This window comes from Bubalus kerabau, chromosome 10 (genome assembly GCF_029407905.1).
Source record: "Bubalus kerabau isolate K-KA32 ecotype Philippines breed swamp buffalo chromosome 10, PCC_UOA_SB_1v2, whole genome shotgun sequence".
NCBI classification, from domain to species: Eukaryota; Metazoa; Chordata; class Mammalia; order Artiodactyla; family Bovidae; genus Bubalus; species Bubalus kerabau.
This window is the reverse complement of record NC_073633.1, coordinates 59480291-59701700: the sequence shown is the minus strand read 5'-3', so window position 1 is coordinate 59701700 and position 221410 is coordinate 59480291. Positions and strand designations below refer to the sequence as shown.

Here is a 221410-nt window from a genome sequence, read left to right as displayed (position 1 = left end):
CTTCTTTTACTCTCATTAGAGCCTTTGATAAAATTCTGAATACAACTCAAGACTTTCTTAATATGAAAAGAAAGACATCTTGCTGTAGATTTTTTTATTTTTAGACTGAGGATTATGCTTCCTGAATCCAAGGATTTCATAAATTTAGTCATATTCTTTTTGAAAATTGCTTAGCCTTCATTCTTTCACTTTAGAATGACTGTCAGATATATGCTGAGTCTTCTGTTTATTTCTATTTTCTATTTATCTATTGTGTTGCATCCTGGACAATTTCCTTACATCTTCCAGTTTTAGAATATTCAATGTAGCTGATATGCTGTTAAATGGATTTTCAAAAATTCAACAACTATTTTTTTTTGTAATTTCTGGGAAATCTATTCATTTATCTTTTTAATGTACTTGTTCCCTTGTGGCTGAACTTGTAAAGAACCCACCTACAACGCAGGATACCTGGGTTCAATCCCTGGGTTGGGAAGATCCCCTGGAGAAGGGAATGGCTACCCACTCCAGTATGGCCTGGAGAATTCCATGGACTGTATAGGCCATGGGGTTGCAAAGAGTCAAACACGACTGAGTGACTTTCACTTTTCTTATTTTTTGATATAGTTTCTTGTTCTCTTATGTTTTCTTTCTTTCATGTCCTCCACAGTCAGCACAATGTCATTTTGATAAGCTGCTGCTGCTGCCGCCGCTGCTGCTGCTAAGTCACTTCAATCATGTCCAACTCTGTGCGACCCCACAGACGGCAGCCCAGCAAGGTTCCCCGTCCCTGGGATTCTCCAGGCAAGAACACTGGAGTGGGTTGCCATTTCCTTCGATAAGCTACTATTCTATTTTTCGGTCCCCCTTTCATTACCCAAATTGGGAGATTTTTTAAAAAATAATTCAGCTATCTTACAAAGTTTGTTTGGGTCATATTTTACCTGTTATTTTTAGATTTTTTAAGTGGAAGGACTTTCAATATTTCTCAATCATTTTTTATAATATTAAAAAACAATTTTAACTGAATTAGAAATGTGTCTATCTGGATGAATCATAGCTTTTAGGCTATTTATTTCTAAGGTAAGCAGTCATCTACTAGAAAGGGAAAATTGCTCTTTCCTTGTTGCTATTCAATAAATGCCAGATGAAAACAATTCTAAGACGCCTTGCTGTTGTTGTTCAGTTGCTAAGTCATATCCAACTCTTTATGACCCTATGGACTGTAGCATGCCAGGTTCCCTGTCCTTCACTATCTCCAGAAGTTTGCTCAAACTCATGTCCAATGAGTCAGTGATACTATCCAACCATCTTGTCCTCTGATGCCCCCTTATCCTCCTATCCTCAATCTTTCCCAGCATCAGGGTCTTTTCCAGTCAGCTCTTCGCATCAGGTAGCCAAAGTATTGGAGCTTCAGCATCAGTCCTTCAAATGAGTATTTAGGTCTGATTTCCTTTAGGATTGACTGGTTGGATCTCCTTGCAGTCCAAGGGATCTCAAGAGTCTTCCCAAGGCCACAGTTCAAAAGCATCAATTTTTTGGCACTCAGCTTTCTTTATAGTCCAGCTCTCACATCCACACATGACTACTGGAAAAACCATAGCTTTGACTATATGGATCTTTGTCAACAAAGTAATGTCTTTGCTTTTTAATATTCCATCTGGGTTTGTCATAGCTTTTCTTCCAAGGAACAAGCGTCTTTTAATATCATGGCTGCAGTCACCATCTGTAGTGATTTTGGAGCCCAAGAAAATAAAATCTGTCACTGTTTCCCCCTTTCCCCATCTACTTGCCATGAAGTGATGGGATCAGATGCCATGATCTTTGGTTTTTTAATGCTGAGTTTTAAGCCAGCTTTTTCACTCTCTTCTTTCACCCTCATTAAGAGGTTCTTTAGTTTCTCTTTGCTTTCTCCCATTAGAGTGGTATAATCTGCATATCTGAGGTTATTGATATTTCTCCCAGCTCTATTCCTACTGCTTGGAGTAGACTCTATAATCATCCCATAGGAGGATATGAAAGCCATCACTTCATAAACTCAAAGTTTTCATTCTCTATCACCCAAAAGAAAAGTGAAAAGTAAAAGAAAACATGTCTTTTTTTATTAACTAAGAAAAAATTTTATTTAAACTGTGCAATCAATCAGTATTTAGACAGCAGTTTCATAAACATTTTGACATTTAAACTTTTATTCATTTTTGGCATGACCTGTAGGGTAGTATATAAACTATCCTGAGGATGGGAAAAGTAGTAGGCAATATTTACTATGATGCTAGAAAAAGAAAACAAACCCACATTATTAAGCAAAATATGTTTTAAGAAGACATTAAAAAGGTACATTCAAAATCAAGGCAAACATTTGCTTTCTTCATGCAATGGAATTCACAGAGCTGATCCCCTGAGTCAAGTATAAAATTAAAATAGCTCAGCTCTAGAGTCCATTAGCTAGTCTGCAAATGCTGCCCTTACAAGAAAATGGTATACAGAGTGAAAGGATCCAGAACACCCATGACATGAAACAATATACAGCTGGCTCCCACACTTTCATTTAATTCACATCTTTGAAGAAAATAGAAAAAAAAAATCGCACATACACAGACATAAAATATTGTCCAACAACAGCAACAGAAAGACAAACTTAATATATGTCCTCTAGTCTACTGACAGGCTAAGGCAATGTGTGTGAATTAAGGCTTTGCAAATTTCTTTAACAGGCTCATGTTAAATCATTGGTAATCATTTTCATTTGCAAACAGAATAAAGAATGTGGTAAAAGGGAGAAAAATGTTTCAGGTAAAAATTTTTAAGTATTCTTTGCTGTTATTTTTAAAGATAGTCCTGAGTTCTGATAGTTTTAAATAAAAACAAACTTCTGTAACATAAATTTTAAAGATAAAGTCTGTAAATTAAGACTATGTCTATATACCATGAACTACTTACAAGATACAAACGAGTAAATCAAGAAAGGTGTTCAGAATCTCATGGATTATACTGAGTGATATTTGCTGGTTCAAGAAAGTTAGGTAAAATATTTTCTTTCTCTAAAAAAAGGTAATCATGTAATTCTAGTCAATAAGCCTTAAAGGTTGACTTGAATAAACTAGAATTAGATGCCAGTATGTCTTACCCTAAAATTTATTCCAAACAGTTTAAAGAAATTTGGAAATGCCCCATTATCTTGAAAAAGTAGATCTGTTAGAGAAGAATCCTAAAAATGCACTCTGTCCTTACCCATCTATCCCTCTGGGGATATTTGACACTCTCCCTAAATCTTTAAAAGCCAAGATATCAAAAAATAAAAGATTTAAATTAGGGTAAGACAATTTCATGTTTAGTACTTTCAAAAGCACTGTAAATCCCCCTGCTCAGCATATAGATTTACCTACATTAAAGATGAGTGTTCAAATCCCTGTCTACATCTTTTATCCCCTGCTTTCTTCTGGTAGTTTTTTTTTTTGGTGAGTATACAGAAAATGAAAGCATTTTTCATTTTAGCACAGGCAAATGTAATTGGAAAGGCTGCCAGGTAAAGAAAGAAAAAGCTATTAAGATATGTTTCACAGCTGAATAGAAATGACTTTAGGGTTCTAATTATTTATACTTTAAAGTTTTCAAAGTACCACTGTTTCATTCTGCACAACAAAGTATGGAATAAAAGGAACAAAAAATGAGTTAAGGATTTTTTTCCTACCAATTTTCAAAATGGTCAAGGACTAGAATTTAGGTGTGCCAAAGACTAACGTTATACTTGTTCTACTATATGATTCTCCTTCAACTTTTCTCCCTCCTATATTAATTAGGTTGAATTCAAATAACACCTATGCTCTTCAGATCTAACAAAACAGGGATGACTGGTTACAGGTCTGGCTTTTTCCAGTTAATAAATTTCTACTTAGATTTGGGGACAACAGGAAAATTACAAAAAATAAAAATTTAATTCTGAACACCTAGTCTAATAAAGAAGTGCTTGAATAGTTAAGGGCTCCAAAAAACCGCTCCCAAAAAACCATATCAGCTTTCACACTCAGTTCTGACTAAGAGAAATTGAAGGTTTCAAGGAGAAAAGAAGGGTGGTTAGGAGATGACAAAGAGTGAGTTATAGCCCCTCTAAACCCCTGTGAATATATGGATGTAAGTAAGACAGACTTCTCTCTGTTGGTTGGCTATGACTATGTGGACAGGTTGTGTTGACAGAGTGGAAGGTACCATAAGCCTAGGTAATTAAATATCATGTCTTGGCTGAGATGATGTATCACAGTACAGATACTGTAAATGATGCAGTTGGACCAACTTGGGTTTGTGTCTTGGCTAAGCAGCATACTAGCTGTGATCTTTGGCAAGTCAGACATTTTAAACTACTTCCTGATCTCTAAAATGGGGATACTATTTACTCTGCAGATGTAGCAATATGCATGGCTGAGGCATGTTTATGGCACATCACATATGCTCAGTAAATGGCACTTCCTTTTCTAAGGAATAGAATCAAAAGTGGCTGAAAAATGACCAGCACTCTTAACCTTACTCATCATCACAGGCTCTACCTCTTAAAGGAGAAAGCTTTATCTTGTTCATTGAAGAAATGCTAAAACTTAGAACAGAATTATAAATTATCCTTCATATCTGAAAGAAGGCTTGATTGACATGACCTAGGAATCACAACAAACTACAGCAGTGGAATCTAAAGCTTTCTAGGAAAAGGAACAACTGACATCAAAGAAGAATTACAAGAAAGATAAAATTTCCCAGGAGTTGTACCTGCTGATAAGGTTAAGTGGAGGCTCTAGCTGAGGCTCATGGAAAATCAAGAAGCTGTATCAAATTGAAAACCAAACAGTGGCTTGTGAAGCTGAAGAAATAAGCCTGACTTAAAAGTCAGAAGGCGTGCATGTTGCAAAATGCTTTTAAAAGAAAATGAAGAATGAATTTGAGCATAATTCTGTTCATCTACCCTGAATTCCTATGTTTGAGGTGTTTTCCTCCACTCTACCCTAACAATCACTTGAGAGAAAAGGACAAAGCTCAACTATAATAAGAACAGGTTTCAAAAATTTCTGATGAAATTCCGTAAAGTTAGAGCCAAATATTAGGAAACTTTGCTGTTAAACAGATGGAACTGAGATGTTAATTCACATATTCAAAAAGTTTAAAGTTGAATTGCTTTTGCAAGTGATTTAGAGAAAGCTTAATGTGTACATTTGATAGGCGATAAGCCAAGGTTTTCATACCTTTGAAATATTGAAGATCCCCAAGGGACACATGACTTCACACTTCCAATTTCTGTAATGCAATAGGCATTTTATGGGGATCAGAGTTCTACAGAAATAATGTACCTGTTGTAAGCAAAATAATGGCCACCCACAGAAGTACACACTTAAATCCCAGGATTCTGAGTATGTTACCAGACAGGGCAAAAAAAGACACTAAGAATGTGATTAAGTTAAGAATTTTCAGATGGAGAGAGTACCCTGGTTTATCCAAATGGGCCCCATCTTATCAAGTGAGTCCTTAACATTCGAGAGCCTTTCCTGGTTAGGGTCAGAAAAAGAGATATGTTAATGGAAGTGGGTCAAGAGAGCTGCTATGTAGCTGACTTTGAAGACAGAGGGTGGGATCTACAACTTCTAAAAGCCAGAAAAGACAAGGAAATGAACTTTGATTTTATCCCATTGAGACCTGTGTCAGACTTCTGACCTACAGAACTGTAAGATAATAAATCTGTGTTGCTTTAAGGCCTTCTTTGTGGTAATTTATTATAGCGGTAGCAAGAAAATAATACAGTATTTGTCCGGTAAAAATGCAAGACTGTCATGTTAATCTTAAACACTTTCAAAAGCTTACCAGGGGAAATCGCCTGAGAAGATTAAAGCCTACAAACATACACATTGCATTAGCCTGCAATCTTACATCCTGAGCATAAATCAGCTTCACACAATTCTATGTATGTGTCCTTCTAAACATCAATAAAATTCACAATTAGACAACTGATTGTGTTTGGTGATCTCCAGAACCCTCTATTCTGTGCTCACAGAAATTATGACCATTAAACCAAAGCAGTTTTATCAGAGACCCACGTGGCAAACTGTCAGAAACAAAATCTACAGAATACATGTTTAGTCTTAAATCATGACTCTTTCAATATTCTGGAACTTTTTTTTTTTTACATTCACTATTAAAATTTTACATTCAATGAAATATAAATGTATATGTGAATCATGACAGCCACTGCAGAGGTGGAACCACATCTGGATATTCTAGCATTAAAAAAAAAACCTTTAAAATCCATCTTTTTTGTGAGACTCAATTGTCTCCAAAGGTGTCTTCATGGACCTGAACAATGACCCTGAGTCATCAACATGGGCAAGCACGATGTCCTTAACAAAGCCAAGACAAACCAATGCAAATCACTGTCACTGTTCCCAAGGTTGGCACCACTCTTGTTTGAAGCTAAGGCAAATAAAAAGCACTTCCCCAAGGATCTAATTTCCCTGATGTGCCAAAGCTAATTTTTTAAAGCCACTTAGTGGATAAAGTTGTGTCCTTACTTTTAAGCTAATCAAAATATAAAGCTCTGTATTTCATGAACAAGATATTTGTTTTACCCATGGTTCCACTGAAGTTTGAAATAGCAAGCTCCCTTGCTGCAATTAAAATATATCAATTTACGAACAACTTCAAAGAGCACATCTATCAAAGAACAGCCACTTGAAAATTGAAATGATTCATTTCCTTGTTATATCCCATTGCTCCCCAGACATGAGAACATCCTTGTTATTAAGTGACTGCCTCAAGCCTTCAGAGTAAACCAGGTAATGCTTTAAGCAGGAGGAAGGCTACACAGGCTGATTCAGGGGTTGCCACAATGCCCCGCAATGGAAGAGCCTGCTGATATTTCTGTTGACATCCCACACTCAAGGTGCTTAGGAAAGTATCACATCATTTGGCAAAAACATCCTGTGGTTGAATCAGCAGATTCAATGGAAAGTCCCTTTGTATGCTGTTTGTATACAGACTGAGTTCTGGAGAAAAAAGTTTGGTTGACATAGAAACAAGAAACAACAGTTAAATGTACAACTAAATCTGCCTATATGTGGAGGAAACCTTAAATTTATCTTTGGTTTTTTAAAAACTTGCTGATAAAAAGCACATGAATTAAAACACTGATAAATACCAATATAACTGTATTGCTTTTAATTATGTAAACTTAGCCCTTTGATACCCTTTGCTACTAAAGCTAGAGTCTCTATCAGCCTCTAAATAAATTTATCTCAAATCTGCTCATCTTTACTTACTTACAGGCTAATCTATATACTTAAATGGTCTTTGGTACGAAAATACTGATGAGCAGAATCTTGTAATATTTGGCATAAAAATGACATGCATGTATTAGTACTTATAGCAAATAAGTCTTTGGAAAAGAAAATAGTTACTATTTGCATATTAGCTCCTTCAGAGTGAAACACGATGAAGTAACACCACTGTGAAAGATGAATGAGAACCTTCACATTTCAGTTACAATTTCATACTTAAGACTTCAAAGAAGCTAGCTTTGGCCAAGTAAAAGGAAGTCTTTGGTGTATACTAAATATCTTATTCAATGATACTAAAATATTTGTCTTTGGTGAAAAGATTTTTTTTCCTCTCCAACAAGTAGTTTCAACAATTTCAAAATACCATAATACTGTATAGCTGAAGATTTACTTGCTGAAGAAAAAAAATTACACTTGAAATTCTTTGGAACTATCTGCTGGTGAAGAACTTTTAAATGCTCTGGTAACAATAAGGTAGTTAAAATTACTAGTCTAATTAACTATAACGATCAATATATCCCCTATTATTCTGGGTTAGTAACTACTTGTATAAGCTTCATACCTATAGATGTTTCTAGTTAATTCAATTTGGAGGGAAATCATAGTTGAATTTTCACTCTTTACTGAAACTTCTTTGGTAACAAGATTATTATGAAAAAATCTTATACAAGAACAAAATGAAAAGGTGAAAGAGTAAAAAACATACTGGTAAATAATTAGCAAATAGTTACAGCCTAAAGATCTACAATAACTATGGGCCTATTCATCAAAAACAAAAAAATACTTTCCTTAAAGACTTCAAATTATCAATTTTAGGCTTTTAAAATGACTCAAATGAATAGCCTCCTAAACAGGATGGATGATGTTTCAACTTTATAGATTTTGTTTGCCTTTTAACAAAAGTTTAAAAAAAATAAAATGAACTCATTGTACGCCTTCGTTTTAGATACTGATAAAAGTTGGCCCCACATACTTTCTACTTACAAGCCCACAAAGATATACCCTGTCAATTTGCCCATGCTTCCATGAGGCAGCTCAAAAGTAACAAAATATTCCCTGAGTACAGGAAAAAAAAAATAACACTAGAATAACTTTAAAAGGAGGTAGTATAAACAGGAGCTATAAAGGCAGGAGCAGCATTTTTCCTTGCCTCAGATTGTTCACCTAAAGCTCTGCTTTTTTGTTTCGCCACGAAGCCCATACTTAGATAACTAAATGGAGGACTGTGAATTTAGTTCAGAACTGCATTAACTGGCACTTAATGGTGGTCTGCTTCTGAGCACATTGAATTTGGCACAAAACTACAGATTGAAAAACAACCAAAAAATGTTGTATCACCAGATACTGGGAAAGAAGATGACAGAGATGGGACTATTATCCAATAATATTTTTTGTCTTTAGAACACCATTTAACATGACCTCATCCCAGTCTATAAACAAAGGTTTCAAGGAGGGTAAAGATTCCTTTTAAAAAGAGGCTCAAAAGTCAGTTCCAGATAATTTGAAGATATATTTTTTAAAGGATAAGGGGATCCCCTCTCTACACCATGGGTTTAATTCTTTTTCATCTCCCACTGCTGGGCACCTAATAGGTAACCGTCTTAAAACTCAGAGAAGGCCTATCTGTGTGGCTAAGTAAACAGTTTATGGATTTCAAACCAGCAAGAGGATTAACTTACTACTGGAGTTAGCATTCCTCCTTCACAGCATCAACACTGAAGGAAGATTAAACAGAGTACCAAATTCTCTTAAGAATTCAAGAAAATACAAACAAGTTAGTAGAGCTCAGAATACTTATCCCTAAACAAAACCTGTATGAAAACAAACCCAAATACTTTTATAAAATACTGTACATTAAAACAGTTATTGATGAAATCCAAGAAACTCTTAAGGCAACTTTTGGTACTCTTATCCTGAACAACTTCATGAATATTAAAAAAGTATAAGGCAAAGAACTTCGTAATATATAATGGAAGGCACTGTTGCCGTGATAACCTCAAGTTCATTTTACTGTCTACTGTTGCATTTATCCTCATTATTAATATTTAATGAAACTTTTTTTTTTTTACCCCTCTTGGGCTTCCCTGGTGGCTCAGATGCTAAAGGATCCGCCTGCAATGCAGGAGACCTGGGTCACCAAGCTGGGATTTATACAAAAGAAAACCACAAACTCTAACTTATTTTCTTTAAAAATCTGTTTTCTGCAAGGCCTTTTGCAACTAATTCTGAAAATGTTGAGGATGCTTTGCAAACTAAGACAGTGCAGACTTTGGCCAACCGTCAGGCAAAGGAACAGGTTGAAAAGGCACGGCTTCCAGGCAGGCTGAGGTGTGGGACACAGCAGATAAAGCACTCGGACTCTAATGCCCACAACACAGAAGCCCTTGATATAAGAGGGTCCCCTGTATGCTACTGAACAGTTCTGTTCTCAGAAGAGATAAGACTTTTTTCTGTGCTGGTCATTCAGTAGAGTCAACAGCCCACTTTTCTCTTCTCAGTGGTTTCAGTCCTCATAGCTAAAGGTGTTAAATGATCCAAACCCCATGCAGAGGTCAGTTTCTTGTTATTGCTTTAACTCAGAGCTTCAAATAAACATTCTTACTCACCTACCTATATGACTCCTTGGATCACACACATGACACATACAGCAACTGAAAACAAAACGCTACTAGGAAGTATCATCGTTTATGCAGCTGAGATTAACTACCACAACGAATGAGGTAACCAAGTTGTCTTCTGAGTTTGCCCTCTGGCAAACTGAGGTAGATAGTCAGCAAAGGGGCTTTCAAAAGTCTTCCCTTTGCTCCAGTGATATATTTTATAATCCAGTCAAACACCTTGACTGTCTTTTCACATTGCTGACAATGAAACATTCAAAATACGTGAGCTTAAAGATTTAAAAAAAAAAAAAAAACATTCAAAAAAGGTGAGATACCCAATAAGATACCAAGATACCAAGAGTTTCACAAAAGGCTTTGGCTCCCTGTTCATTGTCCTTCGAACAGACTTAAAGGTGAGAATACCTGGATGTGGCTGTCTAGATTGGAAAATCCTTTTTCTCAAAGCAAAGCCTGGCAGGGGCTGGCTGAGAAACTGAAGAGGAAGTTTGCTCAGCACCCGACCGCACTGCAGTCTCTTCACACTTTCTCACCAAGGGGTCCCCACCCAAATCGCTGCCGGTGAAGGAACTTGGGGTTAGGGGTGTGGTACTTATAACTGAGGACAGGTGTATTTCATCGTTGGACTCATGGGAGAACCTTCCAGAATCCCCAGTTTCGTGGCTGCCTTCACTGTTGGCTGAATGCTCAGTATCAGCTGCAACAACAAAGGGTCTTGGGAAGCTGGCTGTCTGACCTGGGGAGCTGGGGGAGTCTTCATCGCTGATTAGTATGGTAGTGCCTGGCTGGTAAAGGCAGACCGCTTGAGTAAATCTTCTTTGAGGCTAGGTAAAAATACATAAAACACCATCAGTGATAACAGAGTGCTCTGAAAAATAATAAATCTGGTTTTACATATTTCATATATTCTGAGATAGCAAATTGATGGAGTATGTGGGTGAAAAGCTCATCATCACGAAGGAACTGTCAATGGTTCTCCGAGCAGTGGGAACACATCAGAATTACTTGGCAAGTGAAGTGTCAGAAGGCTTCTTCAGTGGTTTGGATGCAGGCTCCTGCCTCATCCCTTTCTCCACTATTCCCCAGCTCCCACTGAAAACCACAGCTCTGATTACAATTCCAACTGTCATGTCAATCATCAATCCCCATGGCTTTCCATAGAGTCATGCCCCAAATTAATAAAATCATATCCAGAAAGAATCCCGAAGTTAAAAAAAAACAACACTCATTTACATTTTCCTCTTTTTAAAATTATCTTCTTACACACCATGAGTATTGAAAGAGTTTCCCCATTTAGGGGAGTTACCTGCTCAGCTTTTATCTTCTTAGAATCTTGGAAAAAGAGCCATTTTTTCTTAGGGGTGTTTTTAATTATAGGACCATAGCTATTAATTATCAGGTCAGTTCCTCCCTGTAGATATAAAAGGAAAATTTCAGTTTATTACAAGTACACAAAATTTTAAAATGTTAAAAGAAAAATATGATCACAGATATTATTATTTCTTCTTTTACACAGTGGCACACAACAAATATGGGGTATTTGTTAGTGATAAAAAAGATATAATAAGTTTATTCCTAAGAGAGAGATGCTGAAGTATTTGGAGTGAAGTGTAATAATCCCAAAATTTATTTTCAAATGACAGGAAGAACAAAAATATATAGAAGAAATACAGAATTATGAAAAGATACTGACAATTATTTGTGCATTTATTATTTTTCAAATTTTCCACATGACTGAAAAATTTATAAAGTATTTAGGCGATAAAAATAGACTCATAGGGCTTCCCTAGTGGTCCAGTGGCTAAGAATCTGCCTGCCAATGCAGGGGACACAGGTTTGATTCCTGGTCTGGGAAGATCCCACATGCTGCAGAACAACTACTGAGCCTGTGCTCTAAGGCCTGCGAGCCACAACTCCTGAAGCCTGTGAGCGAGCCTTGAGCCTATGCTCTGCAACAAGAAAAGCTACCACAATGAGAAGCCCACACACCACAACCAGAGAGCAGCCCCTGCTTGCTACAACTAGAGGAAGCCTGCATGCAGCAATTGAAGGCCCAGAGCAGTCAAAAATAATCAATTTTTTAAAGTGCTATAAATTTTTTTTTTTTTAATGAACCTGCATACCCTCAACAAAATGACAATAAACAGGGGATCAACTCTTGGGCTAATAATCCAAGGGAAGTCAGAGACCTGGCCTCTAAACTGGCCTCTGCTTCACTCAGGCCCCCAACTGTGCTCTGCCTCCTTCACTTTAGATTCTCTCTCTTTCCCATGTCTTCCTCCCCTTTTCACTTCTCCTCAATCCTTTCTCATGTCTAGTTCTGAGTTAATAATAACAGAACAATAGTGTATTTTAGTAGTTTTGTGCTTATTTAAAAGTTTTAGGTTCTGATGTTCTAGATTAGTTTGAAATAAGTTAAATGGCTTATGTTTGTATCAGATAATAAAAGCTAAATTAAGTTGTAACAAAACAGAAAACAGGAATAGCAACAATCAATTCACTATTATTTACCCATTGTATGTATCATATATAGCACCGTGATAGCTAAATACATGTAAACTGCATTTGTTAAATTTAATTGTATAAAATTTAATATTGAAACTTCCTAAAATTCTGTTATATTTTTGATATTCTAGATTTTGGGGAAGGGTTAGATAAGAAGAATGTATGACAGGATTTGGCACTTTTTTCATAAAAGGGCAGATAGTAAATGTCTTAGGTTTTGCAGAACACACATGGCCTCTGTTTCATTTTCTCTTCCTCCTTTTTTGTCATCCCCAAACTATCCTTTAAAAATGTAGAAATTATACTTAGCTCAGGATGGCCATATAAAAACAGGCCACGGACTGGCTTGAACTGGGTTACAGTCTGCAGATACTTTATTTATAACATGCTGGTTATGAGAACTATTTAATAATGCACAATATCTAATGCTGCAATGTGACTAAAAATAATTCTCAGTTGGTGTTCATAATGCTTATCACTGTACCACTACTACCCGCAGTGGAAAGGACATGAAATGACATCCTCCAATGACATTTCTTTACTGTATCCAACTTCCTAAGGCCATGAAGAGAAGGATCTTAAAACACCTATTCAGATACTTCATATTTTTTAAAATGTAATTTACATCTGGAATATTCTGAATCTCCATTTAGTTCTAAAATCAAATAAACTAAATTTAGAATGGATTAATAAAAAATGTTCCATCCAGTATACCCAGAACAATCCAAATTATAGTAAATATGGACTGATAACCTTGGTGCCCTTATTTGCAATATCTCAGCTCAATATGATCCAAACTAACTGAATTCAGGCTACTTGCTCATTTTTTATTTATCTTTTTCATCTTTTATTCTTTTATCTACCCTATCTTCTTCTCCCCAAATTTTATGCAAGGAAGAATCTGAGTGAAATGGTTTCACATTTCATTATGTGGCCTATGGACATAATACATTTAACATATAATTTTTTGGTACGATTTTACACATAAAGAGAAGATGAATGGTGGGAAAGATTATGCAGCACAACAGCCTGTCAGCTGAGTACCTTGGCATCAATAAAGCTATTTGGCATGATCATTGGCATCAATGACTCTTCGTTTTCTATGGCTCCTTCCAGGTTCTTCCCCACGTCATTTCCACTGGCTCGGGAGGCACTGATACGAGGTAACTGCTGAGTTCCATTCTGGCCTGTCTTGGAGACAGTTGATTTCCTGAAATATTGAATGAAAAGGAAATCTTTTAAGTCCACAAGAAGAGAAAGGCAAATGTACCAAACTTGGTGAAATCTGGGACATTCACAACTTTGCAAACAATGGACTTCCTTAATGCTTGTTTATCAAATATCCTTGGAAATGATTAGATTTTAACTCCAACTCACTGATGCAAACTTTTATGATGGAAGTAAGATTCTTATTGTTTTTTGGCCCCAATGTCTGTATATATAAAATTACTTTTTACAAATACTTAGTAAAAACCTTAATATTTATTAACAAAGTACTATTAATTATTGTTGCTTATTTATAATTTATGTATAAATTATAAATTTTAAAATCTACATGTTCTCCTTCAGGTCTGCAGATTTTCACACTAACAGAACAATTAATGATGACAAATTTATAGCAGCACTTCTGCAAGATCCGGGCATCACTAAAAAGATGTGTACAGAAAGAGTTCATTAAAAAGTTCTTCGGAAACAAGAAAATTGAACAGTAAAATGAAACACACTTCTGCATAGTGTGTTTCTATGCACAAGTACCAAAAACATATAGAATAAACTCTGAAAAACCTCTAACAATAGAGAGTCTACTGATGGAGATTACCTAAAAACGATGTGTATTTGACTTCATTTAAGAATATTTTGTTGGCACAGCAATTTTTTAATTTAATAGAGAACTTTAAGAAAATAAATGAAGGCAAAAGTCAAAATATAAAAGTTTAGAAACAGACAAATTCCCTGAATGCTGAGAATTTAGCTGAAGTCAAAATCACAGATAAAACTGCCTGACAAAGTTTATAGAGAACTAATCCCCAGGTATTACATTTCTTTTAATCCACGTCTGGAGAATCCAGACCAACCATGAATCCAACCATGTGTCCTGTGGTGGTGAGGGTAGAGCTCTCAAGTGACTCAGACATTTCAGGCTACTTAAATATGAAAATAGTCCAGGCAGTAAGGAATTCTCCAATCAGGAGATACATCAGATTAAGCACGTCATTAAAAAAAAAAAAAAAGCCAAAGGATATACTTTGTGTTTCTCAAAATACCAAGAAAATGAAGAAACTAGGTCTTCATTTAAGAATATTTTGTTGGCACAGCAATTTTTTTCAAATGGTGAGAGAATAATCTTCCAAAGTAAGCACATCTCTCTAGCTGCAAGAACTCAAGTAATAAAACATTCATTTTTAAGTGCGAAAATCCCAGTTCCTCTAACAGGCACTTGATTTTGTTTCTGTGGTTACTGTAATGTAAATGTTAATCACCTCAACATCTCTAGCAATGGAAACACACCTGGCTTTACTCCGGTATATCAAGATGAGACCACAGATGAGGATGCAGGTCAAGGCTATGCCAACACCTACAGCAATGCCAGTCATTGATTTTTGGTCCAGATGGTAATAGCCTGAATAAACTAGAAGGGGAAGTACATGTATCAGAATCAATCAAAAAAATAAGTGACCCCATATATCATAATTCTTAGATATTACCTTTTCAATAATTTGTCTTCCTTTCATAGGAAAACTTTTGACAGTATCCGTGTCTAAGCAAAAAAGATGTATTACTCTTTTATCAGGGAACTTAAAATTGGCTTATCTTCTCATATTGAAGATTCTAAATATGAGTTCTAGATATTATATCAAATATGAACATCAGTTCAAAATTTATAATGCTAAAAGGCACATGGCAAAGATGTTCACTGATGGGCCAAAGATACCTTTCATGTCATATTACCTTAAAAGCAGATCTGTATATTGAAGATAAGTTTTCATTATGTATTTTCATATAACAGTGCTTCTCAAACTTTAATGTGCACAAAAATCACTAAAGGATATGTTAAAATGCAGATTCTGATTCACGAGGTCTAGGGTAAAGCCCATATGCAATCCTGCATGTCTGACAAGTTCCTGGGAGATAGTTACGCTGCTGGTCCCTGGACACTTTGACTAGCAAGGTATCTGACAGCACATATGAGCCTTGCCCTCGGCTTTCCCCGATGATATGGCAGCTACTATGGCTACCTCCTTCCTGAGCTTAAATCTGACTGCCCTTCCTTTCTCTCTCTCTCTCTCCTCCCCAGTGTTCCCCTTAAGACATACACAGTACTGAATGGCTATTCTCTGAAGAACTAAGTGCCCTTAATCATGCCCAGTTCAGTTGGTATTTCCTCCATTAAAGCCGTCCCTGCCACACCCCGCATCACCACACAGGCACACCTCCCCAGGGAGGAAGAAAAGGAAGCATCTAGTCACAGGGGCCCCTGCTGCTGCTGCTAAGTCACTTCAGTCGTGTCCGACTCTGTGCGACCCCATAGATTGCAGCCCACCAGGTTCTGCCGTCCCTGGGATTCTCCAGGCAAGAACACTGGAGTGGGTTGCCATTTCCTTCTCCAGTGCATGAAAGTGAAAAGTAAAAGTGAAGTCGTTCAGTTGTGTCTGACTCTTTGCAACCCCATGGACTGCAGCCTACCAGGCTCCTCCGTCCATGGGATTTTCCAGGCAAGAGTACTGGAGTGGGGTGCCATTGCATTCTCCCACAGGGGCCCCAGTTTCCTTCAAAACAGAACGACGATGCCCTGACTGGAGCGACAATGGCTCTTTAAAGATATTTTTTCCAACTATTTTCTGGAGAGAAACAACTTTCTCTCTGGAAAAGTTGTTTGTTGTTGGTTTGTGTGTGTGTGCGCACGCGCGCGCGTGTGTGTGTGTGTGTGTGGTGAAAACTCTTGATGAAAATCATGCTCCCTTCGCTTGAACACTGCAACTACCGCTGCTGTTTATTTCCATGGACCTCCCTGGACGCCTACTCCCAGGACTTCACGGGTAGTATGGTTCATCTGTTTTGGTGGGTGCACAGGTGGAAGGAGAAGTTACTGGGACACAGTGATCCGAAAACTGCAGGAAATTCCGAGCTAAGTGTGTCTCCATGTAGGAGTGCAGACAGAGCCATGCAGCTTCACATCATGTGAACCTCACAAGCAACAATTCAAGGAGCTGAGTGTGGGTTCAGGGACATGGCCAAAGTAGGAGCAGAAATAAAGCACAGGGGAGCTAGAAAAAAACACGGGTATTTTCTTTAGGAAAATCAGTGATTATGGCAGCATACAGACCTTTGGCATCAGCAGAATCTAAACGCTTGGGCCTCTGATTTGACTCAGGAGTTTCCTTTGGAAGAACTGCCAGCTCCACAGAATTTGAAAAGGGTCCTTCTCCTACCTCATTGGATGCAGATATCTTGACAATGTATATATTTCCTGCCACCAGGTTTTCCAGCAGAGCCATGGTTATTGCTCCTATAAATACATCAATTACAAATTAAATAAACTGTATCTTTTATTCACTCTTTCACACATTCATGATCCTTTATTTTTAAAGTATTTTTCTGATTATAAAAGCACCACATTTATTGTAGAACACCTGTAAAATAAAAATACATATAAATAAAATAACAATCTCCAATTGTTAACATTTTGGTGTATTTGTGTGTGTGTGTATGTGTGTACCATACATGTGTGAGTACATATCTACTACACGTATTTTTATATCTTAGAGTTTTCATTTAACACTGTGCCCATATATAATCCTTCACTGTAATTTTAAGAGTAGCTTGTAAAAGCTGCATATATTTTTGTTTGTAATTTTAAAAGGAGCACTTTTTTTTTTGCTAAAAAATATAAATAAACATATATATATATTATGTTTTACTCTCTACACAGGTATGGATATAAATAGCATTGAAAACATATTATGGAACATTTCAAACATAGGTAAAGAGAAAATGACACAAAAAATTCAGATTCCACAATTAGATTTTTAAAATCCAATGTGAGGGACCTCCTTGGCGGTCCAGTGGTTAAGAATCTGCCTTGCAATGGAGGGGATATGGTTCCATCTCTGGTTGGGGAACTAAGATCCCCACATGCCACAGAGCAACTGAGCCACCACAACTACTGAAGCCTGTCCGCTCTGGAGCCTGAGTTTCACAACTAGAGAGTCCGAGCAGTGCAATGGAAGATGCTGCATGATGCCACCAAGATCCTGCGTGCTGCAACTAACACCCGGCACAGTCAAAAATATAAACATCCACTTTAAAAAAAATCCAATGTGAGACTTCTTGGTTTTTTCTTTTTTGGCCACACCTGTGGCTGGCTGAATCTTAATTCCATGACTACTGATTGATGCTGGGCCACGGCAGTGACAGCACCGAGACCTAACCACTGGACTGCCAGGAAATGGATGAGAGCTGTCTTTTTGTTTCCTTTATGAAATGTTTAAACCACTTACAGCAACTGTGATAGATGATTTTTTCTTATTTCTTAAATTAGAAACACAATTATTTCTGTAACTATGAATATGCTTTTCATCGTCCTCATTGTTTTTTCAGATTTCTTGAATATAAACAGGTCAGAAAATGCCAAAGCTATATAGGAACCTCAGAGGGTTGAAGATCTAGATTAACTAGATTAACCCCAGATTAACTATCAAAATTACCACTAGCAACATGGCTGGCATCTACTTTTCTCCATAAGTAGTTATCATTTGAATTTATATATAATCTTTGGTATTGAAGGGTATCTCCTCTGATGGCATGACTGCCAAGGATTCCTATCTGCTGCTGAGTCACTTCAGTCATGTCCGACTCTGTGCGACCCCATAGATAGCAGCCCACCAGGCTCCCCCGTCCCTAGGATTCTCCAGGCAAGAACACTGGAGTGGGCTGCCATTGCCTTCTCCAATACATGAAAGTGAAAAGTGAAAGTGAAGTCGCTCAGTTGTGTCCGACCCTCAGCGACCCTATGGACTGCAGCCTACCAGGCTCCTCCATCCATGGGATTTTCCAGGCAAGAGTACTGGAGTGGGGTGCCATTGCCTTCTCCGAGGATTCCTATCTGGGCACTCCTATTTCTTGAGGGGTCTTTCTGCTCTTGTCCTGCCATGGCATTTAAGTATTTTCTTACAAAGGGGCTCTCACCTTAGGAACTAGCCCTAATGTTAAGAAAACAGATATAAGAGAAATTCAGCCAGGAAGCTATTCCTGCACTACATTGGTGGGTGGATATTCACAGGGAAACCTAGCTTCCTTATGGTGCTTTCTTCTCATTTTTTGTGATGCAGGGCACCCTTAAAATAGTTTTAGAGAGCTTACAACTGCTGGTAGTCCTCACTCAACACCAGCTCAGAGCTGGCTCCTCTAGTGCACTTGCTACAGTAGTATATTTCATTATGCAAGTGAAATGCGCCTGATCTTAGAGCTGAGGTCATGATTCAGAGGCTGCCTCTGCAGGTCACATGGAGGGAGGCAGCTGTACCAAGTGGAAATTTGAGGAGCTAAAGGTGGTTTGTTTTCCTGTGCTCTGGTTTCAACTTGGCCTGGAGAGAGTGTGAGCTATTTGAGCACACAACTGTTGAATAAACAAACCAACCTCTATTTAGAACCAGGAAGAGTCTTTCCACTGTTAATATTCTTAGGCAGGTGAATTAAAAAACAACAATGTTCGGGACATGTTACAATTAGCTAGGAGGAAGAAAATTTCAATTTCTTCACAGATAGACATATAAGTAAATTGCTTCCAATTTATCATTATCATACATTTAATTTTAGAGAGCGTTTGGCAAAACCAATCACTACCTGAAATTAAAATTCACTTAATTTAAACATTGCAAGCGGATGAGCTATGTGTGTAAGTGTGTACACATGTTCCCCTTTCTTCCACAGAAAGTCTTCCTTATGAGCACAGTCAAGCCCAAGTACTAAAGTAATCTGACTGTCCCTGTATTCTTTCAGCAAACAGTCTCAATTCTAGTTGGCATGATTATTTCAATCTCTAGCCTTTTATATGCATCTGAATCTTTAACTCGACTAGGAGCTTCACAAACCAGACAGAGTAATGGGCTCAGCGCTGGATCAATGTTGATCAAATCCTGGCATGTTACCAACTAAGTAATTTGCAACTTGGGACATGTCACTGAACTATACTTTCCTCATGGGGGCAATAATTCCCACCTAATATAATTACTATCAGTTCAGTTCAGTTCAGTCACTCAGTCATGTCCGACTCTTTGCAACCCCATGAATCTCAGCACGCCAGGCCTCCCTGTCCATCACCAACTCCCGGAGTTCACTCAGACTCATGTCCATCAAGTCAGTGATGCCATCCAGCCATCTCATCCTCTGTTGTCCCCTTCTCCTCTTGCCCCCAATCCCTCCCAGCATCAGAGTCTTTTCCAATGAGTCAACTCTTCACATGAAGGTGGCCAAAGTACTGGAGTTTCAGCTTTAGCATCATTCCTTCCAAAGAACACTCAGGGCTGATCGCCTTTAGAATGGACTGTTTGGATCTCCTTGCAGTCCAGGATTAAATAAACTACCATGGACAAGCGTCTGACACAAATGTATATGATCAATGAAAGGAAGTCTTTTTCCTCACCTCTGGTATTCCCTCTTTCCTTTCTGGAGGACAGAAAACTTTTTTCACATTTGCACAATTGAAGATGGCTAGCATGATGCTTTGTTCACGATAACTCTCAGTAAATACCAATTGAACTTACATTAGAATATGAGCCATTTGTTATTAAAGGAATGTTCATTTAAAATATAAAAGCAAAGGGTAAGATTTTGTGGATGAAGAAAAGCCTCAGAATGCAATCTCATACCTTTCTCTCTTCTGTCAACACTAAGTGATTTTTTTCAATTCCAGAGTCTTAACATCATCTCCATACAGATGACTTCTAAGTTATATCCCTAGTCCATACCTCTCCTATGAACTTAACTCTCACTGCTCACCCAACCTCTCTTACATCTAACAGGCATCTCCAATGTACTATGCTCAAAACTAAACCTGTGATTTCCTCCATCAACTTTGTTTCTCTTTTTTTACTTACACACCACATCAACCTGTGGCAAATTGAGGAGACCGTTCTTTCAAATTATGTTCTAATAGCTTCTTACTACCTTCCTTCCTAATATCACTGTGAACTTGCCTGACAATGCAGGAGACATAAAAGACATGGGTTCGATCCCTGGGTTGGGAAGATCCCCTGGAGGCGGGCATGGCAACTTACTCCAGTATTCTTGCCTGGAGAATCCCATGGAGAGAGGAGCCTGGCAGGCTACAGTCCATAGGGTTGCAAAGAGTCAGACACGACTGAAGCAACTTAGCATGCAAACCCCTACTAACTCTCACACGGACACCTGAGTATTAAATGGTCTCCCAATTTCAACTCTTACCTCTCTAGAGTCAATTTTTCAGGTGGGCTGTTAGGAGGCTGACAAAGAAATCCTTTCAAAATGTCAATGATATCAATGTCTTCCATCCCTCTTAGAAAAAGTCTATGGTCCAAAAAGTCTGCCTACAAGATCTTCTCTTGGCTACCTCCCCATCTCATTTCCCACTTCCTATGCTTCCCTTCATTCTAGCCTCCCTGGCCTCCTTGTTGTTCCTCTAAAATGTCAAGCACACCTCTATCTCAGGGTCTCTGCACTTCCCCCAGATATCCATATGGCTGTGCTCAGATGCCATTTCTTTCAAAAGAACTTACTCACCAACTGCATCGCTTTGTTCTTTCCATTACTGTAGCTTTCTTCATAGCACTTATGACACTACCTGAACACATCTGTTTGTTATCTGACACGTACGCTCTAATAAGAAAGGGCCATTGTTCTGTTCATTGTGGTACTGCCAATGCCTAGAAGAGACCCTGACACATAGCAATCCCTCAATATTTAACAATTCAATAGGTTCTTAATATCAGTAGTCCAATTTATTCAGTAAATATTGTTAGATGAACTCCTTTATTGAAGGAAAAGAATTCTTCTTAATAGGAAATAGTACATAATGTTTCTCAAACTTATTTAGTTATGGAACTTTTATTTTGGAAGCAAGGTATCTTTATCATCTTGGGAAACTAATCTATGAAGAAACTGCTGTAGTAGATAGTTGAGAATGATTTCTTACAGTGCCTTGTAGATTTTAAAATAACTGAGTACTCTGTGCTAATCTACCACATATCAGGAAGGTGAAGGCTGTCATTTCTGACTCACTTTACATTACACACAAGCATACTTTCACCCTGCATTTATTCTACACCATTTTACCACATCCCATTTTAGCCACAAATATATGGTCACCAGGAACACTTTTTAAATGTTTGACTAACGAAAAAAACTTGTTCTACTTGGTAATAAACATGTGAATTACACATAAATGTGTAAAAACATAATATGTATAAGATGATTAACAGGTATATATGAAAGAGATACTGATATTCTTCCCTTTTCCCCCCATATTTTTCTACACCATTACCTTTTCCCAAAGTTGCCATAATTGGGTACTACAAGACTACTTTGCTTTCTTTTTCTGTAAATGCCATGTTATATTCTTTGCTTTTTGTTTAGAAGTAGGCAACTCAAACTCTTTGTATTTTTCTCTCTGAAAAAAAAACCTCAATTACATTTTACTTATACTGTTTTTTTGTTCACTACAAATTACTAGCATTAGCTATGAAAAAGGTTCCCTACATTTAACAAAAAAGTTTTTCACTGGTAACGTTTCTTAAAATTACAGAAGCAGCATTATGGCAAAAATGGATTCTCTCCTCTCCATGCACTATTATATAGTTAGAAGAAGTAAAAACCTCCAATTACAATCCATTGATGGTTATTGGGCCATCAGTGAGGCAAAAATACTGCTTTCTGAGCCTTGTCTGAAACTGTCAAATGAATGCAATACAAAGTACCAAAACAAAGTACTGTTTCTTTTCAGGTAGGTACATACAAAAAGGTAAAGGAAGTATGTGCTCATGAGATTAAAATTCTTCTATTAGTACTTACAAATAACACTTATTACCTCAAGTTAGTCACTTGGACAAATGTGTCAAGAGATGATTTTGGAATTAATTTATGAAAACTGAATTATGTATTTTAAGAATATGGTAGCCAGCTGTAGGATGAAGAGTCCTGCACAAATTACGCCTCTATCTCTCCATACCTGTGGGCAGTCTCTACCCACACTAAGCTAAGTATGGGCTTGCCTGCCAGTGGGATGTTAGCAAATGTGAATCAGGCAGAGGTCTGATTCTTTGTACATGGAACATCCTACTCCCTTGCTCCCTGATTTTGGAAATCTCTTCATGTTTTTTATGTTACCCGCACTCTGTTGAAACTCTGAGATGGTTAGAGCCTCATGAGTGACCTCAGGAGAGACCAACACAAGAACTGCCCAGCTGATCCCAGGCTTAACTGCTGACTCCCAGAGTGTGAGAAAATCAAATGGCTGAATTTTAGAGTGGTGTGCTATTTAGCAATAGATAACTGGAGAAGGCAATGGCACCCCACTCCAGTACTCTTGCCTGGAAAATCCCATGGGTGGAGGAGCCTGGTGGGCTGCAGACCATGGGGTCTCGAAGAGTCAGACACGACTGAGCGACTTCACTTTCACTTTTCACTTTCATGCACTGGAGAAGGAAATGGCAACCCACTCCAGTGTTCCTGCCTGGAAAATCCCAGGGACGGGGGAGCCTGGTGGGCCGCCGTCTATGGGGTCGCACAGAGTCGGACACAACTGAAGTGACTTAGCAGCAGCAGCAGCAATGGATAAAATACAAAACTGTATTGTTAGCAGGTACTTATTACTTTCCAGGCTGTTCAGTAACTAGGAAATCATTACTTATTGGGGCACGTGCTTAGTGTATGAATATACAACTACTAGCTACAGTTACCCGGAGAAGGCAATGGCACCCCGCTCCAGTACTCTTGCCTAGAAAATCCCATGGATGGAGGAGCCTGGTAGGCTGCAGTCCCTGGGGTCGTTAAGAGTCAGACACGACTGAGCGACTTCACTTTCACTTTTCACTTTCATGCATTGGAGGAGGAAATGGCAAACCACTCTAGTGTTCTTGCCTGGAGAATCCCAGGGACGGCAGGGCCTGGTGGGCTGCCATCTACGGGGTCACACAGAGTCGGACACGACTGTGGTGACTTAGCAGCAGCAGCTACAGTTACCATGTATATGTTTTATAGTTACAAAAGTGTTATATATTAATTAATCCACATAAGCGATCTTAAAGTATATTCTTTTAATTGGGTAAATATTCCCCTTAAAAGGTAAAATGTATGTGGAAGTACTTGGCACTGTAAAGTGTTAGATAGCCAACAAATTTCCTTCTCAAAATTCTTCTTAAGCTTTTAATTGCTTGGAAAACTGTTCTTTTCCTAGCATGCATGTCTGAATTAAGAAAGTATCAAAATCAACTATGAGTGAGTGAAAGTCACTCAGTTGTGTCCAACTCTCTGCGACTCCATGAATACACAGTCCATGGGAGTCTCCAGGCCAGGATACTGGAGTGGGTAGCTGTTCCCCTCTCCAAGGGATCTTCCCAAGTCTCCCACATTATAGGCAGATTCTTTACCAGCTGAGCTATATCTGAATTAAAAAATTTTTAAGTATCAAAATAATGAAACTATAATATTTATGTGATGACCCATCCAAAAACTTGTGGGACTTGTCCAAATGAAAAATTTAAAAAGGACATACTATAACAGCATGAATAAGAATACTGAGTTCCAGAATTCATTTTTTTTCTCAGGCAAAATACAGTTGGTATGAAAAAATTTAAATTCAATGTTCCTAAGCCTTAATCAACTTTTCCCTGTACTTAAGTAGACACTGTCTGGTATTTATATGGGTCAATTTATTTGCACATGGACCATTTTAGTAGTTGTACAAAGGTCTTCTCCATTAAACCAGGTTTTCTACCATTGTTTGCTACTCTAGTACAAGACACACAACCACAGGAAATACAGTAGTATCTGTAACAATTCTTTCTTTCTTATCTTCTCTCTCCCTCTTTAGCTACCAAGTCCTGTTAATTTTACCTCCTCAGTGTCTTTCAACCTCTCTCTCCTTTCCATCTCAATCCTCACCACCTAATTTAGGCTTCTCTCTTTCTTGGACCACAGCAATCATTTTCTAGTCTGCTTGCATTACTCTTACCCCTACTTCTCCTCTACCAAACCTCTTCTATTCACAATACTCAGAGTGAGCTTTCTAAAGCATGAATTATGCTCATGCTTAAAGTGTGTCAATGGCTTCCCAATGTCCCTAGAATAAAACCAAAATCCTTAGTCATTTGTTACTTCATAAATATAAATTCAAAATGAACTCGAGATCCCTCTTTCCCTTTGTTTCCTTATCATTAATAGTCTTACTTCTCGTGCCCTTTGGTAAATTCTGGTTATACTTACCTTCTCGATGGAGGACCTGCCACTCCCCTGCAATCCAGGCCTTCCTGGATGCATACAATATAGTATAGCGCGTCACAACTGTCTCTGGCCCATCAGGAGGTCTCCATGAAACCAGAGCAGTGTCGTCCTCTATCAACGTCACTTTCACTCCAACTGGTGGGCCTGCTGGTGCTGTGTGCACAAGCAGAAAATATTGTATTATTAGGCAAGAATGGTCACTAAGTTACTCAAATACCTGGATAGCTACAGATGAGAGTTAGAAACACTAGCAGCTGCTATAAAAACATCTCAAAATCACAGCTTGCACAGACCATTAGTGATACACCAAAATATGATGTTTCTCTTCTTTACCACAAGGCTAATTTTATTTTTATTATGTTTAAAGCATTAAAAAGAATATAAAGGACATGGTAGATTCCTAGTAGATGAGGAACTGCTGAGTCAAAAGTTGTCAGCATTTTTAGGGCTCTTCATACTGTTTTGCCACACTGACAACTAGAAAGGTTTACAGTTCTACACTTACTACTAAAATGCATATAATGTATACTTAACCTGATCTAGGAAGCCACTCCAGAGAAGGCAATGGCACCCCGCTCCAGTACTCTTGCCTGGAAAATCCCATGGGCGGAGGAGCCTGGTAGGCTGCAGTCCATGGGGTCGCAAAGAGTCAGACACGACTGAGCAACTTCACTTTCACTTTTCACTTTCATGCATCGGAGAAGGAAAAGGCAACCCACTCCAGTGTTCTTGCCTGGAAAATCCCAGGGACGGTGGAGCCTGGTGGGCTGCTGTCTATGGGGTTGTACAGAGTCAGACACGACTGAAGCGACTTAGCAGCAGCAGTAGCAGCAGGAAGCCACTCAAGAAAATACTTTTGAGACTGAAATATTCAGTTATTCTCCAAACGCTGTGAATCAGTGTGTTTATAGAACAGACTTTAGACTAACACCTTATATCTACAAAAGGTAGGGAAGTCTTGGGATTTCAGCTGATCCCATGTTCACTATGAGCTAAAGATGTGAAGAGCTGGATTTGAGCACATGTCTATATGGAATATTGTCAAAACCATAGCAAAACAGCCCAATGCTCACTTAAATAAATATCCATTGTTTTCTCTCAACATCATTAAAAAAAGAGCTGCAATGGATCTTAGAGATCATCTACACATTCACCCTCATTCTAGAGAAAAGGAAAAGCACGGAGAGATACACCATGTTCTTCAATTGGAAGAATCAATATTGTGAAAATGATAATAGTACCCAAAGCAATCTACAGATTCAATATAATCCCTATTAAATTACCAATGGCATTTTTCAAAGAATTAGAACAAAAATTTTTACAATTTGTATGAAAACAAAAGATTCCAAACAGCCAAAGCAATCTTGAGAAAGAAAAACAGAACTGGAGGAATCAGGCTCCCTGACTTCAGACTATACTACAAAGCTACAGTAATCAAGACAGTATGGTACTGGCACAGAGAGAGAAATACAGATCAGTGGAACAGGATAGAAAACCTGGAAATAAATCCATGCACAAATGGTCAATTAATTTATGACAAAGGAGGCAAGACTACAAATTCTTGGAAAGACAGTCTCCTCAATGAATGGTGCTGGGAAACCTGGACAGCTACATGTAAACAATGAAATTAGATAATTCTTTAATACCATACACAAACATACACTCAAAATCAATTAAAGATGGAAATGTGAGACCAGACACTGTAAAACTCTTAGAGGAAAACATAGGCGGAACAGTCTCTGACATAAATCAGAGCAGTATGTTTTTCAATCTGTCTCCCAGAATAATGGAAATAAATACAAAAATAAACAAATGGGACCTATTTAAACTCAAAAAAGTTTTTGCATAGCAAAGGAAACAATAAATAAACCAAAACACAGCCCACAGACTGGGAGAAAATATTTGCAAATAATGTGACTGACAAGGGATTAGTTTCCAAAGTTTATAAACAGCTCATGATGCTTAACATCATCAAAACAAACAACCCAATTAATGAATAAGCAGAAGACTTATAATAAACATCTCTCCAAAGAAGACATACAGGTGGCCAAGAGGCACATGAAAAGATGTTCAACAGTGCTAACTATTAGAGAAATGCAAATCAAAACTACAATGAGATATCATCTAACACCAGTCAAAATGGCTATTATCAAAAAATCCACAGACGATAAATGCTGGAGAGGATATGAAGAGAAGGGAACATTCCCACCCTGTTGTTAGGAATGTAAATTGGTACAGCCACTATGTAGAACAGTATGGAGGTTCCTTAAAAAACTAAAAACAGAGCTATCATATGACCCTGCAATCCCACTCCTGGACATATACCCAGAGGAAAACATGATCTGAAAGGATACATGCACTCCAGTGTCCACTGTAGTACGGTTTACAATAGTCAAGACATGGAAGCAACCTAAATGTGCATTGACAGAGGAATGGATAAAGAAGATGTGGTACCTGGCATATTACTCAGCCATTAAAAAGAATGAAGTAACGCCATCTGCAGCAACATGGATGGACCTAGAGACTGTCGTACAGAGTGAAGTCAGTCAGACAGAGAAAGAAAAATATCGTATGATATCCCTTACATATGGAATCTAAAAAGAAATGATACAAATGAACTTACTTACAGAACAGAAAAAGATTCACAGGGTTAGAGAATGAACTTGTGGTTGCTGCGGGGGAAGGATGGGAAAATTAGGATAGGAAAATTAGGGAGCTGGGTTATTTACACTGCTATACTTAAAATGGATAACCAACAAGGACCTAGTGTATAGCACATGGAACTCTGTTCAATATTATGTGGCAGCCTAGACGGGAGGGAAGTTTGGAGGGGAATGGATATATGTATATGTTTGGTTGAATCCCTTTGCTCTTCACCTGAAACTATCACAACATTGTTTGCTAATCAGCTATACCCCAGTACAAACTAAGAAGTTAAAATTTTTAAAAAAGAGTATGGCACTGGCACAAAAATAGAAATACAGAGCAATGGGACAGGATAGAAAGTCGAGAGATAAACCCATGCACCTATGGTTACTTAGTCTATGACAAAGGAGGCAAGTATGTACAATGGAGAAAAGGCAGTCTCTTCAATAAGTGGTGCTGGGAAAACTGAACCGGTACATGTAGAAGAATGAAATTAGAAAACTCCCTAACACCACACACAAAAATAAATTCAAAGTGGACTAAAGACCTAAATGTATGGCCAGACACTATAAAACTCTTAGGAGAAAACATAGACAGGGACTTCCCTGGTGGTTCAGTGACTAAGACGCTATCTCCCAATGCAGGGGGCCTGGGTTCAATCCCCGGTGGGGTAAACTGGATCCCGCATCCCACAACTAAGACCCTGGCACAGCCACATAAATAAATAAAAATAATATTAAAAAAAACATAGGCAGAACACTTACATAAATCACAGCAAGATCTCTTTTGACCCGCTTCTTAGAGTAACAAAAATAAAAACAAAAATAAACAAATGGGACCTAATTAAACTTAAAAGCTTTTCCACAACAAAGGAAATCATAAGATGAAAAGACAACTTAGAATGAGAGAAAATACTTGCTAATGAAGGAACTGACAAGAGATTAATCTCCAAAATATATAAACAGCTCATGCAACTCAATATCAAGACAGACAACCCAATCAAAAAATGAACAAAGACCTAAACAGACATTTCTCCAAAGAAGATATACAGATGGCCAACAAACACATGAAAAGATGCTCAACATTACTGATTATTAGAGAAATGCAAGTCAAAACTACAATGAGGTATCACTTTACACCAGTCAGAATGGCCATGATCAAAAAATCTACAAACAATAAATGCTGGAGAGGGTTTGGAGAAAAGGGAACCCTCTTACACTGTTTGTGCTGCTGCTGCTGCTAAGTCGCTTCAGTCGTGTCCGACTCTGTGCGACCCCATAGACAGCAGCCCATCAGGCTCCACCGTCCCTGGGATTTTCCAGGCAAGATCACTGAGTGGGTTGCCATTTCCTTCTCCAATGCATGAAAGTGAAGAGTGAAAGTGAAGTCACTCAGTCATGTCCGACTCTTCGCGACCCCATGGACTGCAGCCTACCAGGCTCCTCTGCCCATGGGATTTTCCAGGCAAGAATACTGGAGTGGGGTGCCATTGCCTTCTCCGTACACTGTTGGTAGTAAATGTAAATTATACAGCCACTATGGAGAACAGTATGGAGGTTCCTTAAAAAACCTAAAAACAGAACTACTATATAACCCAGTAATCTCACCCTTGGGCTTATACTCAGAGAAAATCATAATTCAAAAAAAATACATGCACCCCAATGTTCACTGTAACACTACTTACATAGCCAGGACATGGAAGCAGTCTAAATGTCCACTGACCGAAGAATGGTACATATATACAATGTGGTACATATATACAATGGAATATTACTCAAAGATAAAGAGGAATGAAATTATGCCATTTGCAGAGATGTGGATGGACCTAAAGACTGTCATACAGTGTGAAGTAAATCAGAAAAACAAATATCATATAACATTGCTTATATGTGAAATCTAGAAAAAGAATACAGATAAACTTGTTTGCAAAGCAGAAATAAAGATGTAGAGAACAAATATACGGATACCAAGCAGCAAGAGCGGGTAGGATGAATTGGGAGACTGGGACTGACATATATACACTAATTATGTATAAAATAGGTAACTAGTAAGATTCTACTGTGTAGCACAGAGAACTCTATTCAATGCTCTGTGGCGACCTAAATGAGAAGAAAATCCAAAGAAGAGGGGATATATGTATATGTAGAGCTGGTTCATTTTGCTGTACAATAGGAACTAACACAACATTGTAAAGCAACTATATCCCAATAAAAGTTAATTTTTTTAAAAAAAGGAAACGCTGGGACTTCCTTGGTGGTCCAGTGGTTAAGAATCCACTTTGCAATGCAGGAGATGTGGGTTAGATTCCTGGTCAGGGAACTAAGATCCCACATGCAGCAGAGCAACTAAGCCCATATGCCAAAACTAGAGAGCCTGCGAGTTCTGGAGCCCACACCACAACTAGAGAGCCCGTGTACTGGAAAAGAGCCTACATGCTGCAACTAAGACTCAAATGCAGCCAAGTAAATAAATAATTAAAAAAAAATTTTTTTTCCAGAAAAAGGAAATGCAGGTTTAGAGACATGAAACATTTTAGCAAGTGCTATAGGTAAGCTACAGAATTGGTGCTCAGTCAGGTATCATGTATACTGTACTATGCACAGCATCAAGCTACTACTCACATTAGGTTCTAAAATGGCCTCCTAATATCATTAAATTGAAGAAGCAAATGGCAACCCACTTCAATATTCTTGCCTGGGAAATCCCATGGACAGAGGAGCCTGGGAGGCTACAGTCCATGGGTTCGCAAAAGTTGGACATGACTTAGCAACTAAACAACAACATCATTAAATACATTATTTACTTACTTCCATTTTAAATTGCCTGGGTGCAGCCTTGTACAGTATACTTGTTCTTATAAAACGTAGCACCCCCTAAAATGACCCTAAATTTAAGTTCACTTGCTTGTGCAACACATTGAGAGGAAAAATGTTTTTACTATAATAAAGGAAAAGAAACTTCAAAAGTTAAGAAGCAACACAAATATATACAGGTAGACTGGTAAGTGGCAACCAGGGTAGATTCTTCTTCAAAGTGAGACACACACACACACACACACACACACACACATATCAAATATGTAGGTAAAACCCACAAGGAGTTGCTTTCTTTACCTTCCGGAAGTGTAGAGTGGTAGACAACAGGGCTCCAGGGACTGGAAAGTTGATCCACATGCAGTCGAACAGCAAATTCATATTTGGTGTTTGGTTCTAGACCTTGAACCAACATGTGAGTTTCTGATCTATAATAAGTAGCAATAAAATTGTTAGTATGTTGTTTCTAAAAGATTGTATTTCCAATCAATATAGGTTATTGTTATTATTACCTCTTCATTTTCATTTAAAAAAAATTAGGAATCTAATTTGACTGTTAAAATGCTATATTTGATATTACAGAAATAAGCCTAAAAGCGGCCTCTCCAAGAGGAAACTAGGAAATTAAGAGTATAAATATGTCCCAAATCAAAGGGATTTCCTCTGAAATACTGGAAGTCAAATCATTCCTTTAAAGCATTTTATGGGTTTCTAACTATAACCTAGCAAACAGAATAACTAGGTTTATTTTTTGATGTAATCTGAAAATTGTCTCATTTCTTTCTTTAAAAATGCTAAGTTTAGCTGATTGAAGGTCATTAATATTGATAGTTTCTTGTCTAATTTTGCTGTGTGAGTCTAGGGAAACAAAAAAAAAATCATTTTTGAAAATTCAGTTTCAAAAAATGTGGTTCTCAGATTGAATATGTAAAGATGAAATCTCCCACCACTGTATACATAAAATAGGTCCTGAGACAACTGCTTACAGCTGAAGCTCAAGCTGGCTCAAGATGGTTAAGAAGGAAGTGTGAGTGGGGAGGAGAGCAAAGAAAACAACCATTAATAAAAGTTACATACGTTTGAAGGTACAGAACCAAAGAAGCATTCTGCAGGCCAACAGGGTTACAGCGGATGGTGTAGTTAATCATCTGTGCAGTGGTGAATGCAGGCCTCCTCCAATGCAGAAAGATGGAAGATGAGGTGTTAGCCTTCGCATAGAGATGGTGGGGTGGTGGTGGAGGAGGAACCATGCGGTCACGAACAGCTATTGAAAAAGACAATGTTACTTTGCCACATGGCGTAATATTTAATACAGAAAGTCATAAAATGGTAAAATCCTAACACCCCACCCTTTAGGTCTTCATTCCATCAAAGGTTCACAGTGGTATAGAGATACATTGTTCAAACCTGAGTGACTCTTTCATGAGTTAGATAAGGAATTAAATATTATCAATACTTAAAATGCAAAACAGAAGCACAGAGGAGTCAAGCTACCAGCCAAAAATATTCAGAAAGCCAGCAGTAGACTTAAAAACTAGAGTGACATCCTCTTTAGTAGCAGTAAAACCAAACAGCTTTCAGTAGCAATAAAACTGAATAGCAACTGGAAGAAAACAATTAGCCTCAAGGTTAAAGGAGATAAAAGAAAATATATGTAGGTATTCAGGGTTATTTTCCTAGTTTAATTTCTAATGATCTTTTGCATGCAAAACTAAAACAGGTTCTTATGATTAAACAAGTCTCAAAGAGTTACTGAGTATGTACTTGGTTCCAAATTCTATGTTGAGTATCCTGGAAGATACAAAAGTAATAAAACCATCAAGGTATCCAAGTAGTAAAGAGACTTAAATTTAAAGAAAGAAGAGGAGAAAAAAAGAGTATGAGTCTTACGTAGTGAAACAAGCTGCTGCGGCTCTTACTTACACACGCATCCCGGTGTGCTAACTGTCTGATCCGCCTGGTAGCCATCTTCTATGCTGTTGTAACCCAGCAGCCTCACATGATACTTTCTTCTCGGGTCTGTAAAGAAACCAACAGGTAATAATTAGGTCCAGCTTTCTAGATGGGAACAAGGGTTCTACAGATCTTCTAGATTTTGGTTTTAAAATATTCTGAATGAGTAAAAGCTCTAAATAAAATGAAAATTTTCTCTCTCCTTGTCCTACACAATGACTCAGCAATTCACCTTTGCTATTGTGACTAGACAGTCACAATAATACCAATTAATAAAATTTTACTTTATTTAACCTTACTTCAAACAAAAACATTACCACCACTGTTTTCTCCCTTCCTCAACTGACCAGACATAGATTCTTGATTTTACCTGTGGCGGATTCATTTTGATATTTGGCAAATCTAATACAGTTATGTAAAGTTTAAAAATAAAATAAAATTAAAAAAAAAAAAAATTAAAAAAAAAAAAAATAAAGTTAAAAAAAAAATAAATAAATAAAAGCCTTGGGCTGACTGATGGATTCCTTACAAGTGGTTAAGCTACATAGTTTTCTGTTTAGTTATTTGATGGTAGTTAACTTAAAAGCATGGAAATCAAACTGAGATTGTTTTCCCCCTAAGAATTACAGCTGTCATTCTTTAGTACCTTTGAAAATGTTTATATCCATGTGTTAACTTTATTTCATCCTATGCCCTTTCCTCACATTCACATTTCAGGTGAGAGCTGTATTTATCAAGAAAGATGAGTTGGAGCTCCCTCTACTGGAGATTATTAACTATCACAATATAGAAACTAAAAGGCTGCTGCTGCTGCTAAGTCGCTTCAGTCGTGTCCGACTCTGTGAGACACCATAGACGGCAGCCCACCAGGCTCCCCCAGCCCTGGGATTCTCATACATATTAAACAAAAATTTTTTTCAGGTTTTTGAGGAATTAAGTGGTTACAAATTTTAAAAAATATACTTTAGGAGATATTTATGAAGCTTAATGATATAAATACATTTAAATGTTAGTGTTTATGATAACACCTATAGAATAATACTTGCTTAAGGCAAAAATAAACATTATTCAAAAATAATGTAATTCTTTCTTCCCCACATCTTCATTGAGGTATAGTTGTTTAATATACAAATAAAATTTATATATTATATATATTTAAAGTATATAATCTTGATGTTTGATATGGGTATACATTGTGAAATGATCACTATAATCTAGTGAAATAACAGATAGACCCATTACTTCACTATTTAACCATTTGTGTGTGTATGTATATATGTGGTAAAAACATTTAAGATTTACACTCTCAGTAAATTTCAAGTATACATCATAGAGAACTACAATCACCATGCTGTATTGTACATCAGACCTCCAGAACTTACTCTTCCTGCATAACTGAAACTCGAGCCATCTCCCCATTTTCCCCAACCCTGGTAACCACCATTCCACTTTCTGCTTCTGAGAGTTTTAAGTATTTTAGATTCCATATATAAATGAGATCATGTCATATTTGTCTTTCTGGCTTATTTCATTTAGCATAATGTCCTCTATTTCATTTAAGTCATGAAAATGGTAAGATTTCTTTCTTTTTAAAAGCTGAATAACATTCCAGTGTGTGTGTGTATGTGTGTGTGTGTGTATGCCCCATTTTCTTTTTCTATTTACCTGCTAACAGGCATTCAGGTTGTTTTCACAGCTTGTCTACTGTGACTAATGCTGCAAAGAACATGAGGATGTAGATAACTCTTTGAGGTACTGATCTCATTTCCTTTTGATATATACCCAGAAGAGGGACCACTGGGTCATATGGCAAGTCTATTTCTAATGTATTTCTACATTATAATTATCTAAATAATAATAACATATATAAATAAATCCATAGGAATTTCACAAAGGAAAACAATCATCCTTAGTAGGGTGAAAAAACCTTAGAATAATATAATAAAAATAATTCTACACTGAATTCAAACATTTAAAATCCTAAAACAAGATGTGAAGTTTACTAAATTTTCCAATGTAATTTAAGACTTTGTATAAATATTTTTGAAATGGATGCATTTTAATATTTAATATTAAATGCATTAAAAGGATATCCTAAAACATAAAATTTTTATTTCTGTTCTGACTAAATTACACAAGAAAAATTTACACAACTTAGAACATTTCTGTACTTTCTAGATAGAAAGGCAAGAAGACTAACATTTCACCATCCTATAGAGAATATCTTTTAAACAAAACACTGTAAGACATATGTTTGTTATTCCCATTTTATAAACTGTCAAACAAAAGTGTTAAGTAGCATGCCCAATGTCACACAGAGCTGAACCATGAACTTGTGGATATTTCTATGACAAAAATACAGGGCATTTAAATTTACACAAATACAAGTGCCTTTGTCACAGTAAGTATGTCTTCTGATAATGCATTTTAAAACAGAAATTTTCAAATTTTATATATAATTATCAGAAAACATAAACACATTTGAGTTTCATCACTGAAATGATCTCTAATATTCAGCACTGAAATTCTAAGATTCAAAAGGCTTCTGTTCAGATCAGTGGCTACTTAATTTGAATCGGTTTTCTTCTTTCTTTCTTCCTATTGCTGTATTCATTAGTCAACTGAATCCAGAGACCCACATTACAAATTCTCCCTGTGAATGGGTACAAATGCAACTCAATCACCTCTCTGCAGAAGTTCTTCAAACATATTGCTTTATCCTGTCTCTATTCAATTAGAAGAGTACCTTTAGGACAGCCTCCTGAGTGTGATGTGTTATGCCAGGAGTTACGAGACATAGAAAAGGAAGGATGAAACAGCATTTGGCGAACGCAGCTCACGTTCTCCCGAAGCCAGACAGATATAGCTAACTCGCCTAGAAAGCTGATTTTTGTTGAGGGTTATGAGTAGAGGTAGAGAGATTAAGCTTTTTTCCACTGTGCAAACAGTCAACCAACACTTCATAAACACCTCTCCGGAATGGTTACTTATTTTTAGCCCTAAAATTGATTCCTCATTTTCCTCTTTTAAAAAAGTGAGCTGCTTACCCCAAGTTTTAAACCCAGAATTAACCTTTTTTGTTGTTGCTGATCAGACAGAAGCAGCTTAAATGTCCTAGGAAGATGAGAGAACACAGGTGGTTTCCCAACATACCCCACACCTGGCTATTACCCACTCAGCACAGACGCCAGCAAGCCCTACACCAGGAGAGGCAGGTCTTCTGAGGCCCCCCGGAAACCATCCACGTGGTCAGAGCAACCACCTCCAGCGCTGGGCTCCTTCCCCTTCAAGTCCATGTGAGACCAGGTAAAGGTAAACCACAGACAGGCAAATAAGTATTCAATACACTGAGTAAATGAGATTCCTTTCTATCCACACAAAAAAGATAAAACATGAACCAGGATAATTTTGGAAATTATTTTAGTAGAAAAAATTTTTTTAAGATATACTGTGTGTGTTAATCATTCAGTCGTGCCCAACTCTCTGCAATCCCATGGACTGTAGCTCACCAGACTCCTCTGTCCATGGAATTTTCCAGGTAAGAATACTGGAGTCGGTTGCCATTCCCTTCTCCAGGGGATCTTCCCAACCCAGGGATTGAACCCGGGTTTCCCCCACTGCTGGCTGATTCTTTACTGTCTGAGCCACTAGGACATACTAGGTAGGAAAAATAATGTAAAGGAAAGGGAAAATCCATTCACATTTGTTCACATGTGATCTATTCTTCATGCTCTATAAAGAATATTACTTTAAAAAATAAGAAGTACCAGGCTGGAGACCAAGCTGAGCTGTGGGCCGCTTGCATTTGCCATGTATTCCTCTCTCTTAGGCTACAAAAATATGACTCCAATTTTAAAATCTAGTCACTGTATTATTTTGGTTTGTGAATCCAGAGACCCCAGGAAAAACCTGGCTCATTCTCATTTGTCAATTTGCTAGAAATTTCATTTCATCTACTTTTGTAAATTTAAGAGGGGACCCAAGGACCAGAAGACCTCAAATAACAATAAGATGAGCACTGTTGGTGTTTAGCCATTAAGTCATGTCCAGCTGTTTGCGACTCCATGGACTATAGCCCACCAGGCTCCTCTGTTCATGGGATTTCCCAGGCAAGAATACTGGAGTGAGTTGCCATTTCCTTCTCCAAGGGATCTTCCCAACCCAGGGATCAAATCCACATCTCCTGCTTGGCAGGCAAATTCATCATTAAACACCAGGGAAGCCCATAAGATGACCATAACCAGGCAACAAGTTACCAGCTAAGAAAGAAAACAGAGAACAGTTGCACAATTAACAAAATTAAAGATACAGAATAAAAAAATAAAATAAAAACATGTTAAGTACAGTTAAGTGCACACATAAGGAACCTCAGCAAAGTAGCACAAGTCATAAAACTCTACAGTTCTGCAAAGACCCTGTGATGATACAAAAGGGACAAAGCAGAGACTCAGGATCAATGTTGTGAAATGCCCCGGGGAGCGAATTTCCAGGGCCTGTTAGAGGCCTTCTTGAGTCAAGCACTGCCACGTATGTGGTGCTTGGTTACAAAAGACTCAGCAGACTTAAACTCTGTGGTTTCAGGGGAAACCAGCAGAGTCAGGAAGAGCAGCCACAAAGAACAGCACAGGCCTCCTCAAAACCCAGTGAGGGAAGGAGAATGAGAAATGGGGGAGAGAGCTGGTCCCACTTCCTTCAAAACTCAATACAAGGGGCATAGACATCACTCCTCAATAGGGCTAATTTCTTAACTGATCCCAGGGGTGATAAGTAACATATGGATTTATGGTTAAACTTGCCTAAAGCTTTAGCAATATATAAAGATGAAGGGGTCAGGAAAGGAAGCCCAAATTAATTTAACACATATCTGACTAAACATTTTGATACTTAACTCTGGAGTGTCAGTTTAAGTTAATATGCTCAAGATCTCAGCCAAATTAACCTGTCTGTCTTTATTAGGGAGTCAACCTGTGGCTAAAATTGAAGCTCTCCTTCCTAAAACACGACTACGGTTCTACCTTTTATTTTTTCTCCACTGGTCCTAGGACCCACCTCTCTTTCTTCCCTTTGTTTCATTCTCACTATCAGTTCTTCTATATGAGTTTGTTTCACATAAGGGAGAATCAGAACCAGAAGTCTAGCTGGCCAAGAAAGAGTTCACAGGTATCAAATACACATTTATCAAGTGTCTACTAAAAGTCAGGCACTTTACAGAAGACTCAAGGATTAGAAAACTCTTAATTTCAATCTGCCAACAGGGATAGACTATGAAATGAATATGTGTACTGTCTACCAACTATATAACCTTGAATAAGTTTCTTAGTTTTCTAAGCTTTATTTTCATTTGGAAAATAGGGATATAATCACTTATAGGAATTTTGACAGTATTAAATGAAATCATGCCTATTAAGGGCTTTGTACAGTTCCTATAATTAGTAAAGACAACATTACTGCTGTCATTATGTGACATTATGTGAGTAAAGTTGCCTGGGATAACAGAAAAGGCACTACCAAAAGTAGGGTGCACTTAAATTTGGGAATCATCTTGCTGAAGGCAAATGGATATGAAGGCTATTCGTTCATACAAGCAAGGTTCAGAATCCAGAATATCAGCAAATCAACAATTAGCAGACAATGAAGCTGAGCTCTAACTACCCTCTGTCCTCATGAACATTCCCAGGTTCGCAGAGCTGGCAAAAGCCCTCAAATGTGTATCAGAGTTGTACACATATTGAAGGAGCTGTGTTTTGTGTTTATGGCCACTACGAATGCTTGCTGTTCTGGCAACCACGTCACATGGTGTATAGTCCTCTTAGTGTCAAATCCACCTTCACCTATGTCTTCTATATTAATTGAATACATTATCATGTGCTAACAAAGAAACTACCTGATGAAGATAAATGCTTAGGAAAGCAACTTAATAGATTTCTTCCCTAATGGAAGAACAGTAGATTGTTTAATATAAATGAAGTATGGGAAAATCTGAGGACTAGCATTAGATACATCAAGCAGATGGACACAACAAATTGATTTATTGTTAATTATATCCAGTTTTAACAGTTAGGTGTTTATTACCTTTCAGCGACAACAACTTGGAGCAAAAAAAACCCAAAAAACAAAGATCAGTACAATGAGACTCCTTGTAATGCACAGGTCTTCTAAAGATGCACAAAGATTAAAACAGAACCTGCTTTAATTCTATTCTAAAATCATATGATTTAACAACCATGCGTTAATTGTATCTTGACACAAAATCTTAAATAACCTACTAAAAGTGTTGGTATAATATTACCCACTTTTCACTGCAACAGGTTTTCAAAGACCACAAAACAACAACAAAAAACCCCTGCCTTCTTCCAGGGTTTTACTTAAAATAACTTGCATTTCTCTTCTCTATCACTAGATGGCATCCGTGTGCCTGTAAGGACAAGGATGACTCATCTAGCTATTAAGGTGGGAGATACTCTGAAACCCACTGAAACTGACGAAAGAGCAATTCAAATGCAGGAAATGTGCTACTGCTTTGACTGTGCATGCTCAGTTGCTCAGTCGTGTCCAACTCTTTGCAACCCCATAGACTGTAGCCGGCCAGGCTCCTCTGTCCATGCGATTATCCCAGCAAGAATACTGGAGTGGGTTGCCATTTCCTCCTCCAGGGCAACTGCTTTAGTTTCACCACATTATAAAGACTTGATGAAATGCAAAGGTGGAGAAAGGGGAAAGGGCTGCCCTGGATCAGTTTTTGTCATACCCAGAAGTATTTCATGTGAACGTTAAAAACCCTGTGAACGAGATGTTGCTTTTGTCACTTGTCCTCTACAGGATGCTGAGACAAACAGAAGACAACTTATCTAATGGCTCAGCACTACTAGGAAGCTAAGAGATGGTTTAGCAAAAGGGTTAAGGGCTAAGATGTCAGACCCAGACAGCCTGGATTCCAATTTACCTTGGTCATTACTGTGTAACTTGGGAAGTTTCTTTTCTCTCTCTTTACCTTTGTTCAAGTAATCTATATGATGGATGTGATGATGATAAAGCATCTCTCTCTTGAGGTGGTGGGAGGAGGACAGAAACTGATTCACTTGAAGTACTTAAAATAGTGACAGTGTATAATAACATCAACAATAATAATAACCTACAAATAAAAATGATATACAGATAAAAATACCGATAGTAATAAACTAATTATTAGAAACAACAGCACTGACTATTCACTGGAAGGACTAACACTGAAGCTGAAGCTCCAACACTTTGGCCTGAAGCAAAGAGCCAACTCACTGGAAAAGACCCTGATGTTGGAAAAGACTGAGGGCAGGAGGAGAAGGGTGAACGGAAGATGAGATGGTTGGATGGCATCACCAACAAAATGGTCATGAAGCTGAGCCAACTCCAGGAGATTAGTGAAGGACAGGGAGGCCTGTCATGCTCCAGTCCATGGGGTTGCAAAGAGTCAGACACAACTTAGTGACTGAATGACAACGAGAAGCATCTTATGACCCCTAATCCCTCTTCCCTCTCATGTAAAAGGGCAGAATGGTATAATGGTGTAAGGACAGACCCTGGGAGCAGAGAAGACTACTTGGGTTCACATTGAGTTTCCTCCTCTATAAGATGGGGATTAAATGAGTTTATATACATAAAATGATTTGGAAAATGTCTGGCACTGAGTAGGTGCTTTTTAGTTCTAAATAAATAAATGCAGAGGAGGGGGCTGGTTTGAGAATTGGGGGATTTGGATTTTAATCTTGGATTTAGTAGCAGTGTGGCTGCAAAGGTAGTCTCCATCCTGGCATTCAGTTTCCTTGTCTTTAAGATTACGAAATTGAAATATTTCAGTTGCTCTCAAATTTGTTTAGGTAATAATGTACTAGGGGAGTTAAGACAAAGATACAAATAAGCACCATGCAAGATAGGAGTAACTGCTGCAAAGAGATTTGTTGGAACTCTAAAGGGAATTAAAAAAGAGGGAAAGCTTACTAGTAGTTTGGGGCATGGAGAGGACACCACAGAAGTGCATCTGATCAGAATTTGACCTTTTAGTAGGCATGGGGAAAAAAGAGATGGAGGCAATAGAAAGAGTATAAACAAAGGTTTAGGGACAGGAACACAAGGATCAAGGATGAGTGATGAAGAAGTGCTCAGTATAGGGTGCATGAGTGAGGGTCACAAAGAAAAGCTGGGCTGGGGGTGAGATCTCAGAGGGCTTTGAGAGCCAGGCTAGACACAGATTTTATTACATATACTTGGGAAATAGCTGACTAAATGAGACTGTTGAGAGAAAGGATGAATAAGAAGGAGTAAGGAAGTTCCCGAGTTTCCAGCCTGGGTTGACCGACAGAAATAGTAGAGGATATGCTTGGTGGAGCCAGTGACATGCCAAATCCGAGATGCCAGAGAAGCACTGGAGTGGAGCTGACCAGCAGGTGACTGGAAGTGTGGACTGGAGCCAACAGTAAGGATGAAGAACCACATTCAGCAGTCATTCACACAGAAGAAGGGGTGTTACAGGACAGAAAAGACAGCAAGGACTAGAAACTGAGGGCAGGAAGGGACGTGGACTTGAAGACTCATGAGGAGAACCAGGAAAGTAAAATACCATGGAAACCAAGAGAAGGTTGGTTGACAATATCCAAAGCTGCAGAGAGAGCATCAAGGGTAAGAATGACATTTGGTTATCTAGGTCCTTTAACAGAATAAATTCATCAGAAAGGGGTGAGGTTAGAGGTAGCAGGAAACATGGAGTTAAGGAGCAAGGAAGTGGTGGGACATCTGAGGCAGAGTTACGAAGGGAATGAAAATGCATTATTATTATGATATGTAACAAAATGTTAATAGTGGTATCTGGCTCTATATGGCAAAATTTTTATTACTTTGCTTCCTGTAACTGTTCTACAATAAATATGAACTGCTGTGATAATAATATTAAAGAATTGTTGGGAAAATGTAGTACCTTTTATATGTCAACAAACTGTTACTGCTAAGTCACTTCAGTCATGTCCGACTCTGTGCGACCCCACAGACGGCAGCCCACCAGGCCCCTCCTTCCCTGGGATTCTCCAGGCAAGAACACTGGAGTGGGTTGCCATTTCCTTCTCCAATGCATGAAAGTGAAAAGTGAAAGTGAAGTCGCTCAGTCGTGTCCGACTCTTAGCAACCCCATGGACTGCAGCCCACCAGGCTCCTCTGTCCATGGGATTTTCCAGGCAAGAGTACTGGAGTGGGGTGCCATCGCCTTCTCCGATATGCCAACAAACTACTATGTGTTTATTTGCATTTATCTTAAATAATACTTACAACAACCCTATAAAATAAGAATTATTATTTTTATTTTATAAATATACTTCTATATAAGTAAACTGACTTCCCTCAAAAAATTAACCCTGAAGGATGGGATGGGGAGGGAGGTGAGAGGGGGGGTTCAGGATGGGGAACACATGTACACCCATGGCGGATTCATGTCAATGTATGGCAAAACCAATACAATATTGTAAAGTAAAATAAATAAATAAATAAAACTGGAAAAAAAATTAACCATTTTTTTCTATATAAAATAACCCCCAATCTATTTCAAACCTCTTTGATTCTTTAGTATGCTAAAAATAAGCTGGGCTTACTGTAATTTCACTTAGTACATCTTCTACAACATAGAGTAGTTGGGCTTTTTAAAACTTGCTTTTATTGTCCTTTGGCTTCAATACTGTGCTTATGGGATATGTGATAAAATCAGGGGTCCATGGTTTTATAATCAGGGTGTTTAAGAAATCAGAGAGCAAAATGTGAGTACAAGTGTAAAATTAAGAGAACACATTCTAAAGAATGTCATCCTCTCTACTGAGTGGTTTTATGACTTCAACCCTTTTTCTGGCTTGATTCCGGGTTTAGGTTATCTCTAAAGTAGGCTCTGAATAAGTGGGTGATATTAATATACATTCAAAGTAATCAAATACACAATTAGGAAAAAAAAACCAAATAATCATACATTTAACCAGTAAGGAATAAAATTTACTTTGAGGAGAAAACATTTAAAGAGTTTCAATTCTTCTGGATTTTGATCACTATTCTACCCTGGGGGCTTCCCAGATGGTGCCAGTGATAAAGAACCTGCCTGCCAATGCAGGGGACATAAGAGACACAGGTTCGAAGGTAAAAACTAGAAGACTTGCTTTGTAGGAAGCTCTTACACCAATACTTTCCCCCAAATGCTATAAAGACCAAGTGCTCTCTGACTGGTGATAAAGACAGATGGTAAAACTAATGGACACCATTTATGGATTCTTTCCGATGATACTGACATTTCTAGAAGTTTGGCTTCCTGGACAATGCATACTAGAAGACAATTATTTACAAAGTATTTAGCTGTGGACAATAATAAGAGATAACATCAGGGTCATGAAAACCAAGCCTCTGTTTCTTCTGGCTGGGGCTTGCTGGTGAGGCTCCAGAAGCCTTGACAAGAGCCAGGCCCATGTGGACAGATCAGAGGTGGACAAAATTAAGGGAAAACCTGAGATCAGGACCATGAGAAAACTCATACTCCACAGCAGTGAGTCCATCTCTGACATTTCTAACATTTAAACCTCATGAAGACAATGAGTTTTATTACCCATCCTTCAATGGAAACTTCTCAGGTGGTGAGAAAAATAATCCTCCTAGGGCCAGAGGAAGGTAAAGCAATCACGTCTCCTCTGGACAGCCCCCTGCCACTTGTTCAATTTACAGACAGTTTAATAAAACATCTTAAGAGGACAAAAAGAGTTACCTTAAAAATCACTATGTATTACTTTAAAATACTTACTTAAACCACTGCTAAAGAAAGCTTTGCTTATACTAGCAACAGTGTCACAAGATATCCTCAAAGGATTAAAAATAATCAAATAAATTAGAATACACATGCAAAGGTAATCTGAAAGTAGCAATCTGAAAATCTGCTGCTAGAAGGTCAATATATGAACACTGTATAAGTAGGAAATGCTCAGAATAAGTGAGAAAGGTGACATTTTCAGGGATGAAACTAGTGTCTGGCCAAATGTCCATTTTGAATTTAATCTTTTGTGCTACAAGGTTTTGTGTGAGCCTTTTCAGACCCATTGTTCCCCTGTGGTTGGACTGGAGAGCTCCTTGGTCTGGATAGCCAGGGTGACTGCACTGCCCCCAAGCCTGTCCTTCTAACACAATACCCCCATATAATTATTCAGAGAAGAGGCCAGCAGTACAGACCACTGTGACACCTGGGTCATGGCCTCTGACACAGAATCTGGGGCCAGACCAAGTCTGGTCCAACAGCAGAGGAGCAGAAAAAAATGCTAAGGGGGATGGGTGGGAATGGAAAGCAGAGTGAAATAACTCTAAAATGCCATGTTTAAGCAAAGTAACAAAAACACAAATCACATTTGAATGATGTGGTTTGCCTTCAAGTTATCTAAAGGGTGAAAGACTAGTGTTTCTCTTCTCTCTAAACCATGTTGCAAATTAGGAGAGCAAGTCTCTTCTAAGAGGGGTTTCTTTGTCTTGTATTATCAGATTCATGTTAAGCATGGAAAAAGCTAGTTCACGAAGGTTGAAATAATGCCTTACATAAACATGCTACTGTTCTGATACAAGCAAAGGACTTTTAGCTAAAACAATGCAAATTTTAAACCTATATTAAAAGTTTCACTTCATTTGAATTTAAATTTAAAGAAAAGTTTTTTTTTGTATGATCACCATGCCAAAAATGTTATAAATTTGTTCTGTGATAATACAGAATATTTATTTGAGTGTAAAATGGATAGAATGGCAGATGGAGTGGGAAATCCCCCACTCTCCCAACTTTCCTTATGTGTTCTGCAGAATAGCTCTCTACGGAAGCTGTTGGTTGAGTATTTGTCTAAACTTGAAATGACTCAGTTCCTTTTGTTCTGTACCTCATCGCTCCAAGGGCCTGAAGACAAATAACACCTCTCACTCCCAGTAAAAACATCCCCTCTCCTACTGCGTTTAGGATAATTTGGAAGAAAGTTCTTTGTATATGACGTGTGAGAATTAGTTTCCTACCAAAGTAAGTTTACCCTATTGTTCACCTCTATTTTAAAAACCTTCCCCAAAAGACTGGGATTGTTTAGCAAAATCCAGAAGTATAAGGCTTTCCCAATTATATTGTGATACTGATATTTCTTTCTTAATTATGTGATTTCATTTTTATATATCTATTAGATTTTCAAGACTTTAAAAAGTCTATTTTTAAAAAATCTACTTTTCATTTTAGATAAATGTATTACTTGGGGCTCTCTGGATAAGAAATATTTGGGGTTGAAGATTTCTACTTCAATATGGCCATGAGTGAATCTGATTTACATCCAAACACTGAGAAAACATATCTGAAAAAGATAGTGGAGACTCCAACAAACACAGTTTTTGATCTTTTATCTTCTTTTTATGGCATTCCTTTCACTTTGGGAATTTCTGTGGAAGAAAATCACCTCAACTGTCTAATTTTGACTGCCACTGAACCTCTCTTACCAAATCATCAATTCATGGAATTATGCCCATGGTTGATAATTCCTGCAGGCTGGGAGGAGAAAAAGAAAGACTCCAAAAGAGCAGGGGCTTACCTGCTCTGTCAGTCTCAAAATTGATAACATCCTTATAGGAGGAGTGTTAATAAGGCTAGCCCGACCTATATGTTCCTGAATAATTTAAAATGAATAAATGAATGAATAAAAATGAATAAAACAGAGCAATTGCCAATGACAAGAATTTCAAACACCAGAAAAGTGTCAGAATTGAGGGGGGGGGGCATTTTAAGAGGCTATAAAATTTTCAAAGGAAGTTTACTTAAAGTTGTTACAGAAAATGAAGTAAATTCCTTTATGTTGATATTTCTATCAAGAGCAATCCTTACCCCTACAAACATCCAAAGTACTTGACTTATGCTACTATACTTGGCTTAGCATTTGTTTAAGTAGCTGCTCTGTCTGCCAACACACAGACACTGTCTGTCTGACATACATCATTGCCTTACAAACAATATTTTTATAGACTGACAGAGAGAGCCTATTCATGACAACCACATTTCCCCTGAAGCCATGAAATAAATTTCCTTCCAGGACTAACATTTCTCCCTTTCACTGTCATGGGCTCACCATGCCATTTTGACCTTTTTGTGAGGCAACATGAAAATACAATCTATCATCTCCTGAACCACGGTGACTTGGTTGGAGGTGCAGAGTTTCATGGCAAAAACATCTGTGGCTTGATAACCATTCCTCCAAATCTCAGCCCTCGGCAATTAAAAGCATGCTTACAGGATGGGAGAGAAGCAGGTAGACAGCTTGAAACCAGTCTAAAATTTCTTCTCAAGTATGAAATGCAAGCTGGTGAAATATAAGCTTCATCAGTGATAGTGATAAAACATTATTGTGTTATTTATTTATATCTCCTTTAGAACTCACAAAAAGCACTGTTACAGCAATTTATTTCATCTTTGCTGAATTTATCACTTTGAAATTGATTTTGATGTTAACAGATAAGAGAATTCTGAGAGTTCTTTGATACAAGCAGGTGCAGGTCATTACCATGTTACTTGGCTATAAGTGGTCCACCCAAATTTTATATAAATCTTAAGTCTTTCAGGTACTGAAAGACACTGAAAATGTTTGAGAGTGCTTGGCAGTTATTCAATAAATCTTTAAATAGTTTTCAACACATATGATAGAGAATTAGAAACAATTTGAGCATGAGGAATTAAACTAAAAATATTTTCTGGTAAATAAAATATTCAACAGAAGACCTAAGTTTTCTTACATTCAACCTGAACTATATTATTATAGGGAATTCCTTGGCGGTCCAGTGGTAGGATGCAGCGCTTTCACTGCTGTGGCTTGGGTTCAATTCCCAGTTAGGAAACTAAGGTCCTACAAGCCATGTGGTGGACCACGCCCCCACACACAAAAGAGATACATTATTATAAATATCATTTTATAAATATTCCATGGATAGAAGAAACATTTAGTTGTTTAAAGAAATAATTTTTTTTTTTTAGTTCCTCAAATAAGCTTTAACTGGAGGGGCTACTCTGCAGGATAATGAAGAATCTGATTTTCTGAACTTTATTTCTCAGTAGGTAAAATTATATTACAATGTATACCACTTGACATAACTTTTAAATATCCCACATATCACTAGAAAACTGTTTTATATAATCAGTTATTTCATAAGTGCTTTTGTTTTAACCATGTGCATAATCATTGTATAACCACTCTCAATTTGAAGGAACTGATTAACCACACAGCACAGGGCATTTTGTAAAGAATCTGTCTGCAATGTAGGAGACATGGGTTCAATTTCTGGGTTGGGAAGAGCCCCTGGAAGAGGGCATGGCAACCCATTCCAGTATTCTTGCTTAGAGAATCCCATGGACAGAGGAGCCTGGTAGGCTACAGCCTGTAAGGTCACAAAGAGGTGGACACAAGTGAAGCAACTGAACACACACAGTGCTTTTTTAACCTTTTAAATTATTTTTTAAACATTTTGATGTATTTTCCTTATTTATTATTCTCTTATTTGTATGTGCATATGTACAAGTATACATATACACAGTTTTTCTTTTGTAATCAGTATACTTTACACCTAAATACTTGAACGTGATTCCCCTGAGAACAAGGACATCCTCGCTTATATAACTACAATACCATTATTACATCCAGTAGATTTAACAAAAACACGATTTTATCTGATATATAGTTTGTTTTTAAATTTCCTACTGATAATACCCTTTGCATCCCTCATCCGCAATTCCTAAATCCAACTAAGGATCACTGCTGCTTTATCTAGAACTGTTCCCTGTCCTTTTCCTATCTTTCGTAACAATGACATTCTTTGAAGAATCCTGTCCAGATGTTTTACAGACTATCTCACATCTGGATTTATCTATAATAATTGTTTCCTCACTGTCAGATTCAGACTAACTGTTTTTGGGAAGACTATTATACAGGTCAGACTATGACTTTAACATAGGGTTTTGGTTTTATTAAGGGAAATAAATCTTAAAATCCACATTTTTTGTAACTGCAAATTTTGTTAGATTTCATAGTTTCACATAGGGCTTTCATAGTCTGAAATTTCATAGGGCTTCCCTCGTGGCTCAGCTGGTAAAAGAATCCGCCTGCAATGCAGGAGATCTGGGTTCAATCCCTGGGTTGGGGAAGATACCCTGGAGAAGGGAACGGCTACCCACACCAGTATTCTGGCCTGGAGAACTCCACGGACTGTAGAGCCCATGGGGTCGCAAAGAGTCGGACACAACTAGTCAGATATAGGAGCGACTTTCACACACTCACATAGTTTCAAAAGCTTTCCTAACTCCAGAACAGTGTAATTTTCTTAGTGGGGAATTCTCTCTCTATTATCTATTTATCTACGTTTATCCATATTAATGTTTGTAATGAACTCTAGCCTGACAAGACAATGCAAAGTACCAATACGGTTTTAGGTTCTTAAAAGATTTCTAGAAATATCTGAGATTCTGTGTATAAGTAATGCAAATACAGATTCTTTCCTTAACTCTCAACGACTCACAATGGAATGCCAATTTGTAATACACACAGCTTGAGAACAGCGTAAACTAAGAAATCATGGCCATAAAGTGTGCAATTCAGTCAACATGGGAAAGAGAATTAATACAATTGAAAGAGAAAACAATTGAAACAATCACTGTAATTTCTCAGAGTGGATATGTGCATAGAGAAATGGGCCTTTGAAAAAGAGTGTTCCAAAGTAGTTTCTATAGTTTTGTAGGGTCAGAATTAAGGCCCATCTGCCATGATTTTTCTTCTGAGACAAAAGGCCATTTTTATGAAAAGAGTGGGAGTGTATTCAAGAAAGGGAAACCATACTAAAAATCATCATACTTGGTCATCCAGATTACTGTTTTTTCTCATTATGATAAAATATATCTATTACAGAAAATATATATAACTCAGACAAGCCAAAAGAAGAAATAAAAAAAAAATATTCTTAAAACTAGCACCTAGAGATAAGCACTGTGAACACTAGTGTTATGTTTTTCTTTCCATTTCCTATCCATATGCACCCATATTCAGTATATTTTGTACTTTATAACCTTTTTCAGTTAATATATTATGGATAACTATTCATATTATTAAATATTATCCTAAAAAATTCTTTCTAATGTCTACATTTATTCAAACTGTATGGATGTACCATAGCTTATTTTATTAAACCTCTGTAGTGCTTCCCAGGTGGCTCAGCGGTATAGAATCTGCCTGCCAAGCAAGAGACACCAATTCGGTCCCTGAATCGGGAAGATTCCCTGGAGGAGGAAATGGCAACCTACTCCAGGATTCTTGCCAGGGAAATTCCAGAGACAGAGGAGCCAGGAGGGTTACAGTCTATGGGGTCGCAAAGAGTCACAACTTAGCGACTAAACAACAACAAAAAATTGACTATTTCAGTTTTCTCCAGATTTTCACAGTTAGAAATGACCCCATATACTACAGTGAGCATCTCTGTGGTTAAATGTTTGTGCATATTTAGAATACCTTTTTATGGCAGGTTCTGTTAATGGAGTTGTTGGGTAAAAGAGTGTGTATTTATTATTCTACCCTCTTTTGGAGTTGCCTAATTATCTCTAGAAAAGCCGTGTATCAATTTATACTCCCACTATTAATATGAGTGGTTCTTTAATCCCAAACCCTCACTAACTCTGGCCTTACATCACCTATTTCTTTTTAATTTTGTTGAATTTTGTGTTTCTATATTGAGTTACTTCAAATCTTCCTTAGAAGGAAGTTAGGAGGTACATAAATTTTCAATAATGTCAAGCTAGATATATTTACATATTCTACCAGGAAAGATGTATCAACTGTGATAAACAGGCAACATGTGATGCCTACTGTATGCATAGATTTCCTAAGTTATTATTAACGTCTGGCATGCTGAGAAAGCTAAGATGCCATTTTCACCTTCAGCTGAAGCATCCACTCTAGCTTCTATAATAAGGTAAGTGTCAATAGAGTTTTGCTATCTTGGCCAACTTAAGAAGCCTCTGCTTATAGGGCAGCCTACATTCTGAGATATTGTGCAAAATCTTTCAAGAGTTCAAACATCTCAAAATGGAAAAGTACAATATCAATAAACTCTGTCAGGATTATGATATCACAGCAGCTTATCCAAATCAAATGATAAGTCAAGTTGTTTAAATAGGAAAATATACCAGTATTTAGCCTGTTTTGATTCTTAGTCTATGACTATGGTTTATGCCATGCCTCCTTTAAATCTTTCATTATCCCATCCAGGTCTTTCACCTAGTTAACTTCTGTTATCCTTTAGATCTTAATTCATTATCAATTTCTCAGGGAAACGTAACCAGATCCTTACTAGCAAACTATATAGTGTTCCCTATAACTTACAACTCTGTATACTTTTCTACCACAGCACCTACAAAAGCTTACAATTATTAATATAATTTATATGGTGATTTGATTATAATGTCTATTTCCTCTTCTTGTTGTAAAGCTTCATAATTTGGGTAGTTACTTAGAAATAACCAATTCTCTATTTTAGAATTTTTTTCATTTTACCCATTAATAATTTTTTCTAGCAAGCATACTCATATACACCCTTTATAATATATACATATGTGACTGTCCTTTTATATACATTATGAAACATACAAAAATACTTTTAAAGCGTTAAGATATAAAAATATTTTCCTATAGCAATGCCTGTCTTATAGCTCCCCTCTACCTCACGGTGTGTATAATTGGTACAAAGCTTAACATTTCATTTGCACTAAGTTTTTTTAAGAACAAGCTTAAAACAAAAAATAAAACCCTCAAGTATAATTACTGCTATGCAGCAAATGTTTTTTTCTATCCACTCTGAAGTTTCTTTCATGTGCTAATGTGGTATTTAAAAAACCTTCTCTCCTTTAACTTACTTAGATTTTTAAAGACCTCACACATCTAAAGATTCTTTACATTGACCAGAAACTTCCAGAGTGGTCTGAAGGTTGACAATTAATGGATAGCACTAATTTAATTTCCTACAACAAGAGTTTTCCCTTCTGGAAGGAAAACTGTTTGCAATCCACATAAAGCATTTTATCATGCTTTACATATTTTTAAAAATAAGAAGAAAAGGCTTACTGAAGTTTTTCCTTCATTCATAAAATTACCACTGGGAATGTTCTGCACTATAAAACAGTCAAGAGCTGATCAATAATAATGAGTGTCTTCCTAATACCAAGGAAACATGGCTTTCATTTGTTACCATTTTAATGAGGTTTTATTAGCACATGTAGAAAGGAAGCAGAAAAGGTAACAGAAGATAAACTTAACAACCTTCGAAATATAAATACAAAGGGTTATAGAGAGTACTGGAATATTTTAGGAGAGAGATACATAAAGATTCAATGTAAAGAAGTTAGTTAATTATTAAATAGATGTGAACATCATTAGATAGTAAAAGTTTCTTCAAAGATCTTAATTTTTGTCATTTGGAATGAAGTTAAAAATTCTTTTTCTGTGGGGAGGGATAGATTGGGAATTTGGGATTAGCAGACACAAACTATTATATACAGGATGGATAAACAACAAGGTCCTAACTGTAGAGCACAGGGAACTATATTCAGTACCCTGTGATAAACCATAATGAAAAAGAATATTTTTAAAAAGAATGACAAAGTGATATATAAAACTGAATCACTTTGCCATTCAGCAGAAATTAACACAACAGTGTGAATCAACTATACTTGAATAAAATAAAATTTTAAGAATACTTTTTCGGGACACAAACCATGGAAATAATTTTGTTCTCATACCCTTTTTATATTTGATATCTGAAATAAAACTTGAGCACTTAACATACAGAGAAAGAAACAACTGGCAATTCCCATTCTCATCTGTATTTCAATAGCGCATTTTTTTTTTAAAGCTTTCTGTTGTTTTGCTTTCCCTAAAGAAGAGATATTGCCCTAAAGAAATTTCAGGTGGAAATTTACTTTGAGGAAGGCAGCAGGAAGGGATATTTGCTGAGAATGAAGGAAATGGAGAAGGACACTTTGCTTCCTGCATCCCCAACTCTTTAACTACTGTAACATCAGACCTCATACTTAAGTGACATTAAGACTCAAAACTGGAAACATATCACAATTTGTATTTCACTTCATAAACTGGTTAAAAAAAACAAAAAAAACAAAAACAGAGCTACTTGAAATAATGGCACTTCCTTACCCTGCTTATTTTCTCCATCTCCACAGGGGCCTTACTTTATTTAGGATTCTTTTCAGTCAGGCATGAGAAGTGAGGCTCCACAAGTACTGTAAATCTTTACCCAGTGCCAAAGGTCAAAGGGTTATCTGTGCTATGCAGTTTTAGGGTAGATGATTTTCTTTATTCTTTTCTTTCTCTCCCCATTTTTTTTTTTTTAAGAAAACAAAACATAGGCATATGAAACACACCAAGCTAATTTAGGTACTAAAAAGTTCTTCTACCAATGAACCTCTTTCTCAAGAAAAGTACTAAATATCAACTTTTCAGGCATTTTACAAAGAGAAACCAGATGCAACTGGGTCCCCCCTTCCCACCACTATTGTCTGCTAGAAAACTTACACACAGCTGCTAAAGCAGTAAAACAACTTCAAACCTACAAAAGTGATGACCATTTAGGCAAATGCACCGATTTTGTTCTTGGGAAAAAAACAACTTTGCTTTATCTTCTAAAAAAAAAAAAAAAAAGGAGTAAGGTTTTTGTTCACAAATTACACCTCATTTAATAACAAGACAGATGTTTTTCACAGAGCTTTTCATGTTTTAGAGTATTTCGAAAGGTGATGACTATTCAAGACTAAGCATATAAAAGTCCAGGAAAAACCATCAAAATTCTTTTCCCAATTTTTTTTTTTGGTTTTGATACGGAAAGTTGAACCTTAATTTTTAAACAAGGAGAAAAATATTTAAGAAAATATAAGCATTTATTGCTCCCTTTCTTTTCTCTCACCAAAATGATCTTTTCTAAAGTGGGAAATAAAATTGAATGTAACATCCCATAAGGTGCCACTGATACAATTTTAAGACAACGCAATATACAGCACAAGAGTAAAAGGCATTTGTTCTTTCATGGGGCATTGTCATTTTAACACTCTCTGCAGTCCTCTGAATTTAAGAGGCAGAAATACAAATTGTAACAGTATTGCTATTGCATTCAACTGAGTTACCAAAAAAATTAAAAAATGTCTTTCAAACACTGAAGAGCACAAAATAACCTCTGTGATCTGCTACAATTCAAAATACAATTTGGAATTTGCTAGCTATATTTCTCCCATAATAAAGCAGCAATGGTTTGCCTGATCCCTTTTGCTTCCTTCTTAATCAAAATTCTTTTATCTTTTGCAGCAAGTAAAAAACTGATGTTTAGAATTATACCAAATTAAGAATATAAATATGATCTCATCTGAAATTTCAATGAGATTTGTTGAAAGTGCCTCACTTTCCTGAAAATGACCTTTCAGGAAAAACATTTCCTGAAAATGTCTTTCATTTTACAATTATGCTGACAAATGGTTTCTTCCGCTCAAATCTTTGTAGCTCAGACAAAAAGATGTTGGGTCCCTTGGAGCAGGACAGCATCAGTGTGTAGGCTTAATTCCAAACTGTACAGCAGTGATTCACTATCTCAGATCTTCTGAAATCAAAACCATATATTAAGCTCCTAGAGACATCTCCACCAGAATATCAAACTTTTCAACCCAATACAAGCAAAACTGAACTAAATAATCTCCCACTTTTCCAAACCTGGTCTTACTCCTGAAGCTCTACTCCAGTGAAGTACCATCCATTCAGGACTCTTGAAAATCAGTCCAACTTCCTCTTCACCTAATTAGATTTATAAGCAGCTAACAGCTACTAAGCACTTACTATGTACAAGAGCACTGTGTTGAGGGTTCAGCACGTTCTAGTACACTTAATCCTCAATATCCTGGACACTGTGCCAACTGAGGTTTATGGAGGTACAGTAACTTAACCAAGATCACACCAAGTGTGAGGACAGCTAGAATTCAAACCCTGGCCATCTGATCTCAAGACTTCATTCTTCTATTTTAAATTGAAAAAACTGACCTTTTGGTGGTGTATGGTTCTATTCAACACATGTACAGGTTTATGCAACCACCACCACAATCAGAAAACAGAACAATTTCATAGTATCAACGGCCAGTGCTGCCTCTTTGTAGTTAACCCCGCTCCCACCCCTAATTTATGGCCATCACTGATCTGTTCTCCATCCCAATAGTTTTGACTTCTCAAGAATGTCACATAATTGGAATAATACAGAGTGTATTTTGAGAATGGATTCTTTCATTCAGCATGATGCCAGTGATATCCATCAACAAACTATTGCAAGTAGCCATAGACTTCATTGCTTTCCACTGCTGAGGAGTAACTCAATTATATGGCTATATCACAGTTTATTTACTCACCCAGTGAAGGACAACTGCTGTTTCCAGTTTGTGGGAACAGTAAATTGAGCTATACATTTTGTGTATAGGTTCTTGTGTGAACATGCATTTTCATTTTTCTAGGGTAAACATGTAGGATGGGACTGCTGAGTCACATGGCACAGGCATATTTAATTTCATAAGACAGCACTGAACTGTTTTCCCGAGTGGCTGTACCATTTTGCATTCCTACAATAATGCATATGAGTTCCAGGTGTTCTGTATCCATGTCAGCATTTGTTATTGGCAGTTTTGACATTTACAAATTTTTTAGTCATTCTAATATGTATGCAGTGGTATCCTACTATAGTTAAAATTTTTTACTTTACATTTCTGTAATGGCTAATGATGTTGCACATCTTTTCATAGATCCCTTAGGCATAATAGCTATACATGAAGGTCTTCCATCAGGCCCACATGTAATGAGTCAAGTTCTAAGCCCCCAAAATTTCACACCTGCCTTCTCTCCAATGAACTGTTTTAGTTTATCTTATTATTTTAGATTATTTCAACAACCATTTCATTGATTTCCTGTCTTTGGTAGCCCTCTCCTGGGCCCATGTTCACTGATTCTCTAAATCTATCCTTTACAGTATCATTACCAGTTATCTGTCTAAACAAGGCATGTCATTTTCTCACTTCAAAATTTGATGGCTCTTCACTATTTATTATACAATATAAGAGAAAGACTAAATAACTTTTTATGGTATGCAGGGTCCTTAAAACACCAGCCCTAGTTAATTCCATGGTTTTAGTCTCCACAGCTCCCACCCACGCAACCCATGATTTAGCCGTAACAAACCAATGAAGCTACCTCTTTTAATCTTTTTGTACATTTTGAGCTCCTATAATTGGAATGATTTTCCTCCACTTTTCAACTGGGGAAGTTTTCGTCATATAGTAAAATTAGTCATTTATCCTTCATGCTTACCAAATACTCTGATCACATCTCAATTTTATCAGCACATTTTCCTATGAACGCTGATAGGGTCTCCAGGCTGAAGATAAACACTTTGGAGGCAGACATGCCATCTTACATTCAGGTTCCTTATGTCCAATCCAGGGCCTGGTGAGTATGTGCATTAGATTAATATATCCTAATTTTTTCATTTTAAAAGTAACAGGGAATAACAGAGAACACACACAGAAACTTCTGAGAAAAATGTGTATTGTATTAACCTTAATATCAGAAATTTTGCATTTCTAACTGGCACTATCTTTCAGGCAATGTCTTCGTGAGGAGTTATAAGAACTCACACAAGTCAAAACTGAATGTTGTGGGGATGGTTTCAATTTTGCAACTGATTTGCTGGTAATTAATTTACACTAATTTAATGGTAACTGCAGCTCATTTTCAGTAATTTCTAAATGGAGTTCAACTGATTTCCAAAGCCAAAGAGCTTCTGTGTTATAAGCCTCCTAGTACAGCCAAAGAGACCAGCCCCAAGAAAGCATCAGATCAGATCAGATCAGATCAGTTGCTCAGTCGTGTCCGACTCGTTGCGACCCCATGAATCACAGCACACCGGGCCTCCCTGTCCATCACCAACTCCCAGAGTTCACTCAGACTCATGTCCATCGAGTCAGTGATGCCATCCAGCCATCTCATCCTCTGTCATCCCCTTCTCCTCCTGCCCCCAATCCCTCCCAGCATCAGGGTCTTTCCCAGTGAGTCAACTCTTCGCATGAGGTGGTCAAAGAACTGGAGTTTCAGCTTTAGCATCATTCCTTCCAAAGAAATCCCAGGGCCGATCTCCTTCAGAATGGACTGGTTGGATCTCCTTGCAGACCAAGGGACTCTCAAGAGTCTTCTCCAACACCACACTTCAAAAGCATCAATTCTTCGGCGCTCAGCCTTCTTCACAGTCCAACTCTCACATCCATACATGACCACAGGAAAAACCATAGCCTTGACTAGACGAACCTTTGTTGGCAAAGTAATGTCTCTGCTTTTGAATATGCTATCTAGGTTGGTCATAACTTTCCTTCCAAGGAGTAAGCGTCTTTTAATTTCATGGCTGCAGTCACCATCTGCAGTGATTTTGGAGCCCAGAAAAATAAAGTCTGACACTGTTTCCACTGTTTCCCCATCTATTTCCCATGAAGTGATGGGACCGGATGCCATGATCTTCGTTTTCTGAATGTTGAGCTTTAAGCCAACTTTTTCACTCTCCACTTTCATCAAGAGGCTTTTTAGTTCCTCTTCACTTTCTGCCATAAGGGTAGTGTCATCTGCATATCTGAGGTTATTGATATTTCTCCCAGCAATCTTGATTCCAGCTTGTGTTTCTTCCAGTCCAACGTTTCTCATGATGTACTCTGCATATAAGTTAAATAAACAGGGTGACAATATACAGCCTTGACGAACTCCTTTTCCTATTTGGAACCAGTCTGTTGTTCCATGTCCAGTTCTAACTGTTGCTTCCTGACCTGCATACAGATTTCTCAAGAGGCAGATCAGGTGGTCTGGTATTCCCATCTCTTCCAGAATTTTCCACAGTTTATTGTGATCCACACAGTCAAAGGCTTTGGCATAGTCAATAAAGCAGAAATAGATGCTTTTCTGGAACTCTTGCTTTTTCTATGATCCAGCGGATGTTGGCAATTTGATCTCTGGTTCCTCTGCCTTTTCTAAAACCAGCTTGAACATCAGGAAGTTCACGGTTCACATATTGCTGAAGCCTGGCTTGGAGAATTTTGAGCATTACTTTACTAGCGTGTGAGATGAGTGCAATCGTGTGGTAGTTTGAGCATTCTTTGGCATTGCCTTTCTTTGGGATTGGAATGAAAACTGACCTTTTGCAGTCCTGTGGCCACTGCTGAGTTTTCCAGATTTGCTGGCGTATGGAGTGCGGCACTTTCACAGCATCATCTTTCAGGATTTGGAATAGCTCAACTGGAATTCCATCACCTCCACTAGCTTTGTTCCTAGTGATGCTTTCTAAGGCCCACTTGACTTCACATTCCAGGATGTCTGGCTCTAGGTGAGTGATCACACCATCGTGATTATCTGGGTCGTGAAGATCTTTTTTGTACAGTTCTTCTGTGTATTCCTGCCATCTCTTCTTAATATCTTCTGCTTCTCTTAGGTCCATACCATTTCTGTCCTTTATCGAGCTCATCTTTGCATGAAATGTTTCTTTGGTATCTCTGATTTTCTTGAAGAGATCCCTAGTCTTTCCCATTCTGTTGTTTTCCTCTATTTCTTTGCATTGATCGCTGAAGAAGGCTTTCTTATCTCTTCTTGCTATTCTTTGGAACTCTGCATTCAGATGTTTATATCTTTCCTTTTCTCCTTTGCTTTTCGCTTCTCTTCTTTTCACAGCTATTTGTAAGGAAGGCCTCCCCAGACAGCCATTTTGCTTTTTTGCATTTCTTTTCTATGGGAATGGTCTTGATCCCTGTCTCCTGTACAATGTCACGAACCTCATTCCATATTTCATAGGAGCCTCTTTATCCGAGACCTATTAAGTTCCATAAAACACTGTACTCACACAGTGCTAAAATGAATGCTTTACAAAGAGTACTGCAACTCTCAGGGCCCATCATAAAGTTCAATAATAGCAGCTGAGTGAGTTAAAAAATATTCTCCATTTGAGTGACTACTAAATGCTCCTGGCTTCATGCTGTGGATTCAAAGAACAGTTTGTGTTATGGGTTTATGGAATCCATGGTTGTATTTCCTTTATTTCTCTGATCATCTAATTGGCACTGTAACAGTTACTGACCAAATCAAGACTAACTAGGCTTTCTCAGGGGACAGAATATGTCATTAGATTTATGACAAGATGTCTCCTGAGAGTTTCCTCAATCAAAATGAAGGATAAATTAGAACACTTTAAGACAGTTATGGAACTGGCTTAAAGACAGGCATGAGTCAAAGGTTCAAATACCTTCCCCCTTATATGTTAAAATAGTTTGTTTTTCAGATATGTGATCAATATTACCTAACATTTTGTAAATGATTTTTGAAGAGAGTCTGCACAGTAAAAATTTCCAAATTTGCTGATCTGGTGAATATCAGATTTTTACAATTGTTGCTTGTTGTTGTTACAGTTGTTGCTTGTTGTTTAGTCACTAAGTAGAAGGCAATGGCACCCCAGTCCAGTACTCTTGCCTGGAAAATCCCATGGACGGAGGAGCCTGGTAGGCTGCAGTCCATGGGGTTGCTAAGAGTTGGACACGAATGAACGACTTCACTTTCACTTTTCACTTTCATGCATTGGAGAAGGAAATGGCAACCCACTCCAGTGTTCTTGCCTGGAGAATCCCAGGGACGGGGGAGCCTGGTGGGCTGCTGTCTATGGGGTCGCACAGAGTCGGACACGACTGAAGCGACTTAGCAGCAATGTCTGACTCTTTTATGATCCCATGGACTACAGCTCTCCAGGCTCCTCTATTCATGGGATTTCCCAGGCAAGAATATTGGAGTGGGTTGTCATTTCCTTCTCCAGGGGATCTTCCTGACCCAGAGATCAAACCTGAGTCTCCGGCATTAGCAGGCGGATTCTTGACCACTGAACCTTGTGTAAAGTGATTTAAAGCAACAGAATAAGCTGTTTTCTAAAGGAATTTTATTATATAAAGGAAATCAACCCTGAATATTCATTGGAAGGACTGATGCTGAAGCTGAAGCTCCAATATTTTGGCCACTTGATGCAAAGAGCCGACTCACTGGAAAAGACCTTGATGCTGGGAAAAACTGAGGGCAGGAGAAGAAGGGGCAACAGCGGATGAGATGGTTAGATGGCATTATTGACTCAATGGACATGAGTTTGAGCAAACTCCAGGAGATAGTGAAGGACAGGGAAGCCTGGAGAGCTGCAGTTCATGAGCTGCAGCTGAAGAGCTGCTGTTGCAACCCACAAACATTTGGACGTAACTCAGCAACTGAACAACATCAACAAGCTGAGAAGTATGGGGAACTGTGACTGGAAACAAGATAAACAATAAAAAGCACAATAAACATGGACTAAACAGAGGTTCAGCAGTAACAAAATTAAAAACTATCATTGGCTTGACAATTATAGGCACCTAGAAGGCACAAAAATAAATTTATGAAGATTTCCAACAAGAAGAACAAACTAGAACTAAGAGTTATTAAGTTATAAAAAATTAACATGGCTATTTAGGAAAAATATTACTGTACTAGGTACCAGTGTTTCCACTTTTATGTACATACTAGTCACCTAGTAATTGTGTTAAAGTGGAGACTCTGATTCAGTAGATCTGGGGAAGGGACGGGAAACCTGAAATTCAACATTTAAATAAAATTTCACATTATGCTGCTGATCCTGGGACCACATTTTGAAAGGCAAAGACTATCAAGTCTACACCTGGAATTGCCAAACCATAGCAACATGGCCTACTGCCTCTGGGTAACCTGCCAGCTAAAAAATGGTTTTCACATTTTTGAGTGGTCAGAAAAAAATTTTAAACAATATTTTATGACACATCAAAGATTACATGAAACTCAAATTTCAGTCTCCAGGGACTTCCTTGGTGGTCCAGTGGCTAAGATGCTCCCAATGCAGGGGGCCCGGGTTTGATCCTTAGTTGGGGAATTAGATTCCACATATCCCAACTAAGAGTTCGCATGCCACAACTAAGAGTTTGAATGCAGCAACTAGAAAGTCTGCATGCTGCAATGAAGACCAAAGATCCCAGGTGCCACAACTAAGACCCACTACAGACAAATAAATATTTTTTAAAAATTTCAGTTTCCATAAATAAACCTTTATTGGACCATAACCAACATCCATACATTTATGACTTTTCTGTGCTGCTTTGTGCTATAGTGCCAGAGTCAGGCATTTGCGGAAGAGACCATATGGCCCACAGTATTCATCTGCGTAGGCTGCCATGACAAAATGCCATGGACTGGATGGCTCAAACAACAGAAATTATATTCTCAAGGTTCTGGAGACTGGGAAGTCCAAGATCAACGTGTGGCAGGAGTCTGTTTCTGATAAGAAGTCTCTTCCTGGCTTCTAGACTATTACTTTCTCACTGTCTCATGATGGAGAGAGCGCTCTGGTAATTCTTCCTCTTCTTTTTTTTCTTCCTCTTCTTATAAGGACACCAGCCCTATTAGATTAGGGCCCCACACTCATGACCTCATTCAACATTTATCACACTTTCAAAGGCTATGTCTTCAAATATAGTCACATTAGAGATTAGAGTTTCACCATATGAATTTGGCGGGAACATAAAACATTCAGCTCATAGCACCCACAAAGCCTAAAATATTTACTATCTGGCTAATTACAGAGAAAATCTGCCTAGTCCTGGTCTAGACCCTTGCTTCTCAAAATGGGCAGAAATACAAAAATTTCCAGCTTCACCCAGACATAGTAAATTTTAACAAGGTTCCTGGGTAAATTCATACAGATATATTAAAGCTCAAGAAGTAGTGGTTTCCATATCTAATGATCATGGAAGGTAACATGGGAAAAAAATTTTTTTAAATCCAGATTTTCAGACTTCATCCTGGGAGAACCATTTTAAAAACAGTTATGACAGCTAACATTTGTTGAGGACCTACAATGCAGTTTACAATGCAATGTTAACTCTTATGTGTATTATGTTACTTAATCTTCCTAACATTCTAAAATAACTATTATTATTATCTCTATTGAGGCAAACAACCAGGATTTGTTAATAAACTGTGGAACTTGTAAGTTAAATTGAGGCAGTAGACACGAAACTTAGTCATCTGATGCTTTTCCTCTGTCAGTGCCAAGTGCTTCTGTACCAGTGTATTGTACATGATGTACTACTGGAAAGCCTGATTCCATGTGGGATCACAAAAATACTCCCAGAAGAGTTAAGACTTAACAGCTGGGCAAGATTTTTTCCAAACAGAAAGTATAGGTCTCTAATTTTGTCCAGAGAGTATCAAAAATATTTTAAAATGGAAGATTACCTTTCATCCAAGAAAAAGAATTTAAGAAAAGATAAACAGATGATTAACTATAACTTTTGTATAGTTTTTACAGTTTCATTAACCTACAAACATTCTGTCTTTAATTAGAGGTAGTTGCAAATTGTCAAACAAAAATCTTTTTTATTGTCTTAATGAAACAGTATTTTTTTTAGTAATGGGATATTTTAGATGTGGAAGCTCCCATTTCTTTTGAGCAACAGGTTTTTTAAGTTTTTTTTTTAATTTAAGTATTAAGGTTCTAAAATGTGATCTGAATATCAATCATATGTGGCATTGTTGGACAGTACAGAGAAGGAAATTTTTAAGATTTTTACTCTCAGTAAATTAGGAAAAAATATTTCACTATTCCCTAAAGTCTCTGTCAACATGTTTTGTCTTGATAACAGATTAAACACAAAATTAAAAAATGATAACTTAAGAGATACTTAACAATGAAGGAAGTGAAACGCAATACTTTTTAAATGTTCCCTTTAATTTGTACTCATAGTCAACTTTATGGCCTACATAGTAGGTGGTTTCCAAAGATCATTCCTTTAAGAAGTCTACTGACTTCAGTTAAATGAACTTATTTTGTAATTATTTAAAAAGAAACAATAAAAGAATGTAATCAGATACTGTTCAGAGCAACTTTTTCTACTAAAAGTGAAAATTATCTGTGGTAAAGCACAGAAAGAACTGAAGAGAGACAAAAAATGTGAGGCTATGTCCTCAAAGATCTTGCCTGTGGTAAATGACAGCAATAATGTTAATGGAATGTTTACACCAATCCTAAACATGGTCTGTTAACAAATAAAAGCAAAATGATCTCATAGAAACGAGTGCTGCATTATGAAGTCAAAGCTAATCTAGACAGAATAGTTAACGGTATTTATGTTGTTGTTGATACATTACTTCAGCAGGGAAAGACTCCTGACATTTGTAATGGTATTTGGGCTAGTAGTCGGTATCAAAGCACCATATTATCTGAAATGAATTTATACACTAAAAGTCAGTACAGAATTATACAACTGAAATTATTCACCATTAGGAAGATTTTGTTATACAATACCGTGTCTTTTTTACTCCATCTTAAGTGATGCAGTCAGAAGCATGCAGACCAACCACATCATACGGATTTTCACCTGCAGCATACTTTCAAAGATTTTCTGAGTGTTATCTAAGCCTTCCTTGGCTGAGAGGGGTGATGGAATACAGTCTCTGAAAAGACTTAGGCTTGCTTTAAAAATGTGACTTCCATATGTCATAAATTGCTGCTGCTGCTAAGTCGCTTCAGTCGTGACCAACTCTGTGCGACCCCACAGAGAGCAGCCTACCAGGCTCCCCGGTCCCTGCAATTCTCCAGGCAAGAACACTGGAGTGGGTTGCCATTTCCTTCTCCAATACATGAAAGTGAAAAGTGAAAGTGAAGTCACTCAGTCATGTCCGACTTCTAGCGACCCCATGGACTGCAGCCCACCAGGCTCCTTCATCCATGGGATTTTCCAGGCAAGAGTACTGGAGTGGGGTGCCATTTAATGATTCTAATTCTCCTAAAAACAAAATCTCTATTATAGTAAGGTTCACACTGAACTGTCTATGAGCATCATGCCACAAAATCTTGTTCTGCCTTGACGAAAGGAAAGATTACAACTTCCTCCGGTTAGATCAATTTGGCTCACTAGTGCTAGTTCTCTTTTCTTTCATGAGATATGTAGCCACACAACCAAACCCTGTTCTATCAGTACTATAGGGAAAGATAACACCCAGAAATCTAACTTAATTTTATCATGCTTCTACAAAAAATGGCTAATGGACTTGAAAATTACATTTGTGTTGCTGTATGGTAGAAACCATCACAACACTGTACAGCAAATTTCCTCCAATTAAAAAAATTACATCATTAACCAGGGACTGTTTCTGGAGACTCCTACTCCTAGAGTTGGCAGTTCTAACTTTCAGTTCAGTTCAGTCGCTCAGTAGTGTCCGACTCTTTGCGACCCCATGAATCGCAGCACGCCAGGCCTCCCTGTCCATCACCAACTCCCGGAATTCACTCAGACTCAAGTCCATCGAGTCGGTGATGCCATCCAGCCATCCTCTGTCGTCCCCTTCTCCTCCTGCCCCCAATCCCTCCCAGCATCAGAGTCTTTTCCAATGAGTCAACTCTTTGCATGAGGTGGCCGAAGTATTGGAGTTTCAGCTTTAGCATCAGTCCTTCCAAAGAACACCCAGGACTGATCTCCTTCAGAATGGACTGGTTGGATCTCCTTGCAGTCCAAGGGACTCTCAAGAGTCTTCTCCAACACCACACTTCAAAAGCATCAATTCTTCGGCGCTCAGCTTTCTTCACAGTCCAACTCTCACATCCATACATGACCACTGGAAAAACCATAACCTTGACTAGACGGACCTTTGTTGGCAAAGTAATGTCTCTGCTTTTGAATATGCTATCTATGTTGGTCATAACTTTCCTTCCAAGGAGTAAGCGTCTTTTAATTTCATGGCTGCAGTCACCATCTGCAGTGATTTTGGAGCCCAGAAAAATAAAGTCTGACACTGTTTCCACTGTTTCCCCATCCTTTTCCCATGAAGTTATTTCCCATAAAATTCTAACTTTAGATTTCTCAAAAAGAGATCTCTAAGTTTTGAAGGTGTGATTTTAAATATTTTAGATCTTTACAATTGGTGCTAAAAAGCCTGCTCACTAATCATGCTTGCTGTGAAATATTTAATAGCACAAATTCTTTGACAAAATAGAAGCTAAAGATGATCTAGTATCAGTGTCCTAAATGCTAAACCAAAATAGCACTATATAAGTAATCCTCCCCTTTTCAATTTCTTCTACACAGACAAAACAATTAAGAACAGTTTCTGACAATCAGCTTATAAAAAGTGCTCTTGTGATTAGAAACTCTAACTTCAGAATATGAAGCCAATTTCTGAAATAAACAGACAATAAAAGAGGAACAAATTATTCCAATCAGCCTATCATCAGGGAGCACAACTGTGCTATTAATTTTGCTTCAGTTTATTGTATGATGAATGAAACAAACACTTTAAAATTCTATTTAAAACTGAACTAAACACTGGAAGTCCCAAGGGGGTAAAAAACCTAAGTGAAAATAATCACTACAAAGATAACAAAATCTTGAAGAAAACCACAAACCACAATTTAGAACAAATCACATAAATGTTAAATCACAAGCCCAGTGCTTTTTATCCAACTCTCCCAAAGTAAACCACTTCCAATAAAATCAAACTGTGTATCTTAAAACCATTAAACCAGAACAAACTAGCAACATTAAAATACTTCCACTGCTCTGACAAAATTTATATTACACTAACAAATATACAAGAATCTTTTTAGCCACTTTAAAAAACAAAACATTCTACATTTCAGGGAATGGAGCTTTGAGGGCTTAGAGTAAAATGTTCTAAAATAACTTTCAGTATTAAGTACAATTAAATTTAGTTAATCAGATTTGGGAAAAAATTGAGGAGAAAATTAGACAAGTCAACTGAATCTTGGTTTAATCCTTCTTGTTTTAAGCAATGGTCACATTCGTTACATTTTTTTAATCTAGTGCTATAATGCCTTATATAAAAAAGAATTTTAAATGACTGTTACAGCAACTGAAATACATGAACTCCTTCACCTATTTCTTTTTTTCAGAAACTAAGAACTATATATATTACTAAGGAGAGTATGTCCCAGTAACATACTTTTTTAATGAAAACTTAATTATCAGAAATTGAACAAAAAAGGCATCAGAAAGGGGATTAGTATGAAAATGAAATTTTGAGACCTCAGTTTGCTACTCAAACTGACACTGAATCAGCAAACAAAAGCATTTAAATTTCATTTCCAAGCCCACTTAGTAAATCTAGTTCCAGTTAGAGTATCTTTAATGTGCAGAAGCTCAGTAAAAGCAAGTATTTGCCATGTAAGACACAGATAGTGTTCCCTTAACCTACTGCCCTTTAGACATCTCACTATCTGTTAAACAGGCAGCTACTGCCAGATGCTCGCGCTAAAAATGATCACAGATGGTCAGCTGTCCAGTTAACAGAAGATACTGCCCACCCCCAACAGCCAAAAGTAAGAAGGAAAGGAGTGAGAGCTGTTAACACTTGGTTGCTTAGTTGGGTAAACCCATTCAACTTGCTATAAGCTGGGCTAGGCCCCACGGTGACTTTTAAGAAAAGGAAAATGGGATCCCAGGACTCTAAAAATTAGAAGGCATCTTAAAGGTGATCTAGTTAACAGCTGTACAATGTGTGAATCTGTACAACTGCATCCCTGGCAGTCAACCATAACAGCTCTGTCCCTGAAACTCCAGGGGTATGGAACGTGCCTCTAACAAGAAAGCTCTAAAGCTATGACAAAGTCCTCTGCCACCCTGCACTGCAATTACTCCAGCTACTCAGTCTAACTCCAGTCGGGAAACATGGGGCTATTTTAATAGATGGGGTATATGGACTATAACAGAATCATTTCCTATTTTTATATACTATAAAATGATTTTAAACTGAATTACCCCAAATGGCATATGCAAAGGATCATACCGTAAAAAAACTCATGCAGTAAACATATGCAATTTATTGTTAAAACACAGGAAGAAATAAAGGTTTATAGGACGAAAGCTATTATATAGAGATTATAAAAGATTTTAACAAAAATCAATGGATCTTATATATATATAAATGTATGCTATCTGCAGAAAAAAATTAAATATTAAAGAACTGTTTTTAATTGGCAAAGTTTTAATAAAATGTTTTTTTAAACTTTTCACAAGCAGAGCATTACTTTTTTTTTCCAATAAATTACTCATCTGTTTAGAATAAGCTACTAATATGTTCAAGAAGATTGCTCTAAGAATCTCCTGTTTTGTATCTTCAGTGTATTTATATTTCTAAACTATCAGTGAAGAAATTGGAGGTATTAAGCTTGATGTATGATTTTTCATCAACAATTGTCTCAAAGCCGTTTCTTACTTGATACTGACTAAAGTTTTCCAGATGAAATGACATGCCTACGGAAAGGGAAGGCACCCTGAGAAAGCATGGCTAGAGATAACTGCTGCTGAGTGCTTGGTACTAGGTTGGGCTAATGTCATCTGAGCATCAATGGCTTAAGGAAGGTCACCCTGGAACATATGTAACTTCTCATCCTTTATAAAGCTGCATGACAGGGATCAACTGTGAAACTTATTTAACCTAATACAGATTCAATTAAAATCCAAAACAACAAGATTACAAGCAAAATGCCATCTGGAAAACTACTGCCAAGAACTGGAGGGTGGGGTTCTGTGTCCTTGGGTCTGAAAAGAGATTTGCACCACTGCTTCTTATTCACAGGGACTCTGGTCTAATGCTGCAAGGCCAGGGAAATGAAGCCTTCCTGGATGGGACCACTATGCCTCCTTCCTGCCCGCACACCAAAGGGTGGTCTGTGATGGGGAAAGCCAGAGTGCTTGTAAATGTCCAGTATGTGCAGAAGGGGCTGTAATAATCCAGTAGGAATTCAGCTGATGATCATAAACTTGCTGCTTTGTGCTTAAGGGTAAAAAATCTACTCACGAGCAACAAACAGCTAAGTGTGCAGTCTACACCTTGAGTATCTGTTTATACTCATGCATTTATTGTAGTTGTAAGTGTCTTTATTATACCGTCTACTAAACATGTTTACATAACAAAACCCTTTCACTGTGCAAAGATAGGATGAATAGCGAATAAAACAGTATCTTTCAGAACTCTGATGAACCCAAACATAAAATTAAGTGCTTTTTTCTTGAGTGTTTCTGTGTTAGAACTACATACAATAAATATTTACAGTTACATGATTCGTATGTGTTATTTTGTACATAATTTACATATTTTTTACACATGCAAAATAATATACCTATAGAGAACTCTCAGGCAATTTCTTTTTTTTTAATTTGGTTATTTATTTGTTAATACAATTTTAAATCTTACAGTCCATTTACAATTATTACAGAATATTGGCTATATTCCCCATGTTGTACCATAATACTAGAGCCTGTCTTACACCCAATAATTTTTATACCCCTCTCTCCCCCACCCCATAGTGCCTCTCCCCACCACACTGGTAACCATTAATTTGCTCTTTATGTCTCTCAGGCAATTTCTAAGTTAATCTGATCATCTGGCATAACAATATTGCTATTTTCATATTTCTATTCTACATCCACCATACAGTCACAAGAATAGATCACAAGAATGAGATCGGTATCTCACTCCACCAGAAGTGAACTTCAGAAAGAAAGTCAGATGCCCAGTGGTGGTGAGAAGATAGAAAGATACATTGGCTCAGATGGTAAAGAATCTGTCTGCAATGCGGGAGACCCAGGTTCGATCCCTGGGTTGGGAGGATCCCCTGGAGGAGGAAATGGCAACCCACTCCAGTATTCTTGCCTGGAGAATCCCATGGACAGAGGAGCCTGACGGGCTGCAGTCCATGGGATTGCAAAGAGTCAGACATGACTGAATGACTGAGCACTTGTGACATTGTGCCGAGTCACTCAGTGGTGAGTCAAGGACCACTGAATGACTTATGCAGTAGAATACACACAGTGAGGTAGTAAAGTCACTTCTTTTCTTTTTATCACTAAGTCAGTGATTCTGCCTTATATCCAATAACTTTTTCTCCCAAATGGTCAGAGAGGAAGGAAAAAAGGAAAAGCACTATACAGGTTCACTCACCTAAACCACTGAGAGTGTAGAGAAGGCCACTGGTATCTAAGAAAATGGGTCCGTGCTCCTGCTGCCCCTCCTCTTTGTAGTACAGCTTGTAGCCTTGAATGGTTGCTGTATCCTCAGCATCTTGCTGCCACTTCACAGAAATGGTGGTACAGTTCAGAGGTTCCAAATGTAACTCTGGAGATTTAGGGGCTAGAAAAATTCACCAGATGTGTATGTGTAAGAAAACTCCTAATTCACATGAAAACACAGGAGAGTGGAGAGCTCTCCATTCTAAATCAACAACTGCATAAAAGTTCAATTCCAATAACTACACTTGCCCGTCATATTAAAAATTACACAATGATATTAAACTTTGAAACAGAATTAAAAGTATAAGATACTACGAAAAAAAAAAAAAACTAAGGTATGGGGTTGGCCAAAAAGTTTGGGTTTTTCCATAACAGTGTATGAAAACCCAAATGAACTTTTTGGCCAATCCAATATATAAATAAGAACAAACTGACCCAGAGGGATGGTATGGGGAGGGAGGAGGGAGGAGGGTTCAGGATGGGGAACACATGTATACCTGTGGCAGATTCATTTTGATATTTGGCAAAACTAATACAATTATGTAAAGTTTAAAAGTAAAATAAAAAATAAATAAATAAAATAAAATTCTATCGGAAAAAAAAATTATATTTGTGGATTTTAAGTTTTTTCAAAGAAGCAATATGTATTTTGTAATTTTATAAAATTTACTTTTTATTTGGATAATTACTTTACAGAATTTTGTTGTTTTTGCCAAATATCAAAATGAATCAGTCATATGTATTTCCTAATTTTGACCATCTAATTGTGATTAATCAATTAACAACAAAAAGCCCAGTCACATTACACTCCACATTAGTAAAAGAGGAAGAGGGTCTGGAACTTCCTAGTATTATGATCTTTCTATTAAATTGATGATTTGTTTAAAAACACATGATAGTGATACTGATTCATTTCAGTTCAGTCACTCAGTCATGTCCGACTCTTTGAGACCCCATGAACTGCATTACGCCAGGCCTCCCTGTCCATCACCAACTCCCGGAGTTCACCCAAACTCATGTCCATTGAGTTGGTGATGCCATCCAACCATCTCATCCTCTGTGCCCCCTTCTCCTCCTGCCTCCAATCTTTCCCAGAGTCAGGGTCTTTTCAAATGAGTCAGCTCTTCGCATCAGGTGGCCAAAGCACTGGAGTTTCAGCTTCAACATCAGTCCTTCCAATGAACACCCAGGACTGATCTCCTTTAGGATGGACTGGTTGGATTTCCTTGCAGTCCAAGGGACTCTCAAGAGTCTTCTCCAACACCATAGTTCAAAAGCATCAATTCTTCAGTGCTCAGCTTTCTTTATAGTCCAACTCTCACATCCATACATGACCACTGGAAAAACCACAGCCTTGACTACTTTGTTGGCAAAGTATGTCTCTGCTTTTTAATATGCTGTCTAGGTTGGTCATAAGTTTCCTTCCAAGGAGTAAGCATCTTTTAATTTCATGGCTGCAATCACCATCTGCAGTGATTTTGGAGCCCAGAAAAATTGAGTGTTCTATTTCTTTGCATTGAGTGTGGCGGCTGTGCCAGCGCAGGAGTTAATTAGGTCTCTATTAATAAATAACTTGGTAATTCAATTTGATTTAGACCAACGTATCTTTTTTTAATTAATTTATTTTTTAATTGAAGTAACTGCTTTACAGAATTTTGCTGTTTTCTGTCAAATCTCAACATGAATCAGACATACGTATACATATATTCCCTCTCTCTTACCTCCCTTGCATCTCACTCCCCGTCCCACCCCTCTAGGTTGATACAGAGCTCCTGTTTCGAGTTACCTGAGACATATAGCAAATTGCCACTAGTTATCTATTTTACATATGGTAATGTAAGTTTCCATGTTACTCTCTCCATACAGCTCACTCTCTCCTCCCCTTTCCCCATGTCCATAAGTCTGTGTTCTATGTCTGTTTCTCCACTGTTGCCCTGCAAATAAATTATTCCGTACCATCTTTCTGGATTCCATATGTATGTGTTAATATATGATATTTATCTTTCTCTTTCTGACTTACTTCACTCTGTATAATATGGACCCATGTATCTTTGAAGGATGTGCAAATTAAGCATAGATATGCAGAGTACATCATGAGAAACGTTGGACTGGAAGAAATACAAGCTGGAATCAAGATTGCCAGGAGAAATATCAATAACCTCAGATATGCAGATGACACCACCCTTATGGCAGAAAGGGAAGAGGAACTCAAAAGCCTCTTGATGAAAGTGAAAGTGGAGAGTGAAAAAGTTGGCTTAAAGCTCAACATTCAGAAAACGAAGATCATGGCATCTGTTCCCATCACTTCATGGCAAATAGATGGGGAAACAGTGGAAACAGTGTCAGATTTTATTTTTCTGGGCTCCAAAATCACTGCAGATGGTGACTGCAGCCATGAAATTAAAAGACGCTTACTTAAAAAAAAAAAAAAAAGACGCTTACTTCTTGGAAGGAAAGTTATGACCAACATAGATAGCATATTCAAAAGCAGAGACATTACTTTACCAACAAAGGTTTGTCTACAAGGCTATGGTTTTTCCTGTGGTCATGTATGGATGTGAGAGTTGGACTGTGAAGAAGGCTGAACGCTGAAGAATTGATGCTTTTGAACTGCGGTGTTGGAGAAGACTCTTGAGAGTCCCTTGGACTGCAAGGAGATCCAACCAGTCCATTCTGAAGGCGATCAGCCCTGGGATTTCTTTGGAAGGAATGATGCTAAAGCTGAAACTCCAGTACTTTGGCCACCTCATGTGAAGAGTTGACTCATTGGAAAAGACTGATGCTGGGAGGGATTGGGGGCAAGAGGAGAAGGGGATGACAGAGGATGAGATGGCTGGATGGCATCACTGACTCGATGGACGTGAGTCTGAGTGAACTCCGGGAGTTGGTGATGGACAGGGAGGCCTGGCGTGCTGCGATTCATGGGGTCGCAAAGAGTCAGACACGACTGAGCGCCTGATCTGATCTGAACCAAAAGTTTAAATTGTTTTCAATTAAACCCATGATCTATGGAATATTTTAATTTTTGAGACAAAATTTAAAAATATAAACCTAAGTTAGATAAGACAAAGAAGAAAGATACTGTGTTATTCTTCCTTAATAGTCCACATTTACCTTTCACACTTGTAGCTTTGGGTGTCTTGTGTGAGGTCCACACTGAAGACTCTCCCAGCCCCACTCTGGTGGCAGCAGTAATCCTCACCAGGTAGACACTATCAGGTTTCAGGCCTTCCAAGAGGTGCTCATGAGTGGTCCCTGGGAGCTCCAGAACTTGGATGGAGTTTTCAGTGCTCAGGCGGAAGGAGAGGCGGTAGAGGACCACCTGGCCCCGCCGGTACTTGGCTGGGATGGGCAGCCAGGAGACGAGGATATCAGTGGGACTTCGACTTGTCAAACTAATTTCAGGAGGTCTCAGGGGAACTAGTCATAAAAGAAGGCAGATTGCTTATCAATATTTAGAATCAAAATGATCAACTAGCACACTAGTATTTACTGAAGTATCTTAGCAGCAGCACATCATATAATAAAGAACAGGTCCTTTCAACCCTGGCTGAGGCTTCCAGTCAAGCAGAGTACAAACTAGAAAAAGGAAGGAAAAAATATTGAAGGGAGGATCCAGTGTGGAGAACCAAAGAAAGCAAGATTTTCATCAATGTTGCTGTGACTGTTTTGATGTTGTCTGGGATGAATATGAGCTTACTTAATACTCATAAAAAACATAAGAATATTTCACAATAACTTCACCAAGATGCCTTAAAACATAGAGAAGAGAATTACACAAGAATGGAGCTGAGGACAGCAGGGTTAAAACCTGATAAATAATTTGAAGTGTTTAACAGTTGTATCTTAAAAATTAGTGTGACTTTTTTTATCCCCAACTATATCTCCATGCTGCTTAACATGAACACAATGATTTTCCTGTAAATAATCTGAATATAACTGGCACTCCAGGAAAATGGGTCAAGAATACTGGGAAGCAGTCTAATATTAAAAGTTAAGATGAGTTCTGGAGTTAGCCTCTGAGTTACTGAGTCCTTGTTATATCAATTTCTACTGTGTGTGATCTTGGCCAAATTAATTTCTCTGTGTCTAGGTTTCTTCATGTACAAAACAATAGTTTCTTCTACAGGCTTTCCTACCTCAAGTGATGGAAACTATTTGTCCAACTGCAAAAGATGAAAACCCTGGTGTCACTCTTGACTCCTCCACACACTCCCCACATTCAATCCCATGGCTCTATGACTCACATGGCCACCCCCGTGGTCCCCGCACCATCACCCTCAGCCTGTGTTGTCTCAAGAGCCTCCTAATAGATCTCCCTGCCTTTGTCCTCATCTCTACCATTTAGTCTCAACACATTTGCTATTAAATTCCAGGTCAGATCTTGTCATTATTCTCCTCAAAATAGCTCCCATTTTACTCACAGGAAAAGCTAAAGTCCTCATTGAAGCTTCACACGAAACCCTATCCATTGATACTTGTACGGTTGGCTCCTCATTCTATGCCTCATCTCCTACTACTTTCTGCTTGTTGCCTCCACTGTAGCCATGCTTGTGCTTCAGGCCCTTAGCAATTTCTGTTTCCTCTCCTAGAATGCACATCTTTCAGTCATTTGCTTAGCTAGTCCCCATTTTCATTTCCTTTGTGTGTGTGTTAGTCGCTTAGTCGTGTCCGACTCTTTGCGACCCCATGGACTGTAGTCCATCAGGCTCCTCTGTTCTTGGAATTCTCCAGGCAAGGATACTGGAGTGGGTAGCCATTCCCTTCTTCAGGGGATCGAACCCAGTTCTCCTGCTTTGCAGGCAGATTCTTTACCATTTGAGCCACCAGGGAAGCCCTTCATTTCCTTTAGGTCTTCAAATGTAACCCATGACAAGAGGTATCTCTGTCTGAAGCCTTACTCCCCTTTCCTGCTTTCTTCCTTCTTCTCAACACTTATTACTATCTAACCTAGTATATATCACTAGGTGTTCATCTTATTTATTGTTCCTCTCCCTCTTCTCCCACAGTAGAAAGTAAGCTCCACAAGTTATAGGCCAATTTTTCATCTCTTTCATTCACTACTAAATACTGAATAACACATAGCAGGTACTCAATAAATATTTGTTGAATTAATGAAATAATAAGTAGAAAAGGGAAAACTAAGCATTTCTGAGTCCTTTATATGAACTCATGAATTCTCACAAAAACCCAGTGAAGAGAGTGTCCCTATTATTTCTACTTTATAGCTAAGAAAACTGAGGTAGAGAGGTGAAATCACTTACCCAAGGTCACACAGCTTGGAAGTGAGGAAGTAGATCTAGAGCCTACATTCTCACGCCTATACTTTACTACTCTTATATAACAATGGTTCTTCTATCATAGGGCTAGGTCGGGATTAAATGAGCCACTGGAAGAAAGGTTTTTAGAACAGGCAGTGGTAAACATTTCACAAATATTAGCTGTGTCTGCTGTGTACCCTAGGAGACCCACCCAGAGTAGAATGGCAACCCACTCCACTATCTTGCCTGAAGCCTGACAAGCACAGGCTGAGGAAATAGGGGGAGGATACTGATGTGGAAACTGAAAAAGCAGCGTCAGAAGTCTGTATGTTATCCAGAAAACAAAATGAAATTTAATTAAACAAAAAAGTTGCAAAATAAGGAAAGGTTTAAAGGAGAAAACTTTGAGATCATAACTGAATTGGAACTGGCAAGTTTAACCAGTGGCTTGCTATGCTTTAGACACATTTTCTTCTATGGGACAATACCTCATATACCTCATAAACCCAAAGCAACAACAGCAGCAAATACCAGCCTGTGTTTCACTTTAGTTATACATGTCAGAGGCTGTTAAACATAATGAGATAACTGGTAGGTCATGGTTCACCCTAAAACGGAATAAACTCAAATGTGGAATTCAGCATCCAGATCAGTGATAATTTTTCCTCTAGTAAAAGTCTGAATTTATAAATAAACAGTTACACAAGTGGCATTATAGAAATATAAGAGATGTAGGACTAAATGGATGAAGAGAAAGATTTGAGAATCATTTATATTAAAATGCTTTGAAAACTAATGGAGGACCATTTCTTGAGGATGGATGAGAAAACATTTGTAAAGGGGGAACAGTGTAATTAAGTATATTTTAAATAATCCCCCTTTCACACTGTAGAGTACAAAAAATGGGCTGTGGAGAGGCCCTGAAGAGCGAGATGAAGAGTCAGAGGACGAGAATCAGTTCTATCAGGACTATTTTAACAGACAGAATTTCCCACCATTATAAGAATATATGGGCTTCCCCTGTGGTTCAGATGGTAAAGAATCAGCCTGTAATTCAGGAGACCTGGGTTTAATCCCTGAGTCGGGAAGATCCTCTGGAGAAGGAAATGGCAACCCACTCCAGTATTCTTGCCTGGAGAATTTCAGGGACAGAGAAGCCTAGCAGGCTATATACAGTCCACAGGGTCACAAAGAGTTGGACATGATTGAACGATTAACATTTTCACTTTCATAAGAGTACATGGAGGCCCGCCCTCAAACGCACAGCAATTCAACTTCCAACAGGAGATAACAAACTGAACAAGTAATACTTTCCTCCTTAAGGAGAATAAACACAAATTTTTCTAAAAATAAGCTATCTGATTTTATAAGAATATTTTAATTGATAGTACTAAATTTTATAAACTTTCAGTTTCAGAAATTCAATTCCTCTGGCCTCCAGTCTTTACAGACACTCAATGTAATTGTCATTACATTTATTCCTGCCTAGAGAATCTCACATTTTGTTTCACTCAGTAAAGAAAATAAAAAACTCTGCAATGCACTTACAATTTAAACTAGGAACTTGAAGAAATATAATGACAATTTTGTTATTAAAATTTGCATTATGTGTCTGAATTTGTTCAATATTTATAGCTCATAAAATTTAAAATTATTACTAAATCAGATGACCAATTAAAAAACTGTATGAATTATAAACAAAAGTGCTCTTTATCCTTATCATATCCTGTTACTGTCAAAAATTGAGAGTAAGATCTAAAACGGTAAATTAGCCTGCTAGTTATCACATCTGTTTTTTTTTGTTTGTTTAACCAAAACCAGGATATTTTCTCTTAAAACACATATTCCTTTAAAGTTGTAAGAAACATATTAATGTTCATGCTTAGATATCTTAGAATCACGTTTTCTTACCATCCTCTAAAGTGTTCTGTATCACATGGTCGGACATCTGACTGGCCCCCATTGGCATATATGCCACAATGTAGAAAGTATAATTGCTGGCAGGTTCCAAGTCATCAATAATATAATGAGTGGTGTCGTTTCCAATGACTACTTGATACTCCTCATTATTTAAACCTAGATTAAATAATCGGTGTTTAAAAATTATGAATATTCAAAATTAAATTAACAAGATCATTACCATTTAACAAGACTATGAAACACTGATCCTTGGATCTCTCTGTTATTTTTGTGACTCTTTGAAAAATGTGAATAGGAAGGTTTTTATTTTCTAAAAGTAACCATGTTTTGCTACAAGTTTTTAGCTTGAATTTTTCCTGAAGAAATCAAACTGAAAACAATTAATCTTCTCTAAACTTCATTTACCATCTAGTCAAAACCCATACCAGAGACAATGTACAGCAGTAACACAACAGAGTTTAATACTACAGAACACTGTAGTTCATAACAGTGTAAATCTTACTTGCTTAAACTCACGGTTTCTTTTTTCTTTTAAACATAAATGGAGAGACAGTAGGGAACGTAATGGCTCGACTCTTTATAAAAATAAACCAAACCAAAAGTTGTCCTGCAAAAGGTCTCATTTTGCCCCTAGAGATTCTATTAAATTTGACTGACACAAGTTGTTCTTTTATTTATACTAAAAGCAAAAGAACTGGGAGGCACAGAATGTGCTTCAAAACGTTTTGTTCCACTATGAGGTACCCACCCCCCCACGCCCAAAGAGGAAAAATACTCTCAGCAATTCTTAATAAAATATGCATGGCAAGATATAGAAGAGGATTTGTCTTTGTGGGATTTAATTCCTACAGAGCAAACCTGTAAAGTGGAACAAGAGCGCTGGCAGCTACTGTGCTTTGTGAACAATTCCCAGTAAATGCACGTCAACTTAATCAAAACTCTCTAAGGATAGAGCCCCTTCTCTCCACACTGGATTTATAAACAAAACAGAAGGCAAATTCCACTATTAAGTTTTCCCACATTTCTGAATTAACTTGATAGCATTTTAATTAGACAAGATTACAGGCATTTCACAACAGACTAGCTAATGGCTCGTTAATTAGGAACGGCATAGTACGATTTCTGACCTACCAAACAAGGTCCTTGAGTTCAAATTAAAAAGCCTTGTGCTGCCTATGAATAGACCACTGAGCTGCATGTGGAGGCTCTAATGAAACAGCCATAATAGCGAACAAGAGTGGTCTCCACCAAAGCCAGCATTCCTTTTACCTTCTTAAATCACTAAAAAGGGTATTAACATACTCCAACATACTTAGTTATCAGATTTTCATTCTTCTTGCTACCATGACCTCTGATTTAAATTCAAAATACTACTTCAAAATACAAAAAACAAACAACAACAAACCACCTGTTTCTACAGACAATTTTATTAGAGCACTATTCTTTGAAATTTGTTTGGAATGTCTACTGCATAAAAAGCAGACTGTTTGTGTAAACAACTAAAATCTGTAAACCTCTGCTATGGTTTCCACAAGAAATCAATAGTGAAATCTCTAGGATTTACAACTAGTTTTTCCATTTCCTCTACATTTTTTTGCTAAAAGAAAATATGAGGATAAAAAGGATTCCAGATATGGAACTGAATAAAAATTTTAAGACAGATTTGATTTCTACTTTTATATAATAAATGAGATATCAATAAAGAGTATCCTGCTCAATTTTTAAAGAGTTCTATGAGATTTCAGAAAACATTCAAAATATACAAAATCATATTATGGGGAATTTGAAAATATTTACTTTCCCCCTTGAAAATAACATGCTGCAGTGACTACAGTTTACCTTATTTTATTAAGTATTTACACCATTATTCCTATGTGATTGCATACTTAAATTGGTATACTAAGTCTTAAGGAATTGATACTTTGGCTGAAATGAAATTCATAAAGTATACCACTCTAACTTTTGAGCAGGCAAAGATGGTACTTATTTCTAAACAGAAAAATCTTAAACTATACTTAAACACATAAAGAATCCACTCCAATATTCTTGCCTGGAGAATCCCATTAACAGAGGAGCCTGGCAGGCTATACAGTCCAGAGGGTTGCAAAGAGTCAAATGGAACTGAAGGGACTGAGCAGGCATGCATACACATAAGGTATACAATAATACAAAATTTAGCCAAAAACTGATACACAGATCATATAGTAATTATTTTTATTAAAAGAGGTAAATGCCACAGAACTTCAAAAATATTTTGTGGATTATGTAAAACATCATTTATATTGAAAACAAAGCCGTGACAGTAAGTAGCGCTTAAAAATAAACACTTCTCAAATTGCTTACCTTCTGCTTTCATGTAGTGTACAGAATAAGCGATGACTTTGTCTGAATTGTAAAGTGGCCTCTCCCAAGCTAAAAGGATGGCTGAACTCGACATGGTTTCAGCATGCACATTATAGGGAGCACTGGGTCTGTCTTCTGACATTACTACAGTCAGTCTGGCTCTTGATAAAATTGATCCTTGGCTGTTCTCAGCCATGCACTGATAAATAGCATCATCTTCAGGAATAATCTGGTTAATTACCAATTTACTGAAGGAAGAAAAAAATTATTTCAATGAAACGTCTAAGGATGACATAAAAATAAAATTATGCTAAGTGCACTCTAAACTTTAAATAACAAGTTACTAAGAGCAACCTGTGTAACCAGCCCTACTAAAGAAAAACCTATATGAATTGTTTAAAATTACTCTTGTTTTTTGAGTCTATATAAATAAGTATGTGTGATATCCAAATCCTTTTGTCTTGAGGCGACAGCTTGATCTCTTTTTTTAAATTTGGCTTTTATTAAGGAGGTATATTAAGTATATTAACATTAATCATTAATAGCATCTAATTTCTATAATGTTGCAATGTTACATAAAATTCAGGTCAATAAAAATGTTCAGAAGTTTTGTTCAACATATGAGAACGGTACAAAAAGATTCCTATTTACACTAATAAAAATGAATTCTTAAAATCATTAAGTTTGAACTGTGGAGGAATGCTTAGAGACTTAACTATTTCCTTCTAAATTCTTCACTTTATGGAGCAAGGAACTAAGACTCCAAAGGGTTTACATGCTGCTAAAAATTTAGCTGGTGGCCTACCAGTACCAGAAGCCAGGTCTGGAGAACCATTCCAACTTTTATTATAATCTACCATGATCCACATATAAGTACAAATGGATTCTGGCATGCTGATATTATAGTCTTAAGTTAATTTCTTATTGTTACTTCAGTTTAAAATACCAATTTAGGTATTTGATGTTATAATTATAACCATTTCACATAAGAATTACTAAATCATTATGTTTTATCTAAAATAGTAGCAAAGTGACTTAGCCCACCTGTTGTACATTTTAATTCTACCATTTGAATGTATCTTCCTTCCATTTTTCAACCATGACATTTTGGGTGAGGGTATTCCTTCTGCCTGACATACAAATCGAGCAGTACCAGCTCGAGGCCTCGTTAAACTTTCTGGCCATTCAACAAATGAAGGAGGAGCTATTTAAAAAAAAAAAAAAAGAAAATATTTTTGTGGTACAAACACAAATCAGACAGTCAAGGAAGAGAACAGCAAATGATACAAGTCCCATCCCTGAAAATATCTGACATTCTAAGCTTCCTGCCTGCACTCTACATCTATTAAAATCTCTCTCTCTCTCTCTCTCTGGATGCCTTACCTCTGCATTGCTCAGTTAGATGTCCACTTCCCACAGGCTTTCCCCATTGACACCAAACATACAAACACACTAAAAATATGTGTGCCATGATCCTAACTTAACTAAGCCCAACATACAGCCCTTGTGAATGCACATGGACAATAGATTAAAATTGTAGACTGGTCAATGTGTTTATGAATTTGTAGGTGGGTGAGAAGATAAAAGGGAAGCTTAACTAAGAAGGACCATGATGTTATAAAAGCAAACATGATGAATACTTCAGAGTGATCCTAGTCATATTTTAACACAAGGCTTTGATTTCCTCCTAAAATTCATTACTGGATTATAATATTTCATATCAACTTTCACATAAATGCTACAGAATTAGAGAAAAGTGGAAATAAGCTATGAGGTAAAACAGCAAGTACTAAAATGTAAGATTCTCCTAATTGCAGAAAGAAAGGAAACATACCCAATACAGTTAAAGTTGCCATGGCAACTGTAAAGTTGCGTGTGCCTGGGGTAGTGGCCCGACAAACATACACTCCAGCATGTTGCAGCCTGATGTCAGATATCATGAGGTTACCGTTTCCAAGTACCCGAGTATTAAAGACATCAATGGACTTGTGATCTATTTCAAAGAGAATACTTGAGTTAAAACAATGTAATATATGATCTAAAATTTGACAGAAGATCACTATCCAAACAATCAGTATCACAAAAGGTCTAAAATTTTCTATACTAAAACCTTTCATCTACACTCTGTAACTGCAGAAAGTTAAAAGCCATGTAACTGCCAAACATGTGTGTTGTATATAAACACGTTATCAATTTCACTAGTATGAACAAAGTTGAAGGAAAATATTTTTTTTTCCTCAGAAGACTTACCAAGACGGCTCCAAGAAATGATTGGTTTGGGATTTCCTGTGGCCACACATTCTAAAACAACAGTCTGATGAAGGGATGTTGTTATGTTTTGTGGACCTGCTACAATGGTCGGTGTGTGGAACGACTTAGACTCCTTACCTTTAAGAGGGAAAAGGCAGGAAATGCGAAAATACTATAAATAAGATATAATAAATGAATTAAAATATCTATTCTGAAGTCACTTTTTTCCTTTTCTAAGACAACTTAACTGAGATATAACTCACCCATTTGAAGCACAATTCAACTGCGTTTAGTACTTTTGGAGTTGTACAATTATTACCATAACCAATTTTAAAGCATTTTCATTACCCCAAAAACAAATTCCACTCTATCAATAGTCACTCTCAAAGCTCCCCATAGGCTGATAATCACTGATCTACTTTCTGTCTCTGGGTTTGCCTATTCCAGATATTTAATAAAAAAGGAATCACATCTTACATCGTCTTTCGGAACTGGCTTATTTTCATTTAAACATTAGTTTAAGGTTCATTTAAGTTGTACCATGTACCACTACTTCATTTCTTTTTATTGAATAATAATAATAGATTAAATACTTAATTAAATGGGTAAGATATATTTTATTTATTCATTCATTGGTTGATGGACACTTAGGTTGTTTCCGTAGAGGTTCAAACATTGACTTAATACTTTCACAATCTTGTTAGGAATTAATGTGACAGTGGGGAGAATGAAGAAGTGAGAGAGTGCTTTTGTCTTTATGCTTCATATCAAAAAGCTAATAAATACCACCTAAAATTAAAATATGGCATTAAAAATTTAATTTCAGTTTCGATGTTTCTTAAAAAAATTTTTTAATCTTAAAGGATCTTTTAGGAAGTAATATCTCTTGTGAAGAGTAAACATTCATTTGAAGTTCAACAGTGTCTTTAGGACAGGTTTTTTTCCCCACAACATTCAAGTAAATTTAATTATTTAAAAATAAAAAACTAGCATCTGTAATTCCATTTTAATAAAACACATTTCTTCATATTCATCTCTCTAGCTAGTTTCCCTTCTAACTATATTCATGTATGGCAAAATACATGAAATTATATACACTCAATGTTAACAATGATCACCTCTGGATATGGACTAGGGACATTTTAAAACATATCTTTGTACTTTTCAAGTTGTTTAATGTAAGAAAAATGTATTTTACTTTCATAGACATTACTCTTTATAATAAAGCATGCATCATTTCTACAAATGATAATTTTTCCTAAAACAACAGACAGAAAAACCCAAACTGGAAACAAATACATTTTTATTGACAATGGAAAATTTTGGTAGAACTAGATGATAATTATTCTTTTTTGAGCCTTTTTGCATTTTATATTTTAAAAACAAAAGTATTTATAAAACAAAAATTCAGTCTTTCTTAAAGATGTTGATATTACCGTATAAAGCAAGTTAGAGGAAGAAGGTTGCTTAAATATATAAAAATGATCATTTTCCAACTAGATTACAATAAAATTTAAGTGAAATTAAAGTACTACTTTAGAGCATACTATTATAACCAGAGAAGGAAAATTAATACCTGGGCCAATTAAAGCTTGAAAAATAAACTTCTATGTGGTACCTGGAATCACTGTGAGAGAGGCCTCCATACTTTTACGTCTGTGGGCTATAGTAGCAGCAACACAACGGTAATTTCCAGCATCCCTCTGGTCAACATCATATATCTGCAGTACTCCTGTTGGCAGGGCAGTTATCCTGTCACTAGAAGAAACATGATTAAACTCTTTGTAGTAGATTTTATATTCTATTTTAACATTTATCCTATGGTAAGAATTAATATACTCAATCTTTTAAAAAATGCCAGATGCAATACTTTCAAGACTAAAAATACTAGCTTGATTCAGTTGTTTTCATTTGGGCTATAACTCTGTAAAACACAAGTAATTATGCTGTATGTGACTTGTGAAATCTATTGGTGTAATTTTACACAGAATCTCACTTCACATGAAAACTTACATTTAGAGCTTAGTATGATTAGTACTTTTAGTACTTAGTACATTTAGAACTTACAATCTAGAGCTTAGCATGATTTTTTTCCAAATTCCTGACTTTTTGCCTGTTAGTATCTAGGTATTTGTTAAGATTTATCTGAATGTAAATTTTTTTTAAAGCTCTTCCTTGAATAAGTTTGTCCATCTTAGTGCTCTTTACCATTTCAGCAAGCAATTTGAGCCTGCTAAGGAATATTGCTACTCATTAGGACAGGAACCAAACTTTTGAAGTTGCTGCCAAGTTCCTGACCCCTAAACTCTGACCACCTCAGAGCACTAGGTATATGCATGCATGCAGGCACGTGACTCTGTGTGTGTGTGTGTGTGTGTGTGTGTGTGTGTGTATGTGGTGTGTAGTGTAGAGGGGGCTGCTAAGCAATTGGCAAAGATGGAAGTGGGCAACCATTATTGTATATATGGGAAACCCTTAAACCTTTAAAACAGCACTGCTATTCTCAGTAGTCAAAGTGTAATTTAGTTTCCTAAATTCTTGGGCTGCAATCCAGGTGCCCAGGGGGTCCCATGGTTAGAAAAGATGTTTGAGGAAAAGAATAAAGCACTAAGAGAATCTGAATTCTGATCTGAACCAAGAGGCCAGGAACTATGTCCCATGTACCAGAGACTGATAATCTAATTCTTCGCCTACGTTTGAGATGTCTTAAAGCGTCTGCCTACAATGCGGGAGACCTGGGTTTGATCCCTGGGTCGGGAAGATCCCCTGGAGAAGGAAATGGCAACCCATTCCAGTATTCTTGCCTGGAGAATCCCATGAACAGAGGAGCCTGGTAGGCTACTGTCCATGGGGTCGCAAAGAGTCGGACACGACTGAGTGACTTCACTTTAAGAAATTAGTTATCGCTATCAGAAACAAAAATGAGTTTCACCATGATCTTTCTCCATATACAGTTTTATGATAAAATCTTTGGTCCTTCTGTATCATCTTCAAAGACAAAAGCTGCTTTACCTGTCCATAGTTACAGATAGAGTTGTCCGATTTAATTCCCATGTTATGGCCGCAGGAGGGTTTGATGAAATCTTGCATGCAAATCTAGCGACTCCACCTTCTCGGACCTCAATAGAAATTGGCTGAACTTCAAATGCAGAAATAGCTATAAGATAAAGTTTTTCACATTCAGAATAAGTATATGCACTATTATATAATGCTTGGAAATAAAATTATGCTAGGTATTACTTATCAAACTTGAACTTCTGCTCAAACATAAGGCCAACTCAACGTAACAAGCACAGAGAGAAATTAAAAGATAATTTTAGAAAAACCACTGGGCAGTTACCCTGCTAAAGGAGTTTAGTCTTTCCCAAAATGAAATTCTCAAGAATCTTAGATTTCAGAAAAAAATGAACGTAACTGAAACAAAAAACAGCAATTATTAATGGTAGATAATGATATATTAAGCTGTGCAGTACAAATCTCAAATACTAGTGTATTTCAGAGGACAGGGAAATCAGTAAAGACAGACTAGTCAGGTAAAAACCTTTCACAAGGATTGTTTTTTAAAATTAATTATTATTATTGGCTGTATTGGGTCTTTGTTGCTTTTGTGCAGGCTTTTCTCTAGTTGTGGCGAGTGGGGACTACTTTTTGCTGCAGTGCGTAGGCTTCTCATTGCGATGGCTTCTCTAGTTGCAGAGTACAGGCTCTAGGGTGCGTGGGCTTCAGTAATTAATTGCAGCAAATGGGCTCAGTAGTTGCAGCTTTTGGGCTCTACAGCACAGGCTCAACAGCTGCGATGCATGGGCTTAGTTGCTCTGTGGCACGTGGGATATTCCCTGACCAGGGATCAAACTTGTGTCTCCAACATGGTAGAAGGATTATTATCCACTGTTTCATCACGGAAGTCCCAACAGGGGCTGGTTTTAAATTGAGATCTGAAGAACCCATTGGGTTTAGATGGAAGGAGAAAAATAAGACATTTCAGATGAAAGGAGTAACACGAAGGCAAGCACAGAAGTAAGAAATGTACAGCCTGTGTTCACAGGATTGTGATGCAACAGCCAGGATTAACTATTGTAGAATAAATCAGATTAAATGTTCATGGCAGAGTGGAAGGAGAGTAGAGATAAAACAGGTTTGTACCACGGTACAAAATAAGGCATCACTGAAAAGCTTTAAGCAAAGGAGTATCATGGTAACAGTAGTGTGTGGGAAAATTAATCAGGTACTGTTAGGATGGATTGAAGAAAAAGAGCCTTAAGTCAAAAGACCAACAGGCTGTTTAAATAAAAATGACAAAACCAGGTGGCGGCAGTGAGAACAGAGAGATTCTGCAGATATTGTAATGAAAACAGACTTAGTTTTTATTGGACACAGATATGTCATTCCATGTTTGGAATAAAATGAGGTTGGTATTGATGGAGCAGAATGAGAGTGGAAAAAGTGAAGACAAATGATGTGCCTGAAAAATAAACGCACACAGATTCAAGAGACTATTTTTAGACTTAAGTCTTGAAATGTTGATATTTTCTAGAGATAATTCTTCTTTACTCTTGTAGACAAGCCTCCAAGTTTTACATTTTGATGGAGCCCAGACTCCAGGTAATAGTGTAGCTTGCCTTTCCTCTACTAAGTCTTCCAGGATATAAAGAAAGGGCCACAATAATAGTCTCAAACTATTATCCTCAAACTATCCATCCTCAAACCCCAGTTCAAAAAATAAATATGCATATATACAATTTTCAACAAAATTAGAAATTATGAAGAAATATAGAAGTAATAAGGGCTGGATGACTTATGCCTCATTGCACTGGGAAGTGTAAGAGGTTACAGAAGACTAACAAATTCTGCCTTGGACGTGACTTCATTAATCTGTAAATGGATCATGGGCCTTTAGAGGTATAGAACAAAGTCAGTGAGTAATAATGAAAATACTCTTAGGAATATCACCTTCCAAAAAGGATGGAGTTGGGGTAAATTAATATTTTGTGTATGTAACAAAAAATTCTTACTACTTCAAAACAGCAGTTTCAAACTGCTGTTGTCAGTAGACTCAGAAGGTTAAAAGTATTTTTATGATAATCATCCTTTGCCTTTTTCACCTTCATTTCTCTTGAGTATACAGTACTTCTAGAAGCTACATGATGGGTGATATAAAGCAACAAACCTAATTCACTGTGAGAATCCAACTGTCTTCTACTAAGCTAATTTAAAAGATTTGGACAAATGTAAAAAAACAGTGTCACTCATCTTACTAAAATTTTTTGGAAAACAGTTATTTTTCATTAAATGTGCTATGTTAATATGTAATTGATCTGTGTTTTCATTTCAAAACTAATATTTTTAAAATTGCTCAGTTTTAATTTCTAATAATAAAGTATTATTAAATATAACCTACCTAAACAAAAGCTCTTTGGAGTCCTCAAGATTTAAGCATATAAAGAGTGAGACTAAAATGTTTAAGGATCACAATTCAAGAACACTGGACTCTCTATGTGATTCAGGTCCTTATCACCAACTGCCTGGAAGTCTTGAAGGAGTGTCTTTAGATGAGATCTGTCCTGATATCAGAGTTACCTTCGAGAGTGATGGTCATAAAAAACAAATTTGATTTGTGTTACTGATGAATTATTTAGTCCCTATAAAACTCTATCACTTTGCATTCAACCACTTGAAATTATGTCTCACAGACACTGAACTATTTATGATTCTCTGAATATACTGTATTTCACATCTCTGAACAATATACAAGCTTTCCTTCTCTTTCAAATATTGTAGATCCCTTTGTCCACCTGATGAAATCCTGTTATCATTTAAAACCTAGTTCTCTTGTCTCACCCTTTGGGAAGCTGTTCCTGACTTTTTTCTTCTATAAAACTCCTGTAGAATGAAGACCTTTATTGCTACTTTTATCCCACAGTATTATAGTCACATATTCACAAGACTGTCTCCCATTCCACATTCTGAGCTCAATAAGGACAAGTAGCGGGTCATAACTTTGCAGGATCCCTTAAGCCAGTGAATGGTACAGACTTGGCACTAAAACAATACCTGTTGAATTAAACTGAAAATTTTAAAATGTTCTCTAATTCTACCCCAAGGCAGATGGGTCATGGTGGAGAGTTCTGATAAAACGTGGTCCACCAGAGAAGGGAATGGCAAACCACTTCGGTATTGTTGCCTTGAGAACCCTATGAACAGTATAAAAAGGCCAAAAGATATGACACTGAAAGATGAACTCCCCCACTCAGTAAGTGCCCAATAGGCTACTAGAGAAGAGTGGAGAAATAACTCCAGAAAGAATGAAGAGATGGAGCCAAAACAAAAACAACACCTAGTTGTGGATATGATGGGGGTTGGAAGTAAAGTCTGATGCTGTAAAGAACAGTATTGCGTAGGAACCTGGAATGTGAGGTCCAGAAATCAAGGTAAATTGGAAGTGGTCAAACAAAAGGGGGCAAGAGTGAACGTCGACATTCTAGGAATCAGTGAACTAAAATGGACTGGAATGGGTGAATGTAACTCAAATGACCATTATATGTACTACTGTGGGCAAGAATCCCTTAGAAAAAATGGAGTAGCCATCATAGTCAACAAAAGAGTCTGAAATGCAATACTTTGGTGCAATCTCAAAAATGACATAATGATCTCGGTTTATTTCCAAGGCAAACAATTCAATATCACAGTAATCCAAGTCTATACCAAACCACTAAGGCCGAAGAAGCTGAAGTTGAATGGTTCTATGATGACCTAGAAAATCTTAAAGAACTAACACCAAACAAAAGATGTCCTTTCCATCATAGGAGACTGGAATGCAAAAGTAGGAAGTCAAGAGATACCTGGAGTAACAGGCAAGTTTGGCCTTAAGAGTACAAAATAAAGTAGGCCTAAGGCTAACAGTTTTGCCAAGAGAACACACTGGTCATAGCAAACACCCTCTTCCAACAACACAAGAGATGACTCTACACATGGCCAATAGTGATATCAGATTGATTATGTTCTTTGCAGCTGAAGATGGAGAAGCTCTATACCACCAGCAAAAACAAGACTGGGAGCTGACTGTGGCTCAGATCATGAACTCCTTATTGCAAAATTTAGATTAAATTGAAGAAAGTAGGGAAAACCACTCGACCATCCAAGCATGACCTAATCAAATCCCTTATGATTATACAGTGGAAGGGACAAATAGATTCAAGGGATTAGATCTGATGGAGGGAGTGCCTGAAGAACTATAGACAGAGGTTCATAACATTGTACAGGAGGCAGTGATCAAGACCATCCCCAAGAAAAACAAAGGCAAAATGGTTGTGTGAGGAAGCCTTACAAGCAGCTGAGAAAGAGAGAGGCTAAAGGCAAAGGAGAAAAGGAAAAATATACCCATCTGAATGAAGAGTTTCAAAGAATAGCAAGGAGAGATAAGAAAGCCTTCACCAGTGATCAGTTCAAAAAAAAAAAAAAGAGGAAAAAAACAGAATGGGAAAGACTAAAGATCTCTTCAAGAAACTACAGATACCAAGGGAACATTCCATGCAAAGATGCGTACAATAAATGACAGAAACAGTATGGACCTAACAGAAGCAAAAGATATTAACAAAACGTGGCAAGAATACATAGAAGAATTATACAAAAAAGATCTTAAGACCCAGATAACCACAATGGTATGAATACTCACCTAGAGCCATATATCCTGGAATGTGAAGTCGAGTGGGCCTTATGAAGCATCAATACAAACAAAGCTAGTGAAGGTGATGGAATTCCAGTTGAGATATTTCAAATCCTAAAAGATGATGCTGTGAAAGTGCTCCATTTAATATGCCAGCAAATCTGGAAAACTCAGCAGTGGCCACAGGCCTGGAAAAGATCAGTTTTCATTCCAATCCCAGAGAAAGGCAATGCCAAAGAATGCTCAAACTACAGCACAATTGCACTTATCTCACATGCTAGCAAAGTCATGCTCAAAATTCTCCAAGCCAGGCTTCAACAGTACATAAATCATGAACTTCCAGATGTTCAAGTTGGATTTAGAAATGGCAGAGGAGCCAGATCAAATTACCAACATCTGCTGGATCACCAAAAAAGCAAGAGAGTTCCAGAAAAACATCTACTTCTGCTTTATTGACTATGCCAAAGCCTTTGACTGTGTGGATCACAACAAACTGTGGAAAATTCTTTAAGAGATGGGAATACCAGACCACCTTACTTGACTCCTGAGAAATTTGTATGCAGGTCAAGAAGCAACAGTTAGAACCAGACATGGAACAACAGATTGGTTCCAAATAGGAAAAGGAGTACATCAAGGCTGTGTACCGTCACCCTGCTTATTTAACTTATATGCAGAGTACATCATGAGAAACACTGGGCTGGATGAAGCACAAGCTGGAATCAAGACTGCTGGGAGAAATCAATAATCTCAGATATGCAGATGACACCACCCTTATGGCAGAAAGTGAAGAGCCTTTTGATAAAAGTGAAAGAGGAGAGTGAAAAAATTGGCTTAAAACTCAACATTCAGAAAACTAAGATCATGCCATCTGGTCCCATCATTTCATGGCAAATGATGGGTAAACAATGAAAACAGTAAGAGACTTTATTTTCTTTGGATCCAAAATCACTGCAGATGGTGATTGCAGCCATGAAATTAAAAGACACTTGATCCTTGGAAGAAAAGCTATGACCAACCTAGACAGCATATTAAATAGCAAAGACATTACTTTACCAACAAAGGTCCATCTAGTCAAACCTATGGTTTTCTCAGTAGTCATGTATGGATGTGAGAGGTGGACTATAAAGAAAGCTGAGTGCCAAAGAATTCATGCTTTTGAACTGTGGTGTTGGAGAAGACTCTTGAGAGTTCCTTGGACTGCAAGGAGATTCAACCAGTACATCCTGAAGGAGATCAGTCCTGGGTGTTCATTGGAAGGACTGATGCTAAAGCTGAAACTCCAATACTTTGGGCATCTCATGCGAAGAGTTGACTCACTGGAAAAGACCCTGATGCTGGGATGGATTGGGGGCAGGAGGAGAAGGGGACGACAGAGGATGAGATGGCTGGATGGCATCACAGACTCAATGGACAGGAGTCTGAGTAAACTCCAGGAGTTGGTGATGGACAGGGAAGCCTGGCATGCTGCGATTCATGGGGTCACAAAGATTCGGTCACGACTGAGCGACTGAACTGAATCTTTTCTAAATTCATTCATTCATTCATTCATTCATCAACACTTGTTTATTCTGTGCCTAGCATGTTCAACATGTCAAGGATCCAATGATAAACAAAACTAAGGCTCTACCCTCAGGGATCTTTGTCTAGCAATGGAGAAAGATTTAACTAAAATTACTATGCAGTTTACTTCAGTTCAGTCTCTCAGTCGGGTCCGACTCTTTGCAACCCCATGGACTGCACCATGGCGGGCTTCCCTGTCCATCACCAACTCCTGGAGCATGCTCAAACTCCTGTCCATCAAGTCGGTGATGGCATCCAACCATCTCATTGTCTGTCATCCCCTTCTCCTGCCTTCAGTTCTTTCCCAGCATGAGGGTTTTTCTAATGAGTCAGTTCTTTGCATCAGATGGCCAATGTATTGGAGCTTCAACTTCAGCATCAGTCCTTCCAATGAATATTCAGGACTGATTTCCTTTAGGATGGACTGGTTGGATAGCCCTGCAGTCCAAGGGACTCTCAAGAGTCTTCTCCAACACCACAGTTCAAAAGCATCAATTTTTCGGCACTTAGCCTTCTTTATGGTCCAACTCTCACATCCATATATGACTACTGGAAAAACCATAGCTTTGACTAGATGGACTTTTGTCTATATACTATTCAAGTATATAGCAATTTTAAACTGTGATAAATATTATGAAGGAAAATTATGGAGTATTATAAAAGCATAGGACAGAGGATATCTTGCTATGAATACGCTAGTTTTGCTTCCAGAATGTTATACAATAAAATAAATTTTAAAGCCCTAACAAAGGTAGAGATATTCTAAGATTTAATTTTTTTCTTTTTTCCTACTAAGCCAGACTATGTAGTTTTCACATAAAGGTATATATAAAGTGTAGAGAAATAGAAATAATTTTCTCATTTTTAATGTGACTAGACAAATTATTTAAAGAGGATAAAATCCCCTACTTCAATGATGAAATACTAAGGGCTAGATTACAAGAGGATCTCTATAAATTATGTACTTTGTACTTTTATTTTTTCCTACAAATTTATATTATTTTTAAAAATTAATTATATTTAAAAATAAACTTTGTATGTGTGACTCCAACAGTAAAGAAACTGCCTGCACTGTGAGAGAGCTGAGTTCAACCCCTGGGTCAGGAAGATTCCCTGGATGAGGAAATGGCAACCCACTCCTGTATTCTTGCCTGGAGAACTCCATGGACAGAAGAGCCTGTTGGGCTACAGTTCATGGAGTCACAAAGAGTCAGACATGACTAAGTTTTATGCTGAATGGATTGAAAGAGGAATTTGCATAAATTTTCTACCACTGCTCCACTGACTGATAAAATCGTTCATCCTGGAACTTCCATTGAAGCCCAGTGGTTAAAACTCTGAGCTTCTCCTGCAGGGGGGTAAACTTTCAATTCCTGGTCAGGAAACTAAGATTCTGCATGACATGCAGTGCAGCCAAAAGAAAGATCCCTCATTCTTAATTTTTATCTGCCTTTTTAGTACTTTGAGCTTATCATTCTTTGGGTAGCTATCATCTATATGGATGTTTGATTCCCTCCCTAGTCAGTGCCTTCAATGTGAAAAACAATAAGAAAAAGAACATCTGAATAAAAATTACTTTTCAACAAAAAGACAAATTACATGAAAATTTGAATCAAAACTTAGAAACTTCAGAAAAGCATGAACAAATATCATATATCATGATAGTCAAACTTTCTCAGCAAATATTTTTCTATTTTAACTTTTTAACTGTGGTATTAAACTGAGTAAATGAATAGATCCTTTAAAATGAGTGTTAGAATCCGCCCCCAGAACACTCACGTTTGACAAACTGTTTTAGGCATCATCAAAACATTGTGTACTTATTTATATGGCAAAATATCTTGTGTTATGAAAATCTCGCTTTCTCCTTAAAGTAGACTTCATTTCTGCCAGTTGGGTATGATTTTACAAGTCCACAGCCTCCTTGTGAAACCCGACCTCTTTCTTCCCTCCATAGTCAGTGCTAACATAAACCGAGAGCCCCACAAGAAGCCATTAAATCAGTGCTGTTAAGAGGCCAGAGCTCTATAAAACAGGCAAGAAACAAGGTCTCAAGAAACATGCACCATCCTCAAAAACAACCTCGCAAACACAATAAATGTAAGTGCCTATTTTATTTGTGATTTCCTCTTCTTCACCTGTCTACTTAAGCATTTGCTTCTATGATTTATAGTTAGAGAAAAAGGATCAGAAAGGCTAAGAGGGAAAAAAAATGCTAAGAGGAAAATGTTCTTCAAAGTTTTATTTGAAGAACAACAGAAAGCAACATATTCATGTTTCCACCATGGAAATGTATGACTATAATATTAAACTAACATGCTATTCATGCTTCTTGAGTTGAAATGAATGAAATAACTTAATACGTGTTACAAAGAATGGAAGTTGCAATGAATGAAATACTTAACACATTCTGATTTTAAAACCAACTAAAAATTGTGAATGATTGTTGTCATTCAGTCATGTCTGACACTTTGAGACCCCATGGACTGGAGCCACCAGGCTCTTCTATCTATCAGATTTCCCAGGCAAGAATATTGGAGTGGGTTGCCATTTTCTTCTCTAGGGGCTCTTCCTGACCCAGGGATCGAATTCTTGTCTCCTGCACTGCAAGCGAATTCTTTACTGCTGAACCACCAGGGAAGCCCAAAAGTTATGAATACCCAATCTGAAATGACAACTCATAAGTTCAGGAACTATTCCCTAATCTAAGAAAATATAATTTTCTTGTGTAAATTATATTTAAAATATTCTTTCACTAAAAAGGAAATACTTCAGTTGGTGAGAACCTGAACACAGGATTTACACTGGTGGTTCTGACACTGCACAGCAGCCAGAGGATCTGGAGTCTCAACTGGCCAAGGAATGTACCAGCTGCTAGTGCCTCACCTCTCCTTGGGGAGTCCTAAGTACCAAGATATGGTGGCCAGCAGTCATGCTCCAATACTTCTTGCTGTTTCCGTGGTTCTAAGTCACCAATCAGTAACTTTGGAGAACTCTTTTCTTTTTTATTTTTTATTGAAGGATAATTGCTTTACAGAATTGTTGTTTTCTATCAAACCTCAACATGAATCAGCCATAGGTACACACATATCCCCTCCCTTTTGAACCTCCCTTTCATTTCCTTCCCCATCACACCGCTCTAGGTTGATACAGAGCTCCCTGTTTCGAGTTACCTGAGCCATACAGCACATTCCCCTTGACTATCTATTTTACATACGGTAATGTAAGTTTCCACGTTACTCTTTTCATACATCTTACCCTCTCCTCCCCTCTCCCCATGTCCATATGTCTATTCTCTAAGTCTGTTTCTCCACTGCTGCCCTATAAATAAATTCTTCAGTACCATTTTTCTATATTCCGTAATGTGTATTAGAATACGATATTAATCTTTCTCTTTCTGACTCACTTTACTCTGTATAATAGGTTCTAGGTTCATCCATCTCATCAGAACTGACTCAAATGTGCTTCTTTTTATGGCTGAGTAATATTCCATTACTTTGCCAACAAAGGTCCATCTAGTCAAGGCTATGGTTTTTCCAGTAGTCATGTATGGATGTGAGAGCTGGACTGTGAAGAAAGCTGAGCACCAAAGAATTGATGCTTTTAAACTGTGGTGTTGGAGAAGACTCTTGAGAGTCCCTTGGACTGCAAGGAGATCCAGTTAGTCCATCCTAAAAGAGATCAGTCCTGGGTGTTCATTGGAAGGACTGACGTTGAAGCTGAAGATCCAATACTTTGGCCACCTGATGCAAAGAGATGACTCATTTGAAAAGACCCTGATGTTGGGAGGGATTGAGAACAGGAGGAGAAGGGGACAACAGAAGATGAGATGGTTGGATGGCATCACCAACTCAATGGACATGGGTTTGGGTAGACTCTGGGAGTTGGTGATGGACAGGCAGGCCTGGTGTGCTGCGTTCATGGGGTCGCAAAGAGTCGGACACGACTGAGTGACTGAACTGAACTGAACTGAATATTCCTTTGTGTATATGTATCACAACTTCTTTATGCATTTATCTGTCAATGGACATCTAGGTTGCTTCCATGTTCTAGCTATTGGAAATGATGCTGCAGTGAACAATGGGATACATGTGTTTCTTTCAACACTGGTTTCCTCAGAGTATATGCCTAGAAGTGGAATTGCTGGGTCATATGGTGGTTTTTTCTTCGTTTTTTAAGGAATCTCCATACCATCTTCCATAGTGGCTATATCAATTTACATTCCTACCAACAGTGGAAGAGCATGCCCTCTTCTTCACACCCTCTCCAGCATTTACTGTTTGTAGACTTTTTGATGAGGGCCATTCTGACCAGTGTAGGGGAATATTTCATTGTAGTTTTGATTTCCATTTCTCTAATAATGAGTGATGTTGACCATCTTTTCATGTGTTTGTTAGCCATCTGTATGTCTTTGGAGAAATGTCTGTTTAGGTCCTTTTCCCACTTTTTGATTGGGTTGTTTTTCTAGCATTGAGTTGTATGAGCTGCTTATGTATTTTGGAAATTAATCCTTTGTCAGTTGTTTCATTTGCTATTATTTTCTCCCATACTGAGGGTTGTCTTCTCAACTTGCTTATAGTTTCCTTTGTTGTGCAAAAGCTTTTAAGTTTAATCAGGTCCCATTTCTTTACTTCTGTTTTTATTTCCATTACTCTAGGAGGTGGATCATAGAGGATCTTGCTTTGATTTATGTCATCAAGTGTTCTGCCTATGTTTTCCTCTAAGAGTTTTATAGTTTCTGGTCTTACATTTAGGTCTTTAATCCATTTTGAGTTTATCTTTGTGTATATTGTTAGGAAGTGTTCCAATTTCATTCTTTTATATGCAGTTGTCCTGTTTTCCCAGCACTATTTACTGAAGAGTCTGTCTTTGCCCCATTGTATATTCTTGCATCCTTGGTCAGAAATAAGGTATCCATAGGTGCATGGGTTTATTTCTGGGCTTTCTATCTTGTTCCATTGGTCTATATTTGTTATTGTGCCAGTACCATACTGTCTTGATGACTGTAGCTTTGTAGTATAATCTGAAGTCAGGAAGGTTGATTCCTCCAGCTCCATTCTTTCTGAAGACTGCTTTGGCTGTTCAGGGTCTTCTGTGTTTCCATAGGAATTGTGAAAATTTTTGTTCCGTTTCTGTGAAAAATGCCATTTGTAACTGGATAGAGGTCACACTGAATCTGTACATTGCACTTGGTAGTATAGTCATTTTCACAATATTGATTCTTCCTACCCAAGAACATGGAATATCTCTCCATCTGTTTATGTCATCTTTGATTTCTTTCATCAGTGTCTTATAATTTTCTGTGTACAGTTCTTTTGTCTCCTTAGGTAAGGTTATTCCTAGATATTTAATTCTTTTTGTTGCAATGGTGAATGGAATTGATTCCTTAATTTCTCTTTCTGATTTTTCATTGTTAGTGCATAGAAATCCAAGTGATTTCTGTGTATTGATTTTGTATCCTGCAACCTTGCTAAACTCACTGATTAGCTCTAGTAATTTTCTGATACTATCTTTAGGGTTTTCTATGTTCAGTATCATGTCATCTGCAAACAGTGAGAGCTTTACCTCTTCTTTTCCGATCTGGATTCATTTCTTTTTCTTCTCTGATTGCTGTAGCTAGGACTTCCAGAACTATGTTGAATAGTGGTGGTGAAAGTGGATACCCTTGTCTTCTTCCTGATCACAGGGGGACTGCTTTCAGTTTTTCACCATTGAGAATAATGTTTGCTGTAGGCTTATCATATATGGCCTTTATTATATTGAGGTAGGTTCCTTCCATGCCCATTTTTTAAAGAGTTTTAATCATAAAACTCCAGTACTTTGGCCACCTCATGCAAAGAGTTGACTCATTGGAAAAGACTCTGATGCTGGGAGGGATTGGGGGCAGGAGGAGAAGGGGATGAAAGAGGATGAGATGGCTGGATGGCATCACTGACTCGATGGACATGAGTCTGAGTGAACTCTGGGAGTTGGTGGTGGACAGGGAGGCCTGGCATGCTGTGATTCATGGGGTCGCAAAGAGTTGGACATGACTGAGCAACTGAACTGAACTGAACTGAATCATAAATGGGTGCTGAATTTTGTCAAAGGCTTTTTCTGCATCTATTTAGATTATCATATGGTTTTTATCTTACAATTTGTTAATATGATGCACCACATTCATTGATTTGTGTATATTGAAAAATCTTTGCATTCCTGGAATAAATCCAACTTGATCATGGTGTATGAGCTTTTTGATGTGTTGCTGAAGTCTGTTTGCTAAAATTTTGTTGAGAATTTTTGCATCTATGTTCATCAATGATATTGGCCTGTAGTTTTCTTTTTTTGTGTTGTCTTTGTCTGGTTTTGGTATCAGGGTGATGATGGCCTTATAGAATGAGTTTGTAAGTGTTCCTTTCTCTACAATTTTTTGAAAGAGTTTTAGAAGGATAGGCATTAGCTCTTCTCTAAATGTTTGATAGAATTTTCCTGTGAAGCCATCTGGTCCTGGGCTTTTGTTTTCTGGGAGATTTTTTATCACAGCTTCTGTTTCAGTGCTTGTAATTGGGTTGTTCATAATTTCTGTTTCTTCCTGATTCAGTCCTGGAAGATTGAACTTTTCTAAGAACCTATCCATTTCATCCAGGTTATCTATTTTATTGCCATATAGTTGTTCATAATAATCCTTTGTATTTCTTCATTGTCTGTTGTAACCTCTCCTTTTTCATTTCTAATTTTATTTGATTCTTCTTTTTTTCTTGATGAGTCTGGCTAAAGGTTTGTCAATTTTATCTTCTCAAAGAACCAGCTTTTAGTTTTATTAATCTTTACTACTGTTTCTTTCATTTTTTTTTTCCATTTATTTCTGCTCAGATCTTTATGTCTCTTTCCTTCTACTAATTTTGGTGTGTTTTTTTGTGTGTGTTCCTTTTCCAGTTGTTTTAGATGTAAAGTTAGGTTGTCTGATGTTTTTCTTGTTTTTTGAGGTAGGACTGTATTGCTATACACTTCCCACTTAGGACTGCTTTTGCTGCATCCCATAGGTTTTGAATTGTTGTGTTTTCATTGTCATTTGTTTCTACAAATTTTCTGATTTCCCTTTTGATCTCTCCAGTAACCTGTTGGTTATTTAGAAACGTGTTGTTTAATCTCCATGTGTTTGTGTTTCTTACAGTTTTTGTTTTTGTTTTTTTTTTTTTTTGTAATTGATATCTAGTCTCATAGTGTGGTCAGAGAAGATGCTTACCACGATTTCAATTTTCTTAAATTTATGGAGGTTTGATTTGTGACCCAAGATGTGGTCTATCCTGGAGAATGTTCCATGTGCACTTGAGAAGAAGGTGTATTCTTCTGCATTTGGATGGAATGTCCTGATGATATCAATGAGATCCATCTCATCTAATGTATCATTTAAGACTTTGTTTCCTTATTAATTTTGTTTTAGTGATCTGTTCATTGGTGTGAGTGGGGTGTTAAAGTCTCCTACTATTATTGTGCTACTGTCAATTTCTCCTTTTATTCTGTTGGTGTTTGTCTTAGGTATTGAGGTGCTCCTATGTTGGGTGCATAAATATTTATAACTGTTATGTCTTCCTCTTAGATTGATCCCTTGATCATTATGTAGTGCCCTTTCTTATCTCCTGTAAACTTCTTTACTTAAAGGTCTATTTTGTCTGATATGAGGACTGCTACTCCAGCTTTCTTTTGCTTTCCATTTGCATGGAATATATTTTTCCATCTCTCACTTTAGTCTATATGTGTCTTGAGGTTTGAAGTTGGTTTCTTGTAGACAGCATATATATGGGTCTTGTTTTTGTATCCATTCAGCCAGTCTCTATCTTTTGCTTGAGCATTTAATCCACTTACATTTAAAGTAATTATTGATACATATGTTCCTATTGCCATTTTCTTAATTGTTTGGGGTTGATTTTGTATATCTTTTTTCTTCTTTTGTATTTCTGGACTATAGAAGTCTGTTTAACATTTGTTGTAACGCTGGTTTGGTGGTACTGAATTCTCTTAAATGTTGCTTGTCTGAAAAGCTTTTAATTTCTCCATCAGTTTTGAATGAGATCCTTGCCGGGAACAGTTATCTTGCTTGTAAATTCCTTCCTTGCAGTACTTTAAATATATCCTCCCATTCCCTTCTGGCCTGCAGAGCTTCTGCTGAAAGATCAGCTGTTAAGCATATGGGGCTTCCCTTGTATGTTACTTGTTGCTTCTCCCTTGCTGCTTTTAATATTCTTTTTGTGTTTAGTCTTTGTTAGTTTGATTAGTATGTGATGTGTCTTTCCATGTTTCTCCTCAGATTTATCCTGTATGGGATTCTTTGTGCCTCTTGGACTTGATTGACTCTTTTCTTTTCCATGTTGGGGAAATTTCAACTCTATAATCTCTTCAAAAATTTTCTCATACCCTTTCTTTTTCTATTCTTCTTCTGGGACCTCTATAATTTGAATATTGGTGCATTTGATATGATCCCAGAGGTCTCTGAGACTATCCTCAGTTCTTTTCATTCTTTTTACTTTATTCTGCTCTTCAGAAGTTATTTCCACCATTTTATCCTCCAGCTCACTGATTTGTTCTTCTGCTTCAGATATTCTGTTGTTGATTCCTTCTAGAGTATTTTTAATTTCAGTAATTGTGCTGTTAGTCTCTGTATGTTTATCCTTTAATTCTTCTAGGTCTTTGTTAATTGATTCTTGCATTGTCTCCATTTTATTTTCAAGGTTTTTGATCATCTTTACTATCATTATTCTGAATTCTTTTTCAGGTAGTTTGCCTATTTTTTCTTCATTTATTTGGACTTCTGTGTTTCTAGTTCGCTCCTTCACTTATATAGTATTTCTCTACCTTTTCGTTATTTTTTTAACTTATTGTGTTTGAGGTCTCCTTTTCCCAGGCTTCAACATTGAATTCTTTCTTCCTTTTGGTTTCTGCCCTCCTAAGGTTGGTTCGGAGAAGGCAATGGCACCCCACTCCAGTACTCCTGCCTGGAAAATCCCATGGACGGAGGAGCTTGGAAGGCTGCAGTCCATGGAGTCGCTGAGGGTCGGACATGACTGAGCGACTTCACTTTCACTTTTCACTTTCATGCATTGGAAGAAGGAAATGGCAACCCACTCCAGTAGTCTTGCCTGGAGAATCCCAGGGACGGGGGAGCCTGGTGGGCTTCCGTCTCTGGGGTCACAAAGAGTCGGACACGACTGAAGTGACTTAGCAGCAGCAGCAGCAGCAAGGTTGGTTCAGTGGTTTGTGTAAGCTTCTTATAGGGTGAGATTTGTGCTGAGTTTTTGTTTGTTTTTCCTCTGATGGACAGGTCTGAGTGAGGTGGTAATCCTGTCTGCTGATGATTGGGTTTGTATTTTTGTTTTGTTTGTTGTTTAGATGAGGTGTCCTGCACAGGGTGCTACTGGTGTTTGGGTGTTGCTGGGTCTGTATTCCAGTGGTTTCCTTTGTATGAGTTCTCACTATTTGATACCCCCGAGGGTTAGTTCTCTGGTAATCTAGTGTCTTGGAGTCAATGCTCCCACTCCAAAGGCTCAGGGCTTGATCTCTTAAGTATGTAAGACCAGAAACTACTACAATAAATAACTCAACTCCATGGACAGTTTCCTAGTGTCATCAAAAGATGGAAGCAATTCAATAGTTTAGCAGTCCATCCAATACAGTGACAATCATTCAGATCAATCAGGGCCCCACTGCTACCACAAGGGCAAGGAAGTTGGGGGGAGACCCACAAGCCTCTGACTCTGGGCGGAAAATGGCTGCAGCTGTATCCAGAGTGGGATGGAGGGACAGCTCTTGCCTGCCAAACCCCAGACAGTTCCCGAGACCTCAAGGAACCCCAGCTCTTGGTAGCACTCTCTCTGTACCTGTACGGGTCGGCCCAACTCTGGAGAATTCTATAACTAGCTCATCAAGGAAACAGGGAGATTCCTATCTCAGACTCTCAAATGTCCACAATTCCAGAGTCAGTTACAGAATTTTATGCATATAAAGTTTAGCTTAAAGTTTATTTCTATGATGCTGGTCATTCAAATCATGAGTTTGCCTACTTCAGGATTTACTCATCAAAACACAGTTGTAACTTCTTACCTCAACAGGTTCAATTCATTTCAAGTCTTCAAACCTTGAAGACTGACCTGCAACTGAATAGGAAGTAAGCAAGAGACCCTGCTCCAGCATTTCATCAAACCAGGGTAACTCATGCTTTAGCTACTTAGGTAAAAAATCAACCAAGGTATGAGTTTCAAACAGAAGTTGAAAATTTATTATAGCCTTAAGACTAGACAAGTAGCTATTTAAACTTTTTAAAAAGTTATTTTACAGAAAAATATTCATCTGTTTAATAAAAACAATGTAACACAATCACGACATCTTGGGCATTGACTTCTTTTTGAAAATCTATACTGAGTATGCAACAGTTATTTTATAAGTGGCTTATTACCCAACTTCTAGTGAATTTAGTATCCTGCTTGAATATGTGGCAACTCTAAAATCCAGTTGCTAAGCTGTATACATTTGCTTTTCAAAGGAAATATCTGGATCAAAATGTGTCCATAGACGTATAAACAAAATGAAGACTAGAAACTTTGTAATGAAGTTAGGAACCAGGACCTTTCAGAAATAGATCCTATATGCAAATTTCCCACAGACTACATTATTTTTCAGTCTATTCTAACTGTATCCATATTGAAAGACACCTTTAATAACATCTGAGAATTTGCTTCTTTGATATTTTATCAACTCTATCCTGCCAAAGGCCAGACTTGGCAGTCCCCAAACTCAATTTCTTTGGCTGGAAAGAGTGACACAAAGCTTTGCATGTTGCCACTCAGTGGTATTCAACAATTCTCTTCTTAACTCATACTAATAACTGGTTTCAGAAATTCTCTACCTTTCCTATTTATTCAAATTCCCAGCCACTTCTAACCAAAACTTTAAATGACTTGAAGTTTAGAGATATGTCTTACTTGTCTGTAGATTGCTAGAATGGTGGCCTGTGTACAACAGGCACTCAGTAATGGTTACTTAAAGAAACCATTAAGTAAACTCAGTGAACCACATCACCATTCACTCCGTATTTACAACAAAACCTCCGCCTCTTATGTCCTTGAGATTACCATAATTTTGGCTACATCACTCCCTATTGCATAACCCTGGGCAGGGATTGAGCCTGGCCCCACAGCAGTGAAAGCACCTGAGTCCTAACCACTGGACCACCAAGAAATTCCCTACTTATTCTTCATAAGCATATTTTGTTATATAAAATAGGATTTTTAAAAGTTTTTATGAATTCATAAGATAATGAGTGTAAAGTGCTTAGCACAGTGCCTATAACATAAAAAAGCACCTTGATCTACACCTTATATAAAAATAGGTCATAGAACTAAATGTGAAACACAAAACAGTAAAACTTTTACAAGAAAACACAGACAAGTCTTTCTGATCTGTTTAGATATGACATAAAAACACAATCCATAAAGGAAAAACATTGATAAAAAACACTTCCATCAAAACAAAAAAGATTCTACTCTTGAAAAAATAAACTTAAGAGAAGGAAAAGGCAAGTCATCAACTGGAAGAAAACTTGCAAATCACATATCTGAGGGAGGATTTGTATCAATAATACATTAAAAAATCTCAGAATTTAATAGTTAGAAAACCAACAAAAAATTTGGCAAAAGATTTGAACAGATACTTTACGAAACAAGATTTAAGGATGGAAACTAAACACATATAAAGATGATTAACTTCATTAGTTACAATCATCAGTTCAGTTCAGTTGCTCAGTCATGTCCAACTCTTTGCGATCCTGTGAATTGCAGCACGCCAGGCCTCCCTGTCCATCACCAACTCCTGAAGTTCATTCAAACTCATGTCCACCGAGTCAGTGATGCCGTCCAACTATCTCATCCTCTGTTGTCCCCTTATCCTCCTGGCCCCAATCCCTCCCAGCATCAGAGTCTTTTCCAATGAGTCAACTCTTCACATGAGGTGCCAAAGTACTGGAGTTCCAGCTTTAGCATCATTCCTTCCAATGAACACCCAGGACTGATCTCCTTCAGAATGGACTGGTTGGATCTCCTTGCAGTCCAAGGGACTCTCAAGAGTCTTCTCCAACACCACAGTTCAAAAGCATCAATTCTTCAGCACTCAGCTTTCTTCATAGTCCAACTCTCACATCCATACATGACCACAGGAAAAACCATAGCCTTAACTAGATGGACTTTTGTTGGCAAAGTAATGTCTCTGCTTTCGAATATACTAACTAGGTTAGTCATAACTTTTCTTCCAAGGAGTAAGCATCTTTTAATTTCATGGCTGCAGTTACCATCTGCAGTGATTTTGGAGCCCAGAAAAATAAAGTCTGACACTGTTTCCACTGTTTCCCCATCTATTTCCCATGAAGTGATGGGACCAGATGCCATGATCTTTGTTTTCTGAATGTTGAGCTTTAAGCCAGCTTTTTCACTCTCCACTTTCACTTTCATCAAGAGGCTTTTTAGTTCCTCTTCACTTTCTGCCATAAGGGTGGTGTCATCTGCATATCTGAGTTTATTGATATTTCTCCTGGCAATCCTGATTACAGCTTTTGCTTCTTCCAGCCTAGCGTTCTCATGATGTATAAGTTAAATAAGCAAGGTGACAATATACAGCCTTGACGTACTCCTTTTCCTATTTGGAACCACCTATTGGTGTAGCTCAAATAAAAAAAAACTGACAATACCAAGTGCTGGGGAGGGTGTGGGGCACCTGGAACTTCATAACTTGCTGGTGGGAATGCAAACTGGTACAGTCACTTTGGAAAATAACTTAGCAATTTCTTATAAAGTTAAATACATACTGACTGCACTGTCACCTTAAATGAACACCAGAAGCAGATGCGGAAATTGGAGGCTATAAGAGAAATGGTCTGGCTCGGTAGGAATTTAAGGAAGAGATTAGGAAGAAGAAAAATCACACACCTCAGCAAATAAACAAAGTATACATGTTCAGTCTCAATGGAAATGAAAACTTCTGTTTAGGCAAAAACCTGTACAAGAAAATTTATCAAAGCTGTATTTATAACTGCCCAAAATGTAAACAACTAAAATGTCCTTCAACTTTAACAGGTGAATGGATAAACGATAGTAAATTTATACTATGGAACAGTACTCAGCAATAAAAAAGAGAACTACTGAAACACTCAATATAGACAAATTTCAGCATATCATGCTAAGTGGAAGAAGCAAGACCCAGAAGGCTACATAATGTATAATCTCATTTATATGATGTATTGGAGAATGCAAAATATAGTAGGTACTAGGAGTCAGGAGGAGGGAAGGCACATGAGAGAAGGTTTGGGTGATTATTCTGTATCCTGATCATAGTGAAGGTTATATAACTCTGCATATGTTAAAACTCATAGAACTGTGGACCCAAATCATTAAGTTTCACTGTATGTAAATCTAAAAATGTTTCAATAAGACTGTATTCCTTACAAAGCATTAAGACTTTTGTTAATTTCCAAATCATTCTTAACAAAGAACTATAAATCAAATTGACAGCATGCATAAATTTTAATTTATGTGTGGTCTTCTGACTCCTGCAAACCATTTCATTTCTTCTGTGAGGATACACCTGATCTTCCCAAATAAAACTACACAACTCTTACATACTCCCAGGAGTTTGGAGTACACTGTTTGTCTGTTTGTTTGTTTTTTTAATATCTTTAATTAGAGGATAGTTGCTTTACAATATTGTATTGGTTTTTGCCATGTAGCAACATGAATCAGCCATAGGTATACATATGTCCCCTCCCTCCTGAATCTACCTTCCACCCCATCCCACTGTTCTCTAAGCTCTACTTTCTGCTTCTACCCACAGGACAAAACCTGTCTTTTCAGCTTTATGTTCCTGGCATTAATACCATAAATATAAAAGGCCCTCGATAGATATCTAATAAACACATGAATAAAATACGTCCTAGGGTGCATATACATTCAGTTCAGTCAATGCATCTTAAGTACACACAGTACAGTATGCACACAATAATAATCTGCAGGAGTATAAGGCGATGAATCTAAGTTTACATTTTCTTTAGAATACTACACATGAGACATATAGATATAACTATAAATGAATATATGTTCCTGAGGAACAGGAGAAGTAAGGAACCTACAGTCCTCCTATCCCTTCACATAGTGAAGCGGTGCAAAATCAGTAACCCCTCTGCAGAGAGGCTGGAAGAGTGGGGAGTCACTGAGGCAACACACACAGAGGCAAACATCTGAACAACCAGTCTTTCCTGAGTAGCCCAGCTCAGTTCCCTGCCTCTTGATGCCAGAAGCACACTGCAGGGCTGCAACTTCTGCACAGACCTTTTACACAAGCTGCTGACCCAGCGTATCCTGCAGACACTGGTCAGCTCTAGGACCCCTGGCATTCTGAACCCAACTTAAGGAGTTTCATAATATTCACCTGTCTCAGGTTCCATCAGGCCAGGCTTGAAATTATTTAGAATTTGGTCCTAGAACCAAACGGTTTGATCCAAGGTATCTCATGTGAGAAACAGATTTTCTAGATTGGCTACTGGGTTTTTGGAATTCTTGTATAAAATAGATAACTAATGAGAACATACAACATTATAGCATAGGGAATTCTACTTAATTCACTGTGGTGACCTGAATGGGAAAGAAGTCCAAAAGGGAGGGGACGGCTGATTCATTTTGCTGCACAGTAGAAACACAACACTGTAAAACAACTATACTCTAATAAAAATTAATTTTAAAAAGACTGCTATGTATCTGAGACCTGCACATCACATTCAGGATTAAACTGCCCCACTGCATGCTAAAATAAAGGTGCAGTTTTACACATGCATCTGTACCACATTTGCACTTACACTCTCCTAACGTAGAGGTGAAAAGAGTGATCTGAAGGGAGATTTTCAATGCCGAAGTTACTCATGCTTCCAACATCCTCACCTACAGCTATAATACAGTTAGTTCTCTTCAGCTGCACCTTTACTTATGTTCTGCTGCACTGATGCTGTTCCCTTCTGCAGAGATCAGCAGTAAGTAGAGAATAGCAGGCAATTAGAGTGGCTTCTGAGGGCCAAATCATAAAGAGCACCAGAAGCAGATATGGAAATGTGATGCTAGAAGAAAAACGGTCTGTCTTGGCAGGAATTTAAGGAAGAGGTTAGGAAGAAGGAAAAATCACACACCTCAGCAAATAAACAAACAGGAGCAAACACATGCTCAGCTGTTCAGTCATGTCTGACTCTTTGCGACCCCATGGAATGTAGCCCACCAGGCTCCTCTGTCCATGGGATTTCCCAGGCAAGAATACTGGAATGGGTTGCCATTTCCTTCTCCAGGGGATCTACCCAACCCAGGGATCGAACCCATGTCTCCTATGTCACCTGCACTGGCAGGCGGATTCTTTACCACTGGGCCACCTGGGAAGACCTTCACTGCCAACAGGAAAAATCAAAGGAAATAAAAACAGCTTTCTATAATTGTTAAAACATCATAAAATTAATACCAACATTCCTGTCTTCCATTCTAAAGCTGATAAAATGAAAATAAACCACTGTTCACTTTGCCTTTCATCTTTCCCAACTGTTACTTAATCTTGAGTTAAAAATTTTGTTTTAAATAATCAGTCTCCATATGGTACTCTCATAATCTAGACAGGATCCTGTTAGTTTGGGAGTAAAATCTGATCTCACTTTGAAAGACATCCCCAACTGGGATTTTCCTCTTCTCAAATTATCTGTCTTCCCAGCAACAGTGTGTGGTCACAAAAGTGTATGAGACATGCTAATGCATTTATCAAGTGATTATTCTTGGCCCCTCTGCTGGCAAAAACAAGCAGGAAATGGCACAGAAAAAACATGCATAGTAAGCCACATTAACCAGCTTCAAAGCTGTTCAACTTGTGTGGTTCCTATGAATTCAGAGGGAAGAGAAAAAGTGCTGTTGCTTTGTCTTCTCCAAGACCACTTCCCCTTCAGCGTTTGCCAAGTGATTGCCTTATATTGCCTAATCCAAGAGATGCCTTTCTTACGCCTTGTTGTCATTCCATAAAGAATTAGTTCTGCTTAATAGCTCAACTGTGCAGGAAGAACATTCCATGCAATTTTACACTTTGCAGCAGTCAGAGAAACAGAAGGATCAAAAAAGCATTAAGGGAGTGAGGTTTTGTAACAAAATTCATGTTATTTAGCAACTTCATCCATGTACAAATTTAGAATGAGAAAAATCACGAAATCCACCAAAATAAAAGCAGAAATATTTCTACTAGGATTACTTTTGCTTTTCCAAATAACTATTTAAAGGACATTCAAAACAATTCAAGAACTGCAGTATATTATTTGTTGATAAACTTTACTATATTCTTTTCCACTATTGTTTTATATGTTGCTTTCTCAGCTTATAAAAAACCTGGTTTTCCTTTCTTTTTCACATAATAACCTGACACTCAGTGGATATTTAATAAATGTCTGTTAACACAATTCATTAAAGTTTGCATAATCATAATTTATTAATTAAATGGTCTATGTATGAAACAATTCATAAACTGGACATCAATCACTATGAAATGTCTGGGTATTTTTTTCATCTTCTAATAACTGTTAAAGACAAGCCTTCTAATAACTGTTAAAGACAACAGGAAAAATATGGATATACACACACATCAGGTGACCTTGTTAAAGTGAATTCATATAGTAGACTCTGAGTTCTAAGCTACCTGTCTATAATACAATGGAGTTTTTTAACGATACTAGAGCTCCCTTCTTTTCTTTTGGCTTGACCATCCAGTACTAAAAAGGACAGGATTAATCTACTACACATTTTATATATATCAATTCATTTAATATTCATGAAACCTTAACAGATAAATACTACTACTTCTACTTATAGGCCAAAATTCTAAGAAGTTAAGCCATTTGCTCAGTTCAGTTCAGTCGCTCAATCATGTCGGACTCTTTGCGACCTCATGAACCGCAGCACACCAGGTCTCCCTGTCCATCACCAACTCCTGGAATCCATCCAAACTCATGTCCATTGAGTCGGTGATACCATCCAACCATCTCATCCTCTGTCGTCCACTTCTCCTCCTGCCCCCAATCTTTCCCAGCATCAGGGTCTTTTCAAATGAGTCAGCTCTTCGCATCAGGTGGCCAAAGCACTGGAGTTTCAGCTTCAACATCAGTCCTTCCAATGAATACCCAGGACTGATCTCCTTTAGGATGGACTGGCTGGATCTCCTTGCAGTCCAAGGGACTCTCAAGAGTCTTCTCCAACACCACAGTTCAAAAGCATAAATTCTTCTGTGCTCAGCTTTCTTTATAGTCCAACTCTCACATCCATACATGACTACTGGAAAAACCATAGCCTTGACTAGACAGACCTTTGTTGACAAAGTAATGTCTCTGCTTTTTAATATGCGTCTAGGTTGGTCATAACTTTCCTTCCAAGGAGTAAGCATCTTTTAATTTCATGGCTGCAGTCACCATCTGCAGTGATTTTGGAGGCCCCAAAAATAAAGTCAGCCACTGTTTCCCCATCTATTTGCCATGAAGTGATGGGACCAGATGCCATGGTCTTAGTTTTCGGAATGTTGAGCTTTAGACCAACTTTTTCACTCTCCTTTTTCACTTTCATCATGAGATTCTTTAGTTCTTCTTCACTTTCTGCCATAAGGGTGGTGTCATGTGCATATCTGAGGTTATTGATATTTCTCCCAGCACTTGCTCAGGGTCATAGAATTAGTAAATAGAAGAGACATGAGTCAAAATGGTGCTTTTTATTTTTTTAATTACACCAACCTGAAGCCCTAGAGACATAAGGAGTCCACCCAAGAAGTCCATCATGGCACTTCAGAGAAGGATTCACAAATCTGGCCTTGTGAATCTATTCTCCTGACAGGAAACAGACATGCATGCCCAGAAGACAAGCAGTTTCCCTTCCCCCAATTTTCTCTCCTTTAAAGCTTCCTAGAAGTAACAGCAAAAACATACTTCCCCAACCCTTCAGTTGATTGAATCACTCTCAAAATCATCAGTGAGAACTTTTAGGATCTTCTGTCAGCAATTCTTTCTCCCTCTTCTTATTTTTTAGCAACATCAATTTAATTGTGCAATTCATTATCTTAATTCCATATTATTCTCCAATACAGACTTGTCTATTACAAGTGAATCACTTGCCATTCTTTAAAGAACACTCAGAATCAGGCTCTGTAGTATGGGTGGGAAGGGTGGGAAGGGTGGGAAGTGGGAGGAAGACTCAGGGAGCAGACATATGTATACCTATGGTTGATTCATTTTGATGTATGGCAGAAACCAACACAATATTGTAAAGCTATTATCCTTCATTTAAAAATAAATAATTTTTTTAAAAATGAAAGAGGGAGGAAAAAAAAAAAGAACACTCAGAACCTAAGAACATTAAACTGATAAAGTCCTCTATAAAAGGACAACCCACAGGATGCTTTCACATCCCCCAGCTATCAAATCAAGCTTGAGAATTAGGGAAGGCTTCTCAGAAGAGCTGGTATGTGTAGTTGAGGGTTTAAGAACTACTAAGCAGCCAGAGTTGGTGATGACAGGGAAGCCTGGCGTGCTGCAATTCATGGGGTCACAAAGAGTCGGACACGACTGAGCGACTGAACTCAACTGAACTGAAGCAGCCAGAGATTATCAAGAGTAGTCCTGCAAAGGGTAGAGAGTGGGCAAAGGCACAGAGCAGCAAGAGAGCATAATGCATTCATAGAATTGAAATTCCACGCAATAGGAATTTAAGGCATGTAGGAGAGTCAGAGGGCGAGGTAGGGTGGAGACAGAGTAGTAAAGGGTGCAGCTGCCAAGTGGGCAGGGATGGGATAACGAAGAGCCTTGCCTATTAGTGCTCTAATGCTTTGCTACTCTAAGTGTGGTCCCTGGAAAAGCCTTAGAATTTATTTGAAATACAGAATATCAAGCCGAACCTCAGACTTATCAAATGCCAATCAGCATTTTTTAAAGATACTCAGGTAACTTATATGTGCTTTAACAATTTGAGAAGCAAGGCTCTAAGCATTTGGGTTGCATCTTGAAGGCAATGAGAAGCTACTGAAACGTCTTTTTTTTTTTTTAACGTTGTCAACCGTTTTCTTCATATATTGGTCTGTTTTTTTAGTCGCTAAGTCGTGTCCGACTCTTTTGAGACCCCACGGACTGTAGCCTGCCAGGCTGCTCTGTCCACAGAATTTTCCACACAAGAATACTACAGTGAGTTGCCATTTCCTTCTTCAGGGGATCTTCCCAACCCAGGTATCAAACCTGTGTCTCCTGAGTCTCCTGTATTGGCAGACAGATTCTTTATCACTGAGCCATCACAGAAGCCCACCACTGAAACATTTTAAGTAAAAGATATATATGATCATATTTGAAAGCAATATGGGAAATTTACTATGAGTAACCAAAAATGCAAATATTTTTTTTTTTTTTTTATGGTGTAACTGCTTTGGATTCTGATGTTTGAGAATGATTGTTTCATAAAAACGCTTCCCATGTTTCTACTCTCTTTTTCTATGTTTGTCAGGACCTGGGGAGTAAGGGAGATATGTGAGAGGGTGGTAAAAGAATACCAACTCTCAGCTATACAATAAGTATGAAGGTCTAATTGACAACATGGAAGCTACAGTTTTTTTTGTTGTTATTTTTTTTCTCTTGTGATTTTTTTTTTTGCCTTTATTTTTTTTATTTTATTTTTAAACCTGAAACACTGTATTAGTTTTGCCAAACATCAAAACGAATCCGCCACAGGTATACATATGCTCCCCATCCTGAACCCTCCTCCCTCCTCCCTCCCCACACCATCCCTCTGGGTCGTCCCAGTGCACCAGCCCCAAGCATCCAGTATTGTGCATTGAACGTGGACTGGCAACTCGTTTCATACATGATATTAGACATGTTTCAATGCCCTTCTCCCAAATCTTCCCACCCTCTCCCTCTCCAACAGAGTCCATAAGACTGTTCTATACATCAGTGTCTCTTTTGCTGTCTTGTACACAGGGTTATCATTACCATCTTTCTAAATTTCATATATATGTGTTAGTATACTGTATTGGTGTTTTTCTTTCTGGCTTACTTCACTCTGTATAATAGGCTCCAGTTTCATCCACCTCATTAGAACTGATTCAAATGTAGTCTTTTGAATGGCTGAGTAATACTCCATTGTGTATATGTACCAAAGCTTTCTTATCCATTCATCTGCTGATGGACATCTAGGTTGCTTCCATGTCCTGGCTATTATAAACAGTGCTGCGATGAACATTGGGGTACACGTGTCTCTTTCCCTTCTGGTTTCCTCAGTGTGTATGCCCAGCAGTGGGATTGCTGGATCATAAGGCAGTTCTATTTTCAGTTTTTTAAGGAATCTCCACACTGTTCTCCATAGTGGCTGTACTAGTTTGCATTCCCACCAACAGTGTAAGAGGGTTCCCTTTTCTCCACACCCTCTCCAGCATTTATTGCTTGTAGACTTTTGGATCACAGCCATTCTGACTGGTGTGAAATGGTATCTCATAGTGGTTTTGATTTGCATTTCTCTGATAATGAGTGATGTTGAGCATCTTTTCATGTGTTTGTTAGCCATCTGTATGTCTTCTTTGGAGAAATGTCTATTTAGTTCTTTGGCCCATTTTTTGATTGGGTCATTGATTTTTCTGGAGTTGAGCTGTAGGAGTTGCTTGTGTATTTTTGAGATTAGTTGTTTGTCAGTTGCTTCATTTGCTATTATTTTCTCCCATTCTGAAGGCTGCCTTTTCACCTTGCTAATAGTTTCCTTTGATGTGCAGAAGCTTTTAAGGTTAATTAGGTCCCATTTGTTTATTTTTGCTTTTATTTCCAATATTCTGGGAGATGGGTCATAGAGGATCCTGCTGTGATGTATGTCGGAGAGTGTTTTGCCTATGTTCTCCTCTAGGAGTTTTATAGTTTCTGGTCTTATGTTTAGATCTTTAATCCATTTTGAGTTTATTTTTGTGTATGGTGCTAGAAAGTGCTCTAGTTTCATTCTTTTACAAGTGGTTGACCAGATTTCCCAGCACCACTTGTTAAAGAGATTGTCTTTAATCCATTGTATAATCTTGCCTCCTTTGTCAAAGATAAGGTGTCCATATGTGCGTGGATTTATCTCTGGGCTTTCTATTTTGTTCCATTGATCTATATTTCTGTCTTTGTGCCAGTACCATACTGTCTGGATAACTGTGGCTTTGTAGTAGAGCCTGAAGTCAGGTAGGTTGATTCCTCCAGTTCCATTCTTCTTTCTCAAAATCGCTTTGGCTATTCGAGGTTTTTTATATTTCCATACAAATTGGGAAATTATTTGTTCTAGCTCTGTGAAGAATACTGTTGGTAGCTTGATAGGGATTGCATTGAATCTATAAATTGCTTTGGGTAGTATACTCATTTTCACTATATTGATTCTTCCAATCCATGAACATGGTATATTTCTCCATCTATTAGTGTCCTCTTTGATTTCTTTCACCAGTGTTTTATAGTTTTCTATATATAGGTCTTTAGTTTCTTTAGGTAGATATATTCCTAAGTATTTTATTCTTTCCGTTGCAATGGTGAATGGAATTGTTCCCTTAATTTCTCTGTTTTCTCATTACTAGTGTATAGGAATGCAAGGGATTTCTGTGTGTTGATTTTATATCCTGCAACTTTACTATAGTCATTTATTAGTTCTAGTAATTTTCTGGTGGAGTCTTTAGGGTTTTCTATGTAGAGGATCATGTCATCTGTAAAGAGTGCGAGTTTTACTTCTTCTTTTCCAATTTGGATTCCTTTTATTTCTTTTACTGCTCTGACTGCTGTGGCCAAAACTTCCAAAACTATGTTGAATAGTAATGGTGAAAGTGGGCACCCTTGTCTTGTTCCTGACTTTAGAGGAAATGCTTTCAATTTTTCACCATTGAGGATAATGTTTGCTGTGGGTTTGTCATATATAGCTTTTATTATGTTGAGGTATGTTCCTTCTATTCCTGCTTTCTGGAGAGTTTTTATCATAAATGGATGTTGAATTTTGTCAAAGGCTTTCTCTGCATCTATTGAGATAATCATATGGTTTTTATTTTTCAATTTGTTAATGTGGTGTATTCCATTGATTGATTTGCGGATATTGAAGAATCCTTGCATCCCTGGCATAAAGCCCACTTGGTCATGGTGTATGATCTTTTTAATGTGTTGTTGGATTCTGATTGCTAGAATTTTGTTAAGGATTTTTGCATCTATGTTCATCAGTGATATTGGCCTGTAGTTTTCTTTTTTTTGTGGGATCTTTGTCAGGTTTTGGTATTAGGGTGATGGTGGCCTCATAGAGTGAGTTTGGAAGTTTACCATCCTCTGCAATTTTCTGGAAGAGTTTGAGCAGGATAGGTGTTAGCTCCTCTCTAAATTTTTGGTAGAATTCAGCTGTGAAGCCGTCTGGACCTGGGCTTTTGTTTGCTGGAAGATTTTTGATTACAGTTTCAATTTCCATGCTTGTGATGGGTCTGTTAAGATTTTCTATTTCTTCCTGGTCCAGTTTTGGAAAGTTGTACTTTTCTAAGAATTTGTCCATTTCTTCCATGTTGTCCATTTTATTGGCATATAATTGTTGATAGTAGTCTCTTATGATCCTTTGTATTTCTGTGTTGTCTGTTGTGATCTCTCCATTTTCATTTCTAATTTTATTGATTTGATTTTTCTCCCTTTGTTTCTTGATGAGTCTGGCTAATGGTTTGTCAATTTTATTTATCCTTTCAAAGAACCAGCTTTTGGCTTTGTTGATTTTTGCTATGGTCTCTTTTGTTTCTTTTGCATTTATTTCTGCTCTAAGTTTTAAGATTTCTTTCCTTCTACTAACCCTGGGGTTCTTCATTTCTTCCTTTTCTAGTTGCTTTAGGTGTAGAGTTAGGTTATTTATTTGACTTTTTTCTTGTTTCTTGAGGTATGCCTGTATTGGTATGAACTTTCCCCTTAGGACTGCTTTTACAGTGTCCCACAGGTTTTGGGTTGTTGTGTTTTCATTTTCTTCATTTCTATGCATATTTTGATTTCTTTTTTGATTTCTTCTGTGATTTGTTGGTTATTCAGCAGCGTGTTGTTCAGCCTCCATATGTTGGAATTTTTAATAGTTTTTCTCTTGTAATTGAGATCTAATCTTACTGCATTGTGGTCAGAAAAGATGCTTGGAATGATTTCTATTTTTTTGAATTTACCAAGGCTAGATTTATGGCCCAGGATGTGATCTATCCTGGAGAAGGTTCCATGTGTGCTTGAGAAAAAGGTGAAATTCATTGTTTTGGGATGAAATGTCCTATAGATATCCATTAGGTCTAACTGGTCTATTGTATCGTTTAACGTTTGTGTTTCCTTGTTAATTTTCTGTTTAGTTGATCTATCCATAGGTGTGAGTGGGGTATTAAAGTCTCCACTATTAGTGTGTTATTGTTAATGTCTCCTTTCATAGTTGTTAGCATTTGTCTTACATATTGTGGTGCTCCCGTGTTGGGTGCATATATATTTATAATTGTTATATCTTCTTTTTGGATTGATCCTTTGATCATTATGTAGTGACCATCTTTGTCTCTTTTCACAGCCTTTGTTTTACAGTTAATAACACTAAATTGTATAACTGAAATTTGCTAAGGGGGCAGAACTTAATGTTTTCACACATGAACAAACATGTGAGGTGATAGATTTGCTAAGTAGCTAGATGAAGGAAATTCTTTCACAATGTATATCAAGTCACTGTGACATACACTTTAGATATCTAGATATCTTACAATTTATGCCAATTATACCCCAGTAGAGCTAACATTTTTTATGAAGTACTTCCTTACCTATACAAAGGCTCCCAGTGATAAGACATTTAATATTATCTCAAACACCAAGAATGCACTTTTTGTAGGATAAAAGCACCATATCCATATATTAACTATATACAACTAATGATTTAAATCAAATTTATGAAACCATGCTTCCTAAACAATTTCTTTAACTCAAAATCTTATCTGGCCTGTTAACAGCTTTTGAATTACCTGGGTAGGGCAGCTTAAGGCTGGATCTGCTCTTCAGAAACCAGTTTTTAAATGAAGAAAGCATACACTCTTATAGAATTTTTTTTTTCTAAATTATATGCAACCTTAAGCTAAGAAGGGTAAGAGCACAGAATTCTGAACAACAGTCATAAAGAAATCTCCTATAATGTGTTCAAAGAGCCATATCAAAAGAATCCATAGTTTACAGAAATGGGGTCAAAGAAACTTACAGCTCATATCTCATCTGTTGTCAGGTGTCAATTCATTCAAGCAAAGGAAAGGTAACTGATAAAAAAAATCTGCTTTTAAATGCCTGTTATTGGCAGTGGAGAGAGTTAGAAATTTTTGTTTTTTTTTTTTTTTGGATGGCTTACAGTGAATGTCATAGAAAAGATTTTGTACTTAAAAGAAACATGATCCTTCTGAAGAAGAAAATAAAATGGATTTTCTTAATAACAGTAGCAAAAATGTACTAAAAGTTACATTTGACTACATAATGCATCTTTCATAGTGACACAAAAATTACGATGCTACCCACGTTCAGTCCTCACAGTCCTCTGGTCTGGACAGATACCCCAATAGAATCGTGACTGATATAAACATAACTACATTCAGATGTTGTCGTTCAGTTGCTAAGTTGTGTCCGACTCTTTGAGACCCCAGAGACTGCAGCATGCCAGCCTCCTCTCTCCTTCACTATTTCCTGGAGTTTGTTCAAACTCATGTCCATTATTAAGTCAGTGATGCTATCTAACCATCTCATCCTCTGCTGCTCCCTTCTCCTTTTGCCTTCAATCTTTCCCAGCATCAGGCTCTTTTTCAGTGAGTCAGCTCTTCACATCAGATGGCCAAAGTACTGGAGCTTTAGCATCGGTATACCAATGAAATACTGATCAGGGTTGATTTCCTTTAGGATTGACTGATTTGATCTCCTTGCGGTGCAAGGGACTCTCAAGGGTCTTCTCAAGCACCACAGTTCAAAAGCATCAATTCTTCAGTATCTTCTTTATGGTCCAATTCTCACATCCATACATGACTACTGGAAAAACTACATTCAGAGCCAGTCATAAAGCTGGATTCCCCAACTTGGTGTGGAGTGCTATTCATATCCTAATGCAAATTTTCCACATGGCTTAATAGAAACTCTGGGTTTCTTTCAAAAAAATGACCATCAGTGGCATCAGGTAATTTGAATGATTTGGGGGCATGTACCAGTGCTCAGAAGTCACTAAAGCAGCAGTTTTCAACTCCTATTCCATGACAGGCAGCCCTTTAGAAGTTTCCTTTCCCACAAACACAAATTTGTTGATAGGAGTCTGTGTGTATATCTATGGAAAGATGGAGTAAGATGGCAAAGAAAACTGAGGCAAAAGAATTAGTGAGAAAGAGAGTAAAGAGAAAGAGGAAAATGGAAAAAATACAGGAGAAAATATTCCATGACAAGTAAAAAGACAACAAGAAGGAACAGATCAGGAATGAATGGTGCAAATAAAGGGAAACAAAAAAAAATTTGTAAGGGATAATGATGGCTCTACCAACCCCTGCTAAGCAATTATGACAATAGCTTCTAGAACATTTTAATTTGGTGATAGAATACTGGAGTTGACTACACTAGTAAATACATTTAGCCAGGATTATTTTTAAAGTGATCACTGCTGGGGCTATGAAATCGATTTTTTTTTTTTTTAATTTCTAGTTATCTTGGAAAAAGAGTAGTTAACAAAACTGTAGAACTTTTTATATGCTCTAAGAGACCTCAAAGATGGTTTAATTAAATTTCTTTATGGCTGTAGTTATGGATGTAAGGACACAATAATGATTCAACAGTGTTAAGGAGGCCAGTAACAAAAATAAAATGTTTGTTAAGCGAGAAAAAAAGCTGAAGAACAATTAGTGCTCATACTATGGGATTACAACCATTGGCAGTTTCTTTAAAAAAATGAACAAATACGTAAAATACAACCCAGCCATTTCACCTGCAAGTATCTAACCAGGAGAAATGAACTCATCCACAAAAAGACTTGTACATGAATGTACAAGGATATCTACCACAGGTGTGTTTAAATACTTTAAGTTTGTCCTTAAAACATTCTTCTATTTTTAACAGATGCAAAGATCTTCTCTATCTATAAGCTAAAATGTTACACCTCTTTAAATGCATTCATTAAATTCCTGATCAATTTAAACACAGAGATAATCTAAGCTAATAAAACTTGTCAATCAAAAATATAGTAAACCCTCAAATTTCATCTATGACACAGTGGGAGAAGAAAAAGTGAAACTTATACCTGCCCTCAGTAGACTTGCTTCCTCCCCTCTAAAAACAGATATACTTTTATTAAATATGCACAAATAAAAAACAATACAAAAAGAGTGACGTTAAAGGAAAAAACAGTAATTTTAGAGCCACTAATTGAATAGCTGTGTGACTTTGTAATTTAATGTTTCTATGTCTTAGTTTACTTTTTTAAGATTTTTTTTTAATGTGGATCATTTTTAAAGTCTTTATTGAACTTGTTACAATACTGCTTCTGTTTCATGTTGTGGGGTTTTTGGCCGAGAAGCATGTGGGATCTCAGCTCCCCAACCAGGGATCGAACCCACAACCCCTGCACTGGAGAGTGAAGTCTTAACCACTGAACCACCTGGAAGTCCCCATGTCTTAGTTTCTTAATCTATAAAAGGGTAAGAAATTTATTTCATAGGGTCATGGAGAGAATTAAATGAAATATTCTAATAAAGGATTTTAATTCTGTCCTTTCCCTCCCACTGCTCCATAATACTGATTTGTTACAACTTCTGTCTTCCAGCTCTTCCTCATCCCTCAGGACCACTAGCTTACAAATATATTCTTGTCTTTCCTATCCTATAGGGATGGTCTCTTGGGCTTCTGTCTCAAGCCCTTTGCCTTTTTCTCACTTCATCCCTCTACCACTACATCTCCTACTTCTCAACCCCACCATGACCATCAGTGATGAACCAAATGGTTTCTCCTCAATGCTCAGCTTATTCAAACTCTGTAGTATCCACAAAAGTGGAATACACTCAGTTTCAGACTTTCTCCTTTTGACTCCCGCATCACTATTTTCTTTCCTGCTTCCTAACCTACTTTTGATGACTCTTCTTTTACTCACTCCTTAAAATTAAGGCTGACTGTGTCTGCAGCCCTCTTACTGTTATTTTTGTATACCCCACTCTTTCCTTAGCAACCCCATCAACTTTCAGCACCTAACGTGTTAATGACTGCTAAATCTATATATTTCTAGACTTCAACTTTTCTCTTAGAAAATCTTTATACCTGTGGTGGATTCATTTTGATATTTGGCAAAACTAATACAATTATGTAAAGTTTAAAAATAAAATAAAATTAAAAAAAAAAAAGAAATGAGATAGGAGAGTGAACATTTCACTACAAAAAAATTAGCTAAACACAAAAGAAGACAATAATGAAGAAAATGAGACGCAAAAAGCTCTAAGGTATATAGAAAACAAATAGTAAAGTGACAGGAAATGAAATACCACCTTGTTAGCCTTAAAAAGGAAGGAAATTCTGACTCACTCTACAACATGGATGAACCTTGAAGACATCCTGCTGAGTGAAATAAACCAGTCACCAAAAGTCAAATACTATATGATTCCACTTTTATGATCTTAGAGTAGTCAAAATTACAGAGATAGAAAGAAGAATGGTGAGTCCAGCGATGAGGAAGGGGAGAATGGGGACTTATGGAATAGATTTTTGCAGAATAAAAAGAGTTCTGGAGATAGACAGGGGTGATGATAATATGAATGTACTTCATACCATTGAACTGTACACTTTTAAATGGTTATGATGGAAAATTTTATATGTGCACTGTGCCAGAATAAAAAATTAAATTAAAAAAAAAAAAAAGAAAGAAAATCTTCAGTTCTACCAACAATACGGCTAAATGTCTAAACAAGAAGTCCCAAAGACACCTAAAGCTTGGTACAATAGGACTAAATTCACTCTCTTTCTCATTCATTCATGTTCTTTCCTCTACTTTCCCCTTTCTATCTCTACCACCTCTTAACTCTTTCTTTCTGCCTACCAATCCCTTCTTTCTTTCCACCTACCAATCCCTTCTTTTTTTCCAATGTGACTTAATGATGTCACCATCTAAAAACAAAGCCATAAATCTTCAAGTTATCTTCAAGGGTAGAGATCAACAAATCTTCCTTTCCACACTTTCTTTTATATCTTTTCCATCTGTAGTATACTGATGCTTCACTCTTCCAAATCCATGTTCTTTCCATTGTAAAGAAAGAGCTCCATTCCCACCTCTAGAATCCGGGCTGCCCCTGAGAATTGCTTTTGGCCAGCAGAATAGAATGGAAATAACAGCCTGCTAATTCCATGCCAGCACCTTGAGAAGGTTTGCGTGATTCCCCCCACTCTCTTGGAACTTGCCACGATAACGTGAATAAATTCAGGACAACCTGGTGGGTGATAAAAACCATGTGGTCCAATCTCTTCCATCATTCCAACCAACAGGCAGCCACATCGGCTGACATAATCCTAGACCAACCAGCACCCCTCCTCCCAGCAGACCCGCCTGCTCACTGTAAACACATGTGTGAGCCCAGATAAGATCACCCAAACGTGGCTCACGTCAGCAGAGCCACCCACCTGATCCATAGACTTGTAAGCAATAATATTTAGAGTTTTAAGCCACCATGTTTAGGAGTAGTTTGGTATGTGTGATAGCTAACTGATAAACTGTCTTTTTTTTCCTCATGGTTATATATGCAACCATCTCTGAGTTGGCTATTGGAAATGTGCCATAATCGGTTTCCTTGCTTTGTCTCTTACCCTGTAATCATTTATGTATATTTACAGGTGTGCGTTGGAGAAGGCAACGGCACCCCACTCCAGTACTCTTGCCTGGAAAATCCCATGGAAGGAGAAGCCTGGAAAGCTGCAGTCCATGGGGTTGCTGAGGGTCGGACACGACTGAGCGACTTCACTTTCACTTTTCACTTTCATGCATTGGAGAAGGAAATAGCAACCCACTCCAGTGTTCTTGCCTGGAGAATCCCAGGGATGGGGGAGCCTGGTGGGCTGCCGTCTATGGGGTAGCACAGAGTCAGACATGACTGAAGTGACTCAGCACAGGTGTGCATATATATATTATAAAAATAATTTTAGTATTTGTGTGTATACCTATAAAGTAAGTGAAGTCACTCAGTCGTGTCCGACTCTTTGCGACCCCATGGACTACAGCCTACCAGGCTTCTCTGTCCACGGGATTTTCCATGCCAGAGTACTGGAGTGGGTTGCCATTTGCTTCTCCAGGAGATCTTCCCAACCCAGGGATTGAACCTGGGTCTCCCATATTAATAGGCAGACACTTTACTGTCTGAGCCACCAGGGAAGTCCTGTGTATATACGTGTATCTATGTCCTGTGTATCTATGTATATGTGTATATATGTATGTGTATGTCTATGTATCTATACACAAAAACATTTACTAATGAATGCAGATATAAGTTGTAAGTAAAAAATAGATGACAGCTGTCAGATGAATGTTACACAAAGGGACATTCACAGAAGAGATAGATAACTGATGAAATGTTTAAGAAAACAGTAAATGATTCTGGGTGTAAGACTTGAATTGGGTCAAATTAAAATGGAGCAATAAAGGCATTCTCAGGCCTTGGAGTAACCTCCTCAATCACACAGCTCATCGTAGCCTTTTAAATCAAATGAATAACCTCACATGGAACCTTTCCCCCTATATTGATGTCTTTGACATAAGAATGTGAACACTAGAGGGTTAATGAATCAATCACTGGCAACCCACACCATGGTCAAGATGGTGAAATGAATTGTGCGGTCAGAGTTCACTGACCACTGGTCAAAGACAGACAAAGAGTCCTGTCTTAAATAATAGCTTTAGTCTTCAGAGATAGGGGGTTGTCTTCTATACCTGCAAAGATTTTCCAGAATGTAGCTTTGTGCCTGTATGTTTTTACCAAATCCACAAATCTCAGGTGGCTTTGCTTTCTTTGGATACTATAATAGATAACTGAAAAACAGCTGATCCAACCCATAATTGTTGATCCACTTTGATCATTAAGACAACCAAAATAATGGTTTATGGTCTGGTCATTATAATTGTGCTCTCAAAATGAATTAAATATACGGCAATACAATTGATATCTCAAAGGACATACTGAAACAACTTAAGACAATTTGGTGCCAAGCAGTTATGGCTTTAATTTTTGAACATATATCAGGGTAGATGTTATTTTGGATTATTAATATCCTTTTATATCATAAATTTATACACAAATTCAAGTTACTTTCAAGACTTAGAAGAAAGATAGTAAAAATACAATAAAGATAAAACTTTAAATAAGCTGTCAAATAACTTAAGCAAACAAAGTATTTACAGCAATATAAGATAATCTAATTTCAGAAAGGCATTAATAGGACACTATCTCTGACAAAACAGGAAAATGTATTTAAAACCACTCATCTAAAGAGTGTTTATTCAAAATATTTCATACAGATGTAAGAAGGAGTAATGTAAGTGCTTGTAACAAGCAATAATGTACACTCCACCAAGCTTTATCAAATATTAACTTTATCAGATTTGTTCCAGAAGTTTCTTAAAGAATATAGAATACCACTGATTTGGTTGAAGTTCTTTGTATACCTTTCTCTGACCTGATCATCTTCCTTCCCACTCCAGAAGTAACTACTAACCTGAATTTAGCATATATTAGTCCCATGGGTATTTTTATTAAATATCTATGTACTTATAAACAAAAAGTATACATGGTTCTACATACTTTCAATCTATATACAAAGTCATCATATTCTATGCTGTAATTAATTTCTATGCTCAACTTTTTTTTGGCCATTTATCTATATTGAGATGTATAATAACTAATCAATCATTTTAATTGATTATTTCACTATACAGAGTATGCCACGATTTATTAACCATTTTATTATTGAGGGACATGTAAGCTGTTTCCGGGCGCGCTAAAGCACAGGTGGCTGCGACGGGCGCACTAAGCGCAGCCGAAGGAGCCACCCCATGTCCGAGGTCAGAGCCAGAAGCAGGGAGGACCCCATGCCCGAAGGGTGGCGGTCAAGAGGAGTTACCCCACATCCGAGGTCAGGGGCAACGGCCGAGAGTACCAGACTGCAACGGCGCAGGAACGGCCGAGAGGAGCTACCCCGCGTCCGAGGTCAGGGGGGGCGGCCGAGAGGAGATACCCAGCGTACAAGGTCAGGGGCAGCGACGAGAGGAGGTACCCCCCTGCCGAGGCGCGTGGGAGAAGCTACCCCACACCCCCACGCCCGAGGCCAAGGGCAGCGGCCGGGAGGACCAACCCCAAGTCCAAGGAGCCGTGGCTGAGCGGCACAGGAGGGCTAGAGGAGCTATCCCAGGTTGAAGGTCAGGAAGGGCGGGGTGAGAAGACACCCCTCGTCCAAGGTAAGGAGCACTGGCTGCGCTTTGCTGGAGCAGCCGTGAAGACATATCCCACGCCCAAGGTAAGAGAAACACAAGTAAGACGGTAGGTGTTGCAAGAGGGCATCAGAGGGCAAACACACTGAAACCATACTCACAGAAAACTAGTCAATCTAATCGCACTAGGACCACAGCCTTGTCTAACTCAATGAAACTAAGCCATGCCCGTGGGGCAACCCAAGATGGGCGGGTCATGGTGGAGAGATCTGACAGATCGTGGTCCACTGGAGAAGGGAATGGCAAACCACTTCAGTATTTTTGCCTTGAGAACCCCATGAACAGTATGAAAAGGCAAAATGATAGGATACTGAAAGAGAAACTCCCCAGGTCAGTAGGTGCCCAATATGCTACTGAAGATCAGTGGAGAAATAACTCCAGAAAGAATGAAGGGATGGAGCCAAAGCAAAAAGAATACCCAGCTGCGGATGTGACTGGTGATAGAAGTCGATGCTGTAAAGAGCAATAAATATTGCATAGGAACCTGGAATGCCAGGTCCATGAATCAAGGCAAATTGGAAGTGGTCAAACAAGAGATGGCAAGAGTGAATGTTGACATTCTAGGAATCAGCGAACTGAGATGGACTGGAATGGGTGAATTTAATTCAGATGACCATTATATCTACTACTGCAAGCAGGAATCCCTCAGAAGAAATGGAGTGGCCATCATGGTCAACAAAAGAGTCCGAAATGCAGTACTTGGATGCAATCTCAAAAACGACAGAACGATCTCTGTTCATTTCCAAGGCAAACCATTCAATATCACAGTAATCCAAGTCTATGCCCAAACCAGTAACGCTGAAGAAGCTGAAGTTCAACAGTTCTATGAAGACCTACAAGACCTTTTAGAACTAACACCCAAAAAAGATGTCCTTTTCATTATAGGGGACTGGAATGCAAAAGTAGGAAGTCAAGAAACACCTGGAGTAACAGGCAAATTTGGCCTTGGAATATGGAATGAAGCAGGGCAAAGGCTAATAGAGTTTTGCCAAGAAAATGCACTGTTCATAACAAACAACACAAGAGAAGACTCTGTACATGGACATCACCAGATGGTCAACAGCAAAATCAGATTGATTATATTCTTTGCAGCCAAAGATGGAGAAGCTCTATACAGTCAGCAAAAACAAGACCAGGAGCGGACTGTGGCTCAGACCATGAACTCCTTATTGCCAAATTCAGACTTAAATTGAAGAAAGTAGGGAAAACCACTAGACCATTCAGGTATGACCTAAATGAAATCCCTTATGATTATACAGTGGAAGTGAGAAACAGATTTAAGGTCCTAGATCTGATAGATAGAGTGCCTGATGAACTATGGAATGAGGTTCATGACATTGTACAGGAGACAGGGATCAAGACCATCCCCATGGAAAAGAAATGCAAAAAAGCAAGATGGCATCCTGGGGAGGCCTTACAAATAGCTGTGAATAGAAGAGAAACGAAAAGCAAAGGAGAAAAGGAAAGATATAAGCATCTGAATGCAGAGTTCCAAAGAATAGCAAGAAGAGATAAGAAAGCCTTCCTCAGTGATCAATGCAAAGAAACAGAGGAAAACAACAGAATGGGAAAGACTAGAGATCTCCTCAAGAAAATCAGAGATACCAAAGGAACATTTCATGCAAAGATGGGCTCGATAAAGGACAGAAATGGTATGGACCTAACAGAAGCAGAAGATATTAAGAAGAGATGGCAAGAATACACAGAAGAACTGTACAAAAAAGATCTTCACGACCCAGATAATCACGATGGTGTGATCACTGACCTAGAGCCAGACATCCTGGAATGTGAAGTCAAGTGGGCCTTAGAAAGCATCACTACAAACAAAGCTAATGGAGATGATAGAATTCCAGTGGAGCTATTCCAAATCCTGAAAGATGATGCTGTGAAAGTGCTGCACTCAATATGCCAGCAAATTTGGTAAACTCAGCAGTGGCCACAGGACTGGAAAAGGTCAGTTGTTCTTTCCAATCCCAAAGAAAGGCAATGCCAAAGAAGGCTCAAACTGCCGCACAATTGCACTCATCTCACACGCTAGTAAAGTAATGCTCAAAATTCTCCAAGCCAGGCTTCAGCAATATGTGAACCGTGAACTTCCTGATGTTCAAGCTGGTTTTAGAAGAGGCAGAGGAACCAGAAATCAAATTGCCAACATCTGCTGGGATTATGGAAAAAGCAAGAGAGTTCCAGAAAAGCATCTATTTCTGCTTTACTGACTATGCCAAAGCTTTTGACTGTGTGGATCACAATAAACTGTGGAAAATTCTGAAAGAGATGGGAATACCAGACCACCTGACCTGCCTCTTGAGAAATTTGTATGCAGGTCAGGAAGCAACAGTTAGAACTGGACATGGAACAATAGACTGGTTCCAAATAGGAAAAGGAGTTCGTCAAGGCTGTATATTGTCACCCTGTTTATTTAACTTATATGCAGAGTACATCATGAGAAATGCTGGGCTGGAAGAAACACAAGCTGGAATCAAGATTGCCGGGACAAATATCAATAACCTCAGATATGCAGATGACACCACCCTTATGGCAGAAAGTGAAGAGGAACTCAAAAGCCTCTTGATGAAAGTGAGAGTGGAGAGTGAAAAAGTTGGCTTAAAGCTCAACACTGAGAAAACAAAGATCACGGCATCTGGTCCTATCACTTCATGGGAAATAGATGGGGAAACAGTGGAAACAGTGTCAGACTTTATTTTTCTGGGCTCCGAAATCACTACAGATGGTGACTGCAGCCATGAAATTAAAAGACGTTTACTCCTTGGAAGGAAAGTTATGACCAACCTAGATAGCATATTCAAAAGCAGAGACATTACTTTGCCAACAAAGGTTCGTCTAGTCAAGGCTATGGTTTTTCCTGTGGTCATGTATGGATGTGAGAGTTGGACTGTGAAGAAGGCTGAGTGCCAAAGAATTGATGGTTTTGAACTGTGGTGTTGGAGAAGACTCTTGAGAGTCCCTTGGACTGCAAGGAGATCCAACCAGTCCATTCTGAAGGAGATCGGCCCTGGGATTTCTTTGGAAGGAATGATGCTAAAGCTGAAACTCCAGTACTTTGGCCACCTCATGTGAAGAGTTGACTCACTGGAAAAGACTGTGATGCTGGGAGGGATTGGGGGCAAGAGGAGAAGGGGACGACAGAGGATGAGATGGCTGGATGGCATCACTGACTCGATGGACATGAGTCTGAGTGAACTCCAGGAGTTGGTGATGGACAGGGAGGCCTGGCGTGCTGCGATTCATGGGGTCGCAAAGAGTCGGACACGACTGAGCAACTGATCTGTTCTGAAGCTGTTTCCAACTTTTTATTATTACAAAGGATGCTTCAAGAAGCATTCTTATATAAGTTGTCTTATATATATGGGCAAGAGTTGTCCTATGACATTTACCTGGAAATGAAATTAGTGATTCAAAGGGCATAAACATTTTCAAATTTTCCAGATATTCCCAAATTACTCTCTAAAATAGTTCTACCAGTTAAGATTACCATCAGCATTCTTTGCCATCAGTTGGAAATACCACTTTTTTTATGAATCTATTAGATGTAAAACAGTATCATTTAAAAACTTTTTTTCATTTCTCTGATTTCGAGTGAAGCACAGTTTTATACATTTATCAGCTATCTGTGAACTTGTCTTCTGTTCATATTTTTTTCCACTATGACATGTCTTTTTCTATTGATTTGCAGGAGTTATTTATATATTTTGGTTATGAATCCCTTGTCATTTAGATTCACTACACATTTCTCATTTTCGGTGTGGCTTGTCATTTTACTCCTGGTTTATATTAATTGTCAAAATTCATTAGTTTGAAATTTTTCTTTATAGTTCAGGGGTTTTGTCAATTATTTTTAAACCCTTCTGTATCCAGAACTAAGGGCAAGTCTACAACTTCAGACCACACAACCCTCTACATTTCTCTTCTGTTTTGGTCTCTCTATAACTTTCTTGTTTTTGAGCCAGGATGTCTTTCAGTTTTCTGTTCTTATATTTAAACTACCATTTCTATGTATACGGAGCAGAGAGAATATGCCAAAGCATGAGCTCACTGCTCCATGACCACTAAAAGTGATACTTCTTTTATTTTTAACTAGAGAAAAAAGCTTTAAGTAAGGTTAAGTTTCTAAATAAAGGCTATTTCCCATGTTTGTGCACCATATCAGCTTTGAAATATTGTTTCAGGTATCATGATCTAGTCCAGATTGTGACTATTTAAATCTCCTAACCACTTAAAAAATAAACCTACATAAAATAGCTTTAAGAAATGATATACATTTTTTCCCTACCTAAAACATACGTTTTTATGAATCAAAATTAAGCAGACACTTCTTAAAGAAATACATAAGTATCTTTTGATGTTGCTAAAAGTTTAAATTTGGAAATAATCTTTAAAAATCTCTGTGCTTAGGGAATTTCCTGGTGGTCCAGGTTAGTAACTGGTGCTTGCACTGCAGTGGCCTGAGTTCAATCCTTTTGGGTGAAACTAACATCCTGCAAGGCATAGGACACACAGCCAAAAAACAAACAAAAACTACTCTGTGTTTAGCGAATTCAAATGGCAACTTCACAATGGAGACAACCGAGGAAAGTCCATTTAGAGAGTTCCTTAACCTTTTAGGAGTAGAGCTTTATAATAACAGATAAAACATTATAATGATAATACTGAATATAATTAACTTTTAATCTAATATTTCTATTTATTCAAATGGTAAAGTATTTTCCAAATTATCTAACACCAAAACACTTGATAACATCAGCTACCTTTATATATTTATGTGTCTATTGTTTAACTGAGGCTACAATGACAGACTATGAGCTAAAACAAAATACTTTCATCCTAAAACCTCAATGCCAAAGCTTTCACATTTGTTTCCGGTCTAGTGAATCAGTTTCTACCACATCCGTGGCAAAACCATAGGAAAATAAATCTGAAGTTTCAAGCTAATCAGGATATTTTCCATTTGCCTTCAGGAATAAGAACACTTTCTTTAGATAATCCCAAATATATTTTTAACCTGATTGATTTACTGATCCTATGCACAAATCTATTAAGACTATTAGGAATTTTACCCCTTACCCATAAAAGCAAGATCATGAAGCTGGGAGCTGACCTCAGGCCTTGAGAGTATTCAAAGCATTTGTAAAAGTGACCTTAGGGCAACTCCAAGCCCTGAAGGATGCTTTTAGTGTTTACAAAAGCAGCAGGAAGTTCCTAATCCCTTTTTCTTTAAAAAGGGGGATAAATGTCTTTGATTTGGAATCACAGCATCCTGGGTCCTTTGGAATTATCCAAAAAATTCTTTTGAGTATTGGGGATTCAAGCTGGAAATTTGCAGGGAAAATACCATTTTTAACATCAAAAAGTGCTCATCTTTAAGCCAAAAAGGCAGTGAAAGAAACTCAAAAAGCTATTTAACTACTGTTGGCTTGGTCTATCAATTAACACACCAAGAGAGAGGAAAATTCAGGGAGAACTTTTTGATATAACATTTAGATAAACATTTCTATCTAAACTAGCACAAGTTGATGAAGAGGCATAGGTAAATTATTCAGCAAGTGCACAGATATTAAAATGCTCAACATTTGTTCACATTAACTTGTTTTTCAGATACATCCAAAAGCTATTTACTATCATACAGTCAGAATATAGCACTCTGCTTGAAAGTAAAAATTATTTGCCACCAATGTATAAGTCAATTTGGATTATTTAGCTGATTCTCCAAACAAATTTTTGTACCAATCACAGCAGCCCTATTTGTTGTTAACAAAGACTGATCTTTTATTCAGAATAAATAATCAATGGGCTGAAGAATGACAAGTCCTTTGCCAAATACATATGCTTTCCCTACCTTGCTAATCCTTATGACAAACTGGTAGTCAGTTAACCCTTAGTTGCATGGGAGGCAAGGATTCATTGGAGAAGTTTGGGAATTTAAGAGCATTTCAATAGGCTGTTACAAAATCTTCAGAATATGAAAATCATCTTATTAAAGTCAACGGATAAGAAGATCTACTCTTGAAGAAAACAGTATAATTAAGTTTTAAATCTCTTTCTAAATGACCAGGCCACTAGGAGGAAGAAAATAGTTTCTTTCACTTCTCTTTTTTTGTTTGTATCTATACAGACGAAACATACAATGAAGAATTCTTAGGATTACGATTGCCAAGTTTATCACAGCAGTAAGTAGTTTTAAGTAAGTAATTTTATAGATATATATATAAGAAAAATACAGATTACATAAAACATACTATGTGTAATAGAGTATCTATGTATACACAGACACCACGCGCGTACACACACAGGTATACCTCATTTTATTGTGATTTCCTTTATTGTGCTCTGCAGATGTTACTGACAAGTAGAAAGTTTGTAGCCATTCTATATCAAGCAAGTCTCTTTGTGCCATTTTTCTAACATTTGCTCACTTTGTATCTCTGTTGTCACATTTTGGTAATTCCCACAACATTTCAAACTTTTCATTATTCTGATATTTGTTCTTGTAATCTGTTATCAGGGTTCTTTGACCTTACTACCGCAAAAAGATTATGACTTGCTGAAGGTGCAGCTGACGGTTAGCATTTTTTAGTAATAAAGTGCTTAATGAAGATACGGACATTTTTTAGACATTACGTTATTGCACACTTAACAGACTATGGTACAGTGTAAGCTGAACTTTGCACCAGGAAACCAGAAAATTAATGTGATTCAATTTATTGTGATATTCACTACACTGCAGTGGTCTGGAAACAAACTTGTAATACTGCCATGGTATGCCTGTGTATCTTTATAAACTTGCCAATCCCTAAAACTTAAGCTGCCCTTATGAAACTGAAAGAGCTTTTTTATTCTCCAATATGATCCATGTCTAGTAACATCCTCATGTGCACAGTGATGTGCCAGTTATGTAAAAACTGTGGTTTTAGCTGCTGCTGCTTTGCTGCTGCTAAGTCGCTTTAGTCGTGTCCGACTCTGTGCGACCCCATAGACTGCAGCCCACCAGACTCCCCCATTCCTGGGATTCTCCAGGCAAGAACACTGGAGTGGGGTTGCCATTTCCTTCTCCAGTGCATGAAAGTGAAAAGTGAAAAGTGAAGTCGCTCAGTCGTGTCCAACTCTCAGCAACCCCATAGACTGCAGCCCACCAGGCTCCTCCGTCCATGGGGTTTTCCAGGCAAGAGTACTGGAGTGGGGTACCATTGCCTTCTCCGGTGGTTTTAGCTACATGATACCAAAACAACTTGACGCAAAGTGGAAAAAACAGCCATTGATGCAAGAGCTTTGGTTACATGACCCAGTTAAGTGATGGAAACATCCAAATGCCTATTTTTTTTTTTTTTTTTTTTTGAGTTTGCTGTGCAGCTTGTGGAATTTTGTTCCCCAACCAAGTATTGGACCTGGTCCCCCAGCAGTGAAAGCACTGAATCCCAATCACCAGGCTGCCAGGGAATTCCCAAACCCCTAACTCTATACTGGTCCATTCTGATGTCATGGAGACCTGGTTTCTATAGGGAAGTAGAAAACATATAAATTTAACACAGACTCAATAGTCTAACATTTCATACTGAACGCTCTGCTAAAAATCAAAGTATTTCCCATAAGCCATGTGGCTCAGTTGGTAAAGAATCCATCTGTAATACAGGATACCCAGGTTCAATCCCTGGGTTGGGAAGATCCCCTGGAGAAGGAAATGGCAACTCACTCCAGTATTCTTGCCTGGGAAATCCCATGGGCAGAGGAGTCTGGCAAGCTACAGTCCATGGGGTCACACAGAGTCGGACGTGAATTAGCAACAAAACCACCACCACTCATAAAGTAGAGGACACAATGAGGCATGTTACGACAAACCATTTCCTACTGCAAACTATCAAAATCTGGGTAAAGCACAATATTATCCTGTAGTGGAATTCTACTAGTCATTAATGATTTTAAGAAGCCTCACAGGGTAAAGGCTCTCTCCTGCTGATTTATGAGATGTCTCTTTGAATCATGCCTCTCGAGTAATTCTATGCAAGAGAGAAAAAGCAAAAGGCCACCGTGAAGGTTTCTGGGAGTTGCCATCTGAAAGCTTTTATTCTCCCAAAGAAAGAAAGTTATGACCTTTGACACAGAGCTGTGGTGCCAAAGAAACTGCTCATAAATGTATGTCAGTAATGAAGCAGAAATCAATAATTTCATTTAATCTAGTGAACTATTATGTAGTGGGACAATATGCTTGAAGAGCCAAATGTCCTTCTCTTATTAACACCTATGCTGCTGTTTCATTAGGACGAAAGTTTTGTTTGCCTGTTTAGCAGTTTTAAAAACCACTGTAATTGTCACTGTATATGGAAAGTGTCCAGCATTTTAAAGTTAACATGAAATCTCTTCTTTTCTTTAAAAAAAAAAAAAAAAAAAGCTTTGTAAAAATTTCAAGTTTTTAATGCAATATTTTCATTTGGCCTTCTCAAATATGGCTATGTCATGTTTATAATAGGTCTAAGACTCAAATTACTTTATATAAAGTACACATACACATGTAACTGGTTTTTATAAATACATACACTTTCAAACCAGTATCTCAGTTGGGTTCCTTACTAAAACAGAGTAACTCAGTTACTTAGAAAAGCCACAGTACAAGGTACACAGTAGTACAGGAGTTGTGGGATTAATTGCTTTCCTTAACTGGTTTTCTAAAATATTTTAAAGATTTACAAGTTATTGAGAAATGGTGAGAAATGGCTACATCTGTTATACCATATGAACGTTATCTGTAAAGCTGATATTAGAAGATAAAGAACAGGGAAGTTTGTTTATAAATCAAGCTTTTCCTTTCCAAGTTCAAGACTTGGTATGCTAAAATTTTAGAAGTGAATATTTTGAGGGAACACCAATTTAATGGATGGCACAAAGCACTTTAATAAACAAATGATGAATGGCTATTAATAGTTTCATATACTCACTAATCATTACTTTTATTTTTATTTATTTTTAAAATGCTGGCTGTGCTGGGTCTTCGTTGCAGTGCACAGGCTTTCTCTAGTTGCCGTGAGTGGTCACTTCTCTCTAATTACAGAGTGACTAGCGGCACAGTAGTTACAGAACAGGGGCTTCTCTAGTTGTGGTGCATGGGCTTGGTTGCTCTGCTGCATGTGGGATCTTAGTTCCCCGACCAGGGATCAAACCCACGCTCCCTGCACTGGAAGTCAGATTATTATCTGCTGGACCATCAGGGGAGTCCCTGATCATTATTTTTAAAGAGCATGTCCCCCAAAACAGAACTATATAAGTGTAATAGTTATTTCAGGTAAAATACAATAGCAATTTTACCATTTACACTACTTAAGCAAAAGGCAAAGGAGGAAAGGAAAGATATACCCACGTGAATGCAGAGTTCCAAAGAACAGCAAGGACAGATAAGAAAACCTTCTTAAGTGATCAATGCACAGAAATAGAGGAAAAGAATAGAATGGGAAAGACTCTCTCGTCAAGAAAATTTGCATTTTACACAAAGATGGGCACAATAAAGGACAGAAATGGTATGGACCTAACAGAAGTAAAAGATATTAAGAAGAAGTGGCAAGAATACACAGAAAAACTGTACAAAAAAGGTCTTCATGACCCGGATAATCACAATGGTGTGATCACTCACCTACAGCCTGGAGTGTGAAGTGGGCCTTAGGAAGCATTACTATGAACAATGCCAGTGGAGGTGATGGAATTTCAGCTGATCTATTTCAAATCCTAAAAGATGAGGCTGTTTAAGTGCTGCACTCAATATGCCAGCAAATTTGGAAAACTCAGCAGTGGTCACAAGACTGGAAAAGGTCAGTTTTCATTCCAACTCCAGAGAAGAGCAAGGCCAAAGAATATTCAAACTACCACACAACTGCACTCATTTCACATGCTAGCAAGGTAACATTCAAAATCCTTCAAGCTACAGTCAATAGTACTTGAACCGAGAACTTCCAGATGTACAAACTGGTTTAGAAAAGGCAGAGGAAGAAGAGATCAAATGGCCAATAACCACTGGATCACAGAAAAAGCAAGGGAATTCCAGAGAAACATCTACTTCTGCTTCATTGACTATGCTAAAACATTTGACTGTGTGGATCACAACAAACTGTGGCAAATTCTTCAAGAGATGGGAATACCAGACCACCTTACCTGCTTTCCTGGGAAACCTGTATTCAGGTCAAGAAGCAACAGTGGAACAACAGACTTACTGGTTCTAAATTGAGAAAGGAATATGTCAAGGCTATATATTGTCACCCTGCTTATATAACTTTTATGCAGAGTACATCATGCAAAATGCCCGGCTGGATGAAACACAAACTGGAATCAAGATTGCTGGGAGAAATACCAATAACCTCAGATACAGGATGACATCACATAATGGCAGAAAGCAAAGAGAAAATAAAGAGCCTCTTGATGAAGATGAAATAGGAGAGTGAAAAAACTGGCTGAAAACTCAACATTCAAAAAACTAATAAGATCATGGCATCTGGTCCCATCACTTCATGGCAAGCAGATGAGGAAAAAATGGAAACAGTGACAGCCCTTATCTTCTCGGGTTCCAAAATCACTGTGGATGGTGACTGCAGCCATGAAATTAAAAGACACTTGCATCTTGGAGGAAAAGCTATGATGAACCTAGACAGCATGTTAAAAAGCAGAGACATCATTTTGCTGACAAAGGTCCATAGAGTCAAAGCTATGGTTTTTCCAGTAGTCATGTACAGATGTGATAGTTGGACCATAAAGAAGGCTGAGCACCAAAGAATTAATGCTTTTGAACTGTGGTGCTGGAGAAGACTCTTGAGAGTTCCACAAACAGCAAAGAGATGGAACCAGTCAATCCTAAAGGAAAGCAATCCTGAATATTCATTGAAAGGACTAATGCTGAAGCCGAAGCTCCAGTACTTTGGCCACCTGATGCAAAGACCCGACTCATTGGAAAAGATCCTGATGGTGGGAAAGATTGGGGTGACAGAGGATGAGATGGTTGGATGGCAACATCAACTCAATGGACATGAGTTTGCGCAAACTCTGGGAAACAGTGAAGGACAGGGAATTCTGGCGTGCTGCAGTTCATGGGGTCACAAAGAGTCAGAAAGGACTGGGTGACTGAACAACAAATACTATTTAAATAACTCAACTTTCTGGTATCAACCATGACATTGATACAAGTTTCAGTAAAATAAAAAATGGCATCACTTTACTAAATCATAACATAAGAGTATTATTTATAATTTGAAAATCATGTTGGACAATATTAAAACAATGAGAAATTATCCCAATTTAAGGTTTAGGGAAAATTCTGTGTTCCTAAAAACTGTGCTCATTTTCACTCTCCCAAAATGGCTCAAAGACTTTAATGACCTATTAATAGTCTGCAGCAAAGGGTATTTTTCAAGTCTTGTCTTATTGAAACTCCCTATTCCATCTAATCTTGTTTCATAAACTCTTTGAAACTTCACCCTTGGCTTCTGTGCTTGTACATCCTCCTGGTTTTCCACCTACGTTCCTGACAACTGCTTCTGTCTCTGGTGGTTGCCCATGCTTCTTGCACTGCACACCCATCCTGCTCAAAAGTACCCACAACTTGGGCTCCACCTAAGTTCTGGTGATGCTCAACTCAGCATCTTTAGGCCATGTCTCTCCTGACTCCAATCACTCTCCTGGACCACATAGGTATCTCACAGACACCAAAAATGAACTTATTCCAAGCCAAACTCATACTCTTGCTCCATTTGTCAGCTCCTCTTCCTGTGATCTATCTCAGTTTGTGACATGACCATTCACCAAGTCACCCAAAATAGAAATATCAACATCATTCTGAACTTTTTCCTCTCTTCTCCCTTATTCCCCACATCTAACAAGCACGTAGACTTTTAATCCTAACAATAACCTACACTCTGTCTCCCCTGTATCCCTTTATGGTGCTCTAGCCCAGGCCCTTAGGGGCTCTCGCTGCGCTGCTGTCACAGCCTGCGTCCCTGTTCACCTGACGCTGTTCTCACAGACTCAGTGTAATCAATGTGAAACAAACTGGCCAGTGCAATCCCCTGCAGCTCCTCATCATCCACAGGTTAAGTTCCTTAAAATGGCATGTGGTACATAAGAAAGAGGTCTTTCTTTTTTTTTTTTTTTTCCTGAGTGGATCCTGCCCACATCTCCAATTCCATTTCTGAGCATCATTTCCTTAAAATCTGTTCTCTAGCAACACCAAACAATTTATTAATGCACACATAATATGCTATTACTTACTGTTGCACCTTATTGGACTAACCCTCTTCCTCATTTAACTAAACTCTAGTTCTCCTTGAAAATTTAAGCTTTGGCATCACTTACACAAATTATCTCTCCTTAAGTACCATCCACCCTTCCTACTACCTCCACCTACTTGGAGATGCACACATAAGTATTCAGAGGCAAAATTTTATGATGCCTGCAACTTACATTTTTACAGAGAATGAGGATGAAGCAACTGTGGCGAAATTTTAATAAATAGCTAAGAAACTAGGTGAAAGGTATTCAGGTATTCATTATACTACCCTGCCACTTTTCTACAGATTTAAACTTTTTCAATATAAAGTTAGAAAAAATAATATTACATATGCAATTCTATCAAAAATACACTCTATTACTGCACAATCATAGTATTCTAAAAATTATTTATTGATTAATTCCTTTCCCCCACTAACCTATCACTGAGGTCAGGGGTTGTTTTTATAATTAAATTGTGGCATTCTTAGGATCTAACAACAGAGCAGGCTTTCAATCAATATTTGTTGAAGCAAAGAATGACAATGTCAAGTCAGAAATAAGTCTAAACACAGAATTCTCAAGAAGCCAGTAAGTGATTTAGTGTCTACAATATGCCAAGCATTTTCTTGAATGTTCTGGCAGTGGAAGGGAATATATGTCAAGGTCACTGAAAAATCCCATTAACTAGGACTGGACTGAAATAATAAGGAAAGACAGAAATATAATTGGAAGAGGTGTTGAGAAATAAAATGAAGATAGCTAGGATTATACAGAGATGTGACATTAAAAGAAGCTAGAAACTAAGTCCTCAAAGATCAGCTGTATAGTTTCTGAGGTAAGAAAAGATTCTTCAAGACTCCATATCCTTTTCATTTTCTGCAAAACAGTAGGCTGAGTAAATATAGATGTTCTCTCCTATTAAAAACACACTGAAATGTTGTACAAAACTTATTCAAAACAACATCACCACCACTAACAAAGTTTTAAGGGCAAGGACAGAATAGTAAACTTTGGCCTGATGCAGTGACAGTTGGCTACAGGCACTACAGGCTTCTAGAAAGAAGTGGTTTTTTTCCATCACAACATAACTAACTAAGACCTGAGGCTGAAATCTCTAAAACAATGGAAGAGTCAGTAGAAACACTCAACCACCAATAAGTTCAGCAACAAGGAGGCTTTATTCTAGATGAGAAGAAATGATTTCCATGACAAACATAAACCCCTGGACTTTACCACACACTTGTGTAGATTACAAAATTATACAAATAATGTAGAGCAGCCAAAAAGTAATCCCCAGTTGGCCCATGACCACTGAAACTGTAGGGCACCAAACAAAAGCAAACACTTCCATATATTAAGCCCTAGTAAAGATGAGCTCATAATAAAAGATTACAAGTCACGTAAGGAAACAATCTGCCCTGAGGAAAATCACCAGACAGAAAACAAGGAATTTGGTACCTCAAGCACTTTGATTAACAGTAAAGTTGAAGAAAACTGCAAGATAAGGATTTAAAATGTCTAAAAATATGAAAGAAAAGGCAAAAATAAAACACATAAAGAAAAAAACATAATGATTTGCAAAACCAAAGATGGGTAAACAGAACCTAAAGGACACATGGGATACCACTAAGCCAATCAGCATATTCATAGTGGGAGTTCTAGAAGTAAAAGAGAGAGAAAATGGGGCACAAAGACTATCTGAGGACATAATATCTGAAAAATTTACAAATTTGTTGAAAGCCCAAGAAGCTCTATGAACTTCAAGAGAATGAATTAAGAAAGATAGGCACATAAATATAATCTGAATGTTGCAAGACAAAGGCAAACAAAATCTTGAAAGCAACAAGAGAGAAGAGACTGGTCATATACTCATTATTCCTCAATAAAATTAATGGTTAATTTCTCACCAGAGACCACAGAGGCCAGAAGACAGTGGAATGACATAGTTACAGTGACAGAAAACACTGTAAACCAAGAATTGTATATCCAATAAAACTATCTTTCAGAAATGAGACAGAAATTAAAACATTTGTAGATCGACGAAAGCTAAGGAAGCTCATTACCATGAGACTGGCCCTGTAAGAAATACTAAAAGAAATCCTTCATGTTGAAATGAAAGGATACTGCTGCTGCTGCTGCTAAGTCACTTCAGTAGTGTCCAGCTCTCTGTGACCCTATAGACAGCAGCCCACCAGGCTCCCCTGTCCCTGGAATTCTCCAGGCAAGAACACTGGAGTGGGTTGCCATTTCCAATGCATTAAAGTGAAAACTGAAAGTGAAGTCGCTCAGTCATGTCTGACTCTTCGAGACCCCATGGACTGCAACCTACCAGGCTCCTCCACCCATGGGATTCTCCAGGCAAGAGTACTGGAGTAGGTTGCCATTGCCTTCTCCAGAAAGGATACTACTAGTCAGTAACTCAAAGCCATATGAAGAAATAAAGATCTCTAGTAAATGTAACTAAATAGGAAAACATTAAGGTCAGAATTAGTGTATTTTTGGTTTGTACCTCCACTTTTTATTTTCTACATAATTTAAAGAAAAACCATAGAAGAATTATAAATCTATTTTACTGGGGACATACCACAGATAGATGCAATTTATCACAGTTTAATATAAAAGGCTAGACTCAGGGTACAAGGGTTTGATTCCTGGTCTGGAGAAATTCCACATGCCATGGGACAACTAAGCCCATGGGCTGTATCTATTGAAGCCCCTTTGCCTAGAGCCTGTGCTCCACAACAAGAGAAGCCACTGTAAGGAGAAGCCCACACAGTGCAATAAAGAGTAGCCCCCATTTGCTGCAACTAGGGAAAGGCCATGTGTAGCAATGAAGACCCAGCATAACCAAAAATAGTAATAATAAATAAATATATAAATTATTTTTTTAAAGGCTAGACTGAGCTGCATAGGAACAGAGTTTTACATGCTACTGAAGTTAGGTTGGCATCAATTCAAACTAGATAGTTATAAATTTAGAATGTTAAATATAATCCCTATGGTAACCACAAAGAAATATCTAAAAAATACACACCAAAGGAAATGAGAAGGGAGTCAAATGGTTCATTACAAAAAAAATACAGTAGTGGAGAAAATGAGAGACAAAAAGAAACACACAGGAGATATAAAGATAATATAAAAATGGCAGAAATTCTTCTTTATCAGGAATTACATTAAATATAAGTGGGTTAAACACTTCATCAAAAGGCAGAAGTTGGTGAAATGGATTAAAAAATGATTTATTAACTATATGCTATCTTCAAGAGAGTCATTTTATATCCAAGAAACAAACAGGTTGAAAGTGAAAGAATGGGAAAAGGTATTCCATGTTAATGGTGACTAGGGAAAGCTGAGGGGCTAGACGAGTATCAGACAAAATAGACTCTTAAGTCAAAAACTGTTATAAGAGACAAGAGAGGACATTAAATACAACTAAACAGGTCAATTCATCAAGAAAATAAAACAATTATAAACACATGTACACCAAACAACAGAGTCCCAAAATACATGAAGCAAACACCGACAAAATTGAAGGGAAAAACAGATAGTTCTATGATAATACAGACTTCAATACAAGACATTCAATAATGAACAGAACATCTAGACAGATGACCAACAGGGAAATAGTGGATTTAAAGAACACTATAAACCAGTTAAACCTCATAAGACATATAAAGACACTTAACCAAAAGAGCTGCTGCTGCTGCTGCTAAGTCACTTCAGTCATGTCTGACTCTGTGCAACCCCACCGACAGCAGCCCACCAGGATCCTCCATCCTTGGGGTTCTCCAGACAAGAATACGGGAGAAGATTGCCATTTCCTTCTCCAATGCATGTATGCATGCTAAGTCGCTTCAGTTGTGTCGCAACTCTGTGCGACCCTATGGACAACAGCCCTCCAGGCTCCTCTGTCCACAGGATTTTCTAGACAAGAATACTGGAGTGGGTTGCCATTTCCTTCTCCAACAACCAAAAGAGCAGAATATACATTTTCCTCAAATATATAAGGAACATTCTCCAGGACAGACCATATGTTGGGCCACGAAACACATCTCAGTACATTTTAAGTATTAAGCTTATATAAAATATTTTCTCCAATCACAATGGAATGAAACTAGAAGTAAAAGCACAGAAGGAAAACTAGAAGACACATATATGTAGAAATTAAACAACACACTCTTAACCAATGGGTCAAGGAAAAAATCACCAAAATAAAATTTGAAAATATTCTGAGACAAATAAAAATAAAACATACCAAAACTCATGGGGGTTTTGATGAAAACAGTACTCAGAGGGATATATATCAGTAAATGTGTACATTTAATAAAAAAAGAAAGATCTCAAAACAATAATCTAAACTATACCTTGAGGAAATAGGGAAAAAAGTAAATAGTAAATCTAAACTAGCATAAAGAGGAAACAAATATTGAAGGAGAAATATATGAAATAGAGGGTAGCAAAATATAAACATTTTAATGTAAATATATAAGCACTTTATATATATATATATATATATATATATATTTACATTAGACTCTGCAGGTTAAGAAAATACTCTTCCATAATGCACGTGAGGTAAGTTTCAAAAGAGGTTAACAAAACCAAATTTTGCAAGAGCAGAAGGAAACATTCACTAAGGTCTCATTTTCCTAGCTGAATATTATTTCTACAACTCCTACCTAAGAAATCAAAACCTAAGGTCATTGGGAACCTAGCCTCTTTCAGAAAATACACTCAAGAAAATACACTAAGACCTGCTGCTGCTGTTAAGTCGCTTCAGTCGTGTCCGACTCTGTGTGACCCCATAGACAGAGGCCACCAGGCTCCCCCATCCCTGGCATTCTCCAGGCAAGAACACTGGAGTGGATTGCCATTTCCTTCTCCAATACATGAAAGTGAAAAGTGAAAGTGAAGTCGCTCAGTCGTGTCTGACTCTTCACGACCCCATGGACTGCAGCCTACCAGGCTCCTCCGTCCATGGGATTTTCCAGGCAAGAGTACTGGAGTGGGGTGCCATCGCCTTCTCCGTTGAGATCTGCTGCTGCTGCTGCTGCTGCTAAATCACTTCAGTCGTGTCCGACTCTGTGCGACCCCATAGACAGCAGCCCACCAGGCTTCCCCGTCCCTGGGATCCTCCAGGCAAGAGTACTGGAGTGAGTTGCCATTTCCGTATCTGCTAAGATCTGCTGCTGCTACTGCTAAGTCACTTCAGTCGTGTCTGACTCTGTGAGACCCCAAAGATGGCAGCCCACCAGGCTCCCCCATCCCTGGGATTCTCTAGGCAAGAACACTGGAGTGGGTTGCCATTTCTTTCTCCAATGCATGAAAGTCAAAAGTGAAAGTGAAATCACTTCAGTCGAGTCCAACTCTGTGCGACCCCACAGACGGCAGCCCACCAGGCTCCCCCCTCCCTGGGATCTTCCAGGCAAGAGTACTGGAGTGGGGTGCCATTGCCTTCTCTGCTAAGATCTTCTACCACCAACAAATTCAGACACAAAACGCAAACCCATGATTTACATGATAGGTGATATTCTCCACTTGGTAAGGGTTATAAGACTTCTGACAAGTTCTGCAAAATTGCTTGAAGTAAACCTTGTAAGAACGCTGTAGATACCACACATAAGCACTTTCCCATAATATGCTGCAGTCCTTGCAGTAGTAATAGCCATATTTCTGTTTTGATAACTGGAAGGAGAACTTATTCAATATAGAAGTTCTAGCCAGAGCAATTATATAATAAAAAGATATAAAAGGAATACAATGGAGAAAAATAAGTAAACCTATATCATTCACAGATGATATGATTATATATGATTTCAAAGAATCTGTAAGAAAACTACTAAAGCTAATAAGTGAATTCAGAAGAGTTTCAGGGTACAAGATGACACATAAAAAGCCATCGTGTGTATATACACCCATAATAAACTATTTCATTTACAAGAGCATCTAAAAGAATAAAATAGTGAGAAATAAAGTTCACCAAAAGATGAAATATTTGTACACTGAAAACTGTAAAATATTGCAGGAAGAAAATAAAGACAGAAATAAATGGAAAGATACACTGCTTATGAACTGGAAGACTTAATATTAAAATATCAATACTACCCAAAGCCATCTATAGATTTAGTGCAATCCATATCTAAACTCCACATTCTTTTATTTAGAAATGGAAAAGCCAATCCTAAAATTCATATGGAATTGTAAAGAGCCATGAATAGCCAAAACAGTCTTAGGAAAAGAACAACAAAGTTGAATGACTCACATTTCCTGATTTAAAAACTTTGGAAAGCCACAATAATCAAAATAGCATGGTTCTATAAAGGCAGGGATATAGGCCAATGGAATAGAATTGAGAGTTTGGAAACAAACCCTATATATCTATGGCAAATTGATTTCAACAAGGATGCCAAGTTCATTCAAGAGGGAATCAACAGTCTCTTCAACAAGTGGTGCCAGGACAACTGGATTTCCAAATGCAAAAGTGTGAAGCTGGACTCCTACCACTGGATTTGGTAATGGATTCTTAGATATAACACCAAAAGCACAAGCAACAAAAGAAAAAAATCAACTGGACCTCATCAAAATTATAAACTTTTGAGTATCAAAGGATATTAACAAGAAAGTGAAATGACAAAAATACAGAACTGGAGAAAATATTTGTGAATCAGGTAATTTACAAGGGTTTAATGTCCAAGATATATAAAGAACTCCTACAACTCAACAACAGAAAGATCAATAACCCAATTTTTTAAAATGAGCAAAGAATTTGAATAGAAATTTCTTCAAAGAAAATATGCAAATGGCCAATAAGCACATAAAAGATGTGCAGTGTCTCCTCAAAAAGTTAAATGTAGAATTTTCAGATGACATTGCAAGGTACGTGCCCAAAAGAATTGAAAAGAGGGACGCAGAAAACAATTACTTATGTGCTAATGTCCACTGCAGAATTATTCAAGATTGCCTAAAGATATAAATAATCCAAGTGACCATCAGCAGATGGCTAGATAAATAAAATGTGGTATGTCACACAAAAGAATCTTAAACAGCCCCCCAAAAGGAATGAAGTACTGATGCATGCTAATACATGGAGCAACCTTGAAAACATATGGCTAGTTGGTTAGAAGAAGCAAGACACAGAAGTCCACATACTGTATGATCCTATTTTTATAATATATCCAGAAGAGGCAAATCTGCAGAGACAGAAACAGGATTAGTTGTTTCAGCAATAGGGGAGGGGAGAATCGGGAGGTGTGGATTTTCTTTCTGGATATAATCTAGAATCTGATAGTGGTGACAGATGCACAAACACCTACTGACTTGTACACTTTACCAGGGTGAACTTTGTGGTATGCTAATTCTATCTCAATAAAAATCTTATTATAAATCCATTTCCATGCTAGATATAGATTATCACTATGTCTCTCTTCCCATAAGATAATGACACATGCTAGATCATTTATTTAAAATCCAACCTTTTGGGGAGTTCCCTGGTGGCCCAGTAGTTACCACTGCACTTTCACTGCTGAGGGTCCGAGTCCAATCCCACACAGTTTAAGGAACTAAGATCCCACAAGCTGTGTGGCACTGGGGCCAATAAACGAAAGTAGTTTTCGTTTAAAAAAAAAAAACCCTCAACCTTTTGATTACAAAAGTGTTTCAGTCCACTGGAGGTTCTTCAAAGACACACTGAAAATCACTGCTTCAATCAAACTTCCATTTGGACAGATGTATCAACAAATGCTGAGCCTCTAAAAGGACGAGAGCTCAATATCCCTACATAGACATTATCCACAAGAAAGAAGTTCCGTAAAGTGCCACAGGACTGATAAAAATATAAGCACAATTTATAAATGAAATATAATAGTGATTTTATTTCAAATTAACCGATTCACTGCACCAACAAAAACAATACCTCATATAAGTACAGTAAAGGGTAAGCTGCACAATGATAAAATAATTTTAATATAAATATTAAGAAATTATCTTTAACTTCAGGCTCAGTTCCACTATCATTCACTTTTCTATATTCTGCACTTGATGAGATATATGTGAATACAGTAAGACACACTTTCACACATTAGCAAGCCTGAGCTCTGCTCTCAGATCTAGTAGCTGTGTCCTTGGACAAAGCAGTTACCTCCTTCCAGCTTTATATTTATTATTTGCAAAATGGAAATGTCTAAGACTACAAATTATGATCCTTACTCATGTTAGAGAAAGGCAGAATGATACTGCAAGTCAAATTAGGAAGCAAGGACTCACTACTGACTGTAGTATAAGTTTTATGGGATCTTAAGGTTCTCTCTTTAAAATGTTCATAGCTAGTATCTAAACAAGTCTTCAAAAGTTTGGAGATCAGTGGAAAATAATAATGCATTTTCTATGTCTTTTATTTTATTTTCTAAAAATGTCATCCCCTTTTGAAAGTTGTCTAACAGGAAAAAAATCTTTGATTAGTCACTTTCTTTCTGTTCTGATAAAGAATGGCAGAGCAGAAACCATAAACTCCTAGCATAGAACACAGGCAGAACACTCTGACATAAATTGTAGCAATGTTTTTTTGGATCTGTCTCCTAAAGCAAAGGAAATAAAAGCAAAAATAAACAAATGCGACCTAATTAAACTTAAAAGCTTCTGAGCAGCAAAGGAAACCACTGACAAAACGAAGAGACAACCTACTGAATGGCAGAAAATATTTGCAAATGGTATTACCAATAAAGGTTAATATCCAAAATATATAAATAGCTCATACAACTTAATATAAAAAATACAAACAACCTGATTTTAAAAATGGCAAAATACCTGAATAGACATTTTTCCAAAGAAGACATACAGATGGCCTATAGGCACATGAAAAGATGCTCAGTATTGTTAATCATCAGAGAAATACAAATTAAAACCACAATGAGCTATCACCACCCACCTGTAAAAATGGCTATCATCAAAACCAACAAAAATAACAATGTTGGAGATGATGTGGAGAAAAGAGAACCTGTGCACACTGTTGGTGTAACTGTAAATTGGAAAACAGTAAGGTGTTTTCTCAAAAAACTAAAAACAACTATCATCAGTTCAGTTTAGTTCAGTCGCTCAGTCGTGTCCAACTCTTTGCGACCCCATGAATCGCATCACGCCAGGCCTCCCTGTCCATCACCAACTCCCGGAGTTCACTCAGACTCACATCCACTGAGTCAATGATGCCATCCAGCCATCTCATCCTCTGTCGTCCCCTTCTCCTCTTGCCCCCAATCCCTCCCAGCATCACAGTCTTTTCCAATGAGTCAACTCTTCGCATGAGGTGCCCAAAGTACTGGAGTTTCAGCTTTAGCATCATTCCTTCCAAAGAAATCCCAGGGCCGATCTCCTTCAGAATGGACTGGTTGGATCTCCTTGCAGTCCAAGGGACTCTCAAGAGTCTTCTCCAACACCACAGTTCAAAAGCATCAATTCTTCGGCGCTCAGCCTTCTTCACAGTCCAACTCTCACATCCATACATGACCACAGGAAAAACCATAGCCTTGATTAGACGAACCTTTGTTGGCAAAGTAATGTCTCTGCTTTTTAATATGCTATCTAGGTTGGCCATAACTTTTCTTCCAAGGAGTAAACGTCTTTTAATTTCATGGCTGCAGTCACCATCTGTAGTGATTTTGGAGCCCCAAAAAATAAAGTCTGACACTGTTTCCACTGTTTCCCCATCTATTTCCCATGAAGTGATGGGACCAGATCTTTGTTTTCTGAATGTTGAGTTTTAAGAACTACCATATGACCCAGCAATTCCATCCCTGGTATGTATATGTGTGTACATATATATATGTTGATAGCAGCATTATTTACAAGATATGGCGGCAACATAAGTGTCTGCCAACAGATGAAGAGTCCAATTGGATATGTGGTATACACACACATACACACAATGCAATTCTACTCATCCATAAAAAAGAATGAAATTTTGCCATTTGCAACAACACAGATGGATTTGGAGAATATTTTGCTAAGTGAAATAAGTCAGAGAAAGACAAATATTGTATGATATCACTTATACGTGGAATCTAAAAACTACGATAAACTAGTGACTATAATAAAAGGAAATGATCTTATGGAGAATTAGTGATTACCAGTGGGTGGGTGGGGAGAGGGAAGCAGGGAGTGGTAAAATAGTGCTAAGAGATTAAGAGGTACAAACCACTAAGTGTAAAATAAACAATCTGCAATATATATTGCAAACACAAGGAATAAAGCCAGTATTTTATATAAATGGAGTATAACCTTTAAAATTTGTGAATCACTATATTGTACACATACAACTTATGTAATATTCTACATTAACTATTCCTCAATTAGGGAAAAAAAAAGAATGGCAGAGTCGATTCAAGTATGATAAGAAACTGATAACCTTTCTACTGACCAACTGTGAATCCACTTATATTTTCTCATTATTCCACCTGCTAAGCAGTAAAATTCTCTCCCTTAATATTAGAACTTCCGAGTTGACATTTGATAGATTCAAATTTCACAAAGTTTCTTCTGTCTGTATATTTTCTTTCAAGTGTTATTAGTTCTAAAAATGTGGTAAATCATCCAGGTAAAGATACTAACAGGCTTTGAAGAAACATTACTCCATCATTAGGATAATTTTAATAATCCTTTTGGTGAAACTTTGGTAACCTTACTGCTTTACTGAATGAAGCTGCTTCCTCAATTAAAATTATATTAAACTTATTACTAAGTCAGAGCATGAAAATACAGCTTTCTTAAACATATAAAAATGAATTCTTTTTAAGAAAATAGTGAACACTTTTAGCTGGTAAAATTATTCAAGAAAATTAGTGATCTCCCTTTAAAAAAGAACTACCAAAATGCAATACCAACATCAAAGCATTTTTTCTTGTTATCTGTCCAGTTTGAGGTCAATACTTTAATCGAAATTACTTTAAGTCCAATCAGAGGGATTCAAGCTAATTCAGTTTGAAAGCTGGGGGAAAAATTAAACCTTATCATTCTTAACAGGAATTGGTGGTCACAGCAGGAAGCCAGTATAATCTATTTCTATTAAAACACTAATAACACTAGCAAAACTCTCTTAAGATGAAATCGGTACTACTTTTTTCAAACACCGAGTCAATAAACATTAGAATACACTATTAATTACTGGCAGAGCCAGACACATATTTGTAAAGTTATACCTCTCTTACACTATGTCAGCCTTCAAAGCAGCACAACTATTCTGAACTGTCCAATCTCAGGCAAGGTAATCTACTTTTCTAGACTCCTAAAAATAATACTAGTTCAAATGATCAGTACTGCTTAAAGGCTTCCCCTCTCCAAAATCAGATCTTCCCAAGGTCTATGGCAAGAGTATGAATTCTTAAAAGTACCAAATAACTGACAAGCTACTTTAATTTTTTCTCCATGACTCAATTGTTCTCTTGCAATGTCACCGGACTCAGCCTTACAAAAACATAATCTCTTGGCCATTTACTTAGAATTATAACAGAATTACAAAACTAAGGGCACTGTGTTGCTCAATATCCATCCCTCCTTTTTCTCCGCAGATACCTATTTTTATAGATAAGACAAGTATCTGTCCAAGATCTGACAATGATCAGAATGATAAAGTGATTTGTCTAAAGTTGTGTACGTCACCAATAACGGAGAAGGCATTAATGTTTGGCTCTTCTGCCTTTCTATCAATCTTCCTGCCTTCCCACCTCACCCCTCCCAGTAACTGAATAAAAAACACAGCAACGCTAAGAGCATTTACCAGCTATTGGAAACTGTCAACTCCATCACCTCTTTATGAATGACTACAAGGACAGGAAAATAAGAACTCAACAATATTAAAATTCTGCTTTGACCCAAATACTATTTTCCTCAAATATAATGAAAATGTGCATTCTTCTATTTTGAACTAATTAGTGATTTGTTCCACTCCAAGTACATTTTTGGCATAGAACACACGGTACCAAAAACATTTAACCACCCTTGCTCAGCACTAGAGCAACTTTAAAATATTCTGGTTCCTTCTTCGTCTATCTCCGAGTCACCAGTAGCTACTGGCCCCTATGGGTGATTAACTCCATGTAGCAATAATCATAACTTTTACTAGCATAAACAGCTTAACCAAAACTGAGGCATACACAAAGAGTAATATCCTGCAGAAGATTAAAAACTACGAAATCCCTGCCCACTGCTACTAAGTAATGTAAAACAAATATTTCAAAATGGATGACCAACAAGTACCTACTGTACAGAAGATGGATTCTGCTCAATCTTATGTGGAAGGCTGGATGAAAGGGAAGTCTGGGGGAGAATGGATACATGTATATATATGGTGGAGTCCGTTCACTGTTCACCTGAAACTATCACAACATTGTTAATCGGCTAACCCCAATACAAAATAAAAAGTTTTTAAAAAATAACATAAAACAAATATTTCAATAACAATCACTCAAAAATTTCCATGTGACTTTCTGTGTACTAGTTAAATATTATATTGTCTAATTCTTTTTCTTTTAATAACCCTTTGATACCCTCAGAAGATTCTACCATCTTCACATTATTATCTATAAAAGTTAAATTACTTCTGCCCAAAATAAGTCTATGGTACCAATGAATGAGTTGAAAAGACTTCTGTTAACAATTTACCCAATGAACCACCTACTACACAGCAAATGTTATTCTATGGTTGTTAACCTCATACAGTTTTACTTATCATCATGTTCAGTTCAGTTCAGTCACTCAGTTGTGTGTGACTCTTTGAGACCCCATGGACTGCAGCACACCAGGCCTCCCTGTTCATCACCAACTCCCAGAGCCTACTCAAACCCATCTCCATCATGTCACTGATGCCATTCAACCATCTCATCCTCTGTTGTCCCCTTCTCCTCCCGCCTTCAATCTTTCCCAGCATCAGGGTCCTTTCAAATCAGTCAGCTCTTCACATCAGGGGGCCAAGTATTGTCGTTTCAGCTTCAGCATCAGTCCTTCCAATGAATATTCAGGACTGATTTCCCATAGGATAGACTTGTTGGATCTCCTTGCAGTACAAGGGACTCTCAAGAGTCTTCTTCAACACCACAGTTCAAAAGCATCAATTCTTCGGTGCTCAGCTTTCTTTATAGTCCAACTCTCACATCCATACATGACTAATGGAAAAACCATTGTTTTGACTAAACGGACCTTTGCTGGTTAAGTAATGTCTCTGCTATTTAATATGCTGTCTGGGTTGGTCATGCTTTTCTTCCAAGAAGCAAGTGTCTTTTTATTTCATGGCTGCAGTCACCATCTGCAGTGATTCTGGAGCCCAAGAAAATAAAGTCTCTCACTGTTTCCACTGTTTCTCCATCTATTTGCCATGAAGTGATGGGACTGGATGCCATGATCTTCGTTTTCTGAATGTTGAGTTTTAAGCCAACTTTTTCACTCTCCTCTTTCATCAAGAGGATCTTTAGTTCTTTTTCGCTTTCTGCCATAATGGTGGTGTCATCTGTGTATCTGAGATTATTGATATTTCTCCTGACAATCCTGATTCCACCTTGGGCTTCATCCAGCCTGGCATTTCACATGACGTACTCTGCATAGAAATAAGCAGGGTGACAATATACAGCCTTAATGTACTCCTTTCCCAGTTTGGAACCAGTCTGTTGTTCCATGTTCAGTTCTAACTGTTGTTTCTTGACCTGCATACAGATTTCTTAAAAAGCAGGTCAGGTGGTCTGGTATTCCCATCTCTTTAGGAATTTTCCACAGTTTGTTGTGACCCACACAGTCAAAGGCTTTGGCATAGACAATAAAGCAGATGTTTTTCTGGAACTCTCTTGCTTTTTTGATGATCCAGTGGATGTTGGTAATTTGATCTGGTTCCTCTGTCATTTCTAAATCCAACTTGAACATCTGGAAGTTCATGGTTTATGTACCATTGAAGCCTGGCTTGGAGAATTTTGAGCATTACTTTGCTAGCATATGAGATGAGTGCAATTGTGCAGTAGCCTGAACATTCTTTGGCACTGCCTTTCTTTGGGATTGCAATGAAAACTGACCTTTTCCAGTCCTCTGGCCACAGCTGAGTTGTCCAGATGTGCTGACATATTGAATGCTGCACTTACACAACATCATCTTTTAGGATTTGAAGTAGCTCACCTGGAATTCCATCACCTCCACTACCTTTGTTCATAATGATGATTCCTAAGGTCCACTTGACTTTACATTCCAGGCTGTCTGGGTCTGGGTGAGTGATCACACCATCATGCTTATCCAGGTCAAGATCTGTTTTGTACAGTTTTGTGCATTCTTGCCACCTCTTCTTAGAATCTTCTGCTGCTGTAAGGTCCATACCATTTCTGTCCTTTATCGAGCCCAACTTTGCATGAAATGTTCCCTTGGTATCTCTAATTTTCTTGAAGAGATCTATAGTCTTTCCCATTCTATTGTTTTCCTCTATTTCTTTGCACTGATCACTGAGGAAGGTTTTCTTATCTCTCTTCGCTATTCTTTGAAACTCTGCATTCAGATGGGTATATCTTTCCTTTTCTCCTTTGCTTTTAGCTTCTCTTTTTTTCTCAGCTATTTGTAAGGCTTCCTCAGACAACCATTTTGCCTTTTTGCATTTCTTTTTCTTGGGGGTGGTCTTGATCCCTGCCTCCTGTACAATGTCATGGACGCCTGTCCATAGTTCATCAGGTACTCTGTCTATCAGATCTAGTCCCTTGAATCTATTTCTCACTTTTACTGTATAAATGTAAAGGATTTGATTTAGGTCATACCTGATTGGTCCAGTGGTTTTCCCTACTTTCTTCAGTTTAAGTCTGAATTTGGCAATAAGGAGCTCATGATCTGAGCCACAGTCGGCTCCCACTCTTGTTTTTGCTGACTATATCGAGCTTCTCCATCTTTGGCTGCAAAGAATATAATCAATTTGATTTCAGTACTGACCATTTGGTCATGTACATGTGTAACGTCTTCTCTTGTGTTGTTGGAAGAGGGTGCTTGCTATGACCAGTGCATTCTCTTGGCAAAACTCTGTTAGCCTTTGACCTGCTTTGTTTTGTATTCCAAGGCCAAATTTGCCCATTACTCCATGTACCTCTTGGCTTCCTACTTTTGCATTCTAATCCCCTATAATGAAGAGGACATCTTTTTTGGATGTTAGTTCTAGAAGGTCTTGTAGGTCTTCATTTGAAAGTGAAAGTGGCTCAGTCATGTCCGACTCTTTGTGACCCCATGGACTGTCCATGGAATTCTCTAGGACAGCATACTGGAGTGGGTAGCCTTTCCCTTCTCCAGGGGATCATCCTGACCCAGGAATCAAACTCGGGTCTCTTGCATTGCAGGCGGATTCTTTACCAACTGAGCTATAGAACTGTTCAGCTACTTCAGCATTACTGGGGGGGGGCACAGACTTGGATTACTGTGATACTGAATGGTTTGCCTTGGAAACAAATGAGATCATTCTGTCATTTTTGAGATTGCATCCAAGTATAGAATTTTGGACTCTTTTGTTGACTATGATGGCTACTCCATTTCTTCTAAGGGATTCTTGCCCACAGTAGTAGATGTAATGGTCATCTGAGTTAAATTCATCCATTCCAGTCCATTTTAGTTCACTGATATCTAAAATGTCGACATTCACTCTTGCCATCTCCTGTCTGACCACTTCCAATTTGCCTTGATTCATGGACCTAAGCAATATTGCTCTTTACAGCTGGACTTTACTTCCACCACCCATCACAGCCACAACTGGGTGTTATTTTTGCTTTGGCTCTGTTTCTTCATTCTTTCTGGAGTTATTTTTCCACTCTTCTCCAGTAGCATAGTGGGCACCTACCGACCTAGGGAGTTCATCTTTCAGTGTCCTATCTTTTTGCCTTTTCATACTGTACCTGGGGTTCTCAAGGCAAGAATACTGAAGTGGTTTGCCATTCCCTTCTCCAATGGACCACATTATGTCAGAACTCTCCACCATGACCCGTCCATCTTGGGTGGCCTTATAAGGCATGGCTCAGTTTCATTCAGTTAGACAAGGCTGTGGTCCATTTGATCAGATTGGTTAGTTTTCTGTGATTGTGGTTTTCGGCCTGTCTGCCCTCTGATGGAAAAGGATAAGAGGCTTATGGAAGCTTCCTGATGGGAGAGACTGACTGAGGGGGAAACTGGGTCTTGTTCTGATAGGCAGGGCCATGCTCAGTAAATCTTTAATCCGGTTTTCTGTTGATGGGTGGAGCTGTGTTCCCTCCCTATTATTTACCTGGGAGCCAAACTATGGTGGAGGTAATGAAGATAAAGGCAACCTCCTTCAAAAGGCCCCATGCACACACTGCTACACTCAGTGCCCCTGACACTGCAGCAGGCCACCACTGACCCACGCCTCTGCCAGAGACTCCTAGACACTCACGGGCAAGTCTGGGTCAGTCTCTTGTGGGGTCACTGCTCGTTTCTCCTGGGTCCTGGTGCACACAAGGTTCTGTTTGTACCGTCTAAGAGTCTATTTGCCCAGTCCTGTGTAAGTTCTGGCAGTTCTGTGGTGGGGTTAATGGTGACCTCCTCCAAGAGGGCTTAAGCCATACCCAAGTCTGCTGCACCCAGAGCCCCTGCCCCTGCAGCAGTCCACTGCTAACCCAGACCGCCACAGGAGACACTCAAACACAGTTCTGCCTCAGTCTGTGTGTTGTCTCTGGGTCTTGGTGCACACAAGGTTTGTTCGAGCCCTCTGAGTGTCTCTGGCAGGTACGGGGTTTGATTCTAAACGTGATTTCGCCCCTCCTACCATCTTTCTAGGGCTTCTCCTTTGCCCTTAGACATGGGGTATCTCCTCAAAGTTGCTCCAGTGCTGCGCAGCTGCCGCTCCAGTGCCTATGGTCTTGCTGGGGCTTCTCTGCCCTTGGACATAGGGGTATCTCCTTATCCAAACTATGGGGGAGGTAATGAAGATAATGGCTACCTCCTTCAAAAGGTCCCTTGCACTCACTGCTGCACTCACAAAAGATGTTCTCTAACATTCTCTAACATTTACCACACATGGCGATTTCTCATCTCTTCAACTACAGTGTCCATCACATTAAGAAAAAAAAAGTGTTACATAAACATGACTAAATGAAATTTGTGTTTACTCTTGGACTAGATATTCCCAAGAAAAGATCTAAAAAACTGAAATCAAAATGAATAAACCTACAGGAGGATAAACTCTTAATAGCAGTTGTCAATATACTCTTGAGTGTGAAAAGGGATGGAAAGGAGTCTTCAATCAATAAATTTAACACCAAGAAAAGTTGAATATCAAGTTAAGACAAAAACAGTTAGAAAAACTAATAACCAAGTATTACTTGGATTGAAGTTTGCCACTACTTTCAGAAACATCAGTGGCTCTCCACCAGGGGTGATTTTGCCTCCCAAAACACATTCTTTCATCAACATAGCTAGAAAACAGTGCCATTGGCATCTGGTATCTAGAAGCTACACATCCTATGTTATACAAGTCAGCATCTGCAATGAAGAATTACTGAGCCCCAAATTTCAACTGAACCAAGGCTGAGAAACCCTGAGAAATGTAATCAATTAACTCTCTCTATATATATATATTTGGTATACTGGTGGAATTGAAGATCCATTCTAAATACTACTAAATCATATTCTCAGTAGTACTAAAAAGACTACCAAAAAAAGGGGGGGGGGCCATTTGGGGGGATTATCCCAAAGGAATATGATTTACTTAGAGAAAGATGTCTATATAAAGCAACATCATTTTTTTTTTTAAATGTCACATTGTTCCAAACAGGGATTTACTATAGTTTCATAAAGCAAAAATTTTAAAGAAAATTTTATTTTCATCAGTCCTAAAAATTAAGTCCAGCAAGGATACAAGTTTGAAACCAGGACCGTGAACAATGATTGCACTCCCCAATAGTTACTTGATTAATCTAGTCATTACACATATTAAAGCTATAAAATACACACACACATACACACAGAAAAGGCAAACACTCTAGAAACTAAAAAAAAAAAAAAAAAAAAATTTAATTCATACCTTCTGTTCAGTCTATAAGAATTTGGCTTTTAAAGCTCATCAAAAGCAGTTTCTGAGAACCAGAGGTTTTAAAAAAGAAAAAAAAACAAGAAATGTAAAAGTCAGGAAAGTATTTGTCAGATTAGTGTCAGAGACCTTTGTGAGGATGACGCCTTTATCCTCTGTAATACATATCCCCAAAGCAGTTCACTTGGCTTCAGAATTACAGCCACTGAAGGTAATTTGGTACAGTTTTACCTTTTTTGTACATCACTATTGTCCATTGTTGACTGTGAACTTCCTCTGTGCCAATTATCATGTTAGGGCAACTGTCAATTCTGCTTCAATGATTACAACCATATCTTCTTCCTCTCTTATGTACTAAGATATATAGGAAATGATGAGTTTTTAAAATGTTTTAATAAAGAGTCTGAACACCATAAACTGTCAGAAGTACTAAGATAGCCCTGATTGACAAGAAAAAGCTTATATTTGTGGTATAATTTTTAGAATTTTTCTTAAAACATCAATAATCAGATGATTGTAAAATGCAAGTATAATCCTCAGCAAAATGCTTGACTTAACATGATTATTTTCACATTAATAGTAATTGCCAGTTTAAAAGCTGAAAGTAAATAACCTTAATTGAGCACCTCTGCCAATGAGAGAGAAAAAATCATGTCTCGAAACTGTAGTCAAGAATATAAAAGTTTTCAAAAAAAGTAACCTCAAATGCATTCATTTATTAATTGAAATATTCATTCAACCTAACACGGCTGCTTAAGAGATTTGTTTTCTGCTATTCTTTTAAACTGCTCTGGACTTCATCAATAAGCCCAGCTGTTAAATTCAGGGGAAATGACAACAAATGCCCAGACAAACAAGTGCTGAGAGTAAGGGCCTTTCTTTAGAATAATCAGAGCTAGTTGACACAGCAGGGCCATACCAAATGCCCATCAAAATTCCATTAAGAAGCTTGACAGAAATAAACAAACATATTTATATATCTTAAAGCAAATTATATTTCTATCCCTCAGTGAACTCTGCTTCACTGAAAAATAAAAACTCCGACAACTTTGAAAAATAGTGAGATAGTATTACAGGTTTCTGAAAATGAGAAATGATCCTCAATAATCAAGTGCAAAGTGGGAAAAACTGGTTTCATCACCCAGAGATTACAGGTACCTGATAAACCTTTTAGGCAGACAGACTTTAAGAACCAAGTGTTATTGTAAATAAGCCTGTAGAACTACATGTGCTTTTACTTCCCTGCCTTAACTTAGACAATTTTAGGATGGTCAGTTTTTAATTTAAACATGTACTTTTCAACCATACCACCCTCTCTTCTATTTAAAGATGATTTTTCTTGGATCCCAGAAAGCACCATCTGAACCTTATCTACAATGCTGGCAGATTAGGCTCTCTAAATATCTCAGTTTGTCTTATTTTTCCAAAATCAAACAATTTTTGCTTTTGTGCTAGCACTCTAGAGTTAGGACAAGTAACTGTTAACAGCTTGATTGGAAGTGAACATGCACACAGGTAAGAGATGTTATCCTTTTTACAGCATCTACAAATCTCACTAAGAGTCAATGAAGCAAATTCTTGCCCATCTGGGGTCGAGGATGATTAATAAATTCAAAATTTAGGCTAATAGGTTCATAGTTCTTATCTTTCTCTTTTCAATATACCACCCACCTTCTTTTCTTTCTAACAAGACTTCCAATGTTTTGAATATATTTTACCTTCACATTTCAAAGATCAGTTTTGAGTGATAATTTATGTATTACTCTTTAAAATAGAAACCACACTCATAGAACAGTTTTTCATTAATCTCACCAAAAAATGTCGTTTCATCTGAACTTAAACTGAAATGATAAACATGTTATTCATTGAAAACAACCTACAGTCTTTTAAAGAAAAACAACTACTGCTATTAGTTTTATGGATGCTAAAACTAATCTCAAAATTTGGGGTGGGGGGTGAAATCCATCATAAAGTTGTAATAATTCCAGTGGTCTTCCAGCTACAAGTGCTCACTTAAAATTTATTTCACACCCAAGTGAACAGTCGTGAAAAACCCAGCAAATATAAGTCAGCTTTATGTCAGCTCTTTCCCTCCATCCTAAGACTCAATTTCCACCTTTTATGGAAAGGAAATAAACAACCAGCTTCCTGTTCAATCACTAGCTTACCGCCAGTCTTTTACACATCACAGAACACAACCCGCCTCCTCCTTTACTTCTCTCAAATGTCTCTTATCTTAATTTAAACTTGTTGAAATATGAGACCGTTTTACCACACTAATGCTTTTCTATGAAATTTATCTTACTTACTTCAACATTTAGAATGTAAGAAATGTCAAGATGTCATAGATTATTTCTTACTCCTAAAATATTTAAATTAAATTATTTATATAGTGAAGACTTAGCACCTATGAAAGTGAAAATTTGATCTGCCAAAAGTTAAAAATACTGAAATTTATAGGTAAAGGTTGAATCTCCTGTTCCTACTATTGTATACAACTGGAAAAAGAGCCCTCCACATCACTCCCTTTTCTATTCTAATTACATGAAAATGTAAAATGGCTAAAATAGCTATCAATAAAAAGGATTAACTTAAAAAAAAAAACCTAAATTTTACTTTAACCCTATACTTTCCTTTAAAAATGGGATGCTTTAGAAAAGCTAAGTTAGACAAATTCTTTTGTGCTTGGATGAACAGGAAAGCAAAGCCTCCAGGCCTTAGGGGAGGAACCTTGTCCCCACAGCAGGCTCTGATGTGCCTGGGAGATAAGGCTCCACAGTGACACTTAAGGAAAGGCCTGCTCACATTTGAATTTCTGCATTCCTCAAGAACAATTCATGGCAATAACTAACTTTGCAGAAGAGCTACATGAAAGCTTCGGCCAATGAATGAGGGTCATCTGCTCTTTATCACAAGGGTAAACCTCATCCTGGCCAGTTTCTAACCTTTTAACCCTGTGAATTCCTAATTTACACATGAATAATGGAATTCTTGCCTAGAGTGCAACTTTCAGCTTCTAGTTCCTAAGTTTAGAAACCAAGACTTTATTGCCTGTGTTAAAAATCTAAAACTCGCACCGATTAAAGTTTTAGATTTCCAGGTGCTATATTTATTACACTTCAGAACTAAATGATATGCTTGGCAACAAAACCCTTGACCAGAAAATAAAAAGAACATACTTGCACCCCGCTGCTATCAATAACTAGGAGAGAGCCAGCCTTCAAAAAAAAAAAAAAAAAAAAAACAGAATGTCCACTTAATGCCTATTCTCTTCCTGTTTAATATGTATTACATCTTCACCCTAAACACAGGATAAAGTCATCCAAGCCTACAATGTCATTGGACACTGCTTCTCAGATATCAGAACTGACTTCGTAAATTTTAAATCTCTAAGAAATTTCATATTTTAATGAAAAATCTAAACTCACTAGGCATATCTTACTTTAAATCTATAATAACTGAATGCACTTTCTGAGCAGAGTACCTCCTCCAAGTTAATAAGATGTGTGCATATGAAAAGTGTGGTTCCTATAACATACTATAGTTGATATTTAATAGCAAAGCAATGTTCTACATAGTTTAACTAGAAAGGTTTTTTGATACTTAAAATATCAAAACTACTTCACCACCAACTCCTTCAAAATATTTACATCTAATAAAATATTTGTCATTAATAATTTTTATAAAGATAAAAACCTAAGGCTACTCAAAAGCCAATACAAACCTTCGTTTCACTGTTACTAACATTGTTAGTTACTATTGTTAAAACTATTGAGACTATTTATGAAACCTGAAAGCTCTGCATGTTTTCAAAGCATTTCTAAGTGTCCTAGAATTGGCAGGCTGCTAAAGAGGTCCTGATACAGAGCGGTCATGACAAATCTTTCAGAGCCATCAGTCCCCCTCCACCTTTCCACCCTGCCCCTTCTCCTTAGCAAAGTAATACAAGTTACAGTTTTTGGACATGAAAACACAAGATTCCACAAACCCAAAAAGGTGAAAAAAATTACAACTTTATGGAACAATTAGACAAAATTTAAATGAATAAAACATAGGCATAAAAAGCACACTATCCTGAAAACAATATGGTAGTGAAAAACCATTACTCAACAACAACAGCAACAAATGATGATTGACCAACGATCACAGCAAAAAAAAAAAAAAAAAGAAGAAGCAAGTTTATCAGACATTCTCTCAGGCTTATTAGAATTGGAAACGTCTCTACTTTCCTGACATATTTCAATACAAAAAGATCTTCGCTTACAATTTATTTTCTACTATTAATTATTATTGCGCAAATAAGTTACTAAAATGAAGGTGGCATAAATATGGACTGTTACAATAAAGTCACCTAGGAAACCCCCACCAATAGCTTCCTAAATTTCAACTTGTGGAGAACTTGAAGAAACCATTTCCTGAAGATTATGACTTTATCTCAAGAGCTCCCTCCTTCTAGTATTCATCTTGTAAATGATCAATTTGTAGGTGTAGAGCAAAATCTATCTTTTGTGGATTAACAAAAACATGTGGATACGATGCCTGTAAAACTGTTTTTAAGATACAGTTGTGTTTTAAATTTCATCTATTGTAATCTTGAGTACTGGGTGTGGGATCACCTGAAGAGATGGAAAGCTTCAGTGAAAACAAGGAGTTCTCTAACTATCGTAGGCCCACGTTTACACTCAACGGTTATCAGGGCAACCACCAAGTAGTGGGTCACTTGGACAAATGGTTGATCTGATGGGGTTGTTAATACAAAGGAAATCATTAGACAGCAAACTTTATGACAACTGAGAAAAAGTGGGCAGATCTGGTTTAAGTCCATTAGGCATAATATGGAAATGGCCTTAATCTCTTTCTCTCCCAGCAGGAAAAGCCTACGAATACTTCAAAGGCTTGAGAGTTACTGACCGGTGCCCTCTCTTTCAATTAAAAAGCAACATGGGTGATCTTAAAGCAGTCAGAGAACTGAAAGGTTGGGTTATATGGAAGATTTAGGGTTTAAGGACCATTTACAAAGCAGAAAACACTGTTTATGATTTTCAAAATTTAATTATTAATTTTGAAAATGAGATTTTAGACAACCTTTGTTGTGTTGACCAAATTTTCACCAACTCTTTTCAGAGTTTGAAGTGTTGATTCATATAAAGTCACCTCTACAAGTTCTGGTGTTCTAAACGTAAATGTGACTTTTGTTCTCACTCATTCAAATTTATACATGCATATATATTTTCCCCTCAGATTTTTTTGCAGGCCTTAGCATCAACTATCTCCAGGAAAATTCCTAATGTATGATTTTTCAGGATAGCATATTAATGAAAATCAAAAAACCATCAAAATGTAGCAGTGAAAAACATCACAACAATCAAGAACTTAAGCACTTACTTGATAAAGTAAGATGAGCTTTTTGACTAAGAATGGCTCCATGTCTGTTCATGGCCAAGCACTGATAAAATCCTTCATCATACTGCTCTCCTCGCTTGCCTTCCACCTCACTGATGTATAAAGAGCCGTTGGACAGAACCTGGATCCGCTTATTTTCAGACACTTTGGCTCCATTTTTCAACCAAGTGACCTTAATAGGAACTTCTCCATGAGCCTGGCAATCTAAAACGACTGGATCCTTTCTTGTAACAGTTATATCCTGTGGTTCTTTTATAAAAACCAGTTCGCTAAAGCACCATACTCCTACGAGGAAAAGGGGGGGGGAAAGTCATATCCAGAATTACAGGTGTAAAATCATTTCTTAACACAATTGTAAAACACATATTCAGAGTGTAATGGGTCACAGTTTAACAAACCAGATTAGTTAACTGACAAACACCTTAATAAACCAATCTAAGTTTCAGCAAACCTTTTCAACAAATCAGATAAATCTTTTTACAACATCTTACACTAAAAGCCTCGGGAAGATTTCAATAACTTTTCATCCCTTTTAAGAATTCTGTTCTCAAGTGCCCTGCTAGAGTTTCAAAATCATCAGGAAGGCTCTTGAGCAAAAGCTGTTTGCTACTTTTACAAGCTTGTCAAAAAGATCTTGAACAGAGTAAGTCGTAAAAGTCTAATTTTACAAGAAATCATTAGCAAAACTCCAACTCTGTGAACAAGCAAGTTTATTTCCTTGTCCCTTGAAGAGTTTTTGAAACCCTTGGCACCTAGTCCTTTGGGAAGTGTGTTTTATCTTTTGTGACAAATTACAAGTTTGCACTTTTATACCTGCCCTTTAACAGCAAAGATTCTGTCTCTTCTTGAAAGAGACCCATTTACTTAATTTCTGCAGAGTATGATAAGGTATTTAAAGGACAAACAGTTGACTCTGAAATGCTGGTAACTCTTGCTGCTTGTACTCAGTGGGTGATCGGATTAGGAACCTTCTATTTCATTTTTTTTTTTTTTTTTTAGAACTACCAACTGTTGGGGGGGAGGGGAAGTGTGACTAATTGGTCCTTACTGTCTAATAGGGAGAGGAGATTGCTTAATCAACCAATACACATTTTTATCAGAGCAGAGGAAAGGCTTTATTCTAAGTATACACATCGGCCCAGGTCCCCGCCAAAGTAAAGCATCCGATGACCAACTAATACCCTGTCACCTCCTTCATTTAGCGCAAAGGTCAACTAAAGTCTTGCATACTGACTGGGGCCGAGTAGAGTATTAGCGCCCTGGAGCAGGGTCGGGCCGGGGAGGGGTGGGTGTGCATTTCATATTCCTTCTGATTGTCTTGATTTCACAGTACCAATCTACAGACTGATCTGTTTCTCATCAAGGCAGGTCCTCCAAACCTCACACACCAGTCACGCTCCCACGCCCGGGCTGCTGACTTCTCCTAATGGATGCCCAGGGCGACAAGAGCGCCCCTAACAGCCCCGCGCAGCGAGGACCACTCCGGAAGGCGCCCGTTGTGTTTCCGAGTCACATCTGACTTTGATCCTTTTCTCATGCTAAAAGAAAACTAACTCCTCCTGGAGAAGAGGGGTGTGGTTAGAACACCAAAGTCTGGGGTTTGTAATCTGTAAATAAATAAAAGAACCCATTCTTCTGAACACCTCTTCTCCCCGCCCACCCCCCTCCACTTTACACTTCTTAACCGTTTGGGGATAAAGCAACCCGGACACACACACACACACACACACACACACACACAAAGCCAAAAATTAGTTCATTCAAGTTTGCGCAAGGCTAACCTGGAGTTTGGAGGGATCTTTACATTCGTGCACATCTCAGATCCTGCCCCCAAATACCTAGCTATGAGAAGTAAATCCTACTTTGATACCTTCCTCCTCAGCTTCGGGACACTTCTTCCCGGCCCCTCCCCCCGACTGCCCCTCCGGGGCACAAATGGGCCACAAAACTTCCACTCTTCTCTTTCCAATGCCACCCTTCCCGTCTCCTCCTCATTCGATCCGGTTCCGGCAAAGTGGGAGCACTTAGGGGTCTGACCTGGGCGCTGAGTTCACCTAGTTTTTCCCCCGCCCTAAAATGTGAGGCAGCCCCCACTACAAACCCGGGAGCCGCGCGGAAAAGCGGCGCCCCCCTGCGCGGCGAGGCTGCCACTAAGGAAACAATATAAATAAAGCCACGTGCGGCTGCTGCGGCCCAGGCAGACAGGCGGGCGGGCGGGCGCGCGGTGCCCGGGCTGGGCGCGGAGGCGAGGACACGGCCGGAGCGCGGACAATGGCACGAAGAGACAGGGGCGACAGTGGACAGCGGGCGCCGGCGCCCAGCGCGCGGCCGGGGTTGCGCAGCGAGGAGGGGCGGGCGCTGCGAGAGGCGGCCACTGTCGCCCGCGCCCCAGCAGAACCCGCGCGAACCTCGCGTTCCAGCGGCTTCCGACTGGCTGCAGGGAGGGGGCAGAGACCGGGGGTCAGCGCTCCCGCAGAGGACCCCGCCGCCTCCCAACGCACGCACCCCTTTGCCTCCTTCCCCAGCCCGCTCGCGCCCGCTCACTCCCCACCGCCGCAGAAGAAAGCGCGCCCACCTGGTACGCGGCCGAGGAGCGGCAGGAGCAGGAGCGCGCCGAGCAGCATCCCTGGCGGCCGCGGCCGAGCGAGGGGTCGCAGGGAAGGCGCCATTCAGCGGGGCTGCGCGGGCATGCTCCCCCGGCGTCCCTCTGCAGCTGTCCGCCTGCCAGCCCCCAACTCCGAGCCCTCTTCGCGCGGCGGCTGGACACACGCAGCGTGCGTTTCCCGCTCGGGTACCGGCGTGGCGTGGCGCGGCCGGTGTCTGCTCTCTGCGGGAGCGCGAGGCCGGCGCACGGACACCCGCTCGCAGGAGGCGGGGGGCTCGAGCGTCCGGCCCGGGGGCGGAGTGAGGCGACGGCTGGAGGAGGCGGGGGCGGTGGAGTGGACAGCGCCGCTGCTGCTGGCCTGGGGACTACTTTCTACATCTGGCCCCTGGTCTAAGGACCGCGAGGTCGGTGCGGCCGCGGAGGGAGACGCTCGCTAGGAGGGGGCCCCGTGGCGGCCGGGTCGTGGCCCCGGGGGGAGGGGACGGGCCTCGCTGGACAATGCACCTGGGGGTCAAGCCCCGGCTGAGGGTCTCAGGCCCGCTTCCCCGCCCCCTCTGGCTTTCCCCACCACCGTCGAGGACAGAGCCATAAAGGCCAAGCCTCCCAGCCGGGGCCAGGCCCAACCCAGGGCCCCTCTTTCCTCCCCAGACCACCCCCCTTCACTCCTGGGCTTGTTTAGGATTCGGGGAAGGAGGAGGCGGGGTGGCGGAGGGATGGTGTTGAGAGACGTGGAAAGGCCGGAGACTTCTTCCCTGATGGCCCCTGCCCATCCCCCTCCATCCCTCACACGCCGAGGCCCTGCGGAGGGAAAACTATTTCCCACTTCAGAGATTTGTCAGCTCCACTGGAGGCATCTCCGGGAGATCAGCCCCCACATTTAGGGACGGTTCCTGTCCCCCCTGTCCCCATCAGAAGCGGCGCTGGCTTAAAAACATCTCTGAGAAGTGCCCTGAAATGAACAATTGCCGTTTGGGGAGATGTTTTATTATCTCTCAACTTAATCAAGTTCTTTAATTCGTCAGAACTGTGCACACAAAAGGCCCTGTCCTGAGAGGTGAGGCCGGATGAGATGTCTAGGTTCTCCGAGCTGGGTCTGTGGGACTAGGCGTGGATAGACTACCTGGCTACAAGTTAAACTGACTTGGAAAGACACAAATGTTGTGAATTTGTTCACATCTCTTAAAAGTAATTAAGGATAACAAGAGGCGTTAAAAGGTACATTAAAAATGTAATCGGATTGCTAACCATGTGTGGGATCACGGAGAATATTTACATGTGGATTAGGGTTTCCTAATCCAAAACGAAATCCACGGCTATGATTAGGGCACAGGCTAAAAGCTAACCTTAATGAAAGCTGCTGACAGAGATCTAGCTTTTTTCAGTAGGACAGCAACACATTCACTGCTAAAGCATATTCCAAAAGTCCTCCTTACAGGGGAAAAAGGCAGGGAGCGGATCAACAGTTTTAGAACATCTGCTGGGAGTAACCTTCCCCGGAAGCTTACTATATAATAGGGATCAGTCTACATAACAATTTCAACTTAACTCCATGTAAAACAGTAATACCCTGGGCTCTATTGCCTCCCAAAATTTACTTAAAATTTAGATGAATTTCAAGTATTTCTAAGCATCAGAATAAAGGTCTATGGAAAGGGAAAATGTTTAGAGGTGATGAAACGTTTGCGAGGATGTTCTAAACATCTGATAAATAACACACAAAATGATACTCAACTGTGTACCAACTAAATTTTTTTATTGTATGACATCCTTCTTCTTGACTCCTCTTTCTCCCAGTTCCCTTTCAATCGATCCTAAGTGCTCATATTTCCTGGATAAGAATTGCTAACAAGATGCTTTTATGCTCTCCTTTTTGAATAAATCGGAAGAATAAAGATTGGGGGAGGGGAGAGATAAGCTAAAAAGCAAAGGAAGAACTTTTTTTTTTAAACTGCTACTTCGCCCTTTCGTTAACATTTCAATTAATCATAGGAGCCTTTGATCCTAAGATGACTTTGGACCTTGACTTGTTCTGGGGAGGATCACAGCACTGCATCTAATATGAAATGATATAAGTGATACGTATATAGATACATAATGTGATGAGATTAAATAACCCAAATTAAACTTTTCTGATATATTTATGGTCCCATGTTCGGCAGCAATAAACTTATCCTGATGATGTAATTATACAATATCATATAAAATTTACAGTATACCCAAAGTCATTTATTAGTAAGTGATAACTGGAAACCAAAATCCATGTCTTCTGATTTGTTTGTTGCCCTTTCTACCATATAATCCTTTATGTCTTAAATTTAAACTTTTTTCTTTCCCTCCTGCCTTCCTTCCTTCCATCTCTCCTCTCCTTCTTCCTCCCTTCCCTTCTATTCTTGTGGACTTCAGAATTTATAGCATGTGTCTTTAAATAACACAGTACATGTCTTCTTGGACAGTTACACTTTCTTTCCTGTAAAATATTTGCCTTATATCATGATGTAGTCTGCATAAGCTACCAGAGGACTTGCTACCCAGTTCTCGAATGCCCCTCAGATTCCACCACAGTGCCTTGCACATAGTAGGTAACAATGCAGTGGCTAAGGGTGTAGTTTTGAGTGTCTGACAGACTAGAGTTCAAATTTCAATTTAATGTAGGCAAGTTATGCTCTCAAACCTCATCCATTTAGTGGCAATATGTATATATAATACCAATGGAGTGCTGTGATAGGATGCATGGATAGCAGTGCACAGCTCTATAAATAACTGCTATTATTATTTCGTGAGTAAATATTCCCAGTAGTGCCAAATCTGTGTCCTCTTTGAGCGGGCTTAATTTCGCAGTACTCGGGTTTAACAGTAGAGTCTGCTCCGTGTGTTTGGTGGTCACACTGATGGCGGCACTGCTGGCTTACTGGAGGTCCCTAAGCTGGCCTGAGGAAGAGAGGAAACCCTAGGCGTTTACTGTCCCAAATACCCTTTTGAAGGAAAAATCTCAAACAAATACAATTACCTAAGCCCTATTCTGCTTTCAGATTCTAAAACAAGCACAATTATTTTCAGGCCAAAGAGGGTAGAGTCTATATAGTTAAAAAAGAACTGAAATCTGATGATGGTAGGTTAAAAAAAAAAAAATCAGGTTTCTCTAAATAAAATCAAGACTCCTAGCCTTTCAGGGGGGAAAATGACATAACTTCTCCCAACAAGTTATGGAGTTGTACAAAATGATGTTCTAGGCCTTTGGCCTCTAAGTGTTATCTGTTTCTGTGGAATCATAGGCCCATTTGTATACGCTTGTGAAGCACAGCAAATGGGAAAACACAGTGAAAGTCTGCAGTTGTTCACTTTTTTCCCCCCTGGAATTGAGCTCCTACTATGTTGGTTAGCTGGCCAGGGCCTGGATGAGTATCACATGCTATGATCTTCCTGTGATTTAAGAACTGACTCACTGATGAGCTTAATAGTTTGCCATCAGAAACATTCTGAAATGATTATTTTAAAAGTGGTGGTGACTCTTCATGGGATTGAAAAATGGTATGGCTGCTATGGAAAACAATGTGGAGGTTCCTCAAAAAATTGAAATAGAACTATAACATGATCCAGCAATCCCACATCTGGGTATACATAACTGAAAATAGAATCCTGAAGAGATACTTGCACATCTATCTTCATTGTGACACTATTCATAATAGCCAAGATGTGGAAGCAACCTAAAAGTTAATCAACGGATGAATGAATAAAGAAAAAAATATATATATCACAACACATATTATGAAATACTATTCAGCCCTAAAAGAAGAATGAAGTCCTGTCATGTTCCAGAATATAGATAAACCTGGAGGGAGTTACACTAAGCAAAGTAAGTCAACTGCAAAAAGACAAGTAATGCATGATTCCACTAATATGAGGTATTTAAGGTAATCAGATTTATAGAAACAGAAAATAGAATGGTGGTTGCCAGGGCCTGCAGGGAGGAGAAAGTGGAGAGTTGAGGTTCCATGGTTACAGTGTTTGTTATGCAATGTGAAAAAGTTCTAGAAATCTGTTGTACAATGATGTGCATATAGTTGATACTATATTTCACACCTAAAATTGTCAAGAGTAAATTTACATTGTTTTTTCTAACCACAATTTTTAAAAAGCAGGTTGTAAATATACAGTAAAAGCAGTGATAATAACAAAGCAGAAGGCCATGTTTGCTAAGAATGTATCAGAGTAGGTCAAGGAAAATGGAAAAGCAAAACATCTTCATTTCAACAAGACATTTGACCACTCCCATCTCATGATATGAACAAAATTGACTGGATGTTAAGGGGAGTATACAAAATAACATTCAACTGAAGCATCTACTCCCACTCAAGAGCTCCATGTTGTCAAGTTTCTCTCTGAAGCCTTTTAAAATCTGTTCTACACTCAGTATCCTGCCCATGTTCCTGCTCTCAGTACCTCACATCACATTAGAATGGGCTATCAGGAGACTTCCTCTCAAATATTCCTATCTTTCCATACTCCAACCCATTTCTACAATGACTACTAGATTAATTTGTCTGTAATCAAGGTTTTCTTCTGATCAAAAACCTTTCACTTCCCTCTCATGGCCTGTAAAATGCCAAATATTCATTAAACAACAAACTCCTTATTCGTAATTGCCCCTGATCTGGCCCCAATCTACCATTACAAACTTACTGTCCATTTTTTCCTAAATATAGTTGACATTCATGCCCAAGTGAACCATCTGGTGATTGCCCAATAGCACTTGAACCGTCCTGACTCTAAGCCTTTGTAGGATCTCTCCCTAAACCTACATTACTTTCTTTACCCTTCATCACACTGTAATTGAGACTTTTCCAAATATTATTTATATTTCTAGGGGCAGCACAGATGTTATTTTGTCTGAAACCTTATAGTATTTTTGTGACACAAAAATGTGCTGCTGCTGCTGCTGCTGCTAAGTCGCTTCAGTTGTGTCCGACTCTGTGTGACCCCATAGACAGCAGCCTACCAGGCTCCCCCGTCCCTGGGATTCTCCAGGCAAGAACACTAGAGTGGGTTGCCATTTCCTTCTCCGGTGCATGAAAGTGGAAAATGAAAGTAGGAAGTCACTTGGTCGTGTTGGACTCTCAGTGACCCCTTGGACTGCATGCAGCCTACCAGGCTCCTCTGTCCATGGGATTTTCCAGGCAAGAGTAGTGGAGTGGGGTGCCATTGCGTAACTCATATTACTAGCATTTTGTATGCACAAATTATATCTTATTCATCTTGTCTTCCCCATAGTGAGAAGGACACTACCATGAAGAGGAAATGAATAGGTATTTCCTGAATGAAGAAATAATGAATTCCTATACTGAAATACTGATTAAATATATGGAAAGCAATTAGGAGAAAGTTCTCTAGGAGAATATTGCAAAGTCATATATTTGGAGTTGACTTTTATTTTTTTGACTGTGCATGTGGCATCTTAGTTCCCTGACCAGGGATCGAACCCATGCTCCGCATGGAGTCTTAAGCACTGGACCACCAGGGAAGTCCCCGGGGTTGACCTTGTCTAGTCTATATTAAATACCATTGGCTTGGATAAAAAGTACAGTGGGGAAAAAAAATAATAATAAAAAAAAGTACAGTGGGCACATTTATCTTAATTTTCATGTAACAAGTGCACAACTAATATGATAGAATAAGAATGTTTTTCCAGTCCTGGTAGTTGTCTTGGAAGGTGGAAACTCAGAAGAGGTGTCCTGGGGGACTTTTCAAGTGAGAATTTGTTACTATTTAGTACAGAATTTCCAAGGGAACAGAAGAGAGTCAAGAAATAGGAACCAGAAGTAACTCATCAACCACCACCTGGAATGAATGGGCCATTCCAGGGCCAGAAAGGGGAGATGATCAAGGGTTTGTAGAAGAGCACAGGGCATTTAGAACTGAGGACAAGAGCACTGAGCATCCCCTTGGATACAAATTAGCCATGTGAAGAGTCTTGAGAAACTGCAGAGAGCTGGCTACATTCACTCACTCAATAAAGTACTGAGCATCCAATGTGTTATAGGACTGATAGATGTTGCAGATACAGTTATCAGAAAATGATGCAGATAATGAATATTGTGATGAAGTCTGCAATGTTCATGATAATTTGAAAATGGAATTTAAGAAGCAATTGCAGGCCTTCAGAGGGATGAAATGGGAAGGAGGGAGCATGCTACCAAGAAGTCAGAAGGTCTCAGATTTTACCCTGCTTGCAAGCTAACAAATTAGCCTGCCACTGTTTCATGGATTCTGGTAGATGACACACAACTCCTGTATCAGAGATGATGGGCAGTTTATTAAGCATAGTGATAGCAGTAGCTAGAATACCGGCAATTTTGCATCAGCCTCAATTTTTCCCCTAAGCCTAAAATTCCACAGAGCAGAACAAAGAGAACCAGATGTCACCTGCACATACAGTGGGTTGTATTACAGAAGAGGAGCCCTGGCCTTTAGGAACCCAAATCTTTATGGTAGGCATGCCTGCCCTTTGCTTCAGAAGGAGGCACCATTTCTGTCTTCCATGGCTACTTGTTACACAAACATTGTTGAAGAGATAGTCCAGAATAAAGTGCAGCTGGTTCCTCTCTTGCAAGATGTGCAGAAATGCACGAGAACCATGAAGGATTGGTCTCCTAATGTGTGCTTGCCTGTGGAGCTGACATCTTCAGTGAATCTGGAGGATGAGTGGAAGTTTTCTAGTTGGACTGGATTGGGGTGAGCCTTCCAGAGAATGATATGAATATGAGACTGAAGTACCAAACAAAAGAGCAAGGTTTATTCAGGATGCTGACCTTTAGCTGTAGGTCAGCAATCTGAAATGCAGACCACCTTGGAGAGTGGAGGGAAAAGAGGCAGGACCTTGTCTAAAGAGGCCTTTAGCATGCCATGCTAAGGAGCCTGACCTTTGTCCTGGGGGCGATGATTTCCCAAAAAGCTGCCCTTTGGATGGGTTACCTGTGGAGCATTCTTTTCTATGATCCCCATGCCAGGTGCTACAGCAATTTATCTCACCCAGTCTTTACAGGATTAGGCTAGGTATTGCTGTCCTCATTTTATAGATGAACAGAGGCTCAGAGAGGCTAAGCAGCTTAGTCGATTCCCCATAGCAGATATGTGACAAAAGCATGCTTCTCCTCTAAGTCTACTTGACTCAGAGTCCCTTGTTAGCTCTCTGAGAGTTTTGTGAAAAGTAGAAGGGAAAGAGGAATAATAACTAGAAGTGGACAGTTAGAACTACAGACAGATCTAACATGGTGGTTGTTTAAAAAGTACTAGTCATTCAATATTTACATTTATTTTATTTTGGCTGCAGTGAATCTTCACCAAAGCACTGGTGCTTCTCTTGTTGCAGTGCACGGGCTCCAAAGTGTGCCAGCTTCTCAAGTTGTGGCACAGGCTTAGTTGTTCCATATGGGATATTAGCTCCCCAACAGGGATTGAACCCATGTCCCCTGCTTTGGAAGGTGAATTCTTAACCACTGGACCACCAAGGTACTTTAACTAGCCAAGAGTTGTGTCTCTATTACTGAAGCTCTGAAATAACACAGTTCACTGGTTCTTGCTGGCACATTCTCCCTTCTTCTTTCACAGTCTACCTAAGACCACTTTTTTCTGCTTTACCTGGACCAGTAAACACATATACAGTTGGTACCGTTGGGCCACGTGACAGGTGAGAAACATCTTTGTTTTTCAAATAGCATGTAATTGAACTGTGATAAATATAACCTTGTACTTTTTGGTTAATTTAATTGCACTTGATGGACAGGCATCAAGGGTGGTCATGGGGAAACCTGATTTATCTGTAGATTGTGAGAAAATAACTTGAAGATATTGATCACAATTGAGGCAACATTGTGTGTGGTTGCAGCTGTGCCAGTGCAAATCTGTGTTGTGTTCGTGGATGCACACTGACCAGAATAAGGAAGGATTAGTCTCATTATGTCCCTTTGGTTAGCGTATTATAGTCATCTTTGAATTCCATATTTTAAGAGTCAAGGCCTAGAATACAAGCAGAGAATAACCCAAGAGGATAAATGTTTGGAGGCCAAAATAATATCAGCCATGGAACTAGCTAATCTATTCCACAGAGGTTAAAGAACTTGGTTTGGAGAGGTTAAAAAAACGTACTCAAGGTCTTACAACCAGTTAAGTGGCAATGCAAAATTCAAAGTTGGGCTCGTCTCATCCATGCTTTATTGCTTTGTATTTTTTTTCTAATTTATTTGGCTGTGTTGGGTCTTAGTTGCATCATGTGGGCTCTTCATTGTGGTCACAGGCTCCAGAATGTATGGGCTAAATACTTGCAGCATGCACTTACTTGCCCCACGGCATGTGGGATCTTAGTTCCTTGACCAGGGATCGAACCCTTATTTCCAGCATTGGAAGGCAGATTCTTAACCACTGGACCATCAGAGAAATCCCCTGTATTTGTTTTTTTAACCACAACAAGAGTGGCTTTATTATTGGATTCATATTTGTCTTTGATTATGTTCAAGACAAATGTCTACTATTTACAGTAGACAAGATTTAATTTATTTCAGAGATTTTACTTCAATACATTTAAGAAATAACAAACAAAATACACATATACATGAACAATGGCAGTGGGAGGCCTAAGTATAACTTCAGCACCTGAAAGTTAATCTTTTCCCTTCTCTCTAGCAATGAGCTTTTCTTCACATAAGAGTTCTGTGTCCAGCTCTGCTTGATACAACTCCAGGGGAAGAAAGAAAAACAATTAGAAAATGGGAAGTTTGAGGATGCTGAAGGGAAGTGCAGTGAAGAACTGTAAAGTGAGATCAACAAAAAGAGGTGAAAAAAGTGTTTTGACCAAAGAAGTAAAAGTTGGGGAATAAATTCACAACATAACTGTAGGATTTAGAAATTCTCCATCTTCCAGCCAGTCCTGTCACAGGTCTCCTAAACCACTAAAGAGGTGAGTGTTCTTACTCATGCTCTGTTTGGTGGAGGAGAAAAAGAGAAAAGTGGCGGTGAGAGGGAATGCTGTGGACTGATATTGGCCCCAACACCTTCATGCTTCATTAGAGACACGCCAGGGGTCTAAAGGGACTTCAGCACTCCATTTCTAGACACACCCATGCTAAGCTTTTATTTAGTACATTCATAAATCTTTTATGACTGTCCTCAAATAGTGCACCATCCTGAAACACCTTTACATAGCACCTAGCAAAGTGCTTTGCACACAGTGGACCAAGGGGTCCCCAGGTTTTCCAAGGGAGAAATAAACTGCTTTTCACTTTGTCTTCTGATAAGTGGAGTGGTGCTGATAGTCTCCAGTCAGTGGTTGGTATGTGTGTGGTGGGACTGAAGTAGAAGTAGGGAAAGGAATATAATTCACAATTGAAAGCCTCTGATTGTGTCCCCTCCTCCCCACCCTCCACTCAGCTGGCTAGTGTTTCAAACCTCAAGCTTTGAGCCTCAACCTGTCTCCACTCCCTGTTATGGAAATGTTGATGACCCACATAAAGAGAGCGAGTAGCAACTTCTAGTCCATCATTTACTGAGTTACATTTTATAAACCAATAATTTTCTTGATCAGCCCTTCAAAGACCTCTATAAATTAGAAGGGATTTAATGTCGCATTGAAAATGCATTTTGTATCAGTGGGAAATTTTATGCCTGTCACTATACATTGGTTTGCTTTTACTCCTCCTATCTACCATGAATAAGAGCACTAGTCGTATTTAGTCATTTCTGTTTACTGTCTGCTGGGTGGCTGTATCCAAATGGTTCACCGGCTCTATCTAGGAGCTCATAAACCTGTAGATCCTTGACATTAAGCACACATTCTTTCAGCTAACAAACGTGTAGATACATTCCCTAGTTTGCAGATTGTGTGGCTATCATTGGCAAGGGATAGATGATATATGAAGGTGATTAGGAGAGAATAGTTTAATTATACTGATAGACATAGAATCTTTAAAGTAGGTATTAAGATTTTAAAAGATTTTTGAATCCTTGCAAGGTGTTTTTTAGACCTTTTGTCTACAAGAGTTAGAGAAGAAAAGGTAAATAAATGCAAGGACATAGATAACTATACAGATTATAATTTGTTTGCTTCAGCTAGTATTTTTCAGGAAATGTACATTCTGCAAGTTCAAATTTATCACTAAAATAACTAAGACTGATGACAACAAGTTAGTAGCTGCCTTCTATTTATTTTTTTTAAATAGCCTACCGATAAAGATCCATTTTGTAATGGAGAGCAACTTTCTTTTGTAGCATGTTTAGTGATAACTGCGGAGAAGGCAATGGCAACCCACTCCAGTACTCTTGCCTGGAAAACCGCATGGACGGAGAAGCCTGGTGGGCTGCAGTCCATGGGGTCGTGACTGAGCGACTTCACTTTCACTTTTCACTTTCATGCATTGGAGAAGGAAATGGCAACCCACTCCAGTGTTCTTGCCTGGAGAGTCCCAGGGACGGTGTAGCCTGGTGGGCTGCTGTCTATGGGGTCGCACAGAGTCGGACACGACTGAAGCAGTTTAGCAGCAGCAGAACAAAGAGTGAGTAATCTGATATGTGTTTATTTTCCAGAATGAAAATCTATGACTATATATTTTGGGAGTGGTAGATACAACTTTGGAGAAGGCAATGGCATCCCACTTCAGTACTCTTGCTTGGAAAATCCCATGGACAGAGGAGCCTGTTAGGCTGCAATCCATGGGGTCGCTAAGAGTCGGACATGACTGAGCGACTTCACTTTCACTTTTCACTTTCATGCATTGGAGAAGGAAATGGCAACCCACTCCAGTGTTGTTGCCTGGAGAATCCCAGGGACAGGGGAGCCTGGTGGGCTGCCGTCTATGGGGTCGCTCAGAGTCGGACACGACTGAAGTGACTTAGCATAGCAGATACAACTTATAACATGTGCTGACAAAAATTGATCCTCCTTAATTATGAATGTTTTAGGAATTAGGAGAGACTGTCATTTTCAAGCTTGATGCTCGAAATTTCCCTTAGGTTTGATGTCAGCTAAGCAATCATACTCCCATCATACCAGTCCAATCCCATTTATCACTAAATGGCAGCAGCTAAGGTGGAATGGTACCTTGGATACTTGCTTTCAGTTCAAAGCTCTTATACTAGTAAAGGAGTGTTAATTTCTTCCACGATTTCACAGTGGCTCCTTCACAACTTTTGAGGATGCAAGAAAGCCTTTTCCAAGTTCCTTAGAGGTTGTTCTGCTTTATCACCTTAAATGGAGGGAAGGAGAGGAAAGCTGCCCTCTCTTTTTCCATCTCTACTTAAAGAATTGGACTTAGCTCAGGGCAGTCCTGATTAAAACCTCACTGTGTGTTTTCTAAGACTGCCCCATTTTCTAATAAGGTGGAGGGAAACAGAGTAAGAACAAGGACAAAAGAAGGGCTTCCCTGGCCACCCATCTAAAAGAGTACTCCATTCTCCGCCACTGTCATTCTCTGTTCCCTTACCCACCACAGCATTATTGTATATATTTGTTTGTACTTTATTTATTTACTCATTCTTCCACTAGAGGATTTTACCTGACTCAGAGCAAGCTGAAGATTTTCTGGCATAAAATGGACACAATATCTATTCAATGAATGAATTAGTGCATTTGGTAGATAAAATCATTTCATCTGTTGATGGCTTAATAGTAATGTTGGGAGAATGTTAAAGGTCTGAAATAGACTTTTTCCTCTGATTTAAAATCCTATCATGTCAACATAAAATGCTCTTTTTGAGGGATTTCTCTCAGGCAACTAGCTTAATCAGTATTTGGTTTAATTGGGTAAACACATACTCAGGCACTCTGTTAGAGGCTGAGAAAATCAAGATGAAATGACACAGTCCCAACCTTCATAAAACTCACATCATAACTCTGGAGACAGACGTATAAACAAATGCTGATAAGGCTCCATGATACATGCTGTATAACAGCAGTGAGTAACAGTGCTAGGAGGACTGGACTGGGGAGGAATGTGTTTAAGTGGTGGAGAGGATAATCCAAGACAGGACATAATTTAGAAGTTATTAAAGTAACACATGGACATAAAGAGTCATGATGAGAATGAGCAGTTCCGTGCACCCGCCACCACATCAGAGCCACCATCTCCCTCCTCCATCTGGGCTCAGAAATCTATCAGATGCTGCATAGTTCTTGTTCTGGAACTTTCCTATCTAGTTCTCCAGAGTTGGAGTCATGTTTCCCGGGTCCCATATCTTCTTTCTTATTCCTTTATTTTGCTAATGTATATTCTGTAGTAGATCTCCAAGAAAGGGTGCTTGGGAGGTATTAAGTTCTTGAATATCTGAAAATGCTTTTGCTTCACTCTCATGCTTGAATGGCAATGTGGCAAGATACAGAATTCTCAATTGAAAATCACCATTCTGCAAAATTTTAAAGGTATTCACTGTCTTCTGGCATTAGTTTGTATTGAAGAGTCCTTTAAAGTAATTGATTTCTGATTCTTTGTGGCTTGATTTTTCTTTCCAGATGTGCTCTGAAAGTTGTTCTGAAATTTCATGTAACTTGGGGTGGATTTTTTTTTAATTGAAGTATAGTTGATTTACAATATTGTATTAGTTTCAGATACACAACAAAGTGATTCAGTTTTATATATATATATATATATATATATATATATCACCCCACCAGAGCTTCACTGGTGGCTCAGTGGTAAAGAATCTGCCTGCCAATGCAGAAGACACGAGTTCCATCCCTAGGTCAGGAAGATCCCCTGGAGAAGGAAATGGCAACACACTCCAGTATTCTTACTTGGGAAATCCCATGGACAGAGGAGCATGGCAAGCTACAGTCCATGGGGTCACAGACTAATCAGACATGACTTAGTAAACTAAGCAACTATAAATAGATATAAATAGCATAAATATAAATATAGATGTAAATAGAAACTATATACATCTATAAACACTTTTTTCAGATTCTCTTCCATTATAGATTATTACAAGATATTGAATATAGTTAGTTCCCTGTGCTATACAATAAATCCTTGTTTATTTTGTTTGTAGTAGTGTATATCTGTTAATCCCATAGTCCTAATTTATCCCTCCCTCACTCCTTTGATAACCATGTTTGTTTTCTATGCCTGTAAGTCTGTTTCTATTTTATAAATAAGTTTATTTGTATTATTTTTCAGATTCCACAAATAAGTGATATAATATTTGTCTTTCTCTGATTTCACTTAATATGGTCATCTCTAGACCCATTCATGTTACTGCAAATGGCAATATTCCATTCTTTTTTATGGCTGAGTAACAGTCCATTGTTTGTACACACCACATCTTCTTTATCCATTCATCTGTCAATGGACATTTAGGTTGCTTTCATGTCTTAGCTATTGTAAATAGTACTGCTATGAACATTGGGGTGCAAGCATCATTTTGAGTTACAGTTTTTGTCTTTTTCAGATCTATACCCAGTAGTGGAATTGCTAAATCATAATTTTATTTGTAGTTTTTTAAATAAATGCCATAACATTTTCGATAGTGGCTACACCAATTTACATTTGGTGTGGGTTATTTTTCATTTGTTATTCCAAAAACTTGTGGGATCTTTCTGATCCCAAAATTCTCAAAAGAATTCTGATCCTACAAAATTCTCAAGAGAAAAAGTAATTTTACTGGCTTTTATCAGCTTGCAAGATGCTCTGATCTTGACTTCAAAACTTTAGAAAGAAATTTGTATTATGAATAGTTACTTTCAGTTGTTTGCCTGAAACACCTGATTTGGAACTAACTATATAAGTGAAGTTTTCTTTCCTAATTTTCATTTTTATTTTCATAATCATTGTAGTTATCAAGAATGAATTCTCTAATCTTGAATCTGACCACTTAATTTCAAATTGTTTTCCTTCATGATATTGGGCAAATTATTTAATCCCCTGAACTATAGTTTCCTTACTTGTGGTAAATAGATAATTAGTATCTATATCACAAAGCTGTTATAAATGCTAAATAAGATGGTACATATAAAACTGTTTGACAGAGTGCCTGGCATGCAGCAAATAAGTGCTCAATAAATGTAAACCATATTATATTTGCATACATAATGTGCATCTGAGCTCCACGTTCAGTTAACCATTTCGCACTTTTGTTCATTTGAGATTTTTGTTCTAGATGAATATAATGAGAATTCTTGTCTTACAAGGGTCAAAACAATATCTGATGCAAGCTTTCCTGTGAACTATTGAAATCAATGCACAAGTATCCAATTCCATGTCTATAATGACCAAGAAGCTTCAAATCCACCTGCTCTAACAACAAGGGTTACTTATTGATTTGTAGAGTATACTTAGATGAATCTCTTCTAGATATCCACGTTGTGTATGACAGTCACTTTAGGTTATAGGAATTTGACTCTAAAGCAATTTATTAATACTTGCAGCAACTGTTAGCAGATAGAAAGGTACTTCATATAAGGAAGATGCTGAGCAATTTATGATATGAATAGATCAAGTTTCATTTCTGCATGCTCTTCTGGGAGGCCCATGTTTTATGTGTAATAAAGAACAATAACTGCTGTAAAACTCCACAGTTTAACATAATAAAAGTTTATTTCATGCTATTCTATGTCCAGTGTAAATCCTGGTTAGTGGATGAAGATCCACATGGTCATGCAAGGACCCAGGATCTGCCATCAGATAGGGCTTCACAGTCCTCTGCTGAGGAGTCTACATCTGGCCAACAGACTGAGAGACAGAGTAGAGGACCTTGCAGAAGGTATTTATGGGTCAGTTTTGGAAATAGGGTATATCATTGTAGCCCATTTTTTCAGTGGCCAGAACTCAACCCCTGACCCAAACTTTCTATGTGGGGGTGGGGAGATGTAATCTAGATGGGTTCCCATGAGTAAAAGAAATAGGTTTTAATGAACACATGTCTCTGCCAGAGGCTAGATCAGAAAGAAAGCCAACAGATACCCTGGGAAGCTATCACAGAGTAAGAAGTCAACAATAGGGCTTCCCTGGTGGTCTAGTGGTTAAGAATCTGCCTGCTGATGCAGGGGACATGGGTTTGATCCCTGGTCCCGGAAGATTCCACATGCCTCGGAGCAACTAAGCCCACGTGCCACAACTATTGCGCCTGTGCTCTAGAACCCAGGAGCCACAACTGCTGAGCCCACATGCCACAGCTACTGAACCCAGTGTGCCTGGAGCCTGTGCTCTACAGCAACAGAAACCACTGCAATGAGAAGCCCAAGCACCACAACTAGAGAAAAGTCTGTGCAGCAACGAATATCCAGCACAGCCAAAAATAAATAAATACAATTATTAAAATAAAAAAAAACACAAAAAAACACATTTGCCAACATCCAAGGCCCCCGCAGAGTCTCACCCCATTGGTAAGGGATAGCATCCAAACCTTCTAAGTTTCTTAGAAGCCCTATTTTTTAAAACTGAAAGGTTCTCTGAAGCATCGTCTTGAATTTTTATGAGATTTTTAACAAAGGACTCTACAGCTAACTTCATCCTTGCATATACCATGTTTTCTGGCAAATGCCTTTGATTTTATTTTCCTCCAAAAACTCCTTTTCTTCATTTTAGTACACATCACAGTACATGTGTCATCTGGAAAGGCCGGGCATCCTCAAACCTAATAAGTCCTGGGATCTTTCTGTTGAACAGTCCTTTCTTTGCTTTCTCTCACTCCTCTCACATTTTATCTAAAGTAGCAAAGGGAAACCAGTGGCGCCTGCAATACTGGGCCTGGAAATCTCTTTAGCTAGAACACTTAGTTCTTTAGACACATTTTTTACTTTCCTGTTACTACAAGCAACAGCATTGCTAAAGTTTCTGCCGTTGCATAATGAGTATCACCTTTCCTTCAGTTTCTAATACAATTTCCTAACTTTCCTCTAAGACCTTAGTGTCAGCTTTCTCAAAGGCCACCAGGCTTCAATGGACAGCCTCTTCAGAGCCCTTTAGGTTTTTACTAATGCTCTCCTGAAAGTCCTTCCAGTTTCTTCCCACTGTCTGGCTCCAAATTTCACATTCTGTTTTTTATTTTGGTAGCAGCCCACTTTGAGGCATCAACATCTCTACTGGTTATCTATTGATGCATAACAAATTATGCATCAATAAATAACCCCCCTTTAGTATCTGAAAATAACATCAAACAGTTTTTTTATCCTTATATTCAAGTTACTGTATTATTTTTGTGTGGTTGTTATAACAAATTCCCACACACACAGTGGCTTAAAACAACAGGTTTATTATCTTCCTACTCTGGAGGTCAGAAGTCTGACATAGGTTTCCCTGGGCTAACATCAGGGTGTTGGATGGGCTGTCTTCCTTTCTGGAACCTCTAGTGAGAATCTTCCTTTCTTGCACTTTCCAGCTTCTAGAGACCACAGCATTCCTTTTCTCATGCCCGTTTCTCCATCCTCAAAGCCAGCAATAGTGGCTGAGTTCTCACATTGCTCTGACCTCTTCTCCTTTCTTCCTCTTCCACATTTAATGAGACTTGTAATGACACGGGGCCACATGGACAACCCAGGATAAACTCTGCATTTCAAGATCACATGATTAAAAATCTTAATTCCAACTGCTACCTTTTCCTCCGGTGCCATGTAATATTCCATATTTATAGGTTCTGGGGATTACGACATGGAAATCTTAAAAGAAGAGGTCTTATTATGCCTACAACAATGGATTAGAAATTCAGCAGCATCTTAACTCTGGGTCACTCACAAGGTTGCAGTCAAGATATCAACTGGGCTTGGAGGATGCTCTTCCCAGGTGACTCATCAAGTTGATGTCAGCTCTTAGTGAAAGTTCCTTCCCATGGAGGCTCTCTTCTGCTGCCTGGGAGTCCTCCAGTCATGACTAGTAATATCTCACAGAATGATCGATCCAAGACAGCAAGGCAGAAGCAGCCATGTCTTTTATGATCCAGCCTCAGAGTCACACACTAACACTTCTACCGTATTTACAGTCATAGAGAGTAATTGATATGATGTGGGAGAGACCACACAGCGCAGGAATTCCCTGTATAGCAGGTGAGTACCCTGTACTAGGAGGCCATATAGGAGGCAAGCTTACCACACTAACCTTTGTCCTGCCCTCACCATACTCGTGTGTGTGTGTGTGTGTGTGTGTGTGTGTGTGTGTGTGTATTCTCTGCCCTCTTCTGAAATACTGCTCTTTCACTCATTTGTTTACTAGTCAGGTTCCCTGTCCCTCGTTTTGAGCTCACCGAGGTCAGGAGTTTTACTTTATTTAGTTTTAAATCCCTAACATCCGGCACACTGTGGTTGGATTAAATTTAGTTAAGGAAAAAGGGTCTAAAAACCAGAACTTGGACGCCAACTCCACTCTAACAAGGAAGTCTTACTGAATTTGGAACGTACTTTAAATGAATTGGAAGATCAGCCAGAGAGAATCCTGTGATGGAAAATCCCTTGAGTAATAAGATATCTTTACAATAAATGTATGGAATTCCCGGGTGGCTCAGTGGGTAAGGTGTCCGTCCACAATGCAGGAGACTCAGGTTCGATCCCTGGGTCAGGAAGATTCCCCTGGAGAAGGAAATGGCAACCCAATTCAGTATTCTTGCCTGGAAAATCCCATGGACAGGGAAGCCTGGCAGGCTTCAGTCCATGGGGTCGCAAAGAGTTGGACATGACTCAGCGACTATAAGTTGCTTATACACATAATAAATGTAAGGAATTTGAAGGCTGGGGACTAAGTATAATTTTTTTTTAAGAGAGGAATTTTTTTGGTCACACTGTGCAGCATGTGGGATCTTAGTTCTCCAACAAGGGATTGAACCCACATCTCCTGCATTGGAAATGTGGAGGCTTAACCACTGGGCTGTCAGAGAGGTCCCTTAGGTATAACTTTTGATTGTTCTCCTGCCTTGAAAAAATTGAAACTTGATTAAAACGGAAGCTGTGTTGAATAGCTGTAGTCATTTAAATTGTCTATTTGCACATGGAAACCCCTCACTCTAAACAGGTTGTTCTTGATCTTTCAACATTTGACAATGTCATGAGAATAGTTGATGACTGTTTATTTAGGCCCCTGTTCTTTTTCTCTAAGCATCTCTATGAACCAGAGAGACTACTGACAATTCATCCAAAGACAAGACTTATTTGGACCCTTAAAATGCAAGTTTCCTGCCATCCTGTGCTCTCTTGTCTTGAACAGCACATGAAAGTTTACAGGGACATACACTATGGTTGTTCTCTGAGTGTCGCTGTGAAATGTACTCATTTTACCAAAGTGTGTATTGGTATGTTGACTCTCTAGAGGATTTTGAGTTAGTGACAATTACTACAGCATCCTGTGTTAGTGAAAAAGGTTTCAAATTAGACAGCTTGAATTTCCTAACAGAAACCAAAGAGACTTTGAGATAATATGTGAATTGAAAGGAAAGAATCTGCAAGGTGACCTCTGTAAAGACATATTTGTTAGTTGTGAGTGACAGAGGTTACAGAGCCAGCCAGGACCATTTCTAAAGTGTTAAGCTGACCTTAGGTAACAAAGTCACAAGGTTGGTTGGGGTCAGGATTGGTTGAGGAGAACTCTTGGCCTTTTGTGAAGAGCTTTTAAAAGGCCTTAACTTTTGGTTCCTCCCTGCTTGGCCATTTTCTAAAAGCCAGCACTATTTGGAAACTGACTTACTGGCTGACCTCCCTAGGCTAAGGGCACATGGACCACCAGATGCTGGCATTCAAATCTCTTCCCATTTTGGTGGGGTAGCCAAGACCATGGAGGGGACATGGGGACTCTCCCATCTCTCATGCTATAAGAATCATTTAATATCTTGGCATTATTTCCCTTTGGAAAGCCCTTTGGCTTCTCTGAGATTATGAGTTTAAATCAGTGTCTTTGATGATCTTGAGCAAGTCATTCAACCATTTGGGGACTCATTTTTTTCTCATCAACAAGATGAGACAGTGAGAATGCATGACACAGTATTGCTTTTTGTTATTCTTACTTTTATTTTGTTAGTCTGGGTAGTTAAAACACCAAGGCTGTTTTTGTCCCTGATAAACAAAGAATTAAGGACAGGACCCATTTTGTTGTTCATAGTCTCTCTCTAGGAATGAAGACGTTGAATTACTCTTGTTCTTGCAAACTATTCTTTATGTATAATTGTTTGTATTCTAGAAGGTGGAATGAGACATTTTGAGCAACCTTCCCAAGGGCTAACCCTCTGCCTTCATCCCCAAACTACTTAAGGACGTTAAGCTTCTAAGACTATGCACATGAGATATGCTCAGCATATGGTTGGATTTGGTTTCTCTGGCATCTAACTTGTCCATTGCTTATGCTGTACTTCAGACAAGGACTTCTTATTAAAAGAACTTTGCCTTTCCCCCTTGTGAACATTTTAAAGCACATTTGGACAGACATCTTTTGAAGAGGAATTCAGTGATTTGCTCATGTGTAACTTAACTGACACAGGGACATTTCCTCCTTGTTAACCTCTCTCCATCAATCTGAAAAGGAAATCAGCAAGACCTCACCACGAGTCCTCTCTACCTCTGCACTTCATTTTTTGCTTTCTTTTGAAAATCTGCTGGAATCTGGGTCTGACTTTTGAGTATTTTCCAGGCTTCCCGTCACAGGGATCTCAGCTCCCTGAAACAGTTGCCCCCAGCAGAGGAGGCTACTCCAATGGCTAGACGTCCAGAGCCTCTCCCTCACTCCACACCCCCCACACCATGGTGTCTGCCTGTTGAGGACTCGGGCATGCCTAGGGCACTTCTGGCTGCCAGATGCTCATCTAGTTCCTTCCGCCTCCACTTTAGGACAAAATGACCAAGGGAAGAAGAGGAAATGATTGTGTTAATGATCATGGCCTCACAAAAATCTAGTGTATATGCTGGAAGGACAGAATATGGGAAGGCTCAGAACACCTGATGGAGAAATCTGGATTTGTCTCTGATTCAATTCAACAAATATTTATATGAGTAAAAATCAGTAAAATATGAACAATGGGGATGCATAAGACAAACAAGAAATAAGATGTGGGTGCACAATCTAGTGAAAGAGGAAGAAAAATACACACATATAGGACCAAACTTGCGCCTCTTGCCTTGGCAGGTGGGCTTTTTACCACTAGCACCACCAGGGAAGCCCTACAATTTAAATACAACCATGTAAAGACAGACACAATGCTCGCAGGGACAGAGAGGAGGAAAGGAGTTATTCTTTTTTTTTAACTTAAAAAATATGTAGGTATTTATTGCAGATCTCCTGATGAGGTGGCAAAGAGGAAATTACACTGTGTCATACACAGTGAAACTATTAACTTTTTATTTTATACTGGAGTATACCCAATTAACAATGTTGTGATAGCTTCAGGTATATAGCAGAGTGATTCAGCCATACATATATGTGTCCTTTCTCCCCCCAAAAAGGGAATTATTTTGATGGGAAGACTTCCTGAAGCCTGCCTGTAGGAGGCAGCATGTTAGCCTGTTTTTGAAGAATAGGAATGATTTAATGAATGGGTTTTGTTAGGGGGATAGAGGTCAGGGAGGATATTCCAGGAAAAGGGAAAAGGAAACAGCTTGAATGAAATCCTAGCAGAGGAAGCAAATGGTGAGAGGCACACAGGTAGGAGTGAGTAGGTTTTTGAAAAATTAAATATTAGTATGAAATTGCATTGAGGAAGAGAAATATGAAATTATAGTAGCTGGATGAAGAACAGGAAGAAAATTAAAAGAATATCATTTTAGAGAATTAGTTTAAAATTGGAAAAATCCTAGTTATTTAGACACTTTTAAGATTAGGGTAGAGCTTAGAAAAGGAAAGATAATATTCCCATATGGGATAATTTTTATGTTTAGGATTATTGTAAGGATAAAGAAGATAATTTAGGTTAAGAGTTTAGTATTATGACAAATCCCTAAATGACAGTTGATACTGTTTTAAATTTATGTTTATTGCTATTATTATAGTTATATGAAACTCAAGTTCAAAAAACCAAGACTTGAAAGTGCTTGCCCCCAAGAAGAGAGGGAAGGAAAGTATCAAAAAACAACTCTAAGGATTTAAAGAGGGAACTTCCCTGGTGGTTCAGTGGTTAAGAGTCCACCTTCCAATGCAGGGGACACAGTTCCATTCCTGGTAGGGGAACTAGGGTCCCACATGCCTCCAAGCAACTAAGCCCAGGCACCACAACTACTGAGCCTGCACGCTCTAGAGCCATTCTCTGGAACAAGAGAAGTCCGAGTGCTGCAACCAAGAACCACCTCGGCCCTCACCCCCCAAAATATGGATTACGGATTTAGAGAATGGAAGTGCCAGTGCATCAGAAGTGAGGACAGGATCTGGGACATTTAGTGCTCTGTGGCCCTTTCCTCCAGCCTTGTGCTCTAAACACAAATGCGGCCAGCTTCTTCACAGTAGAAACCACTGCTGCTTCCCTATCAATTTCCTACCCCTGACTCTAGTCCTCCAGCCAATGCCAGCCCCTTCCTCAAGGCTCTGCCCTCCTGCCAGCCAGAACGCAGGAGTATTTCTCTGTGCGCTCACAATGTGTTGCTTGTCCCTTGAGTCCGAGCATCTTTGGGTGTCTGTCCCCTCCGCTGGACTCCTTCCTTCAAGTGCCCTGCAATTAGTGGATGCCCAAGAGGCATTTATTGAAATAAAAGGACACAAGGTGAGTTTAAAGTTTACCATAGTTAAATTTTTTTAGGTGGGTGTTGGGGATATTCCCCAAACCCTAGACGTGGTGGGGGAGTAGTAAATTTACTTTTCTATAAGTCCTATTCCCTCAGGGTGACAAATTTAGGGGCCCTCTCCCACTTTTCCTTAGCACTACATGTAGGACCTGGAGGGCTCACAGCCATCTTGTCCTCGGTCTCCCATCTACACAGCTCACAGCTGAGTTGTCTCTCATTCCTTGACTCTGCCTCTGAGACACAAGGGAGCTCATCCTACCACCCTGGTGCCTTGGGGGCCAGCTGCTCAGGTACTCACAGAGACATACCTGCTCTGTGCTGGGCTGTCTCTGGGGTCATCCAAAGGACAAGAGGATGACTGTCCTCTGCTCTCAGCCTCCCCAAACCCATCTGGGGCTTTCCTGTTTCCCAACACCACATCCCAGGCCAAGTTAGAAGAGGCCAGCGGGTGCAAGTATCCTTTCTCAGGGAACTGCCTGTAGTGATTTTTATCACTGTCTCCCAACCCAGCCTGGACTTTCCCCCTCCTTCCAAAGCAGAAGATCGTCTTCTTGGCTCGAGAGTGGGGAAACTTGCTCTGATATATGCATCAGAATTTTTTGTTATTGTTGTTGTTTTCTGTGTTCTGAGGGTCCCTCCAAGACCTGAACGTTTTTTCTCCCTAAGCAACTTAAGAAAGTTTGTTTTCAAAGGAATAAATGAAAATTTCTCATGATTAAGATGAGCAACTCCAATGCTTCTTTTCCTGTGACTTCTAAATTTTTTGATGCCTATGTATAACTGCTTTGTTATTTTATTTCTATACCTAGCAAATCTACATCTTGGTATTTACCCCAGAGAAATACTCACACTTGTCTGAAAGAGCTGAATCCGAGGATTTACAAAATAAAAAATACTGGTGACTAGTTGAATTTCTGTCGATATGAGGACTAGTTAAATAATTTATGAATAGCTACAATGGAATAACATGCAGCTGTTAAAAGATTTGTTGGAACTTTGTGTGCTGACATGGGAAAATATTCATAACATAGTTTTAAGCAAAATTTTGCTTTGATATTGTAAAAATAAAACTTTATGTATGAAGATATATCAATATCATAGCAAAATACTAATGATAATTATCTTTTTGGTCCTAGGAGATTAAGTATAGATTTAATTTTCTGATGTGGACTTTTCTATTTTTCCATATTTTTCTATAATAACCACATATTACTTTGGAATAAGAAAAAAATTTAAGTTGATACAGGTAAATACAAATAATAAAGAGTAAATAAAGGATCTCTAAATATTATTTTAATATTTTAATAACATTAATAGACAAAAATTGTAATTTCAATTCAAAATCAAACAGGAGTGCCTGTTACATCTTGTGAAAAATATATAACACTTGGAGAAGCCTATGTATATGGTTTTAGAAACTGAAATCTATTATCATTAATTAAATAACAGACCAAAAATGGCTTGAACTTTGAAGTGTCAAAAGTTTTTCCTCTACTAATTGAGGCATCGAATGTCCTCTGGTCTCAGTTCAGTTGCTCAGTTGTGTCCGACCTTTTGTGACCCCATGGACTGCAGCATGCCAGGCTTCCCTGTCGGTCACTAATTCCCAGAACTTGCTCAAACTCATGTCCATTGGGTCGGTGATGCCATCCAGCCATCTCATCCTCTATCATCCCCTTCTCCTGCCTTCAATCTTTTCCAGCATTAGGGTCTTTTCCAATGAGTCAGCCCTTTGCGTCAGGTGGCCAAAGTACTGGAGCTTCAGCATCACTCCTGCCAATGAATATTCAGGATTGATTTCCTTTAGGATTGACTGGTTGGATCTCCTTACAGTCCAAAGGACTCTCAAGAGTCTTCTTCAACACCACAGTTCAAAAACATCAATTGTTCGGCACTCAGCTTTCTTTATGGTACAACTCTGACATCCATACATGACTACTGGAAAACCCATAGCTTTGACTATACAGACCTTTGTCAGCAAAGTAACATCTCTGCTTTTTAATATGCTGTCTAGGTTTGTCATACCCTTCCTTCGAAAGAGCAAGTGTCTTTTTATTTCATAGCTGCAGTCATTCTGGTGCCCAAGAAAATAAAGTCTGTCACTCTTTCCACTGTTTCCCCATCTATTTGCCATGAAACAGACATCTATTCATCCTCTGGTCTAGCTGCCTGATTAAGGGAAGAGTGGGGGGTGGTAATGGGAAATAGTGGGGTATAGGAATCTTAATTGTTTCAACTACAAAGGTATCTGGCCATATGGTAGAGAAAAGAGAAGAGGAAATGCATATTGAGGAATCAAAAACAGCGTGGTGATAACGGAAGCTGAGAATGAATCCATTTTCTCCATGTGTGTCTACAGGGAAAAAAGAAATCAATCAAGTCATTTTTTGAATTAAGCACCATGCTAATTACCCCTAAGGGACAGACAGGAAGCTTGCAATTTACTTATAAGAACCTTTCTGCATTGTGGTCTCTTTTCTTACCACTGCCTCCCTTGCTTTTCAGCTCTTAGTCTCTGCCAGGATATTCCCTGAGGCTGGAATGCCTGTGAGGCTGTCTCCCTCCTCATCCCCAGCCCACCAACTGATCCTTTAAGAAGATCAAATGTCTTCTCTTGAAAGCTTTCCTGCAGCCAGCCGGCAGCACTGTTCTCCCGGAGCTCTCTCCTGGTCCGCATTGTCCCAGCAATCAGTGACCTGTGAAATAGTTGAGGGCAAGGTCTAACTCTACCCTTAGCACCTAGCATAGTGTTTGGCACATGGTGGATACTCACTAAGTATGCGTGGACTGAATGGGGAAATTACTCATACATTCAAAGCCATGATACAACAATAATGATGTCTGAGCAGTTAATAATAGTAATAGCCGACATTTGTTCTCTGCTTCAGATACTATTCTCAGCACTCTATCTTCACAGTCTTATTTAATCTAAGCTACAGCTCTATGAAAAAAAAGCATGATTTGTATTTCTATCTACAGATAAAAACGCTGAGAACCAGAGAGGTCAAGTTATCTGCTTGGTTTTTTTTGTTAACATGGCAAAAATTAATGTTTTTTTTTAACATGGAAAAATGCACTCACTTTACTTTTTGAATTTTTTTTTGTATTGGAGTATAGCCAATTAACAATATTGTGATAGTTTCAGGTGCACAGCAAAGGAACTCATCCATACATATACATGTATCCATTCTCCCCCAGGTGGCGTAATGGTAAAGAATCCACCTGCCAATGCAGGAGACACAAAAAAACGAGGGTTTGATTCTGGGGTTGGGAAGATCCCCTGGAGTAGGAAATGGCAACCTTCTCCAGTATTCTTAACTAGAAAACTCCATGGACAGAAGAACCTGGTGGGCTACAGTCCATGGGGTCACAAAGAGTCGGACATAACTGAGTGACATGGCACACATTCTCCCCCAAACTCCCCTTCCATTCAGGCTGCCATTTAACATTAGGCAGAGTTCCCTGTGTTATACAATAGGTAAAGGCAGGCTTCTTAATTCCTCTGGATTCCAGTCTCCTCAGATGTGAATGAGGGCACTTGATGCTATGATCTACAAGATCACCTTCAGTTTGGAAAATCTGTGACTTAATAGTCAGGGATGTGATTAAAATGCAAGGCATGTAAATGGTGGAATAGTGACAGATGGCTTAACTCTTCTTTCCCTTTTTTAAGGCTGTATGACTTGTTGCTGACTTGTACCAGCGAGATTCTGCTAAGGATACACACTCTGAGATAGTCTGAGGCCCCACATCTTTCTGGACACAGGCCAGGCCAGCCCTGGTGGCTCAGAGGAGAGGTGGAGCCCTCTGAGATTACAAAGCACAGCAGATCACCAGGGCTAGAAAGGGTGTGGGGTGAAGAAAGGCATGGGTAGAGGTAGACCCATCTCTGCCTTTTGTCCCCTTGGTGTGCACACGTCCAGTTAGTGAGTCTCACCTGCCACACAGCTTGTGTCTGTCTCTCCTTCCCATAGTTTCCATCTAGTTTCGGTTTCAAGAACTTCTCTGATGTACTTCAGTGACCTCCCTCGGCATCTCTCCTCTTTCTAGTTCACCTTACCGCAAGACGTCAAATTTATTACGTTCATCAGTCTGATCCCACAACTCCAGGCCTGCATGCCGCTTTCAGTCCCTTCCCATTCTTTTTTTTTTTTAATTGGCAGAGAATTGCTTTACAATATTGTATTGGTTTCTGCCATATATCAACATGAATCAGCCATAGGTATACATAAGTCCCCTCCGTCTTAAACCTCCCTCCCACTCCTCTAGGCTGTCACAGAGCACTGAGTTGAGCTCCCTGCATCCTACAGCAAATTTCCACTGGTTATCTATTTTACACATGGTAACGTATATGCTTTCATGCTACTCTCTCAATTCACCCCACCCTCTCCTTTCCCCCTTTGGTAACAAGTCTGTTCTCTATGTCTGCATGCCCATTCTTTATCCTTCATGTTCTGGTTCTAAACTCTGCATTTTCATTTCCATCCACTTACAAGAAAACCACCACACCACTAACTGTGTCTGTTGAAACTAGACCCAGTTCAACGTCATTTGCTTTTCAAAAGCTGTCCCAAATATTCACAAGCTTAAATTCCCACAGCACTTCCCGGTGCCTCTGCTTTAGCAGATCACAACCAAACTTGTACTTAACATTAATTTTGTAAATTTGCTTCTGATTGGTTGTGAGTTCCAGGAGAGAAGGAATCCCATGTTTTCACATTTCTCATCAGGGCTGGTACCAATCTTTTACCCAGTGGGCACTTGTCAGCTTTGACTATGTGAAAGAATGTAGAAATGTCTAGGCCATGTTCATCAGAGTTGAACACTGATGAACAGGAGCCAGCACTGTCTATCTTAAACTGAATCACTTTTCTGTATAGCAGAAATTAACACAATATTGTAAATCAACGATACTTCGATTTTTAAAAATTAAAAAAGAAAGGAAAAATCAGATGAAAGAAAGGAAAGGACCCAGGACATCTCTGGGTGCTTGTGCAGTAGACATTGATCTTTTAGGTGTCCTTCCATTGACATGACTTAGCCTCAACAAGGCCCAGGATCCCTCCTCTCTCCCTTCCAACTTCATGTCCCAAGGAGGAATTAGCACACCTATGGCCAAGGTCACTGGGTCACATAGTAAGGATGTGGCCTCTGGGGCCCAGGCCTGTCAGGTAGGGCTGCCTCTCAAAGGAGGAGGAGTCTGTGAACTGGGCAGAATCACAAGCAGCATCTACCTCATAGTCAGAAGTCCATCTGGAAAGTCTGGCAGAAAGAGGAAGGATAAATTCACCTCTAGAAAAGGTAAATATTGGGTAAGAAAAGAGTTATCATTGACCAACCCCTATAAGTTGGAGAATGAAAACATGTCTTTATTTTCAAAATAAAAATGTTGCTCTCATTCTTAGTAGTCTGTTGTATCTTATAGGCTATAGAGGTAGAGGCTGGAGGGGGGAAAAGCACATACAGCAAAGAAGCTGATCTTAAACCCACTGCTGATTTGAATCATATAATTGAAGAGTCAGTTGCAATGGAAAGAGAAAATTTCTGTAAATTCCAGGGACTGTTCTCTTTTCATGTTGGTAGAAACTTAAAGACCCTGGTGCTGGGAAATATTGAAGGCAGGAGGAGAAGAGGACAACAGAGAATAAGATGGTTGGATGGCATCACCGACTCAACGGACATGAGTCTGAGCAAGCTCCAGGAGTTGGTGATGGACAGGGAAGCCTGGCCTGCTGCAGTCCATGGGTCACAAAGAGTTGGACACGACTGAGTGAATGAACTGAACTGAGGATGTGATTGAAGGTAAGTTGGTCAGCAGGATAAATGAGTGGGAAGAGAGGGTCAAGTAAGAAGGTGTGTGGGATGGGGTGGAGGGGCATCTAGCTATCATGGCAGCTTCTGAAAGCAGACCCACTGCTGGCAGGATTTTGTGGAGTAAAGAAGAGGTCAGGACTAGAGTTGGGGTAGGTGGTTATTATGTGTTCAAGCAGAGGAAGGACATCTCCCTCCCTTTGGGACCATGGCGAAGATAACAGTTTGGCTGCAAAGGCAGACAACATGGACCCCAGAAGAGTGGGGCAGGGATGATCCCATACCAACACCTTAACACTTAGTCTATGGCCTCTTCTCTGATGAGCATTGTTCCTGTATCAGTTTCCCAGGATTGCTGTAATAAGGTGTCACAAACTATGAGGTTTAAACAACAGAAATTCATTGCCTCCCAGTCTGGAAGCTGGAACTCTGAAACTAGGGACTTGGCAGGATTGGTTCTTCCTAAGGTCTCTAAGAAAGAACCTGCCCCACATCTCTCTCCTAGCTTCTGCTGGTTTGCTGACAGTCTTTGGTGTTCCTAGCTTGTAGGTTCATCACTCCAATTTCTGCCTTCACCTTCATATGGTGTTTTTCCTGTGACTTCACGCAGCCCTCTGCTTATGAGGACACTAATGCAGGAGACACGGGCTCAATCCCTGAGGAAGACCCACCAGAGGAGGAAATGACAACCCACTCCAGTATTCTTGCCTGGGAAATCCCATGGACAAAGAAGCCTGGCACGTTACAGTCCATATGGTCAATAAAGAGTCAGACACAATTTAGTGACTAAACAATGACAACAATAATAATGGACTGGGATCCTTCCTACTATAGTATGACACCATTCGAATTTTTAAAAAAAATCATTTTTGGTCATGCCATATGGCATGCGGAACTTCCCTGACCAGGGATCAAACTTGTGCCCCACACATTGTAAGCACAGAGTCTTAACTACTGGACCACAAGGGAAGTCCTGACACCATCTTAATTAATTACATCTGGAACCACACTATTTCCATATAAGATCATACCCTGAGTTACTGGATTACATTCTGAGTCACATATTTGTTTTCAGTTCAGTTCAGTCGCTCAGTCATGTTTGACTCTTTGTGACCCCATGAACCGCAGCACGCCAGGACTCCCTGTCCATCACCAACTCCTGGAGTCCACCCAAACCCATGTCCATTGAGTTGGTGATGCCATCCAACCATCTCATTCTCTGTCATCCCCTTCTCCTCCTGACCTCAATCTTTCCCAGCATCAGGGTCTTTTCAAATGAGTCTGCTCTTCGCATCAGGTGGCCAAAGTACTGGAGTTTCAGCTTCAACATCAATCCTTCCAGTGAACACCCAGGACTGATCTCCTTTAGGATGGACTGGTTGGATCTCCTTGCAGTCCAAGGGACTCTCAAGAGTCTTCTCCAACACCACAGTTCAAAAGCATCAATTCTTCGGCGCTCAGCTTTCTTTATAGTCCAACTCTCACATCCATACATGACCACTGGAGAAACCATAGCCTTGACTAGACAGACCTTTGTTGGCAAAGTTGTGTCTCTGCTTTTTAATATGCTGTCTAGGTTCAGTTCAGTTCAGTCGCTCAGTCGTGTCCGACTCTTTGCGACCCCATGAATCGCAGCACGCCAGGCTTCCCTGTCCATCACCAACTCCCGGAGTTCACTCAGACTCACGTCCATCAAATCAGTTATGCCATCCAGCCATCTCATCCTCTGTCATCCTCTTCTCCTCCTGCCCCCAATCCCTCCCAGCATCAGAGTCTTTTCCAATGAGTCAACTCGTCGCATGAGGTGGCCAAAGTACTGGAGTTTCAGCTTCAGCATCATTCCCTCCAAAGAAATCCCAGGGCTGATCTCCTTAGAATGGACTGGTTGGATCTCCTTGCAGTCCAACAGACTCTCAAGAGTCTTCTCCAACACCGCAGTTCAAAAGCATCAATTCTTCAGCGCTCAGCCTTCTTCACAGTCCAACTCTCACATCCATACATGACCACAGGAAAAACCATAGCTTTGACTAGACAGACCTTTGTTGGCAAAGTAATGTCTCTGCTTTTTAATATGCTGTCTAGGTTAGGGAAACACTATTCAACCATTCACAGTTTCCTTCTTATAAATCAGCAGATTGGGGTTCAGAGAAGCCAAATCCATTGCCATGGTCATCAAGCTTATGAGAGTCAGAGTCAGAATTTAAACCAAAGACTGAAATGCTCTCACCTTCTCTGTGAACTGAGGGTTGATGAAGAGAACATGGAAAGTTTTGGTTGCGAGAAAGTTAGCAGCAATCAGTGTGGGCACTGAACTTATCAAGTAGTAGTAGCATTATTGCCAAGTGGCCAAGGGCTTAGTCAAGCTGGCAACAGAAAATTCTCATGACAGATTTACACCATTAAATGTCAGTTGATGTATTTTAATAACTCACAATATTTATGCACCTTGGGATGGGAATGGCAGTTTGGGGAGTTGAAAAGTCCTGCTCCAATTTTGGGGGAAAAGCCAGTGAGTGCTATTTTTAGAGCAGAAGGTGAGAAAAAAAAGATTATGACACTAACAATAGCTAGTATCTCCACAGTGCTTTACAGTTTGTACAGGATGCTCCTGTTCAGTACCTAGGGCCATCCTTAACTTACTGATGAGGAAAAGTGAGGCACAAAAGCACTTATGTGACCTTCCCAGGATTTCCCAGAATCCCCTTAGATGTCTTCTTCACAGACAACAGCTGAAGCAGTGACAACTACAAGACATCACTAAAAGAGCACAGGGTAGAGAAAAGAGAGAAGAGGCAGAAGCCTAGTCCACCAAGACCATGTTTTGACCACATGGAAGAGACAAGATGTGAGTGGATTCGCACAGGACAGAACCACAAATCGAGGGAGAAAAAAATGACGATAAACAGCATCAGATGCTGGGGGAAGTCTGAGAGAATGAAGATGAAAAAAATGTCACAGGATTTGGAAATGAGCAGTCAGTTCACTGGTGACCCCTTCAAGGTTTCAGGAGAGCAGTGGGAGGAAGCCGGAGTGCAGGGGGCGGGGTTGAGGAAACGGGATGATGAGTGGCTCCATTTTTCATTCAGAAAGTTTGGCAGGGCAAGGGAAGAGAGAACAGGCTCATAGCTGGAGGGCACAGCAGGACCCAGCAAAGGTTTTTCCAAGGGGGATGCAGGGGGACTTGTGCATGTCTGGAATACATCTGATTTCAAGGCTGGCCTCTATTTCCAGATGTGCCACACTCCGTGATGACTACAATAATGTCTCCATCTGTCAGCCGAGCCATGGTCCTTCTGCTCCCACAAAGGCTTCCATGTTTACTGACATATGTTATTCATTTTGTTGCACTGTCGTGGACAGTGTGTTGCCTAACTCTTCTCAGAGGAGTCCTTGCACTGGATTTATATCTACATTACCATTCAGCACCATTTACTGCAGAGTGACCAAGACCCGGGGGTTTGAAGTGTGACAGAGCTGGGTGTGAACACTGGCTCCACCAGCCAGGCAGTCTTGGGTCAGTTCATGTCCCTTAACCTCAGTTTCCCCATCTGGAAATCAGGGGTTGGCTCTATCACAGAGTGTGGTCAGTAGCAATAAATGAGCTAATTTGTGGACAGTGCTGAACACATTGCCTGGAACATCCTCAACACAGCTCCTGGAATATAAACGCTCAGTCCATGGCAGCTGTCAGGAGTCTTGGGTGAAGCAATAAAAAAGTAACACTACTACTGAATGGTCTGGGGGCATTTGTTTTTACTTTTTGCACCTCCATACTGTCCAGCAATCATACACAGTCTCCTTTTACCAGGCTCTTCTTTAGCTCAGAGATTGGGGGTGCTGAGTCGGCTCCATTCCACACCAGCACAGACCCCTCCCCCCTCATTCCTCCACTATCAGGTCGGCCTGTGTGTGTGTGGGAAAAGAGATCCAAGTCCTTTCAAACTGATCTGAGATGAAGGGGGGAGGGGAAGGAAAGGAGAGAAAGGACACCAAATGAAACTCTTTGATCTAAAAAAAAAAAATGCCTCTGCAACACACACATACACACACACACACACATACACATTTGGTTTCTCTCTGACCAGTCTGTGTCCACAAGCCTTCCTTTCTGAGGCCTTGGAGACAAAGATAAGAACATTCCTGAGAGTTTCTACTTTTTTACATAATAAATATTGTAAAATCAGAGCGAACCCTCACGACTCCTCCTTAGCCTCTAAAATCATGAATGGATTAGGTTCTTGGAAAAAATGACAGAATTCTAAGAAATGCTGTACCTTTCAGAAAAGCTCTCTGTTTAGGGGAATAAATGGGGTGAGCGGTGGAGAGATGAAGCGAGGGCAGAGCCGCTGAATAGCTGCAGGCCAGACTGCCCCAGAAACCCAGACAAATATAAACAAATATCCATGCCCACTGTGATTTTCTTTCAAGTTTTCTCAGCTCTTCACAAATACCACTTCTCCTTTGATCAAAGTTTCTTCTGAAGACCTAGGGGGAAAGATGGAACAGGCTTCCTGCTGCTCTCACCCCATTTTATCTCATGGAGACCTACTGATGATGAGGAAAGGGCCACTTGGCCAGGGAGCCCACACGTCTCTGCTCCTGGAATGTGCTCCCTACAGTACTCTCCGCTGTCAGGGGAAGAGTGATTGCCTCTCCAGAGTGTGAAGATAAACAGATTTCTCTGTCTGTGAAGCTTGTTCCCAGCACCACCTACCCACCCCTGCTCTGGAAGGACCCTTCAGGCCATCCCCCTGCTTTAAAAACACCCCAAATATGACTGTTCTGCACCCAGCCACATGTTCTGGCCATCTCAGGATCCCCTGGGGCAGGTAGCACAACTTGGGCTTTTAGGAGGCGGCAATGCCAAGACAAACTGGTTCAAAAATAGGTGAGCAGGGACTTCCCTGGTGGTCCAGTGCTTGAGACTTTCTTTGCCTTCCAATGCAGAGGGTTTGAGTTCAATCCCTGGTCAGGGAACTAAGATTTCACATTCCTGGCAGCCAAAAACCAAAGCATAAAACAGAAGCAGTACTGTAACAAATTTAATAAAGACTTTTAAAATGGTCCACATTAAAAAAAAAAAAGTCTTTAAAACAAAAGCACTGCCTCCCTTCAAATAGGTGAGCAAACAGAAAAATGAGGAAGACAAGGGTATTAACACACAGTGGTTCTCTGATGCTACATCTGCCACCTGAGAATAGCTGCTTGAATTTCTGAGGATGCCTATCCATCTTGCCAGTATGTCTGCAGCAACTCCTGTTTCTGTTATCTTTAAGCTGGCTGTGGACCCAGGTGTTCATGGCAGCCACCTCCCCCTCCACCAGAGGAGATTCTCTGAAGCCCCAGTGCATCTTATTTGCTTGCCGTCTGATTCAGTAGTACAGGGTGGGAGTGGAGCATGGTTACTTCTGGAAGGGATGCAAGTAGTCATGCAACTAAATACTTAAAATAGTTCAGTAAAAAGCCTGACAGGTGAGTATTTCCATCAGGGAATAATTGTGGGAGGTGGGAGGGTAGGGAGCAGTTTGGTCACCAGAAGCCATGGAAAGGCCTACTCTAAAAATTCTTCTTCCTTTTCAGGGCAAAAGCAATAGACTTTGTTGTCAGGACACTGACAGTTACCTACTGGCATGATTTGCAAGCCTGGATTTAGCGTTTCAAAGAGAAGGCCCCACATAAATCGAAGAAGTAAACACTGTCCCCTAATGGACTCACACATGCAAATCTCACGTCTGGTGGTAGGAATGAAACACAGAAAAACACAGTCCCCAGGCCAGGCAGGAATGTTAAACCGATAACCTTTCAGAATTGACAATTGGGTCAATAATCCCCCAGCAGCAGGTAACAAAAGGCTGCTTGATGAGTTGCAGACAGAGCTCCCCGCCAGAGGCCCCTAGTGGTCAGAAGTCCGTTCTCTGGTGTCTTCCTGCTTTTGTCCCAGAGAAATCTTTCCAGGCTCTGAGTTCCCTTCTGACGCCAGCTCTTGGGGCATGTGAGGGAGGGAGGGAGGAAAGGCTTCTCTATCCCCCCTGGCAGCAAGGGAAGAAATTGGGTCTGCCTCTGTCCCTGGAGCTGCATCCCTGGGCTGTGGGTGAAGGGCTGTCCCGAGGAAGATGGAGAAGATTTAATACCCTCAGCCTACAGATCATGGGCTTTGGGGGCCTGGCACCCGTTCTCCTTGGGAGCCTAAGAAAGGAGCAGCTGTCTGTCTGATCTGAGCAGAAGGGAAGAGCACCCACCCCCCCCAGCCAAAGTTGCAGGCATGAAAGCTCAGTGCTGGCACCCATGGATGTGTCTCCTTTCTTTCCCACCAGTTCTTCCACACACCCCCACCCCACCCCACCCCAGCATCCATCCTTAAATTCTCAGCTTGAATTCACCTTTCTGCGGTATCTATGTGATGTTGCTCCCCTCCCGCCTCCTCTTTTGTGCTTTAATCTCAATCCCTTTCCTGGACTTGGTCCGATTTGTGATGTGTGTATACTAGTCTCATCTAGACCTGAGGTCCCCTAGGGTTGGGAGGATGTCTATCTGGCTGGCCTGGTTGCTATGTATTCAGTGTGAGTGAATGGAGAAATGAACAAATCACACCCAGGACATCTCTCCCAAGTGTCCCTTCCATTGTTCCAAAATACTTTTCTCCTTTTCAACTAACTTTCACAAAGGGTCTTTTAGGTATCTGGTGCCCTAGTGGAGGACACAGGGAATAAATGCTAACAAGTAACAATGATCATGTGCACGCTCAGTCATATCTGACTTTCTGTGACCCCACAGACTGTAGCCGCCAGGCCCCTCTGCCCATGGGATTTCCCAGGCAAGAATAATGGAGTGGGCAGCCACTTCCTTCTCCAGAGGATCTTCCCAACCCAGGGATTGAACCTGAGTCTCTGGCATCTCCTGCACTGGCAGGTGGATTCTTTAACTGCACCACCTGGGAAGCTCGCCACGGGCTAGTCTCTCTGCTGAGCACTTTTTATTTATTTGTCTAGACCTCACAACTTTGTAAGTGAGCATAATTACTATAAGTTCCATTTGATGGATAAAGAAATTGAGTTTTTGTGGCTTGCCTGAAATTGCACAGCTAGGAAATGGCAGTGGCAGGGCGAGGATCCTGAGAGGCCATGTGCAGAGCCCACACCCAGGTCATTCTGTCAATCGTTCTATAGCAGCCAACGGGCACTGCTCCATAAAGGGAGTGCTCAAAAGCTCGAGGGCCTCCAGTGGATGTGCTACTAGACTAAGAAAGAAATGTTAGGTAAAAATGTACCCATTAGCTTGGAAAGGCTGGTTCCCACTTCTGTTTAGTAAGCTGTCTTAGTCAGAATGGCAAACAGCTTGAGTAGCCCCCTTTAGAAATCCCCTCCTCTCAGACTTTAATAGAAAGGCAAAGTTTATGACAATTTACATTAAGATGTAAAAGGCAAGTGGCTTAATTTTCCTTCCTAACTTCTAGAAAGGAGCTTGTTAACACAAAAGAGCCCCTGAATAACTTCAGCAGGTTTTGGGATGAGGGACAGCAGCCCGGGGCTACCCAGACAGGCATCTGCAGACTCTGGCTACAGTTACAGGAGAATTGGAGGGCGTGGGTGGGCGGTGGAGGGCTGCTGTCCCAACCACGCTACAATCTGTCATAAAGGGAAGCCAGTCCACAGATGTCCCCTTCCCAATGGGGCTCCCTTCCAGGGTCTGACCTTCTATTTTCTGTAAAACATTCACTTTTCTTATTCTTTAGGATCCCCACCAACAATCCTGTGATTGAATAAATATGAAAAAAAGACAGGAGCAGCTTTTCCTTTCAGAAAATTGTGCTAACAAACGGATGGCTGGAGGAGGGATCAGGTAATAGCCTTGAAGCAAGGGTGGGAGTGGGCCCTGCAGGCTGGCAGCAGAGAGAAGGAAGTCAAGTGGTCCTAGGAAGCATCACCATGAACAAAGCCAGTGGAGGTCATGGAATTTCAGTTGAGCTATTTCAAATCCTAAAAGCTGATGCTGTGAAAGTGCTGCACTCAATATGCCAGCAAATTTGGAAAACTCAGTCCTGTGGCCACAGACTGGAAAAGGTCAGTTTTCATTCCAATCCCAAAGAAAGGCAATGTCAAAGAATGTTCAAACTACCATACAACTGTGCTCATCTCACTCACTAGCAAAGTAATGCTCAAAATTCTCCAACCGAGACTTCAACAATATGTGAACTAAGAATTTCCAGATGTTCAAGCTGGATTTAGAAAAGGTAGAGGAACTAGAGGTCAAACTGCCAACATGTGTTGGATCATAGAAAAAGCAAGCACGTTCCAGAAAAACATCTACTTCTGCTTCACTGACTACACTAGAGCCTTTGACTATGTGGATCACAACAAAGTGTGGAAAATTCTTAAAGAGATGGGAATACTAGACCACCTTACTTGCCTCCTGAGACATCTGTATGCAGGTCAAGAAGCAACAGTTAGAGCTGAAAAGGGACCTAAGGACTGGTTCCAAATTGGGAAATGAGTACATCAAGGCTGTATATTGTCAACCTGCTTATTTAACTTTTATGCAGAGTACATCATGTGAAATGCCTGGCTGGATGAAGCACAGGGTGAAATCAAGACTGCCAGGAGAAATTCCAATAACCTCAGATATGCAGATGACACCACCCTTATGGCAGAAAGTGAAGAGGAACTAAAGAGCCTCTTGATGAAAGGGAAAGAGGAGAGTGAAAAAGCTGTCTTAAAACTCAACATTCAAAAAAAATGAAGATCACGGTATCTGGTCCCATCACTTCATGGCAAATAGATGGGGAAACAATTGAAACAGTGAGAGACTTTATTTTCTTTGGCTCCAAAATCACTTTGGATGGTGACTGCAGCCATGAAATTAAAAGACACTTGCTCCTTGAAAGAAAAGCTATGAACCACCTACATAGCATACTAAATAGAGACATTACTTTACCAACAAAGATCCATATAGTCAAATCTATGGTTTTCCCAGTAGTCATGTATGTTTGTGAGAGTTGGATCATAAAGAAAGCTGAGTGCTGAAGAACTGATGCTTTTGAACTGTGGTGTTGGAGAAGACTCTTGAGAGTCCCTTGGACTGCAAAGTGATCTAAGCAGTCAATCCTAAAGGAAATCAATCCTGGATATTCACTGATAGGACAGATGCTGAAGCTCCAATACTTTGGCCACCTGATAGGAAGAACTGACTCATTGGAAAAGACCCTGATGCTGGGAAAGATTGAAGACAGGAGAAGGGGACAACAGAAGATGAGATGATTGGATGGCATCAACAACCTGATGGATGTGAGTTTGAGCAAGCTCCAGGAGTTGGTGATGGATAGGGAAGCCTGGCATGCTGTAGTCCTTGGGGTCGTAGAGAGTCAGACATGACTGAGCGACCAAACTGAACTGATAGATGTATACATAAAACTGAGGATGCCCTACACGGATGTAATTGAACACAACATATTGCTGGTAAAATGATGGAGTGTAGAATAAAGAACCTTTAACTTAAAAATGGTGGAATTAAAGGTCAAGTTACTTAGTAACTGGAGAACTTTGCCTCAAACAAGTATGGAGTTGACCCCAAACAAATCAGATAATAAGTGAGTACAGTCATCCAGTTTGTGTTTCTGATTACCCAGCATCATGGCAGGAACAGGGGAGTAGAGACTCTGGAGAAGGGCAAGGGGGCCAGCAGCAAAGTCCGCCCTCAACGGGCACTGAGCTTCTCATGTCAGCCAAGAACAGCCCAGAAAGGTCACCCTTGCATCCTCTTGAGCCCAGCTGTAGCGCCAACTTAATGACAATTAGCATTTATTCTGTTTACATTTTGGAAATATTTCTGGGGGAAGACAGTACCATAACACTTAGACATTTAAAAAAATACTAGAGACTGGACTGAACTCCTCTTACTGCAGCAAGCTACCAGATCAGAGAGACCATGTGTTCTCTCTGATCTTGCTGACCCAAAGCTCTTGCTCTTGACCGTCCTACTGCAGTGGAACCACTTGAGCTTTAAAGGACACAGTACCCAAGACCCATAGCTTGTAGAGTGGAATTAACGCTAGGACATATCTATTTCAGTTCAGTTCAGTCGCTCAGTAGTGTCCGACTCTTTGCAACCCCTTGAACTGCAGCATGCCAGGACTCCCTGTCCATCACCAACTCCCGGAGTCCACCCAAACCCATGTCCATCGAGTCAGTGATGCCATCCAACCGTCTCATCTTCTGTCGTCCCCTTCTCCTCCTGCCCTCAATCTTTCCCAGCATCAGGGTCTTTTCAAATGAGTCAGCTCTTCACATCAGGTGGCCAAAGTATTCGAGTTTTAGCTTCAACATCAGTCCTTCCAATGAACACCCAGGACTGATCTCCTTTAGGATGGACTGGTTGGATCTCCTTGTAGTCCAAGGGACTCTCAAAAGTCTTCTCCAACACCACATATCTATCTAAGACTGTGGAAAACTGAAAGGAGTCATCCAAAGAGTTCAGCATAATCCCAATGTCTTCTAGAAACTGCCCCTCATCACTGCAACTTCAGAGATTCTCCTCCCAGCCCCCACTAGTTCTATAACACATAGCTAGCAATGGCACCCCACTCCAGTACTCTTGCCTGGCAAATCCCATGGACAGAGGATCCTGGTGGGCTGTAGTCTATGGGGTCGCGAAGAGTCAGACACGACTGAGCGACTTCACTTTCACTTTTCTCTCTCATGCATTGGAGAAGGAAATGGCAACCCACTCCAGTGTTCTTGTCTGGAGAATCCCAGGGACGGTGGAGCCTGGTGGCCTGCTGTCTATGGGGTTGCACAGAGTCGGACACGACTGAAGTGACTTAGCAGCAGCAGCAGCATGTAGTCGCTACTTAGTATTTCACTATGTTCTTTACCTGTTGTTCTCATATTTTTTTCTTGTACTTTTTAATTGCTATTTAACATTTCTCATGTATAGCTTGTTGTTCTTAGACTGTAAGCTAGGTCTCTGCTCTCAGTGTTATTCTCTATCTTATTCTTCCCATTGTACCCAACATAGGGCTAAGACAAAACAGGGCTTTACTCAGCTTAACATGAGTGAAAGGCTTATTATAAAACCCTCCATGGGCAGGATCTCTGTAGTCAGTCATTCAAGGTCACGTCCTCTTCTTTCCACCATTAGTTCTTTCTTTTAAGAAAAAAATTTTTAATTAAGTAAAGTCATTTTTTTTTCTTTGTTCATGCCATACAGAATGCAGGATATTAGTTCCCCAACCAGGATTCAAACTTGTGCCCCCTGCACTGAAAGTGTGGAGTTCTAACCACTGGGCCATTAGGGAAGTCCCTAGTTCTTTCAAATGGCCTATTTGCATTACCTGATGGTATAGGCTGAGTACGAGAGGAAGATGAGGAAAAAGCGCAGTTCCTGCCATCAGACAGTATAAATGTAGCGGGTGACACAGATATGGTTATAATGAACCATAACTCAAAACTGAAAGAGTTCCATTAGAGAAGCACAGATAAAGCTTAGTTTAGCATGTCAGAGGAGAGGAGGAGATTGTTTCCAGCTGTTGAGATCAGGGAAGATGGCTTCCGGGATGTTCACTGTCTTATGCCACTCACCCTCATCAAAGAGACATGACCTCAGACGACTTCAAAGGACACTGCTAACCAAGTAGATAAGTTAGAAACTGGAGAGCCTAGCCTTGTCTGTGTCCTCTGGAGTACTTTCGGATTTGCTTCACCATACTCCAAAGTAGATTAAAGACTTGCAGTCATTAGGGAGAGCTCTGAGACAAGAGGATGAAGAGACAATCCTGATTTTGGTAATTAAGTCAGAGGTGATTTTGGAAAGAGAAGTTTTAGAAGAGTGGTGAGACAAGCAGCTATACTGCAAGGATACAAGTTGGGAATGAAGAAATGGAGGCACTCAGTCATTCATTCAGCAAATATTTGAGTGCCAGCTACATGCCAGGCACTTCGCTAGACACAGGGATTCAGACATATGCAACAGTCATGTCTCTACTTTTTGGAACCAGCAGCCCATGAGTCCTCTTTTAAGAAAACTGGAAAAAAAAAAAGAAAAGAAAACTGGAAAAAAGCTATATGTCAATTATACCTCTATAATTAAAAAAAAAAAAAAAAAAAAGGAAGATTGGAGAACAACCAGGAGAACTAGGAGGGTAGCACCACAAAGCAATGGAGAGAAAATCTGGTTTGTTGTTGTTTTGGTATTAAGATGAAGATCTGCATATGGTCTCAGACTGAGGAGAGATAGAGATGGAGTTTGGAAATGCCAGGAAAGGGGGATAGACAGGAAAGTGAAATCCCAGAGGTGCTATGTATAATATGCAGAACTCAGGCCAGCACTGAACCAAGAGCATCTTATAAATGATATCACTGGATCCTGACCATAACCCTAAAAGGCAGCTATTATTGGAGATGAGGAAACTGAGGTGCAAGGTCACATACCAAATAGGTAAACATGGAAATGTGAAGCCAGCTCTTAACTGTGAAAGCCAGACTCAAGAACTTCACTGCTTCAAGGGAATGTGGCCAAGACAACATTCAGCTGGGCCTAAAACTCACTTCAGCTGGTCTACACATCTATGTTTTACATTCCTCTGGGCCAATGTTTTCTTGAACCTTTTGCAAAGCTTAGAGCCTGAGGAAGGGGGATCGTCTTCCTCAACTTCAGGGTACTCTGAGTTCATCTGAAATAATGTTCTGGTACAGATCCAACCCTGGCACCAAAACTGACTGCTCGCTCCTTACCTCAGACCCCACAATGAATCATCCTTGGGTGCTACTAATGCTTCCTTTGACAACTCCCCTGAACCCATTTCTCTAGCCCATTCCTGCAAGTTCTGGCAGTCACTCTCTCCCCAACCACCCCAGTTCAGGCTCGAACTCAAAACAGTGCTTAGTATAAAATATGTGCTATAGAAATGATTGACAAATAACATTTTGCATTTCTATAGCAATCTACTTACATGGAACATCAAAACAGCACCACAATTGGTCAGACAAACCTAGATTTCAACTCCCCTTTTGGAGCCTACATGCAAGGTAACTCAGAACAAATTACTCCTTCTCTCTGAACCTGTTTCCTTACCTAAGAAAAGAGATGGCAGAACATTCTTTATACACTGAAGTGAGGACTAAATGGGAGAATTCATATCATGTGTTAAATGTCTTCCTTTACAGTGTGTTTCTAGCAAATGCTGGTTTCTTCTCATTTCAAATGCATTTTAATAGAGCGTCACCCCTCAGAACAGCCTGTAGAATTGGCCCCCTACTCATTATTTGACACTCTGGGAAAGTCCCCAAAAAGGAAATAGGACCTAAAGCATCATCCAGTTTGTCAGAAATCTGACTGGATATGCTTCTCAAAATAGAAAATTCTCTGCTTTTTATATGCTGTCACATAAGTCAGTAGCACACTAGAAGTGTGACTTTTAAGCAAGAGAAAGGAAATGCGTTTTGCAAGGACGCAGCATGGTACTGATGATATTTTTTAAAGTTGCTGCAAAATCCTCTAACAGAGTTCATTTGTTGGTGGCACCGTGAGAGGCTGATCTTAGAGTAGGACTCATTCATTAGACAGGAGAAAGCCAAAACCTCAACTGGAAGGTTCTCCTCCGGTAAGCAACAACAGATGAAACCATGCTAGCGTTCTCAACCACACACCACCTGCTCCACTCTGCAGATGGTATGGGGGAAAGAGCAGAAGGGACTGTTCCAGGATGTAGCAACCCCTTCTGTCCCAGCCCAGTGAAAAAAACAAGCCTCCACTGAAGTCCACATGATACTGGACACTGCAGAACCATCATTCTCACATCTCCTGTCCCATTCCACCTCCCCAACCTCAACAGACTTTCAGTCTTTCAAGACATGGGTTCTTTAATGTAAATTTCAAACACACACACAAAGCACTTGGTAGTAATGAAGAAAAATGATTGCTTCACAAGATTTACACCCCCCTACCATGAGACTTGACAGTGTGTGATGTGATTTCTCTAGCAACCTAATGTAATCAGTTTAGCTCTAACAGAAGAGGATTAATCTCCAAAGTATACAAACAGCTTATGTAGCTCCAAAAAAAAAAAAAAAAAAAAAACCCAACCCAATCGAAAAAATGGGCAGAAGACCTAAATAGATATTTCTCCAAAGAGGACGTACAGATGGCCAAAAAGCACATGAAGAGATGCTCAACATCATTAATTATTAGAGAAATGCAAGTAAAAAATACAATGAGGTTATCACTTCACAGTGGTCAGAATGGCCATCATCAAAAAATCTACAAATAATATATACTGGGAAGGGTGTGGAGAAAAGGAACCCTTTGACACTGTTGTTGGGAATGTAAATTGGTGAAGCCACTGTGAAGAGCCGTACAGAGGTTCCTTAAAAAATTAAGAATAGAACTACCATATGATCCAGCAATCCCAGTCCTGGATATATATCCAGAGAAAACCATAATTCAAAAATATATATGCATCCCAATGTTCACTGCAGCACTATTTACAATAGCCAGGGCATGGAAGCAATCAAAATATTCATCAACAGGTGAATGGATAAAGAAGATGTGGTACATATATACAATGGAATACTGTTGTGGTTGTTGTTTAGTCACTAAGTCATGTCCAACTCTTTGTGACCCCATGGAATATATAGCCTGTTAGGCTCCTCTGTCCATGGGATTTCCCAGACAAGAATACTGAAGTGGGTTGCCATTTCCTTCTCCAGGGGACCTTCCCAATCCAGGGTTCAAACCCGTGTCTCCTGTATTAGCAGGCAGATTCTTTACCACTGAGCTATGAGGGAAGCCCACGATGGAATATTACTCAGCCATAAAAAGAATGAAATAATGCCATTTTCAGTAACATGAATGTATACCATACTAAGAGAAAGACAAATATCATATCACTTATATATGGAATATAAAAAATGATACAAGTGAACTTATTTCAAAACAGACACAGACTCATTCTTTGAAAACAAACTTATGGTTTCCAAAGGTGGCAAGTATGGGTGGGGAGAGATAAATCAGGAGTTTGGGATTAACATATACACTCTGCTACTGCTGCTAAGTCGCTTCAGTCGTGTCCGACTGTGCAACACCATGGACTGCAGCCTACCAGGCTCCTCCGTCCATGGGATTTTCCAGGCAAGAGTACTGGAGTGGGGTGCCATTGCCTTCTCCGATACACACTACTATATATAAAATAATAATCAACAAGGACCTCCTGTACAGTACAGGGAACTCTACTCAATATTCTGTAATAATCTATATGGCAAAAGAATCTGATAAAGAATGGACATATGTATGTGTATAACTGACACTTGAACCTAACACAACATTGTAAATCGACTGTACCCCAATATAAAATAAAACCTAAATTTAAAAAATGTTAAAAAAGAGAGAACAGAGAGACACCTGTTAATGTTTGCACCACTTCCTTTGCCATAAATGAGAAATCATCATATCTTTTTTAAATGATAAAAGAATCTTGTATGGGGTCTGAAAGTAATTTTTTCCTTTTCCAAATGAATGCATCCTAAATGTTCAGTTGAGGCTAGTACCCCAGAAAAGAAAGTTTTGACAACCTAACATTCAAAAGGTCAAAACCAGTCCAAATGATAATTTGATTTAGCCTGTTAATTTTCCAGCCTGCCAACCAAATACATGTTTAGTGCTCACACATGTACAAGAGACAGGAAGAGCTCAAAGCAAAGACCAAATAATACATTTATATATCTTCTACTTTTTAAAGCTTAAAGTTATGCACTTCTTAAGAGGGAAAAGGCAGGATAATCTAATTAAACATTAACTGTTTCACATAACTAATCTTTCTTTTCACTCTACCTCCCATGCAGTCTCTTTTCTTCCTTCCTCTTTCTTCTCTTGAGAAATGTCACAGAGTGGAATTCCCTCTTCAATTCACTTAAGAAACCCAGGACAAATTTAAGACTTCAGCCCTGGTGACTCTGTGCAACCCTATGAACTGTAGCTCATCAGGCTCCCCTGACCAGGACCCTGGGATTCTCCAGGCAAGAATACTGGAGTGGGTTGCTATTGCCTCCTCCAGGGGATCTTCCCCACTTAGGGATCCAATCTGGCCTCTTACATCTCCTGCATTGGCAAGCAGGTTCTTTACCACTAGCCTCACCTGGGAAGCCCAGACTTTGGCCCTATTTGCCTTTAGTTCAAGTCCTCCTCAGTCTTCACAACACTGATCCTGCTCACAGGAACCCAAGAAGACCCCCTTAACCACTTTTTCTGGACCTCTCCAGCCTAGCCACTGCTAGCGTTGTGAGGCTTCAAAATCCTATCTGTGATCTTCCATGTGACAATGAGGCAACCGCCAGCATCAGTGGCCATTTGTGCTCCTGAATAGCATGCAAATGGCTTATTATAGGTGTGATTCCACAGTACATGCTCCCTGGAGTCTGTAGTTGTGCTTCTGAGCACAGGGAAAGACCACAGCAGGGAAGCTGGCCTTGCCACATTCTCTCTTTACCCCTTGCGTAAATACTGAGGACAGTTCGCAGGAAGATGATTTTGATCTTCTGGAAGCAAGCAGACGAGTGGAAAATCCAATCACACCATCAGTACCGTGATTAAAAATCTGTGTAGAGGCAGCTATTAAATAGGCGAGTTTTCAGGCTCCTTGCAATGCTGAGGGACGATTACCAAATGGTCAGACACGTCTCTGCCCGAAACATGAGCTCGTGGTGCCACCTCCTGGCAGAGATGCCCTCCTGGCCGAGGAGGGGGGAGCGCGGCGGCCATTTTGTTTGAGAACCAGCCGGTTCAGCCCTGGGGGGAATCCCGGGGCTTTTTCCAGCCCAACCTGGCCGCGATGTAATGGACAGGATATCCACGTCTGCAAAAGTGACCGGACAAAATCAGTGACAGAGCTGAGGAACGACATGAACCACATCTGTTGAATCCTTACCAAGGACTGAGCACTATGCAAAGCCCAGAACTTCCTCACAGCAAATCTGGGAGGAAGATACTCTTCTCTCCCATGTTCCAGGTAAGAAGAGCGAGGGCAAGAAAGCCTGGAGAGATGGCAGATGAGTGAGCTCCCCACTACCTTTCTGATACTTCCCAGCTGTCTTGCAGACACGTGGGCATCTCGTGCGACACAGAGTAAACCCAGGCTCCAGCCTATCTGGAAAAAATGCTGCTACTGAACTACACATCTGGCCCTGTTCACCCGCCCTGAGAGTCTGGATGGAAACAGCCGGTTCCCTGGAGAGGGAGGGGATACTGGGAACCCTGGCATCTGGAGGAACCAAGTGGTTCCAGAGAAGACAGTACTTAACACTCATCAGACACCCTGTTCTCTCCATTAGCTTTTTCGTAAATGTCAGACCAGCTTCTTATTTGGAAAATATGGTTCCTCTGTGGAACACAGTAGAAACTCAACAGATCCTTGCTAAATGGATTGTTCCAAAAGGGAATTTGGAGACCATCTGCCCATTCAGTGCTATTAACTCTCCTCTCCCTCCTAAGCTCTCCTTCATCCCCCCTCCCCCCCAATCCAACATGCAGCATCCAACACCCCCACCCCTCTCCAATTCCATGAATGTCTCTAAGAAACTGTTTTCAGAGGCAGATAATTTTCGGTAAGTGCTTATCATTAAAACTATGCCTGGCACTTCACTGGTGGTCCAGTGGTTAAGAATCTGCCTTCCAATGCAGGGAACTTAGGTTCCATTCTTGGTGCAGCAACTAAGCCCCCCTGCTACAACTACAGAGAAGCCCATGTGCCACGATGAGGGTCCCACATGCCACACCTGAGACCCAATGCAGTCAAATAAAAAATATTTAAAAAATTATTCCCGTTGTCCAATCGTGTTGGTCATCTAACAATTGCACTACTGGTCTTAATTCTGACCTCTTGGGCAATACAGGGCCTGTTCTCTCAAGCTTCCATGGTTCCTCCTCTTCAAGTTAAAATTCCTTGGTTAATCTCATTATTTAACAAGGCCACCCTTCTCTGGTCACATTGCAACCTAGAACTCCACCCAGCCTCTAGGCAAATCGGATGCTGACCTGCAAGGTTCAATTTTCTCGTTTAGGACCCGGAACAGCCAGGCCATGCACTCCTACCTCTGGACTCATGTTGAAAAAAACCAACCTGTAAAGCCAATTCTCTACTGTTTGCAACTGAACACTTTTCCAAATGGATATAAGTACTTGCTTTGTATCCAGCCCTGTGCTGGCTACTGTACTAATGCTGCTGCTGCTGCTGCTGCTGCTAAGTCACTTCAGTCGTGTCTGACTCTGTGAGACCCCATGGACGGCAGCCCACCAGGCTCCCCTGTCCCTGGGATTCTCCAGGCAAGAACACTGGAGTGGGTTGCCATTTCCTTCTCCAACGCATAAAAGTGAAAAGTTAAAGTGAAGTCGCTCAGTTGTGTCCGACTCTTAGAGACCCCATGGACTGCAGCCTACCAGGCTCCTCCGTCCATAGGATTTTCCAGGCAAGAGTACTGGAGTGGGGTGCCATTGCCTTCTCCATACTAATGCTATCTCCAGTCACTGGGAAAATTTACTAACCACCTCTGCCTCAGTGTTCTCATCTGTAAAATGAGGGATCTGGACTGGATTATCTCTGTGGTCCTACCCTATCTGATGTCAGTTCTGTTGGCCTCATGACCAGTAGTCCTCAATGCTTACACTGGACTCTTAAAACAGTGCTGGCATTTTTATTCAGTAATTTACAGTCACAACTGTATTTAATTTGCATTTTAATATTTTCCTTCCTGAAAATATTTTTCATAATTGCTCTTTGGGGTCAGGGTAGAGAGAGAGAAAGAGGGAAAAAAAAGTTTTGCAGAATCTGTTCCTGCTGAGTTGGAGAATTCTTAACATTCTAAATCCTCTCTCTCCTTCTCTTTTTTGTCATCTATACCTCAGGCCAGTACAGGAACAAGCACCCTCAACACCAGCCTTCATCACTTGGTGCAGAGAGCACTGGGAGGTGTGTAATGTGGGCTCTTGTCCACTGGCCACCAAGCCCGAGGGAGACAGACTACGCAGAGCATTTGACATCTAATAAGCCTAATACAGAATTGATTAGTAAGTTTTGCTAGAACTTCTCTAGGTCTCTGTGTATTCAGCTGTATGGGGCAGGGCAGGTAGGGGGGTGGTGGTAATGACACCTGTCTAGCCTGCCCTGTGTGGATGCTCTGAGGAGTTAATCACGATTTTGAACACTGAAGAGGCTGCTTGTGTCAGGGTCATTTTTAAGATTATGACAGCTACTCTTTCCACATGATGATAATTTTTATGACCAGGATAATCAGCATTATTTGCTATTCAGAGCTATTAGATGTGGCACATTGTATTTACCTAAATATTTCCACATGCTCTGAACATACATTTATTTGAACAAAGACTACTTTTATTGGGCTTCCCTGGCGGCTCAGCAGTAAAGAATCCGTCTGCGATCCAGGAGATGCAGAAGATTCAGGTTCGATCCTTGGATTGGGAAAATCCTCTGGAGAAGGAAATGGCAACCCGCTCCAGTATTCTTGATAGGAAAATCCCACAGACAGAGGAGCCTTGCAGGCTACAGTCCATCAGGTTGCAAAGAGTCGGACACAACTGAGCGATTGAGCACACAGGCACATACTACATTTATCAGACTGAAGAACAGACAGTTTTGAGCATCTAATCACTCTAGCACAAGAAGCATTTACTCTGTTCCTTAAGGATCTAATCCTATTCCTACAGGAGAAAAACATCTTTAAAATAAGTGGCAGTTGCCTGCCTATTAGACACATCACTAGTTTCTTTATTATTATTATTATTTTTAATATGGACCATTTTTTAAAGTTTTTATTGAATTTGTTACAATATTACTTCTGTTTTATGTTTTGGTTTTTTTTTTGTTTGTTTGTTTGTTTTTGGCCATGATGCATGTGGGATCTTAACTCCTCAACCAGGGATCAAACCTACACCCCCTGCACTGGAAGGCAAAGTCTTAACCACTGGACCACCGGGGAAGTCCCAGAGACATCGCTATTTCTGACTTTTACTTCAAAATTTCTGAAAACCAAGGGAAGGTTTCAGGCTAAGACTCTTAATTCTAGCCCAGCTTGTTGCTGCTGCATTGTCGAGTTCCTCGTGGGTAACGGAGGCAGGAATACTCTAGTGGCTGCCACCACATGGGGATAATCATCAAGAGCCAAAAATATTTTAATTGCCTTGTAACCTCTCCTTAGCTGTGAAACAAGGTGGCCTTTATAGCTACCCCCTGGAGAGACTAAACAAGGGGGCCAGAACTGTTTTGAATGGAAAGCTATAAAGTCCAAGCATTTAAAAGGAGTGTTACTCTGTAATCACCGTGGCTATTTATAGAGCTGGCCTCCAGGCTTACTGCCACACAGAGAACGCTTCTCTGAGACTGCACTTACCATCTGACCTTGCTGAGGTTGAAGGTAATGTCCTAGACGGACCTGCAGTAGGAAGAAGCCTGGGTGGGCCCTGTGATGTTGCAGTCACTCACCAAGGTTGCCCAGGAAGGGGACCAGGACTTGAACCCAGGTTGGAGACTTGTGCTGCACCAAGCCCTGTGAGGAGGAAGGTGAGTCCTACCATCTCTCCCCTGTCTATACACACAACTCTTGGAAGCTGCAATCTGTTCCCTGGAGGAGGGTGGGGGGGGGCGGTGGAGTTTAAAAAGTTTAAATGAGAGGTTCTCTTCTAATGAAGTTGAGCAGCTCTAGATTTAACATTTAGGGAATGCCCAGTGGACAGCTGGTTTCCTGCTCACTCACTTGCTGGTTGACAAGCCTCTCCCATTCACACAATTTAAGTCTCCTTCTTAAACAAGAACAGAAATACAAGGATTGCCAGATAGTTGGCTCAAATTACAACATGAACAAAAGAGCCAAACAAATAGAGAAACTGGTTCCAGAGGAAACAAAAGTAATTCAGGGAACAGAAGAGAACTTGGGGGGGGGGTGGAAATCTGTAAATAATATCCTCAGAAAAATGTGAGAAGAAACCATGCCTTAAAAGCAAGGATAGGATGCTATTTTAAAAGGAATAAAACAAGAAAGAGATCTTGGAAATTAAAATATGATTGTGGAAATAGATATTCAATAGAGATTATAGAAATAAAAAGAACTCTCCCAGAAAGATGAAGCCAACAACATGAAGACACAAAAATAAGACACAAGGACATTAAGATGCAAAAATAAGGGGGAAAGACAACCAATTAAGGTCCAAATTGTCTTCTGAGTCTCTGAAAGAACAAACTGAGAACACAGAAGGGGGCAAATTATGAAATGAAGAACATAAGAAAAATGTTTAAGCCTGAATGATGTTACCATGTAAATGTACATTGTAATTAAAATGGTCCACTGAGTGCCTGGTACAATAAGCTTAAAAAATAGATTCAGATCTAGATATAACATTAAAGTGCACCATAATGAGAATGAAAAAGATGCTGAATGCTTCAGGGGCAAATAAAATAGAACATCAACAAAAGCACAAAAATCAGAATGACAATATTAGCAATAAATACAAGAAGACAGTGGAACAAAGATCTTAAAATCCTGAGGGAAAAAAAATGATCAACTTCTATATACTCAAAAAAACCATCATTTGAATACAAGGGTAAAAACCACAGTATTTTCAGACATGCAAGGACTCAAGAAATTTATTTCACACAATCTCTTTCTAAGAAATTTACTAAGACAGGCTCTCAAAAAAGGAGGTAGTAAACTGAGGTAAAAATAAGACATAGAAGGTACTGGAGCCAGTCTAGGAGAGGAGTCAAGGGATCCCAGAGATTTCTAGAGCAAGCATTTCCAACCTGAGCAGGAAGCCAGAAATCCCTGAAAAGAGGTCTCCAGGGAAAATGGAGACTTAATACTTAAGCTAGGAAGAGCTTGGAAATAATTGGGAATATGATAAAGACAACTAATGGAACAGAAAAGAAAGCTACGGAGAAATTCCAGGAACAACAGAAAGCTGCACGAAAAGAAGTTCAATTATGATGCATACACTGTGTGACTCAGCAGTGAACAGTATTTACCTGGTCATAATAATATAATTGTTGCATACTGGTTTTCACTTACTGGACTTAACAGGCAGTTCAAAGAAGACTAAGTTATGGTTAACTGTTAGGAAATGACAAAATACAAAACTAAAAGTTAGGTGAACTGGGTTTGGAGAAAGGAAAAGAGGAAGCCAAGCTGGAGAAAAAAGCAGGGATGTTGATGGGAAGCCAAGATGGAACAGATAAAAGATATTATTGTATTTAAAGGTTTAAGTATGGCTGCCCTAGTCTGTCTGGCTCCTATAACAAAATACCATAGACTGAGTGGCTTATGTACAGCAGAAATTTACTGCTCACAGTTCTGGAAGATACATGTCTCAGATCAGGGTGCCATCCTAGTCGGGTGAGAGCCCTCTTCCAGGTTTGGACTTCTCCTTGTATCCTCATGTGATAGGGCAAGGGAGCTCTGTGGGATAGTTTTTAATAAGAGCAAATTCTATTCATGAGGTCTCCACTCTCATGACCTAATCACCTCCCAAAGAACCCACCTATTAACACCATCATCTCTGGTTAGGATTTCAACATGTGAATTGGGCGGGGCACAGACATTCGGGCCATAGCGATGGGTCAACAGAGAAACTGAAAATTGGAATATAACTATTCCTAGGATTTTATAGTGGTGGGAGCTATATCACTTATTAAATGAGCTATATCATTTATTATAGCAGGAACTAGGTGAAGTGTAAAATTGGTAAATCAAGGAATACAAGCAGAAATGCTCTTTATACATATCATGAGAAATAACTAAAACTTTGGGGGTAAGATTGAGGATAAACATTTCAAACTACATCATTTTCCTTAAATATTTTGAAATAATTTTAAACTTAGTTGTAAAAAATAGTACAAATATTTTGCATATACTTTTAATCTGGCCATTTTATCACCGTGGCACATGATCAAAACCAGCAAGTTAACACTGATATGATGCTATTAACTAAAATAGAGACCTTATCTGAATTTCACCAGTTTTTCCACTTTTGTCCTTTTTCTTTCTGTCCTAGGAACCCATCCAGGATCCCATAATTCATTTATTAGTCATGCACCCTTGGTTTCTGCCAATCTGTGACAGTTCTCAGTCTTGCCTGGTCTTTCATGACTTTGACTTTTAAAGGGTTATTTTGTAGTGTTTTGCAGGGGTTTGTGTGATGTTTTCTCATTATATTAGGTTGAAGCTATGCATTTGAGGATCATGAGTGATACTGTGCCCCTCTCACTACCTTGAATCAGAGGTACCTGATATCAACATGACTTATCAATTGGTGATGTTAACCCTGGTGATGTTAAGGTGGTGTATGCAGGGCCTCTCCAAAATTTACTATTTTCCTCTTGGTAACTACTCTCTCCAAGGAAATACTTTTAAGAATATGCAAATGTCCATTTCTCTTTAAACTCCAGAATCGACTAGTGTGAGCCTTGCCTGCAACAATTATTACTATAATGTTTACCTAACCAAGTTTTTATTTTCTAAGTCCTCTCACATTAATTCATTGGAATTCTTTTGTGAGGAAGAGCTGTCCCTTGCTGCCACTGTTTTACTTACTCAATTATTTTTATCAGTACAGACTCATGGATATTTTTTCTATAGATTGTAATACAATACTATCGGTTTCTTGTTCAATTTGTTCCACTCTTACTGTTGAGAGACCCATGAGGTTGGCTCCTTGGTTCTTCTGATGTTTTGAGAATTTATTTTCTGTAACTGCAAGATGGTCCAGGCTCATTTTTTAATTTTCCCTGCCCTAACCCTGGATTCAACTTTTTCTCTAAGGAACCTTGGTTCTTTTTAGTAGAGAAGGATGGCTCTATCTATATTTATATATATTACAAACGATGATTCATTAGAATTCCTCCAAATTTAACCCACTCACTCCTTTAGAGCCTCTTCTAGCCTTGATAAATGTGGCTTTCAGTATTTACAATATATTTACTTATTTGTTCAATCCTGAATATATACCTACAGTAGTTTCAGAATTGCTAACTCATTCCACTGTGAAAAAAACTTAAAAACCAGAGTACAAAGTTTGTATATAGTTTGTCTTTAACCTTATTATATCCAACCACAATATTGTTCTACAAAGTCATTTAAGTTATTCCTTTTCTCCCTTACTCTCCTCAGTGGAGTTGTGTTATTTTTACCTCAGTCAGGTTTGGTTTTTACCGTCTGAATGCCACATTGTGTTCCCCCACATCTTAATTGATTTTTAAATGTTTATTTTGGGGTGGTATGTGAAACATTACAACAGTTCTGAGTTAGAGCTCCAAAAAAAGATCCATTCAGGAACTTCCCTGAATGTGGCTAAGACTCTACACTCCCAATGCAGGAGCCCAGGTTTGATCCCTGGTCACGGAACTAGATCCCACATGCCACAACTAAGAGTTCACATGCTGCCAACTACAACTAAAGATCCCCATGCTACAATTAAGACCTGACACAGCCAAATAAAGTAAATATATATATATATATATATTAAAAAGGTCTATTCAGAGAAGTACGCTCTCTCCTTATTCCCATGACCCCAATCCAGTTCCTCCCTTCTTTCAACCCTTTTCCCACCTACAGCCTGTCAGTTCAGTTCAGTTCAGTCGCTCAGTCGTGTCCGACCCTTTGCGACCCCATGAATCGCAGCACGCCAGGCCTCTCTGTCCATCACCAACTCCCAGAGTTCACTCAGACTCACGTCCATCGAGTCAGTGATGCCATCCAGCCATCTCATCCTCTGTCGTCCCCTTCTCCTCCTGCCCCCAATCCCTCCCAGCATCAGAGTCTTTTCCAATGAGTCAACTCTTCACATGAGGTGGCCAAAGTACTGGAGTTTCAGCTTTAGCATCATTCCTTCCAAAGAAGTCCCAGGGCTTATTTCCTTCACAATGGACTGGTTGGATCTCCTTCTGTAGGGAACTGTAATTCCTAAGGCTGCCATGCAAAGTGCCATGAACCGACTGGTTTAATACAATAAAAAGTTATCTTTTCAGTTCTGGAGGCTCTGAGTCCAAAATGGAGATTATAGCAGGGGCAAACTCCCTCTGAATACCTTTTGTTGTTTCCTAGCCTCTGATGGTCTGCTGGTGATTCTTGGTGCTCCTTAGCTCATAGACACATTACCCTTATCAATGCTCCAGATGCTTATCATCTCCACAGGCTGCTTTCTCTTTGTTTCTCTCTTCACATGGTCATCATCTTAGAAGGACACCAGTCACACTGGATTAGGGGCCCACCTTGCTCCAGCATGACCCCATCTTAACTAGTTATATCTGGGAGGACCTTGTTTCCAAATATCACATTCTGAGGTCCTAGGAGTTAGGACTTAGACTTATCTTTTCAGGAGTGGGAGTCCAGGGAATCACAACTGAACTTGTAACAGTAACCTATCTCCTCAATTTTTGGTTTCTCCTCAGACGTTGTATGAAAGAACAAATATTTATATATTTTCCCTATCTCCCTTCTTTCTCACATGCAGGATAACATACTAAAAATGCTCTTGGGCATGTTATTTTTTTCACTTAACAGTATAGCCTGGAAATCATACCAGTTTCATAGAGATCTTCCTCATTCTTTTCTAGAGTGCTTAGTATTTTCATTTTCTAGATGAATCATAGCTGATTCAATTCATCTTTAAAATGAGCATTTAGATGTGTAATTACCAGGAGTGTTGCAATGAGTAACCTTGTGCATATATATTCTCATATTGTTAGAAGTGTATCTGCAAGATGTATTCCTAAAAGTGGTGTTGCTGGGTCAAACTCCTTGTGTAGTTTTGTTAGATTATTGCCTAATTCTCTCTGCAGTTTGGATTTCCACCAGTAATGTGTGAGAATGCCTGTTTCCCACAGCCCACAGAACGTATCATACTTTTTGATATTTTGCCAATATGATGGATTAAAACTGTATCTCTGTGTTGCTTAATTTGCATTTCTGAGTGAGTTTGAACATTTTTTCATATATTTGAAAAATATCTTTACCATTTTTTCTATTGATTGTTGGATCATTTGTCCCTTTTAAAAGCACCCTTTCTGAGATAAATTCATATAGAATAGAATTTACCCTCTATGTGTACAATTCAATGGTTTTAGTATATTAAGGGACTTTTGTAACCATTAACATAGTCTAAGTTTGGAATGTTTTTATCACCCCCAAAAGAAACCTTGCATCCACTCTTATTCTTCGCCATCCCCAGCCCTAGGCATCCACTAACCAACTTCAGTCTCGGGATTTGCCTATAGTAGACAGTTCATATAAATGGAATCATACAATAATGGTCTTTTGTGACTTGCTTCTTTCACTTAGCATAATGTTTTCAAGGTTTATCAGTTATAGAAGATATCAATATCTCATTTTTATTGAATGATACTCCACAACATTTTGTTTGTCCATCCATTACATGGACATTTGGGCTTTTTTCACTTTTTGGCTTTTGTAAATAGTGTCCTTTAATAAAATGTCCATCTTCACCCCATGATTTGAGATGCCATCTTTAATGTCTAACATTCCATATGTTTTTGGATCTATTTCTAGGCATTCTATTTTACTGGTCAATGTATCTTTTCATGTGGTACTACTACACTTTTAATCATACAGGATTTTAGAGTATACTTTAATATCCGGTAGGGTAAGTCATCTCTAGTTGTTGGTATTTTTCAAGTGTTTTCCTGGCTATTGATGCCTTTGTTTTTTCACGTGAACTTCATTATCAACTTGCCTAAAAAAGCTTGTCAGTATGCATTAGCTTTTTAAATTAACCTAGGAAAAAATGACATCTTTATAATGTTGTATCATCCTATGCAAAAACAGGGAGGTGTCTGTTTAAGAATACTTTTGTGTCTGTCAGGAGTGTCAAATTCTATTTTAAAAATCACTTTTCAATTACTGTAGGGGCTATATTGAGTTTTTAGCAATCTGATAACATGCAAAATAGAAATATGTCATATTCTCTGCAGAAAAAAGACCAATATCTTAAATGCTAATATGACATTATAAAAGCCAGTAGCCCGATCGACTAATGTCCTTGAAATTTTATCAATGTCAGCTGTAGAGGAAAGCTCTGGGCAGCCAGGAAATGCCAGAAATACAAGGTTATTTTCTTTCTTGGCTCTTCCTCTCAGAGCTCTGCAGGGAGCAAGATCTTTCCCACCCAAACCATAAAATTTCTTGGGAAACATAAACAGCGTCTATCTCTTGAAGAGAGGGAGGCTGGTATAACCAATGGAGTCAACAATCTGAGGCAAAAATTTGCTGAACAGAGTGGAGGAGAGAAAGAAGTGTGTAGGGATATGCAGGCAGGACAGCAAAGCCCTCATAATAGATCAGGCACAGTATATACTGAGGCAAATTTATACATATCCATCTACCCTTTATATCCTCATGCACAAACATACCCACAGAGGACACAGAATGACAGAAGAATTGATCAAGACACAAAACAAAGGTCTGAGAGGGACAGAACAGAGACCCTGACTCTGCCACTGTGGCCACAGGATGATTAACAAAGCCCCTGTGAATCAAGTGTCATGTTCTAAATCTGAAGCACCTTGACACATTAATTTCTAATTAACAGTATGTTTTACTATTTAGGAAATTTTGTCTATCACTGACATGTTGTTTGGAGAATACTGTTCACTACAAGTTCCACTTTAAGAACCTTACCTGAACAAATGCAGAGCTCCTCCTGCCCTAATCCCTGGCTCAGGGTTGACCCCCATCCTATCTGGAGGGAGGAGGGTGCTGGCTGGATGACTGACAACCTAGTGGAGGGGGTACCTCCGCAGCTCACCTGACTCAGGCCTAGTGAGATTCAGGTGAGCTCATGAGTCCTGGATACAAGGGTCTGAGGTTGTGTGAAGCTGGGGTCAGGAGACCACCCAACGTGGCCGACCTCACTTCTAGATCTGGGTCTGCTCCTAATTTACTCTGGAAGGAAAGCAAACCGTTGCCCTGTCGTGTTTTATCTTTCTGGTCTGTCAAGTGAACAGAATGACACATACCCTGCCTACTTTACTAGCGTTGAATCAAAACAGACAATGAACATGGAAATACATTAAAGAGAAAAAGTGCTGTCTGAATGGAAGGGCCTCCCTAGACTGCTCCAATGAACTGTTCCAGAACTTTTCAGTGTCCTAATTAGGAAGTGAGGAAACAATTAGATAATTTTCAGACATGTTTGTCATGGATGAAAAGATATCCACTCACTTAGTGGCTGAGTCACTATTTTAACCACGTCTGTATGTACCTTAAATCATTTTTAAAGGGCTGAGGAATCTGTGCCCCACTGCTAAAAAGACTTCCAAGCCCCATAACCCGACAGACAGTTCTGGGAATGAGGCCATCCCCGCACCGCTGGCAGGGGACGCGGAGGAAATGCAGAAAGAGGTTAAGTCAAACAGGAAAAGTTATTGTCACTCTGGAAAAGATTCTCTAGACACTCGGAGAAGCAGTGTCTGTTATATTTAACTAGGAACCAATATAATTAAAGAAAACCCAACATTTAAGTCTGTCCCTTTTGGAGTGAGCATATTTGTTCTCTGAGTTCATGCCCATGAATAGTAAGCATCTTTTGAGTAACTTAATACTTGGAAGCATTCTGCAGCGCAGCGATTTGTGAAATGTTTCTCTAACGCAGGAGTTCTGAGCTCGATCTCATGCAGATGAAATGACTCAAGTAGCGACCCTATTACAGCTGACAACACGGCCACCCACCCCGGGGGGCTCCGCACCCCCACACTCGCCTCGCCCCCGTTTCTCCTGGACTCGGATTGATTTCAGGCTAACAGCCCAAGGGAACAGGAGAGACTGTGAATACCGGTCTTTTCCAACCCCAGCCTCCCATTTCAGAGCTTTTCCACTCAGGGAAGGCGTGCCATTTCCCAACCTCCATCATTACTGAACAGGCCTCACCTTAGTCCCCTATACTTCGCTACGAACTCATTTGGGTGAGGAAATATTTGTCCTTTGTATTGTAATTCAATTCTTTTAAGTACAGAAGTGAAAGGTCTTATTTGCTGTTAAAATAATTTCAGGCATCAGCAAACAGGTGTGTGGGGGGCTGCGTGGGGGGGGGGGTGTTGGAGGGCTCATCCAATTGCCTTGACTCCCACCCTGAGGAAGGTCAGTCCCAAGGGAACTAAATTTACTCACTTGGGGTACTGCGGGCTCACTCAAGTCACGAGGTAAAAGGGGAGAGGAGGGGCTTTCTTCCTCCAGGACTGCTATCTTATCTGCTCTTCGTCCAAATCACCTGGTGATCACGGCGCCTGCTCTCGGGCCCCTCGTCCTCGGCCAGGCCCTCCTTCCTCTCCGGCGTCTTCCCTTGGTTGGAGAGCGCATGCTCACTACTCCTTGCCCTTCTGGCCCACCTGGCTCTTCTCATTAGGAGAGGGGGGGGGTGTGTGTGTGTGGGGGGGGGGGGTCTCACCCACCCTCGCGAGATTTCAGGTGGCTCCCATCAGCGACGTTACCCCCAGGTGCAGGGCTCCAGGGAAGAGGACCATAAAGGGCCTCAGAGGGAAGCGAGCAAAGACTAATGTGGCCTGACTGAGGGACAACTGGGACTCACGTCACCAATATGCATTAGGTTCTTGCCTGCCGGGAGGAGGAAGATCAACACCAAGTACAAAAACTGTTGGCAATAATTACAGGTCTTGGAATACCTAACAAAAAGTGAAGAAAAACCTAAAAATTTGGTTTTGGCTAGATATACACTACCGATTGGGGCTTCTCTTGTGGCTCAGCTGGTAAAGAATCCTCCTTCAACGCGGGAGACCTGGGTTCGATCCCTGGGGTTGGGAAGATCCCCGGGAGAAGGGAAAGACTACCCACTCCAGTATTCTGGCCTAGAGAATTCCACGGACTGTGTAGTCCATGGGGTCGCAAAGAGTCGGACACGACGGAGCGACTTTCACTTTCACACTACGGATTGTATTGTTTATAATCTTCCCCCAATCACTACTTATTCCATTAAACACAAAGTATAATAAAAATTAACTTATCAGAAGTGATGTTTGACAAAGAAACTTACTCTTAGGGAAAAATTATAATCATATTAAACATCTGTATGGTTAATTTTGCTTGGATGACACCAGTGGCCAGTGTTTTTTCTTGGTATAACCTAAAATATAATAAACTGATGTTTTAAATACAACATGTATAGTATTAGCTGTAGACTTTTCCTCTGCTTTGTTAGCTTATGTTAGCCCAATAAAATCTGACAATGGAATTTTTTAAAAGTAATGTTTGAGTTCCCTGGGTTACCTATAGCAAATTTCCACTGGCTATCTATTTTACATATTTTAGTATATATACTTTGATGCTACTCTCGCCCTTCATCTCTCCCTCTCCTTCCTCTCCCCTGCACTTGTCCACAAATCTGTTCTCCTTGAGGGGTGGGATGGGAGGGAGGTTCAAGAGGGAGGTGACATATGTACACCTATGGCTAATTCATGTTGATGTATGACAAAAATCAAACCAATATTGTAAAGCAATCATCAATTAAAAGTGAATGTAATTTTTTAAAAAGTGATGTTTGATCATTTGTACCAGCTTTCTTAGTTCGCTGCACATGTAATATGATCCCCTCACAGGCTCCCAATTATTTGCTGATAACCTCCAAATCTTTACCCACCTTTAGATCCACAAGTGCCTACCAGCAGCCGCCCCTCTGATGTCACCACATGGAAAGTCAATGTGGTAGACCAGTGGGGGCACCGGCACCCATTCAAGTGTAAGAGTAGGTGTCAGCGTACTGACAGGATCCTTCCTGCCCAACAACAGCACCACCTCACTCCATACACCTGAAGCCTTGGTACTATCTCTCATCTGCATCTGTGAACTGCTATCCACATTAGCACTGGACCCCAGGCTTGCTACCCTTAAAAAGGCAGAGCTAGCTTTCTAAAGTTCATACTAGAGCATACATAATTTACATGTAACTTCTGAATAGCTTCCTCTGTGTTAATCAACTTCTTTAGCATCAAACAAAAGTCCTTTCACAAACCCCTACTTTTTCTCCAGCGCAGTATCGTCTCTGTTGTTTTATCCGCTAGGAGTAACTAATTATCTCCGGCGAGTCTCTTTACTTCACTCTTTCTTTTTCACAGGCCACACGCACTGCTGAAAATGAGAGAGCTGGTTCCAGTTCAAAGCCTTTCACCGACCTGAGCGCTCAGCCAGAAGTTCTGCATCTGCAGCCTATTAGCTCTCCCGATAGCATTTTGTTATTCTCCTTGCAGCAGGAAAAACAAACAGCTGTCCCTCCCACAGTCTCTGCCTTCCTCTCAGGGTCGAAGAGGCTCTCCCCCAGGTGACCCCCTGCGACCCCATGGAGTTCCTTCCTCTGCAGTGGCCTTGTCCTCCCAGTTGTCTAGTCTGGTCACCACCCTCCCGTTTCTGGCAGTTTCTGATAAACTACCTCATTCCCCATCCCCCTCTCCCTGTTCTGTCACGCTTTTCCCAGGTCCTAGACCCAGCGCTTCACAATGGATGCCGGTTGCCAGTGATTTCCACGTTTGCTTTCTCCCACAGCATGTAGGACATTCATTGTGGGCCACTTTCAGCATCACTGTCAGGGGGCAGCTTCAGCTTCAGGGAGGAGGTTGCAGGTGTGATTTGGGGCTTTGGCTTCTCTCCCTGTAATCTGCATTGGATCTCTCCCAAGCCATCCCCAGCAGACAGAATCAATGTGGAGACTGTGTTCACAATGCAGATACAGCTCCCCTTTCAACCAGACTGCCATCCTTAAGCTCCTAACTGGCACAGACTGGCGATCTGGAATGCTGCTTAGTTTTTGGCATTGGGCTCTCTTGGAGGAATTTATTCCAAGACTAGAGTTGCCTATAGGAAGTAAGCTAATTTATCACCTCCCTGGGTGAGCCACTCTTAGCTGCTTCTTTATTCCTTTTTGTGATGTCGAAGCATGACCCAGGCCCATTGATTCCAGTGGTGTCCGATATGTAGCACCAGCCCTTTGTGGCTAAGTGAAATATGGTTGTTGTTAATTGAGATGTGCTGCAAGCATAAAATACACACTGTATATTGAAGACTTAGTATCAGATGATAAAAAACATTGTTAATTACATGTTGAAATGTTAATATTTTAGATATACTTCATTAAAATATCTTACTACTGTCAAATTCACTTACCTCTTTTTACTTTTTAAAATGTGCTACTAGAAAATTTAAAATTATATGTCACCTGCATCATATTTATTTCTTAAAAAAATTTTTAATTGAAGTATAATTGCTTTACCATGTTAAGTTTCTGCTGTATAATAATGTGAACTGTACTATATATCTATTGGACAATGCTGGACTAGACCTTGGCTCAGTCTTAAATGTCTTAATATACCTTCCAAAGGCTTGCAGTGTATGCTGTGTGTTCCCTTTTTTCCATCCCTGGCAATGCTTAAATGAGTGCTTAGATGTCTTGCTGATATACCCCAAATTTCTATCCACATTGTCCCCAGATGGCAGTGGGGAAAGTATGTAAACTGACTCACAGGGCAACCACAGATATTCAGAGCTCTAGTAGTGACTGAGTTAACAGAGCTTTCTTTTTTCCCTTCTCACACTTCTTTTGAAGAATAAAACACTGAATTCCTCATAGCTTAAAATCACACATCATCAACACTTATTCATAAGCATTACAGCATTACAACACAGAGAAATACTGAAAAAGCAAACGTACTTGGCTACTCAGTCTTCATCACTGAGACTCTGGTCATCCCACTAGAGCTATTTCATTGTCTTCAAGTCTAGAAGTTTATGCTACACTTTGGCCTAATGCCCAGTGATGTAGTATTAACCACATCACTGATCTGGATTCTGTTTTTAAGTATAGCATTCATGAAAATCCTGTTTGTTTAAACAGATTATCCTTAGCACACTGTGCTCATTACCTCTTACTAACTGGAGAGAATATACTTGAGTTTCTGATTTATAAAATATATATATTAAAGAAAAAACAACTCTCAGGCAGGTATGGGGTGTGCCTTGATAGTCATTATTCTTCATAAGAGAACTTAAATCAGAATCTGAACAATGAATTCAGATCAGCCTACAGCTGATCCTCAACAGCCTACAGTTATGGCTTTAACAACTGGTTAGCTTCCCAAGGAGAACACTCTGCTCCAGAGTTTTGTGCCTGCTCTTGGCCTTTCAGTCTCCGGGGCATCTGAAGGTTCCCCCACCCGTCTCCTCTCTGGAGACTGAGAGCCAGCAAATGATAACAGCTCTGGGCTGCAAACAGCTTTCTCTGCTTTTGGCTAGGGTTTCTCTGGTGGCTCAGATGTTAAAGAATCCACCTGCAATGCGGGAGACCTGTGTTCGATCCCTGCATTGGGAAGATTCCCTGGAGAAAGAAATGGCAACCCACTCCAGTATTCTGGCCTGGAGAAATTCATGGACAGAGGAGCCTGGCAGGTGGTCCATGGGGCCACAAAGAGTTGGACAGGACTGAGCAACTTTCACTTTCACTTGATATACACCCACGTGGCGCTAGTGGTCAAGAACCCACCTGCAGGAGACTTAAAGAGATGCAGGTTCTATCCCTGAATCAGGAATATCCCCTGGAGGAGGGCATGGCAACCCACTCCAGTATTCTTGCCTGGAGAATTCCATGGACAGAGGAGCCTGGTGGGCTACGGTCCATGGGGTTGCAAAAGTTGGACACGACTGAAGAGACTTAGCATGCACACACATACTATCCTGAACATAACTTCATTGGAAGGAATACCAATTCTTCAAACAAACAAAAAGATCAGCGATGGTCTGTTTATCTTTATATAATAAGGAAGCTTCTACGGATGCATATGTATGTGCTCAGCCTGTGTTTGTTTTTATGTATTATTTGTGTAAAAAGTACTATAAACCTATTACAATACAGTGTTTATATAGCTCATTGTGTTAGCTGGGTACCTAGGCTAACTTGTTGGACTTATGAACAAATTGTGAACTTACGAATGTGCTCTCAGAACAGAACTCGTTTGCATGTAGGGAACTTACTGTAGTCATATTTACCAAGTATTTATGTGTTGGGAAGTGAACATATTAAAAATGTATACAAAGTCCCTGTTCTCAAACTGCCTACATGTGTAGGAGAGAATTATGTAAACAAAGCAGAGCGAAAGAATACAATTCATGCTGCTGCTGCCGCTAAGTCGCTTCAGTCGTGTCTGACTGTGCGACCCCATAGACAGCAGCCTACCAGGCTCCTCCGTCTCTGGGATTCTCCAGGCAAGAACGCTGGAGTGGGTTGCCATTTCCTTCTCCAATGCATGAAAGTGAAAATGAAGTTGCTCAGTCATGTCTGACTCTTCGAGACCCCATGCACTGCAGCCTACCAGGTTCCTCCATCCATGAGAGTTTCCAGGCAAGCGTACTGGAGTGGGTTGCCATTGCCTTCTCCGGCAATTCATGCTCCTATGTACCAAATGCCAAGGCCACAGAATCCTTGTATTGGTCCAAAAGGAGGAGTGATTTTGCAAGTGGACATTAACAGTTGCAGAGAGACTTTCAGTGATTAGGGACTGGAGGGTGTCCTGGTTTGGGGGGAGAGGAGGGTGCCTGAGTGGGGTACAATGGAAGGTGGAACTCACGCATTAAGCTGGGGACAGACTGCATTTCATGCCAATGGGTTTGGGCTCCTTGCTTCTGCCTCTGGGGAGCTTTCAAAGGGTTTTTGGCACAGTAACCTGATCAGATTTGTCTACTAGAAAGGAAGCACAGGTGTGGGAGGGATGGATTGCATAGGATGGATAGCAGATGAAGAGACTGGGAGAACCCAAACAGGCGGCTGATTTAGTGGTAAGTTTTAATGCTCAAGAAAAATACACAGGAATCTACTGAAGCCCACTATTCAGAATGAGGTCCTGACATTCTAACATTTAGTTTGTGTGTGTTAGTTGCTCAGTTGTGTCCGACTCTTTGCGATCCCATCGACTATAGCCCACCAGGCTCTGTCTATGGGATTCCCCAGGCATGAATACTGGAGTGGGTTGCCATTTCATTCTCCAGGGAATCCTCCAGACCCAGGGATCAAACCCGGGTCTCCTGAACTGCAGGCAGATTCTTTACCACTACACCACCTGGGAAGCCCACAACACAGTTCAATATCCTTTATAACAGGAATGTGTCTGCCATGTTGGACAGCAAAGCAAAGACTTCCCGTACAGGGAGACATGGTGAGGGCTAGCTACTGCCTGAGCTGGTAAGCACTGGAAGGGTGGGAGCAGGAAGGAAAGGGGTCTGCACCCCATAGATTAAAACTACAGTCTTGATTTTAATAGAAACAGGGCTAGAACAATACATTCCCAGCACTGATAGGGGTTGGGGTGTTGGATTCCCTTCTATCTGGGAAACTTCCAGGTATCCAGAGGAAGGATGAAAAGACACTTAGTTCTGAATTAAAACCTGGAACTCCTTTTATCATAGAAACAATGTTATAAATGCATTATATGGCAGGCCTCTTGAATGAATTGTTCTTCAGGTGCTCAGTTAGGTCTGATTCTTTGCAACCCCATGGACTACAGCACACTAGGCTTCCCCGTCCTTCACTATCTCCCAGAATTTGATCAAACTCATGT

General features: G+C 39.2%; 1 protein-coding gene and 1 long non-coding RNA gene across 3 annotated transcripts; one reads left to right on the top strand and one right to left on the bottom strand.

Moving 5' to 3' along the window:
• Positions 1 to 2107: 2107 nt before the first annotated feature.
• On the bottom strand, positions 2108 to 158612 carry PRTG (protogenin). The gene is made up of 20 exons (XM_055537885.1): positions 158304 to 158612; positions 155711 to 156013; positions 82288 to 82432; positions 80894 to 81033; positions 79276 to 79413; positions 78860 to 79018; positions 78070 to 78229; positions 77026 to 77273; positions 74674 to 74838; positions 70616 to 70921; positions 67434 to 67622; positions 32266 to 32361; positions 31420 to 31606; positions 30643 to 30770; positions 24866 to 25036; positions 16734 to 16916; positions 14918 to 15038; positions 13454 to 13619; positions 11211 to 11315; positions 2108 to 10728 (listed from the first exon to the last, which is right to left on the bottom strand). Exons 1-20 carry the CDS (start codon positions 158395 to 158397, stop codon positions 10324 to 10326), a joined length of 3609 nt encoding a protein of 1202 aa, XP_055393860.1. The 5' UTR covers positions 158398 to 158612; the 3' UTR covers positions 2108 to 10323.
• A 46116-nt stretch (positions 158613 to 204728) lies between these two features.
• Positions 204729 to 217276, top strand: LOC129621434 (uncharacterized). 2 transcript variants are annotated; one of them, XR_008699360.1, is made up of 3 exons: positions 204729 to 204849; positions 205719 to 206359; positions 216929 to 217276. It is a non-coding gene; the product is annotated as an uncharacterized LOC129621434 (long non-coding RNA). The 2 variants fall into 2 exon arrangements; XR_008699361.1 differs by lacking the exons at positions 204729 to 204849; positions 205719 to 206359 and adding an exon at positions 215408 to 215566.
• The last annotated feature ends 4134 nt before the right edge of the window (positions 217277 to 221410 follow it).

Excerpts from the sequence above, each read along its gene's own strand:
- PRTG (XM_055537885.1), bottom strand. The coding sequence starts at position 158,397 with ATGGCGCCTTCCCTGCGACCCCTCGCTCGGCCGCGGCCGCCAGGGATG. Across the intron at positions 82,433-155,710 it reads AGCTCATCTTACTTTATCAA|CTATTTCTGCATTTGAAGTT; the intron begins GTAAGTGCTTAA and ends TTTATCTTATAG. Across the intron at positions 81,034-82,287 it reads CTATCTGTAACTATGGACAG|TGACAGGATAACTGCCCTGC; the intron begins GTAAAGCAGCTT and ends TGTTTCTTCTAG.